This window comes from Camelus bactrianus, chromosome 34 (assembly GCF_048773025.1).
Source record: "Camelus bactrianus isolate YW-2024 breed Bactrian camel chromosome 34, ASM4877302v1, whole genome shotgun sequence".
NCBI lineage: Eukaryota > Metazoa > Chordata > Mammalia > Artiodactyla > Camelidae > Camelus > Camelus bactrianus.
In genome coordinates this window covers 5,261,061-5,517,060 of record NC_133572.1, presented here as the reverse complement: position 1 = coordinate 5,517,060, position 256,000 = coordinate 5,261,061, and the positions used below count along the sequence as shown (strand labels likewise).

General features: G+C 40.9%; 4 protein-coding genes across 5 annotated transcripts; 2 read left to right on the top strand and 2 right to left on the bottom strand.

The window, feature by feature from the left end:
* Positions 1–7,144: 7,144 nt before the first annotated feature.
* LOC105062167 (C-type lectin domain family 4 member D) lies at positions 7,145–19,593 on the top strand. The gene is made up of 6 exons (XM_045510192.2): positions 7,145–9,460; positions 11,112–11,204; positions 12,054–12,158; positions 12,893–13,047; positions 14,120–14,235; positions 14,470–19,593. The coding sequence occupies exons 1-6, from the start codon at positions 9,433–9,435 to the stop codon at positions 14,624–14,626; spliced, it is 654 nt and encodes a 217-aa protein (XP_045366148.2). The 5' UTR covers positions 7,145–9,432; the 3' UTR covers positions 14,627–19,593.
* Positions 19,594–19,660: 67 nt separating this feature from the next.
* Positions 19,661–24,690, bottom strand: LOC105062165 (C-type lectin domain family 4 member E). Its single transcript, XM_010946360.3, has 6 exons — positions 24,448–24,690; positions 23,524–23,616; positions 22,826–22,915; positions 21,684–21,835; positions 20,941–21,056; positions 19,661–20,137 (listed from the first exon to the last, which is right to left on the bottom strand). The coding sequence occupies exons 1-6, from the start codon at positions 24,482–24,484 to the stop codon at positions 19,987–19,989; spliced, it is 639 nt and encodes a 212-aa protein (XP_010944662.1). The 5' UTR covers positions 24,485–24,690; the 3' UTR covers positions 19,661–19,986.
* Positions 24,691–65,569: 40,879 nt separating this feature from the next.
* CD163 (CD163 molecule) lies at positions 65,570–149,347 on the top strand. Of its 2 annotated transcripts, XM_074357769.1 has the most exons (25): positions 65,570–65,724; positions 66,889–66,975; positions 68,048–68,368; positions 71,014–71,334; positions 72,982–73,302; positions 73,814–74,134; positions 80,765–81,079; positions 81,178–81,492; positions 81,863–81,955; positions 82,037–82,351; positions 83,485–83,805; positions 126,629–126,940; positions 130,492–130,800; positions 130,893–131,210; positions 134,451–134,543; positions 134,622–134,936; positions 135,921–136,235; positions 144,841–144,882; positions 144,975–145,289; positions 145,501–145,533; positions 145,935–146,072; positions 146,467–146,562; positions 146,770–146,853; positions 147,917–148,063; positions 149,083–149,347. In XM_074357769.1, the coding sequence occupies exons 1-25, from the start codon at positions 65,679–65,681 to the stop codon at positions 149,199–149,201; spliced, it is 5,412 nt and encodes a 1,803-aa protein (XP_074213870.1). In that variant the 5' UTR covers positions 65,570–65,678; the 3' UTR covers positions 149,202–149,347. The 2 variants fall into 2 exon arrangements, with proteins under 2 accessions (XP_074213870.1, XP_010944661.2); XM_010946359.3 differs by lacking the exons at positions 126,629–126,940; positions 130,492–130,800; positions 130,893–131,210; ... (9 more) ...; positions 147,917–148,063; positions 149,083–149,347 and adding exons at positions 84,523–84,831; positions 85,193–85,228; positions 85,432–85,539; ... (1 more) ...; positions 87,750–87,802; positions 90,141–90,349 and having other exon boundaries at positions 65,572–65,724.
* A 2,362-nt stretch (positions 149,348–151,709) lies between these two features.
* Positions 151,710–251,244, bottom strand: LOC105062327 (antigen WC1.1-like). The gene is made up of 45 exons (XM_074357254.1): positions 251,138–251,244; positions 243,853–244,173; positions 241,406–241,714; positions 240,996–241,313; positions 237,846–237,938; positions 237,452–237,766; positions 236,148–236,462; positions 229,638–229,679; positions 229,232–229,546; positions 228,941–228,973; positions 228,207–228,344; positions 227,700–227,792; positions 227,337–227,420; positions 226,669–226,815; positions 225,399–225,541; positions 206,469–206,901; positions 204,003–204,311; positions 203,593–203,910; positions 200,451–200,543; positions 200,058–200,372; positions 198,755–199,069; positions 192,239–192,280; positions 191,833–192,147; positions 191,544–191,576; positions 190,827–190,964; positions 190,318–190,410; positions 189,956–190,039; positions 189,288–189,434; positions 188,014–188,157; positions 181,840–181,899; positions 176,312–176,446; positions 169,037–169,366; positions 166,552–166,860; positions 166,142–166,459; positions 162,998–163,090; positions 162,605–162,919; positions 161,184–161,498; positions 156,057–156,098; positions 155,651–155,965; positions 155,360–155,392; positions 154,638–154,775; positions 154,129–154,221; positions 153,765–153,836; positions 153,118–153,264; positions 151,710–152,000 (listed from the first exon to the last, which is right to left on the bottom strand). Exons 1-45 carry the CDS (start codon positions 251,220–251,222, stop codon positions 151,855–151,857), a joined length of 8,391 nt encoding a protein of 2,796 aa, XP_074213355.1. The 5' UTR covers positions 251,223–251,244; the 3' UTR covers positions 151,710–151,854.
* Positions 251,245–256,000: the final 4,756 nt, after the last annotated feature.

The following is a 256,000-nucleotide window of genomic DNA, read 5'->3' as shown; positions in this document are numbered from 1 at the left end:
CGTAACTTTCGTTTGCCTCAGTTTCCTCGCATTGCAAAATGAAGATCAGAGTGTCTACTTTATACATTAATTGTGAGAATAAAATAAGCTGAGAAGCCCTCCTTCCCTTTCTACCTCCCTATCTCTATCACAGTATTGTGTGCTGATAACACTTTAACTTTGATTGCATACAAAAATTTTACCCTTTGTATTCCTCCTTTTATGTTTTTTTCTTTCTTTTTTTCTTTTTGCCCATGAAGTTGATGTCCTCTGGTTCCCACCTCTCTGCCCTTTATTGTCACTTTTTTTTTTTTTTTTGCCTATAGAGTCTGTAAATCTGTTCATTATATATATATTTTGTGGGGGGAGGGGAGGAAAGAAAAGAGCAGCTTTATTGCCTTGCCTGGCAAAGGGAGTCACAGCAGGCTAATGCCTTAAAGACTGTGAGCCCATCTTAGGATTGGGGTCTTGAGAGGTTTTATTGAAAAACTGGACGGAACAGAAAAGGTGGTAACAATCAGGGCGTTTTACAGGGAGCTCCATTCATCTTAACTTCCATGGATCTTCAGGAGGAACTCCGGAGGGTCTGTCCATTCTTCTGAGATTATCAGCCTGTTATTTCCTTCCTGGAGCAGAGCCTCTGGGTGAATGTTATCCTCAGTAAAGTATGAATCAGAGAACAGTTTTGCATCAGGGAAGTCTGTTTGTTCATTATATTTTTAACCATTACTCTCTAAAGCTTATCAAAGTAATTAGAGCAATTTAAAATTCAAATAATCCCAGAAGGTTTATAACTGAAAATTATGGAAGTCTTGATTATTATTCTTTGTGGGAGTTTAATGGAGGCATCATAAACCAGCAATGGAAAAACAACAGTTTTGATTCTTCCAATAACTGATACCAACTTATCCCTCTTTTTAAGAGCAGGGTCAGAGGAAGAAAAATATGGCAGTTGGTTTTCTTAGTTCTTTTCAATAAACACCAGTCCTTTCCAATAACTGGTTGTCAAGTCCAGCCACTGGAATGCTGGTCCGAGGGCCTTTCGGGGCTGCTGATGCTGCCCCGTCTGCTTGCCTGCCACACTTCGTGGGCTTCCACTTCTTGGGAGCACCTGGTGTCTGTGTTGTGTGCTCTCTGTGCGTGCGGTCCCGGCCCCTGCTCCGGGTTATGATGGGCCCGCACACAGTGCTCTCTCGTCTCCATTCAGTGATTCTATCTCATCCCTTCTGGATATGTTCCTTCCTCTTTAACTGAAGTGTCTCTCACAAGCTAGACCACTGACACCTCTTTTTGATCATCTCAGTGTCCTCGGTACCTCCTATCAGGAAGCATTTCTAAGTCCCTTTCTTGCTCTCCTGGAACAGGGGGTGGTAAGGGTCTCAGGGTCTGTCACTATTGCCATCTCAGCACAGGGCACTTCTCGGAGCATCAAGCCAGGAGAAACCCCACTGAGAATGGGTACTTCGCCTTGCGTTCCAGATTTACTCAACTCTCCGAGAAACTGATTGCAGCAATAACTCTGATTGGTCCACACCTTCTTGTAGAATTTGTAGCTTCTACACTGACCCTGGGCTTGACAATGAGAAATGATTTGACCAATGAAAGACAACCTAATGTGAAGCAAGCCCAGATTTGAAACATGTGTGTGCACTGGACTTGCCCTCTTGCTTCTCCTGGACCCCTGCTGGAGGATGAAAGGCCACACGGAGCCGACGTCAGCTGTCCCATTTGGGGTCATCTTAGCTGCATGCATGTCAATCTGGCATCTGACCATAGAGACATGAACTGAAATCAGCCACACCTGACTCGAACCAGAACTATCCAGCTGAGCACAGCCTAACTTGCCAAACTCTCAGGAATTTGAGCTAAATAAATTCCACAAATGGTGGTTGTCTTAAGCTACCAGGATTTGAGATGGTTAGCAAAAGGTAATTGATACTCTTACAAGTAATTCTATTTTGTAAAAAAAAAAAGAAGAAACGTAACAAAATAGAAACAGAGTCATAGATAGAACAAACAGGTGATCTTCAGAGAGTTGGGGTTGAAGGAGATTCAGCTTTCTTATAAATTTCTTTTTTCTTTAGGAGATTTTAGTAGGCTTATTTTTATTATTGGCCAATGAAAAGACTTAAGACACAGGTTACAGAGAAAACAAGAAGTATGAGATTGACAACCTGAGAAGGATTAGAATGGAATCTAAACATGTTGTGACTTAAGTGGACAGCCGTACCCTTAAAAGGAAAGGTAAGTATGCCTTTGACTGTAAAAGAAACACAGATTTTGCGTCCGATCCCAGTTTCCTAAGGATATTACCTTCCGTAGGTGATCAGTCAGTAGCCTGGAAGTCTGGGTGTTATCTGCCCACGTGGAAAGAGTCCTTTGGCTACTGTCCTTGACCACAGCCTAGCATCCAGGGAGCCACAGCAGCACTCCGGGAAGAAGGGCAGACCTTTGCTGTTGGGCTGGACGTGCTCACCTGTGGGCACTTGTTGTTTACTTGGGTTTTCTGCCCTCCGACAAGCATATTGCCACAGATCTGAGTTCTTTACTTACTCCACCAAAAGGAGAAGCTGTGGGTCCTCCCTGAGTCACTGGATTGTTGCCGTGGTTGTCATCCTGTTTGTCTACACCGGTTTCATCACCACTGTAGCTGGTGTGCATCATTCCTTTTTCTGCCTCTTGCAGATGCTTTTTTTAGTGTAGTCCAGTCATAATTTCCATACTAGAAACGTTCGTTTGTTTGTTTTTTTTCCAATTTGCTTTCCTTATTTATTCATTAATTTGTATTTCTTTCTTTCTTTTTCTTTCTTTAATGGAGGTACTGGGGATTGAACCCAGGACCTCTACGCGTGCTAAGCACACGCTCTACCACTGGGCTAATCCCTCCCCCCCAGGTGTGTTCTTACTCCCTGTGAGTCTGTGCTTTTCGCTCCTCTGTCAGTTGGTGTTTATTAGGGGCTTCTTACCTGATGAAATGCCCTTCTTTTCTCAGAGGAACTATAATCCAGTGGTTAACAGAACGGCTTCCCCGCCGCGCTCTCTAGACCTGAATTCCAGTCCTAGCGTTCTCTCCGGGGGAACTCAGGCAAGTTTTTACCTTTTCAAAGACTTGGATATGCTATTTGTAAAAGTGGGGAAATAATAGTACATACTTCATTTTGTGAAGATCATACAAGTTAATTTCTGTTTGGTATTAGAACAGTGCCTGGCATGTCAACAAATGTGAGCTATCACTGCTTTCGAGGTTTTTTCTTATAATGCGCCAAGGTCATGGCTGGCATCAGCTGGTACGCATATTCTCCCAGGTGTATTGCTTGGGTTACTTTCATGAACTCTTTTTTAACTAACAGGATTTTTTTATCCTTCCCACCAAGCTCTCTGTAGCAGTCTAAATCTTTGTGTATGTGTCCTTTTGAAAAAATAAAGTATTTCATTTTTTGATCAATCCTTGAAGTATTTCCAACTTTGGAAACTATTAATACAGTCTACCTTTTTCATTAATTTCAAGGGCACATGAAAAAGTCTTAGTGCCATCCAACGTGTGTGTGACTCTCCTTTCTTCATTTAATGTAAGAGTTCTGTTGTATCCATGGTCTTTTAATGAATTATTTTACATTAATATGTTCTTTAATTATGGCCAAGTATAATTTGGTCATCAAAAAAGAAATGATGGTTTAAAAGAACTAGGTGTTACTAAATGTGCTAAAAATACTCATTTTGTAATTTTAATTTTTTGTTTTCTTAGGGTTTTATAAATTATGCCCTTTAGAAAAATATATACATCAAAATCCCCATATTGTATCTGTAGTTATTTGATGCTACGTACATAAAATATGACACTTTCCTTGGTCCAAAATTGCACTAACCAGAATTCTGTTATGGGCACTTCAACACAGCTTGAGGAAAATGGCACAATATGATCTTGTGGTGCCTTCTGAATCATCAGAAAGATTAAATTATGCTTCATATATATTCGTTTTTACTGTGTTTCTTTGAAAACTCTCAATCTTTACTCATGAGTCATTGGACTAATTTCTTTGACCTGTTAATTTGAAGTCTTATTGCATTGCTTCAGTTCATGAGCTTCAAACATTACTCTTGGTTGGCTTTTTACTTCCAAGTAACTTCAGTGATCCTGCTGTCACTACTATTAGAGGCATTCTGGTCTCATTTGCGTGACTTCAGTATAAGAACATTTGTGCAAAAGAAACTATTTTCCTGCACAGTAATAACAGCAATGATGGTGACTATTCCTACAGCACAACATACACCGGAATGGCCAATGATAGCTTTCAAAGTTTCTTAAAATAATTTGCCTAATTTTATTTTTATGACCCCCTCATTGAGGATGGGGCGAAGAAAGAACAGAATTGTGTTTAGGGATAAATTTCAAGTGTTGACATACAGTGTCAGGAGTGGCGGGTGTGGCAGACACCTAAAGGTCCAGTGAAAGATCTGCATAATGAGTCCAACTCAACCTGTAAGACCTTCTTGTTAGGGACTGGTCTACGAAGCATCCATTCTTGTCAGCCACTCCTTTCTCTAGCCTTTTCTCACTGTGTTTACCAATGTTGACCTCCTGCAAACTCAGTCTTGCTTAGTTTTTGTGTTGACCTGAGCACTCATACAGGACATCGGCTCCTCTAATTTGTAGGGCTGAAAAGAATTTTGCTGCTCAAAGACTTGATATCTCTAGCACAAGTTATTTGCCATGTCTATGAATTTTGAAGTTCTTTACCCTGTCTTCGTAATACACTCCCCCCTCACACCAATATACCCATTTTCATCCATTTCATGTGATTAGGGTTCTGCCCCAGTTTTTCTGCCCTTAAGTCTGGCTCTGGTTTCTTGTTGAGTTTTAGATCCTGTGCTGGAAACTGCTCAATTGGCACTCAGTCCTCTCCTTTCCAATCCCCTCCTTTGGCTGTTCTCTGTACCTGAAAACATGTTTTTTATCAAGACTCTCAGTGTTATTACTTGTCTGATTTCAAATATGACCAGTGGCTTGAACATTCTCTGGCTGAGTCCTGCTGACTCCGGATTTTGATTTCCTCAGAGACTGATAATATTTTCAATCATGACTAAGTTAGACGTGCTTTCTGGACATTGTATAATTGACTCCTCATTCTTATTCCTGTGCTATAATGCACTCAAAAGAGAGGTTACCTTTGCCATTGTAATCTTTTAATTTCTAGTACTGACTTATGTACTCTTGCCAGTTTGGGTAGTGTGGAACAATAGGGAGAATGCAAACTCTGAAATTATAAAAGCCTATTGTCAAAATATGCACAGGATGACGATTCAAATAGTGCAAAAGTGTTCATGATGGAGAGCAGGTCTCTCACACCATCCTTCTCTACCCTAGCCCTATAGTCCTATCGTGCAGAGGTGAATTGTTTTAGCTGTGGGTTTTTTGTCTTGTTTTGTTTTTTGATTTTTACTTTCTGGTGATTTTTTCTCCCCGTGACTCTAAATAACACTAGTATCTCCATTTCTGAATATTATAATCTAGTACTCCTTGCTCCCCTAATTCTTTTTCATTTTCTATTTTCACCTTCTTTCACATTTTGATAATTAAATAGTGATTATTATTATTATTACCTTTAGTTATTAATTGATTGGTTACTTTTGTACCTCTAAATAATATTTTTGTTCATTTATTTTTTGTGTTGTATCTCTACTGAAATGAAAATGGTTGCTCCTACACTCCCCTCACCTTTCTTTTCACTTGTACTTCTTACCTTTTGTCAGCCACACTTTTGATTTTACCTTGTCAAGTTTGTTAACCTTTACAAGTTCCTGTGTTTTGTACAGAGGCTGACTCTAGGCAGAAAACTTCTAGATGATCATGAGTCTCTTGGGTCAAAGGATGGGCTAAGATTATGTTTGCTTCTCTGGGTCCTACGTCTCAATTCTGATTTGTTTAAAAGAGATGGCTCCTATCACTAAGGTCAAATGGAGTCTATTTGCTTAGATTCCAGAAGTTAGTTTAACTAAAGCCACATTTTGATTTGCTTCCTGAATTGGACTCTACTTACTCATATAGCTTCTTTTCCTGGTATTGCTAATTACTTTTTCTTGGATAATTTGTTTCTGTTAAACTCTTGTTTTTCAGCTCTTCCTGTTAGCCTATCTATTACACGGTGCTCAACTTTAATCTGGTTTTCTCAGAGCCTTCCTCTGCTCCTTGGTACTGGACACATGGTTCTCTGCACCTGTTTGCAGAGCTCATCTATGGATGTCCCTTCCTGGCTCTCCTGGTTTAGATCGTTTTTGTTTTTGTTTTTAATACTGTTGTCTTTTTGTTGTTATTACAGTAGGTATAATTCTGTATACAAACTTAGGTGCGCAATTAATACCACATTCTTTTCCAAATGTTAAAATTTTATTAATTTTTTTTAAAAAATTGAGATATCATTTATTTATGGCATTATGTAAGTTTCACATGTACAACACTGTATTTCAACTTCTGTATACACTACAGCATCCTCACCACTAAAAGTTTAGTTTCCAGCCGGTAACATACAGTTGACCCCCCTTACCTATTTTACCCTTCCCCTCTGGTAACCACTACCCTCTTTTCTGTATCTATGTGTTTGTTTTTGTTTGGTTTGGTTTCTTTCTTTCTTTCTTTAACATATGAGTGAAATCATACAGTATTTGTCTCTCTCCATTTAACTTACTTCATTTAGTGTGACACCTCAAGATTCATCAGTGTTGTCACAAATGGCAAGATTTCATTTTTTACGGCTTAGTAGTATTCCATTACATATACACATTTAAAAAATTTTTCTTTTTTTTAAATTGAAGTATAGTCAGTTTACTATGTTGTGTCAATTTCTGGTGTACAATATAATGTTTCAGTCATACATATACATACATATATTCCTTTTCATATTCTTTTTCATTATAGGTTACAAGATAATGAATATAGCTCCCTGTGCTATACAATATAAACATATTATTTATCTATTTCACATATAGTAGTTAGTATCTGCAAATCTCGATCTCCCAGTTTATCCCTCCACTACGTCTTTCCCCCCTGGGAACCATAAGTTTGTTTTCTATGTCTGTGAGTCTGTTTGTTTTATAAATAAGTTCTTTTGTGTCTTTTTTTTTTTTTCCCTAGAGTCCACATATAAGTGATATCATATGATATTTGTCTTTCTCTTTTTGGCTTACTTCGCTTAGAATGACGATCTCTAGGTCCATCCATGTTGCTGCAAATAGCATTATAACAGCATTATTTTATTCTTTTTTTTATGGCTGAGGAGCATTCCATTGTATATATATACCACAACTTCTTTATCCAGTCATCTGTCAATGGACATTTGGGATGTTTCCATGTCTTGGCTATTGTATATAGTGTTGCTATGAACATTGGGGTGCATGTATCTTTTCAAATTAGAGTTCTCTCTGGATATATGCTGGATCATATGGTAAGTCTATTTTTAGCTTTTTGAGGAACCTTCATACTGTTTTCCATAACGTCTGCACCAAACAGCAATCCCAACAACAGTATAGGAGGGTTCCCTTTTCTCCAACATTTATCACTTGTGGACTTTTCTGGCCATTCTGACTGGTGTGAGGTGACACTTCACTGTAGTTTTGATTTGTGTTTCTCTGATAGTCAGTGATATATAGCATTTTTTCATATACCTATTGGCCATTTGTATGTCTTCATTGGCAAATTACTTGTTTAGGTCTTCTGTCCATTTTTGGATTGGGTTGTTTATTTTTTTGTTTTTAAGTTGTATGAGCTGTTTATATATTCTGGAAATTAAGCCCTTGTCAGTCATATCATTTGCAAATATTTTCTCCCATTCTGTAGGTTGTCTTTTTGTTTTTGTCTTGGTTTCCTTTGCTATGCAAAAGCTTACAAGTTTAATTAGGTCCCATTTGTTTATTTTTGCTTTTATTTCTATTGCCTGGGTAGACTGCCCTAGGAGAACATTGCTAAGATTTTTGTCAGAAAATGTTTTACCTATATTTTCTCCTAAAAGGTTTATAGTGTCTTGTCTTATGTTTAAGCCTTTAAACTATTTTGATTTTGGTTTTGTGTATGGGGTGAGAGGGGTGTTCTGTGCTGAGCCCTGGGGGGATAGCTGGTTAAGAAGTGTTTCACTGTTTGCTACAGTCCTTGACCTTAAGCTCCACTGGCCACCAAAGCCAGGCAATAGAGGAGTGTATCCCATGGGTGAAGTGATAAAGTCTTGGTGCCAGATGTGTGTTCAAGCTCGTTCTAGAAAGACAATGGTGACTCAGATGGCACCTGCTGGTCTCCCTGGGCTCTGAGGAGGATAGAAGTCTGTCCCAGTTGTGTGCTCAATTAAAAGCCTGACCCTCAGGCAGCAGCTCTTAAAGTTTGCCAATAGGCCTCTTTCTGGGAAGGAATGGGAGATAAGCATTTCTGTCTCTTGCTTCTGTGTTGGCTTTGGTGGGGTGGGGAGTAGCGCACAGTTTATTGAGAACTCTTTCTTTGTCTGCTGCGGTCCTGAGGGACCCATAAATGCAAACCTCGGTGACCACCAGAGACGAGCAGTCAAAGGTTGTATCCTTTGGATGGCAGCCACGAAAATCAGGGAGCCAGATATGTGCGCAAGCTCCTTCCAGGAGATGCTGGCAACCTGGACTAGGGCAACTTCACATTCCCTCTTCCTTTGCCTTAACAAGTCTATTTTCTCCCATCGGAAGATTTGGGGACTTAATCAAAGCTCCACCACCTTTTCCTCAACTCCTCAACAAAAGTTCTGTGTCTTTACAAACATTGCTGTGTAGATTTAAAGCTTTTGCTTATTGCTCCTACTGTCTTTTGTCATTTTTCATACAACTTACTCAGTTCCGAGAACTTTCTAGGGCAGGTTTACCTTAAGAACATAACTGCCTTTGAAAATTCAGTTCTCAGGGGAGGGTACAGCTCAGTGGTAGAGTGCATGCTGATTATGCATGACGTCCTATGTTCAATCCCTAATGCCTCCATTATAGAAAAAAAAAGAAGAAAATATAATATTCAGGAAAAGAAAACCTTGAGGAAAGTTCTGTTTTTTATTAGGTTCAATTATTATTCTTTTAGGGCACTGCTAAATTTTTTGTTTGAATGACTAAAAACAAATTAAGAAATTTTACATGACACATTGGCCTAGTTACCTCAACGTACTTATGAAAATTTCTACTGTTTTTGAGTGTTGCTTTCTCAGTTTCCCTTTTCCTTTGCTCCAAACCAGAGTGAATCAAAGGAAACCTCAGTCTTTGAAAAGACTTCTTCTTTTGAGTTGTCTTTTATACCGGGAACTTTCTAGTCTTACCAGAATAGGTAAGATTAATGTTCAATCTCAAGAATTTCTAAATGTATGTATTTTCTATTCACAGAAATATACCCTGTGGAAAAAATATAAACAGCTGCTCAGGCTACTGGTTCTCCCAACTACTGGACCATAAGAGATTTAGCACACAATGGGGCAAGAAGAACCACAAAATAATCGTGAGTACTTTTTCCCCTTTCAAATTTAAAGAGGGCATACTTAATTATGACAAATATTTTAAAACATGAATTGATGACAGTTGTAGTTGTGAAGATTGAAGATGATGGGGAAAAAGAGGTTGAGGGATGTGAAAATGATTTTGGTAAAGAGGAAGGACTTAGATTCATACATTTTGAGTACCAGTAACTTGTTTATGAAATGTAAATTGGGGCAAGAGAGGAGAGAACGTCTGTAAAAATGAGATGAAAAGAAAGAAAGTTGGGAAGATTCTTTTTAAGGGAAGAGAGAGAAGAAAGATACAGAAAACACACTGGCTGAGGCAGCAGTGTATCTGAGGCTCTTACTTTATCTCATTTTATGTTTTACTTAAGTGACACAAATGGATTTGTATTACAAGAACATTAAAAAATAGTTTTGAGAAATGTATAGAATGAATGCAGAAATATGTAATTTAAAAATTAATGTTTCACTTCATCGCATTACGCCACCCAAATTTCATTGACGTCATGATGTACAATGGTCCTGAAAATCACCTTTTTGTGTAACAAGATGCTTGGAGATTTTTTTTGCCAGTACATACACGTATAGTGGGTTATCTTAATTGCTGTATAGACTTTCCTCATGTGGATTCACCATAATTTAGAATCTCTGCTCTGGATGGTACGCATCCAACTATTAGATTCCAGGGATTTTTTTTTTTCTATTTCCAAAATTACTGCAATGAATATTCTTTTTATAAATAAGTTATTTCTATAGGGTGGATATCTAGAATTGAAATTACGGCAAGTGTAATGCATTTAAAATTTGATAACTGGGGGGAGAGTATAGCTCAGTGGGAGGGTGTGTGCCTAGCACTGGGTTCAATTTCCAGCACTTCCACCAGAAATAAATGAATAAAAATGTAATAACCCCCCCAAAAAAAACCCAAAATAAAAACAAAAACCAAAAAAAAGAATAAAACAAATGCAGTACTTTAAAAAAAATTGATAAATGCTTCTAACTTGATCTGTCTAAAAGGCTTTCTAATTTACAATTCAGCAGCAACATTTATTTCCTTACTGAGTGTTTCCCTCTGCTTCACCAATACTACGTATTTTCAATTTACTTTAAAAAATCTGATATATGAAAAATCATACCATAATAATATTTTGGTTTACATTTCTCTGAGCACGCTTCTTGTTTGTTTGTTTAATGGATTTTTAAAATAATTTCAGCAAGTTAGATTTTCAGCAAATTTCCTGCTCAAATGTTTTGCTCAGTTTTCAAATTGTTTTTTGAAATTCTTTATACAGTCTGGATATTAATATTGTGACAAGATTTTTCTTTCATATATTCCTTGTGTTTTAACATTATTTATGTTATTTAGAAGTTTTGATTTCTAGGTCCCCAAATTATCAATATTTTATGATTTGGGGGTTTTGAGTCTTGGTTATAAAAAGCCTCTCCTTATTCAAAAAATCAAAAAAGTCTTATTTCTTACTTATTTATTGGTGAGCTCTGAAGTTGATTTATTTAGGAAAAATCTTTAAGCTCTCCTCCAGATCTAAAATATTTTGGATGATCCATCCTTAGTTTGCTTCTTGGTAGAATTCGCTTCCCTGGTTCTGGTGGCTAAGAACGAGACAAGCTAGTTCTCTCGTTTTTGTACAGGAGGAGGCGGCCAGCACCCCCGGCTGATCCCTTGGGCCATGGCTACTATTCTCATCTCACTTCTAAGTGCCTGTTTTATTGCAAATTGTGTGGGTAAGTTATTAGCAAAGTGGAACTCTCCTTGAATTATTTACCCAAACAACTTTTATAAAATTGCTCTGAATCTTTTGTTATCTTGATTTTTCTCCCACATATCAATCCATAATGATTTAAAATTCAGGGTCTTGGATTTAAAATTCAGAGCTACACGCTTGACCTTCTATTCTTTAATGATGCTGCTTTGTGTCAGGCAATGAAAGATGGAATTTAGACCCTTTTCAATACATGTGAAGGTTGGTGACCGTTATTAAGTGGTAAAAGTGAAGCAGAGCACAAAGTACTTTAAAAGCCATGGCATGGTTACCTTTAAGAGAAAGGGCGGGAGTTGCGTTTGGGCTCTGACAGCCACCTGGGGTGTTGGCAACACTGTGTTTCCTGAGCCCGTCATTTTTACCCAGAATACTCGCTTTACAATAACTTGATAAACTGTACACTTATGTTTTTCACTTCTTTAGATTTGGTTATATTCCAAAGTAAAAATATTTAAAAGATAAATAAATGTGTCAGGCTCATAGAACTTTGCAAGACTATCCCAGTATTCACCAAAAATCTCCACTCTAACACAAATTCTGATGGGAAAAGATGCTTAAAAACACATGCACATGAAGGTTTGCAAAACTACCCCCACAAAGCACAAAATGGACAATGTGATGATAAAAATATTAATCTTTAACAATTCCTCTCAACCAATACACCTGGAATGGGGACAAAGGAGCTGCGAGGGAAGAATAGAGAACGTGGGGGCTTTACGAGGGCATGAGCAAGTTTAGAATAGTTGGCACCGTTTCCCTAATTGAGTCGTTTCATAGGGAAAAAAAATTAAGTTTTCTTCCTCCTTGACAGTGACTTATCACAACATTCTACGCTGTGAGAGAGTCTCGGGGGTGTTCAAGCCACCAAAGTACTACCCAAGGCTGACATGTGTCGCAGAGAAATCAGCACTGAAAGGTACAGGTAACAAGGAGCAAAAAAGAGTTTCTTTCTTATTTCCATTTCCATTCACATTCATAATCTGATTTAAAATAATTTGTTAACAAGCCCGAGAGATTAAAATAACGTAAGATGAGAATCTGGCACGAGAGTGAACACCAGTAAATTGAGACAGAATTCTTCCTTATGATATAATCAGTGGAATAATTAACTGGAGAACAGAACACATTTACGGGCCCTTTTTGGCATCAAAAACATAGCATCAATTCCATTTTCTTTTCAGTCAGATATAGCGTAAGGACTGTTTCCTCTGAGAATGTATAGCTTTGCCAAAATGTCTTTATCTCCTTTATTATTCTGGAGTTTGTAAAGGCTCGTTTGGGAGAATGAGGGGAAGTGCATGAGAGTTTTAGCAGGTTCTTTGCCTCCGTCAGACAAAATGTCCTGCAAGAGGCTTTATTATGGAAACACTTTAAATGTGATTGTAAATGGATGTAAGGACTGAAAAATGACCATGCCTTCTGAGAGAACAGCTTGTAATTTTCTCACAATCGCTATGTGATTCAGACACTTTTGTCTAGAAGATATTCAGAAATGTAATTTTCGGGATTTTTTAAGGGTGGGCAGAATGATTTCGGTAATCCTGGTTTTATCCTCATAAATGTTAATCGGACGTGAGGTAGTGGAATAGTTATGCAATGTGCTACAGAGGACGTGCTCCTGTGCAACTATTTTTATTTCGATTTTCACAGGGGAGGGAGCCTGGCATTGCCGCCCTGCTGGCTGGAGAGCCTTCCAGTCCAGCTGCTACATTCCACTTACCGACAACAAGACATGGGCTCAGAGCGAAAGGAACTGTATAGGACTGGGGGCTCACCTGGCCGCCGTCAGCACAGAAGCTGAGCAGGTCTGCTGGGAAGCGCACATCAGTTTCTCTGCTGGTTTGAATCTCTTTGCAGAGAAGGAGGAATTTCTCTGCTCTGCTGTGCCTGTGTGCCTTTGCTTCATCTATTCCATCCACCTGGAAAGACCCTCCTTCTTCTCTCACTTCTCTTCTTATGGCCAACCTCTTCTGGTCTTCCATGATTAGATTCATGCGTTATTTCCTCCAGAAAACTACCCGACCATCCTCCCTACCCCATCCGCCCTGTTCTAATTTGGAGCCCCTCCCGGGGTGCTCTGTGCATCGTGGGAGCGTGGCCCTTGCTCCAGCGTGTGCAATTGTCCTTTCACTACTCCAGCTCTTCCAATGACTCCTCCTCTGTGGAGGGCTGGAGCCACGCCTCACTCATTTTTGCATCTCCAATGGCCTGCACGGTGCTAGGCACACTGCATAGATCTTGATAAATGTTCGGTGGTAAGTAAATAAATGAATGATTCATCAGGACTGAAATGGCTTCTCAGGATAAAACACAGGAAAAATAATTCAAATGTATGGTTGTCATTCTAAAAAAAAAAATCTCAAGGTAAATTCAATTCTGAACTGAAACTTATTTCCTCATGTAATACATTTCCATGTCCGTGCCAGGACTCAGGTTCCACTCCTTTCTTGGTTAGCAGGGTTTCCTGGATTCCGTGTTCATGGCTTTGTGACCTACAGGTTCACCGACTCTTTGAATAAAAAGGAATTTAATGAAATATACAGTTGATGAAGGCAATTTTAAAAACAAAAGTTCCTAAAAATCCAACCCTGTTAAGCACTGGGCTAAGTGACTTGAAAGCTGAGCTCAATCTTCCACAGCAATTCTGTGAAGCCGCAGAGTTGTCCCTTTTGGAGCTGAGAAAACTGGGGTTTGGTGAAATTAAAGCACTGATTAATAGTACACGATGAATGTCAGAAGCAGATTTGAAAACAGACCTGGTGCCAACGCATTTGTGCTTAACAAGTAATTTATTTGATCTCTTTCCTCTTTTTCTAACATAACAGCTTTCTCGCGGTGAATACAAATATACTTATAATAATTCACATTTTTATACAGAACTTTATTACTCAATTTTTGGATAAACGGTTTTCCTATTTCCTGGGACTCACAGATGAGAACCTTGAAGGCCAGTGGCATTGGGTGGACAAGACACCATTCAACCCACAGATGGTGTGAGTATACGGACTGGGGTGAAGGAGCTTTATAGGCAAAGGTGAGAAGACAGCAAGGGGAATTCATCTTGGGGGGAGCACACCCACGTAAGGAAGCCTGCTCAGAACAGAGCACTGTGTGCTGAGTGGCCGCCACACCAGGATGCAGCTCGAAACTGTTCCCCAGGAGCACTTTCCTTGCTTTGCCCTCTGCCCTATTTTATACACACACACACACAATTTTTTTCCTTCCAGATTCTGGCATGAAGGTGAACCCAGCAAATCTCAGAGAGAAGACTGTGTTGTCCTTGTTAATGACCAAGACAAATGGGCCTGGAAAGTTGTTTCTTGTAACGTTGAGACAAGTAGGATTTGCAAGATACCTGGAAAGGATTCAGCTAGAAACCTGTGAAGGAGTCCTTGTGATGAGGACAGGAAAGAAGAACCAATTAGTCTACGGCAGGATGTTCGTGTGTCACTGGAACGGAGACAACGTTCTGGGTCATAGAACATTTGCAGCCGTGATGGCCGTATTTACTTTTGTTTAATTCATTCAAGATAATGTGTTTTTGTGTAAGTAATCATTTTTTAGATCATTTTTTTCTACGAGGATCAGTTTTATCAACTTTGCTTTCTTGAGAGTATTTCAAGGTATTTACTTTTCAATTGGCGTGCAATGATTACGTACCTAAGAGGGCTTGAATGGTGCAGTCGCCAAGTCATTGTTTCCTCTGCCCCCGTTCTCAGCTCTTAAAATTCAAAGGTGGACTATTTCAAGTGGTAGTGGTGTACCGTTTTTTTTTTAAACCCAAATATCACAAACCCTTTAAAGGTTTTAAACATTTTTATTGTCTGATGCTTCATTTCAGACTTTTTAGTAGTTATCAGTCATTAGATTGACATCCCATGAGCAAAATACTTTCGTAACAGCAGGATAGAATAGTTGGAATTATGGTATGGCCCAGGTAAAAAACAAAATCTATTTGCCTTTCAAAAAATGTACTTCTTACTCCACTCTAAATGTCTTCCCAGAGCAGGGGGTCTCAAGCTGACAATTTCCTTTTGAGTGGAAAAGTTCCTTACAGGCCACCGTAGCTCCTCCAGTTGTATAGAAGAGGGAATGAAACCCTTGGGAAGCCAAAGGGCTCTCCTTCTCTTGGCTAGCTCATGATAGAAACAGGATTATGGCTTAGATGTATCTTTCATAGCAGGTGAAATGTATTCACTTTGACATTAGGGGAAAGTCACTGGGGGTGACATGGCCTCTTGGCCAACTGATAGATAATAGCTCTTATTTATTCATGTAACATCATATTAGTGTTTCTATACTTTTAATTGGAATCAGAAAAAAAAATCTTCAACCCATTTAGGTGAATTGTTAGCATGTTTCTTTAGAGCTATAAAGCTATGGTTTAAACTAGCAAGGAAGTCCTTTTCACAAACTGAAGTTACGCTTTTGTGATGTATGTGGTGTTAATTGTGATGCAGTCACATCCAGCATCAACAAAATATGGTGGTTCTTTCTTAAAATTTTCAGTTTGCTGATGTTTCCTGCATCTAAGCTAAAAAAAATTGCAAGTGACAACTTTTTAACCTAACTTCCTTACCACTGTCTTCAAAAAACAATACTTATTTTTTATAAATTAGTGATTTTCTGAGTTTGGAATATTAATGTTTGATTGGTTGTGTGTGTATGTGTATGTATTTAAAGCAGCACCAAGTGACTTTGTGTTTGCCATAAACTACACAGCACAAATCTATAAAACTTGTTGAAATAAATTTATGTAAATGATAGTAGGCTTTGTATAGCTAATATTACCCACTTTTAGTTTGTATAAACTGTATTTAGGCAAAGGTTCAGTTGTCAATACAATGTGGCCTCTTTGTGACTTTATACACCTGTGTCTACATCCATACTTCTAACCTATTTCTTCCAATGCTGACCATTTTTCATTCCCTCCATGGCTACCGCCACAGACCAAACTACCATCTCTCCTACCTGCATTATTGCAACAGCCTTCTGACTGTTCTCCCTGCGTCCACCCTTGCTCCTTTTCATTCTATTCTCAACTCTCATGGCACCTCTACCATTCTTCCAGTTTCTTTACGACAGCTGAAGTTAGCACCAAGTGCCTTTAATGGAGGGACTGGGGGTCAAACCCAGGACCTCATGCATGCTAAGCATGTGCTCTTCCACTGAGCTATATACCTTCCCGTCAGAGGGATGAGAATTTTATGAGAGAGAGAGAGAGAGAGAGAGAGAGAGAGAGAGAGAGGGAGATTCTTGTTTTTTATGAGCATGGAGAAATGATCAAATTATCTAAAATGGAAAAAAGCATTTTAGTATAAACTGTATTTGGAAACTATTAGATAGAAATAGAACCTACACTATTTAGAAACATGGAGCTCAACAGAAGAAACATCTGAGGAGTTGAGTATGGTTGCCTCTTGGACATAGGAATCAGGAGTTAGCCAAAAATAGCTATTTCCAATTATAACCCTTGTAGAAGATTTTGGTTTTTTAAACAATGCACATGTATGCACATAGTATGTGAGTTTATTGATTAATTAATCATATTAACATTTAGAAAGAGATGCTTAAGTATCACTTAATAAAATCAATAAATTAGTGTAAAACATTTAACAAACAAGGAGTAAAAGGAATTTTCTGCACAGGGCCCACCGCACACCTACAGCAACCATTAAAAACTTAATGGTAAATCACCAGAAGTGTTTTCTTTAAAGTCCAGAGCAAAGCAAGGATGCTCACTGTAGCCGCGACTATGTAGCAGTATATTGGTAGTCCCAGCTAGCTTAGAATGATCAGAAGAACTGGAAAGAAAAAACCCAAACCGTCACTATTTGTAGACCAGACCTACCCAAAAGAAATGTAATACAAATAAACAAGTGTGAGCCAGAATAAACAAGTGACACCTAATTAAATGTATAAGCTTTTGTGCAGCAAAGGAAACTATAAACAAAATGAAAAGACAACCTATGGAATGGAGAAAATACTTGCAAGTGATGTGACTGACAAAGTCTTAATTTCCAGAATATACAAACACCTCATACAATTCAATAGCAAAAACAAACAAACAAACAACCCAATCAAGAAAGGGCAGAAGGCCTAAACAAATATTTCTCCAATGGAGACATACAAACAGCGAACAGACACCTGAAAAAAAGCTCAGTATCACTAATTATCAGAGAAATGCAAATCAAAACTACATTGAAGTATCTATCACCTCACACCACTCAGAATGGCCATCATTGAAAAAAAAATCCACAAAGGATAAATGCTGGAGAGGGTGTGGAGAAAAGGAACCCTCCTATGCTGTTGGTGGGAATGCAATTTGGTGCAGCCATTATGGAAAACAGTAGGGAGATTCCTCAAAAAACTAAAAACAGACTTACTATATGATCCAGCAATCCCACTTCTGGGCATATATCCAGAGGAAACTCTAATTTGAAAAGGTACACGCATCCCAATGTTCATAGCAGCACTATTTACAACAGCCAGACATGGCAACAACCTAAATGTCCATTGACAGATGATTGGACACAGAGGTTGTGGTTTGTATATACAATGGAATGCTACTCAGCCATAAAAAAGAATGAAATAATGCCATTTGCAGCAACATGGATGGACCTGGAGATCATCATTTTAAGTGAAGTAAGACAGAAGGAGAAAGAAAAATGCCGTATGATATCACTTACATATGGAATCTAAAGAAATGAGACAAAAGAACTTATTTACAAAACAAACAGACTCACAGACATAGAAAACAAATTTATGGTTCCCAGGGGGGACAGGAGGTGGGTGATGGGATAAATTGGGAGTTTGGGTTTAGCTACTATACTGTACTACTATTACAAGATAGAAAGCTACTATGTATAAAATATATAGTACTATATACTGCTGTATATAAAATAGATAAACAATAAAGTCCCACTGTACAGCACAGGGAACTATATTCAACACCTTGTAATAGCCTACAATGAAAAAGAATGCGAAAAAGGAATATATATATGTATAACTGAATTACTATGCTGTACAGTAGACATTAACACAACATTGTAAATCAACTGTACTTCAATTTTTAAAAAGTTAACAATAAAAAAAAAATTAGGGGCCGAAATAAATCTTAACAGTGGTTTATTTGATGAATACGGTCTTGGGAATATGAATGATTAATTACTCTTTTATTTTTTGTAATGTTCTGAGTTTTCTGGTTCTTACGTATTTGTGTAGCCCTATTTATAAAATGTTATATTTTAAAAGTTTCAATTGGAAGCTCTGCTTCTTAAAGAAGAATTTTCCAGATAAATAATCTAGGTTCCAATGACCTTTACTCTAACCACTATACCCTTAAGAATTGTTTCTTTCCTTGCCAAACTTTGAAGACAAAGTTGGTTGTATAACCTAAATCCTAAGTAAATGGGGAAATAGCACACATTAATATTTTTATGTCTTTCAATATTGAAATAAAATTTAAAATAATTACAGCCAACTGAAGAGTAACAACAATGAATAAAAAAATTTATCATGTTTTCAGTGTTCCCTAAATTGATGTTTACAATATGAAAAAAGAAATTAGAAATATATAATTTATTTAATATAGAAATATATAATTTGTATAAATAGAAGATATATTTATTGAATTACTTTCAGATTGAATGACTTGTTTTTAAAGGCATATTGACTTCAAAACCACAGATTGTCACTTTTGACTAAGAGAAATGAATATTTGTAAAGAAAGCTAACATATGCGCTTGTTCTGTTGAATTTCCCCATTCAGTGATTACATGTTAATTCCAATGTATGAATTTTGAGGGTCTCTTTCTGGGACTGTGTGCAAGAAACATGGTTATAAAATCTGCTGTGTTACTTACATATTCTTGAATAAACTTACCGGTACTGACAGACTATCATGCAGTAAGTGGGCAGGCTTGAGACAGGTAAGTGTCAAGTTGAATATTCTCTTAGAATAATTTGATTGTTGGACTCTGGCTCTGGCTGAGCAATAGATACAAATTCAGGTGAGACCCAGTTAGCCAACGGAAGGGAACAGAGAGGAAAGTGAGTTTCTGGGACGAGAGGACTGGAGGACAGCCTCTTTGGAGCTGATTGTTAGCATCGCCTTTCTAAGAAGGGGCAGTAAATGCCTTTGGCCAGAAAGTCCACCCTAGTCTCTTGAGCAGGAATAAGTTTCATGACTTGATGATGTTTCCTACTCATTGTGCAGGAGAACATATTGAGGACATACGCTTGAGTAGGGGGTAAAAGACAGTATGAAATCAAGAAGAGAAGACAGACTTTTCAGAACTAGAAAGAAGACAAATTGACAGAGCCCAAATTCAGGCGATTGTTTAAAGGCACTTTCCAAAATTCTCTTCTTGGCTGGATCCTGTACTCGTTCGATGTCCCTGTATTTTCGTATGAATACTCGCAAATGAAGCAAAAGTACCAAAAGACATTCCTTTCTTCTCACAGCATTGCCAGAGAAACTTGGTAAGTTCTGAGAAACCCCAAGACTGATGTAGAGAACAACGCACTTCAGTCAGTATCATGAATTATATTTCATTCAAAACTACTCATTTTTATTGATAGCAAGACAACAGATACTTAATGATGTCCTTATAAAGTGCAATGCACGCTTTTCTCATATTGGAGCTGTGCAGCTGTTTGTTTACGCTCTTGTTACATAGTTAAGTTATGGTTCTCAGTTAAATATTTAAGTTATGCCTTCTGTGTTGGAGATTTTTCTTTGTTCAGATATTTCTTTCTGGCATTTCACAAATCCAATACATACTGAAGAAACAGGTTACGTCATTCCAACTTTGCTTTGGGTTTGAAGAGTCTCTTATGGTGGCGCAGTCCTCCACTGTGGCTATGTTGTTGGGCTCCCCTATGTCCCAGAAGCTGAAACAGACACGGGAGATTTACAGGAGGTGAAGGGACCCATTTATGAGCCAAATCCCATTTGTGTTATTTAACATCACAACACTTTGTGAGGTAGGTATTATAATCTCCTCTTTATTGATGAATAAAAGGAATCTCTGAGGAGCTAACCAGTTTCTCTATGTCATAGAGTTTGTGAGTAACGAAGCTGATCTGGGTCATTTTGACTTTGTTCTCTGATTCGGTCCCTCATGGCTTTAGACCCAGAATGATATGTTATGGGACAGACTGGTATCCTGATGGATTTCTTTCCTTCACACTCATATCTCCTACGACATTTGGCCCCCTTTATTCTACAGAGTTTGCCTTAACTGAGGTGCATACGTCAATGGTGTTACAGTGCTGGAGTGAAACAACTTTTTAAAGGATCAGAGCCTCCTACTTTTACTCCATAAGAATCTCTTATCTTTCTCAAGTCACTGCTTTTGTCTCATTTACTGCAGTATGGGGGCATAAGACCCTGCATTGCACTCTGCCTCTCCTGCATTTCCAGTGAATTAGTGTTCAGTTCCAAGCCCTTTCTCATTTTTGTCTATTATTTCCCATTCATTCTTGAGGGAGTTCCAGGAAATGGGGGAAGCAGACCCTGATGCCTCTCTTTTCCCTCTTCCACATCAGCTCTTTCCCTTCTTGCATCTACTATCACCATGGGTGGACATGACTATACCTCCTGGAACAAAGGCTGTTCCAAGAACTCCCGTCAACCGCAGTCTAACTTCAGGATTTGGGGTAATGTTACAGTTCTCCTACAAGAAGGAAATTACCTGAGAGCCTTTGTGAAAGGTGTACCATCTACCCATTGCCACTGACCCTCGGTCACCTGGTCCGTCAGTCCAATATAAAACTCTTTCTTTTTAGGTTTTGTAAGGAAAAGGAATTCCTATGGAAGATACATACAAAAATTAGGAGATCCATTATTCCAGTGCTGAACAAATGTTGAAGGTAATTGTTATTAAAAGAGAGAAGGTAGGATCTGGACCAGAGATGATAGAAAAATGGGCCTGAAATTGTAAGATCATGGAAGATTATCTCCTGATTTGTTTATTATGCTAAAACATATGTACCCTAAAATTAAACCAATGAAAAAGAACCATCAGTAAAGAAGGAGGTTCTCAATAACTCATTCAAAGTTTATCTACTGTTATTGGCAACACAAAACTTTATAAATCAGAACTTAAAGATAATACACAATTTTTGCTCGCTGTCTTTCATATGACATGTTCATAAACATGCTGGTCATTCTAAAATGAAGTCCCAGCCCTCTTTTTTTCCAGGCTTACTAATAAATGAACTGAATGTGGGAATTTCATTTTTTTAGTTTCTTCTAGTAGTGAAAATATATTAAAGTTGGTATTGACTTACAGAAATAGTAAGACTGGCATATATTTCAGCAAATTTTTTTAACACATAGTAATTGTATGCCCAATACTGGACACGTGAATGGAAAACAAGATGGCTCCTGTGAAGGATGCTCCACGGACACTGGAGGAAGCTGTACTCTCATTACCTGCTCCTCTAGCGAGTTGATAACCACCAGATGACTCCCCATGCTGGAGCAGTTTTTCAAACTTGCTGTCCAGGTCATGGTGTTAGTAGAAAAGAAGTAACAGCTAGACTGAAAATGCACCCAGTTCAATGGACAGCAATTCTTCAGTGAACCTGGAAGGAGAGGAGTTTCCGTGAGAGCCCCACATGAACTGGGTAAGACAACAGAAGCCTTCCTCGGGGCCGATAAAGCTCACCATTTACAGTCAGAAGTCTTGGAACCCCTCGTTCATGCCCCATAGCTCACCGTCTAAGACTTCTAGTTAAGTTCTATGTCAACAAGCAGAGACAGCAATTTTCTTTTTTTTTTTTTTTTTGAGACATAATCCTTATTTTCCAGATGTCAGTGCCAAACACAACCATATATACAATCTGCCTTGGTTATGCTATTGGTATGGAACCCTATTATCTGTTCACGGACTGCCAAGGTCAGAGAAGGTTATGCATTTTATCTGAGTGACCTGTAAGTAACCATCTCTCATGTTGGCCTATTAATGTACCCTCAACAGAATCTCCAAACTGCTTGTCCAGATGGGGTCAAGTTCTTAGAAATACAGCATTTAAGCCTTTGAAGTTTCTTAAAAATAAATTGTCCGATCTCTCTTAACTTAATGGTGAGGAAATTATAGCCCAGAGAAGGAAGTCATACTCCAGTCTCATGGGGCATTTTGTAAGACTTGGAACGAGACTATATGGAAGAGTTTAGGGGTATACTTCTGAGGTATTTCCAAATTTCCTCCTCTGTACTTTTTTTTTCCAAGCTCATTTTGGAAGTAGGTGATGAATGAAAAGAAAAAGGGTACCGCTGGGAATGACAGCTTCCTCTTCTAGATTTATTGTTCAGACATATAACTCAAATTTATTCTAAAAGTTTGCTATGATGTCCCCAAGAATTCCTGCCCCAATGCTAACTGACTTTCCAAAGTTCTAATCCCGTCCTCTTCCCAACTCCTCATTATTCTCTGACAGTACAGGCAAGATTTTGTATTTTGCTTTTGAAAAACAGAACCTAATCTGATTACTTTACTTATTCCCCAAATCAATCTAGAAACCAGAAAACGTTGATATGTAAATTTTGATGTCCAAACTTGAGGGCTGTTATACTTGATCCATCATTATAGCAGGAGAGCTCCATTAAATCCTCACGTGGCTGGACCTTTTTCCCATCACAAAGTTGAAAGATGTGATACGTCACTGTAAGGAAAGGGGCACAGTTAGTGTTCATTACTCTTGAAAAAAACACATTTTATCATTTTTGTAGCCATAACAAATGTACTAATAATTATATTTTCTTACTGTCTACTTTTCCTCCAGCTTGGAGAGGAGCTGAGATTTACTTACCCAAAGAAGGAAGAGGGAATTCACACTTCATGGTTTTCCTGATTTATGAAAATGAATATACTTTATTTCAGGCCCAGAGGCCCAAAGAAAACAAATGTGTTTTCAGTCTCTCTTATGCCAAGTCTAACCTCTCAACCCTTCCTTCCAAAAAGTGATGTGTTGTGTCCCTGGCTAAGATGGCATACAGAAGGTTACACTAATGATAGGGCTACAAAGGCAGAGGACTCAGGGCCACTAAGGAGGTGGAAGATGTGTACCATGAAAAATGTGTCTCAGGTCACTGAAATTTGGTAACAGCTTTGTGCTAGTTGGAGTTTCTGGCTTGAGGAATAACCTGGAGATAAATAAGGGGAAAAGTGGAACAGAAATACCCTTTGTGGGAGGAGGGAACCCACAGGCAGCAAGGAAGAATTTACTCCTAATATTCAGCAGGGAGATTGAATTTGACCTTCAGAACTCACCAACACATTTGGCGATAAAACAGACACTGAGCAGCAGGATGGAGACCCCAGCAACAGTCCATAAGAACACCTGGGAAGAGAAGCATCCGTTCTCTGCAGAAAGACACAAACATGGTCAGTCTTCCCTAGGAAGACACAAAAGAGATCTAAGAAATTCGTATTCAACCTTGCTCGTTTCCTTCTACTCGCTTTGTCTATATTGAGTAGTTCTCAAACTTCGGCCTGCATCAGAATCATTTGGAAGGTTTGATGAAACACAGATCATGGGGTCTCACCTCCAGAGTTAAATATTCAGTAGAGCTGGAATGGAGCCAACAAGTTCCCAGGAGCTGCAGATGCCGCTGGTCTGGGGATCACACTTTTAGAACCGCTCAAACAATCCATCCCTGCTCTTAAGACTCTGGCTCATGGACACGGGCAGATGTGCAATTCTTCCTTTCTAACCCTCTCAGATGTTTTCCCCCTGTCTTTCCCTATCTTTCTCTCTCCCTTTCTCCATCTCCCTCTTCCCTGCTTTTCTTGCCTGTCTCCTGTTCTCCTCTTTTCAGTGTCTCCTCTTCCAAGCCCTTCGTAAATCAATCAGATAAAACATTAACCATCTAGAAGTTCCTCTCTTGCTCCCTTCCAATATGCATTTTACAGACAAGGAGAGCAAGTTCCAGAGATGTGAGGTGACTTGCCCAGTGGGACACAATAAGCTATGCAAAGGGTAGAAACAGCAGTCAGGTAGCTCTCCCTGAACTCAATCTCCAGCAACCCCTCCTATGTTACACCTAGTCTTCTAACCATTCTCTTAATTTCCTTGCTTTCATTCTCTGTCTCTGTCACTCCTACTTTACTTTTCTCTTGTTCTGTCCTCAGCATATCCATCATCCCTTCCAAAAACAGGATCCTTGAAAGAAAAGGGATAGTTGCAAAGTTTACCTGTGCGTTGGGATGCTGATGATTTGGACGAGCTCATTCTTTCTTTCTCTTTCTCTCTCCTTCCTCCTCTGTGTCTCTCCTGTCTTTCTCTCCTCAGTTTCTGAGTCCGAGAGTGTTTTGTTGACAAGATTCAAAGAAAATGAATCTGAAAGTTGAACACTTCATCTGTGTTTTAGGAAGCTCAACCCTAAGACATGAGAAAATTAACTTGTTCTGTGGCTGTGTGTTTAATCAGGATTTCCTTTCTTGCATAAGGAGGACAAGGGAGTTTACTGGGCAACAAGTCCATCGCCTCACTCCACAAAACAACAAAATGGGGAAATGATGAAATGGTAAGCTTCAACAAACCAAGCCGACTTGGGGAGCTATGATGGGCTTAAAAATGTTGTTTTACTTTGGTGCTTTCTTCCAGGCCTAACTGATGCCTGATTTTTTCCTTAACACCTGTGGAGCCCACCTTGCACTCCCAAAGTGACTTTGATCTTTACTACGACACATTTGTCAACTTAAGAGTAGACAAACTCCAAGTCTTGACAACACTTAGCACAGAGCCGGGCACACTGTATATGAATTTATACCCCAGCAATGTGAATTTCTTTTTGTCTTTTATGTCTTTTCTTCCTCTTTCACTTGCAGCTCTTGAACAGTCTACGTGGATTTATATGTCTTTTATCAAGTGCTGACCACTAGGCTGTTTTATCGCTCCGCCTCATGCCCCGCCTCACGCAGTGTGACTACACACTGTGGACCGCAGCTCAGTCTCTCACATCGTAACGCTTCTGAAGCTTCAGAGACTCAGTGGGTGGTTTAATTCCATTGTTCTGAATTATTTCGGGATCTTTGTTTTATATTGGAGCCTATTTCTTCTAATGGAGGAAGTGAATTTGAATGTTAGAAGAAGCAATTTCAATTAGACATTAGAATATAAATCTTTTCCAGGCTAGTTGGATATAGTAATGTCCCGTTACTATCAAATACTTAAGAATAAGATCAGCTGGTCCCAGCTGACTTAAGTTCACATTAGTTTTATATATGTAAGTATATATATATATATCTATCTATATATATATAGATAGATATCTATCTATCTATCTATATATCTATATATATCTCTATCTTCTCGTAATCCCCACCCCCAGTGAGTCATAGACTTCTCATGTGTTAGAAAATATCTCTGTTCTTAAGGGACTTTTTATTGTTTCAGTGTATCCCTATTCTCAAAGGGACTTTTTATTGTTTCAATTCCCTCTGCATTCTCCATTTAATAGTTACATAGGTTTATTAAAGAATGTTTAAAAATTATACACACTTATATTATAAACATAAAATATACATATTTAATGGCTTTTGACCAGTAAAAAGAAAGAAATTACTTAGTGGGTGAATTAATTATATGAATTATTATATGAGGAATCATAGTGACTACAGTCAATTATTTATTAATTATGATCAATCAGCAGGAATCAATATTAATAAACAAATTTGCATTAATAATTTAACAAATATATAATTAGATAATAATAATTAATAGCCATGTTTCCAGCCAAACTATGTGTATGATTTTATTCTTTGTTTTATCACTTTTTCCCAAATTATAAAAATAATGCTTTTATGGTTTAAAATATGAGAAAAATATGACACGTAAAAGACCACCCATCGACCCTCAGTGCACTCTTCTGAAGTCAGTCACAGTTGATGATTTCTTGTATATACTTTGAGAGACTTTTTAAAAGTTTATATATAGTGTAGTTTCTATAATATATTGTTCATTCACTTTTATCCAAATAAGATCATACCATGCATGCTTCTGTGTTTTGAGATTTACTTTTATATTCATCAGGTGTATTTGGACATCTTCCTAATTCTGCTGTTTAAGTTTTTTCATAATTTATAGACCAGGTACTTCTGAAGGATATTTAAATAATTTCTAGTTTGTTCTCCCTCTAACAAATGAGGCAATGACTACCTTTATTCGTATTTGCAGGTGCACATTTTTTGGCTCAGTGATACACAGCCAAGGGTTAACATCAATATTTGGCTTGAGCCTTCAGAAAATAACATTCTGGGATATAAAATAAATCTAAAATGTCATCTGAAAGCAATTATTTTCATTGTAACTTAATATTGAAACCTTATTAGGTAAATGTAACGCAGGGACATTACAGGGTGGGAACATTAGTTACTCGTCAGAGCAGGTGGTACTTTCTTGTGGTCACTATGCTGCAGATTTTCCATATGAGACAAACACTTTATTGTGGGAGAGCAGAGAACCACATATGTTTGGATATTTCACTTTTCTTTAATCCTTTCTTATTCATACTCTTTAACAACAGCCAAGCATACTTACTGTAACAAATATGATTTTTCATGAATTTTGTTGAACAAGATTCTGGAATTTTTCTCCCTTAATGAAATTTTGAAGTGGCAAAATGGATATTCTGCTGTTAATTTATCTTTGTAAGATGTGAAAAATTCCCAGATAGAATTCATCTTAAAAGATTTATAACCTAAATGGAAATTAAACAACAAAAATGATTTATTTTATTTTTAAAGATTCTGATGTCTAACAGAGGTATTCTGCAAAGATGAGAATGATGATATAATTAATTTCTATTACATTTGTATTCAAATTTTATAAATGTGTGTTAACTATATATCTAAATTTTTATGGATGATTTTATTAAAGCTATCTAGATATTTCACTTTTTAAATATTTGTACCTACTATAAATTTCCCTATTAATTTTATAATTTTAAAATAACTTTTATAATAACTACTACTTAATATTAGTTATACAATTTTTAAATAAAGTTCTTGATATTTGACTTTGTATATAAATTTAACAGCTTTTCCAAAAGCATTATTGTAGTATTTTATTCTTTTTTTGGTAGCATTTTTATTCTTGACAATATATATAGATTTATATTTCATCACACTGCAAGGAGTTTCAATATAGAAATCACATAAAGAGATTTTTTTATTCAATTTATAGGTCAAATACTTGGTTATATTTAAACAAAGACACAAATATTAACAATAAATCCAAACAAATGCTAAGTCTGTATTATTGATATTGATTAAATAAGATGATTACCTGTGTGATTACATGAGCAATAATGACACACAAGTCAAGGGAGTCCAGAAATGACCTACAGGCAGACATCCAGCTACTTGGCCTTCCACAGCTAGACACTGAGGTCTTTGTTAAAATGCAGATTCTGGCTGATAAGGTAGCCTAGAGCCACAGGCACGTTCCCTACCTTTGTATGCTTGTTTAATTTCAGTCCCCAGTTAAATTGCTAACAGGAGGCTCGCCTTATGCAAAAGTATGCATGTTTAAAATTTATAGTAGATAACAATACATTGTCATTTAAGACTTTTATACCAAATTACATGCTCACCTAATGGTAAACAACATGCAAGTTTCTCTAAATCCTTACCAACACTGGGCACTATCAACATTTAAAATATCCAATCTGAAAGGCAGAAAATGATACCTCAAACCTTTTGTTTTTTCATTTCGTTAACTACAAATGACGTTAATCTTTCAGTTTAAGGGGGGAAGGTATAGCTCAAGCAGTTGAGTGTATGCTTAGCATGCATGAGGTCCTGGGTTCAATCCCCAGTGCCTCCTCTAAAAAAATAAATAAACCTAATTATCTCCCCCCACCAAAATAAAAATGAAAATAAAACGAAACAAAAAAGGTCTTTTAGTTTAATTTGTTTATCTTTATTTTCTTAGAAACTGTTCATAATTGTAGATAATTTTGGGGAGGGTATATTTCATCTGTTTCTTACTGATTTGTAAAAGTTCTTTACATACTTAGGAATTATCCATATATTATTCATACATGTGGCAAATATTTCTCCCAGTTTGTTGTCTTTGGCTTTATTTATTTATTTAGTGGTCGAATAGAAGCTTTTATTTTATTAATTCTAAGAACTTTTCATACGATACCTTTCATCACCTGTATCCCACATTAAGTTAAAAAAAAAGAGAAAACTTTTTTTTTCTTTTCTGTTTTAGGGTACGTTTCCTTTTCTCTTCAAACTGTTTCCTCCAATTTTAGCTGACGAGATCAAGACTTTGTGTCCCTCTTGCCATATTCTTACTTTGACTGTGAATTTCTTATGGATCAATGTTTGAATGAAAATGCTAACGTTTCTCCTAAAACAAAGCAACATGTCCTAACCACAAACTAGTCCAAAACCACATTTAGAGGGGCAATCACGTACTGTAGAATGTTGGAAGGGACTTTTTAATTACTGATGAGAATGAGACATGGCAGTTATTCCTGTATTGTACAAAGGGAGAGACAGCAGACCACTCACAAGTCTGGGGATATGTGAAGGGACCCATGAAGTTGAGAGTTAACATTTATTCATTCAACAAACACTTATTGATCCAGGTGTTATTCTAGGTGGCAGGAATACTGACGTGACAGAGCAGACAAAAACCCCTACTTTCATGGCAGATATTTTCGAGTGGGTGGAGAAACAATGGGTAACACCACAAAGAATTTAAGTAAACTACAGAGTATGTTAGGCGATGATAAATAATATACAGAAAAAATACAGCAGGAAAGGAAATAGGAAATCTCTACTCGGAAGGGAGGTTAAATTTTAAATAGGGCGGTCAAGGAAAGTCTTACTGAGAAAGAGATCATCAACTTGACAGAAGAGGCAGAGGGAATACAAAGCCCCAGGTCAGAAGCAGACCGGCAGGTCTGAGCACCAGCCAGAGGAACAGGCAGGAAGCGGAGGAGCGAGGGGCGGAGGAGGGAGGGGCAGAGCAGCCGCTGTTGAGGTCCAGGAAGTAACGAAGCGCAACATCTCAGAAAGCTTTGTCGACTGTATTTGAGACTCTGGCTTTCGCTCTGACTTAAGTGCGAAACCACTGGAGGTTTTGCAAAGAGCAGCGTCCTAATGTGTTTTTTTTTTTTTTTTTTTTTTTTTAACCTTTTAACAAGATCACTGTAGCTGCTGCATTGGGGGGAAATAAACCAAATCGCGGAAGTCATTTATACGTTTACTGTAATGATCCATATTACAGATGAGGCCTTATCAGGCCAGGTGGCAGAGTAGAAGGCAGTAAGAAATTTTAAAATGCCACATGTATTTTGAAGTAGGACTACTGATGAATAGGTATGAATTATCAAGGAAAGAAAGGAGTTAAGGAGATCTCCAACAGTCCAGCCCTTTGGCTTGAGCATTTACAAGGTTGGGGTTGTCCAACTGGCCATATGGTACCCATCCCTCTTATATAAGAAGGGGTCTGAACAGAGAGGGATATGTAAATATTCCGTCCGCCTTTTTAAAAGTCATTTGATCTTTTAGGAGACAGCCATATATGCAAATGGCTAAAAGCTTATTTCTCAACCAAGTTTTGTATTAATTTGATGTATTTCCCTGATTCTCACAGTCTGTTTTCTTGATCTTAATTCTTAGAGTTATTGTAGCATGGTTGAATTTTATTTATTCTTTTTTTTAGTTTCCTTTTTACCTATTTACCTCTTGTCTGCTACATGAGTTTCATAGCCTTCATAGCCTTCAGCTAGATCAGTATGTCCTTAGGACATACTCTTCGGTCTCTATACCTCTGTATCAGTACAGGACGGGGTCCATTTGTTCACTGCTGTTTACTCACATGGATCACGCTGACTTGTTTATAATTGTTGCCCAATAAATGTCGAAATTCTGAATGCCTGTGTAGATTACATAGGTATTTTAGTGGAGTGGTATACGACTCTTGGGGAAACTAGCCAGGCAGCTTTTCATTTTGGTCAGATTTACCACGTTTATTGTCTAAGAACACAACCTCATTTAGGTGTTCATGGTTAACGAGTACTGGTCATTTATGTCAATTGGAGACTGATTCTTCAAGGCTCTACTTTTCCATCCCGAAGTGGTTAGCTAGTGTCTGGCAGCAGGAAGTGGTTTCCCTTTTCTTCGTTTCTCAGCTCGTTGCTCTAATCAAGGCAGCGCTACTAGGGGTGACGTGAGGGCGGGGTTACCAGACAGCATACAGGATACCCAGTTAATTTTGAATTTCACATAAACAGTGGAACTGGCTGTCGTGCATTTTTATTTGCTAAATCTGGCAGCCCTCTACAGGGGGACACCTGTGCTCCTGTTCACAATGGTTTTAGTGTCACACTGAGAGTTAACAGAAAAACAGGTTCCCAGCAAAATCCTTGTTTGGGGGACCTTACAAAACAGCACGGCAACATTTAGAAAATTAATCTCCCTGACCGTAAAGTGTGCTCCCCTCCCCCGCCTCTGGTTAAGTGACACCAAAATCTGAATCTGGCTGCTTAATGCAGGAGGCTACCAGCTCCACTTTGTAGATTTTCTTGGTTAGGTGAGCCTTCCTGCCACAGTGAATTTCGCTATGACTGTCCTGCACGGGAACCCACGTGATGGGACCAGCGAAGCCAAGCATTACAGGGTTGCAGTGCCCTCTAGTGGACGTCTGGTTTCCCACAGGGACCAAGGCCTCGGGCTGCCCTGAAACAGCTCTATTCCCCCCTCCCCCTCCACTGCTGTCTTGAGGGGCTGCGCGTCCTACCAGTCTAAGGAGACAGGAACTAGGAAATCTAAATGTCAGAGACCACAGTAATTCTTAACTTTGCTTCAACATTTTCAACTTCATATAATCTTTTTTATTTTTTACAAAATGGGTATCACAATGGTTTCCTTATCAATTTGTAAGGTAGTTTTGATGGTTATGGAGGAAACGGACAGGTGAGCCTCTAGCACTGTTCTAGCTAAACTTCAGATAATTTGGACTCCAAAGAATTTAGTGAATGGCTGCCTTGTGCCAACTGATGTTTTAAGAACGTTGAATGCTATGGAATTGAACAGAATAAAGGAAATGATGAGGAGAGGATAAATAACAAATCTTTCCACCAATTCTTTGTTTTTCTATTTTCCCTTCATCATAATAATTAATGCTACTAACTTCTGATGAAAAGACTCCTTTATAGAAGAATGTTTTTTTTTTTACCAGAATTTTTTTTTACCTTCTAAAATGCAAGAATATGGTACGATTTCCATGGGTGTGGGCGTGATATTCTCAGATCCTCATAATAGAATGATTTGTTCCTTTGTCCACAGATTATTTCAAAGACTCAGGACAAGTTGTGACATGGGTGAACTCTCTCCTTTTTTCTCTCCTTTTAGTCCCTCTCATCTGTTTTTCAAGATGCCAGTTATTTTGTGATGCCCTGACGACTCCTTCATAATGGAAATGGATACCTTTCCAAAGACATTTATTTCTGTCGTAAAGTTGGTTTTCTAACAGTGAAATTTTAGTCATTTGGCCACAGAGAATGTATAATGTCTACCAGGAATTCCTGAATGACACCACTGAGCTAAGCACTTACCTGGTGCATTAACAATACAACAGCAATTGTATATTGTGCTGAGAAATTGTGGTTAGTTCTTGCTCGGTAATAATGTCTCAACACGTTTCTCTTTGGGCCTGGTTTTGCCTAGAGAGGGTTTTTGGATTTTTTTTTCTGTTTGTTTCTTTTTACTAATTTGGGGTTAAACAAATCAACAATCTCAACCAATAGGCTCTTCCTCAAACTTATATTTTGCGGGGTTGGGAGAAGATGAGTTATCTTGTAATAGTTTTGTTCTTGTTCAGAGAGAAAGAATTGTTTCATAATTAACTTGTGCTTCAACAGAAATAGTACCTAGAATATTTTTCTGTTGGAAGTAAATTTACCAATCAATCAGGCTGAACCGTTTAGTCTAAAAAATATTTGCCTACTTTGTTTTTCATTGTCCTATTGGATTGTCCATGGTTTGACTGAATTTACTACATGATGACTTTGGATTGGCGATTCAAAGTTGCTCACCTTTAACTTGTACTTTGTGACCTTTTTTTGACTTCACTCAGCATTGGCTGCCAAGCAGCAATCTGAAACTTTAGGCGTGTTGAAGCTTGCCGGAAGAAATCCAAATTCCCAGTCACATCTCTCCCCTGGCTTCCTACTTGCCATCGGCAGTGGCCTCCCTTTAGAGGTTTGGAATCTTCCAAACATATTTTTATCCACTGTCTCTATTGTAACTGAAGGCAGGTGCAGGCCCACAGGGCAGAAACTTTTTAATGACTGTAATTTTTGTCTGAAAGTGAAAGAAGAAAAAAAAAATAAAGAGTAAAGTTAATTAAATGATTAAAAGTTTTCATTAATAACAGTGGAAGTCACAGGCCCTGTGGGAAGTACCAGCTCCTGCATTTGTTTTCAGCAAAGGGCTCGAGAATATTCTCAGAGGAGGCGTATCCTTAGGCATAATTATGAAGTTGCTAAAGTTTGTTTCAGCAGAATCATCACTGTCATGGTTGACTTTCTGATTATTAGCAAGCGTTTTCCCAGCCCTGCCTAGAAACTTTATTTCTGTTCTAGATCTTTCTTTTTCTTTCTTTTTTTTTTAATATACATTTTTATTGAAGTAGAGTCGGTTTACAATGGTGTGCTATTTTCTGGTGTACAGCACAACGCTTCAGTCATACATGCATGTACATATATTCATTTTCATATTCTTTTTCGCCATTAGTTACAGCAGGGTATTGAGTATAGTTCCCTGTGCTCTACGGTGTGAAATTGTTGTTTACCTGTTTTCTGAATGTTCAATATCTTTCTAATGCCTCGTGGACAAGCAGGCCCTGTCTTTAGAAGCGACACCCCACGCCCTGGTCTCTATGTTACTTTAAATCAGAACCGACAAAAGCAAGCCTTTAGATGAAATTAAACTAAATTAAATTAAGCCTTTAAATCAGAACAATTGACTGTATGTTTCTGTTCCTTCCAGGCTGTGTCCACAGACTAAGCTGAGATGTTCTCTGTGACAGACACAGAGGTACCCACGTCCAGCTTAGGACAGGCCCCCAAAGCACTAATCCAAGAAATTGTAGGGACGTCAGTCATGCCGATAGGTTGGTAGGAAATCAAAGTTTTTCCACTGAAGCTTGCTTGGGCACCTACTAACTCATATTCTTTTCATTTAAAAAACCTTTATTACTTTTTTTACTTTGGGGGAGGAGGTAATTAGGTGTTTATTTATTTATTTGCTTATTTTTTAATGGAGGTGCTGGGGATTGAACCCAGGACTTTGTGCATGTTAGGCACGTGTCCTACCACTGAGCTACACCCTCCCTCCCAACTCATTTTCTTTTAAAGGATATCTTTTTTATTTTTACTTTTGGCAGGGGAAGGAAATTAGGTTTATTTATTTATTTTTAACGGAGGCACTGGGGATTGAACCCAGGACCCGGTGCGTGCTAAGTGTGCGCTCTACCACTGAGCTCTACACTCTCCCTTTATATTCATGTTCTTTTTGTTGAAGTCTGCTCCTCTCGCACATGCTGTTTGCCCTCTCCCCAAGTGTCCTGCACTGGCTGTGAGCTGACTCTTAGTGACCGATTGTCTAGAAACCTATTGACTTGTCTGCCTCTAAAGAGATTTCCCACTGAGTAAAGGACAGAAAATTGGGTGAATATAATCATGCCTCACATGCACCATCCTTTCCTGTGAAACACCATCGTTATTGCAACTTCTAATTATAGTTCCTTCCGCAAACCACTGTAATTCTAGGTCCTGGGATATGATCTGTTACGCTAAGGAGACAGGAACAAAGAGACCGGTCCTGGGGTACAGGTCTTCCTGTGGGAAACACAACAGAGTGTTTCATTTACAAGATACAACACATAGATTTTTCTTGTACTTTTGAGCTGTCCACTCATGAGAGCTCATAATCTAAATTTTAAAAATGAAGTATCTCTAGGATCTTGAGACTCTCTGGCAAAATGTGAATTTAGATGACCAGAGGAAGGAAGGAAAGTAAAATTTAAAATATGTAGTAGCACACAAATAAAGTATAAAAAATCCACTTTATGTTTTCCATAAACTTAGCTGAGAGAAACAGTATATAAATGAAGAAAAGCAATGAGAACTGACTTCTTTTGCAAGCCTTATCATTAGCCAGACATACAGATGAAGGTGACCAAATATTTGAGTAGATACTTGGTTTTTGGAAAGTATTACTAGTCTTATTTTACAGATTAAAATATTGAAGCTTAAAGAACTAAAATGATTTGGCATATATCATAGAGTTAGTTGGAACTGCCCAGATTCGGGGCAGGAGACCTTGAACTCTGTCCTAGCCTGCCTTTAGTGAAACCTTGGTGTGTTATATTGTTGCTGCGAGAAGGTAAAATAATAATTATGCCATCAAGGTCCAACACTGGTGACAAATATAGAGGTGATGGCAAAGGAGTTGGCTAAGAGAAATAAATAATTTGCTCTCTCCATCTTGCTGTGGCTTATTAGGGATACAGGTGAGGTCAGACTCCATACCCAGTCATTTTATTTAAAATCTATCAGTTATTGATTAAGGGTAAAACTACCTAAGTAGACAAAGTATCCATTTACAAGCTAATGTTGGATCAGTCCACTCTCACCTAATGTACTGTGCATGTTCTTTGTCCCCAGTCATTGTTGATGGATACTTAGGTTGTTTCCATGGATTGACTATTGTAAATGATGCTATCTTTTCAAGTTAATGTTTTCACTTCCTTTTGGATGAATACCCAGAAATGGAATCGCTGGGTCATATGGTGGTCCTATTTTTAATTTTTTTGAAGAAACTCCATACTGTTTTCTGTGGTGGCTGTATCAATATGGTACAATATGTCTGTACCATTACAGTCCCATCAGTTATCCGCAAAGATTCCTTCTTATCCATATCCTCATCAGCACTGGTTATTTCTTGTCTTTTTGATAGTAGCCATTTTACCAGGAGTGAGGTGTTATCTCATTGTGGTTTTTGACTTGCCTTTCCCTTCTGATTAGTGATGCTGAGCACCTTTTCATGTACCTGTTGGTCATTCACATATCTTCCTTGGAGGAATGCCCATTTTTAAGTTGGATCATTTTTGTTGTTGTCGCTTCTATTTTTTGTTTCTGTTTTTGCTGTTGAGTTGTATGAGTCCCTTACATATTTTGGCTATTACTCCTTTATCGGATATATTTGCGAATATTTTCCCTATTCTTTAGGTTGCCTTTTCATTTTGTTGAAAGTTTCTTTTGCTGTACAGACACTTTTTTATTTATTTTGTTGCTTGTGTTTTAGGTGCCCTATCCAAGAAGTCACTGCCAAGACCCATATCCAGAAGCTTTTTCCCTACGTTTTCTTCTAGGAGTTTTATGGTGTCTGGTCTTACGTTTAAGTCTTTAATTCATTTATAGTTACTATTTCTTTATTCAGACAAGCTTAGAGATTCTACTGATACCTTTGAGAAGATAGGATAGAAGGCCTGGGAGTTAAGCTGTCACTGTACTCCCTAATACTTATCACCATCTCATATATATTTTACTAACTGATTTTGATATTTCGTTATCTCTCCCAACTAGGATACAAATTTCACAAGGTCAAAGGTTACTATTTTTTTTTCTTTTTTTGTCACTGTTGCTTATTGCTGTATTCCTAATGCTTAGAACAAAGTTATGATAGTAACTAATGGTCATAGAACAAAATTACGTCAATAACTAACAGTTATAGGGTATTTACCATGTGCTTTGTAACTAGGATGATTATGTAATTTATATTGCAAACTGGGACTGTTTTTAGGCTAAAAGGGAGGTTCTATTAATAATTATGAAAGGACAATCGGAATCAAGAGTGTCTAAGGCAAACTAGGATTCACAGTTACTCTGTGTACATCTGTTCTACACAAATTGTACTTGTGTTTTACAATTATTTCCTCATTTAATCTTCATTACAACGCTTGAGGTGCTTACCATTGTTATACCCATCCTGCAGATGAGGTAGGTATCATTGTTGTCTCAGTTTTACAAACGAGGAGACCATCGCACAGAAAGACTAACTGTTTAGTTACGGCCACCCAACGAGTGTATTGAAAAGCCAGGATTTGAACCCAAGTAGTGTTCTGGTCTCAGGGGTCATGATCACTCTGGTATATTAACTTGAAAAATATCTGTGGCTTAAAGAATAAACCGCACTCTCTCTGATACCCTCTGTAGTTTCAAGTACTCTCCACTGGGACACTCGAAAGAGAGATGACTCAGGATTTTTTCTTATAAAGCATAGAATAGCTCCGTGATTCATGGATAGTTCTGTACAAACAAGAGAAAAACCCAGGCACTTAGTGTGAGATGGTATATACCAATAGCAGACTCATATATTCATTTATCACAACGCAAGAATTATATTCTGACTATGGATAAATATAAAAACAGATACAAGTTAATTGAAAACAATTTTATATTTACTATATAAAGTGTTTGGTTAATTATTTGGATAACATTTTAATGCCATTTACTAAAGCTCTTTTTAATAGAAGATGAAGTCTATCCCATGTGATACACTTCCAAGGACATGTGCAGTGATCATCTCAGGTGTAGAATTGATGGAAGAGAAATGGGAGTGAGCTAGAGGGAGAAAAATAGATTCTCATTTTTCCAGTTTTTGAGACTAACACAGTCACTGTCTCAAGATCACTTTTACTGACTTTCTGGAGAAAATTTCCTTCAATTTAATGTTTAATTTTGTTTATCAGCTGGTCTATGTCCAGATCTCTCTGTGATGAAAAACATTAATAGCTACATTCACAGCATAGGTGCTTTTTTCCTTCCTTCCCAATATACAAAATTACATTTGTTCAGGACCTTCAGAAAACAGGTATCTGGCTCAGGAGAAAGGACAGGACACTGATGTTTTTTAAATCCTCTTCTCACCAGGAGACCAAAAAGTTTAACTTCCTAACATTTTTATATGAATTATATTCACTTTTTTTCTAGAGCTCTGAAAGAACACCGAGACACATAATGGGCAACAGTGTTAGTCTGTTATCCTCACCTAGGAAATTTCAGCAGAGAAGCACAAATAAACAACAATGACAAAGATGGAGATTTCACTATAGTTTCACTAAAGAGGAACAATGTAGTGAATTTTGGAAAGTCCACGAACTTTGGAGTCAGACCCTGAATTTAGGCTGTGTAATCTAGCTTGTTTTTTCCATTAAGCCTGCTTCCTCACCTCTAAAATTTATGATGAAAAGACTATCACGGCCGTAGCAGAGCGATCAAGGTTGGTATCACTGAGTAATATGTATCGACATCAACTGCCCGTGGATGCGGTGCCCTGAGGAGAACCACACCAGCTTGCGCATCCTCCCCACTGCCTCGTCACTGCGCATCCTCCCCCCGTGCATCCTCCGCACTGCGCATCCTCCGCACTGCGCATCCTCCCTACTGCGCATCACTTCAAACTTATCATGAGAAACCATCAGGAAACTCACACTGGGGCATACTCTACAAAGTAACTGATGAACACCTGTCAAAAGTGACATGTCAGAAAGGCAAGGAAGAACTGAGGACCTGTTATAGTTTGGAAGGAACTAAGGAGGCAGGACAAAACTAAATCCAAGGTGCAATCTTAGATTGGATCCTGAAGCAGAGAAATGATGGAATATCTGGTGAAATTTGAATCAGTTCTGTATTTAGTTAATAGTATTGTACCAGTACTATTATGTACCATATTATGTACTATAATTTCTTACTTTTGGTAAATATTTTATGGTTATATAAGATATTAACATTAGGAGAAGCTGGGTAAAGGTATATGGGAACGCTGGGCTATTTTCACATTTTAAAAATAAGTCTCAAGTTATCTTTTTTAAAAGTCTGTTATGAAGACTTTTAGGAATAAAATATCCTGGGATATCTTTAGTTTGATTTTTATTTTTACTGCTCTTAACTGAGCCTAGTTTGTTACATCAGTGAGCCATCAGGGCTATCTTGTTTGCAGGAACTTGCCAGAGTTACTTTTTCCTTTTTTTTTTTTCAACTTTCCTAACTTACTTGGCCTCTTGAGCCAGGCCATAATCTGAATTGCCAGGGGCCTTGATTTTGCTGACAATCCAAAGGAGAGTACAATTTCGCAGCTCAGAACTCTTCTGAAGTCTTAGGCTTAATGAGGACGTCAGCGTACCCCTGGAGGTTTGCATTAAGTCCAAACATATTTTTCACCTATTGCTTCCGGACTAATTGGAGGCAGGTGCGGAACTAGAGGCCATTAACTTCTCAAGGACTATAATTTCTGGTTGATAGTGAAAGAGGAGAGAGGTGACGCCAATGCTAATGAATGGACTCAAACTTTTCATCATAACAATAAAAGCAAAACCCCCTTTAGGAGATGCCCGGTTTGACATCTGATCTCAATATGGTATCAGGAGACCTGTGTTGCTCAGCACAATCATAAAGTTGCTAAAGTTTGTGACAGCAGCACCTGCTCCCCATCACTGTTCTGCTGGTCCACATCTGATGCTTCGCCCAGTTCCCCCAACCATACTATGCCCATTCTTTGTCAGCCCCCCTCCAGCCCCTCTAGTGGAACTCCACAGTTAGCCCACCTTAAGATAAATCTGTTCTTGTAATTATGCAACATTGTCCTCCCTAACTCTTCTTCCATAACTTCATACGATGCACAGCTTTGTTAGAAATTAACAATGATTTTCCTTTTATATATTCTGCTATTATATTTAGGAGAGGTCTTTAAGGCCCAAAGAAGTGATTTTTAATGGTAGGATGTAATTTACTCTGACATGTTGATTGAGGGAGAAATTTTTGATCCTGTAAATGTCTAGAGGCAATCCTTCCCAGGAATGCAAGAGCTGGGACGTCCTAGGTTTATAATGCTGTCTGTGTCATTGATCACCTGAAGATTAGCCTGATTTCCCACCTGCTAAGAGGACACTGCACCTTCCAAAATATTGTGTCTGATAAACATAAAGTTAGATTCTGATCTTATATCATTTATAATGACTCAGAGATCCAATAATTTAATTTTAGTTCTCAATATAGCCCAAATATTCCTAATTTATATTTTTCACTGTGTAATAAATGTAGGTCCAGATATTTCAAGATAATTTATCGGATTGGTAATTAGGACACACACAGTTCTGCTGAGAGTTTCCGGCTTTTAAAAACTCTTACAAAGCTGAGTGCCATGTACTCAAAACATTGGAATTTTAGATAAATAATAAGTATTTTTTTGCTAATCTGATCTAATCCCATCATTTTATAAACAAAGAAACAGAGAGAATAAGAAATTTACCTAATCACATATTTAATTTGTGGTCTAGAGGTAGCTAGAACAGAGAACTCTAGATGGCTAGACGTTCTTTCCACCATAGCGGCACCATTTACACATTTTCTTTAAAAACGTTTAACAGCTCCACTGAGGTATATTTGATATAACAGAACTGCACGTATTTACTGTGTACAATTTGATGAGTTTGGACATAATGCAAACACCTATGATACTATTACCACAGTCAAGGTAACAGACACATCTAACACTGCCCAGAGTTTCCTCGTGTTCCTTCCTCTGTGTCTGTGTGGCCAGAGCATTTAACATGACATCTACCTTCTTAACAAACCGTGACGTGTACAGCGCTGTATCGTTCACTATACCGTTGTTGTGGCACAGCAGACCTCTGGAATTTGTTCACGTGGCATGACTAAACCTTAACACCCATCGAACAACAACTCCCCATTTCTCCCACTCTCCAGCCCCTGACAACTTATATTGTAGTCTTTGCTTTTATGAGTCTATTTTAAATGCCTTGTGTAGTGGAATTATTATTTTACATAATCCTCAAATCAACTTTGTAAATAATACATTTTTATTATGTTTTTTTTTTTCTGTGCAGACAAGGGTACTGAGGTTGAGAGCACTTGTTTAGTTTGCTTGCTTAACTTACACAGCTGTTGACCAGCAAAGCCAGAATCCAAATTATGGCAGGTTTTGGATTATTCGAGTAAATGGAATATAATCTATAATAACTTTATAATCTGTAACAGATTTGGAGTATTTGGAGTAAATGGGGTATAAGCTATAATCTATAAAAATACTGAATCACTATGCTGTACACCTAAAGCTAATATAATATTGTAAATCAACTATACTTCATTAAAAAAAAAGTCTAGCAGTTGGGTGGAGCATGAAGTGTGGATGTACTGAGAGATCATGGTCAAAAATGAGACTGGATTGCTAAACAGGGACTTAGGTTAGTAGGGTTTTGTAAATAATACTAAAACAGTTTCTTAGAAAAATGAGGAACCAAAGCCCGGAAGTGGCGAAACAAGGTTTGCCACAGAAAACCTGTGGCAACAGTGTGGAGGATGGGGGGTGGTGGGTAAGTCAGTGTTAGGCAACAGCCATTGACATCTAAGTGAGATATAATTGTGTGATAATAAGGAGTGAGAGTGGTTATGGGGAACATTCGGCAGATGTTAGACCTGAGGAGAATTTACCTACGTATGGCAAGTTCATAACATGATAGATAATTAATTTCTACTGAGAAGATCTGATTTAGATATTTCTGAAACAGATCATAGAGATCATTGAGTCTGCATCTCCTATTGCTGTGTCCCTAGTTAGAGGCACTTGGGATCATCTGAAGCATAATCCATAGCTGCCATGAGAGGAGGAGCTTGCAGGGAGAGCGCACCCATCACCAGAAGGGAATCCTGCCAGTTCACTTTGTTGACTCTGGACAGAGTTCAAAACAACTCCATATGTTACCAGGGAGTCTCAGGCTGCCATTCAAGTACTCCCTGTCAATGCCTGACTCTGTGAATACATGTCCGTACAATATCCTCTGATCTCATGTTCTCAGTTGCTGTTTATTCTACGACGAGCCACCTTTATTCATAAGGAACCCCTTCTCTTGCTCTTTGAAGATCCGTATGATAATTCCCTGGTCCCCAAATATATTCATACCCCACTGACCACAGCTGAGACTGGATTTACAGTTCAAGTCTTCCACCAGTGTAAGAACCTTCAATTGTTCTATGAAGAATTTGCTTCTCAAATTTTAATCACCTGCACATGTATGAGGTCAGCCTGCTGAAACTAAGATAGAAGTTGGTAATAATGAAATAAAGTGTCAAGGGAAATATAGTTCAGTTACAGAAATGTATTTGTTACTTTTGTTTTCTTCCTTTCCCTGTTCTCAATGCGTATCTGAAACTCAGTCATTTCCTCTGAAGCTCTAAGAACATACTATTTCCAGTTTTTCTAATTCATTTATCTTCTCTACTTATACCAAGTATTTGACATTCACTTTATTTGAAACATCTGCATTGAGGTTCACTTAAGTATTAAGGAAACTTTAGAAGAGATTATTTTAAGAACATTGTAAGTTGTAGCAGCTACTATACGAATACATTAAAGAAGCTATGTTTGATCAAATGTTATTTCCCACTGTGTCCCTCCCTCTAAAATTCTCATTATGTAAATTCTCTTAACTTTAATCCTAAGTTATGAATCAAGTAAATGGAAAATAATAGTTCTTAAAATTTCATTATGATGGGATATCAAAACTGGAGGGTGAAGTGCCCTCAGATTCCTTACTTAGACATATTCTGAAAACTGCTTCTTTTTTTTTTCTTTAGGAAAATAAAATGATTACCTATATGAGAAAAAAGCAGGCTTGTCACACTTCCAAATTTTATTTTTCTAAGATGTAGGTTATCTATGTCCCCATGTTCTGGGAACATAACGTAAGGCTAGAATGTGTACTGCTTCAATACAAGACCACTCTAGGCTTCTATGGCCTCCATTCCTTATCTCATAACCAGTGATGATCATCAGGGCTACTGTCAGAATTTAATGCAGACTCTGTATGTCTTAGACAGAGTTACATATGCGTTAATGGTGTACACGAAGAACATAAGACAGAAAGTCATGATAACCACTGAGACTGTAGCCAGAAGTATGATGGACATTATCTTTTCCTGCGTCCCCATAACCACGCATGTATAAGGTCCGTGACACAGGTGGGTACTGCACCAAATGGATTTTTTAATCAGTGGTAGGTGACAGTGAATAAGAATGACTAAGAAGATCACCTGTATAGACAACTGTACAAAAAAGTAGACAAGATACATTGCCAACAGATGTTTTTCCTTGGATAAGTAAAAAATCTCATCTTCTTTTATTTTAACATGGTCTGCCTTTTTGTCGGTGTCACTGGAGTTCTCTTTTAAAGGTTGCTTCTTTAGCATCTTGATTTGCTTATGCACACTCTGTGAAACAAAAAACTCCATCACAAAGAAGACGGAGGAAAAGGCAAAGCCAACCAAGTACCAAACGCCTAGGACAGGTTTAGTGAAGTGGCTCTCATAGCACTCGGCTACACAGGATTTAGAGATATTCCCGTGGCACTGGAAGTCTTTCGCCAGATCAAGCCAAGTCATTTGCACTATGTACACAACTGAAATATAAACGAAGGTAACGCTGAACCACAGAGGTCGCCCTATGTAGAAGTCTGTGGGGTCTTTGCTCAGCAGCAGGATGGTGGGTGTCACAGCACCAAATACTTTATTGTTAGACATCTTGAAATCTAGGAAGACAAAAGCAAGGTAGCATCAGGAGGAAAGAATGGACAATAGTTCATCCCATTTACACAGTCCCTGCCGTTCTTCTAACAGGTGCTTGCTGGGAAGGAACTCAGTCGTCTTAGGTGAGAAGGGAACTCCGAAGAAACTTTAGGAGACTGTCCAAAAGAAATATGCCCATTTAATACTATTTGTTATCCTTTCATTTACTAACTCCTTCTTCTAATTTTTCCTTATCAGTCTCTCTCCCTCACCCTATTTGGCTCCCCAACCGCTTCCCCCAGTTTATCGAGCCCTCTGCATAGTTCTTTATCCTGTTTGCTCTCATCACAAACTCTTGTGTCATTTGTTTTGTTTTATGATCTATATACCAACCTGCGTAAATCAACCCACTCCAGCCAACAGTACAGTTCCAACTGTCATAGAACTCCCACAGGAATGGGGATATAGTGCTTAACGGTAAGTCTTCACCACTTTTCCCTGAGATGTATCTGTTTGAGATGGGTTAACTGAACTGACAAGTGTCATTTTAGGCCCTTCTTGAAGCCAGCTTTTCCAAAGCCCATCATCGGTTTCAAAACCTGTTTCTTAAAAAAAAGAAAATTAATTAAAAAAACAAAAACCTGTTTCTGATTAATCAGTCAAGATGGATGGATGAGTATATAATTGTCTTCTATTGGGAGAACAGCTTAAATCTTTTATTTCCATCACATTCTACTGCTAATTTGAAATTTTCACTGCTTCACAGCTATTTTGAGCATCAAACACAGTTCTGTGTTTAGAAAAATGAATGAGGCGGTTCCTGCTTCTAATTACAGATCTGATGGTGTGAAGAATACTTATTAAACTAAACTTTTTATAGCCTCTGTCATTTCCGTAATTCACTTTCCCTCCTATGAATTCCAATGCCATTGTCAGAATATCTTATTATTACGCTGCTCTGACAGTCAACATTTGCTCCAGCCTTTCCTATCAAGATGGCTGAGACTTTTGGTGACCTGCATCATAGTTCAACCTCTTCCTTTATTCCATCCTGTTCTCCCACACCCCTGCCCCGCTGCTTCCTTTCAAAAGTATTAATCTCTAAGAAATATTTTGTACCCCCAACTCTGTCTCAGCATCTGCTTCTGGAAAAGACAACCATAAACACTCCTCTTCAGATCTTTGGAGTCTGAGAGACAAGCCACACAGACAGGAAGTTTCCCCCTTCACCCTTGGGGTCACAGTTACTGGAAAGCCAAGCCTCTAGAATACATTATGCTTAATCTTTGCCTTGGAGCGCTCTGAAAATACCCTTTCATTTAACACAGAGAAGTGGCAGACTTGCATCAACTTTCTCTATGAAGATTCCAACAGAGTCTGAAGAGGGTTTTGTTTGTTTATTTGTAAAAGGAGAGTTACAAGCACACGCAAGAAGGGTTGATTCATGTATTTTTGTCAACTATGTTACAAAATATTGATTGTGTTTCTTTTTTTCTTTTTTTATTATTCTTATTTTTTATTGAAGTAAAATATGAATGAGAGGATATGATGGCTTTATATTAAGTCTCGATAAAGTTATGTCAAAGCTGATAATTAAAAACTAAAATAAAAACAAACAAACAAACCCCCCCCTAAAATCACAGTCCTTCTAGCCAGAGTGGCACCCACAACTCTGGCTTCCCTGCCTGTGATGGCAACGCCTGTGAACCCAACAACCCTGGATACAGAAGAGGCACCCAAAACGCTGGCTCCGCCCACTACTCTCTACCTCCTCCACAATGGAGGTGGTGCAGCAACCCAGGTGACCCTGGATGTCGCAAAGGCTCCCACCATTCTGGTGCTCTTGGAGGTGATGCCAGGGCAGTGACACTGGCAGCAGAAAGGCAACAGCAACCCCAGAGGCACAAGTAGTGACGAAGAGGGTGCTGGAGAGATCTCTGGCAGAGGCAGTGGAGGTTAAAAACTGCCAGTTCTCAAATAATGGCAGCCCAGGTCAAAGAAAACCAAAACCTTGTGCTATAGCGCCACCTACTGAAAAACAGAACAAAAGCCTCTAGTTACCAGCCTGATGAATTGCTAGAAACAAAGTAAATAAAACTTTACATAAATAAGAAAGATGTTTGCTACTTCAAATGCTCCATCAGAGAAATAGCACCAAGCACCGTGAAAAACCGTGGTAGCACAGTATCACAAGAAGAAAATGACAGTTCTCCAGAAACCAAACTTAAAGTCATGGAATATTGTAATCTAGCTGATAGAGAATTCAAAATAAATGTTGTGAAGAAATTCACTGAGTTACAGGAAAGCCCAAAAAGGCAGCTCAATGAGCTCAGGAATAAAATCAATAAACAGAAAGAATACTTTATCAAAGAGATTGAAACTAAAAAAAGAACCAAACAAATTCTGGAGCTAAAGAACTCCGTAAATGAGATGAAGAATGTGTTAGAGAGCACCGGATATTGAGCAGACCTAATGGAAGAGAGAATTAGCGAGCCTGAAGATGGAAATCTAGAAATGATTCAGATAGAAGTAGAGAGAGAACTACAAAATGAAGAAAGTCTATCAGATCTATCCACCTGCATTACAAAAGGCAACATGATGATAGTTGGTATCCCAGAAGGAGAAGAGAGGGAGAAGGGAATACAGACTTTATTTAAAGAATAGCTCAGAACTTCCCAAAGCTGAGACGAGAACTAGATACACAATTTGACAAAGTTAATACACCACCTAATCATCTCTATGCAAAAAGGCCCCCTCCATTATGTCAAAACTGTCAAAAGTCAACAATACAGAAAAAATTTAAAAGACAACTAGGGGGAAAAAAGACAGTGACCTGTGAAGATATCCCTATCAAGCCATCAGTAGTTTTCTCAGCAGAAACTCTACAGACCAGAAAAGAGTGGAGTGGCTACTCAAAATATGGAAAGATAAAAACTGTCAGCCGAAAGTACCCTATCCAGCAATTATCATTCATATATGAAGCAGAAATAAAGACTTTCCCACACAAACAAAAGCTGAGGGAGTTCATCACAACTAGACCTGCCTTACAAGAAGTGTTGAAAGGAGATCTTCTACATGAAAGAAAAAGGAAAAAGTACATAAAACTTTGAGTAAGGTAATAAAGAGACAGACAGAATCCAAAAATGGCAATTCTATATCAGAATACATTGTTAAATAATTTATTGTAAAGGTTAAAGGAAAAAAAGCATTGAACATAAATAAAGCTACTTAAATATCATAACAAACTCAACATAAAAACAGATAATTCGTGGCAACAAAAACATAGAAGGGGGAGAATAAAAGGATGGAACCTGTATAGGCAAATGAAGATAAGATGCTATCAGCAGAAAAAGGACTATTTTATCTATGAGACATTTAAATAAACCACATGATAACCACAAAAAAAATCTGGAGGAGAAACACAAAACATAAAAAAAGAGGAAGTGGAGAAACACATCATAGAAAACCACCAAAATGAAAAGGCAGACAGAAGCACAAGGAAAAAGAAACAATAGACACATAGAGCAACAGAGACAAAAGGTAAAATGGCAGTGCTGAGTCCTCATTTATCAATAATCAGTCTCTAAATGGACTGAGTTCACCAACTGAAAGACACAGAGTAGTGAGGTAGATTAAAAAACAGGATGCAACTATATGCTGCCCCCAGGAGGCTCAGCTCAGCTTTAAAGATGAACAAAAGCTCAAAGTGAAGAGATGGAAGATAACACCCCAAACAAATGGCAAGCAAAAGAAAGTGGGTGTAGCCATACTTATATCAGACAAAACAATCTTCAAGCCAAAAAGGTAGGAGACAAAGATGGATGAATGGATAAAGAAGATGTGATATATACATACAATGGAATACTATGCAGGCTTAAAAAAGAGGAAATCTTTCCATTTATGACAACATGGATGGACCCTGAGGATATTATACAAAGTAAAGTAAGTCAGATGGAGAAAAGCAAATACCACATGATTTCACTCATATGTGGAATATAAAAACAAAACAAAACAAACAAAACAAAAAGAAACACATGGACACAGAGAACAGATTGTTACCAGAGGAAAAGGGAATAAGGTGAGGGCAAAATGGGTAAGGGAATCAACTGCATAGTGATGTAGGGAAATTAAACTTGGTGGTGAGCACACTGTAGTGTACACAGAAGTCGAATTATAATGTTGTACACATGAAACTTGTAATGTTATAAACCAGCATTACCTCAATACAAACATAAATCAAATAAATCTAAAAATTAAGAAAATAAAAATAAAGTCGAATACATACTTTGTTCTACCAAATACTAAAGTAAAAAAAAAACAGTATTTCTAAATAAGTAGCATATAAATATAATGGAATATTATTCAGCCATAAAAATGAATGAAGTTGTGATACATACTATAACATGGATGAACCTTGAAAACATCATGCTAAGAGAAATAAGCTAGACATAAATGGGCCACTTATATGAGGTACCTAGACTAGGCAAATCTATAGAGATGGAAGTAGAATAAAGATTATAAGGGGCTGGAGCCAGGGGGTACTGGGGAGCCATTGCTAAAGAGTACAGAGTTTCTGTCTGGAAAGATGAATAAATTTTTGAAATAGGTAGTAGTGATTGTTACATAACACTGTGAATGTACTTAATGCCAGCAAATTGTACACTTTAAAAATCATTGAGGGAGAAGGGTACAGCTCAAGTGGTAGAGCACATGCTTAGCATGCAGGAGGGGTCCTGGGTTCAATCCCCAGGTTCAATCCCCTAAAAATAAATAAATAAATCTAATTAACTCCCCCACCCCAACAAAAGAATCATTAAAATGGTAAACCTTGTGTTATGCATATTTTATCACAATGAAAGAAAAAGGAAAAAAATGAAAAGAATATAGAAAAAATATTAAAGGGATGATGAGCAATAAAACCAATTAAACATGGGAATTAAGGCTAAGTGTTTTAACCACAGTTATAAAATTAAGGGAGTATAGAAAAGGAGTTCTTGAAAGAGAAGTGGAAAACCTAAAGAAAAATTAGTGCTTATTATAGCAATAATAATAGCATGATTCTAAATTCTTTATTTCAGAAACCAAATATGCAACAAGGTGGGAGGAAAGAGAAGAAACAAATACTCAAATTTCTTAAATTTTCAGAGTATATATTTTATTCATTATTGATGTTGCAAAAGTTATATTTGAACAGTTCCCTTAGGCAATTATCATTCTTTCTTTCTTATGGTGTGAACATAGATCCTCAAACCCAATGTGTGGAGTTGGAATAAAACAAAATTGGGGTGAGGATTAGTGGTATAAAACACTCATATTCAACTCCGTCTCTGCCAGCTTGCTCCCTTGGCAAAAAACCAGAAGTCACATTTTAATGCTGGTCTAATCCGTCTCAGACAGTGTAGCAGGCATTTTATAATCACGGCCTCATTTAACCTAAAGAGCATTTCTAGAAGCCAGGGATAATTTGATGGAGCACAAACATAGGACGAGGACAACTCATTGTCACCTCTCTCATTGAGACACAGATATGGAACAGCCTGTGTCTCAAAAGGCGACAGGAAACAAGTTACCTTCACCAGTAGATCAGGATTTTGTAGGTCTAGAACAGTGGAGAAAGAGGCAAACAAGATGTAAAGAATAAATTCAAAATGTGTCATAGACTAATAGGAGTGTGACTTATTTGAAAGAGAGCAGATGGGACACCCGTAAGGGGACAGGGTGAGTCAAATGGGAACATAAAAGGGAAACATAAGGGAGTGCCTGGGAAAAGGACAAGGAAATCCTGGAGAAAGAAAAGTTGTGAAGCCGCAGAGGTTGCTAAAAAGGGATGTGTGAATTTCACTGATAGAAATCAAGGAAGAGTCATACAGATGCGCACACACCCACACACACCACACACACCACACACACCACACACACCCGCACACGTTTTTAGATTACAATCCCAGGAAATGTTTAGGTAACAGAGAGACTAAGCCTGCGCTTAGGGTGCCATCAAATTCTTGCATTCAAATGCAATTGAAGGGAACTCTTCCATATTTTAAGTAAAAACAAACCACTGAAAGAGGAATTGTTGGGAAATAACCCAGAATTTGGTTGAACTTCCTTACTTGTGCTTGAAAGTCTAATATATTTTTACTTTGAATTATGTACATGGAAGAGCACCAAACTGTCTTTAGATCTTGAGACAACCTGAAGGTCCTGTCTGGCCCTATGTCCCCACACAGCCCTTGCTACCATCCCTTTTCTATCACCCATGTCTAAAGACCTGTAACTTTTAAGTCACGTCAACTAAATAGTATTCCATGATATAGTCTTAAAAGCAAAAACTGACATCCTTTAATCCCAAGCCATAGCCGTTCGAATCACAGAGCCTCCCTGAACACATAACAACCCTCATTTTAATCGCAGTAATTCAGAGTTGCACGTTTTTGCCTCCTTTCCCTCTTTAGGAAGAGGTCATAGCCCTCACATTGACTACATTTCCTCAATCCTTCCACGTTTACTTCCTCTTCACGCTTACTTTCTCCTTCCCTTGCTAACCCTAGAGACAGTAGCCAGGGAAGGAGGACTGGGGAAGGAAGAGGAGCATGGCAAGAGGTAAAAAATTCAACCACAGATTCTTCTGAATAATAAACTCAGCATTTCCTCCCATGCTTAGTTTTGCTGATTCCAGACCGGCTTACCCAACAGTGCTGCTGACACACATTTTCTTCTCTCTTCCCTTGCTCTGTTCCTTGTTCTGCTTTCCCGTATCTTTCTTGATTAGTCACTTAAGTTTCTTCTTTCTGAAATAACTTTGGACATTGTGTGTGAATGTACTTGTTCTAAAACATTCTGCTGTCCTCTCATGTGACAGAAAGACAGTTGATGAGCTGATGGAGTAGAATTAGGGGGACATAACATTTTCTTTCAACAATCCATTATTCTGTATCCATTGTCACCTGTGGCAGAAAGTCAGTGTGAGGCCAAGGTCATTTTTATTCCTTTAGCGTGTAAGTTACCTCTTTTCTCCCTCAGAATTGAAGGCTGCCCTACGCATCTGTCTGCTTTTTGACGTATTCAGTTTATAGGATACTTAGAAAACTACAATGCATTCCCACCATCCACAGGGATGCGGCCACATCCCAATTCATTTTCTACTGCTGGTCAGTTGTTATAAGCATCAAAGTACTAAGAAAGATGGTTCCTGATGCAACTAACTTCATTTCAGCTGAAGTTCAGATCTGAACAGTGGATCTTGGCAAATGTTCATGCAAGTAAAACCCTTCGGCCATTATCCACATTTTATTAAATCCTCTCTCTATTCCTAGTTCATTTCACCTCCCATCATCAGACAAATAACAGAAACATTATTAGGAGAAAAGGAGGCTGATTATGTCATCCTAATATAAATCAAGGTGTTTGATCTTGGACACATTGTTTAAGACTCTTATTTTATTCTGATAGGCTCTTGGTAACTTGTGAACCTGGAAATGTACTTACAAGCTCTGGATAGATCTGGGCAGTCCTAACATCCTGAGACCAAGGAGGTGTGGTGTTTATGCATGTGCTTTCTAGGTCTCTCAGACACCATCAGGTGTCATTGTTAATTAAATGCAAAAATATAATATATGGAGTAGAAACCATATTATATTGAGTTCAGTTGGGTGAAAGGAACATAAACTGCTTTCTCACATAGAACTCTTAAAGGGTAAAAGCTGGAGTTGCAAGTCTATCCTAAAGAACATTGGGAAACTCAAATTGCAAATGCTGAGGATGTCAACTTCTAACATGAAATCTCAGCTACCAGGAATAGATCAGAGTCCAGATTTAGACTCCACATCTTAAATTACAGGAAATGTGGAGAAGGAGCAAGAAAAGCTTGAGAACAAGGAGAAAGGTCAGTGTGGGATTATCGATGACATTTGTTCAATAGCTGTTGTGTATGTGGAGGGCAGTTGTGTTTGACTAACTCAAGAGCAAATGGAAGGCTAAGCAAATGATAATTCCCAGGGGGACCATAAACATGTAGGGACATCCATAATGTTACTCAGTAGAGAAGAACAATTTATACTCAATATGGGAGTAATCTAGGCCAGTGGTAAACCATAAAATTGTGATATTAGGTAGGTTGGCCATAGCAATTGTTGGAATATCCAGTCTCTCGCTGGTGATGAAACAGTACAAAGACAATCTCTTGCTTCTGTCTCATAAATATCCATGGAAGGCAAGAGCCCCAGTCTTGAAGCACTCATATTTTTGAAGAGGAAATCGAGACAGTAGGAGAAGCATAAGTAGATCTTATGGAACAAATGACTGAAATTGGTACATGATAGAGACTATCAGACGGCACAGACAAAGCAGAAGTCCAATTACTAGAATTGGGGGGGGGGAATCGGGGTATGCTGGAATCAAAGCCAACTATTAGTCAATAAGCAGCCTGCAAGAAACCATGTATACGCAACAAGTTTGTGTCACGTTATGCCAACGTTCACACTTTATTCATTGTAAATGATGAGTTTGCAAATGTGTAGCTTCAATCAATACTCAATGTGCTAGAATATTTGGGAAAATAATCTGAGAAAAAGGACAATACTGAGTTAATTAAGGTGAAGAGCATAAAGGAGTCAGAAGACATTGCACTCTGGGGTTTTGAGGGAAAAACCAGATATAAGGGCCAAAGAACTTTCCAGAGAAGGTGAAAAATAATAGTTGAAGAATTTAAAACCAAAGGAGTCCTGGCACTTTATCATGAAGGCTAATTAGGTCTACGTGGTCATTCTCCATAAACTGCAATAGTTAGACAATAAATGTGAACTCAGTCTAATTCACTAGTAATATTATCTTATATATGCTTGCAAATAAATTCTGACAAAGGTTATATCTTCTTAGTAAAGGTACATATTTCTTATTCACCTAACATAATATATATTTTACAACTATCCAAAAATTTATGAATGTTATTAATTCTTTCTGTGGAGAAAGTTATTTGGAAACCAAGATCTCAGCACTAAATGAGTTTACTGCTTCTGGGGTGTCATCGCTTTTAGGCTCTCAAATCAGTAGAAAATACTTACACACAAGCAAACACACATTCACACACATATGTTCTCATACACACATCTATGTCTCAATGTCTCTATCTATCAAAAACTATGAATACAAACTGATACCTTCAAATCCAACCCAATATTCCACGGTTCACTTTAATTGCTCTCTTTCCATATTTGTAACTCTCTTCTCCCATAGTGAGAAATCTACCTTCCAGAATAGTATTCAATCCCAGAATACACAGACACTTTAACCAAAGGATCAATGTTAACCTTATCAACAGTGGAACAAATTGACATCCTTTGTCCCTGGTATAATACGTGGAGAAGAATTTTTTAAATGCCTAACTCTAATTCTTCTAGATTTGTTATTATTAAAAATTTTATTGGTGCACAGTCAATCATAATAAAATGATCATAATCACAATGAAATGTTGGTAAATAATTATTAAACACAAAAAGTACAATTTTATCAAAAAAGCCAATTAAATGGATTGAACTTTTTAAAAAGATAGCATGACTCATAATTGAATGTTAATTATTATAAAATCAGAAAAAACTGTTACAAAATAACTGCCATGCACTAGTCAAAAATAATACATTCAAAGACAAAAAAAGACGGAGGAGCTATTTCAGATTAAAGGAGGCTAAAATGACATGGCAAATAATTAAAATGATATTGGATAGTAGACCAGGTGACAGCTGGAGGGAGAGAAGGGAATATTTACACATTCTCAAAGTATCTTTTTACAAATTACTTAAGTACAAAAGGAAAAGTGTTACAGAGGAGAGACCTGGTAGACATCACTTCACCAAGGGATCAAAGCAACCCATGTTCTAGGATTTTCTCTCGCTACAGAAGGTATTACTGAGGAAATCAGCAAAGGACGATTAAGGTTTGCAGATTCAATGAGTATCGTACCCATTTTAACCTCCCGATTTTGTAAATCTCTCCTGGTTTTCACAATCTTGCTGTGATTGTGAAAGAGAATTTTTTTTTTTTTCTAAAAAAAAACACACAAAAAGTGGGAAACACTTCTCTGTTCTACGGAGCTATTTAGGAGAAAATGAACATCGTGTTTTCAACTCAACTTTCAGATGATTGAGAAAATAAAATGTGTGAGAACATATAGACCTACTTAAAAACGTGTAAATGTACATTCATTCTCCATTTTTTTGTTTTGGACATAGGGCCAAGGCTATTCCTTTTTGATTGGTTTCACTGACTAGAGTTCTGCCCCTTTATTCTTTTTTTTTTTTTTTTTAACATTTTTTATTGATTTATAATCATTTTACAATGTTGTGTCAAATTCCAGTGTAGAGCACAATTTTTCAGTTATACATGAACATATATATATTTATTGTCACATTTTTTTTCTCTGTGAGCTCCCATAAGATTTTGTATTTATTTCCTTGTGCTATACAGTATAATCTTGTTTATCTATTCTACAATTTTGAAATCCCAGTCTATCTCTTCCCACTCCCCGCCCCCTTGGCAACCACAAGTTTCTATTCTATGTCTGTGAGTCTATTTCTGTTTTGTATTTATGCTTTGTTTGTTTTTGGTTTTGTTTTTTTGTTTTTTTTAGATTCCATGTATGAGCGAACTCATATGATATTTTTCTTTCTCTTTCTGGCTTACTTCACTTAGAATGACATTCTCCAGGAGCATCCATGTTGCTGCAAATGCCCCTTTATTCCTGAATAATCTTATATCTATAAAGCTTTGTCTAAGATAACCAGCTTTAGATTCTTTCAAATAGAGTCAGAGCTTAAACACATTTTTCAAGTAATCTGTATGTGGGGTCTCTATAGATTTTTAGGCTTTTTTTTTGTTTTGTTAATCTGTTTCAATTCTTATTCACATTTAATCCAATAATAATCTTTTATTCATTTATTTCTCCAAGATGCTCCATCCTAATAGAAATAATTCTTTATTTAATTCACATTTTATCCATTAGTGAAATGTTTATTAACTATGTAGAGTACAATTCCTATAAGGGAGCAGGGCTTAAAATATCTCAACTAGTGACGATGTCTCTAGATGAATACTTTTGAAAGAAGGTCCCGAGGGATAGTACTAACGATGCGAATAAACCAATGATGTTCCAAAAAGTGGAGTAAGGTGTAGTGTTGCATGGCTCTCCCCATCACCCCCTAACCGAGTGTTCATGCCGATGAACAGCATCAGTTGTTCAGTAAATGACCAGACCATTATGAACGATACTAATTAGAATATATGGCACTCATCGATTAAGAAAAAGTTAAATTGAATCTTATTAGTCTGCTCAGAAAATGTACCAAGTAGTTTTGTAGGTGCTTGGCATGTATCAGAGGACAAATTCCGTCCCCATCACGGGGCACATATTCAGAAGCAGCAAGTGGGGACGAGGAGACACTGACACCCAGGAAAAAGCAGGCCAAACAAATAAGTAAGTAAGTTATACCGTATGGCGGAAGGCGAAAGTTACATAGGCAAAAAGAGAAGTGAATGTAAAAGTAGGAATATAAGGATAGGAAATTAATTTAAAAATTATTATGGAGAGTCGCTGAGAAGCTGACTGGATTGAGTCAGCTCAGTTGGAAGAGGAGGAGGGAATTAGTGTTCAAGACAAAGGAAACAGCTGGTACGATGGTCCCAAGGCAGGACTATGCTCGGCGTGCTTGAGGAAGAGCAGGATGGCCAGAACGGGTGAAGATTAATGAGTAGGGAAAGAGTCAAAGTAGACGCAGAGAGGGAAGGAGAGCGGCGGTGGTGGGAGCTGGTTAGTTCCCTTTAGACCATTTTAAGTAGTTCAGCTTTTACTCTGAGTGAGATGGAGAGCCTCTGGAGACTTTTGAATGAATTAATGACACAATCTGAGTTCAAACTTAAAAGATTTACACTAGTTATCTTGCTAAGAACAGATACTTTGGAGGGGTAAAGAAAGTTAGGGGGCTAAGGCAGGATTCTAGGCATTAGATGGTTATGAATCTGATTACTTGCATTGCAAGTGAGGCAAATAGGATTTTCTAAAGAATTGGATATAAGATGTGGGAGAAATAGAGGAATCAATGATGACTCCAAGAGTTTTGGTCAGAAGAACTGAAAGTTGGTGGTGTTGCCATCAAATGCCTTTAATGTGACGGTGAAAACCTAGAAACAGTATTGGTAACCCATGGATTTTCCCTATTTACCACATGAATGCCTAATACTTTGGTTAGGAGAAATTCCACTTAAAGATTTTAATGTCTACTTCAGATTGCCTTCTTTATTTTCTTTTTGGAGTTGGCTGTGCATAAAGAATTAGAGCTGTGTTTGAATCTGAATTAGAATCAGTCCCCAGAAATACTCCATTCAGTCCCTCTTGGCACATTTCTTAAGTGGCTGTTAATACTGGTTCTCTAACAATTTCTTCCCTAGCATCTAAGTCAGGTTCCTGATTTGATGGTCCACATAACGGATGTCATTTATCTTGATCATAAAAACTGTCACCAAATAATTACAATAAATTATTTTTGATAATAAAAAGTCTTTTTAACCTACTCATCACATTTTTACTTCTTATCAACTGACCTTTGGTGTTACCATTTAGGCACTTGTTTCTCTGTGTATTTGTAAATTGAGTTGACTGACAGGCCATGACCTATACGAATGATTCTTCTCTTTTCTATTCATACTGTGAAGATATTCATGCACGAATAATTACAGTCATATCGAAGATCCCTTGAACTTTCTTCCCCTCTGACCCAGTTGCTCAGCAGAAAACCTAGAAGTCATCCACGCCACATCACCCATTAACCAACTCTACTGTCTTCTTTATTCTAATATCTGTTAGCTACAGTCTCCTCTCAGTGTGCACCGCCCCTGCTTTAACTCACCCTTAATATTTCTTTCTTGAATAACTTGTACAGTAAATACAGCAAAAATTGCTGATTTAAAAGCTGTCTACAGTTACTTCCACGTTCTAGGAATTGCAGAAGTCATCTTTAGGAGCTCATTTATTTAGAAAAATCCATTAATTAAGTGGTAGAGTGCATGCTTAGCATTCCCAGGGTCCCAGGTTCAATTCCCAGTGCCTCCTCTAAACAGAAATAAATAAACCTACTTACCCCCCTACTCCAAAAAAATTAAGTCTTCAAAAAAATTTTTTAAAATTATCTTCTGATTATAAAAGCTAAAGACAGCTAAAACTAGGAGGGAAATCTCTGCAAATAAAGCAAAATAATTACCTTCATTGGGTGTCAAGATTATTATTTGGCTAAATGATGATGGATTATTATTATTTTTATTTTTCTTCCACTTAGAAGCCCTGGGACCCAGTAAAGAAGTAATGTTAGAGAGAGTTCTTTGGTTTGAATAGAAACAAGTTCCAGAAACATGTCAGAACGTCAGAGGAACCCTGGTGACAGGGCAAGGTTCATGGATACAGGGGCAAGCACTATCTGATATTCAATTTTAAGTTTTCAGAGAGCTTCAGAAATTTTAAGTACAGGGACTGAATTCTTTGCAGACCACCAGGTAAATGCTCAAATTATAGATGTTTGAGTATTAAGAGGAAAGTTGACTTTAGAGGTATGGAGATTTTGTGCCTACCTGGGGTACACAGCCTGCTTTCCATATTGATCTTCGTGCTCTCTCTGAGTTATCATTCTGTCTTCTGTATATAAGTTTTGCCCTGACTAAACTCCTTCACATGCCTCAAAGCTTTTGCACAAATTATGTCTATGATGGAAATAGTTCCTCCTTAATCTGAATGACTACTATTGATGTAGTTTCAGATTTCGCCCAGGGCAGAGCTTTCTGGACCCCCTTTATGTCCAGCTGCAAGACGCTTATCCATGCTCTCAAAGTATCCGTGTACACTGTCATCAAAACCTATGTCACGCTTTGCTATAGTTGTTGATTTTCTTGTTTGTGATGCTTGTTTATCTATGAGTTCACACCGTCTATCCCAGATACTAGCATCTACTGGGTGTTAAATAATTATTCCCTAAATAATCAAATAAATACATTATAGTAGTCAGGGAACCACATGATATAATTAAAAATACTCCTTTACTTTTATGATAAAAATAAAATAAATAGCATAGATCAGTTATAAAATAAATGCAATTCAATTTTTGTTCGATCACCTCAGAATTTTAAATATATTTAATAGATGTATGTGTACAAATACAAATATTTGCAGATATTTGTAAAATGTAATCATGTTGTGTTATAATATTCTGTATCCTGCTCTCTCACTTATAAAATAGCATAGATTTTCCCAGTCAGTCCATAGAAAGTGACATTATTATTTTTAACAGCTACATCCTATTCCATTGAATGGATTCTCTAAATTTTGTGGACAATTGTCTCCTTTTGTTAGACACATGCTTGTTTCAAAATTATCATCAGTCTAAATAACTCTGCATATTTATATTTACATACTTGTCCACTTGTTTCCTTAGGATCTGTGCCTATGAGTGAATTCTTAAATATCTTGGGCTTACGGATTTAAGAGTAAACACGGGGGGAAGTGTGTGCTGTGTACATTCTGTACCCTTCTTCTGGATATAAAAGGCTGAGGTTTTCAGTAAGTAACTGGGTATGATGTTCCTGGTTTTTGCAAGCAGCTGCTTTCAAAAAGGGAAGAACATTACACTCCTCCTAAAAGAATCAATTTGTGAAGACATTCATCTCTATGCTGACAAAATATAAAGCAATTTTACGAGGATGATCACAAAGGCCACACACCACTTTTGGGATTCAATAGGAAGAATAAGTTCTAGTCCTGCCTTATAGCCTATGTTTCTGTTTTTAATACTCGAGGGAACACTTGCTCTGTCCTATGTTCCAAGTCTCTCTTACTTGGTCAGCCTGCCGTTCCCCATCCCCCACCCCATCAATCATTCTTATTCTTTTGCTCTTTATTGGATCTAATTTTTAAATGACCTACTTTTATATTCTGCTTTTCTATTCTTTTAACTTTAAATCATATATGCCTGGATTTAAAAGGGATTAAAAATTGAATTTATTATTGTGTGCATCACAGTGTTGGCCATGAAATGATCCAGCTGAGACAGCCAACACATCTAGAGCAAACTAAACTTACTCTTTCCATTTTTCTTTCATTTTATTACTTATTTACTCAGATAATTATTTAAAATAGGGTTATCTTACATTGTTGGGCTGGAATTTGTTTTGAACTTCCAAGTAGGGCACCAAGAGCAGAGTTAATAGATTCTCTCTCTCTTTTTTTTTTAATGGTTTCTTATGACTTTTTCTTTGTCTTTGTCCAAGCCCCAAATTAGATACTAAGTTCTTTGAGGGCAGGGACCATACTTATTTTATTTCCTGCACGTATGACAGATTCTGGCATACACTGAGTTGCATTCACTAAATTACATAACGAACAGACTAACAGATCCATCAAATGAAAATTTTCTCCATGATATATTCAGACATGGTCTTAAAACAAGACTCAAATGAGAGATTGTATAAAAAAATCTTTAAAAAATTATTTTGAAACTACAGTATATTCTTTTTTTTAACATTTTTTATTGATTTATAATCATTTTGCAATGTTGTGTCAAATTCCAGTGTTCAGCACAATTTTTCAGTTATTCATGGACATATACACACTCATTGTCACATTTTTTTCTCTGTGAGTTATCATAACATTTTGTGTATATTTCCCTGTGCTATACAGTGTAGTCTATTCTACAATTTTGAAATCCCAGTCTATCCCTTCCCACCCTCCACCCCCCTGGTAACCACAAGTCTGTATTCTCTGTCTTTGAGTCTATTTCTGTCCTGTATTTACGCTTTGTTTTTGTTTGTTTGTTTGTTTTTGTTTTTGTTTTTTAGATTCCACAAATGAGCGATCTCATATGGTATTTTTCTTTCTCTTTCTGGCTTACTTCACTTAGAATGACATTCTCCAGGAGCATCCATGTTGCTGCAAATGGCATTATGTTGTCGGTTTTTATGGCTGAGTAGTATTCCATTGTATAAATATACCACATCTTCTTTATCCAGTCACCTGTCGATGGACATTTAGGCTGTGAAACTACAGTATATTCTTTTATTTACTTATTCAGTAAACATATTTTCATTCAGTGCCTAGTATTATGTGCCAGGCTCAAAACCATTACTTGCATTGGAGTGGTTTTTAGCTTTGTTCTGTGAATTGTTTTATAAAATTAAATTTTGGCTTTGATCATTTTATTTGGGGGTTCATATTCTACCTGTCTATTGATATTTTTCTATCGTTTGCAATTTTCCTTATGAACTTTAAGAACACAGTTTTACCTCGTATTTCATTCCCAAATATTGTCTTTTTTAGAACTATGCTTTTCTTTATCTTCCCTGGGAGTTCCTCATGCTGTTACGTATTTACTTGGTAAAGAAATTACTGCTAGATTATTAACAGATACTAACAAGCTCATATGTTATTACTCTGTGATATAATACTTGCATTTTCACCTAAGAATCATCTCATTAAGTTTTTTCACCATAATAGTTCATAATTCAAGTACGGTTTTTCCTTAGGTCAAGTTCCTTTCCATACGTACATATTTTTTTACTCTTATGTAGGACAAGGTAAAATTTGATACATATTTCAACTAGTCATTTAATCAGATGGTTACATTTCATAGGTATTTTCTCACCCAAAGCTGAAATTTTCAACATCTGAAAGTAATTCTAGTAAAAAGTGTTGAAATTTATTTTTACATAGTCATAAAGTAATTTGTAGGAAACGCTTTATAAAAAGTGACTAGAAGGTAAAAATTCATGTTTGATTTGACCACTTTTGAAAAGGAGTGAAATAAGAAAAAAAGCAAATAAAAATCTGTGGAACTGTTTTTCTAAAGGAAAAATAAAAGTAAAGGGCAAAAGATTCTAAAATACGTGTTTCTCACATGCTGAGAACTAAGATCGAGGGTGATAAGGAGCTAGCTGTAAACCTCAGATCTGCATGTAGATTTAAAAGGAGGGTTTGTTGTTGGTTTGTTTTTTGTTTGTTGTTTTTGTTTTCTTTCAGGATGCAAGTAACTTGAATGATCTTTCCAGTACTATAGCAGAATAGCAATACTCTCCTTCCTCCTCTTATCAGCTCAGCCTAGAAGGTCCAGAATTCAAACTCAAGTCCATGGTGACTCCATTTACTTCTTAGAAAAGGGCACTGGTTAAATCCATATCTCCTTTCTTGTTTCCAGATGGTCCCCTTGGAGCTATGGCAACAGACGACTGAAATCACCACAAGCAGGTAGGGGCTCTACATTGCTGTTTTTTCTCCGCTTGTCTGATGTCAACTTAAGTTAGAAGTTATCTCTCCTGTCTTTAATTTCTAAGACAACACAAGTTGAACGTTTTGACAGTTTTTCAAGATACATATTATTCCTTTTTCTAAAGCCACTAAACCTTAACCCTCCTTTCCATCAAACTGTTACTGCCTCTGTTCCTGGAAATTGCAGTGGCTGATTAACAGTAAGAGAACATGTGTCCTAGAACATTTCTTTAGAACATTTTTACAGGGGCTGGAAGAAGTCATTTACACAATGGTCTGGTTACAAAAAAAAAAAAAAAAAAAAAAAACAAACCAAAGTGGAATGGCAAGAATGGGAAGTAGCCCTTTCTTGGTGGGATTGCAGTGTAACTGCTTTTGAAATTAGTAAGAACGATGAATTGTTACACAATGATAGGGAAGTACTGAGTGGGTGACCCAGAGACACCTTGTATTTGGATTTTGTTCTGCTCTCATTTATCTCCCCTGGTTGTGATTAGTGTTGGAAAAAAAAAAGTCACAACTGAGAAGACAGAAACCATTTTAAATGATCTCAGTCCTCACCTGGGGCCTCAGTTCTGTCATTTGACTCATGCTACCACAATCCGTGTTATGTCACTTTTTCATATTTCACACACACACACACACACATGCAAATCATTTCACTGAAACTCTTCTCACTAAATTCATTATTAACCTCTATATCACAAATGAAAAAACCTCTTTCCAGCCCTCATTTTATTTGACATTCTAACATTATTCGACATAAGGACTATTCTCTTGTTCTGTTTCTAATATTTTATTCTCTTGAGTATAGTGTTTTACTCGCCAGGATTTTCTCATATATATCTGAGCATTTCTCCTGTCTTTCTTTTTGAAAACTTTCCCCACTCTACTGAACCATTCCATACTGGAGTTTCTTGGAAAGCTTCTCATTAACCAAGCTCTCATGGTAAGTGATCTCTTTGATTCCTGTGTCTTCAATAGCCCTCTACATACTCCCAAACTTACATCTCACAAAGAACTCTTAAAAGGTAAAAGCTGGAATTGGGAGTCTATCCTAAAGAACACTGGGAAACTCAAATAACAAATGCTGAGGATGTCAACTTCTAACATGAAATCTCAGCTACCAGGAATAGATCAGAGTCCAGATTTAGACTCCACATCTTAAATTACAGGAAATGTGGAGAAGGAGCAAGAAAAGCTTGAGAACAAGGAGAAAGGTCAGTGTGGGATTATCGATGACATTTGTTCAATAGCTGTTGTGTATGTGGAGGGCAGTTGTGTTTGAATAACTCAAGAGCAAATGGAAGGCTAAGCAAATGATAATTCCCAGGGGGACCATAAACATGTAGGGACATCCATAATGTTACTCAGTAGAGAAAAACAATTTATACTCAATATGGGAATAATCTAGGCCCGTGGTAAACCATAAAATTGTGATATTAGGTAGGTTGGCCATAGCAATTGTTGGAATATCCAGTCTCTCGCTGGTGATGAAACAGTACAAAGACAATCTCTTGCTTCTATCTCATAAATATCAGTTGGAAGGCAAGACCCCCAGTCTTGAAGCACTCATAGGTTTGGCAAGGAAATCAAGAAAGAGAAGCACAAGTAGATCTTACGGAACAAATGACTGAAATTGGTACATGATAGAGACTATCAGACGGCACAGACAAAGCAGAAGTCCAATTACTAGAATTGGGGGGGAAATCGGGGTATGCTGGAATCAAAGCCAACTATTAGTCAATAAGCAGCCTGCAAGAAACCATGTATATGCAACAAGTTATGCCAACATCCACATTTTGTATGTTCAGTGTAAATGATGAGTTTGCAAATGTGTAGCTTCAATTTATACTCAACGTGCTAGAATATTTGGGAAAATAATCTGAGAAAAAGGACAATATTGGGTTAATTAAGGTGAAAAGCATAAAGGAGTCAGAATACACTGCACTCTGGGGTTTTGAGGAAAAAAACAGATATAAGGGCCAAAGAGCTATCCAGAGAAGATGAAAAATAATAGTTGAAGAGTTTGAGACCAAAGGAGTCCTGGCACTCTATTATAAAGGCTAATTAGGTCCAAATGGTCATTCTCCATAAACTGCAACATAAGACTAGACAGTTAATGAACCATTTATTCAGTGATTGGCAGAATCTAAAAAAAAGAAAAAGTTGAACTTGAGCTTGCTCAGCATTACAAAGAGACTGTAGGGTAGGCAAATTAGGAACACAGGTATTCTCAATAGTTGGGTGGTGGAAGGCTGAGTAAGGCATTAGTTTGTTCCATGATTTATATAAAAATACTATAAATTTGAGATTCATATGTAGAGATTTTAAAAATAACAATAAAGAAATTAATTTCATTATAAATACACTAGATGATTCTAACAAAGCTAATGACTTCATTTACAGAAGGAATACAATGAGAATATGGATAAAAATGACTTTGTTAACAAACTCAACATCTGTTCCAAAATCCAGAATGAGTTCCAAAATCTAATGCCACCTCCTTCTCTGTTCCTCTTCCTTCTTCCATTTGCCAGGCACAGACAGGCCCATATAAAAATATCACAGATTCCTACCAAATTATCTTCTAACTTCCAGGTCTGCTCAAATTTTTTCACATTTTCAGTTTTCTCCACACCTGGCTTGCATTGGAGGATTTGCTCTGCACCATGTATTGCTGTAAACTTGAAAGATGGGGCTAATGCTAAAGGTCTTCCTTTCCTTTATTCTCCATCAATATTTGCTAAGATTTTCTAAACAGCTTTATTGAAGTATAATTGATATACACTAAGCTGCACATACGTAAAGTGTTTAATTTTTTAGTTTTGATATATGTGTTTACCTGTGAAACCATCAACACAGTCAAGACAGTGAACATATCAATTGCCCTCCAAAAGTTTCATCATTTTTATCCCCTGCTGTAATCCTTCCTTTCTACCCTTCCTAATCTATCCCTAAGCGAGCACTCTTTCCAGTCATAATAGATTAGTTTGTATTTTCCAGAATTTTCTATAAATAGCACCGTAAAGTATAAGATTCATTCTTCTTGTAACATGTGTCAACTGTCCATTCCTTTGAAATGTTGGGAAATAGTCCCACTGCTTCTTCACCCATTTGCCAGTTGAGGGACGTTTGGTTTGTTTCTAGTTTTTGCCCATTACAAATATAACTGGCATAAACATTCATGCACAAGTCACTAAATGTACCTACGTTACCATTTTTCTTATGTAAAACCTTAGAAGTTTGTCTAATGTTTAAAAAAATTGCCAAGTTGTTTTTGCAAGGAGTCACATCATTTATATTCCCATAAGGCTGCATGAGAGTGTTAGAGCCTTAACATTCCCAGTTCTTTGACCATTGAATTATTGAAAGTAAGCTGTTTTAGTTTCCAAATATTTGAGGTTTTCTACAGATACTGTTATTGATTTCTAAATTCATTCCATTGTGATCAGAGAAGGTATTTTATACGATTTGAATTACTTTAATTTGTTGAGAATTTTTATATGTTCAAAAATATTATGCATCTTAGGAAATGCTCTGTGTGCACTTGAAGAGAACGCATGTTCTGTTGCCATAGGATGAAGTGTTCTGTAAATGTTGATCAGGTTAAGTTGATTGATCGTGTTGTTCAATTCTACTACATTCTTACTGATTTTCTGCCTATTTTACCAATTATCAAGAGAGAGATTGAAGTCTTCTATTATAACTGGATTTGCTATTTCTCCCTGCAGTTTTATAAATTTCTGCTTCATGGTTTTTGAAGCTCTGATGTTAATTTCACACACATTTGGGACTGATAAATGTACCATTTATCATTATGAATTGATTCTTTATTTCTAGATCTTTTTTTAGCTCTGAAATCTACTTTTGATGATTTTAACATAGCTATCCTGGGTTTGCTTTAATTGGTGCTAGCGTGGCATGTCTTTTTCTAACCTTTTGCTTTTATCCTGTATTTTTTGTATTTAGATTATTTAGGCATCATTTAGTTGAATTTCGCTTTTTAATCCATTTTGCCAATTTCTGTCTCTTAACTGGGTGTGCTCAGATGATTTACATTTACTGTGATCGAAAGTGCAGTTGGGTCGGTTAACTTGCGTTTTGTTTTTTATTTGTCCCATCTACTTTTCATTCATTTTCCCTCTCTTTTATGGCTTCTTTTGGATTAATTGAATATTTTATGATTCCACTTTACGTGTTTTATTGGCTTATTAGCTATAACTCTCTGTTTTGTTATCTTAGTGACTGCTTTAGGTTTATTGTGTACAATTTTAGCTCATCATAGTCTACCTTCAAATAATATTTTACCACTTTACATATAGTACATAAAATTTATAATAATACTCTTCCATTTGTCTTCTCATCTTTTGTGTTATTATTTTCATTTTCCTTTTACATGTTATAAATGTCACACTGCATAGCTATTATTCTTGTTTAAACAATTATTTTAAAAATACTTAAATAATGATAAAAATCACGTATTTACCTATGTAGTTACCATTTCTGGTGCTCTGCATTCCTTATGTTGAGCCATATTTTTTTATCTGGTACCATTTTTCTTCTGCCTGAGACTTCCATTAACATTTCTTACAGTGTGGGTCTCCTGGTGATACATTATTTCAGCTTTTAAAAGTGAACAATGTCTTTATTTCTTTTCATTTCAATTTTTTGGTTTCTTATACCTTAAATCCCTTCCCCTTTTTTCTTTTTAGCAAAGTCCTTCTTGTAATTTAGGACACAATTTAAGCATCTTCTCACAGAAAAGAGGTTTTGGACTGTTCATTTCTGACTTCTAGTCAACATGACTACTTTTTTTCTTTATTTTTCACACTGTGCTTTGAACCTGTGTTCATTGTTGCTATTATATGTGTTTCTCTTACTTGAACTTAAGTTAATTCAAGTCAAAATCTTGTGTTGTAAATTTGTATTTCACCATTTGTAGAATTGGTAATAATCATGGCTAATTTCATTGCTGCTCTTCATCCCATTAGAAGAGAAATGCAAGTGCTGTCTATAGACAATCTGCACAGAATTATTCATTAGGTGCATTTGATGATGGAAATAATATTTAAAGTGGCTATGACAATCAAGCATTAATGATTTAATTATGTTTTGCCTATTTTACCTTAATTTTTTGACGTAATTTAACTACATAACAATTTCTATTTTTTGCTTCTAATATATTAATCCAAAACAAAGTGCAGAAATTTAAAATATTTAACTCAGCAACAGTATATAAGTTAATATTTCCCCTTAATTTTTGTAAATCTGTATTGAATGTTTCTCAATTTTCTTTGGTTGTTTCATGTCTCATATTGAAGAAGACCTGAGCACGAAAGGGAGTCTCACTCTTTTAATTACTTCCCTTTTTTGGTTAACTCCACCTCCTTTATGTAGCCTTTCTGTTTTTTTGGTTTTTTTTTTTTTTTTGTGGAAGTGAAATGATTTTTCTTGGTGGTCCTCTTCTTAAGGAGAGCATTTCCAGGGACTAGTACAAGAAGACTTAAGAGGCACAAATCCTTGGAATGGACAAACTCAGAATGGTGCTACATGAAAACTCTGGATCTGCTGGTAAAAGCTTCTCATTTATTCTACATTTATCCTTTAATGGAGTAAAGCAATGTTCTGACAGTCAGTGAATCTGATGTAGTAGTCACTGGGATCAGGAGAGCGAGGAATGGGAAAAAGGCAATAAGACTAGGGCAATCGATACCTTTTATCTGCGTAGATTCAAAATGGAAGACATGAGATAAGGACTAGATTTGGCATCAATTTTGTAAAACTGCAGAGGTGAAATTAAGTGAGGAACTAAAACTAAGTGAACTGTATTGGGTATGAAACTAATAGTTGTTAGAATAGATGGAACATGTAGGAGTGAATATTGCTTGAAAATTGATTCCCTGGAGGAAATTTAGTGTAACTCTTTGAGTGTCAGAATCTGCTTCATGATTTATATGGATGTGCTAAACTCATTTAGCATTCTTACTTTTTTCCCCAAGCCTTTAAACTGAAGTAGAACCTATCACATGAAAGCATAGGTCATAAGTGCACAGTTCAGTGACTTATCTCAAAAGAGTGACTACTGTGACGTTTTTACTTTTAAATTACTTTGGGTTATAGGAAGGAGAAATGAGAGTGATAGCCTTAGCATTTCATGCTCTATTTGGAGATAAGTTCCAAAATTCAGAGTTTTCAAATACAAACTTTGTCATTTTTTCCTCCAATGTGTTGTTCAACGACTATTCAGCAGGCTCTGTGCCAGGTATTGGTGGTGCCAGGTACTGGTGAAACCAGGGTGAACATGTTAGATATGATTCACTCCCTGTGGAACTTGCCATCCAACAATGTGGATCAGGCAGGCTTGGAGATGAGGGTATCAGTGGTTAAATATCGCCCTGCGCCTGAAGGGAGGACTGCCCGCTTCTAAGTTTCATCGGTGCCTTTTCAATTTTCCAGATTTTAAGGTCTCCTCTTGCAATTCTTTTTCCATCCCCAGTTTTCTTCTAATTCCTCACTCCTAGGTTGCCTATAAACATGAACATTTTCAAAGCTGTTTCCCTGAGGCTATATGATCCTGGGTGCAACTTTTTCCCACCTGCCTTGCCGTTTAGAAGGAAGGGTTTTCGGTCCTGGTTTGACCTTCTTTAGTCATCTCCAACCTCTGAAACCCTCCGTCTCCCCCGAAGCCTCTTTTTTGGGAAGACTATATTTTGGCCCTCTTTCTTCTTTTCACAGACTTTAGAAGATGCTCTGTCTGCTTAGGTCCCTTCACTGTTGCTGTGGTCTCAGTTCTCAGTGCCTGCTTGATCACCAGTTCCCTTGGTGAGTACTTTGTCAAATTTACTTGCAACCTTAGCCCAATGTGACAAGAATCCCTGAAAAGCAAATAATTCTCCTGAAGGCTGAACAGCTTCTAAAAACACGCTTCGTGGTTTCAACGGATCAGATATTAAAAGCACATGATAGGAGCCTAACTATGTGACCCCCTCAACGTGAACAAAATATTAGCACAGGTTTCAAAAAAATAAAATAAACTCTCACAGGAAAAAAAAAAGCATTTTACTAAAGATTTGAAATAATGTCTAACTGAAAAATAGGGAAGTAAAGTAGTACAAAGGGGAAGAAACCTCAGAATTGTTGGGGTGAGGGAATTTTAGGAACACTTTAAAAATTCAAATGCCCAAAATCTATCTAAAAATGTATTCAGGGAGGCCAGGTAAATAGCAGAGGGACCACAGATTCCTGTGTTATCTAAAATAATCACAAGGCAGGAGTTGACACTGTTGGGAGGAGTGGGGGTGAGGAGGATGGGATTATTTTATGGTAGAAAATAATAGGAAAATATCTCCATTTCAATTTTATTTGAGTAGATAAGTTTCAGTCAGATTTCAACTAGTATTTTAAAAATTTATGGTATCTACACATATATATGTGTAAATAGATGGTATTTTTCATGCATATATGTGTGAAGTAGGTGTTAAAGTCTGGTCTTTTCATCCTTGCCATCAGCCTTATTTCTACTGATTTGAGGATTTTGGAGAAACTTACATAGCTCACCCCTATACAATTTTGTAACATCTTATTTTTATAGTAAACTGTCCATGGGGATTATATATGTAGACATTATAAAGAATATCAGTCATAAAATAAAGATATCACATAGTGTTGGATTACTTATCTTTTGCTGGTTTCATGTTGTTGCTTAATGAAGGCTGTGACACTGACATTTGGTTTTGAAACCCTGTGAAATAGCATTCTCCTATCGTACCATGAATGGGTCCAGAAACGTTTCTCAAATCCAGCTTTGAAAAAAGAGATGGGCGGTCTAAAGAATAATAATTCTCTACTTGCTTTTTGGGTCTTGACCATCTGCTCTCTTTACCTGTTGTTGCAGGAGGAACAGACAAAGAGCTGAGGCTAACGGCTGGTGAGAACAACTGCTCGGGGAGAGTGGAGGTGAAAGTCCAGGAGGAGTGGGGGACGGTGTGTAACAATGGCTGGGACATGGCTGCGGTCTCCGTTATTTGTAGGCAGCTGGGATGTCCTACTGCTATCAAAGCTGCTGGATGGACTAATTCCAGTGCGGGCTCTGGACGCATTTGGATGGATCATGTTTCCTGTCGAGGGAATGAGTCAGCGATCTGGGACTGCAAACACGGTGGATGGGGAAAGCATAACTGTACTCACCAACAGGATGCTGGAGTCACCTGCTCAGGTAAGACTTGCATGAGTCAAAGCCTGGAGATACAATGCTCTGTGGGAAAAAATATGTAGATGGGTTAAAAATGAAGAGAAGCCAGTTTTCTGTAAGCAAGCTAGTCCATGTATAAAATTACCCAATCCATTGCTAAAAGACCAGAAAACACATGATAAAGCCTGTATTTGAAAAAAAAAAATCAAGAGATTCTCAATACTACAACCAATGAGGAAGTGACTTGCTTCAATTTTACAGTAAATAATCCTACTATAACCTTCAACTTTTACATGAAAAAAATCATGGTATTTAAGTTAGTTCCTTGTCCCCTTTCCCAGTAATATGCTGCTTTCATGCATTGGCTCATAAGTCATGACTCTTTTGCCCATTAACTGTTAATCAGATTACTAAATCAAGAAATAAATATTCCCGGCACTCATCCTTCTTTGTTGGAGGAAGGATGTTTTGCACAGTATAACTGCTTTCTCTGTTGTACAATGCTATTCATTTCATTTACGTGGTAGTTTTAATTTTTAAAACATTTCATAAGTTTTGCCTCACTTGACCTTACAATCACTCATAAAGTTATGGGTCAGACTTTTCTGCTGACAAATCTGACAAATCCCAAGGTCATGTTTCTGATCCCAATTCAGAACTCCTTCTTCATGTCATTGAATGCTACACAACCCTCTCACCTCCCAGCCTTTCTGTTAGAGACCATCTGTCTCCTCCATAGGACTGGTTTTACAAAGACTAATCTCCACCCAGGCGTTGTGGTGTAACAGGAGCAACACAGGCTGGTATCTAGAACAATGCTAAATTGAATTCCAGCTCAGCTGCTCATTAACGTTATTATTTGGAGCAAGTTGTTAAATCTTTCTAAACTTCACTTTCTGATGACTCAACGATATAACACATGAAAAGCGACTGGTACCCTGTCTGGTGTGTAACAGGTGTTAAAAATTGAACGGTAGTTTCCTCATGGCTCACAGCTTCTCATTACTTAGTCAGCTCATTTCTCTTTCTTCTTCCTTCTCTTCCTCCTGTCTGCTCCTCCTTCTCTTCCTTCTTTCTCTTCTCTTTTATTGTTAATCATGTTGTGGGGAAAGATAAGAAGTAACAATGTACCGTCTACATCAAGCATCTACAGCAAAGTTAAAAATCACAATAAATCTAGCCTATAATTATTTACTGTGCTATAATTATTTACTGTGCTATAATTATTGCTGTCTATAGAGTTGACTGTTTAAGCTAAGACATCAGTGTAGTACTTTTAACTCTTGTGTTTGGTTTTTCTTACCTTTACATAAGGATCCTTTAAATAAGAAAGAAGTGAATCAAACTTGGTTTTTGAAGTTTACACACTTAAAGCTCCAGCTGATGCCTAATAATAGAAAGGGGTGCAATCGCTCAAGGACTCACGAGTTTCATGAGGTTTTCAGAGTCTGAATTTCTGAGATTCTTCACCCCGATCAAAGCTGTATCCTCAGAGCACTACCTCTTGGGAAATTATACTGTTATCATATCCATAATAGTAAAGGGGCTAGACTCTGGTGCTAGGGCTGTTTGGTTTTGGTTTTGGTTTGGTTTACATTCTTTCTCTTCTAATTTCTAGGTGTTTGACCCTGGGCCAATTATTTAACCTCAGTTTGCTTATCTATGAAATAGGGGTAGTGGTAATAACATATAATGCTTAATGTTGTTGTGAAGTCTAAAGAAAATGGCGTGTGTAGTACATTGGAACAGCATATGCACATTATGATCATGAGCTCTTATTATTACTGTTATTAATTGCCCATAATCAAAAATCTGGAGTGGAGGTCTTTGCCTGGAGCTCAGAGCTTTTAAAATTGAATTACTTCTTCAAAAAAGAACTTCAAAGAATTTTGTTCAACCACAGTTTTTGTTTTTCAGAAGTCCCAACATTTCACCCCAAATCTCTTTTTCTCAGATATTCTAGTCCTCATAGAAAATCTAAGGATAGTGTATACAGAGAATTTTCTTTATGAAAAAGCTGTTCTTTGCTAAAAATGGGAGCAGCTGCTTTGGGAATAGAAAAAAAATGCTTTGATTCAGAAAGGAATTTTGGTAAGAAATGAATTATTTTGATTAATTTTTCCTCAGCTTTTAATGTCTTGGTATACCACAGATAAGGTGATTTTGCAAACTATTATGCATGCTTATGCATTTTTACTTTTTGCTTTTTCTTGTTTTTTCATTTCAAATTCAACTTCAGACAATTATTCTGTAAGCTGTTTGTAATAAACAAAGATTAAAATAAAAATTTTAACTGTTCAACAAATGACTGGCTTGTCATTTTTACTACTTTGTTGTAAAAACACATTTTATTTTTTTCTAGTTTTTAAAGCAAATACTTTGAGTCATATTTATCTGTTTCTACATAAACGTGTTTATTATGTCATAATAATAGAAGGAAACAAAACAAAACACAAAGTAAATTTTAATCTGTGAAAGTTTTTTTTTTTTTTTTTTTTTGGTAAGTAGAAATAGATGAAAGTCCTAATCATTAGCTAGTTTTTAAAAGATTAAAATAAATTCTCCATTATGTGAACCTGGGCTTCATTTTGAAGGACAGCTTCAAATCTCAAGTGTTTAGAGGACTCTTACTTTCTAAAATCACTTCTGAATTCTGGTCTTTGCTCTAGATGGATCTGACTTGGAGATGAGGCTGATGAACGCAGGAAACCGGTGTTCAGGAAGAATTGAGATCAAATTCCAAGGACAGTGGGGAACAGTGTGCGATGATGACTTCAGCATGAATCATGCTGCTGTGGTTTGTAAACAGCTTCAGTGTGGAGGTCCTGTCAGTTTCTCTGGTTCAGCTAATTTTGGAGAAGGTTCTGGACCAATCTGGTTTGATGATCTTGTATGCAATGGAAATGAGTCAGCTCTCTGGAACTGCAAACATTCAGGATGGGGAAAGCATAACTGTGATCATGCTGAGGACGCTGGAGTGATTTGCTTAGGTAAGGACGGGTCCTGGGTTGTTCTCCTCTCCACGAGAGGACAAAGGAAAGCGGTAAAAAACTTAAGAGCATGAACTCTTAGATTTAAAACATAACAAACTCTGCTTCTTCTATCACCTGATTATTCCCTAATTTCAAGTTGCGGCTCTGACACCTGTGGCATTTTCACCTGAACTGAAATTGGAATGAATAGTTTAGGAGGGGAGGATGAGGAGTGAAACTGAAAGCCAAGTCATGAGGATAGAAGGAAGTGTTCAGAGTGCATCCACTTCCCCCAGCCCTCCAAAACACAGAAAGGAAAAGAAAAAAATAGCTTAGCTAGCAAATTCTGCTTTCTGGGTGTTTTAGAAGCAAATCATCCCCCTTAGCATCCTCTACCCTACAAGTCTCCTCTTTAGTCACATTGACCCACTCTTTCCCAAACTATTGGTTCAAATTCACAGAATCAAATGATGTAGAAAATTGGTTTCCTCTTAAAACTTCATTTATGCTCGTCCTATGTTATGAGCAGATACTGCGTCTGCCTAGAGAGTTTCACGTTCCATGCTTGATTATGGGACAGGGACGTGGCTTTGTGTGCTCAGGGATGTCACTCCCTTTTTCTCACTTGAGTTCCTGGTTTGAAGAAGACCTAGTAAGTCCTGAACCCCAGGGAACATTAAGGAAACTGTAACTAGAGTAAAAACATCCCTGTATTCACTAGGTATCTTTTTTTTTTTTTTCCAAATGAAAAAAAAAAACCTCAATTCAAATGAAATTTAAAATAAGAGAATACTGACACAAAACTGGGAAATCCAGGCAGTACGGTTGGCTTTGTGCATGATTGGATTCAGCAGTTCATGTCATCAGTGTTCAGGCTCTTTTCCTGTTTCTCGGACTGGCTTTTTTCTTGTTGACCAACATGACCATCTATAGTCTGAACCACAAAGAATGGGATTCCTACAGGAAAGATGGATTTCATTAGCTGAAGAAAGTGAAAGGGATTAGGGGCAGGAAAAACACAGTATGTACCCTTCATTTTCTTTTACCCATCAGAATCTTTCTAGGTCCCCAAACAGCGCATTTCTTCTCAGTGTGTTTTATATGTGCTGAGGAATCACAGTAAACAGTATTGTGACCACAAACACTAAAATTGCCAGAGGAAAAAAGCAGTTTATTTGTTACAGGATATTACCCACAGTCAAGTTCTGTTCTTTGAGGAGTATTGACTGGGGGAAGGTGAGAGTAGTAATGGCGAGGTCCCTTCTCTCTTTGCTTTACTTTTAAACTACAGACGTGGTCAGAAAGGCAGATAACACAGGCATATAATAAAAACCAGCTAGTCTAATAGATAATACAGTCCCAGAGAAAATGGAGGGTTGAGGCAAACTGGACTGTGTAGCTAACCACATGCACCTACACACATGCAAATACATATTCAACAGGAGTAAAACCAAACAATTCCAACAAAAAAAATCTTTTCGTGGTCCAACAAGCAAATCTCCAGATAAATTTTAGTCCCTGGAGATCCTGTTAGGATCTCTTCCTATAATGCATGCTTTTCATACTGAAAAGTCCTGTCTTCTTGCCTGAATCCACTCCTCCCTCCGGCTTTAACGATTGACCTTATTCTTGTTATCGCTGACTTGTTTTGTGTCCCTCTTACAGAGGGAGCAGACCTGAGCCTGAGAGTGACAGATGGAGTCAACAAATGTTCAGGAAGATTGGAAGTGAGATTCCAAGGAGAATGGGGGACAGTGTGCGATGATGGCTGGGATAGTGACGATGCTGCTGTGGCATGTAAGCAACTGGGATGTCCGACTGCCATCACTGCCATTGGTCGAGTTAACGCCAGTGAGGGAACTGGACACATTTGGCTTGACAGTGTTTCCTGCGAAGGACATGAGTCTGCTGTCTGGCACTGCAAACACCACGAGTGGGGGAAGCATTATTGCAATCATAATGAAGATGCTGGTGTGACTTGTTCTGGTAAGTTAAAACAACACACAACAAAAAGAGAAGGAAGGGCCTATGTTGTTTAGGAAGAGAAATAGATGTGAGATGTGTGAGGGAGAAACAACTAATCGTTTCCTTGTTGGGAACTCTTTTACACTTGTGAGAAATCTCTAACACATTCTTTATTTGACTAGTTGGAAGGGTTGTCTGACTCTATTTTCTGTAATAATTTTTCAGATTACTGTTAGGGATCACACTTTGAATTCTAAATCTACCTGGAGCTCCAAAAGACAAAATGTTACATGTCTTTACTTTATATCTGACTTGCTCATATTTTTCCACCTTTGACAATTTTCATTAACTCCTGAAACTAAAATCCCATTTCTAACCAAATTCATGGTCTCTACTGGCTCTTAAAAAAAGCAGAGATGGGTAAGCCATGGTTTCCAATGTCTCAGTATCTGAGAAGGAGCAAGATCAAGAAAGTACCCTCTGGGCTAACCTGCCTATATATCTGTGGCCTGAGTCTACGTTTCTTTTGCAGATGGGTCAGATCTGGAACTGAGACTCACAGGTGGAGGCAGCCGCTGTGCTGGGACAGTGGAGGTGGAAATTCAGAAACTGATAGGGAAAGTGTGTGACAGAACCTGGGGACTGAAAGAAGCTGATGTGGTTTGTAGGCAGCTGGGATGTGGATCTGCACTCAAAACATCCTATCAAGCTTATTCCAAAATTAAGGAAACAAACACGTGGCTGTTTTTAAGCAGCTGTAATGGAAACGAAACTTCTCTTTGGGACTGCAAGAACTGGCAATGGGGCGGACTTAGTTGTGAACACTATGAAGAAGCCAAAGTTACCTGCTCAGGTAAGACTTGCAGTCAATGTGTTAAGAAGTTGAATTTCAAGCGTGTAAATTTCCAGTAACATCCTTGAGACTGACAAGATTCATTGGTCACTATGACTAGATCTCTCCCAAGAAGCCAGAAAATATCTATTCCATTGTGAGTATCTCAGAGAAATGTATAATTCATTTTGAATCTTAGACCCAATTGTTTATTGTTTGCTCACTTTAGCGTTTGAGTAATTTTTAAATCCATGAATGTGTCAAAGATTAAGGAGGATTAAAAATTTTAAGGTAGAACTTAAATATGTCTTTCATCAGAATGTCATCAAATGATTTTAAAAAATAACTATGTTGGATAAACTAGCATGATTGAAACTTAGACTCCCTCTATCTTACTATGAAATAATTTTCTTTTTTCTGAACATTTTCCCCCTATCATCTCATATAGGTAAAAAATTTAAGAGATAGAAAACAAAAATTTTCTTTCTTGTGATGAGAACTCTGAATTACTCTCTCAACAGCTTTCATATATAACATTTAGCAGTGTTAATTATATTTATCATCTTGTACATTACATCCCTGGTACATACATATTTATCTTATAACTGGAAGTTATTGCCTTTTGACTGCCTTCATCCAATTCCTCCTCTGCCTCCTGGTCTCCCACAGATCTGATCTTTTTCTATGAGCTTGTTTGTTTGTCTTTAAAGTATAGTTGACCTAAAACACTATGTTAGTTTCTGTTACACAACATAGTGATTCACTATTTCTGCACATTTCAAACTGATCACCATGGTAAGTCTAGTTACAGTATGTAGAGATATCACACAGTTATTGGCTATATTCTCCACACTGTACCTTTCATACCTGTGACTCGTTTATTTTGCAGCGGGAAGTTTAATTCCTTCACTTATTTATTTCCTCCCCCTAACCCCCTCCCCTCTGGCAAACTCCTGTTTGTTCTTGGTGTTTATAACTCCATTTCTGTTTCATGTTTGCTCATTTGCTTTGCTTTTTTAGATTCCACATGTAAGTGAAATCACATAATATTTACCTTCTTTGCCTGACTTATTTTACTCAGCACAATAGCCTCTAGATCCATCCATGTTATCACAAATGACAAGACTTCATCTTTTTAATGGCTGAGTAACAGCCCATGTATATACCACACCTTCTTTATCCATTTATCAGTCGATGGGCACTTATGTTGCTTCCATTTCTTGGCTGTTATGAATAATGCTGGCTGGTCTTGGACTTCTGTTCCTTGGGAGTTTTCTATTTATTATTATTGATTCAATTCCATTCCTTGTAATTGATCTGTTCATATTTTCTCTTTCTTTCTGGTTCAGTCTTGGAAGATTGTATGTTTTAGGAATTTGTCCATTTCTTCTAGGTTCATTTTTTTATATATAATTGTTCATAGTAATCTTTTATGCGTCTTTCTATTTCTGTGGTAGCAATCGTAACATCTCCTTTTTCATTTCTGATTTTATTACTTTAGGTCCTCTGTTATTTTTCCTTGATGAGTCTGTCTAAAGGTTTGTCAATTTTGTTTATATTGTGAAAGAACCAGCTTTTAGTCTTATTCAACTTTTCTATTTTTTAGTCACTATTTCATTTACTTCTGCTCAGATTTTTATGATTTCTTTCTTCCCAGTAACTTTGGGATTTGTTTGTTCTTTTTCCAGTTCCTTTAAGTGTAAGGTTAGGTTGTTTATTCTTGCTTCCTGAGGTAGGCTTGTATTTCTATAAACTTCCCTCTTAGAACTGTATCCCATAGATTTTGGGTTGTTATGTTTTTGTTTTCATTTGTTTCTAGATGTTTTTAAATTTCCTCTTTGATTTCTTCAGTGATCCATTGATTGTTTAAGAGCATGTTGTTTAGCTTCTCCATGTTCGTGGGGTTTTTTTTGTAGTTTTTTTCTTGCAGTTGACTTCTAGTCTCATGGTGTTGTGAGAAAAGATGCTTGATATGATTTCAGTTTTATTAAATCTACCAAGGCTTGTTTTGGAGCCTAGCGTGTGACCTATCCTGGAGAACATTCCATGTGTATGTGAAAAGAATGTTAATTATTCTGCTTTTGGATGAAAAGTTATATAGATAGACAGACAGATAAATGTCTTCTTACCATGACTTTTCTCTTCTCTTCATTTATTATTATGTGCCTTTATTTATGCTTTTAATTTATTGTATTAGATAAAATTATCTACTGCCTTAGCTTTTTTTTAAAGACCTCACAGCTGGGTTTTTACAAATTAATAGTACCTTTGTTTTCTGGGGGGGAGGATATAGCTCAGTGGTAGAGCATGTGCTTAGCATGCACCAGGTCCTGGGTTCAAACCCCACTGCCTCCATTAAAATAAACAAACAAACAAATAAATAAATACCTAATTACCTACCTGGCCCAAAATGCTACCTTTGTTTTCTAACTCATTAAATTTGTTTTTCTTTCTATTAATTCACTTCAGATTTCCTGAAGTTTGGTTTCTCTTTCTCTCTTAACTTTTTGAGTTGGATGCTTAAGGGAATCCACCTAGGAGCATATGTAGTTTAGTATGTGTCTGGGGTGAAGCCATTGGTAAGTGGATATGAAGCACATAAAAGGTTCTACCCTCTAACTAGGTCTCTACATGTTTAATCTTGATTTATTCCTCTTTATTAATATAAATATTTGAGTTTATAGGTTTCCCACTGAGTGTCTCAGTAGCTATATCACATAATGGATGAATTGATACTCTGTGGATCTGGGCATAGAATCTTCCTCTGACTGTTAGATGGTCATTGTGAATTGTTCTTTTTAGTATTACAAAATTTCCATCTTCTTATGGTTGAACGATTTTGGAATCAAGTTTGTCTGATGTTAATATCACATGTGTTGCTTTATTTAGTTTCTATTTTCCTACTTTCAACCCTTGTGAATAATTTTGTTCTAGGTGCACACTTTTACTCATAATAGAATTGGGATTTATTTTTAAAAGAACTCTGATTAAGTTACATTTTTGAGGTGACAGATGTATTTGGCTTTAACTTAGTCATATTATACATTGTTATGTTATCATATTATGTACATACATAATACTTATTGTTATTATGTAATATGCTACGACTAAAACCATATTTCACTACATGATCTTTATGGGGACTTTGTGTGTGTTTTGGAATGTGTAAGCATATTTGTATGTCTGATAATTCCCTTCTAAATTTAGAAAGTTTTGTAAATTTTCCTATTAATTGTATTTTACATTAGTTAGTATGAAGTTCAACTGCATCTAAAAGAAAACCAAATGAGTGACTAAAGAAAAAGTTTATTTTTTTCTCTTTTAAAATAAGTCAAATAGCTAAGCAGTTTAAGGCTGTTTTGGTCACTCTGTGGTCACCAAGAAACACCCAGGGTTTTTCTTCTCTAGTAGTGATCAAATCCTACTGGACAAGAATGAAGAGTTACCCTGTAAGTGAGGGAGAGTGTGGGGAGGCAACCTCATAGGCCAGGTTCTGTCCTCTGAGAAGGTGGCCTCTGTGTGCTGCCCTTCACGGGCCCAGTGCGGTTCTCGGGGCAGTATTCCTCGTGCGTTGTTCTCATAGTCGATTCTGAGTTCGCTTTGGAAAGTATGTTTTTTTGAGGGCTGCACACCTTTCACAACCCACTCTCTGCTGATGCTGATTTAGGGATCCTCAGATTGCTTTAAAGTTGAGTAATCACTGATGTCAGTTGGCCTCACAAATTCAGCAAAACAGTTCTCTCCAAACTTAGGAAGCCAATGCCATGTGAAACTAACCACAGTCAAATAATACATACTTTGACTTATCCATGGGACGAGGGCCTTCCTCTTAATTTGTTGACCACAGCCCTAAGGTCATTTGAAACCTTGGGTTTGGGAGGAAGGGCAAAACTTACATCCTGTCTTTGCTAGAAGGCTCATTGTCTTTGCATGCAGAGCATCAGTTTTATTTTCTGCTAAGTCCACAGTTTCATCACCACCTCAGTTTAAAGGGCAGGATATTTTGGGGTTTGTTTTTCCAATCTTGCAAGTTTCAAATTACAGGACTCCCAATTAACTACATATAGTAGCTGCAGGCAGAGGACGCCTCCCTCACACAAGTGGTATTTTCCCTCCCATTTCTTCTTGCAGTCTGGCTATTTCTAGTCAGTTCATTTCTCTCTTGGTAAGTGTTAAAAGTGACAAGGAGGATTCATGCCATGTCAACATTCTGATTTTTTTCTTCTTTTTTATACTTTTATAAAAACATACTTAAAAAAATATTTTTCCCAATATGTTCTCCAAGTTTCAACTTTAGTGAGCACATGCTTTTCTTTTCAAGGTGGCATTTGTCTAAATATCTTACCACGGATCACAAGACTCATTAGCTTTCCAGCCTACAATATCTGAGTCATTAGTTAACTACATTGAAAATTTAGATTTTATTACTAGAGTGTTTCATTTATGGTAACTCACGCTGAATTATTTAGGATTGTATTAAGCTGCATGTAAGTTTACAACTTAAGATGAGCCCCTTTCTTTACAGAATTATATTTTTGTTTGTTATTTGCTATACATGCACTTTGCTTCCTTTTGTAAACTACTCTGTTACGTTTCTATAGATTTTGGAAACTCTTCTACCTATTGTGGGGCCTTGATTTTAGCTCTCTCCTTGTTTTTCTAGAACCGTTTATAATTTTATTTCTTGATAAACTTGATACTTTTGGAAGATTTCCAAGAAAACAGATTATGGAAATACTATCTTTCTGCCTGCAAAATTGAAACTACAAATTTCATAATCTGTTTAAATCCTTAGACTTTGATACAGCACGAGTTTTTATGGCTGAAAAGGGCCAAAGGACTCGGTAAAGCAGAAAGACTAGAAAGATAAAGCAGCAATTTATCTCTGACGTGTAGTTTAGACAAACCAGCCACAAAGAGGTCTAACAAGTTTTGGTCACAAAATTGCTTTGAATCCCAGACATTTCGTTTGTGCTAACTGTGTCCATGCTGGAGGGGACACCTGAACCTAAGAAACGCTTCATTTGAGTTGTGCTGTATTTTACGAAAGTCTGAGAAATAATTTTGAGACTAGAATGATCTATCCTTTTTCAGAGTCTGGAAAGGAATAAATGATGAAGATGTATTAATGCTTCTTTAAACTATACTGTATATTTTATCTATTATTAAACAAAAGGACATAACTTTAATTAATTACTTCTGATATTTGTTCTTCATTTCTCCACTTCTACAGAAAGAAATGAATACAGATTCAGTTACTGACGCCAGGGGAAAGCTTAATTTATTGATTAAAGGAGTTAATTCAGGCACAAAAATTCAATTAATGGCTTTTATGTTAAAATGCACTCATTAGTTTAGCAGGGAAAAAAATCTCTTACAGTGGTAAATTTCCAACACTCTAGCCACGTACCTAAACTTAAATGGTATAAGGAAGCCAGTTTGTGGTACAGACTAACGTGTCATGAGCAGATCCATGAAATAAAGGCTGAGGCAATAAACATGGAGAAAAAATATGCTGGAAGACTGACAGATATTGGTGACTGCCACACGTGCAGTGTATTGTGAGGGTCAAGATTATAGGCTCTGTAGCATATAGTCTGGCTTCAAATTCTGGCCCTTCACTAATCTCTGTGTGACCTTAGCAAATTACTACACCTCTCTGTGTTTTAGTTTCCTTGTCTGTAAATTTGTGATGTTATTAATAATTATACCATACGGCAATTGTAAAGATGAAATAATGTTTGTTAAATACTTACTAAAATGCCAAATATATATGTGTGTGTGTATATATATACATATAGTAGATACTCAATATTCACTACTATCATTATTATTACCATAGTAGATACTCAATATTCACTACTATCATTATTATTACCATTATTTATGGTTCAATTTTTAGGCGATTCTAATTTGGCCCTGGATATCATTAATTGAGTAAAGGATTCAGTGGCTTGTCATTCAGTTTTGAACACATTAAGTTCTAGATGTCAAAGTAGATCTGTTTTTGAATATAGGTCTAAAGAGAAATGTGTAGACGAAATGTATTGTGGCAATTAAGAGAAAATGTCTTTTCAGAAGACAAGAAAGTTGAGGATAGAACCTTGGTCAAGGAATACATGAAAGGGTTTGATAAAACACTGTAGAAAGGAGATGAAAACAGAAGAAAGGAATGTCTCATGTATCAAGTGTGACAGATACCAAGGGAAAGAAGAGGTCTTCCGTTCATTTTGGAAACAGAAAGTATATTACACTTTTTTTTTTTTTATGAAAAACCATTTGAAATGATTAGGCAGACCCCGGATTGCAGTGGGTGGAGTTCTGAGTATAGGGCTGAAAGGTCGAGAGAATGGACACATGTTTTCTGTGGTCTCTAAAGTGGTGAATAATGCAGGCACAATACTGAAAGGAAAGAGTAATCGTGCTGTAGGAATCATTGGTTCCAGGAGGCAGATTTCCAGAATTCTCTCAGATGGAGTAGGCTAGTGAGGGGGAGGGGTGTGTGTCTAGAATTCGCCATGCCCAGCTCTAGGCAGAAGAGCCAAGAGGACTGGATAGCCTCCCTTTCTCGCTTTCCACTTCCTTCCTCACTCCCTTCATGAAGGAAAATCTTGGAATCATGTTCTCTCTCACTGAAATGTTATTTTTCAGCCCACAGGGAACCCAGACTGGTTGGAGGGGACATTCCCTGCTCTGGTCGTGTGGAAGTGAAACATGGCGACACTTGGGGCTCCGTCTGTGATTCCGACTTCTCTCTGGAAGCGGCCAGCGTGCTGTGCAGGGAATTACAGTGCGGCACGGTCGTCTCCATCCTGGGGGGAGCTCACTTTGGAGAAGGAAGTGGACAGATCTGGGCTGAAGAATTCCAGTGTGAGGGACAGGAGTCCCATCTTTCACTGTGCCCAGTAGCACCCCGCCCAGATGGCACTTGCAGCCACAGCAGGGACGTTGGAGTGGTCTGCTCAAGTGAGACCTGGAGAACACGTTCAGCTTGTTCCCATCCTGTGAAGAGGGTAGGGTTAGGTAGTCACAGACAACTTTTTAAAGTTCCTGTCTCCTTTCAGGATACACAGAAGTCCGCTTGGTGAATGGCAAGTCCTTATGTGAAGGAAGAGTGGAGCTCAACTTTCTTGGGACCTGGGGGTCCCTGTGCAACTCTCACTGGGACATGGAAGATGCCCACGTTTTGTGCCAGCAGCTTAAATGTGGAGTTGCCCTTTCTACCCCAGGAGGAGCAGCTTTCGGGAAAGGAAGTGGGCAGGTCTGGAGGCACAAGTTTCACTGCACTGGGACTGAGCAGCACGTAGGAGACTGTCCCGTAACTGCTCTTGGTGCATCGTTATGTTCTGCAGAGCAAGTAGCTTCTGTAATCTGTTCAGGTGAGAGAAGAAAGGGCAGCCTCGATGAACCTCCCCCCTGGTGGTGTGCCCTACGAGTGGGTGGACTTCTAGCAAAGAACAGAACTAAAAGGGAATGACCCACTGTGAGGGATCATGAGAAGTGTGCCAGACTTAAACTTCATTTGTCTTTTTAGAGGGAAAGTAAACTTAATTTTCACGGACCTGGTGGTTATTTAGTGCTTACCATGTGCCTTCTCAGAGTTCCTGATTCACTCCCAGCTTGGTTGACGCATCCACCTTTCTCTAAAGCTATGATTGTCCTGAGCTCGTCTATCTAACACTGTAACTGACCTCCCCTCCTCACCCCAGCTATTTGTACCTTCTGTGACTAAGTGGTTTGGTGTTGCAGGAAACCAGAGTCAGACACTATCCCCATGCAATTCATCATCCTCGAGTCCAACAAGCTCTCCTGTTTCAGAAGAGAGAGGTGTTGCCTGCATCGGTAAGAATCAGTGACCAACCTATGAAAATGATCTCAATCCTCAGAAGTGCGTTTTACTAATATTTTCTTTTCTCTTTGCAGCGAGCGGGCAGCTCCGCCTGGCAAACGGAGGCGGCCGTTGTGCAGGGAGAGTAGAGGTCTATCATGAGGGCTCCTGGGGCACCATCTGTGATGACAGCTGGGACTTGAGTGATGCCCACGTGGTGTGCAGACAGCTGGGCTGTGGAGTGGCCATTAATGCCACTGGTTCTGCCCATTTTGGGGAAGGAACTGGGCCTATCTGGCTGGATGAGATGAACTGCAATGGAAAAGAGTCTCACATATGGAAGTGCCATTCACATGGCTGGGGGCGGCACAACTGCAGGCATAAGGAGGATGCGGGCGTTATCTGCTCAGGTAAGCCCTGCACGTAACCTCAGGTTACAATTATGCAAGAAGGGACTGAGGTGGGGCAAAGTGAGGGCTATCACTCTGAGCAGCTTCCCTGAAGTACAGGTCCAGAGGGAACTGCTGTGAGATTCAGGCTCCCAGAAGTGTAGATTTGATGAATTAGCGCTACCTCACGTGCAAGGTAGTATAATGCCAGCAAGAGAAGAATTCAGAAGTGAGTCTGTATGTCATGAAAATGACAGCAAAGCTGGTAATGTGAAGTTTCTTTATAAATATGTATGGGGCTGGACACTGGGTAAGGATTCAGCGCACCACTCGGTGATCACTGTGTTAATAAAGAAGTAAGTTAAAAAAAGACAAGAAGAAATACATTTGGTGCTATATTCTACAGAGAAAAAGATAGTCAGCACGCCAGGTCATATTTTGTGACAGACAAATGAGACTGACTGACTTGTTATAGGAGCAAGAATTACCATAGCAGGACACTGCTCTTGTGTTGTAAACATGGTAAATTTTAGAAAGTATTATGACATAAAAAAATGTACTCAGTTGTAATATATTGAGAAAAACAGCTCTATGACTTCGGGAAGTGAGAAACTCTCTGTGCCAGAAGTGATTTTCATATTACTCACATTTAATGACATAAACCTGGTTGAGGACATATGCATCAAAACTGAAGTATCAGAAAGGGAAGCATTTCATGTTACGGGGATACACACCAAACGATGGCTTTCTTGTCTATCTCATTAAATTTTAACTGTCAGGGAAAATTGCCCCCCAAAATGAACAGACTAGGGTTTTGAGCCTAAAATTACAGTAATTTAGAGAGAAAAATCCAAACCATGTAATTGACAAAAGGCGCTGATCCTTTGAGATTTAGAAGTCAACTTAGAATCACTGGTGGCATTTTTAAAAAGTCCCTAAGGACAAAACCCAAGACTAGAAAACCAGAAAGTATTTATAGAGCAAATACTACATTTTGATAGAATCTACCAAATCATCCAGAAGTTACTAAAGAATTACTAATAATTGACATATTGTACCTATTTTAAAAGCTATTCTCACATCAGAGTAAAGGGAGTGAGTCCTCTGAATCTTCAGAGAAGATGTGAAATTGCTAACTGTCTATTTCACCCCAGAGTTCATGTCTCTGAGGCTGATCAGCGAAACCAGCAGAGAGACCTGTGCAGGGCGCCTGGAAGTCTTTTACAATGGAGCTTGGGGCAGCGTTGGCAAGAGTAACATGTCTGCGACCACGGTGGGGGTGGTATGCAGGCAGCTGGGCTGTGCGGACAAAGGGAACATCAGCCCTGCATCTTTAGACAAGAGGACGACCAGGCACATGTGGGTGGACAATGTTCAGTGCCCGAAAGGACCTGACACATTATGGAAGTGCCCGTCATCTCCATGGCAGTGGAGACTGGCCAGCCCCTCAGAGGAGACCTGGATCACATGCGCCAGTGAGTATTTGTTGCCATAGATGAGAATTCCATTCTGTAGCTTGTCTCCTGACCTAACTAAGCAAGAATGAGTAACCTCTGGTTAATCTCTATTCTACCTGGGTGGTGTAAATGGTTTTATTTAATTTCGTCTGTAGGTATTCAGGATCATTGATCATCTTCCCAAAGGCTATCAAACTCCGATGGTCCTCTGGAGAGTTTTCAATTCAGTTGCCTTCTCTGTGAACAGATGAGGAGCAGAGAACTACATAACTCAGTATTTGCCTGTTGAATTGTCCCATTTTTCTTTCAAATGCTACCTTGTTACATTAATATAAGGAGTGAAGCAGTCAGAAATATCAATCCTGAATTATTTTCCCTAATCTACACCTTCTTAAACTGGGAGAAGATTTCTATCTACCTGGCAATCTCCCGAGCTTTTTTATGTTTGAAAGAATTTAACATTATACGTTTACAATGTTAACTTTCTCCACTTGACATTTCCTAAGTCACACTAACTTTCTTACATCCAGGGTGAAATGCATCCAGTTCGCTGGAAGGACATGTGCTATCATAAAAGCCGAATTTTGTGAAAATGTAACATTTTAAAATGTGCCTTAAATAGCAAAGTTTTAAAATAGAGGTTTTAAAAAAGAGTTTCCATTCTCTCTTTTCCCCTGTGACCTCTTGGGAAGTTTTATCTTCTCAGAAACGACTTCACTGTCTCTGATTTTTCAGACAAAATAAGACTTCAAGAAGGAAGCACTAACTGTTCTGGACGTGTGGAGATCTGGCACGGAGGCTCCTGGGGGACGGTGTGTGATGACTCCTGGGACCTTGAAGATGCTCAGGTGGTGTGTCGCCAGCTAGGCTGTGGCTTAGCTTTGGAGGCAGGAAAAGAGGCGGCGTTTGGCCAGGGGACCGGGCCCATATGGCTCAACGAAGTGAAGTGCAAGGGAAACGAGTCCTCCTTGTGGGACTGTCCTGCCAGATCCTGGGGGCACAGTGACTGTGGGCACAAGGAGGATGCTTCTGTGAGGTGCTCAGGTGAGTGCTCGGAGTCTGGACAGAGCCTTTTATCTCTGACAGCAAAGAGAGGGTGGGTGCTGAAGTGCACTGTGGAAGGACTGGAAGTACCAGCCCAGGGATTTGGTGGAGATAGAATCATGATGTTTCAGTCCGAGGAGTGATGAAAACTCATCTTATTGCACATTGGCCTTCACCGAGGAAGAGCGTGTAACTCACACGTATCCTTGTGCAGAGGGAGGAAGAACTAGGGGCCTCTAGTTTTGGGTGGGAGAAGTAGTTCACTTGGTTGAGAAGTGTTAGAGGCTCAGACAGGAAATAGAGATATTTGTTCCATATGTTACACCCAGAACTGAGTCTCTCCTCTTCTTTTCTCCTACAGAAGTTGCAGAGAACAAAGGACCCCTAAAAGCCACAGGTATATCAAGGGGGCTGTGAGCATGGGACCAGTTGTCTGCATTATTTAGAATCTCTCTTGTTAAGACACTTTGGGTCAGAATTTCTGATAATTTGAAATTTCTTCAACGATCCTGTATCTGACCTAAAAGAGGGATAGTAACTGGGGAACCAGGCCTTTCAGCTAAGACGTTATCACCTCTTGTGATGTTTACCTGTGCTCAGGTCACTCGTCCTTTGTTGCACTTGGGATCCTCGGGGTCATTCTGTTGGCCTTTCTCATCGCACTCCTCTTGTGGACTCAGAAGCGAAGACAGAGACAGCGGCTTACAGGTCTGAGCCACATTATGATCTCTCGAATGTTCCCAGGGGAAGTTTCTTGGGATAATAAAATAAAAAACAAAAAAAATTTATTAGATCCAAGTACCAAGTGGACAGAGAAAGGGAACCCAGAAGAGGTTTAAGCAGGTTCCCCAAAAGAGGGAACAAGAATTCAGAGAAGAAAAGGGGCACTGGTTGTATTGATAATTCCTACATTCTATCTACATGTTTACCTGGGACATTATAGAATTAATAGTGTGGAATGAGTATGCTTATATGGTTCAGGATGAGTCATTTATTGCCCAAACATTTATTTGCTCTTACTATATACTTATTACTAATTTTACTGTTCTGTCAAGCAATGTGCTAGGTTCTGAAGATGTTTCAGACGTGGATGACCAAGTGTTTTTGTTTTCATAGAATTTCAAGTCTAGTGGAATACATGTAAACAAATAAATTGCAATGTATTGTTATACGTTAAGATGAATAAGGACCAAAAGGGGAACAGAGAATAAAGTAATTAATTGAAAGGGAAGGGGTGTACTGGAAACTTCCAGGAGGATTTGAGACACAGTTTGAAAATAGAGTTCAAAGAACTGGGTCAGGTGCATTTCAGGGAAAGAGACAAACATGTACAAGTGTAGAGACGCGTAAAGGAGGGCGCACGTGTTGTTCTGAGAGGGGAGCAAAAGTTGAGTTCAAGGAGAGAAGCTTCTGATAAGGCTGGAGAAGAGGAAGAAACAAGTAATGAAGTTCCGTATTGCATGGGAAGAAGGGTGACAGGCATTAAAGGGTAGGGTGGAGTGGGGTGAAACAGGCAGGCAGTCTCTTAGAAAGTTCTGTTTGGCAACAGGATGTCTGAGCCGCTGGAAGAGAACCACATTACTGAGAAGGATAGCATTATGAAATAGGTGAGGTGAAAGATGAAAAGGACTTTATAGTGAGAATGGACGGGAAAGGACCGATTTTAGACGGATCTCTAGTGAATTACAGAGGACTGCTGGCCGCCTTGGGGGAAGAAACGGGGCTGTTAGACAACAGCAATGGGGGAGTTTCAGCCTCATCTCATTGCATTTGAGTTTGTGGCGCTGAGGGAAAAGCTTGGTAGTAGAGTGGGATGGAAACAAGAGAGAGGCATGAATCATGACTAGGTGTGGAAGAAGTGCACATGAGGAGGGAACGTTTTATTATGATCGGCTGACCCCTAACCTGCGGCTTCTGTTGGCAGTTTCTGCAAGAGGAGAGAATTCTGTCCACCAGATTCAATACCGGGAGATGAATTCTTGCCTGAAGGCAGATGACCTGGACCTATATTCCCCAGGTCTGTGGATTCTTTGAGGGTCTGTAGCCCTGGGGTTCAGACATGTGCTGTAAGTGAGGCTGAGACACTTGACTTTGCACAGCAGTGGGAAGAACTCTCAAACGTAATAGGAGGCTTGTGATGCATGTAAGGAAGACAGGCAGGAATGAACCAAAAACTATTCTTGGAGAACATAAAAACTGCAGTCACGGGGAGACCTCTGTCTAAGACGCCCATGATTATTTCTGACAGAGGAGCCATGTAGTAGAATATTAAGGCTTGGACCTAATTTTACTAAAACAGAAATTAATCTTCTAAAAGGTAATTTGACTTTTCATATCTCTTTCACAGTTTCTTTCATTCCCACTTCCCGCTAATTTCCTTTCTCTAATTTGATTTTTTTCTTAAAAGCTTAAACTTTCTATGTCTTTATCCCATCGGCAGCCATCCTTACTCACAGGACTAGCCTGATTTCTCTTTATATAATGTTTCTTTCTTTGTCCACTGTCTTCTTTTTAGCACCAATTTTGCCTCTGGGCAGAATAACTCTGCTGGGTTGGAAAAAATACCCCAATATCCCCTTCCTCTATGAAGGCTCAGGGCCTTCTCAGTATTCCTTCTGAGGGGGGCCTGCCTCACTTCTTCAAGCCAAGGGATTTGGGATTTGCCAAAAGGAAGTCAGGAAAATATTTATAAGGCATGGGGAAGACTTTCTGTGCCTCTTAAACCACACCGTTTGCCTTCCTGATTGCAAACAGTGTTTCTGAATGTTCAAAGCGCTTCGAAGGCATTTGAGGGAAGGTCTGATTTCTTTCCCAGTAATTATTTTCTTCCTTTTAGAAAATTCCGATGAGTCAGGTGGTTTTAATGATGCCAGACTAATTTCTATGTCTAAATCTCTTCCTATTTCTGGATGAAAAAGGAGACCATTCAGAGGTACAATGAAAAGGAAAATGGGAACTACAATCCAGTGAGGTGAGTGAGGAGAACTGATTCATCATTGCTCGAAACAGTTCCAGTCTTGTGGAAATTGAGAACTCCTCTGGTGTTAGAAAAAAAAAAGAAAGGACGTACATGCACATATATTTCCATATATGTATATATTTGTGTGTGTATGTATATCCACACTCAGAATATGCAATAACTTTTTATAAATATTTCTTATCCATCTCTGAGTTGCCTAAATATTTTCTAAGCAATCACAGTGCTACCTCATAGAGCTAAGAAGAAGATGGGTAAATAAATATGAATAAATCTTCTAAAGACACTGTAGGAGTCATTTCAGGAAAGAGGCAGGACACACAGCTGTGTGATGCATGCTATGGTAGAGACAGAATGCGATACTGCAGGAATATGGAGAGCTGGCCTAAGACACTTCAGGGAGATTGTGCAAAAAATGTGATGTTCAAGTTAAACGTCAGATGACTGCGAGATAGATCATTGTAAGGAAAGGACGCGGCATATACAAAATGTGGCACAGGAAAGTACCACACCTTTGGGGAACGGTAAGAAGTTCTTCCCTCAGAAACATATACTGAAAATATTTATGGTAACCAGTGGCAACTTGAGCACTGAAGATACAGAGATAAGAGAGGTTGAAAAGGCATGATTGCTTACTGGAAGATCTCACAGCCTGTGGGGGGAATTATGGAGACTCTGCAGAGAGAGAGAAATGGTGAGAATCTAGGCTGAAAAGGTGGTGTGGAGCCCAATAACGACTGGTCTTATCTGCTGTATCTCATGTTCATATTTTATTCTAGGGACAGTTGGGGGGGGGTGCTTTAGAAGATTAATTTGGGACAAGACACAATCAGATTTTCATTTTATAATTTGCTTTCATGAGGAAAGTGTAACAAAAGAAAAAAGTGAATAAGGCAAGAAATTTGTTAAGTTATACACCAAAAAGAAAAGAAGGGGAAACAAGTTAGTGGGTACATTTTCTTGGTTCTTTTAAAAAACAATTTTGGGAGGACTATGCATTTAGAAATGATATATGACAAAAGTATGTTTTTTGGTAGAAATATTGTGTATGTTATATGAGAAACATAGATTGAGACAAAGGATAAAAGTTGGAATTCTTAAAAGTATATAAATGTAGAGTGTTAATATCATACATATATACACATGTACACTTAGAACTGTTGCAAATTGTATATAGCATAAAAAGTGTTAGTATGCGTATATAACATATAACATGCTGTATACATATCTATATGCCAATATTAATATATAAGCCAATTATTAAGAGAAAGACAACATCTAATGAATAACTAGGCAAAGTCACAAAAAAACCAATCCACACAAAATGAATTTTAAATGACTAATAAATATTTTTAAAATTCTCAAGTTCACCAGTATGTCTGGGCAATTCAAAGTATGATTAACAATGAGATACTGCTTTATACAAATTAGACCAACAGAAATTTAAAACAGCACCAATATTTATTGTTGGTGGGGACACAGAGAAAAATACAATTTCAAACACTGCTGCTGGAAATGAGAGGTGTGGTAGCCTTTGGTGAAAGCAATCAGGAAACTTCCATTAATTTTTTTAAAAAATGCCTCATGGATCCTTTGACTCAACAATTCTACCTGCCCTTGAAAATTTCTTCCATACAGAGAAAGAAATTAGTATGTAAGAAGAAACATACAAGGATTCCTTTTTGCAGCCTTGTTAATAGTGCCCCAAAGCTGGAAACAAAGAGAATGCCAATCAGTGGGATAGTGGCTGGAAAGATTATGGTGCGGCCAATTAAATAAGGAAAAGTCACAAAAGTGCAATAATACATTCTATTTATGTGTTACATTACTGAATATAATTAAACATAATGATTACATCTACAAAATTACACATATGTATACATGTAAAGGAGTATTTTGAAAATCCTAACATTGTACACTGAGGAGGACTTTGAATGATTTTTGATGGATAATCTCAAACATACAAATATTATTCTGATGTAATAAATATTGATTAAACTACTTTTTCCTTAAAGAGTAATCACCACTGAATCACTGCTTCAGAATCACATGGGTGTGCTTTTAAAAATGGCATTTCTGCACTATAATTCTCTGGAATAGAAATAATTCTTAGGTACACTGAGGTTTGAAAATCGTTGCATTTACATTTTCTGTTCCGAGCGGTAGTATGCTTTTTAACATATGTGAGTGAGTGAGAGTATGTGTGGGCATATGTGTGTCTGTGAGAGAGAGAATGTAATATAATACATTGTATCACATTATCATGTAATTCTTCTATGTATGTTCATATGAAGAGGAAATAACATTTTTTCTGTTTACGTCTTTCGTTCAGCCTTGAAGATCCCTTGATGAAGACCTGAACGACTGAATGATCAAGAATCCACCTCGTACGCTGAAGATTACAACACAGTCCTTTGTCTCCTAGTGTTCCAAAGACTGCTGCTGAATTTCTAAAAATTAAATTGGTGAATGTGACTACTAAAAGTTGTGTATGACTTTCAAGGGTATTAAATAAAAAGGAATATTGCTGGTTTGAATTTATCTTAACTCCCTGTTCTTGATTTTATGAATTTCTGAATGGGTTTTCTGACTTTTTGTAGGATTTCATAAATATAATATGATGTCTTTTCATTTGACAGTGTTTTCATTTGCATATATCTTTTTCTAGTTTGGTTTAAGTAATATTTTTTTTTCTTATAATCAAATTAAATTTATTTTTCCTTTAGTTTTTTTTCCATATAATCCTGTATATGTAGCATATAAAACAGAACAAGACAAAAACCAGGCTCACAGATACAGACGATTGATGTTGCCAGAGGTGGGGAGTGAGGGGGTTTGGTGAAATGGGTGGAGATCAGAAGGTACAAACTTGGGGATCTAATAACTGTGGTTAATAATAAGGTACTGCACATTTGAGAGTTACTAGAATAGTGGATGTTAAAAGTTCTCATCACAACAGAAGAAACTTTGTAATTATGTATAGTGATGGATGTTATATAAAGGACTATTGTAGTGATCATTTTCATATTGTTCAGTGTTTACAAATATGGAATAATTATGTTGTACACCTGAAATTAATACAATGTTGTATGTTTATATCTCAACTTTTTTCCTTTTTCAGTTTTATTAGGTAGAATTATTACAGTTGGACTGCATATACACATTATATTGCATACAAATGCATATATACAGTATATTGCACTTTTTTTTACTTTACATATGTGTACTAATTATTGTTTCTAAGAGCAGATAGATCTTTAGCTTTTTAAACTTACCTAGTTATCAAAGGAATAAAGCCAACTACAAAATAAGAATCAACAGAATGTGGTAGTCCAATCATAAAGGACAGTCACATGTGCTCATACATATTCAAGAAATCAAAATAATAATTAGTTCATGTATGTCCTTATTATTATTGTTACTATTTTTTTAGATTCCTCATATAAATGATGTCATATGGCATTTTTCTTTCTCTTTCCTGCCCACTTCACTTAGAATCATGGTCCTCAGATTTAAGAAAGTAAAAATCTTGATTAGGAACACATTCTAAAGTATGTCCCATTTTAATTTCTGTATGTGCTTCGTTTTTATTCATCAGCCTACTCCGCATGGAAGTGTGGTCTGAAACGTCCTGATGAGCAGTCTGAAGGGCTTGGTGACTTTTCCTTGGATCAGTCACTGTAATCAGGGAGATGCGGGCTTGTAAGAAGACCCCAGCTCTAATCATTAACATATCAAACATGAAGGAGAGAAAGAAACTTTCCCAAAGAAATGGGAGGACAGAGGTACAGGTGCCTTAAAACATAAAAGACAGTCACTGTGAGCTGAAAAGCCATTTCTGGTTTTCCACCAAATCTTTTATATCATTTTAAATAGATGTTTTCCAAACTAATTTGATGACTAAACTTTTTTTTCACATTATTATTAGCCTTAAAAATTAATTTTCCAAGGACTCCATTTGAAACAGTTTCATAGATTATAGAATATTTTCAAACATGTGTTTTTCTGTTCTCATGGTGACACCAGCAAAACTTTCACAGAAAATCCCGCTTTGAGCAATGTAATTTCCCTCTGATCCCTTTAACATAGGCTGTTGTAATATACATGCTAAAGTAAACAAACCTGGTGACGTTGTTTTACCTTTTAAGTAAAATCCGTATGCATCTGTTAATGTAAGACGTGAATCTTTTTGAAAGTTTGGGTTGGCAGTTTATACTTCCTCTTGTTCGGCTGGAGTTTTCAGGCAGATTCGTTAACTTCCTCTGGTGTCCAGCATCCTAATAGGATAAGGAAGTAGCAAAGAAAAAACAGCTTCAGCATTTATAATGACTTCTCCTTTCAAGTGCCAGTAACTCAGTTTCCTGGTCTTATTTCTAAGGAAAAAACCTGTTTCCACATTATAAGTACATCTCTGGGGGCATATAGAAAAGGGCCCAGGAATTATTTCTTAAGATTCAGGAAGAGATCGTCTCATGATAATGTTACATCAAAACTCTTGGCATATGGGTAAGGGTTTGTTTTTATTTTGCTCTGTCATTCGAGAGAGAGTGGGCATGGTAGGAGTATGTATGTTAACAGATAGACACAAATATTATGCATTAGGGACAGAAACAGGGAGGAAATTAGAAATATAAAAAATACTGGAAGTTTCATGGAGCTTAGAGTGCCAGCAATATTGAAGGCAGAATTGAAATCCAAAAAAAAAGGGAAAATCGTTAATAAAAATAAAAATATATGGTAAAGACTGGAGATTAGAAGTTGTACGAGGACATGAAGTTGTGAAAATGAAAATAAGGTATAAATGAGAAACTCACATTTGTTATTACCAAATGCCAGGTAGCGTAGTAAATGTTTTACATCATTTAAATTTAATTCTCACATGTAACAGGATCTAATCCTGTAACATTTTCCTGGGATAAGAGAAGTTTTGTGCATTTTCCTTGACAGATGGAGGAATAATTCTCTTACTGCTTTGCTTCTACACTATTATAGGTTTAAATCACTGACGTCATCTAACATTTCTCATAAGGGCATGGAATTCCATCTTGCTATATTCTGTTTCTACAAATTTTGGAAGATGCTGCTCTTATTAGAATCTTTTACCGGTTAAGATCATTTACATCCTGCTCCTGAATTTTTGTTTTTTTCTCTAGCTGTTTCAGTGAGTTCTTCAGAATGACTAGCTTGGGGCTTACACTCCCTCACCCCTCCTTTCTCCCACTCACTACCCAAGATAACGACTTTGAGTTCAACAGAACATGTAAATATAATGTTGGAAGTCTCATTGAAAACTTATAGATTTTTAAACATAGTGTATTTTGCAATTAGAAAAAATTAAAAATTTGCAAAATGCAAAAATTAAAAAGAATTAAGCAAATAAAGAAAACATACATAATATTAACTCACAGAGAAAACATACCTAAGAATTCAAAATATCAACTTCTGATACATAATCATATGAATACAAAATATTTTTTAAAAATTAGTTTTATACTATGCTACAGGTTATTATGTACACAGTCCTTTAACATTTTTATTACATCATATATTCATTTGTAATGCAAAATTTTATCTGCGTACATTTCCTTCAACTAGAAATACTCAAATAGATTTAAGTAAAACCTTATGAGTGTATATTGCAGTTAATTAATTATGTTTTAATTAAGTTATTTAATTAAGGTTAATAATATTGTAGATAAACTATATTTCATATTTCTGATACAGAAATTATCATTTTTCTATATTTTTCATGTTTTCTAAAAAATTTATTTCATGCCAAAATTATGAATATCATAGAGAAAATGTTCTTGTAGTTTTGTCCCCTTCAACTCATTCCATTTACTTTTAGAGTTCTGTGTTGTTGAGAGAAGCCCATGAGAGTACAAGATGGGTGCATGTTTTCTACAGGGGTTTGCGGTGGTCTCTGGGAGGGCCCCTGGGGGCTGTTCCTCTGGCTGATTAGGGCGGATAGTGGGGATTTCCATAATTTTGCCCCTTTGAAGGGAATTTCTCAACTCCTGGAAGAAAATGGATGTCTACTGTCAGATCACTGATTCTTTCCGGTAGCAAACCTGTTTCCTTCCTGTAACTGTGTATCTAGGGCCCAGGGCCCAGGAAGGAAAAAATATGACATGTGCAAGTGGCTGTACGTCCAGTCAGCTTTTGAGGGTATGAGTGTCAAACCTGGTTAGTTACTCACTTAAATATCCATTTGCTGCTAACACTGTGCCAGTCTTATTAAGTCTCCTCAATACACTGTAAGAAAGTTTCCATGTGCCCCATTTTATGGGGGAGAAGGCCTATCCTTAAGGAACAAAGCTAGTAAGTAACAGAGCTGAGATCCTAAAAGCGTCAGTTAACCGCAGATCTTGGTTTCGTTTAATCTGGCCCTTTGAAATTTTACGTGAGAACGACTTGGGTGGTTTAGTTGGCAACAAGCTAAGTGAGTCAACAGTTTATTATTATTTCTAGGAAAGTAATTTGTTCTCAGGCTCTATTCATTCTTAGTTAACTGGCATTACATTTATAATATTTAATTCATGCCCTGGCTCCATCCTTTAAGATGTACTTGAAAAAGATCTATAGATGTGGAAAAGGTGGATTAAAATGAGATGAGACGAAGAATCCAGGCATAGCAAAGGCCATTCAAGAATTCAAGGAAATGAATATTCATTAGATGAAAAAAAACTAGATGTAACCTGTAAAACGATTATCCTTTAATTAATGAAGAATGCAATCACCTCTAAAGAATTAACAGAATAAATCCTTATTTGGGTTAAAAAAAAAAAAAAGAAAAAACGATGAAAGAAAAAGACGGAAAGCATGGAGAAACCTGGCAAACACCATCTGCACCAACTGTTCAAAGTCAGCAGGACCAGTAACGTCATTTTGAAATCCTGCGCCCACTGCTGTGACTCAATGAAAGGAAAACGTCACCTCAGCCGTGGTGTTCTTCCTCAAAACCCATCCTCACTTGAAAACAGCAAAGAAACCCAAACCGCTGAGCTTTCTGCAAAATAAAGTTGTAACAGATAACGACAGATCTAGAAATTGTCACAGATTGGAGGAGTCTAAGGAAATATGATGACTAAATGCAGTGTGACATCTTAGATTGGATTACGGAACAGAAAAAAAGATATTAGTGGAAAAAACAAAGAAAGTCTATAACAGATCTGCAATTTAGTTAATAGTATTGTACCAATGCAAATTTCTGAGTTTTCATAAATATATCAGGCTTCACAAGGAACGGAAGGAATTAAAAAAAGCAGAGCTCCAGGTCCCTCATTCCAGAATGACAGATGAAGCCTTTCTCTGTGGCCCTGCCCTGATCTGCCAAAATTTCCATGTAGGTAATTCCAGTGTGATTAGTTTATCCCCATATAAGAGCAATTCTTGAGCTCCAAGAATTAAAGTGAGCAAAACCACATGCCTCATCTCACAGCTAGGAGGAAAAGAGAATATTCTAATCTGTAACTGAAATTGTATGTTTTCTACATTTCCTTCCAGCTCTAAATTTCTATGTATCAACAAGAAAATTTGCAGTAGCTGCCTCCTCACAGCTGATACCTAACTCACTGAAACTACTTATTTGTCAGGAAGGTCTTCAACTAAATTAATAGTGTCGAAGATCACCGTAAGCCCAACATATCACAAATGTGCCAATATTTTAGCCTCTAAATCGATTCCCTGAACTTCATCGTACCTAGAGGGAGTGCGTGCACACACACACACACACATAATCATGTCAGTCTGAGGAACTGACCTTCAAATTTGAGAAACATGGTCATGGTAGCACAACACATGTGCAGCAGTTTCTGAGAACTGGGGCAGGAGGGCGGTGTAACCACAGAACCCGAGATTTGCCCAGCCTCTGTGAGGACACAGAGAAATGACAGAAATGCCCTGAAAAGGGCAAGGTGGGGGTGTGAGAGAGAGAGGGGCCCACTCAAGTTCTCAGGTCTTAGAAAAGAGCTGTACTTTCCGTGGTCACTTAGAGAACCCCCGGTGACAAGCCTGTGTCTCTTTACCCTCCATGAAAGAGATACCCCTTCACTCATCGCTGGAAAATGAACAACTGCAGACAAGGCCACTTATTTGACTCCTTTGAGATCGTCACTTGGGGTACCGCGTTCTGACTTTGGACTCCTAAGGGCAAACGAGGGTCCCAGATTGTAGAAATGTTTACAGCCTGCATTTGCCTCACTCAAGAACAGTGGCAGAGGTGAAGCAGAACATGGATTAGGGAAGTGGAGACATCTGTACAGATGACTGAGCGTTACAGTGACTTCACGTGAAATTTGGGGCAATTCACTTAGTACATTATACATTCTCATTTATATAGTGGTGTGTTGGAGTAGACATCGTGGTGGTTTATTATTAAAACCACCAGAAACATCACAGAAATAGACAAAAAGGAGAAAATTTTCAAGAATGAAAACTCAGTTTGATAAATGTTCTCCCCAGAGAGAAGGCTCAGAGGCTTGGCTGAGAGGAAGGGAAGATCACGTGCAGAACGTGTGGGGCTGCCTCACTGAAACCACATTGGTGCGTGTTGTCTCAGACCATATGCGGCAAGGACTGTGGACCCGATAGAGCTGCCAGCTTTAACCAGAGGTGAAGGACAAGGAACACCAGGTGGCCTTCCCAGATGGCCTGTTTTCATAATATCGTCATCTTTGCCCTTATCCACAGCATTACGCAGGGCGTATCTGTATCTGAGAATGACTAAGACAAAGTTCCCTGGGTCAGAGACAAATGTTTGGAAACCCTTTCCCAGGTGCCAGGATCTACAGGGTCTCCCATATCCCTGCGCCTGGGCATTAATCTCAGCTCAGGCAGGGCCCCGAATACTTCCTCATGCTCACAGGCACACCAGGAACAGACTTCCCAGGCCTGTCCTGACCCGTGTTCCCCAGGTATTTCCATCATACACGGAAATATAATTTTTAAAAACTCTTGGCCCAGGGTCATTTAAAGTCCTTTAAAGCCCAGAGAAGAGGAATTGTCTTCCCAGATCAGGTAGCAAGGAACATATTTTTCTAGTATCTTACACATAAGTAGATCCCTTCCCTTCCTTCCATATATACCTTTTCTAGGCTCCACATTGAGATATTTCTTTAAGTGTTCATCAACCTCCCTGAAGAAGGGGTAGATTGAGAAAAATGCAATGATAAGGATGGTCTTTGCAAGTAGGACAGATAGCCCCAAAGCCACACTCGGGTGTACCTTGGTGTCTGATTCAAACTCAAACATGAAGATGCCAATAAGGATAAAGGAATTCTCTGCCCCAGCTCTGTCACCTTCTACACGATCAGGATGATGAAGTCATAGGAACAATGGGAGAGATGAATATCTCAGCGGGAGCTGGCCAAGCCTTACGTGTGCCATAAAGGAAGCACTGAGCAAAATCAGATAGCTTCTTCCCTACAAAAGCCTCCAGGACCCCCCAAACACTAGCTTGTCTAACCTTGACCAGGAAGAGGGAAGACACACACACACGTGTCCAGAATGAGTGTGTTTTCACTTTGGAATCATATCCACAGACAAAGGCCATGGCCTGTTTCCTTGGACTCCGCAAACTTTGAGCCAATTTTATTTAGAGAGAAAGACATTTAGCTGGAAGATGAAGAAAGACCAAGTGTTCCTGAATAGAACATCCAGATCCTGCCGTCGAAGTTCTAGAATCCCGCGTCTTGGTGAACTTACTCGTCTCGGGAATGTGTGTCCCGCTGACTGTGCGAGTATCTCCCCAGTCACATTCGTCAGGGGAGTGAGTGGCTTTTTTCCGAGCTCAATATGATGCTGCTTTCTGAACTAAATAGACTATTAGGCAGTGGAGCTTCTGTGAATATCAGCATAATGTGCTCCCTCGGCCCTCAGCTGCGGCTCTGGAGACAGTGGGGAAAGATAAGGGAGAGGATTTCCATACTTGGAATTCATTTCTAAAAGGACGGACTCTCAGTATAGTACGTGGCTAGTGTTTAGCCCTCCTGACCCAGCACCCAGAAGAAACCTGCGAAGAAAAGAAATAGAAGTAGCTAAAGGAATCCTGGGTGGGGTCGCCAGGTTTTCTGCTGAAGGTAAACCGAGAGCTCCCCTTTGCACTAGAGAGGCAACTGAGCTGCATTTCCTCTTGTCAGTTCCTCACCCTTCCTGCCTCCTTGTGCGCGCTTCCTAAATGGTGGGGGCTGGGAGACTGAGAACTACATTTCCCACAACCCCTTACAGGGGGAATCTGAGCTAAGTTCCACCAGCGACAGGTTCTCCTATTCAGGGGAGACAGAGTTTTGCAGGGGCCTTTGCACTTGCCCGAAAATTGTTAGCCTTGCTGTTGCAGCATCCTTTAGAAGTGGTTTCCTGGGGTTTTTGAAACTTCCCGATGAGGATTTTGTAAGCACATGATTTCCTGTTGTAAACCGCTTCCTGCTTTAAATACCTACAGGGCTTTCTGTTTGATGTCTGATTTTAGAATCCTGGGTCTCCTTGAAATCACTTAACCTTTAGAAGAATTACATTTCGGGGAGCAGGGCAACAGGGCTTTAGAGTTGAATCCTCTCATTCCAAAGCAGTGAATGAAACATTTGTAAGAAATTTGTTTGGCAGGTGTATAAGAAAGAAAGAAACAAAGAAACAAAGAAAGTAAAAGAAATTAAACTCAGTAAGAAATACCAGAAACAGAAATAGAAGAGACATGCACAAGCTCAGAGATGAAGAAAACAAGAAACATTATTTAAAACATTTTAAAGCAATCAGGATACTAAAAAAAAAGAATCAATAAGATGTAATAAATAACATATGAAAAAGAGAATAAAAATAAAAAAGAAGAAATGTGTCCCCAGAAACTGCAAGAGCGCCTGTGAAGAGAAAAATTATATACAAACACCAAAGTGACACCCCCTCCCCCAGAGAAACGGGTGCAGACAGAAGGACCGATATCCTGCGGACATTTTGAATATCTTCTTAGTAGACGTCCATACGGTTTTACAAGCACCAAAATGAATCGGGATTTCAACAGTTCTTGTCACGAATTATTATCATTATTAGACAACAAAAGGACTTTTCCAGACTATTTTAACTTTTCATCGGATGCAGAAATTCCTCCCCTAACTATTCTGAGAGGTAGCACCAGAATTTTCTGTAACATTTCTGCTGATCGTTTCTTTCATTTCAAAACAACTTATTCCACGTCTCCAGCCCAAGTATCTTTCTCCTCTTTCCCCCTTTCCTCCTCTGTCCTCCCCTCCTTCCCTTCCCCCAACTCCTTCCTCTTTTTCTTTCTCCTTCCCTAACCTCCTCCCTCTCCTTCTCCTTCTCCAATCTTACCCTCCCTCCTTCCCTTCCTCCTTCCCTCTCTTCCTCTCCCTCCTCCCAACCCCCCTCCAGTTCCTTACCTACTTCTCCAACTGGAGGAGGTTCCAGGTAGATGCCTTAATGACCTGTGAGGACAAATATATTGCACTTGGTTAAGAGAGGTGAACAGAGGGGTAAGCAGGTAAACGTGACAGGTAAAGATGAGAGAGAATAAGGTGCAAGAACTTACATGAAGAGAAAACCTGACGTGGGAATGGAGAGATAAAGATTAGTTTCACCTGATAATAAAGAAAAAATGTTTGGGGGCCATGAAGTTTTGGGTAGAAAAAAAATCTATAGCAATTCCTTCCCCATGCGTCTCTACATATTTATCTCCATAGTCCACTCTCAGGTGGGAGAGGAGATGAAACTGATGTAAGAAAACCATGCAATCTGGACGGAACACTTTTGAGGTCTTCAGATGAGTTTGCCCTGTGATCATCTTAGGTAGAGAGAGAAAGTCTCAGCTGTGGTCCTGGATTAAGTGACTGCTTCGTCTTACAGGGACCATGAGCTTCTCTCCCCCTGTAAGAACAACTACATAGGCTGCTTTAGGAGAATAAGTCACTCACCTAGGATTCCACCTGAAAATAGGAAATTTGCTTGAGTTTTGGATTGACTAAAAGTAGTTGAGTGTAAGAAACTCCAAGTTCAACAAAAAATTCCTAGTAGACAGAACTTTTCTGAGAGTCTCAAAATATTTATTATCTTTTTTTTTCAGTATAAACACAGATAATGAGAGTCTTAGAAGCCCCCTTCCATCTGAGATGCGACGTCATGGGCTCATTGCAGGCTCAGCCACTCTCAAACTGATGGTCCAGGGGAACAGATCTCAGCGTCATACTCCCTGGGCTCTCCTGCCACCCTCACAAATAGTGGGGGATCTTTTCTCACCCCATCTCTGTCTCCTCTGAGAACTTCTCTCCTGGGTGGCTCCAGGGGACATTCTGAAACAAGAAGAAAATTGCTTGGTTCTACCTGTGACCCAGAAGAATGACAACACCCATTTTAGAGAGCAGGAACAATGGAAGAGATGCAGCGTATAAAAATTTCTGTTCATCATAAAACATTCAGAGCAATCCCTTTAGGACAGGACTATATGACTCTTGTCCCATAGTCTGGAAAATACTTGTCATAAGAGATTATTACTTCTCAAGGTGAATATACAAGACATGGAAGGAAGGAAACCACAGCTCCAAAATCATCATTCCTCGGTGACAGACTGACCTTCTCTGTGATGTTGTCCTGGTTCCCCAAATATCTATGCAGAGAATCCCAAACTTTGTAATAGTTGTTTATATAATGGGAGTTCTTACATGAGTTATAAAAAAAGTCCTTTCCAAAAGGCCCATTACTTTCACCTTACACAGCAAAAAGAAAACGAGAACTTTCTCATCTGCTAATTAATGATATTATAGCTGATACTTCCTACAACAGTTCTAATGCTTCTCTCTCTAAGGTTCTGTGAGTTTCTAAAGAAATCTGGGAAAATGCTCTCCTCATCTCACCCAAGACATTACATATCTGTAAGGAAGGTCAATCTGCTATATTGGGGGCAACAGTCATCACAAGGCAGGAAATGTCACAAAAATGTTCGCTTTTCACCTGACTCACCACACTTTGGTTTACATGCAGAGATAGTGCGAAAACACTCTGACGGCCCGTGGGACTAGCACTCACATCTGAGAAACACGTGGCAGCACAGCACGACTGAGAACCGGGGCGGGAGGGCGGTGTGACCACAGAACCCGAGGTTCGCCCAGCCTCCGTGAGGACAGGGAGAAACGACCGAACTGCCGTGCAAAGGGCAAGGTGGGGGTGTGAGAGAGAGAGGGGCCCACTCAGGTTCTCAGGTCTCAGAAAGGACAGCTGTACTTCCCGTGGTCACTTAGAGAACCCCAGGTGACAAGCCTGTGTCTCTTTACCCCTCCACGAAGGAGATACCCCTTCACTCATCACTGGAAAAGGAACGACTGCAGACAAGGCCACTCATTTGACTCCTTTGAGATCGTCACTTGGGGTACCGCGTTCTGACTTTGGACTCCTAAGGGCAAACGAGGGTCTCAGATTGTAGAAATGTTTACAGCCTGCATTTGCCTCACTCAAGAACAGTGGCAGAGGTGAAGCAGAGCATGCGTTAGGGAAGTGGAGACATCTGTACAGATGACTGAGCGTTACAGTGACTTCACGTGAAATTTGGGGCAATTCACTTAGCTTTTTCAACTAATAAAAATATTATATAGTCTCATGTATATAGTGGCAGTGTTGGGCTAGACATTTCTGGTTGTTTACAATTAAACCATGATCTACTTTATTTTCCCTCAGAGCAACTCAGTAACCTTTTACAGACCAGGCACTTCAGTTTTGTGTGAGGGAACCCTGGTCAGAGTACCGTGTAACGTTCATATTGAGGGAGTGATGTGATGCACTCAGAGAACCCAAGAATCCAGCGTGTCCCCTCCCTGTGATGTCACAAGGTTGCCACAGAACAACACAAAAAAGGGCTGCCCTTGCCTGGAGAGGCAAGTCACCTCACAGACACAATCTATAGGAATTATGGTCAACAGGTGGTCAGAATGTTCCCTAAAAAAAAAAAGGACTTTCAGTCTCCCCAGGCTGTTTGTACAATGGTCTCATCACTTAGCCCTATCACAGAGGCAACCTTACAGCAAGTGCCTGGAGAAGGGGCACTTTGTTTTTCATTGTCTAGCATTAAAAAAAAAAAGGTAGCTTAGTCACTGAGTCACTTGAGAGGGAGCCTCGATAAAGAGAGGAACGTCACAAGCACAGATGAGAAGAGAGAACCTTGTCCACCTACACATAGCCCTAGACAGCACACTGGTGCTTATTATGAAGTTAGTGAGGAGTTAATGAGAGCCAAACTGATGCTTAAAAAATGTTTTCCCTGAAGGGAAGACTCAGAGGTCTTAGGCTAAAGGAACATGAGGGGGCTGTCTGAGACCAGATTTGACTTTGGGGTTCTCATGGGAGTAACTAGAGGTACCGGCTTATGGCCGCATGAACCCAAAGGTGAAGGGCAAAGAATTCTCACCTGGCCTTCCTAGATGACCCATCTTTATGTCACTGTTTTCTTTATCCTTGTGCACAGCATTATGCAGAGAGTACCGGCATCTGAGCAAGACTAAGGCAAAACACCCTGGGTCAGAGCCCATCATCTGGAAACTCCTCCATTCCCGCAGGTGCCCCATGATCCCTTACACCCTGATGCCTGAGCAGGATGTAAGCTCCGGCAGGGCCCCAGACACTTCCTCACGCTCCACGGGTATACCAGGAACGGACTTCCTGGCCCAGTCCTGACCTGTGCTCCCCAGGTACCTCTGTCACGTCTAAGATTATGATTTTTAAGACTTTTAGTCTTGGGTCATTGAGATCTTGGAGATCAGAGAAGAGCAGACATTTTTCTTCATGTTCCCTGCATTATGATGTATACTTTCTCCTCCCGCTATACACACATTCCCTCATTATAGTTCACCTGCACCCCAAAGCCCACCATGGCACTTACATTTCTTTATATGTTGGTCTGTGTCAGGTAGAAAGGGTGAAAACATGACAAAGAGAAAAAATACAAAGAACATAGCACACAGGGCATAGAGCCAAGGAACACCGTTTGGGAACAGACCGGCCCCCGGGTCAACTTCCGCCATCGAGACCTGAGGACACAGAATTCTCTGCCCCAGCTAGCTCACCTCCTAGGTGACCAGGGCGATGAAGTCACAGCTTCAGGCACAATGGGAGCGATGAAGCTCTGGATGGGGATTGGCCAAGTCTCGTTCTATAAATGCTGGATGGAAACAGGTACTCTCAGGGAGCTTCACCTTTGCAGCAGCTCCATTGAGCCCAAAACACTAGATGATCAGGTCAGACTGGCAACGGGGTGGATTTTACTACATGTATTCAGAGTGTGTATCTCACTGCACTGGAACCATATTCATTCACATAATGAGGAAACTATTTCTCTAGACTTCACAGCCCCGCAGCCAGCCGTTTTCAATAGAATGCTGTCTAAGTTGAAGGACCCAAAACAAAGGACAGATTTTCTTTGCCATAGGGAATACTCTGTCCCAGCACCGCTCCCCAGTGCACATAATGATCTCAATGTCTGGTCTGAACTCAACCTTCTAGGAGGTGACCGACCAGTGCAGACCCATTGGCAAAATTCTAATGTGGTTCCATGGTCTTTGCCAGCTTCCAAAACATTTTACATACCATCTTTATGATCCTTTGCACTTCATCTCTATCTGCCATGAGTGTGTGTTTCCTCTCAAGGTGCACAAACCCCCTAATCCTCACTCAAAACAGCAGAGAAATCACTGACACCACGACACTGCCTAAGAGAAAAAATGTGTCCAGTGCTCGGCTGGACAAGAAATATGAGGTTTAAATATTGCTCTGTGGGAGCTTCTCATCCAATTGAGGAAATTAAATTCCAGTCAGAAAAGACCAGGGTCATTGTGGACTGTGAAAATCAGGGGGTTCTTAAGGAACGTTAGAGAGGAAAAATGATAAGCGAATGGAGCTGAAATAAAACTATCTACTGAGGTCAAGATGACTTCCTGATTCTGAGGGATGTAAACAGGAAACCCAGATGTCTAAGCGCCTTTATTAGCTTCATTTTTGATTGAGTCTCAGATATTAAACGTTTCCAACCTATTTTTTTAAACTTACCAAGATAAGAATTAATGTTTAAAAGCTGAAACAAACAAACAAAAATGTTCATGCTATTTCACTTTTATCATTGCTAATAACCTCACCAGAATAAAATCTACATGACTGTTGTTTTGTTTTGTGTTGATATCTTCACACAGAAAGGTTCACGTTTTAGGCTAAAACAATACTCATTAACTCAAGCACACCTTTCTCCTCCCAATAAAGCTTTTTCCTCCTTATGTAGAAATCCGTTCAATTTTATATTCTTTTTTTCATATAAAGTCTGTTTATAACCCCTTGTATAGGAAAAAATAAGGAAAATTTAATTAAAATAATCATGAGTGGGGAGGTTTTAAAACATATAGTATCTACCTTATTTTTTTTTTTTAACAAACAGAGGGTTTTAAATCTGATGGTTCATTAAATGATTCAAAATAAATGTAAGTAAATAAAGGAGAAAAACTGGGGGACAAAGATGTTGAAGTAGTATAAGAAAACAGTATGGCACTAAAAAATGGTTCATTGGAGTCTCTTTAAATTTTACTTTCTTTAGATTTTCCCCAGATTTGTTGAGGTATGATTGACATATAGCATTGTGTAAGTTTAAGATATACAACATGATGATTTGATACATGTATGTATTGTGAAATGATTACAATAAAGTTGGTAAACACCTCCATCACCTCATATAATCACCTCTTATTTCTCCTTGTGTTGAGAACATTTAAGATCTGCTGTGTTGGCAGTTTTCAAGCACATAGTATAGTATTGGTAACTATAGTCATTATGCTGGCATTAGATTCCCAGAACTTACTCATCTTGCAGCTGGGAGTTCGTACCCTCTGACCAACACTTCCCCATTCCTCCACTTTCCCAGCTCCTGAGAACCACCATTTACTCTATTTTTAAGAGTTCCAATTTTTTTAGATCCCACATGTAAGAAATATCATAAAGTATTTACCTCTAGCTGTCTGGCTTATTTCGTTTACCATAGTGCCTTCAGGTTCCATCCATGTTGTCACAAATGGCAGAGATTCCATTTTTTATGGCTAAATAATATTCTATTATATATATATATATATATATATATATATTCAAACCACATTTTATTTATCGATGAACACTTAAATTGTAGATTCCATTTCTTGGCCACTGTGAATACTGCTGCAATGAACATAAGAGTGAAAACATCTCTTTGAGATACTGATTTCATTTCCTTTGGATTGGAAGTTGAATTGCTGGATCATATGGTGGTTTTATTTTTAATTTTTTGAGGAACCTCTATGGGAGCACACACTTGGGTTAACAAATTTTGATATTGTAATGATTGCTTTACCAAACTATATTCTCACCTTTATGTAAACATATAAACAATGTATAATCAAAACCCATGCTTTCTATATTTGTCTTTATACTGCTACTTCAAAGCAAAATGTCCAAAAGCTCAAAAGACTAAACTCTCATTACCAGTCACCACCTTCTCTATGGAACTTAGCTTAATTGCCTTGAAGCTGCTTTGCTAGCAGGAATCTGCTACAACCTGTCTCCTTGCCGTAAAAAGCAGAGACAAGCTTTGCTTGCTTTGCTTAGTTCGAGGTCATAGGCTCAGGGCTGCTTGTGCTCATGGAAAACCATAGCTCATCCCTCGCCCTAACCGGCAGGACATGCTTCGCTTACCAGGCGCAGGTGCATAGTGTAGGCTGCCCCTGCTCACAGAAGACAGTGACTTAGCCCTTAGCTGGGAGCAGCGGGGCTGCTTTGCGTGCTTAGATGATTTCTGATCGTTGTATGGAGACTCTGTGGTGGTCTGGGTTTTCATTATCAATTGTTCAGAACGCTGTAACCTTGCTCATGATTGGGGCTTAAAATAACCTTTTGTACTATCAGTATTGTAACCTTCTCTCTAAGTATAAATTAAGATTATAATGTTTCTGTTTTTCATGAACTGAAACTGCTGACCTGCATCCCTGCACGTATCCCCATGCCCCTTACTCATTCCTATGATGTATTTCACTTTGATTCTTTGTTTAACTATTCTCAATAAATACAAGAGCTTTGGAGGAGTAGCGGGGGTGGTCTCCGGCTCCCCCTCACTCTCTTGACTTAATAAAGCCTTGAGTAATTTCATTCTTCCACGGTGGGACTTTTGCTGGACAAAACCCACAACGAGCAGAACCCACAAACCTCCACACTGTTTCCATAGTGGCTACACCAATGTAACGTTCCTGCCAACAGTGCACAAGGGCCCCCTGTTCTCCTCAGCCTTGCTAAAACTTGCCTCTTGTCTGTTTGGTAATAGCCACTGTAACAGGTGTGAGAGGATATCTCATTGTGGTTTTGATTTGCATCTGCCTGATGATTCTAGTGATAGTATCTTTTCATGTACCTCTTGGCCATCGTATGTCTTCTTTGAAGAAATGACCATTCAAATCCTTTGCCCATTTTCTTAATTGGATATTTTTTGCTATTAAATTGTATGAGCTCCTTATAGAATTCGGGTATTAACCCCTTATCAGACAGATGGTTTGCAAATATTTTCTCCCACTCCTTAGGTTGCCTTTGCATTTTTTTTTTAAAGAGTAACTTATTTATTTATTTAGGTTTTTTTGAGGGGGGTATAATTAGGTTCATTTATTCATTTAATTTTAGGGGTAGCACTGGGGATTGAACCCAGGACCTTGTGCATGCTAAGCATGCGCTCTACTGCTTGAGCTGTACACTCCCCCTGCCTTTGCATTTTGTTGATTGTTCCCTCTGCTGTGCAGGGACACTTTTAGTGTTGTGTAGTCTACTTGTTTATTTTTGCTTTTTATTGTCTATGTTTTTGGTTTCACATTCAAAAATTGGTGTCAAGACCAATAATGTCTAGGAGCATTTTTACTATGTTTTCCTCAAGGATTTTTTACAGTTTCAGGCCTTCCCTTTAAGCCTTTAATCCATTTCTAGTTAATTTAAATCTAGGGGTATGACATAGGGGTCCTGTTTTATTCATTTGCTTGTGAATGTCATGTTTTACCATTTATTGAAGAGACCATTATTTTCTAATGGCTTGTTCATGGCACCCTTATTGAAGATTAGTTGGACACTTGTAGGAGAACATATTTCCAATAGAACGAACATAAATGACTGAACAATAGCATGCCAGTAGGTGTAGAAATTTGTAAGCCACCTTAAAAAATGGTTTGTTAAGATCTACAGCGTATACACATAATATCCCCTATAACCCAGCTGCTCCTCTTCTGAGTATATTCCTAAGAAAAGCTTTCATCAATTTTGGGTAAAAGTTGGCTGATAGGAATATGTTATATAGTTGTTTTGGTAGATAAAGTTTTTTTTTTTCTTTCCTATTATCCATCTCTCACATCAGCTCTATTTATTATAGCCAAAAACTAGAAATAATTTAATGTCCAAAATACAGTAGAGCAAACAAATAAGCTGTGATACAGACTTGCATTCGAATATTAGATAGCATTTAAAAAAATACTGCTACATGTAGTAACATATTGGAATTTCACAGACGTACTATTTTGTAAAAGAAGCTGAGCAGAAAAGAATTCTCACTGTTCAAACAGCTCAAAAACAGGAAGAGCTAATCTGTGATGATAAGAGGTCAGTACAGCAGGGGGCAGGGAGGGCAGGCCTGAGAGTGCCTTCTCTGACACAGAAAATACCCTTTATCTAGCAAACACACATATGGGTATATCATTGTGTATCAGTTCTGTACTTGTACACTCGATATTTGTCAAATTTACTCTATGCAAGCTTGTAACTCCATAAAAAAGTGAAATTAATATTATACTAGGCTTGTTAAATGATCTGGGGTTTTTGCCTCTATTTTCTGCTGCTTTTATTTTTTTATTTAAATAGTAGTTATTGCTTGAGAGTTTGATGAAACTTACCAATAAAATCTACACCTGAGTTTTACTGAGAAGATTTGTCTTCGAACAGCACTTCAATTCCATCACGTTTATTGTCTATTTCAATTTCACTGTTTCTTCTTCTATCAGTAACAGAATTACACATATATATATTTTAAAAAGTTGTGGGCCCTACATATTTCTCTCTCACTTAGGAATGATACTTCTGCTGTACACAAAATTCCAAGTTCAATGTTCTTGTTCTTTTTAAGACACTACTTTATTATCTTCTTATAAGTAATGTTGCTCCCGATGAGTTGAAAGTCAACCTCATTCTTGTTTCTTGGCATATCATGTGCTCTTTTTTTCTTGGAGATTTTACTTTGATATTTTTAAAATATCTTTGTCGTTTATCTGGGTGTGAATGTTTTTCCTTACTTCACTGACACTCTGCAAATCCTTCCAATATGAGACCTCACATTTTTTATTTTTAATTCTGTGAAATTTTATCTATTGTTCTTCAGCTCCTTTCCTCTCTCTAGTTTCCTGTTCCTTTCCTTCTAAGACCCCTGCTTAGCATGTGCTGGTGCTTCTCTCCTGTCCTCTAGATCCCTTACATGTTGCTTATATTTTCCACGTCCTTATTCTTTTCTCTTGCCTTCTTGGAAAATTCCTCAAAATGATGTTCCAATTCGCCTTGTTCTTCATCCACATTCATCCAACTGTTTATTTCTTAATTGTTTTCTTCAACTTCCCAGCTTAGTGGAACTTTTGCAGTTGCCTGATATTAGTCATGGACCCAGTGAGTAACTTAGGCTGCTGCCACAGGTCTCTGTGTTTATAAAACAAGCGATAAAATGAATAGGGGGAAATGCAAGATCAGAGCTTGCCTCTGGGCCACATGTTCGTTTTCTCCCCTGCAGCTTGCCTCCCAGGCCGCAGCCGCTCCCCAGCCTCTGCCGGGTCCTCCTCTCTCTACTCAACAGTTCAGTCAGGTTCCGCGTACGCAGGGGATGGTCTCACTCTGATGTGGTTGATTCTCTGGATACTTATTTCTCTTTTATCTCTATTATTTTTCCAGGGTTGATTTTAGGAATTGGCAGCCCCTGTTCGTTCAGCATTTTGGCAGGAGTAGGGTTTCATGGCATACAAAAGCAATTATCCCACTAAAGAGGAAATATTTTGAGAACACAATAGAAACGTGTGTCTTTGCTGAGCCAAACTACAGAACACATGATCAATAATACATAGAGTTCACATTTATAAAATTATAATCACCCCTTTATCTCTCTGATTGATCAATGGTGAAGCTGTCAGTTTAGGAGATTCTGTAGATACCATGGATCTTGCAGAGCAGCATAAGATAGACAACATACACCACAGATTTCTGCCAAGCAGAGCTCAGCAAGGCCTCCCACATTACTGTTAATCAGATATTACTAAAGGTGCAGGGTGTTTTCCTGTTCATCATTAAGCCCATTTGCGATTATAACCACAGTGGTATGTGACAGGAAGGAAAATTCTGCTATATCAAAGAAATAGCAGCCGTTGCTTGTGCATTCAGGAGAAGGGGGAGGGCTGTGGGTAATAGCAAAAGTTAACACTCTACATGTGTATTTTATTACAGGAGGTCGGCCAATGCCCAAGTATTATCATTGAGTTTATATTCCTTATAGCATGTCTGTTGTGTAGACAAAGGGTTCCTGTGTGTACCTACTAATGACTAATGTGTATATGCTGAAATTCTGCCCTGTTCCTATACAAAAATGTAGGCAGTCCCTGCCAGAAACAAAGCACAGGGCTGCCCTCATCGCCGAATAGGCAGAATGTGCAAATTCTGTTAAGTGAGATCAGCTTGTGCACAAAGCTGCCTCAAATGTGAGAGTCGGGGGACAAAGAGCTGGCCAGGCAGGGGCTGCTGAAAAGATAGGCCTTCTCTCTGATTTCCTGACCGTGAATCAAGCATGTGATCTGAAGTGGTCAAAAGTCTTCTACTTCATCTTTGTTGGAGGAAGGATGTTTTGTTGGTCTTTGCCTCCCAGTCCCTCCCTATACCGGAGGCAGAGGGTCAATTTCAGGAGCATTTATGGGAGGTATTGCAAACTTGTTAGACAAAGAAATTAAGAAAGGTCAGCAGAGAGACGGGAGAGCCTGTACTAGGTGTTGTTGACAGGATGAAAGACAAAAAGAGAAACCAACAGAAATTCTCTTGGGCAGAGCGGGTGGGAGAGAACAATAGTGGGATCCTAAGATTAGGTCACATCTAGACAAACAAGTTCATTCTTTAGAGCACGGGGAGGTATATCCAAGGTCTTGTAGTGGCTCACGGTGAAAAAGAACATGAAAATGAATATATGTATATTCATGCATGACTGAAAAATTGTGCTGTACACCAGAAATTGCACAGCATTGTAAACTGACTATAACTCAATAAAAAAATAAATTAAAATTTGAAAAGAAAAAAAATAAAAGATTAGGTCAAGTCTGCTAATTACTTACATCTTGCACCAGGCTGTACCCCTTCTTCTCCCCACTTTAACACTAAACGTCAGTAAATGTTGGCTGCATAAAATAAGCTTTTGATGGGAATGTTTTGAGAAAGAAAGCAGTGGCAAAATGTCCACACATTAGCTGAAATGGGGCAGAGAGAAACTAGGAGGCATGGGGGGTAAAAAGAGCTTGGGAATTCAAAACATTCTTTCAGGAAGTAGTAGTTAGAAGTACGATGGCCCGAACACATCCAAGGTCTATTAGAAATACCGGGGACAGTATACAAAGCTGACAATTCAAACCATTCCATTTCTTATTAGCCAAAGGATCTGAGAACTTGGGCGTGTTATATGTCGATGTTGTATGTGTCCCCAGCAGATGTGTGTACTCCAATGATTTTCCCAAGAAGCTCAGAAGATTAGCAAGTGTGACCCTGCTCTGTGTAATATGTAACCCTACTGACTGTAATGCAATCGGTAAGATCTTAAGGACCTCATTCTCTTCCCTTTCTACTAATAGGTACACATTAGGATGGAATTTGGGGGTGAAAGCAGGCACTTTTTTCTTGTAAGGGTTTATGATTTGACTCCTAGCTTGAATCTATGGGGTTTATTTCTTCAAAACAAGTAATTCAGAGATAGTAGACTAGAGGGTAATTTTAGAGAGAGTGTATAACTGCTTATAATAGAACTATTTTCCAAGATACCATGCACCAGTATCTCCTAGGCTGTGAGCTGAGAAGACTGTCCACATTCACCATGGCTATGGCATGCTGAGGAACAAGAATGGCCCAACTCCTAGTGAATCATCTCTAACCTTGACCCTCACCCAGCAACCAGCACGCCTCTTGTTTGCCAGGAGGCAACATAGCTTCTGACCTTCTATAACCACAAGAAGTGAGAACAGGGAACCAAAATTTGTTTCCCCAACTAAAATCTGATGATACTATGGGGTAACTTGAATAGATTTACTTTTTAAAATGTCACTGCACATGAGGATATAAGAAATAATCTTCATTTAAATTAACCACTAGCACACATTATGCACTATACCCAGTAGCTCAGTCATTAGAAGACAGAACTGGGTTTGAAAATAAGTTGAAGGCGAAGAATCTTCACAACCAAAGTTACAAAGTTGACAGAAAAAACATTCTGCTTCTGTACTTTCCTATTCCAGTTACGCCTCTGAGAAGTTTTTAGATTGATTTTTGCTAGGAAAGTTCTGCTGCACCTACATCTACCTCCATGAAATCAAATCCCAGACTCTATAGGGGGAGGGGCCAAAATTATGCAAGAAAAGACAACGTAATTAGGATAGAACATTCCTAGAATATTCAAGTGTTCTTACTATGAGGTCATCTTGGGAGAAGACAGACCTCAACTCTGGATCTGGATTCAGCTTCTCCCCCAGTCTGACCATTGATCACTTAACTAGGGTTTCACTCAGGAGAAGAAAATATATGTTTGGATCTAAGTGGCTAGGGTATGCATACTGTAAAAGCAGTTTGTGTCAAAAGTCTCTAGATGTTCACAAAACTTTCTCAATAACACAGAACTGCTCTGAAAGGACCAAAATATTTATTATTGAACAATTTATGTGAAAACGGAACACAAATCAGCATTATCCTTTCTGGACATAGACAGCGACATTTTCCGAGCCTCTAGTCTGGACCAAAATGCAATAGGAGATTCAATAGGCACATACTTGTTCTTCAGTTGAAATTCCACTGCCTCCAAGCTCAGCATCCTCACATCCAAGCTCATATTCTTCAGTCAAGAGTTTCTCCTTTTCCAGATCTTCTTTCCTGGAGGAATGTGAAAACCAACCTGCAACAGCAAATTTAGGGCCTCGTTATGATTATGATTTGGAGACTAAACAGAGCCCTCTAGAGGCATCAGAGTCATGGGCCAGGTGAGAACACAGCATTCCTGGAGACTCAGATTGAAAACATTTCTGCCCGAAATAAAGCACACCAGGAAAAGCATATTAGATACAAACTGTTGATCTCAGATCACCGTCTAGGAAGTACCTGTAACAGAGACTAAAAACTTCTATGACATCTATACAAACAGTAGGGACATGAAACTGGAGAAAGGAATTGTGAGCATCTGACTTTTCCCAGTAAGACTGGACTAAATCAGAGGAATTTGGTGACAGGAAGGTACAACTTCATTACCATCTATTCCATAAGGACACTTAGGGACCAGATCCTGATTTCCCAAATGTCTGCAAGGATAATCCCAGCCTTTTCTCAAAGTCCTCCATGGCTTCAGCTGCTTCGGTTTCTCTCCTCCCAAGGGACCCCACTGCCCTCCCACAGCCATGATAAAGATGGTTTATTGGGCCCTCCAGCTCTGAAATTCTGTGGGTCATAGCCAGCTTTGTGAACATGCAACCTACGCTCAGCAGAGCCCCGTGCTTGGTTTAAAGTTCTGCTGTCACCATCTTCAACCTCTAAATAATTTTTCAACAAGGAATCCCACATTCTCGTTTTATATTTGACCCTGAAAGTTATGAAATCAGTCCTGCCATGGATCTTAAGGAAATATGGAGTGAGTCTCACCTTTTACCCAAAATTTGCCTCCATGAAAACACACTTATCAGAGTAACTTTAACACTTTAGTAGCTATGGAGTATCACAATGTGGCTTAATATCTATGCTTTGCCATTTTAACTGTATCTCTCACTTGGTCGCATCTTGAATTAACCGAAAGAAATCTTTAGATAATCTATGTGATTGTTGTGATTGAGAAAATATGTCACAGCATCAAACAATACACTCATGGCTGTAACGGCAGGAAGGTACCTGCTATGAAGTCTGATCTATTCCCATCCTCCCTAAAGATACATGGAAATAACTGAAATGACTTGGGAAGCCAATTCTAGTCATAATTAAGAAATACGGGCCCAACCACATCTTGTCTCTACAGGAAGGATTGACAGTTAGGGGCTCAAACACATCTTCTGAGAAAATAAGACTATGACTGTAAGAGGTCAGGCTTCCCTTTTACTTGTCCCTAAGGGAATCTTTTCTGGACAACAGAATTTGGCGGCGGGTCATGGAGGGTGGGGCCTGGTGCAAAATAAAATGCAGACCCTCTTATTCCAAAACTATCAAAAGGTTCTGAGGTGGGACTCAGGGAAGTCATGCGTAGACGCTATGCCCACGGATGCTGTGAATCACTCCAGATGATAGTGTATGTTCCGAAGAGCACGCTTGGGAGGGTGAGGGACATCCACTTGACTCCAGCTGTCTCTCCTCCCCAGTCTCATGTTCCTCATTGATATCCTCATGTACAACCTCACACAGACAGTATTTACATGCGGACAAGATTGATACCAAGGTTCTGAGTCAGAAACTCACATCTTGAAACACCTGCACATGGAACCACCTTTGAAGTCTGGGGCTGCTCTCAGCTCATCAGAACCACTAACTTCTTCATGTCTTCTCCTTCAACCCAGAATTCCAGGCCCAGTCCTAACTTGTGTCTCTATAACTGATGTTAAACTTACTGCTGTTCTGTATGATGCCACGTTCCCTTAGCACTCCTAGTTCAAGATCACAGAGACTTAAGAATCCAAAGAAGCACAGGTATCATTTTCCAGAAAAAAGTAATAAGGACAAGGTGCATATTCAGTATCCCACATCACAGTAGGTCCCTCCTCATCCATTACCCACAGCTCTCCTCATCTTCATCTCCTTTTTGGAGCCTACCTTCACACTTCGTTTTCTTTCTGCACTGCTTTATCGCCAGGAAAATGAAAAAAAGAAAGATGCAGGGTCCCAGGGTGCAACCAAGGATGCCTGTCACAAAGAAGATCCCAGGGCCAGGGTGGGAGCCTGAATGGTCTCCTAAAAAAAACATATCCTCAGGGCAGGAAAGGACATGGGGGGATCCTGCCCCTTACTGTCACCTGCTGAGTGCCCAGAGTGATGAAGTCACAGCTTCAGACACAATGGGAGATTGTGAGAGTCTGGCAGGGACTGACCCGGTCTCTTTCCTTTGGAGATCTCAGCGCCATCTTATACCAGTCTGAGAAGTTACAGAGGAGAATACTAGGGAATATCAGGGAGCTTCACAACGGCCGTGGAATCGTGGTTCAGAAGAGTCACATCCAGCCCCCTTTGCAGGGATAAGCTGGCCCACAGTAGAGCAGGGAGAGAGAAGGCTCAGAGCATCCTGTTCAGGATGAGACTGTCCCCAAAGGGAAAAGTACCTACGTGCATGGCAGAGTGGTCTGTGTCCCCAACTCTTCTGCCCCAAGTCAGCCGAAGTGGAGAAAAATGTCCCAAGAAGGGCTCCTGATCCTTTTCTGAACGTCCCCTCAGTGCACATCCAGTCCTGTCTGAAAGGTGGGCACCAGAAAGACTATCTCTCCTGCCATATAAGACAGAAGGAATGGAACACCATACCTGTTTAAATATGACACAAAACTTCCCCATCAACTGGACAGCAAAGAAAGAACCTAGGGTTGTCCAAACATCACCAGGATATGCCCCCTGACTCCCTCACCCTTTATTCCTGGGAGGCCCTAGGGCCCCTCCCAAAAGTGTCTAGAGAAATCCAACAGTTCTGGCCAGAGCCTTTCCTAGTGTGAGAACACGTATGGTCCATGGAAGCACTTCTTGAAAAAACATTTTTTTTTTTTGCATTGCTGCCCTGTTTCCTAAGGCTACCACAACAAATTAACACAAACTAAGTAACTTCAAACAGAAATGTATTCCCTCATAGTTCTGGAGGCTAGAAATCCAAAGTCAAGGTGTCAGCAGGGCCCTGCTACCTCTGGAGGCTTTTGGGGAGGATATTTTCTTGCCTCTTCCCAGCCTCTGGTGATTGTCAGCAATCCTTGGCATTCCTTGGCTTGTAGATACATCACTCCAGTCTCTGTCTCCATCATCACACAGTGTTCTCCTTGTGTCTCCTGTTTTCACATGCTATTCTCTCTGTGTCTGCATTTAAATGTCTCTTTTTTTTAGAAGGATGCTAGTCTTTGTATTAAGGACCACCCTAATCTAGTGAGACCTCATCTTAACCTGATTACATCTACAAAGACACTATTTCTAAATAAGGTCACATTCTGAAGCTCTGGCTGGACATGAACTTAGGGGGAGGGACACTATTCAACCTAGTACATAGCTTATCCTCAAAGATCACAAAACAAATTCTCCTTTACAGAGTTTCAGTCCAGAGCCCAGACCTCTCCACTCACCAGGGCACTTCACTCCAGCATCCTCTTTTCCCTTGTGTTCTTGCAGTGGCTGCAAGCATGGGCCTGTGGTGGGGACCATCTCTGCACCTGCTCTGCACCTTGACCAGCCAGGTGCTCCCATGTCCTACGCCAAAGGCAGCCTCCCCAGGCAACCAGAACAGAGACATGATAGAAAGTACAAAAAAGACGAACCACGCCTTCAGATAGCCACTGATTTGTATGAACACATCCTGGAAAGTGGCATGGGCTGTGTAATCGAAATGAACTGTGTTCAGTCCTTTTTTGGATGACCCATACTTCAAGGTATCAGCATCACTCTGTGGAGCTTACAGAAATGCACACAGCAGTAAACCCTGAACCAAACCCTCCAATGCGTCTTACTATGATGCGCCAAAGTGAGGACCAAGAACTGATATTTTAAATAGTCACTACTAGTGGCTGGATATTTTTCACTATAACAGAAATAGCTGTTATGAGCCGAGTTCCTCAGGAAATAAGCTGTGAGATAGAGATTCAAGGACAGGAAGTTTCTTGAGGAATACTCTCTTAGGAGATCAAAAGAGGCAGACTGAATAGGGGGAGAAGTTGAACTATGATGCACTCGCAAGAAAAGCTCAGTTGATCCCACAGGGAGCTGGAACAGTCCTTTATGTTTGTCCCAAATGGAAGCAAAAGGGCTGGATTAAAATAACTATGTACTGAAGTGAGGTGAGGACTTCATTCATTGGGTGAGGACTCCTCCCAAGGAATGGATGGCTACCATTACCCGTAGCAGCTGGGAAATGAGTGCTTTAGTCAGAAAGAGGGTCAAAACACAGCACCCACCACAGACACCTTTTGTACCTCTGATTCGTTTTTGTATCTTTGATTCATCTGCCTTATATATTAAGTATACATTTTACATTAAATTTTGAGAGCTTTTTCTTGTTAGATCAGAACCAAATAAATGGATAGAACACTGAAGACCATGACACTGATTTTACATTGTTCATCCTTAAACATCATATATTCAGTATCACAAATATATTCTGAGTCTACCTGCTTCAGTTATTGAACAGAGAGAACATAATAATCAAACAGAATAATCTCTTAAAATACAAAACCACCACTATGGTAATTGAAACAAAATTCTAGTTTTTTTTTAACAAGCTCAGATTTTTATTAGACTTAACAAACATAAAGTTGTATTTTAATATATAACTGGAACAACCAAAACAGAGGTGAATAAAAGAATTACCAAATCTATAGTCACAGTTCATGTGTGTCTACATATTGTTGATAAAGAGAATTGCTATCATATTAATAAAATTTGTCATTTGACAACTATAACTACACAAGAAGTTATCTGTGAAACAGTGATTCCATATATTAAATGACTATATTTAAACTTTGAAAGAACACTATACATAGTGTTAAATAAATTTAAAATTGCTAATGTGCCAAACATATTTGGCTCTTGCTTGTTAACTTTCTAAGTTGGATTGGTGATAATGCTATTTCCAGGGAAGTTCCTATGTTTAGTTTTAGTAGTGCTCAAAGTAGGGACATCAGTCTGCTAGATGCATGTTAACAGCCTTTTGAGAAGCAATGTAAATCAAGTTCAGAAAAATTTTTTAACTTTCATCCAAAATTATGTGTCGCTGTATCTTGAAAATTAACCTCCATGATTCTGTCAGTAATCACTTCCAAAAATTTTTCCTATAAAATGCTAGTTATATCTAAATTACCTTTTGATGCAAGACAATTCAATATAAAGCCAGGAAAACAATACAGGAGCAAAATGAGATATTTGCCAAAGAGATAGAAATCATTAAAAAAAAAAAAACAACAACCAAACAGAAATTCTAGAACTGAAGGATTCAATAAATGAAATGAAAATTACAATAAAAAGCATGTGCAGCAGCAGTCTGCAAACAGAAGACAGAGTGAGTGATCTAGAGGTCAGGAATTCTGAAAAGCCTAGTCAGCAGAGAACAAAATATAAAGGAAAGAAAGCAAAGAAAGTCTATGTGATCTGTGGGATTCCAATAAAAGAACAAATATTAGAGTAATCCGGATTCCAGAAGAAGATGAAAGGGAGAAAGGGGCAGAAAGTTTATTTAAAAAAACATTAGCTGAGGACTTCCCAAAACCTGGGAAAGACTGATAGATCACCTTATTAGCCCTTGCAAAAAGAACGGATCCAAGGTGCATTATAATGAAACTGTCAAAATCAAAGATAAAGAGAGAGTATGGAAAGCAACTGGTGGGCAGGGTGTGGGGGGACCATTTATAACCCATAAGAAACCCCCATTAGGCTAACAGTACATTTTTCAACTAAGACCCTATAGGCCAGGAGAGAGTGGAATGTCATATTCAAAGGGTTGAAAGAAAAAAATTGCCAGCCAAGAATACTCTATCCAAAGTTATCCTTCCCATATGAAGGAGAAGTAAAAGGTTCTCCCAGACAAAGCTGAGAGATTTCATCACCACTAGACTTTTCTTGCATAAAAGGCTGAAAGGAGTTCTTCAAGCTTAAATGAAAAGACACTAATTAGCAACATGAAAACATATGACAGCATATAGCACACTCATAAAGATATATATATATATAGATATAGATATAGATATAGATATAGATATAGATAGATAGATAGTCAGATTTAGGAAACTCTAATTCTGTAATAGGGTGATGTGTTAACCACTTAACTATACCATAAAAGTTAAAGGAAATGAGTATTGAAAGTAACTATAGCTACTATAATTTTTTTAAGGAATACACAATATAAAAAGAGGTAAATTGTGACATCAAAAATATTAAAAGGGGGAAACTTACAGTCAATCAAAGAGAAGTTGCTCTTAGCTAAAACAACTAATCAACAGTAAAGTGCAGGATGTAAAATCAACGTATAGAAATTAGTTCTGTTTCTAAACACTAACAATGAAACATCTGAAAAAGAAGTAAACTATCCCATTCACAGTGGCATCAAAAATAATCAAGTACTTAGGAATACACTTACCAAAGACATGAAAGATCGGTACAGTGAGAATTACAAGAATTTTATGAAAGAAGTTGAAAGCAAAACAAACTAGTGGAAGGATATCCCATGTTCATGGATTAGAAGAATTCATGTTGTTAAAATGTCCATACTTTCTAAAACCATCTATAGATTCAACACAATCCCTTAAAATCCCAATGGCATTCTTCATAGAAATAGAAAAACAATCCTAAAATTTGTATAGAACCACAAAAGACACCAAACAGATAAAGCAATTGTGAGAAAGAAGAACAAAGTCAGACATCACACTTCCTGATTTCAAACTATACTACAAAGCTATTGTAATTAAAACAGTGTGGTACTGGCACAAAAATACACATGTAGACCAAAGGACCAGAATAGACAATCCAGAAATAATCTCTCACATCCTCAATCAACTAATATTTGACAAGGAAGTAAAAAATCTCGATGGGGAAAGAATAGTATCTTCCACAAATGGTGCTGGGAATGCTGGATAACCACATGCAGAAAAATTAATTTAGGCTCCTGTCTTACATCACTCACAAAAGTTAACTCATAAAGTATTAAAAACTTTAACATAAGATCTGATACCATAAACTCCTGGGAGAAAACACAGGGAAGAAGCTCCTTGACATTGGTCTTGGCAATGAATGACTTTTTTGGATATGACCTTAAAAGCATAGACAACAAAAGCAAAAATCAACAACTGGCACTACATTATGCTAAGTGGGATAAGTCAGAAAGAAAGACAAACACTATCGAGTCCAAAAAAAAAAATGAACTCATATAAACAGAGAGTGGAGAGCCGGTTGCCAGGGGCTGTGGGTTGAGGTTTTGGGGAGATGTTGTTGAGGGTTACAAAGTTGCAATCAGAAAATAAATAAGTCCTGGATATCTAATGGTGATCATGGACAACAATACTGTATTATAAACGTCCAAGTTACTAAGAGATTACATCTTTATTATTTCCACCACAAAAAAGAGACGATAATTATGTGATGTGATAAAGGTGTTAGCTAATGCTGTGGTGCTAATCATATTGCAACATATAAATGATCACATCAACATGCTGTACGCCTTAAATTTACACAATGTTCTATGTCATTCATATCTCAGTAAACATTTTAAAAATTTCTAAAGTGGGAAAGCGCCGAAAGCGCCGAGTACTTGTTTTGTCGATAGCAAGGATGAGATCAGCAATTTGTGTAAAACCGATTGCATTTCCAAGCACTGTAATGACAACCATCTTACTTATTTATTCGAAGAGGCCTGAAAAGAATGTGAGAGTGGCCTGTGGTTTGTATGAAAATGAATGGAAGGAAAGGAGGCATAGGGACTGTATTGTTGAAAAAGAGGACCCGGGAGCCGGAGGGCACACACTTTCTAATCACTGAAGCCTGGATTATCAGGTGCAGATTGCCACATTCTAACAAGGGGATTCATCTTGTAATCAGTTTGTAGTCTGTCGTCCCACCATGTCCCAGGGAACTATAATTTATTCCCAGGCGAGGCATCTGTACTGGTCCCGGTAGTCTTGGGGTCAAGAGCTTCTCTGTGATGTGAGGGACGGAAAGACTTTAGGCCTGTTCAGGGCCATCAGGAGGCCTGGATCTATGAGGCTTTCATGCACCAAAAAGAAATGGAAGGAGAGGACAGCCCACCCCACGAAGCCAACAATATGTCCCTTTGTTGTTCATCTCACCTTTTTTTCATTTACCTGAGAACTTTTCATCCTTCTAATCCCAATTTTGTCCTTTGCTGATTTTTGTTCTCACTGTCAGATATTTCTTCATTTCTTTGCAGCCACAACATGTTGGTCACTTGACACTGGAGACCTAAGCTCAATTTTGAAAAAACTCATCTTTTCTTGGGCCGGTGGGGTGGTAGAACCGACCCAGAAACAGCGCACCTGGCTGATCCCACCAGCTGAGCTGAACCAGCCAATGAGCCGGATCCCTGGGGTGGAGAAAAGAAAGCCGTATACATACATAGCTTTTTAAAATACAGCTCTTCTGTATCAGCTTTAAGGACAGAATGACACCTGACGTCAGAAAACCTTGTATCTCATATAAGGAGATATTTAAGATTCAGCATCTAATTGGTGTTTGAACTTCAGAAAGTTTCCTTTTATATAGTGTCTGATGGCAGGGAAGATGTTAAACAGGGTTTCTATTGGCTCCGAAGATGGCAGTGTCAGGGGATGGGACTACATAATCCCCTTCCTGCCGGAAGAGCCCCCATTAACGGCCCAGAGGACTCCTTGTGTGGTCTGAGGAGACTGAGGCTGTTACCCGAAGACGTGAGGATCAGCATGACCATGAACATGCACGGCTTTCTCCAAGGACTTGTCTTTCTCCTCTTCAGTGTCCTATCGAGTGCTCAAGGTAAGCGTTCGTAAGACCAGCAGAGATACTGAGTTAGCTGTAAGAAGCTGGGCGAATGACCTCTGGGGCTGCATAGACCGCACTTCGCTTTTGACCATTTGGTTTTGACCAGATGTGTTCCTTAGTGGCAGTGAATGGTAATTTTTCTCCTGTGGGGCTCTGTGTTTCAAGTTAAGCAGTAAGGTGTTTCAGACATAAAAGGTTTGTTCTCAGACTGACCTGACTCTGTGTTTCAGCCCTCCCCCGACAACACCTAACAGCTTAGAAAATGTCGCTCACATCCCAGTTTTCCTGTAATGGATTATGGCGGAGGGACAGCCTCAGGCTGGGTCTCTGATCTGTCCTTCTGACACTCTATACTATGTTTCTCTCCGCTAGTATTTTGGTATGTCTGGTCCTATGGACTTTGTGTGTGCATGTATGTATGCTTTGAGTGTACGTATACATATGTGTGTGCATGTGTGTATGCTTTGTATGTATACGTGTGCATGTGTGTCTGTGTATGCGTGTATGAGAGAGAGGAGGGAGTCGGGGAAGGGGAGTCTGAAGAGTATATGAAGGCTAAATGTATAAACAGAAATATGTCTGCCCAGTGGAAGTCAGTTTTTTACGTAGGAGTCTGTAGAATTCACACTCCCTAAGTAAGCCCGACTGCTAGATCTGGTGGTGGCAGTGGTAATGGTGGTGATTGTATGCATGTTTATGTATGATGAGAGCAGATATGGAGACCTTTCTATAAAGAAAGCCCTCTCAATATAAACTATAATTACACTTCCAGATAACTCTGCACCTGCAGTCTAAGCCCAGCTTTGAGTTTCTTTTTCTTCCCCACAAACCCACAGCTCAGACGTTTTTCTGCTTTTCTGAAGTCTTTCTCCAGCACTGGGTTCTTGGCAGAACTCTATTTCCTGCCTGTGATGTGTTCCCTTCCTGTCTCTTGGATCAATGGTCCTCCAACCCCACTGTGCAACAGAAAAAACTAATGCCAAAAGTAGGTGCCATAAATGGACAGATATTAACATCGAAGGCAGGAGAGGGATTTAGCCTTAGAGACTTCAGGATGTGCCTCTCTTGGTCAACTTTTTCCCCTCCCCAGTGGGGAACTCAAGCTTGTTCTGTGACATCTCAAAGATCAGCTACTCAGGAAGAACCCTGCGCTTGTGAATGCTCTTATGATGAGTTTTCTCCCTTGTAATTCCCTCCAGACTCGGTACGAACCTTGGTCTCCATTGGACATCAGGGGAGTCCAAGTCATCAGCTTTGAGCTCCCAAAATTAGAATGATCTAGACACATGGCTGAAAAGCCAGCTCTTCTAGATGTGGGCCTTGGTCCTGGCTGCCTTAGCAATCCTCACCTTCTTTATTCTGTGTTCCCGCCTCATCTGAAGCCTCTCCAGTCAGATGTCTCTGTCTCTCTTCTTTAAGAAATCCTACTCCTCCCAACAGAAGCAAGAAGTTCTGCTCCTCGTTCCTTTGTTATATTTCTTCAAACTTCCAGTTCTTCGGGTTTGGGTCATATTATAAAGATGGTTGTCCTTTTTCAGGCTTTACAGGCTCTTATGGATAGAGGTGGACTCTCAAAATGAAATATGAAATTGGTGCTCTGATTTCATTTTGGCCTCTCCAGCTATGAGAGCAATGAACAAATTTCTCTTTAGGCTAAGAAGAAGCCATACCTTGCTCCAACAAACATGATGTTTCCTCCAAGAGAACTTTCTGTAGGATCATCTTATTAAAGCACATACTCACATTCACATGAGTTTGCCCCGTCTACTTGTCAATTTCAGCCTTGGCATCATGGTTCCAAAGAGCATTAAATATTTGCTGAGCCTGGCACATGTCACACAGTCACTGTAGCACAAGTCAGGATCTGCCAGCTCCTTTTACATTCTTTCTGAACACTGAAAAGCTTCTGCACCACTAAGGAAACATTAATAGAGTGAAAAGGCAATCTATAGCAAATCACATATATGATAAAGGATTAATTTCCAAAATATATAAGGAACTCCTACAACTAGAGAGCAAAAACAAAAACGAACAACAACAACAACAAAAAAAACCCCTAATAACCCAATTTAAAAATCGGCTCAGGACTTGCATAGAGATTTCTCCAAAGAAGACATACAAACGGCCAACAGATACATGAAAAGGTGCCCAGTATCACTAATCATCAGGCAAATGTAGATCAAAACCTTAATGAGATATCACCTCACGCATGCCAGAATGGCTATTATTAAAAAAAAAAAAAAGACAAGGATTGGCAAGGTGTTGGAGAAATTGGAGCTCTTCTGGATATTTCTCCACATTAAATGTATAAATCTTATCTCAATAAAATTATTACCAAAAAAATCTGTATGATTTATAATGATGTCTCTTTTCATTCTTGGTATTGTTAACTTCATTTTCTCTCTGTTCTTGATTAGTATTGTTTGATGTTTATCAGTTTCCAGTGCGCCATATTTAAAAGGTTTTTCCTCTATATCCTTTATCTTATGTTTACCTTCCTTTTCATTAAATTTTGCTATTGTCTTTAATAATTCCACCTTCTGCGTCCCTTGGGCTTTATTTTCTCATCTCCTAGTTTCTTAAATAGAAGCTTACATTTCTTCATTTTCTAAATCTAGAGTATAAATTTCTCTTAGGCACTACTTTAATTGCATTAGGAGAATTTAGTTATAATATATCTTGATTATCATTATTTTATAGTATTTTCTAATTTTTAAATTTATTCCCAGACCCAGGTATTTTTTGGAAGGGTGTTGCTTAAAAATTTCCCCAAATAGGGATTGCTAACTATATTTTCTTATTATTAATTTAATTTCACAGTGGTCAGAGTAAATACGCTGTATGAATTCAATTATCTGAAAGTTTTTGTCCTATCATGTGGTCATTTTCGATAAATGTTTGTATGTTTACAATAATGTGAACTCTCTCATTGTTGGGTACGTTGTTCTACGTATGTTGCTTAGTTAAACGTGTTGGTTGTGCTGTTTTACATTTGCGGTGTTCTTCCTTCTTTTTTGCATGCTTGGTCTGCATGCTATTGGAAAAGGTATGTTAAAGCACCCCCATTTTGATTGTGATTGTGTCTATTTCTTCTTTTCATTCTGTCAGGTGTTATTTTATATTTTGAAGCTAGGTTTTGAAATCTTTCTTGGATTTTGATATCTATAATGTCTTTATTAAGGCCTTATCCCATTATAATCATGAAAATTCCCTCTTTAACTCAGTTAGTGTATCTTGCCTTAAAGTCTACTTTCTGTGACATTGACAGAGCCACTCCCGTTTTCTCATGGTTAGTGTTTACATGGTACGTGCATTTTCCCATCATTTTACTTTTGAACTTTCTTTGCCTTCATACATAAGGTGAGCATCTTGCAAGGAGCATTTACATGAATTTTGTTGTTTTATCTTGATTGGCTTTTATTTGAATCTAATCCATTTACTGTAAAAGCAATTACTGATGTTATTGGGTGAGTATCTACCATCTGCTTTTAGTTGACGCATCTGCTTTATGATCCTTTCTCTCTCCTTTTCCGTCTTCTTCTGTATAAACAAATCTGTTATTATTCCAGATTTTCCTTTTTTTCCTTTGCTTTTCAGCAGCTTTACTAGGTGCAGAGGTTTTCATACCCTTCTATCCATTTAAAAAAATTCTCAACCATTACATCGTTAAGTATTACTTCTGCTGCTCTGTCTCTGTTTCTCTTCTCCTTCTCCTCCTCCTTCTCTTCCTCCTCCTATTCCTCCTCCTTCTCGTCTCTCATCTCTCATCTCTAGGACTCCTCCAAGTCACTAATTCTAGGTTGAGTTCTATCTAAAAATCTTTTAAACCTATCCATTCAATTCTTAATCCCAGACATTTTATTTTCAGTTGAAAACTGTTCCTTTGGTGTTGCTTGTATACTTACAGTTCTTTGTTTTTTTTTTTTAATCTTTCACTTGTTTATTCTCTCCTTTCCTCTTTTTTCCTAAATACATTGGTTACAGTTAAACTCCCTATTTGCTAACTCCAACATTTGCATCATGTGTGTTTCTGCCTTCTCTTATCTTCTTTTATCTGCTTTGTTAATCTGTCTTGCCATCCCATCTCTTCACATGCCATGTAATCTTTGATTGAATGCTAGAAATTACATATGAAAAAATAAGATACTCCAGATATATTTTCTAATGCCTAGAAGGACTCATCTTCTTAGGCAGGTGGGGAAGAGTTGCAGATAACCCAAATACCTACACACAATGTAGGCCTGAGTTGTAACAAGTCTGGGCTGCAGTTTGGTGACATTCTGTCTGATCGCCCTCTGTTCCCATGGCCTGTCAGGGATTTCAGCAAGAGTCTGGGTGTTTTGGTAGCTCAGCACCCAAGAGTTGAGGGAATATCCACTCTGCTTTCCAAGATTTTTGACATGGTTCTTTGGCCTCCTGCCCTTCACAGCTTGCATACTGGGCAAATATTTGAGGGGAAAACCTGCTATGTGAGAGATGCCCTCAAGTCTCCAATTTTGTCACTCAAGCACCAGGGAACCCTGAAATTTATGCTGGCTTCTCTGCTCCAACAAGAGTCCTCTGCTTGCCTGAGCACAGATTCTGAGCTGTTAACCCATGCCCCAAATTGGGAAGATCCCACAGAGAGAAAGAAGCTGTAAATCCTTGGCTAACCTTAAAATGATCTCCACTTTTTAGAATTTCAGTATGTTTGGTCCATATTGTGTCCATAAAAGTCTAATATCTTTACTTTTTTTTTTTTTTTTACATTTTCCAGCTGTTTTGTTGTTGTATCCAGCAGGACCACTGGCCTGCCGTGAACTCCTCCATTCTTCATGGAAGTAGAAAATTTTAGGTTTTATTTTCTACTCATCATTTACTTAAAATGCGACATTGCTAGATGTTATTTAACCTTTCTTTAAATCACTCTTTATGTATAAAGGCGAGAGTAATACAATGAGTCTGTCAGAACTTTTTGTACATGTGCCTAGAAATACATGATGTTTTTCCCCTAGAAAACAAATAACTCCAAATTTTGAATAATAGTGATTCCTGACATGAAATCCAAGTTGAGATCATACTGACTTGGGAGAAGAAGCAACAGTCTATGATTCCCAGTGGAATCTGGCCAATGTCAATCAGTATGATTTTACATCAGATCTCATGCAAGGTCACCCAATATACTCAAAGAGATTATGTATTTTGAAACTAAGCATCCAGATCTGGAGTCTGAAGCCTAGAATCATAAGAGAAGTACTCTGGGGTAAACCAAAGCATCTCGTGGTCCATTCATTTTTCAGTTCTGAGTGACGATGCCAAGAAGAACAATTCTAGTTGGTAGAGGGTCACGCCTGCTTCCTGAGGCTCCTGATGAAGCCAGTTCCTCACTCTATTCCTTTTAATCTGATCCCTTTAACTTTCAGGGCAGTGGCATCAAAGTGTGTGTGGTTTACAAGAAACCCATCTAGCTGCCAGCTCACTCCTGTGACTCTGAACCCATTTATTTGCTCAGAGTAGAGAGACTAACATTTCCTGGCTATCTTTCTCAGATGCTATGCAGAACTCTGCAAATCAGAAGGTTAACACTGATAGGCCCCATGTAACATGGCTTGTCTGGTACTACTCTCTAGATTATTCTTAACTCAACATTTCTTGTGGGTTTTCCCGACAATTTTCAACCGTATTATTCTCTTGTCACTGCTGTAAGAAACAAGACCCAGGTCCTGCCCCATTCGATGACTCCATGTCTGAGCCAGCAGGCTCTGTGGCCTCAGAGGAGAGTTCCGCCAACTGCTCAGGTGAGAGGTCCTATAAGGACCGGAAGATCCTTCTCCATCTCTGTGTAAACACCTCACTGGCACGACCCTCTCTCCTCAGATGAACAACTCCGCCTGGCGGACGGGGGCGGCCGCTGCGCAGGCAGAGTGGAGATCCTCCACCAGGGCTCCTGGGGCACCATCTGTGATGACTTCTGGGAACTGATCGATGCCCATGTGGTGTGCAGACAGATGGGCTGTGGACAAGCCCTCGATGCCTTGGGCTTCGCTCGATTCGGGGCGGGATCCGGGCCCATCTGGCTGGATGATGTGAACTGCACGGGAACAGAGTCCCACGTGTGGAGGTGCCCTTCTAAGGGCTGGGAGAAGCACAACTGCGATCATACAGAGGATGCAGGAGTCATCTGCTCAGGTATGGTCAGTGCGTTGTCCACTGGTTGAGAGGATGGAAAGTTCCAAGAAAGCTGGTGTCTAATCACCCGGGCAATAGGAGATAGATGGGCTAGAGAGGTCTCAGACATCTCCCCATGCTCCCTGAGTGCACAGAGTATCTGTGAATGATGGGCTTCATTTACTTTCCTCTTATAAGTCTCTCCTATTCTTTTCTTCTCCAATGGTCTTACCTGACATAGTTTAATCTATTGACCTACTTAAGATTAATCTTCATAATTTTTTTATATTTCATTTTTTGAAAGAGTGAAACCTTTGCAACTCACTACACATACACACTCCCTTTGCACGGTGAGCCTGTCGGAGGGCGGGGCAAGAATGTAGATGCACTTTCCGTGGTCGAGTTGTTTCTGTATGAATAGTATGAGACACAATTTTGCACTAGGTTAGTGGCTGTGGGGGCAGAGGGGATATTATTAAACAAATCAGAGAGGAATTTATGGCCAATATGTGCCAAATTTCAAGTCTCCTTTGCAAATTTAGACATAAACATTCATAGCTCTTTGGCAGGTAGGAGCAGAGAACTGTGGATGAAATGTTCTGAGTCACAGGTTCTCCTACTGTTACTAGAGAAGACACTCTCTCCATTTTTTTCTTTTAAGACATCTGTATAAACTCAAACTTTGGAGGAACACTTAGTCATGCACTGACAAGCTAGTGGTGGAGGCAATGAAATATTAATGGCACCCAGTAAGTGGGTGTTATCTGTGGTGAGCCCAGATTTACTTCAGATGACAACATCTATCAACCGACTGGATCATTTAAACTTCACGTTTCATTAAATACCAGTCCTGCAGGGATATTACAATGTCCTTACCAAATCGTAGACCAATGAAAAGATTACTGTCACGTCGTAGAGGCGAACGACTTTAGTCAACATGGAAAAGTGGGGTCATGTGAGATGGCATGCAGAAAAATTTTATGTCAGTGAGAAAGCCCTAGAATGAGTCTTCTTCACAATCAACTCTATTTTTCACACAACATCTGTATTCATTATTTTCTCTCAGAGTCTTATGCTACACTTCTGATACGCATATATTTAACTACATAAAATTTAGTTGGATTGATAGCAAGTAAAGATTTGATTTTATTGTTTTTAAAAGTTTTCCAGCACTATGTTTTGAATAATCTATCTTCTCTAATGATTTAAAATATTACCTTCCTTGGGGGAGGATATATCTCAGTGGTAGAGGGTGTGCTTAGCATGCATGAGGTCCTGAGTTCAGTCCCCAGTGTCCCTTCTAAAAGTAAATAAATGAATAAACCTAATTACCCCCTCAAGAAAAGAGGCAATAAAATTTTTAAAACTAAAATAAACTATTACCCTCCTCAAATACAATATTTCTACATATGTGTGTACGTGTGTCTTTGAGTCTATGAGATATTTATATTCTGCCCCAACCACTCTAGTTTATTGTTACACAAGAACATAATTGGTGTTATTACATTTAATATTTTATCCCCTTATCACATCAGCCTTCTATTTCATAAATTTTCTTGCAGTTTTCACACACTCATTCTTCCACGTAAATTCTAAAATCAAGTAGAAAATAAAAAAGAAATAGTAATTTGTCTCAGAAGACTCTACCCTGATGTATATAAGACTTTATTGATAATTCAAAACATATTTGGGTATCTAACATGTGTCAGGCTACATAAAACAGTATACAAGAAATATTTCTTGCTCATCATTTCTAAATTTGTAATCTCACGGAATTCATCTGTTACATAAAAAAATGCTTAATTAGAATGAGTAGCTTATGACCAAACTCCCAACCAAACCAGAATAAAGGTCCCAGCCTGAGCCTCTCTGGGGAGAGGGGAATGGACAAATAATAAAGGACAAGCATGTTTTCTCTCACATTCGTTCCTGTATAAGTGGTCAAGCCACTCCTTCAGTTGTTTAATTTCTGTGGTGTCTTTTCTGCTCTCTCCCACTCTCTGTAGCGGGATGTTTATTCTGTTAGGACATTCCTTCTGAAACTCCATAACATATGCTTCAAAGTTCACATTCTTATGCAGTTGGAGTCCTTTACCAGAAAGAAGCCCACCGTGTACATAAACAACCATGAACATGCTCAGAAGCCAGACAAGTGTATTAAAATTGTTCTTTATGATTTGGGGGTCTTAATATTTTTCTTTGGATTATTTTCCCTCTATCTAAAATACGGTCCCTGGAGGACCAAATCACGATCATGAGCCTTTTCTTTGGTCTCCCTCTTTCAATTTCATACTCCATCCACTTCCAACGTAACCTCCCACACACCCACTCATACTCCACTGCTACAGAAGCCCTTCCCTTTTGGAGTCCCCTTTCCATGCATTTAAAGCTCTTAAGGTTGTTTTTTCTTTCTGCAGTGGGAGAAACGGGAAAAGGTAGCAGGGTTAGGTGGCAGATGGGAGGAGCACAGGGAACAAAATGTGCTAAAAGCTTGTTGGACAAGTATTTTTCCCGAAGTCTTTCTATCTTTCAACCATATTGAGGTTTTTGCGATTTGAAAGTCTCCAATTTATGTATGGCTTGTTTGCTTTCTGCGTTCTTCCTCTCAATTTCCTTTTATACATCATGCTGGCTTCTTGTCTTAAGAATCCAAATAGGAAAGGAATACACAATTGGCATATAGATAGGATTAAAATACATCAATTACCATCATTCTCTAGTATTTGCTAAGGTTCTCATATCTTGGAAGAAAAACCCCTGCTATGAAGTAATCAGCAATCTGAGCTGTCACGTATACCCCACTGAGAGCTCACTCTTACCTTCACCAATAAACCCTAGGTTTTCAGGAACGATGACTGGGATCAGCCCCTCCCTCTCTTATGACTCTCTGAGCTTCCTTAATATCCAGACTCATCTGTGGACAACTTCTTTCACAATCAGGTCCCCCAAGAAATTCTTGGAATTCTTCACCATCAAAAATTATGAGAAAAATATGAAATCATAAAGGTAGATATGTTATAATATCAATATTTCTACCCTTGAGCCGTAAGTCTACAGTTTGGCTTGCGTTCACGGATCCAGCCCTCATGATTTTTCCTATCCCCAGTGACTTGAGTATTGGCTCCCAAGAAAAAACTGGCTGGAATACTAGCCCCAGAAGACTCAGGATGGCCTTCTTACTTCGTCTGGCTCATAGGCCTCTAACTTCTTAAATCCCCATGGACTTTTTTCACTCTGGGTTAGTTCGGCTCTGCACCCAAGTCTGAATGCCTACTACAGTGCAGCTTCCTTGGGCCCTGTAGTTTCCAGGTCCCTACTTAAGGAATTCACATTTCTAACCAATCTCAAGATACACATTCTTGGAAATCAACCATTCCACACAGATCCTGCAAATCCTTGTGAATTTCTCTTCAGAAATTTGCTCATGAAAATGCAGTAATAACACTGTCAAATTCTCTCCCCATGCCCCACTCCTGGAAAAGAAAAGCTTTCACCCCATTGCCTGTGACATGTTGTTTCTATTTGCCAAGCCAGGTTTATGAACATTCACTGAGTTTGTTTGTTTCTCTTAGGATTTGTGCATCTGGTTGGAGGGCATGGACCCTGCTCAGGGCAAGTAGAAGTGCATTCTGAAGAAGATTGGACTCCAGTGTCTGACGGGAACTTTACCTTCCTCACAGCCCAGGTCATCTGTGCAGAGCTGGGCTGTGGCAAGGCTGTGTCTCTCATAGAACACGTGCCCTTCAGAGAGTCAGATGGTCAGATCTGGGCTGAGGAGTTCAGGTGTACCGGGGAGGAGTCTGAGCTCTGGTCCTGCCCCAGGGTGCCCTGTCCAGGAGGAACCTGCCGCCACAGTGGAGCTGCTCAAGTTGTCTGTTCAGGTGAGATGCAGATCAGGACTCTAACCTCCCTGCACAGCCTGGTCAGGTAAGAAAAACATGAGATTTTGCTGAGCTCCTGTCTTTTCTACCAGCATACACAGAAGTGCGGCTCATGAAAAATGACACGTCTCAGTGTGAGGGACGAGTGGAGATGAATATTTCTGGAGGATGGAGAGCGCTCTGTGCCTCGCACTGGACGATGGCCAACGCCCATGTTGTCTGTCGTCAGCTCGGCTGTGGAGTCGCCACCTCCATCCCCAGAGGACCATACTTTGTTGAAGGAAGCGATCCTATCTGGAAAGCCCGATTTCACTGCTCAGGGGCTGAGTCCTTCTTGTGGAATTGCCCGGTGACTGCCCTGGGTGCTCCTGACTGTGCCCATGGAAACACAGCCTCTGTGATCTGCTCAGGTGAGAGAGAGGGAGGGGCTGACTGGTACTCAGGATGCTCCTTGAGTGAAATGTCCCCAAGAGCAGAGAGTGAGGGAAAACTGACTTCAAACATAAGATTTTCATGGTGAAATGTTTATTCTTGTTACTGAATTCAGGTTTGGCAACTCATCACTCAAGAATCCAATACTGAGAGACAAGCGTTGGGTAAAAGGAAAATAGCTTTATTGAGGAAGCCGACAACCCTGGGGAGATGGCAGACTAATGTCCCAAAGGGCCAACTCCCCATTGCCAATTGGGGCCAAGAGTTTTTAAAGGGAAACTTCAGGGGTGTACAGGCAGTAGGGGATAGGGATGAGCTACATGCAGAGCAGCATAGTTAACTCTGACAGTCATCCTGAAGTTGCTCATATGGTGGTCTGATCAGTGTCAATTGATTGTTTTAAGAACAATTAATTTTCAGTTCTAGGATTGCTTTGTTCCCATTTCCCTGAGGCCAGTTCATGGAATTGTATAAAATGGAACAGTTTATGTCATAGTTACAGTCTGGTCATCATGCAGTTAACTTCTTCACCTGGTGGGAGTTTCAGTAGCTACAAAACAGCTCAAAGGATATGGCTCAGAATATTATCGAGAGCCCAGAGGAGGAACTCAAGATCCTTGACTTTGTTTAATGGCTAAACTATTATTATTTAGTCTTGTTTGACTGTTCTCCTTTGTTTCTGCATTTTTTCATTTCTCTGATTAAATTTATTCTTTGGCTAAAGTTTTTCTACAGGCAAGAGGCAACTGAAGGTCATGGGGGTGGTCTGTCCTGGGAAGGACCCATAGGGCTTTGCTCCATTGCATTGTCATTGTTCATTCATTTTTCAAGTCAAAGAAAGAAAGTTTAAGAGGAATAATTTTTTAAGGAAATATTATTTAAGTACAATCATGGAGAGCAATGTACAAACAATAAGTGTGTCCTTCAGTCATGTACCCAACCCAGAATATCAAAAGAACATTAACAGCAACACAGAAGTCACCGTTGCACGCCAGTAACTACGGCCTCCCTCCTCTCCAGTGAACACCACTTACCTCACTTCTGCTACCATAGAATATTTTGTCAGTTTTCGAACTTTATATAAAATCATGCATTATGTTTTCTTTGGTTTCTAGATTGTTTGACTCAACATTATGTTTGAGATTCATTCGTGATGTTGTTTAGAGCAGCACTTTATTCATCTTTATTACTGGAGAGTATGCCTTTGAATGATCACATGACCATGCATTGATCCATTCAGCTGATGGGCAAGATCTGAATTGTTTCCAGTTCTTGTCTATTACAAATACAGTGCTACAAATGACCACGACAGTGACTTTTGGTGCAAATACATGTTATTTATTTTGTGTGTTTAACCCTTGGTCTTTTATTTTTATTTTCTTAATAGTACGGTGTTCTTCAATGAGCCAAGTTCTTAATCTTAAGGAAGTATAATTTATAAAATTTTTCCTATATATTTACCTCTCCTTATATCCTTTTAAAAGTAACTTTGTCTACTCCAAGATGATAAAAAATACTCTCCAAGAATATCTCATAGAAGTTGAATTATTTTTCTTTTGTGTATAATTATACATTCCTTCTAGGTTTGAGATCTGTGTAAGATAAGGGTCAACTTTCATATTTTTATATGGATATCCAACTGACTCAGAATCTTTTTCTGAAAAGACTCTTTTCCCTGCTTCACTGCCACCTTTGTCAAAAGCAGTGTGCATGTACATCTGAGTCTTTTTTAAGACTCTCTGTTCTGTTCCATTGTATCATTTGGCTATCCTTGCACCAATACCACATTTTCTGAATTATTCTAACTTTATGGTAAGCCTGGATAACTTTCATTTGCAGGAGTTACTTTATATTAACTCCTCTAACTTTGTTGCTTTTCTTGTTGTTAGTCATTCTTCATTTTTGTATTTTGTATAAATTTTAGAATCAGCTTGTCATTACTCACACACACACACACACACAAAGGGTAAGGGTATTTTAATTGAGATTAGATTTAGTCTACATATAAATTTGAGGGTCACTTTGACAATACTGAGTCTCCCAATTCACTGACATGATATTCCCCTCCATTCAGGTAGGTCTTGAATTTCTCTCAGAGGTTTTGCACAGCTTTTACTAGGTTTACTCCTAGGCGTTTCATGATTTGGATGTTATTACCTTTTCTTATAGTGAAGGTGTCCTAGGAATGAATTCTCTCTGACCTATACCTGGATCGCCCCAGTGTTAGTATTTTACTTTAATCTTTTTCTCTCTGCTTCTCTCTCCACTTCCCTTTCTACCCTCTTCCTGCCCAATTTCTGCCCAAATATGTACAATCTTTCTGAATTAGATTGTCCCTTTACCTCTAAATTACTTGAAGGAATTTCCTTATAAAACTATAGTTCAGTCAAGCCTTCAGGTGACTTCAGCCCCACATGAGAGACCCCCAGGTTAGAACTACCAAGTTGAGTCTTCCCCAAATTACTAACCCAGGAAATCATTAGAAAAAAAATTTTTTTGCTTCAGCTGCTATGTTTGGCGGGAAATTTTGTTATAGAGCAGTAGTAACCAGTACACCTGCCATGTGAACAGCACTTCTAAACAGAGGAATATTTGTCCTCTGATCTTCAATTTTACTGTTTCTAACTTCTGCTAATCTACTGTGCTGATACACTCATTCTTTAGTTCTTCATTTCAGCCACTAATTTTTTCAGCTTTAGACATTGGTTGATTAATTGATTGATTAATTGATTGATTGATTGTTACCATTTCTCTGCTCAGATACACAACTGGTCAACTAATTATATGAGCATTTATGGCTATTTAAATTCTCTGTCAGATAACTAACAGCTGAATACCCTTGGAAATTCTTTCTGTCTCCTTTTTTCTCTTGGTTTTCCATAAGATCTGTTTTAAATAAGTATTTTTTAATGAGAGACATTGTAGGTGAAAAATTGTAGCAATCCATCACACAGGATTTTATTTTGCTTCCTCCATTTAAGTATAGATTCAGGGATAGAACACCTTATTTAATTCATTCTTAACGCAATGCTTGGCTTAACACAGAAAATTTGGCATTGTCAGAACACTCCATTGAGAATGCGAACTCTAAAATTAGGATAACTTTACTGCTATGTTACAGCTTTCATCTCAGACATGATCACAAGGTTATCACTTAGTTTAATTCAATTTCCTGTTCATCAACCCTACCAACCCTCTGGTCATTGCTGTTCCTGCAGGAAACCAGACCCAGGTGCTGCCCCAGTGCAACGACTCCGTGTCTGAACCAGGAGGCTCTGCAGCCTCAGAGGGGAGCCCGGCCAACTGCTCAGGTGGGGGTCCCGCAGGCCTAGAACCCCTGCCCTCCCCTGTGTAAAGGCCCCCCCACTGGCACGAGCCTCTCCCCGCAGACAGCAGGCGGCTCCGCCTGGCGGACGGGGGCGGCCGCTGCGCAGGCAGAGTGGAGATCCTCCACCAGGGCTCCTGGGGCACCATCTGTGATGACGGCTGGGACCTGACCGATGCCCACGTGGTGTGCAGACAGCTGGGCTGCGGACAGGCCGTGGACGCCTCGCCCTTGGCTCGCTTCGGGGCGGGATCCGGGCCCATCTGGCTGGACGAGCTGAACTGCACGGGGAAGGAGCCGCACGTGTGGAGGTGCCCTTCGCGGGGCTGGGGGCGGCACGACTGCAGGCACAAGGAGGACGCGGGGGTCGTCTGCTCAGGTCTGCGCGGCGCTCGGCCGCAGGCGGGGGGCCGGGGGGGGGCGCGGGCCCTGGGGGTCGGGGGTCTGAGCCCTGAGGGGGAGTTGCTGGCAGGGCGAGAGGAGGAAGCCCCTTCCCTGGTGCCTGTCTTTCCAGTCTGTCTTTACTCTCCAGTAAGGTCTGGAGACCCTACTGGTATTGTAATGACAGCACGGACTGAGTAGTTAAAAAATCAGGGGTGTATTATTTCACCGCTGTGCAGGTTAGAAGTCTGACGGGGGTCGTGGTGGGCTGACGTCAAGGTGCCACAGGGCTGCGTTCTACCTGGAGCCTCTGGGGAGAATTCCTCAGCCTTTTCTAGTTTCTAAAGGCGGCATGAATTCCTTGGCTCAGAGCTCCTTCTCTTTTTCTTCAGATAGACAACTTTGCCTCCCCCTGATCTTTCTTCCATGTCTCATCTTCCTCTAATCACAGTCAGGGAAAGGATTCCAATTTTAAGGATATTGGATGTGAAAGTGCCATTAGATTGGGCTCACGTGGTTAATCCACAGTATCCCAGCTTAATCTGACCATCCCTTGGTCCTTGACTTAATCATATCTGTAAAATCCCTTTTGCCAGATAAGGTAGCATTTTCACAGGTTCCAGGGACTGGGATGTGGACGTCTCTGGGGGGTCCACTCTTCTGCCTGCCTCCCTACTATCCACATCCCTTTCACATCCTCTTCCACGGGTTTTTCAGGAAGTGGGATTCAGCTCCCCCTCACTGCAGGGTGCCCAGATCAGTGCTCCTCTCTGTTCATTTTCCATCACATCATTGTGGTAGAAATAGAAAGACAGACACAAATGGACAAAGTCAGGTAAAAGGGAGACAAATTTCAGTCTTGTCACCTACTGAGTATCTCCTCAGCAGGGTCAGGGATGAGTGTTCAGTTTCTGGGAGAGAGGAACACCCAGATCATTGAATGGAATGACAACTGTGCCCTGTTTCCCCCTTTCAATTTTAGAGTTCCTGGCCCTGAGGATGGTGAGCGAGGACCAGGAGTGTGCCGGGTGGCTGGAAGTCTTCTACAACGGGACCTGGGGCAGTGTCTGCCGCAGCCCCATGGAAGAGCTCACCTTGTCCATCGTCTGCAGCCAGCTTGGCTGTGGGGACAGTGGAACTCTCAACCCTTCTGTTGCTTTTAGGGAAGGTTCTAGACCCCGGTGGGTAGATTTAATCCAGTGTCGGAGAACTGATACCTCTCTCTGGGAGTGTCCTTCTGACCCTTGGAAATACGATTCCTGTTCTCCAAAGGAGGAAGCTTACATCTCCTGTACAGGTGACTTACTGCCTGTTTCTATGTGTATGTCCCAACCCTGTAGGATGTTGCTAGTGAGATTTTATATTTTCAAATCTAAGTGATGACTTTAAGTTGAATCCACAAAATGAAATATGGCTGGAGCTAATTTAATCCACATGTGCCAACCTTGGTTTTTTTTTCATTTTTAAACAAGATATAATTGACATAACATTATATTAGTTTCAGGCTTATAACATAATACTTACATATTTATATATATTGGTATATGATCACCACAATGAGTTTATTAATATCCATTGCTATAAAAAGTTACAATTTTTCCTTATGCTGAGCACTTTTAAGATGTATTTTCTTACCAAGTTTCAAATAGACAACACAGTATTAACTATAGTCACCATGTTGTACATTACATTAGCCATGATTTATGAATTTTATAGCTGAAAGTTTATATCTTTTAACCACCTTCACCCACTTTTTGCCCAAACCAACTGCCCACCTCTGACAACCATCAAACTGTTCTCTGCATCACTGAACTTGTTTTTTTGTTATAAGATTCCACATTTAAGTGAGATCATATTGTATTTTTCTTTCGCTATCTAATTTATTTCACTTAGCATAATGCCCTCGAGATCCATCCATGTTGTTGCAAATGGCAAGATTTTCTTCTCTGTTTACTTTTTTATGGTTGGTATACATATATATATATATATATATATATATATATATTTTTTTTTTTTTCTTTTAGCCATTCATCCATCAGTGAAGACTTACGTGGCTTGGCTATTGTAAATAATGCTGCAATGAACTTTGGAATGCATCTTTTCAACTTAATGTTTTCATTTCCTTTGGATAAATTGCCAGAAGTGAAACTGCTAAATCATAGGGCAGTTCTATTTTTGAGGAACATCAATACTATTTTCCATAGTGGTTTCACCAACTTGCGTTCCCCCAGCAGTGCACAGGCCTCCCCTTTTCTCTGCATCCTCACCAGCTCTTGCTATGTCATGTCTTTTTGGTAACAGCCATTTCAGCAGATGTAAGATAGTATCTCATTGTGGTTTTGATTTGCATTTCCCAGTTGAGCACCTTTTCATGTACCTATTGGTCAAGTATATGTTTTCTTTGAAAAAATATCTATTCGGATCTTCTGCCTATCTTTTAATCAGATTGTTTAGTTTTTTGCTATTGAGCTGTATGAGTTCTTTATACATTTTGGATATTAACCTTTATCAAAAATATAATATATTTTCTCCAATTCTAAAGGTTGCCTTTTCATTCTGTTGATGGTTTCCTTTGCTATGCAGAAGCTTTTTAGTTTTATGTAGTCCCACTTGCTTATTTTTGTTCTTATTGCCTTTGCTTTTGGTGTCAAATCCAGAAAATCGTCACCAAGACTGACATCAAAGAGCTTTTTTTTTTCCTTCTAAGAGTTTTATGACTTTAGGTCTTTTGATCAAGTCTTTAATCCATTTTGAGTTAATTTTTGTGTATGGTGTAGATAAGGGTCCAGTTTCATTCTTTATCATGTAGCTGTCCAATATTCCTGAGACCTTTTATTAAAGAGACTGTCCTTTCTTCACTGTGTATTCTTGTCCTTTGTCAAAAATTAATTGACCATATAAATTTGAGTTTGTTTTTGGGCTCTCTGTTCTGTTCCATTGATCTCTGTGCCCATTTTTATACCAATAGCATGCTCTTTTGGTTGATGTAGCTTTGTAATATAGTTTGAAATCAGGAAACATGACACCTCCAGCTTTGTTCTTCTTTCTTAAGATTGCTTTGGCTATTTGGGGTCTTTTGTGGTTCCATACAAATTTTAGGATTGTTTGCCCTGTATCTGTGAAAAATTCCATTGAAATTTTGATAACAATTGCAGTGAATTTGTAGGTTGCTTTGGGTAGTGTGGGCATTTTAACAATATTAGATCTCCATGAGCACAAACTATCTTTCCATTTATTTGTATCTTCTTCAATATCTTTCCTCAATGTTTTATAGTTTTCAGTATACAGATCTTTCACCTCCTTGGTTAAATTTATTCCTAGATATTTTATTCTTTTGGATGCAATTGAAAATAAAATTGTTTTCTTAATTTTTCTTTCTGCCAGTTTGTTGTTACTGTTTAGAAATACAACTGATTTTTGTATATAGATTTTTGCATCCTGCATCTTTCCTAAGTTTATTAGTTCTAACAGTTTTTTGGTGGAGTCTATAGGGTTTTTTATACATAGTATCACATAATCTGCAAATAGTGTCAGTCTGCCTCTTCTTTTCAGATGTGGATGCCCTTATTTTCTTTCTCTTGCCTGATTGCTCTGGCTAAGACTGCCAAAACTACGTTGAATTAAAGTGGTGAGAGTAGACATCTTTGCCTTGTGTCTGATCTTAGTGGAAAAAGTTTGTAGCTTTTTATATATGAGTATGATGTTATCTGTAGGTTTGTCATATGGCCTTTATTATGTTGAGGTACAATCCCTCTATATCTACTTTGTAGAGAGGTTTTTTATAATCATAAATGGATATTGAATTTTGTCAAATGTTCTTCCTGCATCTATTGAGAGGGTATGATTTGTACCCTTCATTTTGTTAATTTGGTGTATCACATTGTGTTAATTTGTGGTTGTTGAACCATCCTTGCATCCTTGGAATAAATCACACTTGCTCATGGTACATGAAGCTTTTACTGTATTGTTGAATTCCATTTTATAATATTTTGTTGAGGATTTTTGCATCTATATTTATCAGGAATATAACCTCTAATTTTCTTTTCTTGTAGTGTCCTTGTCTGGTTTTGGTATCAGGATAATGCTGGCCTTATAAAACGAGTTTGGAAGTGTTCCTTTCTTCTATTTTTGGAAGAATTTGAGAAGGCTCCACCACTTAATACCATTACATTGGGAATTAGAATTTCAACATATTGAAATAAATAAATATTGGTGGGGTAACAAATATTCAGACCATAGCACTTTACTTTTTTTTTTTTTTTACTTTTTTTATTGAGTTATAGTCATTTTACAATATTGTGTCAAATTCCAGTGTAGAGCACAATTTTTCAGTTATACATGAACATACATATATTCATTGTCACACTTTTTTTCACTGTGAGCTACCACAAGATCTTGTATATATTTCCCTGTGCTATACAGTATAATCTTGTTTATCTATTCTACATATGCCTGTCAGTATCTACAAATTTTGAAATCCCAGTCTGTCCCTTCCCATCCCCTTGGCAACCACAAGTTTGTATTCTATGTCTATGAGTCTGTTTCTGTTTTGTATTTATGTTTTTTTTGTTTGTTTGTTTTTAGATTCCACATATGAGTGATCTCATAAAGTATTTTTCTTTCTCTTTCTGGCTTACTTCACTTAGAATGACATTCTCCAGGAACATCCATGTTGCTGCAAATGGTGTTATGTTGTTGGTTTTTATGGCTGAATAGTATTCCATTGTATAAATATACCACATCTTCTTTATCCAGTCATCTGTTGATGGACATTTAGGCTGTTTCCATGGCTTGGCTATTGTATATAGTGCTGCTGTGAACATTGGGGTACAGGTGTCATTTTGAAGTAGGGTTCCTTCTGGATACCTGGGATTCCTGGGTCATATGGTAAGTCTATTCCTAGTCTTTTGAGGAATCACCATACTGTTTTCCACAGTGGCTGCACCAAACTGCATTCCCACCAGCAGTGTAGGAGGGTTCCCTCTTCTCCTCAGCCTCTCCAGCATTTGTCATTTGTGGACTTTTAAATGATGGCCATTCTGACTGGTGTGAGGTGATATCTCATTGTAGTTTTGATTTGCATTTCTCTGATAATTAGTGATACTGAGCATTTTTTCATGTGCCTATTGATCATTTGTATTTCTTCCTTAGAGAATTGCTTGTTTAGGTCTTCTGCCCATTTTTGGATTGGGTTGTTTGTTTCTTTCTTATTAAGTCATATGAGCTGCTTATATATTCTGAAGATCAAGCCTTTGTCAGTTTCATCATTTGCAAAAATTTTCTCCCATTCTGTAGGTTGCTGTTTTGTTTTACTTATGGTTTCCTTTGCTGTGCAGAAGCTTTTAAGTTTAATTAGGTCCTGTTTGTTTATTCTTGCTTTTATTTCTATTGCTTGGATAGACTGCCTTAGGAGAACATTTTTGATATGTATGTCAAATAATGTTTTGCCTATATTTTCTTCTAGGAGGTTTATTGTATCTTGTCTTATGTTTAAGTCTTTGATCCATTTTGAGTTTATTTTTGTGTATGGTGTAAGGGAGTGTTCTAGCTTCACTGATTTACATGCTGCTGTCCAGTTTTCTCAACATGACTTGCTGAAGAGACTGTCTTTATTCCATTGTATATTCTTGCCTCCTTTGTCGAAGATTAGTTGACCAAAACTTCGTAGGTTCATTTCTGGGCTCTCTATTCTGTTCCATTGTTCTATATGTCTGTTTTTGTACCAATACCATTCTGTCCTGATGACAGTAGCTCTATAGTATTGTCTGAAATCTGGGAGAGTTATTCCTTCAGCTTCTTTCTTTTTCTTCAGTAATGCTTTGGCAATCCTAGGTCTTTTGCGGTTCCATACAAATTTTATTATGATTTGTTCTAGTTCTGTGAAATATGACCTGGGTAATTTGATAGGGATTTAATTAAATCTGTAGATTGCCTTGGGCAGTTTTAACAATATTGATTCTTCCAATCCAGGAGCATGGGATATCTTTCCATTTTTTAAAGTCTTCTTTAATTTTCTTCATCAATGGTTTATAGTTTTCTGTGTGTAAGTCTTTCACCTCCTTGGTTAGATTTACTCCTAGGTATTTTGTTATTTTGGGTGCTATTTTAAAGGAGATTGTTTCTTTACTTTCTTTTTCTGTTGCTTCATCGTTAGTGTAAAGAAATGCAACTGATTTTTGAACGTTAATCTTATAACCTACTACCTTGCTGAATTCTTTGATTAGTTCTAGTAGTTTTTGTGTGGACCTCTTAGGGTTTCTATATATAGTATCATGTCATAAGCATATAGTGACACTTTTACCTCTTTTTTTCCAAATTGGATCCCTTTTATTTCTCTCTCTCACCTGATTGCTGTGGCTAGGACTTCCAAGATTATGTTGAATAGGAGTGGTGAGAGTGGGCATCCTTGTCTTGTCCCAGATTTTAGTGGGAAGCTTTTGAGTTTTTCACTGTTGAGTACTATGCTGGCTGTAGGTTTGTCATATATAGCTTTTATTATGTTGAGATATGTTCCCTCTATGCCCACTTTGCTGAGAGTTTTAATCATAAATGGGTGTTGAATTTTATCAAATGCTTTTTCTGCATCTATTGAGATGATCATGTGGTTTTTGTCCTTTCTCTTGTTGATGTGATGTATTACATTGGTTGATTTGCGTATGTTGAACTACCCTTGTGTCCCTGAGATGAACCCTACTTGGTCATGATGTATAATCTTTTTTATGTGCTGTTGGATTCTATTTGCTAATATTTTGGTAAAGATTTTTGCATCTATGTTCATCAGTGATATTGGCCTGTAATTCTCTTTTTTGGTAGTGTCTTTGCCTAGTTTTGGTATCAGGGTGATGGTGGCTTCATAGAATGAGTTTGGGAGTATTCCCTCCTTTTCAATCTTCTGGAAGAGTTTGAGAAGGACTGGTATGGGTTCTTCTTTGTATGTTTGGTAAAATTTCCCAGTGAAGCCGTCTGGTCCTGGACTTTTATTTGTAGGGAAGTTGTTTTTTTTTTTATTGCTAATTCAATTTCATTTCTAGTGATCGGTTTGTTCAAGTGGTCAGTTTCTTGGTTCAGTCTTGGTGGACTGCATGTTTCCAGAAACTTGTCCATCTCCTCTAGGTTATCCATTTTGGTTCCATATAGTTTTTCATAATATTCTCGTATGATATTCTGTATTTCTATGTTATTTGTTGTAATTTCTCCATTTTCCTTACTTATTTTGCTTATTTGTGATCTCTCTTTTTTATTCTGTGTGAGTTTGACCAGAGGTTTGTTGATTTTATTTACTTTTTCAAAAAACCAGCTTTTGGTTTGATTTATTTTTTTCTATTATATTTTAAATCTCTGTTTTATTTATTTCCCCCCTGATCTTTATTATTTCCTTCATTCTGCTTCCTTTTGGGTTTTTTTGCTCTTCTTTTTCTAATTCTTTTAGCTGGGGGGTTAGATTGTTTATTTGAGATTGTTCTTTTTTGAGGAAGGCCTGTATTGCTATAAACATCCCTCTTAGCACTGTCTTTGCTGTGTCCCATAAATTTTGTGTGGTTGTGTTTTCATTTTCATTTGTCTCAAGGTATTTTTTAATTTCAACTTTGATTTCATCATTGGTCCATTGGTTTTTTAATAGCATGTTGTTTAATCTCCATGCTTTCCTTTTTTCCTCTGTAGTTGATTTCTAATATCATGGCATTGTGGTCAGTAAAGATGCTTGAGAAATTTCTATCTTCTTAAAATTGTTGAGGCTTCTTTTGTGCCCAAGTACAGGATCAATCCTAGAAAATGTTCCATGTACACTTGAAAAGAATGTATATCCTATTTTGGGGGGTATAATGCTTTGAAAATATCCACCAAATCTAATTTTTCTTTTATATCACTTAATTTCTCTGTTACCTTACTTATTTTCTGTCTGGAAGATCTGTCTAGTGATGTTAATGCAGTGTTAAAATCTCTGACAATGATTGTATTCCCATCAATATCCCTCTTTATCTCTGTTAGTAATTGTTTTATGTACTCAGGTGCTCCTATATTGGGTGCATATATATTAATGAGTGTAATATCCTCATCTTGTATTACTCCTTTAAACATTATAAAATGTCCTTCTTTATCTTTCTTTATGGCCTTTGTTTTAAAGTCTATTTTGTCTGAAATCAGTACTGCTACACCTGTGTTTTTGGCTTTTCCATTTGTATGGAATATCCTTTTCCATTCTTTCACTCTCAATCTATATGTGTCCTTCTCCCTAAAGTGGGTCTCTTGTATGCAGCATATTGAAGGTTCTTGCTTTATTATCCAGTCTGCCACTCTGTGTCTTTTGATTGGAGCATTTAGTCCATTAACATTTACAGTAATTAATGATAGATGAGTGTTTATTGCCATTTTGAACTTATTTTTGTAGTTGATTTGGTATTTCCTCTTTGTTCCTTTCTTCTTCTTTTTGTGGTTTAGTAATTTTCCTTTGTATTATCACAGATTTTACTTAGTTTTTGTGACTCACTTGTAAGTTTCTGGCTTGTGCTTGTCCTTTTTTGTAAGTCTATTAACCCATTCCTATAACATAGCACTTTACTTATGTCAACACTTCTCTCTCTCTCACACCCCTCCCCACACACAAACACACATACCCCATTCAGGTATACCTTGAGTGATATGCTAGGAGTTGCCTGAAGTCCACAGCTGGGATTATGTGCTGGTAGATATTTCAAAAGCAGAGGTTCATTCTTTTCCTTGTCTCTCTTTCTTCATCTTTTTGTCTTTTCCATATGAAGGCCAAAGAGGTATTACACGATTAGACCTTATACTGATGATATTTTTCCTACAAGTAGACAACACTGAGAAGTGGTGAATTCTCAGTCTGAAAGTGAGCGGCCGCCTCACAGAGGTCCTGCCATCATTTGTGCAGAAGTTCTCTGCATAGAGCAGGAGTTTGATAGAATGATATAGAAATAATATACAAATTCTGATGTTTTATGACATGTTACCATGTACACTTCAGTTTTCTTGTGTTGTTTTGAACTTATATATATTTCTGTTTTAATTCTTTTGTGTATTTTTCAGTCTTTGTTATTTCTGCTTCATTGCAATACAGAATTTTCTCAGTATATTTATGTCTCTATTGCAGACATTTCTGTCTTACTTGGTATATGTGTCCACCTATCTTCTCTGAATCCTACTTATTCTATCCTGTATATTCCCTTTTTTAAGAGATTCCTTTCACTACAGTAATCTTCACTTGCCCACCTGTCATACTGAATAACAGATAAGAGTAGCTTAGAATCTGATTAATAGTTTCCCACTGAAAATTACATAAATGGAATTTGAATATAAATTAATTATATGCTTATGGACTAATTATTTTTAATATGCACTATTTATTATCACAGACCATTACCATTAATTTATATTTGCTTTCCTATTTTACTGACTAGCTTGAATTTAAAGGATTTACATGTCACTCGATTTTATTCCTCTATTTATTTATTTAATAAATATTTATTAAGCCCCTATCATGATACTTAGAGAAGCTTCTCGATACATACTTGTTGAATGAATGCATACAAAGTGAAAGGCACTGTCCTAACAGCAGAAACACAAGGTGAATAAGATATGCAAGGTGCTTATTCTAGGAGAGCTTTCATTTAGGGGGGTGTGTTTGTGTGTGTGTGTGTGTGTGTGTGTAGATGTCTGTGTTTATATTTGTTGTGGGGTGTGGAGAGTGATAAACAAGTGAACAGATAAAGTCATTTCAGCTGGTGATAAGATCCAGGGAACATCTCAGCCCAGTAGACTATGAAGCCTGTGTTTTGACTCATCCTTTGGAATCAGCCAAGGATGCTGGATAATCTTGTTCAGGGACGAGAGCACCCCCAGCTGTCCCTGATCCAGTGCTTCCGCATTGTTTGTTTCTGCAGGAATTAGACCCAAGAGCTGTCCAACTGCTGCCCCCTGCACAGGTGCGTCAGCCTCTCCCTCTTCCCCTGTGGCTCCCAGGGGCTCCTGCCTTCCCACCACGGGCAGTAACAGGAGAGGCCGCTGTCCTTTTCAGACAAAGAGAAGCTCCGACTCCGGGGAGGAGGCACCCAGTGCTCAGGGCGTGTGGAGGTTTGGCACAGCGGCTCCTGGGGCACAGTGTGTGATGACTCCTGGAGCCTGGCAGAGGCCGAGGTGGTGTGTCAGCAGCTGGGCTGTGGCCACGCCCTGGAAGCCCTGCAAGATGCAGCGTTTGGCCCTGGGAACGGGAGCATCTGGCTGGATGAGGTGCAGTGCAGGGGCAGGGAGCCCTCCCTATGGGCCTGTGCTGCAGAGCCCTGGGGGCAGAACGACTGCAAGCACGAGGAGGACGCCGGGGTGAGGTGCTCTGGTGAGTGGAGGACCAGTTTTGGGGCTAGGACTGAAGAACACGTGTGTTTGAATCCAGAAGCACTTCCTGAAATGCTCTGGCTCCAGGAGAGGCTATTGCCTGATCTCCTGGGATCTGGAAGAGATCAATATACCAGTGATGGTAGGTGTAACACTGTGGCTTTTTCAGGCCAATTCAGTACAGTGATCAATTCTTTTTCTGTTCTTTCCAGGTGACAGGACAACAGTTCCCCCAACTCGTGGAAGTAAGTGATTCTGCTGCCCTGAGCTATGTGACAGTGGAGACTCCCATATTTTCAGGGACTTGCATTATGGAATCTACATATTTCTGGCAATATTATCCATGTCAGCATAGAAAGGTCTAATGATCCCATATTTATAGTCCTATTAAGTAGTGGCAGCTGTAACGCTCCAGAGCTTTGTCAGTTTTCATTTCATAAAAATCCCTTATAACCAGATTCAGAGGACAATTAACACAGCTCAGGGCGGGACCTGGGTTGATCATATCCTGGGGTTCAGGCAGACCCACTGTATCTGAATCCAAACTTCATGCTCTTGGACTCAGAGGATGACTGGGATAAGGAAGGAGAGATTCTTCTGGACTTACCATCCTCTCTAAAATCTCATGGCCCTCTCCTCACCTCAGGAACCAGTACAGCTTCATCTCCCATCCCTGGCATCTTCTCCCTTCCTGGAATCCTCTGTGTCATACTGGGTGCCCTTCTCTTCCTGGTCCTCATCATCCTGGGGATTCAGCTACACCGAGGGAGAGCAGAGCACCAAGGTGGGCCTTAGGTAGGCTAAATGATCTGGAAAGTAGTGGAAAGGGTAGTGAGCCAGCTGTGACAGCAAGAAAAGTGCGCAAATTTTGGCCTCCATCCTCATTACCTGGCAAAATTCTACCTTTTCTACAATAGATGTCAAGATTTGAAAGAATGAATCCTTGGACCAGGGTTGAATGTAAAATCTCTCAAGAATTATGGTTTCCTGTGTGAATAGTGTCAGTGCAAATTGAGTGTGGAATCAAGATCAGGGTCAGGAAGCATAGTTCTGTCCTGAAGGCAAAGAAAGGGGCACTAGCAGCCCAGAGGGTTTTCTCCATTGGAAAGCACTGAATGCTTTGTCTGTTGTAAAGGAAACATCTCCAGGGGCGGTCTCTAACTCATGCCTCTTCCCAGCCTTATCAGCTTTTAAAGATGCATTTGATGAAGCCTTGTACCAGGAGATTGATGACCTCGTGAAATCAGAAAAGGTGGACCTGTTGGATAACCCAGGTATGTCCCATGCCCTCCCCTCTCTTCAGGACCTGGCTGTGTGTTGTCTTCAGCAAGCGGAGACTCAGCCACCAACCCAACCTCACAGAGAGCTCCAAGCTCTCTCTCTGCAAGTCTGAAGCCTCAGTATTGCTTCTGAGCTATAACCCTGGGCCTCCTACTATGGGGAAGGTTTCTGTTTGTCTGTGATGTTTTTCTCCTTACCAGATAACCTGTCTGATGACTCAGCGACTAAGCTGCAGTATTACACAGGGGACGATGAGGAGAATGGAGACCCTGAGTCTGCCTCAGGTAGTAGACATAGGTCTTCTCTCAGATGGAGGGAACAAGGAGGAGGAATCTTGCCTGAGGAAACGCCTCCTGTGATTAGGACGGGAAGGATCTCTTCTCTCCAGTTCACAACAATTTTGTTTCCTCTCTTGCCCATTCTGTGACCTCAGAAATGGAAAGATCAGAGTCAGTTCCCTGTATCTACTGCTACTTCTACTTAGTTACAGATGTGTATCTAATGTAATATTAACGATTCAGAGGCCATGTTTTTCTAAATAACTGGAAGTGTTAAACTCAAAATTCTATGGCTACAGAGAACGCTGGCATTGGGAACTATGGTTGGAACCAGAGATAGTATGACATTTGGATCACTTTATGGATTTGGTGTATATTGAGACAAAAATATTGATATTGATAAGCCCTGGAATATATGGAGTGATTGGCACCTGTACTTACCAACTACCAGAAACTCTTATTTATAAGGAAACTGATAAAGGAGAATGTCCTCTCTGGATCATCTCCATAGAGTAAAGATGGACAGTTCGTGGAGATTAGATCCTGAGGTCAACTGAGCACTAGAGGAGATTGAAACCCACACCTCCCATGATTGGGACTGGTGGGATATCTTGTCTCTGAGTGATAGATGTCCCCAGGCTTCCTCCTCTCTACCAGCTCTGTGTCTCCCACCGCTTTAGAGGGCACGTGGATGTCCTGGGTTCTCTTGGTCCAGATTCATCTTTCCTAGTCACTGATATGTGCATATTATGTGTTACAACTCTGAACCATATGCTGGAAAATAGTACCTGAAACTCACGTAGCATAATAGATTCTGTCAATGCTTTATGGTATGAGAAGCCATGTTAGAAAAATATGACTGACCTTGATACATTGGAATAGTTAGAAGATATAAAGGATTTTTAAGCATACTGAGGTCAAATATATGCCCTTGAAGCAACCTTGGAATATTATATATACATACGTATATATATATCAGCCATTAGAATCTCTGCATTAGAAGGGACTTAGGATGTCTCTTAGTCCAACCCATACTTCGCTATTTCACTTAAGTACTTATTTGTTTTAGAGCCTCCAGGACAGCATGTTGATGCCACAGGAAATGGTTATGATGATGTGGATGAGTCACCTGTTCCTGTAACTCCTTCCTTGCCTGGAATGAATGAGAATTATTTTTCCCCAGAGGATGGAGGTGGTGCCAATTCTTCCCAGACAGGTGAGTGGACAGCTCAGTAGCCTTATTCCCTTGTCATGGGGAAGATGAGTTTTGACCCACCAGTAGTCAGTTTATCTTTACTATCAGAATTGGGGTAGCCTTGTATACCTAGATATTGTCAGTTCTTCCCTATCCCTGGTATACTGTAGCTAATTCATCTCTTCTAAGAGGAGAACGTACTGTGTTCTCTGTGTCCATGTCCACCATCAGTTAGATGTAGGTGTATCTATAGGAGTTACAGAAACTTCATTCCCATTTTCATACCCCAAATTAAGATATATATTCTGACAATAAATTTGGGAGTTCTTTCAGATGTTGAGAGCTAATCTGAAAAGTTCTTAAATAGAAGTGTAAATTAAACTTATGAGCTATAAAACTTGTTTGGGGGGAACCATGTAACCAAATGTTTAAAGTTGACTTTGCTCACTGTTAATGCAGAATGTGTAGTGACCTTAATTGGAGAGTCTCAGCATTAAAAGGAAACCAAGATGCACTTTTCTCTCACTGTTTCAATTGCCAAATGAAGATCCTCATCCCCTAGGACTAGACTTTCTGCTTATATGTGAGCATGTGGTCCCTGGGGAGCAGGAGGCTGTGGGATTTGGTTGAGCTGCCCCCATTTGACAACTGACAGAAGACCCAAGTTGTTCTCATGTAAAACTTGTAGATCAAACTTGATCTCTTGTTGGGGTGCTGAGGAGAGGTCAGCTGAGGTGCTCTAAAGAGGTCATGTCCTGCCTCCACTCCTTAAGAAGTCAGACCAGACTGGTGCAGAAGAGGCATGCATGTCTCTTTTCTACTCCTTGCCATTATTGGTCCACCTCCTTTCCAACTGTCAAGGTCAAGACAACATTGCATGGAATAGCTGAGTCAGTATGAAGTAGCTCCATGTAGCCTTTTAGACAAATGTTGGATCTCCCCAAGTATTTTGTAGCCACTTTGCACTAGTCTCCTTCCAACCGAGGACTATGTCCTATCTTTTCATCGCCACTAAAAGCAGATTGTCCTTACTGTTTCAGGCATCTCTCTGCAGTCTCCTAGAGAAGCTGTCAACTCTAGCATGAAAGAGAAAGAATCCCCATTGGTCCTGAGACAAGATGAGCCTGAGTATGATGATGTTGAGCTTAGCACCATGTAGAGCCGTTTTGAAGCAAGAAACTCTTCAGAGAATCGTCTGTAATATTGTTTCTCAGATAAATGAGAATCCTGTCTTCTCCATTACTGCAGCTTTTACATGTAACTATGATTAAAGGAAATTATTCATAATAAATACTCTGAGCTTAACAGACAAATGCTGCTCTCTTAAGAATCTCGGTGTATTGACCTCCCCTGACCTTGGACAAGTCAGTCTTCAAATGCACTCCTTTCCCAAAATGAAATCTCAGCTGAAAGTCAGTGTTATCACCATCCTACTGATTACACACTTGCCTTCCTTTAGATACAGAGAAATTCACGCTTTCTTAAATAGCATAAAACTCTGAGATCTGGTCCTGAACTAAGTGTTTACTCTTAGAAAAGTAAACTCAGAAATACATAACTGAATATTCCAATATAGCCCACCCACCTCTACTAAAACCTGGAAGTGATGTTCAAAATGAATGAAGTTTGTCAGCCTCACAAGAAGCTGTGAAAATTACACAAGAGGACCAGGGTAAAAAGGGCAGAAGGACCAAAGAGAACTAAGCTTGGTAAATTGAGTTATTGCTGAAGTGACCAATTCCAAGCAGGGTCTGACTCGCTTTCTAACAGTAATGCCTAGTGATGCTGCCATACTGCTAGGTTATTACATTGGAAGTTGCCATGTAACATAATCCTTGACACTTTCAAGTCTTTGTGACTTTCTCCACTCTGCCCAGAATAGATATTTATGGGTGTTAACTACTCGTGAAGTTTCAGGAAAATCTAGGGTCTTCCAGTGAGTCCTCCCAAATGACATTGGAAAGACCTCCAAGCTTAATATGCAACCTGCACTCTTAAAGGAAAACATTTCGCATGAATTCTTTCCCCATGTGACATTCTGGCTGCCTTGTCATAATTACTACTATGCAGAGCTTTCTGGCTTTAGTTGAAAACCCTGGAATGATAAATCCTCCCAAACCACCCTGCACAAAAGGCCTTTTCACAGGCAACATGGACCACTTGGGGTGATTGCCCTGATCTCCCTGGTCTAAGCACTCTGAGAGTCTGTCCACCAACTCCCGGCTGCTTCTTGAGCACCCAACCAAAAGTTAGGCTCATCCTGCTGGAAGTCTCCCAGATCTGGGTGGTGAAGCTTGTCCTATCCATCTCTCCCTTAATTTTATCTGATTTTTATCATCAAAATTTATGGTAACCAGCTCTCTATTTTAGCTTGTTGACATCATGCAGCAGAAGTAAAACACAATCATCTTGTTGGATATACTTTACCTTGTCATTCATTTCATCACTTCCCTATGGCAAATGGCCATAAAAGCTTCACTGGGAGAAGGACTGGGCATTTTTCAGTTCCCATGCCCAGCCCAAAATTACAGAAGATTACGTGGGTGTCGTCTGTTTCCCCCTGCAGACAGCATCCAGAGTCATCCACTAAGTAACAGGGTGGGCTTGGCTCATAACCAGGCCCCCACTCTGAGTGCTTATATTAATTCAGCAGCCTCTCCACATGCTTACCTTGGAATAGTGTGCTCTGGAAACGTGGCATTTACTTGGCTGCTCTTACGAGACAACTCCCTCTGCCCTGAAAAATCACAGCAGGCTTACATTTATGTGTTCAGTAGTTACCAGATCAAAGCAATCTTGAAGCAATATGTTTACAGAGAAGAAGCCCAATGATCTGAAACTCTTCCTCTAAGAGTTCAGTCATGTCAGAAACTTCCATCCACATCTGCAAAACCCAAGAAGCCAAACATTCCTGATCTTTCTGTCCACGTTCCTCTGGATCCTCTCTGTTTAGGTCTCCTATCCCTTGATTTCTTGTCCCTCTTGGATGCAGGTGTGTGGGTGAGAACCAATTTGACCTCCATCAACTTGTAGTCAAGGGAGACATGAGTTGATATAATTCATGTAGAAGGTTTTATAATTGGACAGACAAGAAATGGCAACATCCTGAAGAAATAGGAGGAAGTGATGGAGAGGAACGATTGAAGTTAAAATGATTTGATAACCAACTAGACATGAGAGAAGAGCAAGGAGGAGTCTGTATGGGCTTGAGGAATAAATGGAAAGAGAAACCTAGGGAATTTGATATGAAAAGGAAGAAAGGAAGAGATAATAGAATGAGTTTTTAATTGGCCAAAGAAAATTTAGGCAGGATACGGAGAAATATATTATCCTCTCCCACTAGCCAACCTCCCACCTTCACTCTGAAACTCACATCCGAGTCTGGTGCCCAAGAACTGGTTAACAGCAGATGATGTGACATCTCGTGAAGAGCACACATGAATGTTCAGGACTGAGTATTTTCCATGAGTTCATCTTGTTAGGATGAGGGTGTGAGTGTGGACCAAGTTTAGAGTCTTTTGTCTAAGCAACAGTGACCCGGAGCATTTTTGAGCCTGGGCAGAGTCATGCCTTCATTGGCCTTTGGGGGAGGTGAGAAAACAGGTCAGTTCACTCACCTTCTATTTCCTTTGAGGACCAATCTTCTAAGAGCATTTGACAAGAAACGTTAAGTTATCAACAGAGGGGAAAAGTATTTTATTCAGAATACATACTCTGAGCAGTTTCCTTATAATGCAATGATAGGTCAACACTGCTCTACTGAAATACAGGCAGTTAGAATGTCGGAGCCCTCCTCTCATATTAACACAGCATCATGGGAAAGCCACACTGGGTGTTCCAGGGACACTCAGTTCAACGTCATCATACCCAGGGTCCCCCTTTTCCCACTGATCCAGCCAGGGGCTCTCTTCTCCTTTCCCAGGATCAGCTGCCTCTCTAGGAAAGTTGAGAGAAGAGTCTGAAATAGTAAAGAGAAGTTTGATTAGAACTGTGACAAAGGGACACTGGGCTATGCCCTGTGGCAGAAGCAAGTCAAGTAAGTGGTGATGACATAAGCTCCCTGGGGACTCAGTTACACTCAGGGAGAATCAAACTATTTCATATTCATTACAGTAAGGAAATATCAGGCTCTCCTATCAAGATCCAGTCCACGTGGGTCTGTGGCCTCAGTTTAGCTGAGAATCCCTGGATCACAAGGTGATCTGAGGCCAACAGGAACCCTCTGAAGACCTGTTTCCTGGCTTACACAGTCCACAGGAGATGGCTCAAGAAAGGTAAGACTCTCTAGAAGGGATGGGAAATTTTCGTTTTTCACAATTGACAGGTCTAAATTCACACAGAAATGGAGACAGGAAATCATAACTGGAAAAATCTCAGCTCCTCACTGACAACCCAACTCTGCTCTTGGTGGTCTTGACTTGTCTTTCTAAATGCCCCAAAATTAAAAAAAAACAAAAAACAAACCCCACAGGATCCTCCGACCGTTGGCCCTTCCCCAGAAATCACATGGGACCTCAGATGGAGAAACGCCGTCCTCTGGAGAATGAGCGTATTCACTTGACCATTGAAGTGTCTGGGGCCCATTAGCCCTGGCCTGTCCGCAAATTCTGAGTTGGTAATCCACCACTATGGCTTTATGTTTTAATGTCACCATATATCATAGACTTTGTACAGATTTGGCTTAATATATGATCACAGCACATCATAAAATACAAAAATGCTTCACAAATTCCAATCTTAAAACTTTGTTTAAATCTCTAACTGCATTTCACAATGACACAGCATAAAAATGTTATCAGAACAGTTGTTCCATTTTTGGATTTGGTAAATACACTTAACTAGTCTACAAATCTTAATGCAAATACATCAAGGATGTAGTTACAGAGACACAAGTAGCAAGAATACACACTGATTCCTCCCTCCCAAGGAGTCTGACAGCATTACAGAGAGGCGTATGGTCGAGGTAATGTTATCAAACACAGCAGGTCATGCAAATTTGGAATCTCCAGGAAGGATGGGCATTGAGGAGCTCAAATTCACCTTTCCCGGACACAGAGATCAGCTGACCCACTCACCTGTCTGCGAGGGCCTCATCCCAGTCTCCTCCTCTGGGGGGACCTCCCCCTTGCTCATCCGAGAGGCAGGGGGAGCCTCAGGCAGTGGTACCTCTTCAGCATCATCGTAACCCTCACTAGGGGCCTCAGTCCTCTGATCTAGGGGCTCTAAGGGCAGACAAGGGGGTCAAGGGAAACCACCATAAATGGGCTGTACTGGGAAATACCTGAAATCTCTTCTGAACCAGAGTTTCTGAGCCGCTAAACAAAGGCACCACTCACTCCTTGTCTCAGCAGGCTCTTTTCTGGTCTGTATATATCATTCTGATGTGCCCATAAGCCAGGAAAATAATCCAAAAAGCTCAACATTTCTTGATTAAAACCACCCATTTCAAAGAAGCTCTTACATGAATGAGCTTTACCAAAATCTTTTGATGAGTTATGCTTTCATGATGTTAGTTTTTAAAACAACATGTGCAGGCTGTGACTGAGTGAGGGTGATTCTGGCACAGAGAGCCCAGCCCCAGCGTGAGGCACCGCACAACAGCCACAGAAGTTGGGGAGTGTGGACCTCTCTGGAGACAAGGAAGCCTGTTCCTGCTGGATTTCATCTCTGTGAGGAACGTCACCCGCCCCCTCTCCCCAGCCAAGGCACATCCACCTCTTACCTGGAGTGGATTTATGGTCACTGTCCTCCTCAGCATCCCCAGTGTAATAGGGAAGTTGAGACATTGAGTCATCTGACAGGAACCGTAATGTGGAGAAAAAAATCACAAAGAACAGAACAATCCTTCCCACACCCATAGGACCACTGCTAAGGCTGAGAAAGAATGCTGGGGCCGTCATGGCTCCTACAGGGTTGGGGAGGCCTGGAGCTCACAGGGGCTGTGAGAGACCCGTCCTGTGGCCTTTGGAGGGGCTGACTCTGAGAGCCTGGAACAGATGTGGGGAATGTGGGTGCTGAGAAGATGCCTCACAGCCAGTGGGTGGCTGACAACCAGGGGTCCCAGGAGGGCAAACAGAGACACACACCTGAGCTGCGCAGCAGATCCTCCTTCGGTGTTACAAGCTGATCAATCTCCTCGTACACAGCCTCATGGACAGCGCCTTTGACCGTGGATAAGGCTGAGAAAACCACCAGCAGGTCAGACATGACTCCCCAGACGCCCTGAGCCAACAGGCTAGTCCTTCATCTCATTGCCGCACACATGTGGGGAGACCCACAGGGCTGCCAGCACCTCTGTGTATCTCACACCTCACACACCACGCCCATCTGCACCTTCTGCCCTCCCCTGAAGCTGGATCCACAGCTCAGCCTCCACTCTTTCTTGTCTCACATAAGAGCCATGACTTACGAGTGTTCATACCTCAAACCTAAGAACCTGTGTATTCAGCCCTTAGGGTTTCACATGGAGCAGAAGGAGTTTTGCAGATGAATAGGGGTAAGAACAGAGACCTTGCCCACATTTCCCCTTCTGTCACCTGACCCCGCTTCCTGCCTCCACACACTTTCCATGTTGCCCTGTACCCACTGCACCCACCTCTGCGCTCCGCTCTCCATCTGAGCAGCTGAGTCACCAGGATGACGAGGACCAGGAAGAGGAGGGTTCCCAGGATGAGGCAGAGGATCCCAGGCAGGGAGAAGATGCCAGGGATCGGATTGGAGCGTGGCCTGGTCCCTAAGGAGGAAAAAGGAAGACTGTTTGGAGAAGGACATGGCACAGAGAACCTTCCGAGGTCAGCGTTTACAGAGAGCTCCTCACAGTCAACTCCCAGCCTCAGACGTAACCAGACTGACTGTGACTCGGCTCCCCCAGGTCATATCCTGAGATAATTCAACTCCACTCCTGCTGGTGTGGCCCAAGGGAGAGCTGCAGATGATCAGGGAGCTTCCCGCTGAGACAGCCTCTGAGCACTGGGCTCACAATTAAATCCTCTCCTTGGGCTTCACGAGACCAGAGCATCAAACAAGTCCTGGGACTGGCATCTTACTTTTGAAGAGCAACAATCACAGGAAAGTAATAAAACCTTGGATTCTGCAGCACAGTAATCAGCCTCCCCTGGATCATGGGGACACAAGAAACTTCTGGCACCGTGAACCAAGGCAGAGGGAGTTTTCCAAGGAAAGTGCCCTGCTTCCTCCCCACCAGCCAGTGGTTCCTCAGGATCTGTCCTCTCCTGAGCTGGCTGATTCCGGCAGAGACCACAGAACAGGTCCCAGGAATCGGAATGTTCTCCCTGCCCAGGGACCGTGGCAGCGTACCTGCTGTAGCAGGGGGCAAAGTTGTCCTCTCACCTGGAGAGAAAAAGAGGGGTTTGGAGCCCAGGGACTCGATAGAATGCAGGGCAGCCCACGTTTCCCTCCTGAGCCCTGAAATCACCCCTCAGTTACCACAACATCCATGTTGAGTCCCCCCAGCCCCCCTATCCTACATCCAGAGCTACAGCGTCAGGATGCTTTCTGGACACAAAGTCCGCATCCTACCCCAGCCCAGCTCATTGCCCCGTCGCTGGCCCTGCTCAACCGGAGCGGAACCCACGCTCCTCCACTCACCAGAGCACCTCACCCCGGCGTCCTCCTCGTGCTTGCAGTCGTTCTGCCCCCAGGGCTCCGCAGCACAGACCCACAGGGAGGGCTCGCTGCCCCTGCACTGCACCTCATCCAGCCAGATGCTCCCGTTCCCAGGGCCAAACGCTGTACTTCCCAGGGCTTCCAGGGCGTGGCCACAGCCCAGCTGCTGACACACCACCTCGGCCTCTGCCAGGCTCCAGGAGTCATCACACACTGTGCCCCAGGAGCCGCTGTGCCAAACCTCCACGCGCCCTGAGCACTGGGTGCCTCCTCCCCGGAGTCGGAGCTTCTCTTTGTCTGAAAGGACAGCAGCCCCTCCTGTTACCTCCCGTGGTGGAAAGTCAGGAGCCCCTGGGAGCCACAGGTGCAGTGGGAGAGGCTGACGTACCTGTGCAGGGGGCAGCAGTTGGACAGCTCTTGGGTCTACTTCCTGCAGAAGCAAACAATGGGAAGCACTGAATCAGGGACAGCTGGGGGTGCTCTCATCCCCGAACAAGATTATCCAGCGTCCTTGGCTCAGTTCAAAGGATGAGTCAAAACACAGGCTTCATCGTCTACTGGGCTGAGACATTCCCTGGATCTTATCACCAGCTGAAATGACTTTATCTGTTCACCTGTTTATCACTCTCCACACCCCACAACAAATATAAACACAGACATCTACACAAACTCACACAAACCCCTAAATGAAAGCCCTCCTCGAAGAAGGACCTTCATATCTTGTTCACCTTGTGTTTCTGCTGTTAGGACCGTGCCCTGCACTGCGTATGCACTCATTCAAGTATGTGTGGGGAACCTTCTCTAAGTACTGCGATAGGGGCTTGATGTTTACTGAGTGAAGAAATAGATAAATAAAATCCAGTGGCATGTAATTCCTTTAAATTCTTGCTCATCAGTAAGATAATAAAGGAAATACAAATTAATATTAATGGTTTGAGGTAACAGAGAAGAGATATTTTAAAAAATAATGAGTCCAGAATCACAGATTAGTTTATATTCAATAATACATTTATACATTTTAGAGGGAAATTATATAACAGACTCTAAACATTTTTTATCTATTGTTCAGTATGACATATGGGCAGGCAAAGAGATTACTACAGGGAGAGGACACTTTTTTTAAAAAAGAAAAAGATAGTTTTCCTTTTTTTTAAGGGATGGTAGGTAAGTAGACAAATTGCTAGGGAGTGTCAGTGAGACTCAGATAAACACACTGAGAAACACTGTGTTAAGAGGACACAGAGATGAAACATAGGACAAAAAAACTACATAAACGTATAGAAGATGAAGGAAATAGATATAAATTCAAAACAATGCAAGAACACAGACATATACACCATATTTGCGATGAAATGTCAGAATTGGCTTATCCTTTCCGTGTCACCCCATCAGACCTTCTCTGCCCGAAGCAGTGAGACATGTCCAGAAACCATGGCAGGACCTGTTCTGGGGGGTTGTTCACTTTCAGGATTGGAGAACTCACTACCTCTCAATTCATCGCGTTTGACTTTAGGAAATTATGATCCACATAAGGTCTTAGAGTTTAATATCCCTTCAACCTTCCACAGGAACCAGAAACAGGGATGAGGAAAGAGACGCAAGGAAGGGAGGGAGATTCTTTCTACCTTTAAAATATCTATTACCACCCTCCACCTCTGCTGTGGATTTCAGACAACTCCCAGCATATCATCCAGCATATACCTGAATGAGGTGTGTGTATGTGTGGGGGTGTGGAAGAGAAAGAGGGAGAGAAGGAGGGAGACAGAGACACAAAGAATGGGGGACAAAACGTTGAACAAAGGGAAAACACTGAGAAACTGCAAAAGAAGGAAGGAAGGAAAGGATGAAGGGAAGCAAAGAAGGAGGGAAGGAAGGAAGGAAGGATGGAAGGGGGAAGGAAGGAAGGAAGAAAGAAACCAGCAGCAAAGCACTTGTCATCCTTATGTCCACCTTCAAGTGTCTCAGGATGAGACTTGTGGGCTTTTGTAAGCTTATTGGTCTTGGCATTTCTATATGGTTTGGCTTTAGATAATAGTCAAGTTATTGAGAAATCCCAGCATATTCAATCTAGATATGAAGACAACTGGAAATGATTAGTCCTAGAAAGTAACTTGACAATATCTATTAAAATTTGTTTGTGTTTCTATCTATGCACATGTGTACATGGACATGTGCCTGTGTGTGTATGTATGTGTGTATATATATATCCTTTGATCTAATAATATCAACATTTGCAGTAATCTTAAGTAGTAAACTCAATGGTGTATAGCGATACAGGTACAAAAATCCTTACTACAAAATTATTTGTAGAGGGGGGAAAGTTAAAAGCAATCAAATTGCCAATAAATGGGCAAATGGTCATATGAACTGGAGTACCAACCTCTCATGAATGAAATATTAAACCATTGCTTTACAAATGAGTTAGCACTACCTGGAGGAATATCCATGAGATTTAAGTGATAAAAAGCGAATTTAACAATAATGTGTATTGTATAATCCCAACCTTGCGAAAATAAATAACCATACACCTTCAATTTAAACTCTTTTATGGGCATATGAGTTTACATATGTTTATATGAAAGTGGAGGAATTTGCAGAATAGCATATATCAGTCCATTCATCTTGTTTGCATCGGGAGGATACGGATGGACAAGAGGTCATGAGATGTGATTCATTTATCTTTTTATGTTTTATATGTCTTCTCTATTTACAATAAGTTAGTAATGTCTTTGAAATTTAGATGCAAGAGAAAGGACCTGGTCTCTCTCTAAACATAAAACAAACTAGTGGAAAAGACACAAGTTCTCTAGTGCCAAGCATGGCACAAGTCTAGCAGGAGGAAGAGACACAGAGACAGGCAAAAGGGGACATAAGGGCTGGCCATCCCTTCATGCCCCTAGTATTCTTTAATCTGGCAGTATTGTTTTTTTCCTTGGGGATCATCACATGGGTGATATTCCCTTATGCTACTTGTACCGAGAGTGAGCCCAGACCTGCTGCCTTCTAACCTCCATCCATCACCAGGGTCCTGCCTCTGGAGCAGCTCTGGCAAGTCTCCTCCCTCTTCTGTGGGAAAGTCCTTCAAAGCCTGAGGTAAATAATCCATCTACACCTACTCTGGAATTCATGCTAACTGGTCTGATTATAGACTCCCTCTGACATGATATCCAGTCATTTTTGCACTTGGACACAATGCACTAGGACGATGAAATGTGCCAGCATCCCTTTTAAAGGAGGTTTGCCCTACAGTGCATCAATGAATTGATCAACCTGGTAATTAAAATAAATGTACTCCCAACATTGAATACAACACTCCAGCACTTTACTTTTAATTCTTTGCTCTTCACTGTTTCTCAGAGGAGATGTGTGTATTTTTCACCATTACCTTATTTTTTATACTTTTATTTTTGATTTGCATCCCCACTCTCAAAAGTGTTCTCATTAGGACATTCAATGACAAACACTGAGCTAAATCTACTGGGCACTTTTCAGTTCTCATTTACTTCCTGCCACAGTAGAACTTAACATATATGACCACACCCTTTCCTTGAAAATGTTTTTGAAGCTGACATCCAAACACAGCATTGCCTGGGTTAGTTCTCTGCTGCTCTTCACTGGACTCCCTGCCAGTCCATGCACTGTACTACCTAGCTTTCAAACGTTAGTGTTCATTGGATTCTGTCTTAAAGAGTTTATTTTTCCAATGATCTCATGTATCCCTATCTAAACACCTCTATGGTAACTCCCAAATTTCTCTCTCCCAACTGGATTTCCTTTCAAAACTCAAATGGCATAGTTCTAAATGCCTAATGACATCTCCACTTAAGTGTCTCATCTACTTGGAATGTAATGTAACCAAAACTGAGTCCATGGGATTCTTCCCATGAGCTTCTGTATTTCCTGTACTAAGAACAGGCACTACCACCCTTCTAGCAGTCACCCTTGACTCCTCCAAGATATCCCAAGTCACCATTACACAATCTGCATTTCCCCTGCAATAATCTTTTATTTCTCCTGTACTCAAGACATATTTTCTTCATGCAAAACTCCTTAATTTATCTCCCAGCCGAAAAACCTTTTAATTAGTTTTGATTACACCCTCATGAAAATATTTTTAATTTGGACCACACAATCAAAAAGATTATTCTTCATTCAACTACTGTTGATTATCTACTGTAATGCCAGGTACTGTCCCTGCACTGGATATACACTGGTGAATACCACAGTCAGTCAGCCAAAGTCCTTCAGGGTATTGTATTTTACAAAAAAAATAAGAGAGATGGATAATAAATATGAAAAAGGTCATTTCACATAGTAATAAACTATGGAAAGCATTAAAATGTGCTGTAAAATGCAAATTAGTTTAGGTAGAGGAATTGGAACCCTACAAGAGGGACTGAGAAAAGCAATCCGTGTGCTCAGGGATAACCACGGAGTGTCAGAAGTATGTCATAAAGAGTCTGGGGAGAGGTAACAGCAGTTAGGTGGATATAAGGGCCTCAGCAAGGAGATGATATTGAAAGTGATGGATGAATGATGAGAAGTTGACAGGCAAGCAAATCAGATAGAACAGCTGGTGCGAGGTCTTAAGATGGACACAGCAACTGTCTGGTAAGAGAATACTGAGGTGGTAAAGGATGGTGACACCTTCCCTTACTGCCCTTTCTGCCTATTTTAACGAGATGGTTTTCTTGGGTCCTGCCTCCCAGAGGTGTCTGGCTCTGCTCATCACTCCGTGGTAATCCTGCAGCACAGCCTCTCACCCTCTTTCTGCTCTGGCCAGGATGCAATTTTCTCAGTACCTCTAAGACACCACGTTTCCTCCTATATGAGGATTTACACTGACCAAAAAGATCTCTCCACTTTCTTCCTTTAAAAAACCCTTACTCATCCTTCAGTTCTCCGGGTAAGCATGATTTCTTCTTTTGCCCCAGTCACACACTTCCATAGCACTATCTCGACTTCACGACTCTTGAAATTCCTGTCTAACAGGAGATTTCCACACTGGATTGTAAGAGTCATGAGAGCACTGACTATATCTTTTCTCTTCTCTGTCCTCTTGCCTGGAATATAAATTTTTACCTACAAGACACTCAGTTGCAATCGACCAGCAAACTGTCTTGAGAATTAGTCTAGCTGCTGTAGATGCAATTCAGAGTAAAACACCCAGCGTTTACGAGACAGAGCAATCAGGACTGATTCTCTGCTCTGTCCCTACTTACGTTAAGGTATTGGGCATATCAATAACTAATCCTAGTTACTTAACAATTGCTAAGAAAGTCTGAGTATTATTTATGCTTCCCACAGTTCAGCCCAATCTCCCTGGTATTTTTCACATAAACTGTTGTCAGCCCAGGTTTACTTTTACCTTTGACACAATATAGATTAGATAATCTTTATCCAAACATCATTTTGAAGATTCAACTTGCAGTCATCACTTAGATTGGAAAATATAAAATCTCATTAGCAACATCCTACAATGAATGGTGGGACGTAGAAACAGGCAGTAAGTCACCTGCACAGGAGATGTAAGCTTCCTCCTTTGGAGAACAGGAATCGTATTTCCAAGGGTCAGAAGGACACTCCCAGAGAGAGGTATCAGTTCTCCGACATTGGATTAAATCTACCCATCGGGGTCTAGAACCTTCCCTTAAGGCAACAGAAGTGTCCAATTGTCCCATGTCCCCACAGCCAAGCTGGCTGCAGACGATGGACAAGGTGATCTCGTCCATGCGGCTGCGGCAGACACTGCCCCAGGTCCCGTTGTAGAAGACTTCCAGCCACCCGGCACACTCCTGGTCCTCGCTCACCATCCTCAGGGCCAGGAACTCTAAAATTGAAAGGGGAAACAGGGCACAGTTGACACTTCACTCAACGATCTGGGTGTTCCTCTCTCCCAGAAATTGTCAACACTCATCCCTGACCATGCTGAGGAGATACTCAGTAGGTGACAAGACTGAAATTTGTCTCCCTTTTACCTGACTTTGTCCATTTGTGTCTGTCTGTCTATTTCTACCACAATGATGTGATGGAAAATGAACTGAGAGGAACACTCATCTGGGCACCCTGCAGGGAGGGGGAGCTGAATCCCACTTCCTGAAAAACCCGTGGAAGAGGATGTGAAAGGGATGTGGATAGTAGGGAGGCAGGCAGAAGAGTGGACCCCCCACAGACGTCCACATCCCAGTCCCTGAAACCTGTGAAAATGCTACCTTATCTGGCAAAAGGGATTTTACAGATATGATTAAGTCAGGGGCCATGGGATAGTCAGATTAAGCTGGGATATTGTGGATTAACATGTGAGCCCAATCTAATGGCACTTGCATTTCCACTATCCTTGAAATTGGAATCCTTTCCCTGACTGTGAATAGAGGGAGATGAGACATGGAAGAAAGATCGGGGGGAGGCAAGGTTGTCTGTCTGAAGAAAAAGAGAAGGAGCTCTGAGCCAAGGAATTCATGCCGCCTTTAGAAACTAGAAAAGGCTGAGGAATTCTCCCCAGAGGCTCCAGGTAGAACGCAGCCCTGTGGACACCTTGGTGTCAGCCCACCATGACCCCTGTCAGACGTCTAACCTGCACAAAGGTAAAATACTACACCCCTGATTTTTTTTAACTACTCAATACGTGGTGTCATTACAATACCAGTAGGGTCTCCAGAATTTCCTACCAGAGGGAACTGAAGAGTGAGCCCTGCTTTCACGTGGAAACTGTAAGAAACGGCTCTGCCAGGAGATGCTGCTGAGCAGGAAGGCCCAGCCCCTCAGCCGCTGCAGGAGGACGTGAGAGCACCTGGTCTCACCCGCTGGGAAGACGGGCTCCAGGGAAGGGGCTTCCTCCTCTCGCCCTGCCAGCAACTCCCACTCAGGGCTCAGACCCCCGACCCCCAGGGCCCGCGCCCCCCCGGCCCCCCGCCTGCGGCCGAGCGCCGCGCAGACCTGAGCAGACGACCCCCGCGTCCTCCTTGTGCCTGCAGTCGTGCCGCCCCCAGCCCCGCGAAGGGCACCTCCACACGTGCGGCTCCTTCCCCGTGCAGTTCAGCTCGTCCAGCCAGATGGGCCCGGATCCCGCCCCGAAGCGAGCCAAGGGCGAGGCGTCCACGGCCTGTCCGCAGCCCAGCTGTCTGCACACCACGTGGGCATCGGTCAGGTCCCAGCCGTCATCACAGATGGTGCCCCAGGAGCCCTGGTGGAGGATCTCCACTCTGCCTGCGCAGCGGCCGCCCCCGTCCGCCAGGCGGAGCCGCCTGCTGTCTGCGGGGAGAGGCTCGTGCCAGTGGGGGGGCCTTTACACAGGGGAGGGCAGGGGTTCTAGGCCTGCGGGACCCCCACCTGAGCAGTTGGCCGGGCTCCCCTCTGAGGCTGCAGAGCCTCCTGGTTCAGACACGGAGTCGTCGCACTGGGGCAGCACCTGGGTCTGGTTTCCTGCAGGACAGCAATGACCAGAGGGTTGAAGAACAGGAAATTGAATTAAACCAAATAATGACGTGCTGATCAGGTCTGAGATGAAAGCTATAACATAGCAGTAAAGTTACCCTATTTAGAGTTCACATTCTCCATGGAGCGTTCTGTTATTGATGATGCCAGAATTTCTGTTTTAAGCCAAGTATTTCACGAAGAGTGAGTTTACAAAACCGAGAAAGTATCAATATTTGGGGCAGTGCTGTAGAGCTCCCAAGGCAGTGAGAGTATTTGGGTCCATGCTCTCAGATGTGAAAGGCAGAGGTGAGCCACCTCTTCTGAGGCCTTTGTCAACTGAAATGTAAAAGGCGAGTCTCTGAGAAGCTCATCAGAGATTCTGCAGACTCACAGAGCTCGGGGAGCACAAAGCATAATTCAGGGTCCACCAAGGAGGAGGAGCCCTGTTAACCGGAACACTTGCACCACAGAAGGAAGAGTGAACCAGACATAGACTGTTCTTCACAGGGACGGGTGCCCGGCTCCAACTACTTCGCTTTCTTTTAAATGAGGTGATCAACCCCCTAAATCAGGTGCCGGGGGGGCAGCAAAAGAAGATCCTGTGTGAAGAAGTTCTACAATTTTTCATCTACAATGTGTGTCAATCAAAAATACCAGCTATTAAAAAAAAGTTTCTCCCGTAGAGCACAGGGAACTATGTTCAATGTCGTGTAATAACCTTTAATGAAAAAAATATGAAAACGAATATATGTATGTATGTGCACGATGGGACACTGTGCTGTACACCAGAAATTGACACATTGTAATTGACTGCACTTCAATAAAAAAAAGTTAAAAAAAAAGTAACTATAAACAAAGACAATGCAAATCAAATCTGACCCATAGAAAGTAGACCAATAATAGATATAATTATAGAAATCAATCAAATATAAGGCAAAGACACAGAAAAAATCATTAAGCCTCATTTTTCTGAAAAAACATAAAATTCATCATTCAACAAGGGGGGAAAAAAAAGAAAGGGAAGGAGGGTATAGCTCTGTGGTAGAGCGCATACGTAGCATGAACGAGGTCCTGGGTTCAGTCCCCAGTATTTCCAGAATAAAAATAAATAATAAAAAAATAAATAAAAACCTAATTACCCCTCCAAAAATGAAGAAAAGAAACAAAAAAGATCTATTACTACAGAACATATACACATTAAAAAGAGGTTAAGAGGATATTACGAATAATCTTTTGTCAGTGCTTTTGGCTTTTTTTCCCCCAACATATGTTTAAATTTGATATGTTTATGTATTATAATACTAATAGCAGTGTAGCTTTGGCTAACACCTCTGTCACATCACATAATTATCCTTTCTTTTTTACAATGAGAACATTTAAGAGCTAGTCTCTTAGACATTTTGAAGTTTATAATTCAGTATTGTTGACTACAATCACTATTCTGTACCTTAGATCACCAGAATCTATTCATCTGCTAATTCCATACCCTCTAACAAATCCTTACTCCCCCACCTCCCAGTCCATTGTGACCACCATTCTACTCTCTGTTTTTACAAGTAAGGCTTTTTAAGATTCCACATAAAAATGATACACAATATTCTTCTTTCTCCGTATAATCTACCTTACTAAACACAATGCCCTCAAGGTCCATCCATGTTATCACCAATGGCAGGAGTCTCTTCTTTCTCGTGGTTGAATAATGTTACTCTGTGTGTGTGTGTGTGTGTGTGTGTGTGTGTATCACATGTTCTTTATTCATTTATGTGTTGAAGGACACATGACTTTTTTGTGTATCGTGGCTATTGTAAATAATGCTGCAATGAACATGGGAGTGCAGATGTATTTTCAATATCCTATATCATTTCCTTGAGTCCACACCCAGAATTAGGATTGCTAGAGTATACGGTAGCTCTATTTTTTAATTTTGGAGGAAACTCCGTACTGTTTTCCATAGTGGTTGAATCAATTTACATTCCCACCAACAGTGCACAGGGTTCACTTGTCCACATTTCCTCACCTACATTTGTATCTTGTCTTCTGGATGATAGTCTCTCTAAATGCTATAAGGTAACATCTCATTGTGGTTTTGATTTGCATCTCACTGATGATTGGTGATGTGGAGCAACGTTCATGTATCTGTTGGCCATTTGAATGTCTTCTTTGGAAAATCTTTAATCAGTTCCTCTGCCCAATTTCACACAGATTGTTTGGGTTTCTGCTATTGAGTTGTAGAGTTCTTTTAAAACATATTTTGGATATTAACCCTGATCTTCTATAGGTTTTACAAATATTTTCTCCCGTTCTGCATGTTGCCTGTTGACCATCCAATTGTTTCTTGGTATAAGATATTGCATCCCACAACTTTCACAGAGGTACTTTTGATCATGGATGTATGGTTAATTCGTTGTTAAAAACAAGTGCAAAAAGGAGAGACATCTTAAACCACCATGATGCTGATGTCACTTCCACTTTGCAAGACATTTAAACATTTAGCAAAAAGTGGAGAAATTCTTTGAAAAGCACCACATGAAATGACGTAAGAACTAATAGAAAATATGACTAATCTTGATTTATTAACAGTACTGAATTTATAATTTAATCTTTCTACTATAAAAACACAAAAAGCAAACAACCTCAAGCTCAGATGTATTTCAGAGTAAACAGTTAATAATATTGCATGAGATTAAAATTTCCTGAATTTTAATGAGTATCTTTGTACTTAAGAAATACATGCTGTGGTACCTAGTAAAGGAATCTGATGTGTATAGTAATTCTCAAATGGTTCAGAGCGGGGAAAAACTCTTCACTGAGGTATACACTTATTGCTTATCCATTGTTCTCTATGATTATACTTAAATACCTATGTTTATTTTAAAAATATTATTCCCCTTAATGCTTCTCGCCCTGATCTCAAAAAATGAATGAATGAGTGATGAATAAAACATATTTCATCATAAAATATCTAACTTTTGAAGCCATTTTCCCCTCATTCTCTGCTCTTGGGGACATTTTCCACAAGGAGTATCCTGAGTACCAGTCAGCCCCTCCCTCTCTCACCTGAGCAGATCACAGAGGCTGTGTTTCCGTGGGCACAGTCAGGAGCACCCAGGGCAGTCAGCGGGCAATTCCACAAGAAGGACTCAGCCCCTGAGCAGTGAAATCGGGCTTTCCAGATCGGATCACTTCCTGCAACTAAGTATGGTCCTGTGGGGATGGAGGTGGCGACTCCACAGCCGAGCTGACGACAGATAACATGGGCGTTGGCCATGGTCCAGTGGGAGGCACAGAGCGCTCTCCATCCTCCAGAAATATTCATCTCCACTCGTCCCTCACACTGAGACGTGTCATTTTTCATGAGCCGCACTTCTGTGTATGCTGGTAGAAAAGACAGGAGCTCAGCAAAATCTCATGTTTTTCTTACCTGACCAGGATGTGCAATGAGGTTAGAGTCCTGATCCACATCTCACCTGAACAGACAACTTGAACAGCTCCACTGTGGTGGCAGGTTCCTCCTGGACAGGGCACCCTGGGGCAGGACCAGAGCTCAGACTCCTCCCCGGTACACCCAAACTGTTCCTCCCAGACTCGCCCATCTGACCTTCTGAAGGGCATGTGTCCCAGGACAGACACAGCCTTGCCACAGCCCAGATCTGCACAGATGACCTGGGCTGTGAGGAAGGTAAAGTTCCCGTCAGACACTGTAGTCCAGTCTTCTTCAGAACGCACTTCTACTTGCCCTGAGCAGGGTCCGTGCCCTCCAACAAGATGCACAAATCCTAAGAGAAACAAACAAATAAACCTAGTAAGTGTTCATGATCTTCTTGGTAATTGGAAAAAGACATGTCACAGGCAATGGTGTGGAAGCAAAAGCTTTTTTTTTCCCCCCAGACGTCGGGCATGGAGCGGGAATTTGAAAGTGAGTGTTACAACTGCATTTTCATAAACCAGTTTCTGTAGAGAAATCCAGAAGAATTTGCAGAGGCAGTTTGGAATGGCTGAATCCCAAAAACATATATAATGAGAATGGTTAGAAATGTGAATCCCTTATCTAGAGGTTTGGAAACTACAGGGCTCAAGACAGGTCATCCAGAATGACTGAATACCAGGAACATACATTTCAGAGCATTGGTTGGAGAAGTGAATTTCTCATTTAGGATCCTGGGACCTACAGAGCCCACGTCAGTAATGCATAAACACGTGCACACTCAAACTTGAGTACAGAGATATGAAGAATAGAATCAACCCACAGGGACCTGGGCTGTCAAAGTAGAGACCCATCATCCAGACTAAGTTAGAAAACCATTCTGAGACTCGTGAGGTTAATATTCTGATCAGTTTCTCTCCCAAGAGCCAATCCTCCAGTGACTTAAGGTAGAGAAAATCCCGAGGACTGGATCCATGAGTGCACGTTGACCTGCAGACAGATGATGGCTCAAGAGAAAAAATACACACATTATAACCAATCCACTTTTATTGTATCAAGTTTTGTTTTTCTGACAATATTTGGTGACAAAACATTCCCATGAATTTCTTAGGTGACCCAAAAGGGGAAAAAGATGAATCTGTCAAGTTGTGTTGTGAAAGCTCAGAGAGCCACAGGAGAGAGACGGGGTGGTCCTAGTCATTTCTCTTGATAACCTAGCAGTTGTTGTAAACATTAAATAGGTGCAGCTTTTTGTATGTCAATCACACCTCAATAAACTAGCTTCAAAATGAAAGTCGTTATTTTCTTAGGGCCCTAAATGAGTATTATCAAAGATCTGCAGAAAGTGAGACTGGAAAAGATCCCTTTTCCAATGATCGTCCCTGACAGAACACAAAAGAGCTGATTGGCACTGGCTGCTAAGGGCTTATTGCAAGTGTTCTTTGGGCCCCCCCATCCCATCATCCCATCAGATTAGATGGTCCTCTTCTAGCACCCAACCACAAGCATTAGGGAATTCACTGTGATATCTGATCTCTTCCTCCATTCCAGCTGTTCTGATGGGATTCATGTCTTGGACATCTCATCCATCTTTGTAATAACAACTGGACACATCTCTGGGAAATACTCTGACCACCCACTCACACTCTAGGTTCACTGCTGTCTTTACTGCCTCCACCTTGGCTCCAGTCAGACACACTTAGACAGGACTGAGCACTTCTTCTGATTCACTTCCGGTTCTCTTAGCCTCATTGTCATTCATCCTTGCTTTGCTCCAGCTACTGCACTGTAAAGTTTAGAACTTCATATTTTCCTGCTGCCCCAACATCCCCACAAAAGGATGTGAGCACCCCACCCAGGTGACTAGGTGAACCAATGTGGTAAGACTAACCGCCACCAAAAATCCTGTCTTTCCCTCCCCTGACTGTGACCTAATGATGTTCAAACTCACCAGTGAAATTCCCTCATGCTTTTAGCTTATTATAACTCCACCCTGACGCCCAATATTGTCACTTATTCACAGCTCTCCACTCTCTCTTGGCTCCCCATGCTTGGCTGAGACAGCTCCCTTAGATCCTCCCCCACGTAGTCCCCATATGCTTGTGGTGACTCTGTCTCTTTAGAACCTGTGAGTACAACAAACCATGTCTGCCTGCTCCTCTCTTGTGGCCACACCTGACAGACCATCCCATGAAAGAATAACAAACAGCTACCATGATGGAACTAAGCATAGAAGTACAAGTCAGCAGTTGTACCTGTAAGAAACTTTGACCTCAGCTCCCTGCCTCTTATGACACATCACAGAGCCCGGAGGGGTCTAGTGGTTCACAAGTCTAGAGTCTTTACTGCTTGGGGCCAAACAAACCCTTATTCTCCCTTGAGCACCTAATTCTCTAGAATCTCATGTGACTGCAGTCTTCACACAAGTACACTCTAAAAGCTGTGACCTGGTAGTCCCATTGTTATTCTGGGAATGAGACTGGGGCTTTTCCTGCTGGGGATGCCCTCCCAGACCAGACAGGTCTTACCTGAGCAGACTGCTCCGATATCCTGGTCATGAGACATGATATGATCATAATTTTTGACCTCAGCAGCAGTACAGTCATTGAGATTAAAAGTTACTCCTGCTTCTGTGTTGTTGCATTGAAGGGAGAAAGTCCAAATGGGGCCAACGGTTGGTCCAAAATAAACTCCTCTGGGGGCATCAACAGCATGGCCACATTTCAGGTGACCACACACTATTTCTGCAGCATCCAGGAACCAGTATTCAAAATACACCATGCCCCATGTTCCTTGGTGCTTCATTTCCACTCTCCCCTCACAGCGGTGGCGTCCACCCTTCAGCCTCACCTCCAGAGCTGCAAGAAAGACACAGACACAGAACACAAGACACAGGAGAGATTTTAGCAGACAAAGCAGTAATACAAACATTAAAAAATGAGCTCTCTTAGGGGAAAAAAATAATCCCTGTGTAGAGCATTTGCTTATTTCTGTGGTGTAATTTCCCACAGTGGCATCGCTGAACACGAACCTGGGAAGGGATGCACTCAATTATTTCTCTCAAGCCTGTAGAGCCCAGTTCCAGGGACATGAGCCCAGTCCTTCAGAGGACTCTGGATGCTGCCCTCCCAGGAGACATGCCCAGACCCCCTGTCTCAGTTACAGCTCACGGCCCATGATGCCAGGGAGAAAGCTTCCCTCGCCTTCTCTTTCCCATCGGGGGCACTCTCATCTAGCTTAGGAACAGAGGACTGTGATAAGCAGCCTCTAAAATGTCCCTACTATGCCTTCGTCTGGGTATTCATGTCCCTGTGTGATCCCCCACACTTGACTGCACCTCATAACATGCATCCAACAAATGGGATCTGGCAAAAGTAACGAGTTCTCACTTAAGAGATTAGCTTTTAAGACGACTCTCGTTTCTCCCTTGTTGCCCTATCTTGCTCCCTCTCTTGCTCTGATGAAGCCAGCTGCCACGGTGTCCGCTGTGTGTGGAGAGACCCGCATGGTAAGGGACTGAGGGAGGCCTCAGTAAACTGAAACAGCTCAATAATGAGGAAAGAGATTGAATCAGTACTTAGACATCTCCCAAAAAGAGAAAAGGCCAGGAATAGGTGTTTCCATTGGTGAATTCTACCAAATATTTAAGAGGAAATAATGCTTATCCTTTGTAAACTCTTCCAAAAAACTGAAGAAGAGACACTTCCAAAGTCATTTTACATGGCCAGCATTAACCTGAGACCAAAGCCGTGTAAGGACACTCCAAGGAAAGAAAGTTATAAGCCGATGTCCTTGATGAATATAAATGCAAACATTCTCAACAAATTTAGCCAACTGAATTCAAAACCACATTAAAAGGATTAAACACCATTATTAGATGAGATTAATTCTTAGGATGCAAGGATGGTTAAACGTATGCAAGTCAATATATGAGATACACTATATAAATAGAATGAAAGATAAAAATCATCTGATCATCTCAATAGATGGACAAAAAATCTGACAAATTTTAATATCCTTAAATTTAAAAACTTCTCAAAAACTTAGATATAGAAAGAATATTCCTCAGCATAATACAGACCATATATGAGAAGCTTAGCGTTAACATCCACACTCAATGGTGAAAGGTTGAAAGCTTTCTCTCTAAGATCAGAAATGAGACAAGGGTGTCTATTCTTACAATTCTAATTCCATTCTTATTTCATCTTTATAGTACTGGAAATCCCAGTAAGAGCAATTAAGCAAAAAAAGAAATAAAAGCATCCAAATTGGAAGGAAAGAATTAAAATCGTCTCTGTAGATGACATGATGCTATATATGTAGAAAACCTTAACACTCCAACCAAGGTTAAAAAAAGTGTTAGAACGAATAAACAAATACAGTAAAGTCACACAAGACAAAATCAACATACAGAAACCATTTGCATTTCTGTACACTAACAGTGAAACATCTGGGAAAAAATAAAGAGGACAATCTCATTAAAATTGCATCAAGAGCAATAAAATACTTAATAAATTTGCAAGGGGTGAAAAATCTTATCAAAAATATAAGACTGATGAAAGAAATTGAGGAAGACACAAATCAATGGAAAGCTATCCCATGTTCATGAATTAGAAGATTTAATATTCTTAAAATGTGCATGCCACCCAAAGCCATCTGTAAGATCAATGTAATTCCTATCAAGACCAATGGCTTTTTCACAGAAATACAAAAAAAAAAGTATAATTCATTGCAAAACACGAAAGACCTCAAATAGTCATAGCAATGTTTAAAAAAACAAAAAACAAAGCAGGATTTGTGATTCCTAACTATACAACATGACTATAGAAATCAAACCATGGAGCAATGATATGAAAATAGACACACAGACCAACAGTAGAGAATGAGGGCTCAGGAATTAACCCGTGCATATATGGTCAACTAATGTCTGACTAGCAAGCCAAGAATACTCAATGAAGAAAGAGAGTCTTTCCAATCAATGGTGTTGGGAAAACTAGATAGTTACATGCAAAAGAATGAAACTAGAACCCCTATCTTACACTACTTCTGAAAGCTAACTCAAAATGCACTAAAGACTTAAATTCATTTAAGACCTGAAACCATAAAACTCTTAGGAAAAAAGTTTCTTGACGTGGATCTTGTCAATAATTTTTTGGATATGACACCTAAAGCACGAGCAACACAATCAAAATAAACAGCAAGACCACATCAAACTAAACAATTCCTGAGGAGCAAAAAAACTATCCACGAAACAAAAAGACAACCTATGGAATGGGAAAAACTACTTACAAATTACATGTCTGAGAGTGGTTAATATACAAAATATATGAGAAACTCATGAGTCAATGGCAAAAACACACACACAGAGAGACACAAAAACGACAAAACTCTGATTTTAAAATGGGCAAAGGATATAAATACACATTTTTCCCAAAGAAGATTTAAAAAATGGCCAACAGGTACATGAAAAGCTGCTCAACATCACTATCAGGAAAATGCAAATCAAAACCACGAGCTATCACCTCACACCTCTTACAATGGCTATGATCAAAAAGACAACAGATAACAGTGGTTGGCAATGATGTGGAGAAAAGGGGAAATTTGTAACATAAATTGGTACAGCCTCTATGGAAAACAGTATGGACATTTCTCAAAAAATAAAAAATAGAACGACCATGTGATCCAGAACTTCCACGTCGGGTATATACCTTAAAAAATGAAATCATGATCTTGAAGAGATACCTGCACCTCCATGATCGGCAGCATTATTCACTATAGCCAAGAAATGGGAACAACCTAATTGCTAATTGACAATTATAAGGATAAAGAAAATGTGAAAAATACTTGACGTATAGAGAGAGATTTCTAGGTATATCTACAGATTTAGATACAGGTATACACAGGCGTAGGTGGTATGGATATACACACAATGGAGTAAGTATTCAGTTGTAAAAATGAAGGAAATTGTGCCTTTGGGACAACATGGATGGACCTTGAGGGCCTTGTGCTAGATGAAATAAGACAGAGAAAAACAAATACTGTTTGATCTCCCTTATCTGTGTGTGGAATCTAAAAAAAGCCGAACCCATAGAAACAAAGAGTATGTGAATGGTTGCCTGGTCAGGGCTGGTGGGGGAGGGGGGATAGGTGAATGTGGTTAAAGTGTACTAACTTTTACTTATAAGATAAATAGGTTCTGGGGATGTAATGTACACATGACAGTAGTTGGTAATACTGGATTCTATACTTGAACGTTACTAATACAGTCAATCTTAAAAGTTCTCATTATTCACATAAAAAGCTAACTCTGTGATCCGATAGATATCATTTTGTAATCTACATATATTTCAAATCATCACATTATACAACTTACACAATATTCTATAAAAATTGTATCTCAATAAAGCTGGACAAATAGAAAAATATATAAATATAGGACAAAGCTTTTGCAAATACAGAAAAAATGACAGAGTAATACTTACGGGAGCTTAGTATATAATTCTCAACATTTGATTGTTGAAATAAACTATTTAAAATAAATCATGTTATTAAAAGTGACCTATAGGAAGCATGTATGCAAACATGGGTTTATATATTAGACATTATTAACAATAGCATACACTGTAAACAGTAAACGACTTCATTTCCAGAATGCATGGCCTCCGCTTAAATTAAACTTCTTTAAGGAAGCCTTCTCAGCTTCTCCCAGCTAGATTCAGTAACACTGCTGGTGTCCCTGCTGATGGCACTTGTCAGAGTTTATTCTAAATTCTTGTCTTGGTGCCCAGCCTCACTAGCTTTACAGGCCAGGGAGCGCTTCACTCATCACCACGGGGGCCCCAGCACCTAGTGAACTGCAAAGGCTATGAATTCAATACCCTATGAGGCTATCTGTAAATCAGTAAACACTTGTGGAATGAAAGTCTAAATAAATTCCAAAAAGCAGACATGGAAATTGCCATTGTGTCATTTAGCATGTTTCTTTCTGCGGCATTAAAATCAATGAGAAAAGAAAAAGATGTAACTCAGGAATTACATAGTAAAAGCAAAGTAAAATTAGATATAACTTCATATCCTACATAATACAACTTACATGGTTATTAGTATTATATATTTATAAAATAGATACAATCATTTATTTAAATTTGAAGTGGAAAAGAATACTCTTAATGACGCTTCGAAAGCAGAAACATAAAAGGGAAATTTTTATAGATGGTTAATATTAGAAACTTCCATGGATCTAAAAACAGAGAAAAGGTAAAGTGAAACCAATCAGCTGAGGGAAACATTGTCAGCCTAAAACATGGAACTGTTCACAGGGACAAGGACTCTGGACCCAAACTGCCTGGGTTCAAACCTTGCCTCTACTGCTTCCACCTGTCTCACCTTAGGCAAGGGGTTTCACTTTGCTTTCCCTCAGTTTTCTGATCTGCTTTTTGAGATAAATATATCCTGCCTTGTAGGCTTGCTGGGCGCTCAGATGAGCCCACGTGAGGGAATGCGGTGTGGGGTCTGGGGGGTCGGTGGCAGCAGCAGTCATAGTAGAAGGAGCCGCAATAGAAATCATGACAAGAATGACAAACATCCCAACTTAAAAAGGACAAATGTCATGAGCATGTCATTCACAAATGAAGGATTAAATTAGCTAATATATGCCAGCTTTTGCCTGCAAAACTACCAAAGATGTAAAAACTTGATAAAAAGACCATGTTGGGAAAGGTATGTGGAAATGAACATTCTGATACAGAATAGAGCTAATAAAATTCAGTGCAAACATTTCTCACAGACATTAGTCTGTGGGTCAAAAGCCTTAAAAGTATTCCTAGCCTATAAACCAGTAATTCCAATCTTAGAATGTGATTAAGAGAAACACTCGTGGATGGTCCTTACATTGAAATACAGGGAAGTTCAGAGCAGCTTTTTCCATAACAGCAAAAACATTGAAAACAAATAAATGCCAAACACAGGTGATAAGTTGAGCATGTTGACTTTCAGTCATAAAACTAAATATTTGAGACAATTAAATATTTCAGTATTATCCCTGTGATATCCTATATTTTTGTAATACTGCAGTAAAATGATTCATGTATACAAGAATAGTTAGTGGCATAGAAAAATGTCTAAAATACATTATTGATCTTAGAAACAAGTTAAAAAATAATATATCCAGAATTATCTAATCTTCAAGGTCGGTGTTATTGCGTCTAATGGTACACATTGTACTTGGAGGTTAGGTAATTTTCTGCCAATGCCCGTCGTGGATGACAAGGTGGAGACCCCTGTAATGTGTGCCCAGCTCAGAAATCATCAGATCTTTAGAAAGACGAGGACTACCATGTAACAAGGAGCAAGCCCTTGTTGTATGAAGCAAAAGAATATATTTTTGGTAGAATAAATCTGAATGGTGTTGTTTCGAAGAAAACGAACACAGTGCTGGCTTCAGTGAAATGTTTCTGCTTCTCAAGGAATTGCTGCGGAAACTGCCTACGGTTTTCTGAGGAAGAGGCAGGGACTTGGTATCAGAACGCTCATTGCCTCCCACCGTTTCATGGGACCAAAACCTACCTCTGCACATGAGAGCCATCAGGAGGGTAATCTTCACGAGCATCTGGTCAACACTGGCGGAGCACAGACTTGGGGGGATGGGGTTTCCCAAGCAGAATTATGGGACCAAGAGAACTGAGGTTAAGGGAAGACAATGAGCACTGAGAGGAGACAGGTGTGTATGTGGTCTCAGCTGGTCCAGCACCCAAACCTGGAAGAGCCACCTCCTCCAGGCTGAAGACTAGATTTTCAGCAGCACTAACCCAGATGCCTGCTGTCCACTCGCTCAGTGGAAACCCACTCACAAGGAGAGAAAAAAGAGGGCATGAGAGGAAATGCACCCTACAAGACTCACAACGGATCCTAGGGAGTGGAAAGGACCGGTCCAGCACAGCAGGACACAGTCCCCGGGCACCGGGGCAGGGACTCGAGAAACTGTACATAAGTGGGGATGTGCATCAGCTAATCTCTATAAACAAGACGTCCCCACTCTTGGCTGCAGGGTCCTCTGACCTACAAGGGACCCTGGAGGGAGTAAGTGAGGCTGGGAGACAGGACCCCTCCCAGAGCCAGTGCTGGGCAGGCACTCGACAAGCAGAGGGGAGGCCGTGGGGGTGAAGGAGAGGAACCAGAGAGGGGCAGGCAGGTGCTAGATTATCTACGATCTGGGTACGTGCAGCTGACATGACACCCAACCGTGGGGGCTCTGGGTGTTTCACAGACCAACTGACTCAGTCCCTTCTCGGCAGCCCCGTTCCTCTCACACACCTCACACACCCTACACACAGACACACACACGCACACACACAGACACAGACACACACAGACACACAAGCACAAGCACAGAGCCTAAGGGAGCACAAGTGCACAAAACATGGAAATCCCACAGGGCAGTCCCCTACAGAGCAGGAGTGTGTGGGGAACAGCCCGGAGTCCCAGCTGAGGTCACTCGCTAGAACTACACACACTGGGGGCCACGGGGACTCAACAGATGCTCCATGAAAACAAAGGAGACAGTGGAGGGGACTGAAACTGACCCACCTCAGTCTAGACCCAATTCATTTCTCTGTAAAACCTGCTGCTATGACCAGTCGACCCTCCACAGGAGAGGAACCAATATTCACAGTCAGCGTGGTTCCTTCTTGGTCAAGAACACACGGTCTACACTGGGGCTTCAGCACCACAGCTCCAGGGACCCCTCCCTTCACCAAGGTGTCCACACCCCTGCTGTTGACCCAGGAAAGGGGGAACGCACTTACCTTGACCCCCCACCACGATGCTGAGGAGGAGAAAACACAATCCCTGAAGGGAGAGATGTCCGTTCAGAAACATCCTGACCCCCAAGTCATCAAGGGCACAGTCCCAGCTGCAAAACACCCCTGTGAGGAGGCGTCAGGGCACCGACACAGGTCTATGTAGACCCATCCCCTGACATCCTACCTCCAGACAGCCAATAGAGGCACCTTTTACCATTTCAGATGCTATCGGAGGCTTTATCTGCCACTATCTGAAGCTCGAACACCAATTAGCTTCTGACTCTTCAAAATCTCCTTATAAGAGCAACAGGGTCCTTTGCCGGGACCAGGGCTGGCATAGAAAAGCTGCATCAACAAGCATGTGTGGCTTTCTCTCCCCCGATCATCCTGGCTGATTACCACAGTCTGTGAGATGGCTCGGAGTCAGATTATGGGAATCGGTTGGCGCGTGGAATCAAGCACTGTTCATCCCTGTGACTAAGCTCATAGCCGGAGAAGCACATCAAAGCTTGAAATACAAGAATAATTATCAGGCCAGCAGAAAATGAGGAGCAGGAGCACAGGAGATCACAGGTGAACATGGAGGGGACGAGGTGGGAACCACCACGTTGGGCAGGTGAGAGTGTTGGTCCTTCCCCACTTCTGAGGATGATCTGGAGACTGGATCCTGGGGAACAGAGGGGCTCAAGAGAACAAGGGGCTTTGACAGAACATAAGGTTTCCCTATCGGGGATCTTTCTCGGCTAGTAGAACCACTCTGCCAGCACTCACATGTCCCCGGGTGTACATGCTCCCTCTCCAGGATGAGAGGGGGGTGCAGTCTACAGAGTATTTTCATACCCGATCTCCTCCCCTCTCTGCAGCTGCCCAGGCCAGCAGTCCTGCCCTGGGGGCCAGGCTGGGGCTCAGGGGCTAGAACCATTTGGCTGACGCACTTGTACAATGTTTTCCTGCACCCACCCTTCCACTCTTTTGGAATCTCTTCTAATTCATAGCTCGATGTAGCATGATATTTAACCCCAAATCTATCTTACCTTTGCTCCCCCTAATACAGGTACTCATTCTCTTTGCATTTTTAATGCTTTTACTGTCAGTCACACCAGAGAAAGGAGCAAGGGGAGGTGGAAATAAAAAGTGCTCACAAGCTACGAATGCTCACTTGGGTAAAAGTTGCAAGTTACTGGTGCAGCACATGACACACCGTCAGCTAGCCCTTGCTAAGCATCTACTCCCCACCGCTGCATATAAGCACTGCCGTGGGCTGGGGATAAAGCAGTGAGCAAGGCAGCCCTATCCCTGATGTCACGGTGCTCACAGTCTAGCTGGGAGTGAGACGTTATACAAATATACACATAAACAAATATATGTATATATGGATTACATATATAATTATTTAACAGTGTATGTGAAAAAGTAGGAAGGAAAACCACAGTGAGTAACAAGAAGCTATGTTACGGAGTGGGGACTGCCAGGAGGTTGAACCCAGACAGGGGAAGCTGGTTTTTGGAAGGAATATCTAAACTGATATGAGAGGAGTGACTTGCAGTTGACCAGGAAAATCGAGACCATCAACTCACACCCATGGTCCCTCCCTCTGCCCTGCTGCTCCTGGAAACTATGCATTTTCTGAATTTTTTGGAATTCTATTTGTCTATTCATTTTCTATTCATATTGAAATTCTATTTTTCTAGTTCTTGTTCTTATTTTGACCATCCTTGTCCTTAAACTCATCAACACCTCTTCTCTCTTCAATGTCTTGCTCTACTTGAGGTAGAATGCACTAAGAATTGGAGAAACAATTGCAGATGAGATGATCGAGAGATGTAGTTGAGTGGACTGGGCTATAAATAACTAGAGCCCGCCCTCAGCAGGTCTGGGGTTTAGAAGAACTAAGCTGATATTGATGAACTCACTGGGAAGGGTGACCCTGAGCAAGAGGGACAGTGAAGCTACCATCTTCTTCAGGGACCTGGTGAAAAATGCCACAAGGAGTGACGCTACTTTGGTAGTGATCCTACTGTTTTCATGTTTCACCGTGATTCATGATGTCACAGAGACCAATGCTCTGATGCAGTAACAAGAGGGACGTGTCAGGAAGTTCCAGCTAGTAAGAGCCTGAACTAAGGAGAAAGCACGTGAAACACTCAGGTTAACAGAAGTACTATAGAAGATAAGGCTGTAGAATCTGTCCATGAAAAAAAAAAAAAAGATAATCGGGTGGAAGAAAAATTGCAAACACTACCTCTCTGTAACTTGCAGACTACCAGTGGAATGAACTCACTCAAACTGATTCACTGATACCAACTTTGGTCAACAGGTGCACTACTAGAGGAAACTGTCCCTTCATCCACTTGGCAGGCATCAAAGGAAAACTTGGAAGTTCTCTGTCAGAACTCAGGGAAACATTTGCCTTACTACAACACTGGTTCATTACAAAAGGGCATAACTCAGGAGCAGCCAGATGGAAGAGATGCAAGGTACCTAAAGCAGGTCTGGGGAAAAGGCGCTGAGCTTCCACACCCACTCCCAGCACACCACTCCCCCAGCACCCACACATGGTCACCAACCTTAAAGTTCTCTGAACCCAATGCATCATTACATAGGTGCAATTGATTCATTATTGGCCACTGGTGATTGATTCAACTTCAAGCCCTGCTCCTGTCATCAGAAATCGGGGCAGGGGAGGGGAGGGAGAGTTGGAAGTCCCACACCTCTAACCACTTGCCCTGGCTCTGGATCTACTGGCAATCAGATCCATTCTTAGCTATTTCCCAAAGTCGTCGCTTTTACAGCATGGAAGACACTTTCATCACGCCCAACACTAAGGAAATTCCAGAGACTTGGGGTGCTGTGAGCCAGGAACTAGGAACAAAAGGCAAATATGTACAAGAGACATTTTTGGGTCAGTTCAATGACCAAACTATACTTTTTATAAAGCACGATATCACAGTTACGTAATGGTGAACCAAGAGAAGTTGAATGAATCCTGGTAAATGCCACGTCATTAAGAAAAGGAGATTAGTCAACCATGGAAGACAAATGGGATGTTGAACAAACACAACTCGTGAACTAATGCAAACTGTTTTTATTCTACTCATCTCGTACAAGTTTTTGAGAAGGAAACATTTCCCTACCTCATGGTAGATCCTAGGACTTCGAACTACTAAATAATAAACAGTCCCAAGGTCACTTTTAGTCACAAAACACACGCTCAGTGCAGTAATTAGAAAGTGTCCAGGTGGAACTGCCCTTTCACTCGTCCAGAGAGGCCCCTGTTACCCTGGCCCCCATTTTAGAGGATACTTTTCCGGCTGTCCCACAGCCGGCCTCCCAAGCAGTGGAAGAGTCCGTGAGCAGATCGGACATGTCCACCCAGAAAAAGTCCATGCCATCGCCCTTCTACACCACCTCTGCCTTCTCAGAACCAGGAATTCCTTGCCCTAAAGGAGCCCAGCCTGTTTCAAGCCCTGCATCAGCCTCTTCCCAACACATCCTCTCCAGAGTGGACAGTGAGTGATCAGTCTTGGTCCTGAGGGTGACTGAGGGCCTGCTGTTTGCTGTGGAAGTGGGGATGAAGTTGAGACCAGCGCTTCTCAAAGTACGGTCCACCCACAAGCAGCATCCGCTTTACCCAGGAGCTCATTAGAGGTAAAACTTATCAGGTCACAACCAGGCCTAGTGAATAGAATCTGTTTGTCACAGACTTCCCTATTTATTCTTAAGCATGTCAACGTTTGAGCAGCGCTGGTGTATAGGGAACAAGGACACACAGGCTGGGTTGCAGCACCTGCTCACAGGCACCTTCTGGGCAGAGGTCACCTGCCTCGGACTGGGTAGCATGAGGGAAAGCCTCCAGCTTCAACACTCAGCAAGAAAGGTGCCCAAATCCTCCTTCACAAAAACCCTCTTCTCTTGACAGTACGATCCCTTTAATAGCCATAATGTGCTGCAAAGAGGCCAAATGCCATGGAACCAAGTCTAGTATATTTCTGTATTTGGTTGTCAGGCTTCATAATTTCATATCTGCTATATTTCAATGTCTTGGTGGAAATTCAGTTTTAATATTTTACTCCAAAAATAAAGAGCTAATAAAACAGTGGAATTACTCAAGCAGGGATTGTTAAGCCAGACAGTTCTCTTACTGACCAACAGGACAGTCTGGTCTCCTGAAGGCATAGGATAGTGTCTCATTGGAATCAAACGGACATGTATCTTTGTTGCGAAGATGGGTTTATCAGCTGGCGGAGCCTGAAGTTAAACCTTCCAGCTGACTATCCAACTTCCCCTGTTCATTAAGTAGCTTTTCAATCATTTCATCATCCCCTTCTCTGCCCATGGACATTACACTTAGAAGATGCTTTAGTCAAATTTAGGTAAGAGCCAGCCCATGTGACAGTTGCAGCTCCCAGTGTAAATTGTGAAAATGCTATTGGGATTTAAAATTTAAATTGTTTTATCAAAAATTGTAGTCAGTTGATATTCTACATCCTTATGAAAATAAGAAGATCAGAACAGTTAGCCTCCTTATTGGTAACAATTTATTCATCAGTACCAGAGAGGAAGGGAGAAATGAATGAGGATAAGGAGGAAACTCAAAGAGAACATGCTGTATCTTCATTTTTATTAAATTCATGTTACCATAAAAATGTTTTCAGTTAAGTTTCATCCCCTTTTTAGATGAGTTACTTGTACTTGATATCCAGAGAGGGAATTATTATTATTACATTTGTAGAAGAGGAATTTGTCATTGGTCAGATAGCAAAAATATTACATTCTTTACCATAGTGCCTTGTAGTGTCTGAAAATCTTTCTATTCTTCTCTGAATCACTCAAACTTCTTGCAGGAGGAAAAGGGAAAAGAAACTTATTTTTCATCCCACCCCAGTTCTAGGTCACTTTCTTGTCCAGGAGTGGCTGGAGTGGGGAATGCTTCAGGCAAAGGAGACACGTGTGTGCTGACTCCCCCCAACCTCTACCCCTGCCCTTTCCCAGGGCTCACCGCCAGCCCTCGGCTCAAGTAGACATGGCATCTTTATGCGGTCCTTGGTGGACTCTAGATGTCTCAACTCCAAGTACTTACATGATTCATTCTTACAAAGAAAGTCCAACATAGATTGTAATCCACTCACTGCTGCAGTGGGTTTGTCCAAAGTGTGAAGGTTTCAGTTTCTAAGTGGATGCTGCTTGTCTAATAGTATCAGAGGTTCCACTTTGCAAGTGTGAAGTTTATAGGAACAACGCAAGGTGGCAGAGCTGGAAGTGACAAATTTCTAGAAGCTAAAGTAGTCAAGTAAATGTAATTGCTTAGTTTTTCTTTAAAGATCACAATTTATATGTCTTTCATAATTGAACATCTTAGAATGATCTGTTGATGAAGATGTCAGAGTTTCATTGTTTGAACTATAAAACTAATAAAAATAGAAATATAGGTAGACACTACAGAAATAGATAGATGGGATGATAGATTAATGATGATGTTGTGGAAAAAATGTGTTACAGCTCAGTGTTATAGCTCAGTTGTGACAGCTCACTCAGTAGTGACAGCTCAGCTGTGGCAGCAACCTGGATCCGGGCGAGAGACCAAGCAGCACCTGGAGAATTGGAGAACTCAGGTTTATTACGCCAGCGGGCCCAGAGGAGGTAACATTCCAAGCTCTGGACCCTGGCTGTAGGTTTACACAGGCCTTTATAGGCTGCAGGTTTACACTTTGCAACATCATATGCAAATAAAGTGTAATAAAAGTTGAACAACTAAGAACAAGCTTTGTAGAAATAGATCAATCAGGAGTGAGAGAAATAACCAATCAGGAGTGAGCTCCATGCAAATGAGGTACTACAAATGGACCAATCAGAAGTTAGGGAAATGGACCAATCAGGAGTGAAGGAAATAACCAATCAGGAATGAGGGAAATAACCAATCAGGAGTGAGCTAATGGAATCAATAAGACTTTAGCGATAAGTACGCCATTTCAGAGGCAAAAAGTGAGATAGAGCCTCTGGGCCAGGGAACCAGATGGTGCTGGCAATAGTGTAGGGACCCTACTTACGGGTCCCACCGGTCTTTTTATGGGGCTTACCGCCTCAAAAATGGTGATGGTGATAGACTAGATAGATAGATAGATAGATAGATAGATAGATAGATAGATAGATAGATAGATTGAGTGATAGACTGATGCATTGATAGATTGATAGAAACAATAGCTGTATATATGGGGCTTTTAAAATATGCTAAATCCCTTTGTTTTTATTGAATTTCATTTTATGTGAAACATCCCTTTCAGTCAGTCACCAAATTATGTTTTGGGAGAAAAAGTTTGTTTGTAAATGAACTAAGAGAAACAAGCACTCATCATTGAACTCTAGCCCTGAAAATACAGGATTTTGGGGTCCCAAGAAGAAAATAAATACCTTTGAAAGAGTCAGATTTCTAAACCTCAGCTCTTTCTCCCCTTTATATATTCAGAGTTTGGTTTGGTAGGACTCAGAACACAGCTGTATTGTGTACCATAGCTAATGAAGATGCAAAATATAATTTAAGGGAAATGTCTTGGATAGAAATGGGAAGTAGAAAGTCTTTTACTAGAGGATGCCTGCAGGCTGGGGGACAAAGGAGAGGCATGTGAAATCGAAGAGGTAGGTAGATGCTTCCTGAACCCATCAGTGACACCACCTCTTTCTTGGGTCAAGGTAGTGGTAAGATGAGAGCTCAGATGAGTTAAGGGGAAAACAAAAGTGCAACGGGCTTATGCCCAGCTTAGCCATGGCTGCCTTGTTCTATTCTCCATTGATCAGAGAAGCTCCCACAGGCTCCCCAGAAAGTAGCCGTGGGATGAGTATCGAGACTGGGAAGGGCAGTAAGGGGATGCAGGTTAGGGACAAAATTGAAGATCACGAACATGCTACCCCCATTCATCACAGAGCCTCAGGCTCAGTGTTCCCATGATGCTCCCCTGCAGTCCACCCAAACCCACCCTCAGGGCCCCTCCCCCGAGCTCTCAACATTTCTGCACACAGACATGGGGAGGAAGTGTTCTGTGACACCCATGCCCCAGAGACCCCACCACAGCTCAGATACACTCCATGCCTTCCCCATCCCACACCTGATGCTCCGTGGGACCAACACGGAGGACAGCCGCAAGTCAGTGCCCAGCCTCCTCACGTCCCCACTAAGGGGACCCACCTCATTCAGGTCAGCAGACACAGCAGATGTCTCCCTGTCCATGCCCATTCCTTCTCCTTGAGACTCGGGTAAAGTAAAAGGGAGAAAAGACAATTGAGTACATGCATCTCACCCTCTAAATACTCTAGTATTTACCGATGAACTTTCCAAGAATCACTCTCTTGTTGTCTGCTCCGATCGTTCCCAAGCCCTTGGCTGTACAGGAGCCCTACCTCCTTCCTGTCTCTACGCTTAACACATTAATGATAATGACTGATGACAAATATCAGACCCATTATTTAGTCTCAGGTGCTGGAGTAGGATGAGGATCTGCTCAGTCACTTGAGTTGATGCAATACTCCCTCTGGGGCCCAGATCTACCACTTCACACCAGTTTTGCACTCGACACCATCACCAGAAATCATTCGGCCAGACACCTGGAATGTAGATGGTGCTTGCTGGAGACCAGTCCTCCCTTCCCACAGGGTGACGTTGGGATGCATTTAGTATAACCACTTACATACACTTTCACTTTCCTCAGGATGGACATCTCACACATATGACACTGCTATGAGATCGAGACCCCGTCATGGGGGTGGGGGATGGGCTGGACAGTAGAGGCTCCACTCAGGGCTGCTGTACTGTGTCCAAGTTGAAATCTATACCCCAGAGCTTGGGGTGCAGGGTAAGCAAGGATGAACTGGCCCTCTGATAAAGGTAAGTCTTCTTTGACACAAAAAGAGACATCAGTGTACAATCCCGGCAGAGATTTGACAAGGAAGCCAGTTCAGAGGGACACCAACCCTGTTGGGTCCACACTGAACTTGAGAGAGTGCAGGCTCCAGAGACAGACTGCCTTGTGTTGACCCTCAGCTCTGCCACACACCATGCGCGTGTCCTTCAACAGGTCTCTTAAACTCTCTGAGTGCTTGCTTCATCAAAAAAATGAACGTTATGATCGTGACTGGGTAATAGAATGTGGGTGAGGATTAAATGGTTGGCGTCAGTACCTGATAATGTAAGTGCCCCCTAGCAGTAGTATGCAATAATCATAACAGAGAACCTGTTTAGGGCATCTTTCTCCACCCACCCCCAGGATCACAGGAATCCGGAATGTGAGATTAAATTCTGTTACCTCAGGCTTTGGCTGAGCCTGTCAGAAGTCCTCCGGGAAGCACAGTGCAGTGACGGTGACTGGTGCCACTCAGGGCTGTGAGCCGTGTACACCTGACCCCTCCTTGGTGCCCGCATTCTACTGCTCGGGAAACGCTACCTTACCGTCTGTGACCCTGTCACGAACTCAGTTGTTTACTTGCCAACCTTGCTTTATAAGCATGAATGTTCTTGGTAGAAATTCTCTGTCTAATTCACCTCTATGTCCTCAGTGCCTGGAGATTTAAAAATCCCAAACTATGTCTTTATTGAATGAATGAATGAATGAGTGACACTCCTCTAGGTGTTTTGCACAAATCATCTCAATCAATAAGAAATGTCTGAGAACATTATTCAACGGATGAAGACGGATCACAATGCACGTTACATCATTCATTACAGTGATATAAAGTATAATACCATTTAAAGATATGAGCTATGAATGGTTCAATACAATACAATTCTGCAATGAATGCAGTAGATTCCAATTTGCAAAAACACACACAGCCCCGTTGCCAGAGCAGTGCTGAGACAGCTTGCTCTGAAAATTTATAGATGCTGCAAGTTTCTTTGTGTATCTGAAGATGCAGAAGACAGACCCCAACATACTGACGGGTGAAGACCGTGTAGCCTCGTGCTCCGGTCTTAATCAGATGTGGCCAAGTGAGCAGGATGTTTGTATATTTATCATTTGGCACCTTTTCAATTAAAACCACACACGACTGTAACAGGAAAAGATTTTTTTTTACAAAAATTTTAGTTCGGCACCTGCTATGTTGGATGAGAAGTGCAGGAGTGGAGAGCAGAAAGAATTCTGTTCTTTAGCTTAGGATAACTGCTTAACTGGCTTTATGGATTGTAAAGCCATACAATATGATACTTCAATATTGTAATGAACCATTATTACTTCCAGCTTACCACGAGAAAGTGGAGGTTTGAGAGGTTAAGTAATCTCTTTTCAGGGGAATTAATAATTACACATGCTTGTTGGGATGCTTGCAGCTTAGCCAGCTGAAAATACAGCACTTCCCTTTAACATCAAAAAGTCTGCGAACAGATTCTCTTTTGCTTCCCAACCTGGGCATGTTAGCTAAGGCTCCTGCAGGCTGCTGGCATCTGCTGAGACCCTGCTGGGGCCCAAGATTGGTTAAGGCTTACATTTACATACCTCCTTTATTCCCCAACTTTACCCCCCAGGCACTGCTACCTCAGTGCTTGATCAGGACTTTTGATGAACCAGCATAAAAGAATCTCAGAATGACAACTCTGCATGATATTGTAGGATATTCTAAGGCAGATTTCATGAAGAAAGTCAAATTGATAGAACATATAAGTATCCAAATAATTTGTAAAGCAATTTAAAGAATTAACACAGATTTGGGGGGGAAAGTAGTCTTAAAAATATCAACTAATCAAATGCAAAACAAAATAATTTAATCTGATAAATTTAATCATTGTGCAGGACAAGAAAAAGTATTCATCATATAATACATAAAATCAACTCGAAACAGTGTGTATATTTATAAGGATGTAAATGATAGATATTAATCTACCAAAATGATAACTAGATTAGAAGACTGGGAATATGGGAAAGGCTTAATTTTGCAGGCAGAAAAGCTACTGGGATTTAGAGAAGGTGAGCGTAGAATGAAAGTTGCTAAATCCTCAATTTCCATAGTGGATAGGCAAAAGGTAACTGACTCAGACAGAAAAAAAATAACATAGTATATTAATATATTAAGGAAGGTATCAGAAAATCAAAAAAAGAGTTTTTAAATATTTGAAATAACTGGGTGCTTGTTCACGGAATGCAGAAGTGAAGACATGTGTTTTTGGGAAGAAGCCATATTCAGCTTTTGACTCTTTAATAAAATTTGCGTATAAATATTATAAAAACTCAAAAAAAAAAACCAAGTGGAATCTAAAAAACAAACAAACAAAGCATAAATACAATACAGAAATAGACTCATAGACATAGAATACAGACTTGTGGATGCCAAGGGGGTGGCGGGTGGAAAGAGATAGACTGGGATTTCAAAATTGTAGAATAGGTAAATAAGATTATACTGCGTAGCACAGGGAAATATATACAAGATCTTACGGTAGCTCACAGAGAAAGGAGTGTGACAATTAATATATATATTTTCATGTATAATTGAAAAATTGTACTCTGCACTGGAATTTGACACAAAATTGTAAATGATTACAAATCAATAAAAATGTTAAAAAAAAACTAAAAAAAAATCTTGTAATTAATAAATTAAAAAAAATGAAAACCAATTGATTGTGTCCTTCCAGCTCCATAATATAGCTCTTATTTCTTTTAGTATCATTGACCTGAATCCATGTCTCTGGCAAGGAAACAATTAGTAACAGGTCTGAAAATTGGCTTAATCCCTGTTCTGGATTTCAAGGCATCGTTAACCTCAACCAGACTGCCTGCAAAACATTCTGCTGGGATTCAGTAGATGGAAGATACCCAAGTGGTTTTCACTCTAAAAACATCTTGTCTATGTGCAAGCATATTTGATTGTCCTTTACGATTGGATTCCTGCATTCTGTTGATTCTTACTTTGTGGTTGGCTTTATTCCTTTCATAACTCTGTAAGTCTAAAAAGCTAAAGCTCTAAACTGTTCTTAGAAACAACGAACAGTACGTATATGTAAATTTTAAGTTTTATCTCTCAATGAGTTGCTCTTCATAGAATAAACGTTGTTTACCCAAAATAAATCAATAAAATTTAAAAAAATTAAAAATAAACATATTTTGTCTGCAAATAACTCTTCAATCAAAATCGATAATAACAAATAAACCTGGAATGATTTATGGACTGTGGCTGACCAGACAATGGAAGTTAACGGCGTAAATCTTCTACCAACATGACTAACAAAGTGTAAAAACTGATAAACCCCAAATGAAAATGGCTTCTTTTAATCTAAATTGTAGGACCTACATGATTAGACTCATATAATCATTGGCATTAGTACCTGATAATGTTAAGTGCTCACGAGCACACATGAATGGTCAGCACTGGGTATTTTTCATGAGTTCATTTTATTAGGGTAAGGGTGTGAGTGCGGACCAAGTTTAGAGTCCTTGTCTAATTAAGAGAGACCAAGAGCATTTCAGAGCCTGGACAGAGTCATGCCTTCATTGGCCTTTGGGGGAGGTGAGAAAACAGGTCAGTTCACTCTCACCTTCTATTTCCTTTGAGGACCAATCCTCTAAGACCACTTGACAAGAAACGTTAAATTATCAACAGAGGGAAAAGTCCTTTATTCAGAATACATACTCTGAGCAGTTTCCCTATAATGCAATGATCGGTCAATACTGCTCTACTGAAATACAGGCAGTTAGAATGTCGGAGCCCTCATCTCATATTAACACAGCATCATGGGAAAGCCACGCTGGGTGTTCCAGGGACACTCAGTTCAACGTCATCATATGCATGGTCCCCCTTTCCCCACTGATCCAGCCAGGGTCTCTCTTCTCCTTTCCCAGGATCAGCTGCCTCTCTAGGAAAGTTGAGAGAAGAGTCTGAAATAGTAAAGAGAAGTTTGATTAGAACTGTGACAAAGGGACACTGGGCTATGCCCTGTGGCAGAAGCAGGTCAAGTAAGTGGTGATGACATAAGATCCCTGGGGACCCAGTTCACTCAGAGAGGCTCAAACTATTTCATATTCACTACAGGAAGGAAATATCAGGGCTCTCCTATCAGGATCCAGCCTATGTGGGCTGCGGCCTCAGCTTAGCTGGGAATGCCTGAATCCCAGGAGAACGATGGTCAAACACAGGAGCTGTGGGAAGGCCTGCTTCCTGGCTTACACACTCAGCAAGCAGAAGGCCCAGGAACGATGAGACACATAAAACAGAATCTGAAATTTTCTTATTTCCCAACTAACAGGTCTGAAGTCATAATGAGAGGGAGACAGAAGTCCAGAAAAATGTCAGTTCCGCAATGAAAATCCAAAACTGCTCTTAGATGCCTTCACCTGTGTTTGCAAATGCCCACAAATACAGTCATAATGTGCATCTACCGTTGTCCCCTCCCCAAGAAACACATGGGCCCTCAGATGGAGAAATACTCTGTTCTGGAGAATGAGTGCCTTCTCCTGACCACTGACATGTCTGGAGCTGATTCGCCCTTAGCTGTCACAAATTCTAAGTCTATGATCCACCACCATGTCTTTACTGTTTAAGGCCTCCATACAGCATAGACGTTGTGCAGAGTAGTGCTAAAGTGTTCACAGTGCATCTTAAATGATCAAAATCCCTCACAAATCCCAATTCTGCAATATGCTTTCTAAATCTCTAACTACGTTGCATGTATGACACAGCACAGAGAAGTTATCAAAACAGTTATTCCCCTTTATTAATTTGTTAAGATTCCTCAATTAATCTGCAAGTCATAAGTCAGGCACATCAAGGATAAAGTGACAAATTTAGGCCACTCATTATGGAGACATAAACACCAAGAATAAAGACGGCTTCCTCCACCCAAGGAGCCTGACGGCATTACAGAGAGGCGTATGTTCGAGGTGATGCTATCAAACATAGGACCTCATGCAAATTTGCAGTCTCCAGGAAGGATGGGCATTGACGAGCTCAGATTCACCCTTTCCCAGACACAGAGCAAAGACTACAGGAGATCAGCTGACCCACTCACCTGTCTGCGAGGCCCTCATCCCAGTCTCCTCCTCTGGGGGCACCTCCCCCTCGCGCATCCGAGAGGCAGGGGGAGCCTCAGGCAGTGGTACCTCTTCAGCATCATCATAACCCTCACTAGGGGCCTTGGTCCTCTGATCCGGGGGCTCTAAGGGCAGACAAGGGGGTCAAGGGAAACCAACATAAATGGGTTGTCCTGGGAAACACCTGACATCTCTTCTGAACCAGAGTTTCTGAGCTGCTCAATGGAGGCACAAGTCACTCCTTGTCTCAACATGTTTTCTAAGGCCATATTTTACTTTGATGTGCCCAAGAAACAAAAAATTATACCATTCTCTGAATATTTCTTATTAAAACTACAGATCTCAAAGAAATTCTTATGCCAATGAGTGTTACTAAAATCTTTTGATGAATTATGCTTTCATGATGTCATTTTTTAAACCAGCATGTGCAGGCTGTGAGTGAGTGAGGGTGATTCTGGACACAGAGAGCCCAGCCCCAACATGAGGCATCGCAGGACAGCCAAGGAAGGAGGGGAGCGTGGACCCCTCAGGACACAAGAGTTCCAGCTAATCCCAGTCAGAGGAAGCTGTTCTCACTGGATGTAATCTCTGTGAGGCAACGTCACCCGCCCCCTCTACCCAGCCAAGACACATCCACCTCTACTACCTGGAGTGGATTTATGGTCACTGTCCTCCGCACCATCCCCTATGTAATAGGGCAGTTGAGACACTGAGTCATCTGACAGGAACCCTAATGTGGAGAAGAACATCACAAAGAACAGAATAATCCTTCCCACACCCATAGGACCAGTGCTAAGGCTGAGAAGGAATGCTGGGGCCGTCATGGCTCCTACAAGATTAGGGAGGCCTGGAGCTCTCAGGGGTTCTGAGGCCCGTCCTGTGGCCTTTGGAGGGGCTGCCTCTGTGAGCCTGGGGCAGATGTGGGGACTGTGGGTGCTGAGAAGATGGGTCACAGTCAGTGGGTGGCTGACAACCAAGGGTCCCGGGAGGGCAAACAGAGACACACACCTGAGCTGTGCAGTAGATCCTCCTTTGGCGTTGCAAGGTAATCAATCTCCTCATACACAGCCTCGTAGACAGCGCCTTTGACCCTGGATAAGGCTGAGAAAACCACCAGCAGGTCAGACATGCCTCCCTAGACGCCCTGAACCAACAGGCTAGTCCTTCATCTCCCCGCCACGCACACATGGGGAGACCCTCAGGGCTGCCAGCACTTCTGTATCTCACACCTCACACATCACGCCCGTCTGCACCTTCTGCCCTCCTCTGGCTCTGGATCCACAGCTCAGCCTCCACTATTTCTTGTCTCACATAAGAGCCATGACTTATGAGTGTCCATACCTCAGACCTAAGAATCTCTGTGTATTCAGCCCTTAGGGTTTCACTTGGAGCAGAAGGAGTTTTGCAGATGAATAGGGGTAAGAACAGAGACCTTGCCCACTTTTCCCCTTGTCTCACCTGACCCCGCTTCCTGCCTCCACACACTTTCCATGTTGCCCTGTACCCACTGCACCCACCTCTGCGCTCCGCTCTCCATCTGAGCAACTGAGTCACCAGGATGACGAGGACCAGGAAGAGGAGGGCGCCCAGGATGAGGCAGAGGATCCCAGGCAGGGAGAAGATGCCAGGGATCGGATTGGAGCGTGGCCTGGTCCCTAAGGAGGAAAAAGCAAGAGCGTTTGGAGAACGATATGGGCACAGAGAACCTTCCAAGGCCAGCATTTCCAGAGAGCTCCACACACACAAGTCCCAGCCTCAGACGTAACTGGACTGACTGTGACTCGTCTACCACTGGTCTTATGCTGAGATAATTCAACTCCACTCCTGCTGGTGTGGCCCAGGGAGAGCTGCAGATGATCAGGGAGCTTCCCGCTGAGACAGCCTCTGAGCACCAGGCTCAAAATTAACACCTCTCCCTGGGCTTCACGAGACCAGAGCATCTAACAATCCCTGGGACTGGCATCTTTTGGAGAGCAACAATCACGGGAAAGTAATAAAACGCTGGATTCTGCAGCACAGGAACCAGCCTCCCCTGGATCAGGTGACACAAGAAACTTCTAGCACCGTGAACCAAGGCAGAGAGAGTTTTCCAAGGAAAGTGCCCTGCTTCCTCCCCACCAGCCAGTGGTTCCTCAGGATCTGTCCTCTCCTGAGCTGGCTGATTCCGGCAGAGACCACAGAACAGGTCCCAGGAATCGGAATGTTCTCCCCGCCCGGGGACCGTGGCACCGTACCTGCTGTAGCGGGGGGCAAAGTTGTCCTTTCGCCTGGAGAGAAAAAGAGGGGTTTGGAGCCCAGGGACTCGATAGAATGCAGGGCAGCCCACGTTTCCTTCCTGAGCCTTGAAATCACCCCTCAGTTACCACAACATCCATGTTGAGTCCCCCAGCCCCGTGTCCTACATCCAAAGCTGCAGCATCAGGATGCTTTATGGACACAATCTCCACATCCTACCGCAGCCCACCCCATTGTCCCGTCGCTGCCCCTGCTCAACCGGAGCAGAACCCACGCTGTTCCACTCACCAGAGCACCTCACCCCTGCATCCTCCTCGTGCTTGCAGTCGTTCTGCCCCCAGGACTCCGCAGCACAGGCCCACAGGGAGGGCTCGCTGCCCCTGCACTGCACCTCATCCAGCCAGATGCTCCCGTTCCCAGGGCCAAACGCTGTACTTCCCAGGGCTTCCAGGGCGTGGCCACAGCCCAGCTGCTGACACACCACCTCGGCCTCTGCCAGGCTCCAGGAGTCATCACACACTGTGCCCCAGGAGCCGCTGTGCCAAACCTCCACGCGCCCTGAGCATTGGCTGCCTCCTCCCCGGAGTCGGAGCTTCTCTTTGTCTGAAAGGACAGCAGCCCCTCCTGTTACTGCTCGTGGTGGAAAGTCAGGAGCCCCTGGGAGCCACAGGGGCAGTGGGAGAGGCTGACGTACCTGTGCAGGGGGCAGCAGTTGGACAGCTCTTGGGTCTACTTCCTGCAGAAGCAAACAATGGGAAGCACTGGATCAGGGACAGCTGGGGGTGCTCTCATCCCTGAACAAGATTATCCAGCGTCCTTGGCTCAGTCCAAGGATGAGTCAAAACACAGGCTTCATCATCTACTGGGTTGAGAAGTCTCCTGGATCTTATCACCAGCTGAAATGACTTTATCTGTTGTTTATCACTCTCCACACCCCACAACAAATATAAACATAGACATCTTACACAAACTCACACAAACCCCTAAATGAAAGCCCCCCTCGAAGAAGGACCTTCATATCTTGTTCACCTTGTGTGTCTGGTGTTAGGACTGTGCCCTGCACTGCGTACGCACTCATTCAAGTATGTGTGGAGAAACTTCTCTAAGTTCTGCGATAGGGGCTTGATGTTTACTGAGTGAAGAAATAGATAAATAAAATCCAGTGGCATGTAATTCCTTTAAATTCTTGCTCATCAGTAAGATAATAAAGGAAAGACAAATTAATATTAATGGTTTGAGGTAATACAGGGAGATTTTTTTAAAAAAATGAATCCAGAATCACAGAAGTAATTTATATTCAATATTACATTTATTCTTTTTAGAGGGAAATTACGTAACAGACTCTAAACTTTTCTTACCTGTTTTTCAGTATGACATATGGACAGGCATAGAGATTAGTACAGGGAGAGGACACTTTTTTGTTAAAGGAAAAGATAGTTTCCTTTTTTTTAAGGGAAGATAGATAAGTAGACAAGTAGCTAGGGAGTGTCAGTGAGACTCAGATAAACACACTGAGAAACACTGTGCTAAGAGGACACAGAGACGAAACATAGGACAAAGAAACTACATAAACGTATAGAAGATGAAGGAAATAGATATAAATTCAAAACAATGCAAGAACACAGACATATACACAGTATTTGCCATAAAATATCAGAATTGGCTTATCCTTTCCATGTGACCCCATCAAACCTTCTCTGCCCAAAGCAGTGAGACATGTCCAGAAACCCTGGCAGGACCTGTTCTGGGGGGTTGTTCACTTTCAGGATTGGAGAACTCACTACTTCTCAATTCATCGTGTTTGACTTTAGGAAATTATCATCCACATAAGGTCTTAGAGTTTAATATCCTTCAGCTTTCCACACGAACCAGAAAAAGGGATGAGGAAAGAGACGCAAGGAAGGGAGGGAGATTCTACCTTTGAAATATCTATTACCACCCTCCACCTCTGCTGTGGATTTCAGACAACTCCCAGCATATCAGCCAGCGTAAACCTGAATGAGGTGTGTGTATGTGGGGGAGGGGTGGGAGAGAAGGAGGGAGAGAAGGAGGGAGACAGAGAGACAGAGGACAGGAAAAAAACATTGAATGAAGGGAAACCACTGTGAAACTGCAAAAAAGGAAGGAATGAAAGGATGAAGGGAAGGAAGGAAGGAGGGAAGGAAGGAAGGAAGGAAGGAAGGAAGGAAGGAAGGAAGGAAGGAAGGAAGGAGAAAGAAACCAGCAGCAAAGCACTTGTCATCCTTACTTCCACCTTCAAGTGTCTCAGGATGAGACTTGTGGGCTTTTGTAAGCTTATTGGTCTTGGCATTTCTATATGGTTTGGCTTTAGTTAATAGTCAAGTTATTGAGAAATCCCAGCATTTTCTATCTAGATATGAAGACAACTGGAAATGATTAGTCCTAGAAAGTAATTTGACAATATCTATGAAAATTTGCTTGTGTTTCTATCTATGCACATGTGTACATGTGTGTCTGTGTATATATGTATATATATATTTATATCCTTTGATCTAATAATATCAACATTTGCAGTAATCTTAAGTAGTAAACTCAATGGCGTATAGCGATACATGTACAAAAATCCTTACTACAAAATTATTTGTAGAGGGGGGAAAGTTAAAAGCAATCAAATTGCGAATAAATGGGCAAATGGTCGTATGAACTGGAGTACCAACCTCTCATGAATGAAATATTAAGCCATTGCTTTACAAATGAGTTAGCACTACCTGGAGGAATATCCATGAGATTTAAGTGATAAAAAGCAAATTGAACATTAATGTGTGTAATACAACCCCAATCTTATAAAAATAAATATTAGTACTTGCTCCACATAAACTCTTTTATGGGCATATGAGTTTACATATGTTTATATGAAGGTGGAGGAATTTGCAGAATAGCATATATCAGTCCATTCTTCTTGTTTGCATCAGGAGGATATGGATGGACAAGAGGTCATGAGATGTGATTCATTTATCTTTTTATCTTAAATATGTCTTTTCTACTTACAGTAAGTTAGGAATGTCTTTGTAATTTAGGTGAAAGAGAAAGGACCTGGTCTCTCTCTAAGCATAAAACAAACGAGTGGAAAGGACACAACTTCCCTAGTGCCAAGCATGGCACAAGTCTAGCGGGAGAATGTGTGCCCGCTTCAGGGAAGAGACACAGAGACAGGCAAAAGGGGACATAAGGCCTGGCCATCCCTTCATGCCCCCAGACTTCTTTAATCTGGCAGTATTGTTTTTTTCCTTGGGGATCATCACAGAGGTGACATTCCCTTATGCTACTTGTAACAAGAGTGAGCCCAGACCTGCTGCCTTCTAACCTCCATCCATCACCAGGATCCTGCCTCTGGAGCAGCTCTGGCAAGTCTCCTCCCTCTTTTGTGGGAAAGTCCTTCAAATCCTGAGGTCAACAATCTGTCCACACCTACTCTGGAATTCATGCTAACTGGTCTGATTATAGACTCCCTCTGACATGATATCCAGTCATTTTTGCACTTGGACACAATGCACTTAGATGATGAAATGTGCCAGCATCACTTTTAAAGGAGGTTCGTCCTACGGTGCATCAACGATTTGATCAACCTGGTAATTAAAATAAATGTACTCCCAACATTGAATACAACACTCTCCCACTTTAATTTTCATTCTTTGCCCTTCACTATTTCTCAAAGAAGATGTGTGTATTTTCCACCGTTACCTTATTTTTTATACTTTTATTTTTGATTTCCAACCCCACTCTCAAAAGTGTTCTCATTAGGACATTCAATGACAAACAATGAGCTAAATCTACTGGGCACTTTTCAGTTCTCATTTACTTACTGCCACAGTAGAACTTAACACATATGACCACACACTTTCCTTGAAAAATGTTTTTGAAGCTGACATCCAAACACAGCATTGCCTGCGTTAGTTCTCTGCCGCTCTTCACTGGACTCCCTGCCAGTCCATGCACTGTACTACCTAGCTTTCAAACATTAGTGTTCATTGGATTCTGTCTTAAAGGGTTTATTTTTCCAATGATCTCATCTATCCCTAATAAACACCTCTATGGTAACTCCCAAATTTCTCTCTCCCAACTGGATTTCCTTTCAAAACTCAAATGGCAAAGTTCTAAATGCCTAATGATATCTCCACTTAAGTGTCTCATCTACTTGGAATGTAATGTACCTAAAACTGAGTCCATGGAATTCTTCCCATGAGCTTCTGCATTTCCTGTATTAAGAACAGGCACTACCACCCTTCTAACAGTCACCCTTGACTCCTCCAAGATATCCCAAGTCATCATTATACAATCTGCATTTTTCCTGCAATAATCCTTTATTTTTCCTGTACTCAAGAGATACTTTCTTAACTCAAAACTGCTTAATTTATCTTCCAGCCTAAAAATCTTTCAATTAGTTTTGATTACACCCTCATGAATATATTTTTAGTTTGGACCACACAATCAAAAAGGTTATTCATTCATTCAATGACTGTTTATTATCTACTCTAATGCCAGGTACTGTCCCCAGCACTGGATATACACTGGTGAAAACCACAGTCAGTCAGTCAAAGTCCTTGAGGCCATGGTATTTTACAAAGAAATAAGACAGATGGATAATAAATATGAAAAAGGTCATTTCACATAGTAATAAGCTATGAAAAGCATTAAAATGTGCTGTAAAATGCAAATTAGTTTAGGTAGAGGAATTGGAACCCTACAAGAGGGACTGAGAAAAGCAATCCGTGTGCTCAGGGATAACCACGGAGTGTCAGGAGTATGTCATAAAGAGGTTGGGGAGGGGTAACAGCAGTTAGGTGGATATAAGGGCCTCAGCAAGGAGATGATATTGAAAGTGACGAATGATGAGAAGTTGACAGGCAAGCAAAGCAGATCGAACAGCTGGTGCGAGGTCTTAAGATGGACACAGCAACTGTATGGTAAGAGGATACTGAGGCGTTAAAGGATGGCGACACCTTCCCTTACTGCCCATTCTGCCTATTTCGTGGACACAAAGAAGGTCAATATGCACATCGACTGAAGGAAGAGTTAAGAATAGAGGAGGACTGAGTGGTTGGTAGGGGACAGACATTGTAGGCTTTGTCAACCAGAAGGAAAAATCAGAATTTGATCTTGAGTTGAGTAGGAAGCTTCTGGGGGCTTATTGGCAAGAAATAGGATACAAAGTCATTTTAAAAATCGCTCTCTACCTGACAGAGAAAGAATATATTAAGGAAGGGGAAGAATGGACCTACATGACTACCAGGAACTGTTGGAATAATCCAGACAGAGATCATCTTTCCCAGACCAAGATGATAGTGAACATAGAAGGAACAGAAGGACTAAGGATATATTTGAAGATAGAGCCAACAGGACTTGCTTTTACATCGAAAGCAGAGGAAGAGGGAACAGGAGAGATAAAGGTTGACTGCTGTACATTGAGCTTAAGGAACTGAGTAATGGTAGTGACATTAACTTTAATGGGGAGAATAATAGTGGAGGAAACGTTAGGAGCAGATATTGCTAAGGTAGAATCAACATTCTGTTATGGACTAAATTTGAGTGGTCTATTGATATTCAGCTGGAGATGTCAGGTAGCAATGGAATATATGAGTTTGGAGATAAGGGCCGATCTCAGCTGCAGAGGCGTATATCTGAGAGTTGTCAGTGTACACATATCGTTTAGGGCATGGGCCGTAGGGAGGGAGTACAGGTAAAAAAGAGTAAAGAGTCTGACACTGAGCCCTGAGAACGTCTAAGACACAAGGGCTGAGCACGGGAGGTGCAACCCAGTAAGAATAAAAACAACAAACAATGAGGTGGAGATGTCTCTCAGTTCTGTTTAAGGGTGTCGAGTAACTACGAATGGTTCCAGGAATAAGACGTCGATGAAGAACCTGGTGAGCCTGGTGCTGCAGCTGCTGGATGAGCTGCAGGTTGAGAAGAAACAGGAGAGGAATTGTTGAAAATGCACCTCGGGACAAGGAGCTCCCTACTCCAAAACGCAGTCCAGACAAAAGTGTGTGAAAAGAGAAACACACAGCCTCCAGTCGATACAAAAATCAGTGTTTTCAGGAGAAAAAAATCAGGTTTTGATTAGAACATAGAAGTGAAGGGACCACTGAGGATATAAGGGAATTTGAGGATGATGGGATCCAAATTCCAGTAAACTCTGCAGAACACTGTGGGCGAGTAAGATGAGGTGGACAGATGAGTGCACGGTAGTGGAAGAAAAGCCCACAGGATGAAGGTTCAGCCAAGGACACTGGGATTCTGAAGACGTCTTAGAAGAGATAAATTCAAGCAGGAAGATATGGCAACTTGAGCCCCCTGACCTCTAAGGGGTTCTACATGATGTCCCAGCCAAGAGGATAAACAATATCCTCTTTAACAGGATAGTTTTCTTGGGTCCTGCCTCCCAGAGGTGTCTGGCTCTGCTCATCACTCCACGGGAATCCTGCAGCACAGCCTCTCACCTTCTTTCTGCTCTGGCCAGGATGTGATTTTCTCAGTACCTCTAAGACGCCACGTTTCCTCCTATATGAGGATTTACACTGACCATAAAGGTCTCTCCACTTTCTTCCTTTAAGAAACCCTTACTCATCCTTCAGTCTCTGCATGATTTCTTCTTTGCCCCAGTCACACACTTCCATAGCACTTTCTCATTCTTCACGACTCTTGAAATTCCTGTCTGACGGGAGATTTCCGCACTGGATTGTAAGTGTCATGGAAACAGTGACTATATGTTTTCTCATCTCTGTCCTCTCGCCTGGAATATAAACTTTTACCTACAAGACACTCAGTTGCAATCTACCAGCAAACTGTCTTGAGAATTAGTCTAGCTGCTGTAGATGCAATTCAGAGTAAAACACCCAGCGTTTACGAGACAGAGCAATCAGGACTGATTCTCTGCTCTGTCCCTACTTACGTTAAGGTATTGGGCATATCAATAACTAATCCTAGTTACTTAACAATTGCTAAGAAAGTCTGAGTATTATTTATGCTTCCCACAGTTCAGCCCAATATCCCTGATATTTTTCACGTACACTGCTGTCAGCCTAGGTTTTTTTACTTTTTCCTTTGAAACAATATGGGTTAGATAATCTTTATCCAAACTTCATTTTGTAGACGGAACTTAAAGTCATCACTTAGATTTGAAAATTTAAAATCTCATTAGCAACATCCTACAATGAATGGTGGGACGTAGAAACAGGCAGTAAGTCACCTGCACAGGAGATGTAAGCTTCCTCCTTTGGAGAACAGGAATCGTATTTCCAAGGGTCCGAAGGACACTCCCAGAGAGTGGTATCAGTTCTCCGACATTGGATTAAATCTACCCACCGGGGTCTAGAACCTTCCCTAAAAGCAACAGAAGGGTTCAGGGTTCCACTGTCCCCACAGCCAAGCTGGCTGCAGACGATGGACAAGGTGATGTCATCCATGGGGCTGTGGCAGACACTGCCCCAGGTCCCGTTGTAGAAGACTTCCAGCCACCCGGCACACTCCTGGTCCTCGCTCACCATCCTCAGGGCCAGGAACTCTAAAATTGAAAGGGGGAATCAGGGCACAGTTGACACTCCACTCAACGATCTGGGTGCTCCTCTCTCCCAGAAATTGTCAACACTCATCCCTGACCATGCTGAGGAGATACTCAGTAGGTGACAAGACTGAAATTTGTCTCCCTTTTACCTGACTTTGTCCATTTGTGTCTGTCTTTCTATTTCTACCACAATGATGTGATGGAAAATGGACTGAAAGGAACACTCATCTGGGCACCCTGCAGGGAGGGGGAGCTGAATCCCACTTCCTGAAAATCCCGTGGAAGAGGATGTGAAAGGGATGTGGATAGTAGGGAGGCAGGCAGAAGGGTGGACCCCCCAGAGACGTCCACATCCCAGTCCCTGGAACCTGTGAAAATGCTACCTTATCTGGCAAAAGGGATTTTACAGATATGATTAAGTCAAGGACCAAGGGATGGTCAGATTAAGCTGGGATACTGTGGATTAACCACGTGAGCCCAATCTAATGGCACTTTCACATCCAATATCCTTAAAATTGGCATCCTTTCCCTGACTGTGATTAGAGGAAGATGAGACATGGAAGAAAGATCAGGGGGAGGCAAAGTTGTCTATCTGAAGAAAAAGAGAAGGAGCTCTGAGCCAAGGAATTCATGCCACCTTTAGAAACTAGAAAAGGCTGAGGAATTCTCCCCAGAGGCTCCAGGTAGAACGCAGCCCTGTGGCACCTTGACGTCAGCCCACCACGACCCCCGTCAGACTTCTAACCTGCACAAAGGTAAAATACTACATACACCCCTGATTTTTTAACTACTCAGTCCGTGGTGTCATTACAATACCAGTAGGGTCTCCAGACTTTACTGGAGAGTAAAGACAGACTGGAAAGTCAGGCGCCAGGAAAAGGGCTTCCTCCTCTGGCCCTGCGGCAACTCCCCCTCAGGGCTCAGACCCCCGACCCCCAGAGCCCGCGCCCCCCCCGGCCCCCCGCCTGCGGCCGAGCGCCGCGCAGACCTGAGCAGACGACCCCCGCGTCCTCCTTGTGCCTGCAGTCGTGCCGCCCCCAGCCCCGCGAAGGGCACCTCCACACGTGCGGCTCCTTCCCCGTGCAGTTCAGCTCGTCCAGCCAGATGGGCCCGGATCCCGCCCCGAAGCGAGCCAAGGGCGAGGCGTCCACGGCCTGTCCGCAGCCCAGCTGTCTGCACACCACGTGGGCATCGGTCAGGTCCCAGCCGTCATCACAGATGGTGCCCCAGGAGCCCTGGTGGAGGATCTCCACTCTGCCTGCGCAGCGGCCGCCCCCGTCCGCCAGGCGGAGCCGCCTGCTGTCTGCGGGGAGAGGCTCGTGCCAGTGGGGGGGCCTTTACACAGGGGAGGGCAGGGGTTCTAGGCCTGCGGGACCCCCACCTGAGCAGTTGGCCGGGCTCCCCTCTGAGGCTGCAGAGCCTCCTGGTTCAGACACGGAGTCGTTGCACTGGGGCAGCACCTGGGTCTGGTTTCCTGCAGGACAGCAATGACCAGAGGGTTGAAGAACAGGAGATTGAATTAAACCAAATAATGACGTGCTGATCAGGTCTGAGATGAAAGCTATAACATAGCAGTAATGTTACCCTATAGAGGTCACCTTCTCTATGGAGCGTTCTGCTTTTGACGATGCCAGAATTTCTGTTTTAAGCCAAGTATTTCACGAAGAGTGAGTTTACAAAACCGAGAAAGTATCAATATTTGGGGCAGTGCTGTAGAGCTCCCAAGGCAGTGAGAGTATTTGGGTTCATGCTCTCAGATGTGAAAGGCAGAGGTGAGCCACCTCTTCTGAGGCCTTTGTCAACTGAAATGTAAAAGGTGAGTCTCTGAGAAGCTCATCAGAGATTCTGCAGACTCACAGAGCTCGGGGAGCACAAAGCATAATTCGGGGTCCACCAAGGAGGAGGAGCCCTGTTAACCGGAACACTTGCACCACAGAAGGAAGAGTGAACCAGACATAGACTGTTCCTCTCAGGGACGGGTGCCCGGCTCCAACTACTTCACTTTCTTTTAAATGAGGTGATCAACCCCCTAAATCAGGTGCCGGGGGGGCAGCAAAAGAAGATCCTGTGTGAAGAAGTTCTACAATTTTTCATCTACAATGTGTGTCAATCAAAAATACCCAGCTATTAAAAAAAAGTTTCTCCCGTACAGCACAGGGAACTATGTTCAATGTCGTGTAATAACCTTTAATGAAAAAAATATGAAAACGAATATATGTATGTATGTGCACGATGGGACACTGCTGTACACCAGAAATTGACACATTGTAACTGACTGCACTTCAATAAAAACGTTAAAAATAAAAAGTAACCATAAAAAAAGAAAATGCAATCCCAATCTGACCCATATAAACTAAAACAATAATAGATATAATTATAGAAATCAATCAAATAAAGGGAAAGACACTGAAAAAAGCATTTTAGTCTAATTTTTCTGAAAAGACATAAAATTCATCATTCAACAAGGGGGAAAAGAAAAGAAAGGGAAGGAGGGTATAGCTCAGTGGTAGAGCGCATGCATAGCATGAACGAGGTCCTGGGTTCAGTCCCCAGTATTTCTAGCATAAAAATAAATAAGAAAAAAATAAATAAAAACCTAATTACCCCTCCAAAAATGAAGAAAAGAAAGAAAAAAGATCTATTACTACAGAACATATACACATTAAAAAGAGGTTGAGAGGATATTATGAATAATCTCTTGCCAGGGCATTTGGGTTTTTTTCCCAGAGCATATTTTGAATTTGATATGTGTATATATTGTAGTACTATTACCAGTGTAGCTGTGGCTAACACCTCTGTCATATCACATAATTATCCTTTCTTTTCACAATGAGAACATTTAAGAGCTACTCTTTTAGCCATTTTGAAGTTTATAATTCAATATTGTTGACTACAATCACTATACTATACCATAGATCGACAGAATTTATTCATCTTCTAATTCTGTACCCTCTAACAAATCCTTATTCCCCCACCTCCCAGTCCATGGTGACCACCATTCTACTCTCTGTTTTCACAAGTAAGGCTTTTTAAGATTCCACATAAAAATGATACATAGTATTCTTCTTTCTCCGTATAATTTACCTTACTAAACACAATGCCCTCAAGGTCCATCCATGTTATCATCAATGGCAGGAGTGGCTTCTTTCTCGTGGTTGAATAATATTACTCTATATGTGTGTGTGTGTGTGTGTGTGTGTGTATCACATGTTCTTTATTCATTTATGTGTTGAAGGACATGTGACTTGTTTGTGTATCTTGGCTATTGTGAATAATGCTGCAATGAACGTGGGAGTGCAGATGTATTTTCAATATCCTATATCATTTCCTTGAGTCCTCGCCCAGAATTAGGATTGCTAGCGTATACGGTAGCTCTATTTTTTAATTTTGGAGGAATCTCCGTACTGTTTTCCATACTGGTGGAATCAATTTACATTCCCACCAAGAGAGCACAGGCTTCACTTGTCCACATTTCCTCACCTACATTTGTATCTCGTCTTCTGGATGATAGTCTCTCTAAACGCTATAAGGTAACATCTCATTATGGCTTTGATTTGCATCTCCCTGACGATTGGTGATGTGGAGCAACGTTCATGTATCTGATGGCCATTTGAAAATCTTCTTTGGAAAATCCTTAATCAGTTCCTCTGCCCAATTTTAGACAGATTGTTTGGGTTTCTGCTATTGAGTTGTAGAGTTTTTTTTTTTTTAAATATATTTTGGAAAGTAATCCCTGATCTTATATAGGTTTTACAAATATTTTCTCCCGTTCTGCATGTTGCCTGTTGACCATCCAACTGTTTTTTGGCATAAGATATTGCATCCCACAACTTTAACAGAGGCACTATTGATCATGGATGTATGGTTAATTCGTTGTTAAAAAGAAAGGCAAAAAGGAGGGACATCTTACACCACCATGATGCTGGTGTCACTTCCCCTTTGCCAAAACCTTTAAACATTTAGCAAAAAGTGGAGAAATTCTTTGAATAGCACCACATGAAATGACACAAGAAAGGATAGAAAATCTAAATAATCTGATTTATTAAAAATATTGAATTTATAATTTAATCTTTCTACTATAAAAACACAAAAAGCAAACAACCTCAATCTCAGATGTATTTCAAAATAAACAGTTAATAATATTACATGAAATTAAAATTTCTTGAATTTTAATGAGTATCTTTGTACTTAAGAAATATATGCTGTGGTACCTAGTAAAGGAATCTGATGTGTATAGCAATTCTCAAATGGTTCAGAGTGGGGGAAAAATCTTCACTGAGGTGTACACTTATTGCTTATCCATTGTTCTCTATGATCATACTTAAATACCTATGTTTATTTTAAAAATACTATTCACCTTAATGCTTCTCGACCTGATCTCAAAAAATGAATGAATGATGAAAAAAACATATTTCATCATGAAATATCTAACTTTTGAAGCCATTTTCCCTCATTCTCTGCTCTTGGGGACTTTTTCCACAAGGAGCATCCTGAGTACCAGTCAGCCCCTCCCTCTCTCTCACCTGAGCAGATCACAGAGGCTGTGTTTCCGTGGGCACAGTCAGGAGCACCCAGGGCAGTCACCGGGCAATTCCACAAGAAGGACTCAGCCCCCGAGCAGTGAAATCGGGCTTTCCAGATCGGATCACTTCCTTCAACGAAGTATGGTCCTCTGGGGGTGGAGGTGGCGACTCCACAGCCGAGCTGACGACAGACAACATGGGCGTTGGCCATCGTCCAGTGCGAGGCACAGAGCGCTCTCCATCCTCCAGAAATATTCATCTCCACTCGTCCCTCACACTGAGACGTGTCATTTTTCATGAGCCGCACTTCTGTGTATGCTGGTAGAAAAGACAGGAGCTCAGCAAAATCTCATGTTTTTCTTACCTGACCAGGATGTGCAGGGAGGTTAGAGTCCTGATCTGCATCTCACCTGAACAGACAACTTGAACAGCTCCACTGTGGTGGCAGGTTCCTCCTGGACAGGGCACCCTGGGGCAGAACCAGAGCTCAGGCTCTTCCCCAGTACACGCGAACTCTTCCTCCCAGACTCGGCCATCTAACCTTCTGAAAGGCATGTGTCCCAGGACAGACACAGCCTTGCCACAGCCCAGCTCTGCACAGATGACCTGGGCTGTGAGGAAGGTAAAGTTCCCGTCAGACACTGGAGTCCACTCTTTTCCAGAATGCATTTCTACCTGCCCTGAGCAGGGTCCATGCCCTCCAACCAGACGCATAAATCCTAGGAGAAACAAACAAATAAACCTCGTAAGTGTTCAAGATCTTCTTGGCATTTGGAAGAAAAAACATGTCACAGGCAATGGTGTGCAAGCAAAAGCTTTTTATCTCCAAAAGCGGGGCATGGAGAGGGAATTTGTAATTCAGTGTTATAACCGCATTTCACAAGACAGTTTCTGTAGAGAAATCCAGAGGAATTTGAAGAGGCAGTTTGGAATGGCTGAATCCCAAGAACATATATAATGAGATTGGTTAGAAATGTGAATCCCTTATCTAGGGGTCTGGAAACTACAGGGCTCAAGACAGGTCATCCAGAATGACTGAATACCAGGAACATACATTTCAGAGCATTGGTTGGAGAAGTGAATTTCTCATTTAGGATCGTGGGACCTACAGAGCCCACGTCAGTAATGCATAAACACATGCACACTCAAACTTGAGTACAGAGATATGAAGAATAGAATCAACCCACAGGGACCTGGGCTGTGACAGGAGAGACCCATCATCCAGACTAAGTTAGAAAACCATCCTGAGTCTCATGGGGTTAATATTCTGATCAGACTTCTCTCCCAAGAGCCAATCCTCCAGTGACTTAAGGTAGAGAAAATCCCGAGGACTGGATCCATGAGTGCACGTTGACCTGCAGACAGATGATGGCTTAAGAGAAAAAATACACACATTGTAACCAATCCACTTTTATTGTATCAAGTTTTATTTTTCTGATAATTTTGGTGACAAAACATTCCCATGAGTTTCCTAGGTGACCCGAAAGGGGAAAAGATGAATCTGTCAAGTTGTGTTGTGAAAGCTCAGAGAGCCACAGGAGAGAGACGGGTGGTCCTAGTCATTTCTCTTGATAACCTAGCAGTTGTTGTAAACATTAAATAGGTGCAGCTTTTGTATGTAAATCACATCTCAATAAACTAGCTTCAAAATGAAAGTCATTATTTTCTTAGGGCCCTAAATGAGTATTATCATAGGTCTGCGGAAAGTGAGGCTACAAAAGATCACTTTTCCGCTGATCATACCCGACAGAACACAAAAGAGCTGATTGGCACTGGCTGTTGAGGGCTTATTGCAAATGACCTTCAGGCTACCCCATCCCATCATCCCATCAGATTAGATGATCCTTTTCTAGGGCCCAACCACATGCATTAGGGAATTCATTGTGATATGTGATATCTTCCTCAATTCCAGGTGTTCTGATGGGATTCATGTCTTGGACATCTCATCCATCTTTGTAATAACAACTGGACAAATCTCTGGAAAATTCTCTGACCACCCACTCACACTCTAGGTTCACTGCTGTCTTTACTGCCTCCACCTTGGCTCCGGTCAGACACACTTAGACAGGACGGAGCACTTCTTATGAGTCACTTCCGGTTCTCTTGGCCTCACTGCAGTTAATACTTGCTTTGCCCCAGCTACTGCACTGTAGATTCTAGAACTTCATATTTTCCTGCTGCTTCAACATCCCCACAAACTGGATGTGAACACCACACCCAGGTGACCAGGAGCAGCAATGTGCAAAGACTAACCCCCACCACAAATCCCCTGTCTTCCCTCCCCTGACTGTGACCTAGTGAGGCTCAGATGCACCAGTGAAATCCCTTCACCCCTTTTGCCTGTGTAACTCCACCCTGACACCCAATATTGTCTCTTGTTCACAGGTCTTCACCCTCTTTTGGCCCCTCGTGTTTGGCTGGGTCTCCCCCATTGGCACCTCCCCCATGTATTCACCTTATGGCGTGTGGCGACTCGTCTCTATAGGACCCAGGAGTACAATTAACTGTGTTTGCTGCCCCTCTCTTGTAACTGCACCTGACCGGCCATCTCATAAACGAACACAAAACAGCTTCCATGATGGAACTAAGTCACAGAGGTCGAGCTCAGCAGTTGTACCTGTGTGAAACATTAGACCTCAGCTCCCTGCCACTTATGACACATCACAGAGTCCTGAGGGCCCAGGATTCCATAGGTCTGGGGCTCTTACTGCCCAGGGCCAAGCAGCCCTTATGCTGCCTTGAGCACCTAATACTCAAGAAAACACTGCATTACTGGAGTCTTCACCCAGGTGTGCTCTGAAGGTTCACAGTTATCCTGGGAATGAGACTGAGGCTCTTCATGCTAGGGGTCCCCTCGCAGACCAGACAGGCCTTACCTGAGCAGACTGCTCCAGAGTCCCAATTATGGGAAAAGCCATCACTAGTGTAGTCTTTAATAGGATTTTTAGAACAGTCATGGAGAGCTGACTCTGTCCCTTCACAGGAAACATTGAAAAGCCAAATGGGGCCAACCCCTGGTCCAAAATAGGACACTGTGGGGGCATCAACAGCATCTCCACATTCCAGCTGTCTGCACACCACAGCTGCATCCTGCAAGTCCCAGAGGTAATAGTTCACTGTGCCCCATCTTCCTTGGTGCTTCACTTCCACTCTCCCCTTGCAGCGGTGGCCTCCATCCATCAGCCTCAGCTCCAGAGCTGCAAGAGAGACACAGACACAGAACACAAGACACAGGAGAGATTTTAGGAGACAATGCAGTGGTACAAGAATTAAAAAATGAGCTCTTTCAAGGGAAAAAAAAATCCCTGGTGTATAGGATTTGTTTATTTATATGGTGCAAATATTTCCACAGTGCTCAATTCTAAGCTACCAGTGTGGCATCACTGAACACGGGGCTGGGAAGGGATGCACTCAATTATTTCTCTCAAGCCTGTAGAGCCCAGCTCCAGGGACATCACCGAGGACAGGCCTTCAGAGGACTCTGGATGCTGCCCTCACAGGAGACATGCCCAAGACCACCAGGGGCCCAGACCCCTGTCTCAGTTACAGCTCACGGCCCATGATGCCAGGGAGAAAGCTTCCCTCTCCTTCTCTGTCCCATCGGGGGCACTCTCATCTAGCTTAGGAACACAGGACTGTGATAAACAGCCTCTAAAAGGCTGTACCAATTTATATTACAAAATTCCACTTTTCTCGTGTCCCTCGTATGCTTTCGTCTGGGTATTCATGTCCCTGTGTGAACACCCACACTTGACTGTACCTCATAACATGCATCCAACAAATGGGATCTGGCAAAAGTAACGAGTTCTCACTTAAGAGATTAGCTTTCAAGACTACTCTGGTGTCTCCCTTGTTGCCCTATCTTGCTCCCTCTCTTGCTCTGATAAAGCCAGCTGCCACGTTGTCAGCTGTGTGTGGAGAGACCCGCATGACAAGGGACTGAGGGAGGCCTCAGCAAACTGAAAAACATCAATACTGAGAAAAGAGATTGAATCAGTACTTAAACATCTCTCAAGAAAAGAAAAGGCCAGGAACAGATGTTTCCATTGGTGAATTCTACCAAATATTTAAGAGGAAATAATGCTGATCCTTTGTAAATTCTTCCAATAGACTGAAGAAGGGACACTTCCAAAGTCATTTTACATGGCCATCATTAACCTGATACCACAGCCACGTAAGGACACTCCAAGGAAAGAAAGTTATAAGCCAATGTCCATGATGAATATAAACGCAAAATTTTTCAACAAATTTAGCCAACTGAATTCAACACCACATTAAAAGTATTAAACACCATGATCAAACAAGAGTATTTCTTAGGATGCAAGAATGGTTAAACATATGCAAGTCAATATATGACATACACTATATAAATAATATGAAAGATATAAATCATGATCATCTCAGGAGATGGAGAAAAAAATCTGACAAATTATAATAACCTTAAATTTAAAAACGTCTCAAAAACTTAATATAGAAGCAATATTCCTCAGCATAATACAGACCATATATGAGAAGCTTAGAGTTAACATCACAATCAGTGGTGAAAGGTTGAAAGCTTTTTCTCTAAGATCAGAAATGAGACAAGGGTGTCTACTCTTAGAATTCTAATTCCATTCTTATTCCATCCTTATCGTACTGGAAGTCCCAGTAAGAGCAATTAAGCAAAAAAAAAAAAAAAAAAAAGAAAGAAATAAAAGCATCCAAATTGGAAGGAAAGAATTAAAATCGTCTCTGTAGATGACATGATGCTATATATGTAGAAAACCTTAACACTCCAACCAAGGTTAAAAAAAGTGTTAGAACGAATAAACAAATACAGTAAAGTCACACAAGACAAAATCAACATACAGAAACCATTTGCATTTCTGTACACTAACAGTGAAACATCTGGGAAAAAATAAAGAGGACAGTCTCATTAAAATTGCATCAAGAGCAATAAAATACTTAATAAATTTGCAAGGGGTGAAAAATCTTATCAAAAATATAAGACTGATGAAAGAAATTGAGGAAGACACAAATCAATGGAAAGCTATCCCATGTTCATGAATTAGAAGATTTAATATTGTTAAAATGTGCATGCCACCCAAAGACATCTGTAAGTTCAATGTAATTCCTATCAAGACCAATGGCTTTTTCACAGAAATACAAAAAAAAATTAAATTAAAATTCATTGCAAACCACGAAAGACCTCAAATAGTCATAGCAATGTTTAAAAAAACAAAAAAACAAAGCAGGATTTGTGATTCCTAACTGTACAACATGACTATAGAAATCAAACCACGGAGCAATGATATGAAAATAGACACACAGACCAACAGTAGAGAATGAGGGCTCAGGAATTAACCCGTGCATATATGGTCAACTAATGTCTGACTAGCAAGCCAAGAATACTCAATGAAGAAAGAGAGTCTTTCCAATCAATGGTGTTGGGAAAACTAGATAGTTACATGCAAAAGAATGAAACTAGAACCCCTATCTTACACTACTTCCAAAAGATAAGTCAAAATGCACTAATGACTTAAATTCATTTAACACCTGAAACCATAAAACTCTTAGGAAAAAAGTTTCTTCACATGGGTCTTGTCAATAGTTTTTTGGATATGACACCTAAAGCACAAGCAACACAATCAAAATAAACAGCAAGACCACATCAAACTGAACAATTCCTGTGGAGCAAAAGGAACTATCCACAAAATAAAGACAACCTATGGAATGGGAAAAACTACTTACAAATTATATGTCTGAGAGTGGTTAATATCCAATATATATGAGAAACTCGAGTCAATGGCAAAAACACACACACACAGAGACACAAAAACGACAAAACTCTGATTTTAAAATGGGCAAAGGATATAAATACACATTTTTCCCAAAGAAGATTAAAAAAATGGCCAACAGGTACATGAAAACATTGCTCTACATCACTATCAGGAAAATGCAAATCAAAACCACGAGCTATCACCTCACACCTCTTACAATGGCTATTATCAAAAAGACAACAGATAACAGTGGTTGGCAACGATGTGGAGAAAAGGGGAAATTTGTAATATAAATTGGTACAGCCTCTATGGAAAACAGTATGGACATTTCTCAAAAAATAAAAAATAGAACGACCATGTGATCCAGAACTTCCACGTCGGGTATATACCTTAAAAAATGAAATCATGATCTTGAAGAGATACCTGCACCTCCATGATCGGCAGCAGTATTCACAATAGCCAAGAAATGGAAACAACCTAAGTGCTCCTTGACAATTATAAGGATAAAGAAAATGTGTGAAATACTTGACTTATAAAGAGAGATTTCTAGGTATATCTATAGATTTAGATACAGGTATACACAGGCGTAGGTGGTATGGATATACACACAATGGAGTAAGTATTCAGTCGTAAAAATGAAGGAAATTGTGCCTTTGTGACAACATGGATGGACCTTGAGGGCCTTGTGCTAGATGAAATAAGACAGAGAAAAACAAATACTGTTTGATCTCCCTTATCTGTGTGTGGAATCTAAAAAAAGCCAAACCCATAGAAACAAAGAGTATGTGAATGGTTGCCTGGTCAGGGCTGGTTGGGGGAATAGGTGAACGTGGTTAAAGTGTACTAACTTTTACTTATAAGATAAATAGGTTCTGGGGATGTAATGTACACATGGCAGTAGTTGGTAATACTGGATTCTATACTTGAACGTTACTAACACAGTCAATCTTAAAAGTTCTCATTATTCACATAAAAAGCTAACTCTGTGATACAATAGATATCGTTTTGTAATCTACATGTATTTCAAATCATCACATTATACAACTTACACAATATTATATAAAAATTGTATTTCAATAAAGCTGGAAAAATAGAAAAATATATACATATAGGACAAAGCTTTTGAAAATACAGAAAAAAATGACAGAATAATACTTACGGGAGCCTAGTATATATTTCTAAGCATTTGATTGTTGAAATAAACTATTTAAAATAAATCATGTTATTAAAAGTGACCTATAGGAAGCATGTATGCAAACATGGGTTTATATATTAGACATTATTAACAATAACATACACTGTAAACAGTAAACGACTTCATTTCCAGAATGCATGGCCTCCGCTTAAATTAAACTTCTTTAAGGAAGCCTTCTCAGCTTCTCCCAGCTAGATTCAGTAACACTGCTGGTGTCCCTGCAGATGGCACTTGTCATAGTTTATTCTAAATTCTTGCCTTGGTGCCCAGCCTCACTAGCTTTACAGGCCAGGGAGCGCTTCACTCATCACCACTGGGGCCTCAGCACCTAGTGAACTGCAAAGGCTATGAATTCAATACCCTATGAGGCTATCTGTAAATCAGTAAACACTTGTGGAATGAAAGTCTAAATAAATTCTAAAAAGCAGGTATGGAAAATGCTGTGGTGACATTTAGCGTGTTTCTTTATGCGGCATTGAAATCAGTGAGAAAACAAAAAGACATAACTCAGGAATGACACAGTAAAAACAAAGTAAAGTTAATTATAACTTCATATCCTATATAAAATAACTTACACAGTTATTAGTGTTGTAAATTATTTAAATATATTTATACAATACATGCAATCATTTATTTAAACTTGAACTGGAAAAGAATATTCTTAATGACGCTTCGAAAGCAGAAACATAAAAGGGAAATTTTTATAGATGGTTAATATTAGAAACTTCCATGGATCTAAAAACAGAGAAAAGGTAAAGTGAAACCAATCAGCTGAGGGAAACATTGTCAGCCTAAAACATGGAACTGTTCACAGGGACAAGGACTCTGGACCCAAACTGCCTGGGTTCAAACCTTGCCTCTACTGCTTCCACCTGTCTCACCTTAGGCAAGGGGTTTCACTTTGCTTTCCCTCAGTTTTCTGATCTGCTTTTTGAGATAAATATATCCTGCCTGGTAGGCTTGCTGGGCGCTCAGATGAGCCCGCATGAGGATATGCGGTGTGGGGTCTGGGGGGTCGGCGGCAGCAGCAGTCATAGTAGAAGGAGCCGCAATAGAAATCATGACAAGAATGACAAACATCCCAACTTAAAAAGGACAAAAGTCATGAGCAAGTCATTCACAAATGAAGGATTAAATTAGCTAATATATGCCAGCTTTTGCCTGCAAAACTATCAAAGATGTAAAAACTTGATAAAAAGACCATGTTGGGAAAGGTATGTGGAAACGAACATTCTGATACAGAATAGAGCTAATAAAATTCAGTGCAAACATTTCTCACAGACATTAGTCTGTGGGTCAAAAGCCTTAAAAGGATTCCTAGCCTATAAACCAGTAATTCCAATCTTAGAATGTGATTAAGAGAAACACTCGTGGATGGTCCTTACATTGAAATACAGGGAAGTTCAGAGCAGCTTTTTCCATAACAGCAAAAACATTGAAAACAAATAAATGCCAAACACAGGTGATAAGTTGAGCATGTTGACTTTCAGTCATAAAACTAAATATTTGAGACAATTAAATATTTCAGTATTATCCCTGTGATATCCTATATTTTTGTAATACTGCAGTAAAATGATTCATGTATACAAGAATAATTAGTGGCATGGAAAAATGTCTAATATACATTATTGATTTTTAGAAACAAGTTAAAAAATAATATATCCAGAATTATCTAATCTTCAAGGTCGATGTTATTGCGTCTAATGGTACACATTGTGCTTGGAGGGGTAATTTTCTGCCAATGCCCATCATGGATTTCACGGTGGAGACTCCTGTAATGTGCGCCCAGCTCAGAAATCATCAAATATTTAGAAAGACGAGGACTACCATGTAACAAGGAGCAAGCCCTTGTTGTATGAAGAAAAAGAATAAATTTTTGGTAGAATAAATTTGAATGGTGTTGTTTCGAAGAAAACGAACACAGTGCTGGCTTCAGTGAAATGTTCCTGCTCCTCAAGGAACTGCTGCGGAAACTGCCTACGGTTTTCTGAGGAAGAGGCGGGGACTTGGTATCAGAGCACTCATTACCTCCCACCGTTTCATGGGACCAAAACCTACCTCTGCACGTGAGAGCCATCAGGAGGGTAATCTTCACGAGCATCTGGTCAACACTGGCGGAGCACAGACTTGGGGGGATGGGGTTTCCCAAGCAGAATTATGGGACCAAGAGAACTGAGGTTAAGGGAAGACAATGAGCACTGAGAGGAGACAGGTGTGTATGTGGTCTCAGCTGGTCCAGCACCCAAACCTGGAAGAGCCACCTCCTCCAGGCTGAAGACTAGATTTTCAGCAGCACTAACCCAGATGCCTGCTGTCCACTCGCTCAGTGGAAACCCACTCACAAGGAGAGAAAAAAGAGGGCATGAGAGGAAATGCACCCTACAAGACTCACAATGGATCCTAGGGAGTGGAAAAGACCGGTCCAGCACAGCAGGACACAGTCCCCGGGCACCGGGGCAGGGACTCGAGAAACTGTACATAAGTGGGGATGTGCATCAGCTAATCTCTATAAACAAGACGTCCCCACTCTTGGCTGCAGGGTCCTCTGACCTACAAGGGACCCTGGAAGGAGTAAGTGAGGCTGGGAGGCAGGACCCCTCCCAGAGCCAGTGCTGGGCAGGCACTCGACAAGCAGAGGGGAGGCCGTGGGGGTGAAGGAGAGGAACCAGAGAGGGGCAGGCAGGTGCGAGATTATCTACGATCTGGGTACGTGCAGCTGACATGACACCCAACCGTGGGGGCTCCGGGTGTTTCACAGACCAACTGACTCAGTCCCTTCTCGGCAGCCCCGTTCCTCTCACACACCTCACACACCCTACACACAGACACACACACACGCACACACAGACACAGACACACACAGACACACAAGCACAAGCACAGAGCCTAAGGGAGCACAAGTGCACAAAACATGGAAATCCCATGGGCCAGTCCCCTACAGAGCAGGAGTGTGTGGGGAACAGCCCGGAGTCCCAGCTGAGGTCACTCGCTGGACCTACACACACTGGGGGCCACGGGGACTCAACAGATGCTCCATGAAAACAAAGGAGACAGTGGAGGGGACTGAAACTGACCCACTTCAGTCTAGGCCCAATTCATTTCTCTGTAAAACCTGCTGCTATGACCAGTCGACCCTCCACAGGAGAGGAACTAATACTCACAGTCAGCGTGGTTCCTTCTTGGTCAAGAACACATGGTCCACACTGGGGCTTCGGCGCCACAGCTCCAGGGACCCCTCCCTTCGCCAAGGTGTCCACACCCCTGCTGTTGACCCAGGAAAGGGGGAACGCACTTACCTTGACCCCCCACCACGATGCTGAGGAGGAGAAAACACAATCCCTGAAGGGAGAGATGTCCGTTCAGAAACATCCTGACCCCGAGTCATCAAGGGCACAGTCCCAGCTGCAAAACACCCCTGTGAGGAGGCGTCAGGGCACCGACACAGGTCTATGTAGACCCATCCCCTGACATCCTCCCTCCTGACAGCCAATAGAGGCACCTTTTACCATTTCAGATGCTATCGGAGGCTTCATCTGCCACTATCTGAAGCTCGAACACCAATTAGCTTCTGACTCTTCAAAATCTCCTTATAAGAGCAACAGGGTCCTTTGCCGGGACCGGGGCTGGCGTAGAAAAGCTGCATCAACAAGCATGTGTGGCTTTCTCTCCCCCGATCATCCTGGCTGATTACCACAGTCTGTGAGATGGCTCGGAGTCAGATTATGGGAATCGGTTGGCGCGTGGAATCAAGCACTGTTCATCCCTGTGGCTAAGCTCATAGCCGGAGAAGCACATCAAAGCTTGAAATACAAGAATAATTATCAGGCCAGCAGAAAATGAGGAGCAGGAGCACAGGAGATCACAGGTGAACATGGAGGGGACGAGGTGGGAACCACCACGTTGGGCAGGTGAGAGTGTTGGTCCTTCCCCACTTCTGAGGATGATCTGGAGACTGGATCCTGGGGAACAGAGGGGCTCAAGAGAACAAGGGGCTTTGACAGAACATAAGGTTTCCCTATCGGGGATCTTTCTCGGCTAGTAGAACCACTCTGCCAGCACTCACATGTCCCCGGGTGTACATGCTCCCTCTCCAGGATGAGAGGGGGGTGCAGTCTACAGAGTATTTTCATACCCGATCTCCTCCCCTCTCTGCAGCTGCCCAGGCCAGCAGTCCTGCCCTGGGGGCCAGGCTGGGGCTCAGGGGCTAGAACCATTTGGCTGACGCACCTGTACAATTGTTTTCCTGCACCCACCCTTCCACTCTTTTGGAATCTCTTCTAATTCATAGCTCGATGTAGCATGATATTTAACCCCAAATCTATCTTACCTTTGCTCCCCCTAATACAGGTACTCATTCTCTTTGCATTTTTAATGCTTTTACTGTCAGTCACACCAGAGAAAGGAGCAAGGGGAGGTGGAAATAAAAAGTGCTCACAAGCTACGAATGCTCACTTGGGTAAAAGTTGCAAGTTACTGGTGCAGCACATGACACACCGTCAGCTAGCCCTTGCTAAGCATCTACTCCCCACCGCTGCATATAAGCACTGCCGTGGGCTGGGGATAAAGCAGTGAGCAAGGCAGCCCTATCCCTGATGTCACGGTGCTCACATTCTAGCTGGGAGTGAGACGTTATACAAATATACACATAAACAAATATATGTATATATGGATTACATATATAATTATTTAACAGTGTATGTGAAAAAGTAGGAAGGAAAACCACAGTGAGTAACAAGAAGCTATCTTACGGAGTGGGGACTGCCAGGAGGTTGAACCCAGACAGGGGAAGCTGGTTTTTGGAAGGAATATCTAAACTGATATGAGAGGAGTGACTTGCAGTTGACCAGGAAAATCGAGACCATCAACTCACACCCATGGTCCCTCCCTCTGCCCTGCTGCTCCTGGAAACTATGCACTTTCTGAATTTTTTGGAATTCTATTTGTCTATTCATTTTCTATTCATATTGAAATTCTATTTTTCTAGTTCTTCTTCTTATTTTGACCATCCTTGTCCTTAAACTCATCAACACCTCTTCTCCCTTCAATGTCTTGCTCTACTTGAGGTAGAATGCACTAAGAATTGGAGAAACAATTGCAGATGAGATGATCGAGAGATGTAGTTGAGTGGACTGGGCTATAAATAACTAGAGCCTGCCCTCAGCAGGTCTGGGGTTTAGAAGAACTAAGCTGATATTATGAACTCATTGGGAAGGGTGACCCTGAGCAAGAGGGACAGTGAAGCTACCATCTTCTTCAGGGACCTGGTGAAAAATGCCACAAGGAGTGATGCTACTTTGGTAGTGATCCTACTGTTTTCATGTTTCACCGTGATTCATGATGTCACAGAGACCAATGCTCTGATGCAGTAACAAGAGGGACGTGTCAGGAAGTTCCAGCTAGTAAGAGCCTGAACTAAGGAGAAAGCACGTGAAACACTCAGGTTAATAGAGGTACTATAGAAGATAAGGCTGTAGAATCTGTCCATGAAAAAAAAAAGATAATCGGGTGGAAGAAAAATTGCAAACACTACCTCTCTGTAACTTGCAGACTACCAGTGGAATGAACTCACTCAAACTGATTCACTGATACCAACTTTGGTCAACAGGTGCACTACTAGAGGAAACTGTCCCTTCATCCACTTGGCAGGCATCAAAGGAAAACTTGGAAGTTCTCTGTCAGAACTCAGGGAAACATTTGCCTTACTACAACACTGGTTCATTACAAAAGGGCATAACTCAGGAGCAGCCAGATGGAAGAGATGCAAGGTACCTAAAGCAGGTCTGGGGAAAAGGCGCTGAGCTTCCACACCCACTCCCAGCACACCACTCCCCCAGCACCCACACATGGTCACCAACCTTAAAGTTCTCTGAACCCAATGCATCATTACATAGGTGCAATTGATTCATTATTGGCCACTGGTGATTGATTCAACTTCAAGCCCTGCTCCTGTCATCAGAAATCGGGGCAGGGGAGGGGAGGGAGAGTTGGAAGTCCCACACCTCTAACCACTTGCCCTGGCTCTGGATCTACTGGCAATCAGACCCATTCTTAGCTATTTCCCAAAGTCGTCGCTTTTACAGCATGGAAGACACTTTCATCACGCCCAACACTAAGGAAATTCCAGAGACTTGGGGTGCTGTGAGCCAGGAACTAGGAACAAAAGGCAAATATGTACAAGAGACATTTTTGGGTCAGTTCAATGACCAAACTATACTTTTTATAAAGCACGATATCACAGTTACGTAATGGTGAACCAAGAGAAGTTGAATGAATCCTGGTAAATGCCACGTCATTAAGAAAAGGAGATTAGTCAACCATGGAAGACAAATGGGATGTTGAACAAACACAACTCGTGAACTAATGCAAACTGTTTTTATTCTACTCATCTCGTACAAGTTTTTGAGAAGGAAACATTTCCCTACCTCATGGTAGATCCTAGGACTTCGAACTACTAAATAATAAACAGTCCCAAGGTCACTTTTAGTCACAAAACACACGCTCAGTGCAGTAATTAGAAAGTGTCCAGGTGGAACTGCCCTTTCACTCGTCCAGAGAGGCCCCTGTTACCCTGGCCCCCATTTTAGAGGATACTTTTCCGGCTGTCCCACAGCCGGCCTCCCAAGCAGTGGAAGAGTCCGTGAGCAGATCGGACATGTCCACCCAGAAAAAGTCCATGCCATCGCCCTTCTACACCACCTCTGCCTTCTCAGAACCAGGAATTCCTTGCCCTAAAGGAGCCCAGCCTGTTTCAAGCCCTGCATCAGCCTCTTCCCAACACATCCTCTCCAGAGTGGACAGTGAGTGATCAGTCTTGGTCCTGAGGGTGACTGAGGGCCTGCTGTTTGCTGTGGAAGTGGGGATGAAGTTGAGACCAGCGCTTCTCAAAGTACGGTCCACCCACAAGCAGCATCCGCTTTACCCAGGAGCTCATTAGAGGTAAAACTTATCAGGTCACAACCAGGCCTAGTGAATAGAATCTGTGTGTCACAGACTTTCCTAGTTATTCTTAAGCATGTCAACGTTTGAGCAGCGCTGGTGTATATGGAACAAGGACACACAGGCTGGGTTGCAGCACCTGCTCACAGGCACCTTCTGGGCAGAGGTCACCTGCCTCGGACTGGGTAGCATGAGGGAAAGCCTCCAGCTTCAACACTCAGCAAGAAAGGTGCCCAAATCCTCCTTCACAAAAACCCTCTTCTCTTGACAGTACGATCCCTTTAATAGCCATAATGTGCTGCAAAGAGGCCAAATGCCATGGAACCAAGTCTAGTATATTTCTGTATTTGGTTGTCAGGCTTCATAATTTCATATCTGCTATATTTCAATGTCTTGGTGGAAATTCAGTTTTAATATTTTACTCCAAAAATAAAGAGCTAATAAAACAGTGGAATTACTCAAGCAGGGATTGTTAAGCCAGACAGTTCTCTTACTGACCAACAGGACAGTCTGGTCTCCTGAAGGCATAGGATAGTGTCTCATTGGAATCAAACGGACATGTATCTTTGTCGCGAAGATGGGTTTATCAGCTGGCGGAGCCTGAAGTTAAACCTTCCAGCTGACTATCCAACTTCCCCTGTTCATTAAGTAGCTTTTCAATCATTTCATCATCCCCTTCTCTGCCCATGGACATTACACTTAGAAGATGCTTTAGTCAAATTTAGGTAAGAGCCAGCCCATGTGACAGTTGCAGCTCCCAGTGTAAATTGTGAAAATGCTATTGGGATTTAAAATTTAAATTGTTTTATCAAAAGTTGCAGTCAGTTGATATTCTACATCCTTATGAAAATAAGAAGATCAGAACAGTTAGCCTCCTTATTGGTAACAATTTATTCATCAGTACCAGAGAGAAAGGGAGAAATGAATGAGGATAAGGAGGAAACTCAAAGAGAACATGCTGTATCTTCATTTTTATTAAATTCATGTTACCATAAAAATGTTTTCAGTTAAGTTTTGTCCCCTTTTTAGATGATTTACTTGTAATTGATATCCAGAGAGGCAATAATTCTTATTACATTTGCAGAAGAGGAATTTGTCATTGGTTAGATAGCAAAAATATTACATTCTTTACCATAGTGCCTTGTAGTGTCTGAAAATCTTTCTATTCTTCTCTGAATCACTCAAACTTCTTGCAGGAGGAAAAGGGAAAAGAAACTTATTTTTCATCCCACCCCAGGTCTATATCACTTTCTCGTTCAGGAGTGGCTGGAGTGGGGAATGCTTCAGGCAAAGGAGACGCTTGTGTGCTGACTCCCCCCTACCTCTACCCCTGCCCTTTCCCAGGGCTCACCGCCAGCCCTCTGCTCAAGCAGACATGGAATCTTTATGTGGTCCTTGGTGGACTCTAGATGTCTCAACTCCAAATACTTACATGATTCATTCTTACGAAGAAAGTCCAACATACATTGTAATCCACTCACTGCTGCAGTGGATTTGTCCAAAGTGTGAAGGTTTCAGTTTCTAAGTGGATGCTGCTTGTCTAATAGTATCAGAGTTTCCACTTTGCAAGTGTGGAGTTTATAGGAACAATACAAGGTGGCAGAGCTGGGAGTGACAAATTTCTAGAAGCTAAAGTAGTCAAGTAAATGTAATTGCTTGGTTTTTCTTTAAAGATCACAATTTATATGTCTTTCATAATTGAACATCTTAGAATGATCTGTTGATGAAGATGTCAGAGTTTCATTGTTTGAACTATAAAACTAATAAAAATAGAAATAAAGGTAGACACTACAGAAATAGATAGATGGGATGATAGATTAATGATGATGTTGTGGAAAAAATGTGTTACAGCTCAGTGTTATAGCTCAGTTGTGACAGCAACCTGGATCCAGGCGAGAGACCAAGCAGCACCTAGAGAATTGGAGAAGTCAGGTTTACTATGCCAGGGAGCCCAGAGGAGATAACACTCCAAGCTTGGACCCTGGCTGTAGGTTTACACAGGCCTTTATAGGCTGCAGGTTTACACTTTGCAACACATATACAAATAAAGTATAATAAAATTTGAACAACTAAGAACAAGCTATGTAGAAATAGACCAATCAGGAGTGAGAGAAATAACCAATCAGGAGTGAGGGAAATAACCAATCAGGAGTGAGCTAATGGAATCAATAAGACTTTAGCGATAAGTACGCCATTTCAGATGCAAAAAGTGAGATAGAGCCTCTGGGCCAGGGAACCAGATGGTGCTGGCAAGAGAGTAGGGATCCTACCCTGGGGTCACACCGGTCGTTTTATGGGGCTTCCCGCCTCAATGATGGTGATGGTGATAGACTAGATAGATAGATAGATAGATAGATAGATAGATAGATAGATTGAGTGATACATTGATAGATTGATAGATTGATCGAAAGAATAGCTGTATATATGGGGCTTTTAAAATATGCTAAATCCCTTTGTTTTTATTGAATTTCATTTTATGTGAAACATCCCTTTCAGCCAGTCACCAAATTACGTTTTGGGAGAAAAAGATTTTTTGTACATGAACTAAGAGAAAAAAGCGCTCATCATTGAACTCTAGCCCTGAAAATACAGGATTTTGGGGTCCCAAGAAGAAAATAAATACCTTTGAAAGAGTCAGATTTCTAAACCTCAGCTCTTTCTCCCCTTTATATATTCAGAGTTTGGTTTGGTAGGACTCAGAACACAGCTGTATTATGCACCATAGTTAAAGAAGATGCAAAATATAATTTAAGGGAAATGTCTTGTATAGAAAGGGGAAGTAGAAAGTCTTTTACTAGGGGCTCCCTGCAGGCTGGGGGACAAAGGAGAGGCATGTGAAATAGAAGAGGGAGGTAGATGCTTCCTGAACCCATCAGTGACACCACCTCTTTCTTGGGTCAAGGTAGTGGTAAGATGAGAGCTCAGATGAGTTAAGGGGAAAACAAAAGTGCAACGGGCTTATGCCCAGCTTAGCCATGGCTGCCTTGTTCTATTCTCCATTGATCAGAGAAGCTCCCACAGGCTCCCCAGAAAGTAGCCGTGGGATGAGTATCGAGACTGGGAAGGGCAGTAAGGGGATGCAGGTTAGGGACAAAATTGAAGATCACGAACATGCTACCCCCATTCTTCAACTCCCTCAGGCTCAGTGTTCCCATGATGCTCCCCTGCAGTCCACCCAAACCCACCCTCAGGGCCCCTCCCCCGAGCTCTCAACATCTCTGCACACAGACATGGGGAGGAAGTGTTCTGTGACACCCCCGCCCCAGAGTCCCCACCACAGCTCAGATACACTCCATGCCTTCCCCATCCCACACCTGATGCTCCGTGGGACCAACACGGAGGACAGCCATAAGTCAGTGCCAAGCCTCCTCACGTCCCCACTAAGGGACCCACCTCATTCAGGTCAGCAGACACAGAAGATGTCTCCCTGTCCATGCCCATTCCTTCTCCTTGAGACTTGGGTAAAGTAAAAGGGAGAAAAGACAATTGAGTACATGCATCTCACCCTCTAAATACTCTAGTATTTACCGATGAACTTTCCAAGAATCACTCTCTTGTTGTCTGCTCCGATCCTTCCCAAGCCCTTGGCTGTACAGGAGCCCTACCTCCTTCCTGTCTCTACGCTTAACACATTAATGATAATGACTGATGACAAATATCAGACCCATTATTTAGTCTCAGGTGCTGGAGTAGGATGAGGATCTGCTCAGTCACTTGAGTTGATGCAATACTCCCTCTGGGGCCCAGATTTACCACTTCATACCAGTTTTGGACTCGACACCATCACCAGAAATCATTCGGCTAGACACCTGGAACACAGGCATGCTTGCTGGGGTCCAGTCCAACCTTCCCACAGGGTGACACGGGGTTGCCTTTAGTATAACCGGTTACACACAGTTTCACTTTCCTCAGGATGGAAATCTCACACATATGACACTGCTATGAGATCGAGACCCCGTCATGGGAGATGGGCTGGACAGGAGAGGCTCCACTCAGGGCTGCTGTACTGTGTCCAAGTTGAAATCTATACCCCAGAGCTTGGGGTGCAGGGTAAGCAAGGATGAACTGGTCCTCTGATAAAGGTAAGTCTTCTTTGACACAAAAAGAGACATCAGTGTACAATCCCGGCAGAGATTTGACAAGGAAGCCAGTTCAGAGGGACACCAACCCTGTTGGGTCCACACTGAACTTGAGAGAGTGCAGGCTCCAGAGACAGACTGCCTTGTGTTGACCCTCAGCTCTGCCACACACCATGCGTGTGTCCTTCAACAGGTCTCTTAAACTCTCTGAGTGCTTGCTTCATCAAAAAAATGAACGTTATGATCGTGACTGGGTAATAGAATGTGGGTGAGGATTAAATGGTTGGCGTCAGTACCTGATAATGTAAGTGCCCCCTAGCAGTAGTATGCAATAATCATAACAGAGAACCTGTTTAGGGCGTCTTTCTCCACCCACCCCCAGGATCACAGGAATCCGGAATGTGAGATTAAATTCTGTTACCTCAGGCTTTGGCTGAGCCTGTCAGAAGTCCTCCGGGAAGCACAGTGCAGTGACGGTGACTGGTGCCACTCAGGGCTGTGAGCCGTGTACACCTGACCCCTCCTTGGTGCCCGCATTCTACTGCTCGGGAAACGCTACCTTACCGTCTGTGACCCTGTCACGAACTCAGTTGTTTACTTGCCAACCTTGCTTTATAAGCATGAATGTTCTTGGTAGAAATTCTCTGTCTAATTCACCTCTATGTCCTCAGTGCCTGGAGATTTAAAAATCCCAAACTATGTCTTTATTGAATGAATGAATGAATGAGTGACACTCCTCTAGGTGTTTTGCACAAATCATCTCAATCAATAAGAAATGTCTGAGAACATTATTCAACGGATGAAGACGGATCACAATGCACGTTACATCATTCATTACAGTGATATAAAGTATAATACCATTTAAAGATATGAGCTATGAATGGTTCAATACAATACAATACAATTCTGCAATGAATGCAGTAGATTCCAATTTGCAAAAACAAACACAGCCCCGTTGCCAGAGCAGTGCTGAGACAGCTTGCTCTGAAAATTTATAGATGCTGCAAGTTTCTTTGTGTATCCGACAAAGCAGAAGACAGACCCCAACATACTGACGGGTGAAGACCGTGTAGCCTCGTGCTCCGGTCTTAATCAGATGTGGCCAAGTGAGCAGGATGTTTGTATATTTATCATTTGGCACCTTTTCAATTAAAACCACACACGACTGTAACAGGAAGAGATTTTTTTTTACAAAAATTTTAGTTCGGCACCTGCTATGTTGGATGAGAAGTGCAGGAGTGGAGAGCAGAAAGAATTCTGTTCTTTAGCTTAGGATAACTGCTTAACTGGCTTTATGGATTGTAAAACCATACAATATGTTACTTCAATATTGTAACAAACCATTATTACTTCCAGCTTACCACGAGAAAGTGGAGGTTTGAGAGGTTAAGTAATCTCTTTTCAGGGGAAGTTAATAATTACACATGCTTGTTGGGATGCTTGCAGCTTAGCCAGCTGAAAATACAGCACTTCCCTTTAACATCAAAAAGTCTGCGAACAGATTCTCTTTTGCTTCCCAACCTGGGCATGTTAGCTAAGGCTCCTGCAGGCTGCTGGCATCTGCTGAGACCCTGCTGGGGCCCAAGATTGGTTAAGGCTTACATTTACATACCTCCTTTATTCCCCAACTTTACCCCCCAGGCACTGCTACCTCAGTGCTTGATCAGGACTTTTGATGAACCAGCATAAAAGAATCTCAGAATGACAACTCTGCATGATATTGTAGGATATCCTAAGGCAGATTTCATGAAGAAAGTCAAATTGATAGAACATATAAGTATCCGAATAATTTGTAAAGCAATTTAAAGAATTAACACAGATTTGGGGGGGAAAGTAGTCTTAAAGACATCAACTAATGAAATGCAAAACAAAATAATTTAATCTGATAAATTTAATCATTGTGCAGGACAAGAAAAAGTATTCATCATATAATACATAAAATCAACTCGAAACAGTGTGTATATTTATAAGGATGTAAATGATAGTTATTAATCTACCAAAATGATAACTAGATTAGAAGCCAGGGAATATGGGAAAGGCTTAATTTTGCAGGCAGAAAAGCTACTGGGATTTAGAGAAGGTGAGCGTAGAATGAAAGTTGCTAAATCCTCAATTTCCATAGTGGATAGGCAAAAGGTAACTGACTCAGACAGAAAAAAAATAACATAGTATATTAATATATTAAGGAAGGTATCAGAAAATCAAAAAAAGAGTTTTTAAATATTTGAAATAATTGGGTGCTTGTTCACAGAATGCAGAAGTGAAGACATGTGTTTTTGGGAAGAAGCCATATTCAGCTTTTGACTCTTTAATAAAATTTGTGTATAAATATTATAAAAACTCAAAAAAAAAAACCAAGTGGAATCTAAAAACAAACAAACAAAGCATAAATACAATACAGAAATAGACTCATAGACATAGAATACAGACTTGTGGATGCCAAGAGGGTGGCGGGTGGAAAGAGATAGACTGGGATTTCAAAATTGTAGAATAGGTAAATAAGATTATACTGCGTAGCACAGGGAAATATATACAAGGTCTTACGGTAGCTCACAGAGAAAGGAGTGTGACAATTAATATATATATTTTCATGTATAATTGAAAAATTGTACTCTGCACTGGAATTTGACACAAAATTGTAAATGATTACAAATCAATAAAAATGTTAAAAAAAAACTAAAAAAGAATCTTGTAATTAATAAATTAAAAAAAATGAAAACCAATTGATTGTGTCCTTCCAGCTCCATAATATAGCTCTTATTTCTTTTAGTATCATTGACCTGAATCCATGTCTCTGGCAAGGAAAGAATTAGTAACAGGTCTGAAAATTGGCTGAATCCCTGTTCTGGATTTCAAGGCATCGTTAACCTCAAGCGGACTGCCTGCAAAACATTCTGCTGGGATTCAGTAGATGGAAGATACCCAAGGGTTTTTTAATCTAAAAACATCTTGTCTATGTGCAAGCACATTTGATTGTCCTTTATGATTGGATTCCTGCATTCTGTTGATTCTTACTTTGTGGTTGGCTTTATTCCTTTCATAACTCTGTAAGTCTAAAAAGCTAAAGCTCTAAACTGTTCTTAGAAACAACGAACAGTACGTATACGTAAATTTTAAGTTTTATCTCTCAATGAGTTGCTCTTCATAGAATAAACGTTGTTTACCCAACAAATGAATCAGTAAAATTTTAAAAAAGTAAAAATAAACATATTTTGACTGCAAATAACTCTGCAATCAAAATCGATAATAACAAATAAACCTGGAATGATTTATGGACTGTGGCTGACCAGACAATGGAACTTAACAGCATAAGTCTTCTACCAACATGACTAACAAAGTGTAAAAACTGATAAACCCCAAATGAAAATGGCTTCTTTTAATCTAAATTGTAGGACCTACATGGTTAGACTCATATAATCATTGGCATTAGTGCCTGATAATGTAAGTGCTCACGAGCACACATGAATGGTCAGGACTAGGTATTTTTCATGAGTTCATTTTATTAGGGTAAGGGTGTGAGTGTGGACCAAGTTTAGAGTCCTTGTCTGAGTAAGACAGACGCAGAGCATTTCAGAGCCTGGACAGAGTCATGCCTTCATTGGCCTTTTGGGGAGGTGAGAAAACAGGTCAGTTCACTCACCTTCTATTTCCTTTGAGGACCAATCCTCTAAGACCACTTGACAAGAAACGTTAAATTATCAACAGGGGGAAAAGTACTTTATTCAGAATACATACTCTGAGCAGTTTCCCTATAATGCAATGATCAGTCAACACTGCTCTACTGAAATACAGGCAGTTAGAATGTCGGAGCCCTCATCTCATATTAACACAGCATCATGGGAAAGCCACGCTGGGTGTTCCAGGGACACTCAGTTCAACGTCATCATACGCAGGGTCCCCCTTTTCCCACTGATCCAGCCAGGGGCTCTCTTCTCCTTTCCCAGGATCAGCTGCCTCTCTAGGAAAGTTGAGAGAAGAGTCTGAAACAGCAAAGAGAAGTTTGATTAGAACTGTGACAAAGGGACACTGGGCTATGCCCTGGGGCAGAAGCAGGTCAAGTAAGTGGTGATGACATAAGATCCCTTGGGACCCAGTTTATTCAGAGAGGCTCAAACTATTTCATATTCACTACAGGAAGGAAATATCAGGGCTCTCCTATCAGGATCCAGCCTATGTGGGCTGCGGCCTCAGCTTAGCTGGGAATGCCTGAATCCCAGGAGAACGATGGTCAAACCCAGGAGCTGTGGGAAGGCCTGCTTCCTGGCTTACACACTCAGCAAGCAGAAGGCCCAGGAACGATGAGACACATAAAACGGAATCTGAAATTTTCTTATTTCCCAACTAACAGGTCTGAAGTCATAATGAGAGGGAGACAGAAGTCTAGAAAAATGTCAGTTCCGCAATGAAAATCCAAATCTGCTCTTAGATGCCTTCACCTGTGTTTGCAAATGCCCACAAATACAGTCATAATGTGCATCTACCGTTGTCCTCTCCCCAAGAAACACATGGGCCCTCAGATGGAGAAATACTCTGTTCTGGAGAATGAGTGCCTTCTCCTGACCACTGACATGTCTGGAGCTGATTCGCCCTTAGCTGTCACAAATTCTAAGTCTATGATCCACCACCATGTCTTTACTGTTTAAGGCCTCCATACAGCATAGACGTTGTGCAGAGTAGTGCTAAAGTGTTCACAGTGCATCTTAAATGATCAAAATCCCTCACAAATCCCAATTCTGCAATATGCTTTCTAAATCTCTAACTACGTTGCATGTATGACACAGCACAGAGAAGTTATCAAAACAGTTACTCCCCTTTATTAATTTGTTAAGATTCCTCAATTAATCTGCAAGTCATAAGTCAGGCACATCAAGGATAAAGTGACAAATTTAGGCCACTCATTATGGAGACATAAACACCAAGAATAAAGACGGCTTCCTCCACCCAAGGAGCCTGACGGCATTACAGAGAGGCGTATGTTCGAGGTGATGCTATCAAACATAGGACCTCATGCAAATTTGCAGTCTCCAGGAAGGATGGGCATTGACGAGCTCAGATTCACCCTTTCCCAGACACAGAGCAAAGACTACAGATCAGCTAACCCACTCACCTGTCTGCGAGGCCCTCATCCCAGTCTCCTCCTCTGGGGGCACCTCCCCCTCGCGCATCCGAGAGGCAGGGGGAGCCTCAGGCAGTGGTACCTCTTCAGCATCATCATAACCCTCACTAGGGGCCTTGGTCCTCTGATCCGGGGGCTCTAAGGGCAGACAAGGGGGTCAAGGGAAACCAACATAAATGGGTTGTCCTGGGAAACACCTGAAATCTCTTCTGAACCAGAGTTTCTGAGCAGCTCAATGGAGGCACAAGTCACTCCTTGTCTCAAGATGCTTTCTAAGGCCATATTTTATTTTGATGTGCCCATGAAACAAAAAATTATACCATTCTCTGAATATTTCTTATTAAAACTACAGATCTCAAAGAAATTCTTATGCCAATGAGTGATACTAAAATCTTTTGATGAATTATGCTTTCATGATGTCATTTTTTAAACCAGCATGTGCAGGCTGTGAGTGAGTGAGGGTGATTCTGGACACAGAGAGCCCAGCCCCAACATGAGGCATCGCAGGACAGCCACAGAAGGGGGGAGCATGGACCCCTCAGGAGACAAGATTTCCCACCAATCCAAGTCAGAGGAAGCCTGTTCCCACTAGATGTCATCTTTGTGAGGGAACGTCACCCGCCCCCTCTACCCAGCCAAGGCACATCCACCTCTACTACCTGGGGGGGATTTATGGTCACTGTCCTCTGCACCATCCCCGATGTAATAGGGCAGTTGAGACACTGAGCCATCTGACAGGAACCCTAATGTGGAGAAAAACATCACAAAGAACAGAACAATTCTTCCTACACCCATAGGACCACTGCTAACGCTGAGGAGAAATGCTGGGGCCGTCATGGCACCCACAGGTTTGGGGAGGCTGTGAGTCACAGGGGCTCTGAGAGGCCCGTCCTGTGACATTTGGAGGGGCTGCCTCTGTGAGCCTGGGGCAGATGTGGGGACTGTGGGTGCTGAGAAGATGGGTCACAGCCAGTGGGTGGCTGACAACCAAGGGTCCCGGGAGGGCAAACAGAGACACACACCTGAGCTGCGCAGCAGATCCTCCTTCGGTCTTGCAAGGTAATCAATCTCCTCATACACAGCCTCGTAGACAGCGCCTTTGACCCTGGATAAGGCTGAGAAAACCACCAGCAGGTCAGACATGACTCCCCAGACGCCCTGAACCAACAGGCTAGTCCTTCATCTTCCCGTCGAGCACACATGCAGAGACCCTCAGGGCTGCCAGCACCTCTGTGTATCTCGCACCTCACACACCATGCACGTCTGCACCTTCTGCCCTCCCCTGGACCTGGATCCAGCTCAGCCTCCACTCTTTCTTATCTCACATAAAAGCCATGACTTATGAGTGTCCACACCTCAGTCCTAAGAACCTGTGTATTCAGCCCTTAGGGTCTCACATGGAGCAGAAGGAGTTTTGCAGACAAGTAGGGGTAAGAACAGAGACCTTGCCCAATTTTCCCCTTGTCTCACCTGACCCCGCTTCCCGCCTCCACACACTTTCCATGTTGCCCTGTACCCACTGCACCCACCTCTGCGCTCCACTCTCCATCTGAGCAGCTGAGTCACCAGGATGACGAGGACCAGGAAGAGGAGGGCGCCCAGGATGAGGCAGAGGATCCCAGGCAGGGAGAAGATGCCAGGGATCGGATTGGAGCGTGGCCTGGTCCCTAAGGAGGAAAAAGAAAGAGCGTTTGGAGAAGGACATCGCACAAAGGACCTTCCGAGCCCAGCGTTTCCAGAGAGCTCCGCACAGTCAAGTCCCAGCCTCAGACGTAACCAGACTGACTGTGACTCGGCTCTCCCAGGTCTTATCCTGAGATAATTCAACTCCACTCCTGCTGGTGTGGCCCAAGGGAGAGCTGCAGATGATCAGGGAGCTTCCCTCTGAGACAGCCTCTGACCACGAGGCTCACAGTTAACTTCTCTCCTTGGGCTTCACGAGACCAGTGCATCACACAAGTCTTGGGACTGGCATCTTACTTTTGAAGAGCAACAGTCACAGGAAAGTAACAAAACCTTGGATTCTGCAGCACAAGAACCAGCCTCCCTTGGCCCATGGAGACATGAGAAACTTTCTGGCACCGTGAACCAAGGGAACGGGAGTTTCCCAAAGAAAGTGCCCTGCTTCCTCCCCACCAGCCAGAGGTTCCTCAGGATCTGTCCTCTCCTAGGTGGCTGATTCCGGCAGAGACCACAGAACAGGTCCCAGGAATCGGAATGTTCTCCCCCCCCCCGCCCCGCCCCGGGGACTGTGGCACCGTACCTGCTGTAGCGGGGGGCAAAGCTGTCCTTTCGCCTGGAGAGAAAAAGAGGGGTTTGGAGCCCAGGGACTCGACAGAATGCAGGGCAGCCCACGTTTCCTTCCTGAGCCTTGAAATCACCCCTCAGTTACCACAACATCCATGTTGCTTCCCCCCAGCCCCCCTGTCCTACATCCAGAGCTACAGCATCAGGATGCTTTATGGACACAATCTCCACATCCTACCCCAGCCCAGCTCATTGCCCCGTTGCTGCCCCTGCTCAACCGGAGCAGAACCCACGCTGCTCCACTCACCAGAGCACCTCACCCCTGCATCCTCCTCGTGCTTGCAGTCGTTCTGCCCCCAGGGCTCCGCAGCACAGGCCCACAGGGAGGGCTCGCTGCCCCTGCACTGCACCTCATCCAGCCAGATGCTCCCGTTCCCAGGGCCAAACGCTGCACTTCCCAGGGCTTCCAGGGCGTGGCCACAGCCCAGCTGCTGACACACCACCTCGGCCTCTGCCAGGCTCCAGGAGTCATCACACACTGTGCCCCAGGAGCCGCTGTGCCAAACCTCCACGCGCCCTGAGCACTGGGTGCCTCCTCCCCGGAGTTGGAGCTTCTCTTTGTCTGAAAGGACAGCAGCCCCTCCTGTTACTGCCCGTGGTGGGGAGGCAGGAGCCCCTGGGAGCCACAGGGGCAGTGGGGGAGGCTGACGTACCTGTGCAGGGGGCAGCAGTTGGACAGCTCTTGGGTCTACTTCCTGCAGAAGCAAACAATGGGAAGCACTGAATCAGGGACAGCTGGGGGTGCTCTCGTCCCCGAAGAAGATTATCCAGCGTCCTTGGCTCAGTTCAAAGGATGAGTCAAAACACAGGCTTCATCGTCTACTGGGTTGAGACGTTCCCTGGATCTTATCACCAGCTGAAATGACTTTATCTGTTCACCTGTTTATCACTCTCCACACCCTCAACAAACATAAACACAGACATCTACACAAACTCACACAAACCCCTAAATGCAAGCCCCCCTCGAAGAAAGACCTCATACTTGTTCACCTTGTGTGTCTGCTGTTAGGACCGTGCCCTGCACTGCGTACGCACTCATTCAAGTATGTGTGGGGAACCTTCTCTAAGTTCTGCGATAGGGGCTTGAGGCTTACTGAGTGAACGAATAGAGAAATAACATCCAGTGGCATGTAATTCCTTTAAATTCTTGCTCATCAGTAAGGTAATAAAGGAAATACAAATTAATATTAATGGTTTGAGGTAACAGAGAAGAGATATTTTAAAAAATAATGAGTCCAGAATCACAGATTAATTTGTAATCAATAATACATTTATACATTTTAGAGGGAAATTATATAACAGACTCAAAATTTTTCTTACCTGTTTTTTAGTATGACATATGGGCAGGCAAAGAGATTACTACAGGGAGAGGACACTTTTTTTAAAGAAGGAAACTATAGTTTATCTTTTTTTTAAGGAAAGATAGATAAGTTGACCAATAGCTAGGGAGTGTCAGTGAGACTCAGCTAAACACACTGAGAAACACTGTGCTAAGAGGACACAGAGACGAAACATAGGACAAAGAAACTACATAAACGTATAGAAGATGAAGGAAATAGATATAAATTCAAAACAATGCAAGAACACAGACATATACACAGTATTTGCCATAAAATATCAGAATTGGCTTATCCTTTCCATATCGCCCCTTGAAACCTCCTCTGCCCGAAGCAGTGAGACATGTCCTGAAACCCTGGCAGGACCTGTTCTGGGGGCTTGTTCACTTTCAAGATTGGAGAACTCACTACCTCTCAATTCATCGTGTTTGACTTTAGGAAATTATCATCCACATAAGGTCTTAGAGTTTAATATCCTTCAGCCTTCCCCAGGAACCAGAAACAGGGATGAGGAAAGAGACGCAAGGAAGGGAGGGAGATTCTACCTTTGAAATATCTATTACCACCCTCCACCTCTGCTGCGGCTTTCGGACAACTCCCAGCATATCAGCCAGCGTAAACCTGAATGAGGTGTGTGTATGTGGGGGAGGGGTGGGAGAGAAGGAGGGAGAGAAGGAGGGAGACAGAGAGACAGAGGACAGGAAAAAAACATTGAATGAAGGGAAACCAGTGTGAAACTGCAAAAAAGGAAGGAATGAAAGGATGAAGGGAAGGAAGGAAGGGGGGAAGGAAAGAAGGGGGGAAGGAAGGAAGGAGGGAAGCAAGGAAGGAAGGAAGGAAGGAAGGAAGGAGAAAGAAACCAGCAGCAAAGCACTTGTCATCCTTATGTCCACCTTCAAGTGTCTCAGGATGAGACTTGTGGGCTATTGTAAACTTATTGGTCTTAGCATCTCTATATTGTTTGGCTTTAGTTAATAGTCAAGTTATTGAGAAGTCCCAGCATTTTCTATCTAGATATGAAGACAACTGGAAATGATTTGTCCTAGAAAGTAATTTGACAATATCTATGAAAATTTGCTTGTGTTTGTATCTATGCATATGTGTACATGGACATGTGCCTGTGTGTGTCTGTGTGTGTGTGTGTATATATATCCTTTGATCTAATAATATCAACATTTGCAGTAATCCTAAGCAGTAAACTCAATGGTGTATAGCGATACATGTACAAAAATCCTTACTAGAAAATTATTTGTAGAGGGAGGAATGTTAAAAGAAATCATATTGCCAATAAATGGGCAAACGGTCATATGAAGTGGTACCAACCTCTCATGAATTAAATATTAAGCCATTGCTTTACAAATGAGTTAGCAGTACCTGGAGGAATATCCATGAGAGTTAAGTGATAAAAAGGGAATTGAACAATAATGTGTATAACTCCAATCCTGTAAAAATAAAGGATAATACATGTTCAACATAAACTCTTTTATGGGCATATAAGTTTATATATGTTTATATGATGGTGGAGGAATTTGAAGAATAGAATATATCAGTCCATTCATCTTGATTGCATCAGGAGGATATGAGTGGACAAGAGGTCATGAGATGTGATTCATTTATCTTTTTATGTTTTATATGTCTTCTCTACTTACAGTAAGTTAGGAATGTCTTTGTAATTTAGGTGAAAGAGAAAGGACCTAGTCTCTCTTTAAGCATAAAACAAACTATTGGAAAGGACACAAATCCCCCAGTGCCAAACATGGCACAAGTCTACCAGGAGGAAGTCTGCCCTCTTCAGGGAAGAGACACAGAGACAGACAAAAGGGGACATAAGGGCTGGCCATCCCTTCATGCCCCCAGTCTTCTTTCATCTGGCAGTATTGTCCTTTTCCTTGGGGATCATCACAGGGGTGACATTTCCTTAGGCTACTTGTACCAAGGGTGAGCCCAGACCTGCTACCTTCTATCCTCCATCCATCATCAGGGTCCTGCCTCTGGAGCAGCTCTGGCAAGTCTCCTCCCTCTTCTGTGGGAAAGTCCTTCAAAGCCTGAGGTCAATAATCCGTCTATACCTACTCAGGAATTCATGCTAACTGGTCTGATTATAGACTCCCTCTGACACAGTTTCCAGTTGTTTTGCACTTGGACACAATGCACTTAGACGATGAAATGTGCTAGCATCCCTTTTAAAGGAGGTTCACCCTACGGTGCATCAATGAATTGATCAACCCGGTAATAAAATAAACTTACTCCCAGCATTGGCTACAACACTCCAGCACTTTACTTTTCATTCTTTGCCCTTCATTACTTCTCAAAGAAGATGTGTGTATTTTTCACTGTTACCTTATTTTTTATACTTTTATTTTTGATTTTCAACCCCACTCTTAAAAGTGTTCTCATTAGGACATTCAATGACAAACAATAAGCTGCATCTACTGGGCACTTTTCAGTTCTGATTTACTTACTGCCACAGTAGAACTTAACACGTATGACCACACCGTTTCCTTGAAAATGTTTTTGAAGCTAACATCCAAATACAGCATTGCCTGGGTTAGTTCTCTGCCGCTCTTCACTGGACTCCCTGCCAGTTCATAGACTGTACTACCTAGCTTTCAAACATTAGTGTTCATTGGATTCTGTCTTAAAGGGTTTATTTTTACAATGATCTCATGTATCCCTATCTAAACACCTCTATGATAACTCCCAAATTTATCTCTCCCAACTGGATTTCCTTTCAAAACTCAAATGGCATAGATCTAAATGCCTAATGACATCTCCACTTAAGTGTCTCATCTAATTTGAATGTAATGTACCCAAAACTGAGTCCATGGGATTCTTCCCATGAGCTTCTGCATTTCCTGTATTAAGAACAGGCACTACCACCCTTCTAACAGTCACCCTTGACTCCTCCAAGATATCCCACGTCACCATTATACAATCTGAATTTCCCCTGCAATAATCCTTTATTTTTCCTGTACTCGAGAGATACTTTCTTAACGCAAAACTGCTTAATTTATCTTCCAGCCTAAAAACGTTTCAATTAGTTTTGATTCACACTCATGAAAATATATTTAGTTTGGACCACACAATCAAAATGGTTATTCATTCATTCAATGACTGTTTATTATCTACTGTAATGCCAGGTACTGTCCCTGCACTGGATATACACTGGTGAAAACCACAGTCAGTCAGTCAGTCAAAGTCCTTGAGGCCATGGTATTTTACAAAAAAATAAGACAAATGGATAATAAATATGAAAAAGGTCATTTCACATAGTAATAAACTATGAAAAGCATTAAAATGTGCTGTAAAATACAAATTAGTTTGGATAGAGGAATTGGAACCCTACAAGAGGGACTGAGAAAAGCAATCTGTGTGCTCAGGGATAACCACAGAGTGTCAGGAGTATGTCATAAAGAGGTTGGGGAGAGGTAACAGCAGTTAGGTGGATATAAGGGCCTCAGCAAGCAGATGATATTGAAAGTGACGAATGATGGGAAGTTGACAGGCAAGCAAAGCAGATCGAACAGCTGGTGTGAGGTCTTAAGATGGACACAGCAACTCTCTGGTAAGAGGATACTGAGGCGTTAAAGGATGGTGACACCTTCCCTTACTGCCCATTCTGCCTATTTCGTGGACACAAAGAAGGTCAATATGCACATCGACTGAAGGAAGAGTTAAGAGCAGAGGAGGACTGAGTGGTTGGTAGGGGACAGACATTGTAGGCTTCTGTCAACCAGTAGAAAAAATCAGAATTTGATCTTGAGTTGAGTAGGAAGCTGCTGGGGCTTATTGGCAAGAAACAGGATACAAAGTCATATTAAAAATCGCTCTCTACCTGACAGAGAAAGAATATATTATGGACGGGGAAGAATGGACCTACATGACTACCAGGAACTGTTGGAATAATCCAGACAGAGATTATCTTTCCCAGACCAAGATGATAGTGAACATAGAAGGAACAGAAGGACTAAGGATATATTTGAAGATAGAGCCAACAGAACTTGCTGTTACATCGAAAGCAGAGTGTGAGGGAAGAGGAGAGATAAAGGTTCACTCCTATACATCGAGCTTACGGAACTGAGTAATAGTAGTGACATTAACTTTAATGGGGAGAATAATAGTGGAGGAAAAGTTAGGAGCAGATGTTGCTAAGGTAGAATCAACATTCTGTTCTGGACTACATCTGAGTGGTCTATTGATATTCAGCTGGAGATGTCAGGTAGCAATGGAATATATCAGTTTGGACAAAAGGGCAGACGTCAGCTGCAGAGGCGTATATCTGAGAGTTGTCAGTGTACACATATCGTTTAGGGCATGGGCCATAGGGAGGGAGTATAGGTAAAAACGAGTAAAGAGCCTGACTGAGAACGTCTAAGACATAAGGGCTGAGCACAGGAGGTGCAACCCAGTAAGAATAAAAACAACAAACAATGAGGTGGAGATTTCTCTCAGTTCTGTTTAAGGGTATCGAGTAACTACTAATGGTTCCAAGACTAAGACGTCGATGAAGAACCTGGTGAGCCTGGTGCTACAGCTGCTGGATGAGCTGCAGGTTGAGAAGAAACAGGAGAGGAATTGTTGAAATTCACCTCAGAACACGGAGCTCCCTACTCCAAGTCACAGTCCAGACAAAAGTGTGTGAAAAGAGAAACACACAGCCTCCAGTCGATACAAAAATCAGTGTTTTCAGGAGAAAAATCAGGTTTTTATCAGAACATAAAAGAGAAGGGATCACTGAGGCTAAATGGAATTTAAGGAACATGGGCTCCAAATTCCAGCAAACTCTGCAGAACACTGTGGTGAGTAAAATGAGGCAGACAATGAGGGCACGGTAGTGGAAGAAAAGCCCAGAGGATGAAGGTTCAGCCAAGGACACTGGGATTCTGAGGACGTCTTAGAAGAGATAAATTCAAGCAGGAAGGTATGGCGACTTGAGCCCATTGATCTCTGATGGGTTCTACATGATGTCCCAGCCAAGAGGATAAACAATATCCTCTTTAACGGGATGGTTTTCTTGGGTCCTGCCTCCCAGAGGTGTCTGGCTCTGCTCATCACTCCACGGGAATCCTGCAGCACAGCCTCTCACCTTCTTTCTGCTCTGGCCAGGATGTGATTTTCTCAGTACCCCTAAGACGCCACGTTTCCTCCCATATGAGGATTTACACTGACCATAAAGGTCTCTCCACTTTCTTCCTTTAAGAAACCCTTACTCATCCTTCAGTCTCTGCATGATTTCTTCTTTGCCCCAGTCACACACTTCCATAGCACTTTCTCATTCTTCACGGCTCTTGAAATTCCTGTCTGACGGGAGATTTCCGCACTGGATTGTAAGTGTCATGGAAACAGTGACTATATGTTCTCTCTTCTCTGTCCTCTAGCCTGGAATATAAACTTTTACCTACAACATACTCAATTGCAGTCTACCATCAAACTGCCTTGAGAGTTAGTCTAGCTGGTGTAGATGCAATTCAGAGTAAAACACCCAGCATTTATGAGACAGAGCGATTCTCTGCTCTGTCCCTACTTACGTTAAGGTATTGGGCATATCAATAACTAATCCTAGTTACTTAACAATTGCTTAGAAAGTCTGAGTATTATTTATGCTTCCCAAAGTTCAGCCCAATCTCCCTGGTATTTTTCAAATAAACTGCTGTCAGCCTAAGTTTTTTTTACTTTATCCTTTGAAACGATATGGACTAGATAATCTTTATCCACACTTCACTTCGTAGACAAAACTTAAAGTCATCACTTAGATTTGAAAATATAAAATCTCATTAGCAACATCTTACAAAAAATGGTGGGACATACAAACAGGCAGTAAGTCACCTGCACAGGAGACGTAAGCTTCTTCCTTTGGAGAACAGGAATTGTATTTCCAAGGGTCCGAAGGACACTCCCAGAGAGTGGTATCAGTTCTCCGACATTGGATTAAATCTACCCACCGGGGTCTAGAACCTTCCCTAAAAGCAACAGAAGGGTTCAGGGTTCCACTGTCCCCACAGCCAAGCTGGCTGCAGACGATGGACAAGGTGAAGTCATCCATGGGGCTGCGGCAGACACTGCCCCAGGTCCCGTTGTAGAAAACTTCCAGCCACCCGGCACACTCCTGGTCCTCGCTCACCATCCTCAGGGCCAGGAACTCTAAAATTGAAAGGGGAAACAGGGCACAGTTGACACTCCACTCAACGATCTGGGTGCTCCTCTCTCCCAGAAATTGTCAACACTCATCCCTGACCCTGCTGAGGAGATACTCAGTAGTTGACAAGACTGAAATTTGTCTCCCTTTTACCTGACTTTGTCCATTTGTGTCTGTCTCTCTATTTCTACCGCAATGATGTGATGGAAAATGAACTGAGCGGAACACTGAACTGGGCACCCTGCAGGGAGGGGGAGCTGAATCCCACTTCCTGAAAAACCCATGGAAGACTATGTGAAAGGGATGTGGATAGTAGGGAGGCAGGCAGAAGGGTGGACCCCCCAGAGACGTCCACATCCCAGTCCCTGAAACTTGTAAAAATTCTACCTTATCTGGCAAAAGGGATTTTACAGATATGATTAAATCAAGGACCATGGGATGGTCAGATTAAACTGGGATATTGTGGATTAACTACGTAAGCCCAGTCTAATCACACTCTTAGGCCTACTATCATTAAAGTGGAATCCTAACCCTGACTGTGATTAGAGAGAAATGAGACATGGAAGAAAGATCGGAGGGAGGCAAGGTTGTCTGTCTGAAGAAAAAGAGAAGGAGCTCTGAGCCAAGGAATTCATGCCGCCTTTAGAAACTAGAAAAGGCTGAGGAATTCTCCCCAGAGGCTCCAGGTAGAACGCAGCCCTGTGGCACCTTGACGTCAGCCCACCACGACCCCCGTCAGACTTCTAACCTGCACAAAGGTAAAATACTACATACACCCCTGATTTTTTTAACTACTCAGTCCGTGGTGTCATTACAATACCAGTAGGGTCTCCAGACCTTACTGGAGAGTAAAGACAGACTGGAAAGACAGGCGCCAGGGAAGGGGCTTCCTCCTCTCGCCCTGCCAGCAACTCCCCCTCAGGGCTCAGACCCCCGACCCCCAGGGCCCGCGCCCCCCCCCGGCCCCCCGCCTGCGGCCGAGCGCCGCGCAGACCTGAGCAGACGACCCCCGCGTCCTCCTTGTGCCTGCAGTCGTGCCGCCCCCAGCCCCGCGAAGGGCACCTCCACACGTGCGGCTCCTTCCCCGTGCAGTTCAGCTCGTCCAGCCAGATGGGCCCGGATCCCGCCCCGAAGCGAGCCAAGGGCGAGGCGTCCACGGCCTGTCCGCAGCCCAGCTGTCTGCACACCACGTGGGCATCGGTCAGGTCCCAGCCGTCATCACAGATGGTGCCCCAGGAGCCCTGGTGGAGGATCTCCACTCTGCCTGCGCAGCGGCCGCCCCCGTCCGCCAGGCGGAGCCGCCTGCTGTCTGCGGGGAGAGGCTCGTGCCAGTGGGGGGGGCCTTTACACAGGGGAGGGCAGGGGTTCTAGGCCTGCGGGACCCCCACCTGAGCAGTTGGCCGGGCTCCCCTCTGAGGCTGCAGAGCCTCCTGGTTCAGACACGGAGTCGTTGCACTGGGGCAGCACCTGGGTCTGGTTTCCTGCAGGAACAGCAATGATCAGCGGGTTGAAGAACAGGAGATTGAATTAAACCAAATAATGACGTGCTGATCAGGTCTGAGATGAAAGCTATAACATAGCAGTAATGTTACCCTATAGAGGTCACCTTCTCTATGGAGCGTTCTGCTTTTGACGATGCCAGAATTTCTGTTTTAAGCCAAGTATTTCACGAAGAGTGAGTTTACAAAACCGAGGAAGTATCAATATTTGGGGCGGTGCTGTAGAGCTCCTAAGGCAGTGAGAGTATTTGGGTCCATGCTCTCAGATGTGAAAGGCAGAGGTGAGCCACCTCTTCTGAGGCCTTTGTCAATTGAAATGTAAAAGGCGAGTCTCTGAGAAGCTCATCAGAGATTCTGCAGACTCACAGAGCTCGGGGAGCACAAAGCATAATTCGGGGTCCAGCAAAGAGGAGGAGCCCTGTTAACCGGAACACTTGCACCACAGAAGGAAGAGTGAACCAGACATAGACTGTTCCTCTCAGGGACGGGTGCCCGGCTCCAACTACTTCACTTTCTTTTAAATGAGGTGATCAACCCCCTAAATCAGGTGCCGGGGGGGCAGCAAAAGAAGATCCTGTGTGAAGAAGTTCTACAATTTTTCATCTACAATGTGTGTCAATCAAAAATACCAGCTATTAAAAAAGTTTCTCCCGTATAGCACAGGGAACTATGTTCAATGTCGTGTAATAACCTTTAATGAAAAAAATATGAAAACGAATATATGTATGTATGTGCACGACTGGGACACTGTGCTGTACACCAGAAATTGACTCATTGTAATTGACTGCACTTCAATAAAAAAAGTTAAAAAAAAAAGTAACCATAAAAAAACAAAATGCAAATTAAATCTGACCCATAGACAGGAGAACAATAATAGATATAATTATAGAAATCAATCAAATATAAGGCAAAGACACAGAAAAAAATCACTTAAGCCTCATTTTTCTGAAAAGACATAAAATTCATCATTTCAAAGCATGATCAACAAGGGGGAAAAGAAAAGAGAGGGAGGGTATAGCTCAGTGGTAGAGCGCTTGCGTAGCATGAACGAGGTCCTGGGTTCAATCCACAGTATTTCCAGAATAAAAATAAATAATAAAGAAATAAATAAAACCCTAATTACCCCTCCAAAAATGAAGAAAAGAAACAAAAAAATCTATTCCTACAAAACGTATACACATTAAAAACATGTTAACAGTATATTATGAATAATCTTTTGTCAGTGCTTTTGGGTTTTTTTTTTTCCCAACATATGTTTAAATTTGATACGTTTATATATTATAATATTATTACCAGTGTAGCTTTGGCTAACACCTCTGTCACATCACATAATTATCCTTTCTTTTTTACAATGAGAACATTTAAGAGCTAGTCTCTTAGACATTTTGAAGTTTATAATTCAGTATTGTTGACTACAATCACTATTCTGTACCTTAGATCACCAGAATCTATTCATCTGCTAATTCCGTACCCTCTAACAAATCCTTATTCCCACACCTCCCAGTCCATGGTGACCATCATTTTACTCTCTGTTTTTACTAGTAAGGCTTTTTAAGATTCCACATAAAAATAATACACAATGTTTTTCATTCTCCATATAATCTACCTTACTAAACACAATGCCCTCAAGGTCCATCCATGTTATCACCAATGGCAGGAGTCTCTTCTTTCTCATGATTGAATAGTGTTACTCTGTGTGTGTGTGTGTGTGTGTGTGTGTGTGTGTGTATCATGTTCTTTATTCATTTATGTGTTGAAGGACACGTGACTTGTTTGTGTATCTTGGCTATTGTGAATAATGCTGCAATGAACATGGGAGTGCAGACATATTTTCAATATCCTATATCATTTCCTTGAGTCCACACCCAGAATTAGGATTGCTAGAGTATACGGTAGCTCTATTTTTTAATTTTGGAGGAAACTCCATACTGTTTTCCATAGTGGTTGAATCAATTTACATTCCCACCAACAGTGCACAGGGTTCACTTGTCCACATTTCCTCACCTACGTGTGTATATCGTCTTCTGGATGATAGTCTCTCTAAACGCTATAAGGTAACATCTCATTGTGGTTTTGATTTGCATCTCCCTGACGATTCGTGATGTGGAGCACTGTTCATGCATCTGTTGGCCATTTGAATGTCTTCTCTGAAAAATGTTTAATCAGTTCCTCTGCCCAATTTTAGACAGATTGTTTGGGTTTCTGCTATTGAGTTGTAGAGTTTTTTAAATATATTTTGGATATTAACCCTGATCTTATATAGGTTTTACAAATATTTTCCCGTTCTGAATGTTGTCTGCTGACCATCCAAATGTTCCTTGGTACAAGACATTGAATCCCACAATTTGCACAGAAGCACTATTGATCATGGATGTATGGTTAATTCATTGTTAAAAAGAAGGGCAAAAAGGAGGGACATCTTACACCACCATGATGCTGATGTCACTTCCCCTTTGCCAAAATCTTTAAACATTTAGCAAAAAGTATAGAAATTCTTTGAAGAGCACCACAGGAAATGACACCAGAATGAATAAAAATTCTAAATAATCTTGATTTATTACAAATATTGAATTTACAATTTAATCTTACTACTATAAAAACACAAAAAGCAAACAACCTCAATCACAGATGTATTTCAAAGTAAACAGTTAATAATATTACATGAAATTAAAATTTCTTGAATTTTAATGAGTATCTTTGTACTTAAGAAATATATGCTGTGGTACCTAGTAAAGGAACCTGATGTGTATAGCAATTCTCAAATGGTTCAGAGTGGGGAAAAAATCTTCACTGAGGTGTACACTTATTGCTTATCCATTGTTCTCTATGTTTATACTTAAATACCTATGTTAATTTTAAAAATATTACTCACCTTAATGCTTCTCGCCCTGAACTCAAAAAATGAATGAATAATGAGAAAAAACATATTTCATCATGAAATATTTAACTTTTGAAGCCATTTTCCCTCATTCTCTGCTCTTGGGGACTTTTTCCACACGGAGCATCCTGAGTACCAGTCAGCACCCTCCTCTCTCTTACCTGAGCAGATCACAGAGGCTGTGTTTTCGTGGGCACAGTCAGGAACACCCAGGGCAGTCACCGGGCAATTCCACAAGAAGGACTCAGCCCCCGAACAGTGAAATCGAGCCTTCCAGATTGGATCACTTCCTTCAACGAAGTATGGTCCTCTGGGGGTGGAGGTGGCGAATCCACAGCCGAGCTGACGACAGACAACATGGGCGTTGGCTATCGTCCAGTGCGAGGCACAGAGTGCTTTCCAACCTCCAGAAATATTCATCTGCACTTGTCCCTCACACGGAGACGTGCCATTTTTCATCAGCCGCACTTCTGTGTATGCTGGTAGAAAAGACAGGAGCTCAGCAAAATCTCATGTTTTTCTTACCTGACCAGGATGTGCAGGGAGGTTAGAGTCCTGATCTGCATCTCACCTGAACAGACAACTTGAACAGCTCCACTGTGGTGGCAGGTTCCTCCTGGACAGGGCACCCTGGGGCAGGACCAGAGCTCAGGCTCTTCCCTGGTACACCTGAACTCCTCAGCCCAGATCTGACCATCTGACTCTCTGAAGGGCACGTGTCCCAAGACAGACACAGCTTTGCCACAGCCCAGCTCTGCACAGATGACCTGGGCTGTGAGGAAGGTAAAGTTCCCGTCAGACACTGGAGTCCACTCTTTTCCAGAATGCACTTCTACTTGTCCTGAGCAGGGTCCATGCCCTCCAACAAGACGCACAAATCCTAAGAGAAACAAGCAAATAAACCCAGTAAGTGTTCATGATATTCTTGGCAATTGGGAAAAAAAACATGTCACAGGCAATGGTGTGGAAGCAAAACCTTTTTTTCTCCAAAAGCGGGGCATGGAGAGGGAATTTGTCATTTAGAGTTATAACTGCATTTCACAAGACAGTTTCTGTAGAGAAATCCAGAAGAATTTGAAGAGGCAGTTTGGAATGGCTGAATCCGAAGAACATATATAATGAGATTGGTTAGAAATGTGAATCCCTTATCTAGGGGTCTGGAAACTACAGGGCTCAAGACAGGTCATCCAGAATGACTGAATACCAGAAACATACATTTCAGAGCATTGGTTGGAGAAGTGAATTTCTCATTTGGGATCTTGGGGCCTACAGAGCCCATGTCAGTAATGCATAAACACATGCACACTCAAACTTGAGTACAGAGATATGAAGAATAGAATCAACCCACAGGGACCTGGGCTGTCAAAGTAGAGACCCATCATCCAGACAAAGTTAGAAAACCATCCTGAGACGCGTGGGGTTAATATTCTGATCAGATTTCTCTCCCAAGAGCCAATCCTCCAGTGACTTAAGGTAGAGAAAATCCCGAGGACTGGATCCATGAGTGCAAGTCGACCTGTAGACAGATGATGGCTTAAGAGAAAAAATACACACATTGTAACCAATCCACTTTTATTGTATCAAGTTTTATTTTTCTGATAAACTTTGGTGGCAAAACGTTCCCATGAATTTCTTAGGTGACCTAAAAGGGGGAAAAGATGAATCTGTCAAGTTGTGTTGAGAAAGCTCAGAGAGCCACAGGAGAGAGACAGGGCGGTCCTAGTCATTTCTCTTGATAACCTAGCAGTTGTTGTAAACATTAAATAGGTGCAGCTTTTTGTATGTCAATCTCACCTCAATAAACTAGCTTCAAAATGAAAGTCATTATTTTCTTAGGGCCCTAAATGAGTGTTATCAAAGATCTGCGGAAAGTGAGGCTGCAAAAGATCACTTTTCCTATGATCGTCCCCAACAGAACACAAAAGAGCTGATTGGCACTGGCTGCTAAGGGCTTATTGCAAATGTTCTTCAGGTTCCCCCATCCCATCACCCCTTCAGATTAGATGGTCCTCTTCTAGGACCCAACCACAAGCATAAGGGAATTCACTATGATATCTGATCTCTTTGTCCATTCCAGGTGTTCTGATGGATTCATGTCTTGGACATCTCATCCATCTTTGTAATAACAACTGGACACATCTCTGGAAAATTCTCTGACCACCCACTCACACTCTAGGTTCACTGCTGTCTTTACTGCTTCCACCTTGGCTCTGGTCAGACACACTTAGAAAGGACTGAGCACTTCTTCTGTTCACTTTCCAGTTCTCTTGTCCTCACTGAAATTAATACTTGCTTTGCTCCAGCTACTGCACTGTAAGTCTAGAACTTTATATTTTCCTGCTACCTGAACATCCCCACAAACAGGATGTTAGCACCCCAGCCAGGTGACCAGGAGCAGCAATGTGCAAAGACTAACCCCCACGACATATCACCTGTCTTGCCCACACCTCGCTGTAACCTAGTGATGCTCCAGTGAAACCCCTGCACCCCTTTTGTGTGTATAACTCCACCCTGACACCCAATATTTTCTCTTGTTCACAGGTCTTCACCCTCTGTTTTGGACCCCATGCTTGGCTGAGTCTGCCCCCTTGGCACTTCCCCTACGTATCCCCCTTATGACATGTGGTGACTTTATCTCTGTAGGACCCATGAGTACAATACACTGTGTTTGCTGCCCCTCTCTTGTAACTGCACCGGATCGACCATCTCATAAACGAACACAAAACAGCTCCCATGATCGAACTAAGTCACAGAGCTCCAGCTCAGCAGTTGTACCTGTGTGAAACATTTGACCTCAGCTCCCTGTCTCTTACGACACATGACAGAGCCCTGAGGGCCCAGGGATCCATAGGTCTGGGGCCTTTACTGCCCAGGGCCAAGCAGCCCTTATGCTGCCTTGAGCACCTAATGCTCAAGAAAGCACTGTGTTACTTGAGTTTTCACCCAAGTGTGCACGAAAGGCTCACAGTTATTCTGGGAATGAGACTGAGGCTCTTCCTCAGACAGGATAGGCCTTACCTGAGCAGACTACTCCAGAGTCCCAATTATGGTCAAAGCCATCACTAGTGTAGTCTTTAATAGGATTTTTAGAACAGTCATGGAGAGCTGACTCTGTCCCTTCGCAGGAAACATTGAAAAGCCAAATGGGGCCAACCCCAGGTCCAAAATACGACCCTGTGGGAGCATCAATAGCATCTCCGCATTCCAGCTGTCTGCACACCACAGCTGCATCCTGCAAGTCCCAGAGGTAAGTGTCCACAGTGCCCCATTTTCCTTGGTACTTGACTTCCACTCTCCCCTTGCAGTGGTGGCCTCCATCCATCAGCCTCAGCTCCAGAGCTGAAAGAGAGACACAGACACAGAACACAAGACACAGGAGAGATTTTAGGAGACAATGCAGTGGTACAAGTATTAAAAAATGAGCTCTCTGAAGGGAAAAAAAATGCCTGGTCTATAGGATTTATTAATTTCTATGGTGCAAATATTCCCACTGTGCTCAATTCTAAGCTACCAGTGTGGCATCACTGAACACGGGGCTGGGAAGGGATGCACTCAATTATTTCTCTCAAGCCTGTAGAGCCCAGCTCCAGGGACATCACCGAGGACAGGCCTTCAGAGGACTCTGGATGCTGCCCTCACAGGAGACATGCCCAAGACCACCAGGGGCCCAGACCCCTGTCTCAGTTACAGCTCACGGCCCATGATGCCAGGGAGAAACCTTCCCTCTCCTTCTCTGTCCCATTGGGGGCACTCTCATCTACCTTAGGAACAGAGGACTGTGATAAGCCACCTCTAAAACATCCCTCATATGCCTTCCTCTGGGTATCCATGTCCCTGTGTGACCCCCCCCACACTTGACTGTACCTCATAACCTGCATCTAAGAAATGGGATCTGGCAAAAGTAAAGAGTTGTGACTTAAGAGATTAGCTTTTAAGACGACTCTGGTTTCTCCCTTGTTGCCCTATCTTGCTCTCTCTTGCTCTGATGAAGCCAGCTACCACGTTGTCAGCTGTGTGTGGAGAGACCCGCATGACAAGGGACTGAGGGAGGCCTCAGCAAACTGAAAAACATCAATACTGAGAAAAGAGATTGAATCAGTATTTAAACATCTCCCAAAGAAAAGGCCAGGAACAGATGTTTCCATTGGTGAATTCTACCAAATATTTAAGAGGAAATAATGCTTATCCCTTGTAAACTATTCGAAAAAACTGAACAAGGGACACTTCCAAAGTCATTTTACATGGCCAGCATTAACCTGAGACTAAAGCCGTGTAAGGACACTCCAAGGAAAGAAAGTTATAAGCCAGTGTCTTTGATGAATATAAATGCAAAGATTCTCAACAAATTTACCCAACTGAATTCAACACCACAATAAAAGGACTAAACACCATGATCAGATAAGATTAATCCTTAGGACGCAAGGATGCTTAAACATGCAAATCAATATATGAGATACACTATATTAATGTGAATGAAAGATAAAATTCATGATCATCTCAATAGATGCAGAGGAAAAAATCTGACAAATTTTAAAATCCTTAAATTTATAAACCTATCAAAAACTTAAATATAGAAAGAATATTTCTCAGCATAGCATAGACCATATACGAGAAGCTCAGAGTTAACATCACACTCAATAGTGAAAGGTTGAAAGCTTTTTCTCTAACATCAGAAATGAGACAAGTGTGTCTACTCTTATTCCATTCTCATAGTACTGGAAGTCCCAGCCAGAGCAATTAAGCAAAAAAAGAAATAAAAACATCCTAATTGGAAGAGAAGAATTAAAATTGTCTCTGTAGATGACATGATGCTATATATGTAGAAAACGTTAATACTCCAACCAAGATAAAAAACTGTTAGAACGAATAAGCAAATTAAGCAAAGTCGCACGAGACAAAATCAACATACAGAAACCATTTGCATTTCTGTACACTAACAGTGAAACGTGGAAAAAAATTAAGAGGACAATCTCATAAAAATTGCATCAAGAGCAATAAAATACTTAATAATTTTGCAAGAGGTGAAAGATCTTATAAAAAGTATAAGACTGATGAAAGAAGTTGAGAAAGACACAAATCAATGGAAAGCTATCCCATGTTCATGAATTAGAAGATTTAATATTCTTAAAATGTGCATCCCACCCAAAGCCATCTGTAAGTTCAATGTAATTCCTACCAAGACCGATGGCTTTTTCACAGAAATAGAAGAAAAATACTAAAATTAATTGCGAACCACGAAAGACCTCACATAGTCAAGGCAATGTCTGGGAAAACAACAGCAACAAAAACCAAAGCTGGATTTGTGATTCCTAACTATACGACATGACTATAGTAATCAAACCATAGAGCAAAGATATGAAAATAGACACACAGACCAACAGCAGAGAATGAGGGCTCAGGAATTAACCCGTGCATATATGGTCAACTAAAGTCTGACTAGCAAGCCAAGAATACTCAATGAAGAAAAAGAGTCTTTCCAATCAATGGTGTTGGGAAAACTGGATATTTACGTGCAAAAGAAGGAAACTAGAACCCCTATCTTACACTACTCCCGAAAGGTAACTCAAAATGCACTAAAGACTTAAATCCATTTAAGACCTGAAACCATAAAACTCTTAGGAAAAAAGTTTCTTGACGTGGATCTTATCAATAATTTTTTGGATATGACACCTAAAGCACAAGCAACACAATCAAAATAAACAGTGAGACCACATCAAACTAAACAATTCCTGTGGAGCAAAAGGAACTATCCACAAAATAAAAAGACAACCTACGGAATGGGAAAAACTACTTACAAATTAGATGTCTGAGAGTGGTTAATATCCAATATATATGAGAAACTCATGAGTTTATGGCAAAAACACACACACACACAGACACGAAACCACAAATAATCTGATTTTAAAATAGGCAAAGGATATAAATACACATTGTTCCCAAAGAAGATAAACAAGTGGCCAACAGGTACATGAAAACATGTTCAACATCTCTATCAGGAAAATGCAAATCAAAACCACGTGCTATCACCTCACACCTCTTACAATGGCTATGATCAAAAAGACAACAGATAACAGTGGTTAGCAAGCATGTGGAGAAAAGGGGAAATTTGTACACTGTTGGTGAGAATATAAATTGGTACAGCCTCTGTGGAAAAAAGTATGGACATTCCTCAAAAAATAAAAAAAAAGAATGACCATATGAGCCAGAAATTCCATATCGGGTATATACCTTAAAAGATGAAATCATGATCTTGAAGAGATACCTGCACCCCCATGATCGGCAGAATTATTCACAATAGCCAAGAAATGGAAACAAACTGAGTGCTCATTGACAATTATAAGGATAAAGAAAATGTGGTAAATACTTGACGTATAGAGAGAGAATTCTAGGTATATCTATAGATTTAGACACAGGTATACACAGGCGTAGGTGGTATGGATATACACACAGTGGAGTAATTATTCAGTCATAAAAATGAAGGAAATTGTGCCTTTGGGACAACATGGATGGTCCTTGAGGGCCTTATGCTAAATGAAATAAGTAAGACAGAAAAAAAACAAATACTGCTTGATCTCCCTTATCTGTGTGTGGAATCCAAAAAAAGCCGAACTCATAGAAACAAAGAGTATATGGGTGGTTGCCTGGTCAGGGTAGGTGGCAGGGAAAATGGGTGAAAGTAGTAAAAGAGTACTAAGTTCTACTTATAACATAAATAAGTTCTGGGGCTGTAATGTATATGTGACATTGGTAATACTGGATTCTATACTTGAATGTTACTAATAAAGTCAATCTTAAAAGTTCTCATAGCTCACACAAAAAGTAACCTATGTGATATGATAAATATCATTTCATAATATATACGTGTTTCAAATCATCACATTATGCACCTTACACAATATCATATATAAATTGTATCTCAATAAAGCTTGAAAAATAGAAAAAAAAAACATAGGACAAAGCTTTTGCAAATACAAGGGAAAAAATGACAGAATAATAGTTATGGGGGCTTAGTATATATGCCTCAGCATTTGATTGTTGAAATAAACTATTTAAAATAAATCATGTTATATAAAAGTGACCTATAGGAAACATGTATGCAAACGTGTTTATATATTAGACGCTATTAACAATACCATACATTGTAAACAGTAAACAACTTCATTTCCAGAATGCATGGCCTCTGCTTAAATTGTACTTCTTTAAGGAACCCTTCTCGGCTTCTCCCAGCTAGATTCAGAAACACTGCTGGTGTCCCTGCTGATGGCACTTGTCAGAGTTTATTATAAATTCTTGTCTTGGTGTCCAGTCTCACTAGCTTTACAGGCCAGGGAGCGCTTCACTCGTCACCACTGGGGCCCCAGCACCTAGTGAAATGCAAAGGCTATGACTTCAATACCCTACGAGGCGATCTGTAAATCAATAAACATTTGTGGAATGAAAGTCTAAATAAATTCCAAAAGCAGGTATGGTAAATGCCATGGTGTCATTTAGCATGTTTCTTTAGGTGGCATTGAAATCAGTGAGAAAAGAAAAAGACATAACACAGGAATTACATAGTAAAAACAAAGTAAAATTAGATATAACTTCATATCCTATATGAAATAACTTACACAGTTATTAGAATTGTAGTATATTTAAATATATTTAAAAAATGCATACAATCATTTATTTAAACTAGAACTGGAAAAGAATATTCTTAATGACGCTTCGAAAGCAGAAACATAAAAGGGAAATTTTTATACATGGTTAATATTAGAAACTTCCATGGGTCTAAAAACAAAGAAAAGTTACAATGAAACCAATCAGCTGAGGGAAACAGTGTCAGCCTAAAACATGGAACTGTTCACAAGGACAAGGACTCTGGACCCAGGAGTCTCCACCTAGGTTCAAACCTTGCCTCTACTGCTTCCACCTGTCTCACCTTAGGCAAGGGGTTTCACTTTGCTTTGCCTCAGTTTTCTGATCTGCTTTTTGAGATAAATATATTCTGACTTGTAGGCTTGCTGGGCGCTCAGATGAGCCCGCATGAGGGAACGCGGTGTGGGGTCTGGGGGGTCAGCGGCAGCAGAAGTCATAGTAGAAGGAGCCACAATAGAAATCATTACAAGAATGACAAACATCCCCAGTTAAAAAGGACAAATGTCATGAGCGAGTCATTCACAAATGAAGGATTAAATTAGCTAATATATGCCAGCTTTTGCCTGCAAAACTACCAAAGATGTAAAAACGTGATAAAAAAAAATACAATGTCGGGAAAGGTATGTGGAAACGAACATTCTGATACAGAATAGTGCTAATAAAATTCAGTGCAAACATTTCTCACAGACATTAGTCTGTGGGTCAAAAGCCTTAAAAGGATTCCTAGCCTATAAACCAGTAATTCCAATCTTAGAATGTGATTAAGAGAAACACTCGTGGATGGTGCTTACATTGAAATGCAGGGAAGTTCAGAGCAGATTTTTCCACAATAGCAAAAACATGGAAAACAAATAAATGCCAAACACAGGTGATAAGCTGAGAATGTTGAATTTCAGTCATAAAACTAAATATTTGAGACAATTAAATATTTCAGTATTATCCCTGTGATATCCTATATTTTGTAATATTGCAATAAAATGATTAGTGTTTACAAGAATAGTTAGTGGTATAGAAAAAGGTCCAAAATACATTATTGATTTTAGAAACAAGTTACAAAATAACATATACTGAATTATCCAATGTTGAGGGTCAATGTTATTGTGTCTAATGGTACACATTGTGCTTGGAGGGGTAATTTTTTGCCAGTGCCCATCGTGGGTTTCAAGGTGGAGACCCCTGTCATGTGCACCCACCTCAGATCATCCAATGTTCAGAGAGATGAGGACGACCATCTCACAAGAAGCAAGTCCATGTTGTATGAAGCAGCAGAATAAATTTTTGGTAGAATAAATCTGAACGGTGTTGTGTCGAAGAAAACAAACACAGTGCTGGCTTCGGTGAAATGTTCCTGCTCCTCAAGGAACTGCTGAGGAAACTGCCTACAGTTTTCCGAAGAAGACGCAGGTATCAGAATGCTCATTATCCCCCCTATTTCATGGGACCAAAACCTACCTCTGCACGTGAGAGCCGTCAGGAGGGTAATCTTCACCAGCATCTGGTCAACACTGGCGGAGCAGAGACTTGGGGGGATGGGGTTTCCCAAGCAGAATTATTGGACTGAGAGACTGAGGTCTAAGGGGACGACAATGAGCACTGAGAGGAGACAGGTGTGTATGTGGTCTCAGCTGGTCCAGCACCCAAACCTGGAAGAGCCACCTCCTCCAGGCTGAAGACTAGATTTTCAGCAGCACTAACCCGGATGCCTGCTGTCCTCTCGCTCAGGGGAAACCCACTCACAAGGAGAGAAAAAAGAGGGCACGGGAGGAAATACACCTACAGGCATCACCACGGATCCTAGGGAGTGGAAAGGACCGGTCCAGCACAACAGGACACAGTCCCCGGGCACCGGGGCAGGGACTCGAGAAACTGTACATAAGTGGGGATGTGCATCAGCTAATCTCTATAAACAAGACGTCCCCACCCTTGGCTGCAGGGTCCTCTGACCTACAAGGGACCCTGGAGGGAGTAAATGAGGCTGGGAGGCAGGACCCCTTCCAGAGCCAGTGCTGGGCAGGCACTCGACAAGCAGAGGGGAGGCCGTGGGGGTGAAGGAGAGGAACCAGAGAGGGGCAGGCAGGTGCGAGATTATCTACGATCTGGGTACGTGCAGCTGACATGACACCCAACCGTGGGGGCTCTGGGTGTTTCACAGACCAACTGACTCAGTCCCTTCTCGGCAGCCCCGTTCCTCTCACACACCTCACACACCCTACGCACACACAAACACACACGCACACACACACACAAGCACAGAGCCTAAGGGAGCACAAATGCACAAAACATGGAAATCCCACCGGCCAGTCCCCTACAGAGCAGGAGTGTGTGGGGAACAGCCCGGAGTCCCAGCTGAGGTCACTCGCTGGACCTTCACACACTGGGGGCCACTGGGACTCAGCAGATGCTCCCTGAAAACAAGGGAGACAGTGGAGGGGACTGAAACTGACCCACCTCAGTCCAGACCCAATTCATTTCTATGTAAAACCTGCTGCTACGACCAGTCGACCCTCCACGGGAGAAGAACCAATATTCACAGTCAGCGTAGTTCCTTCTTGGTCAAGAACACACGGTCTACACTGGGACTTCAGCACCACAGCTCCAGGGACCCCTCCCTTCACCAAGGTGTCCACCCTCTGCTGTTGATCCAGGAAAGGGGGAACGCACTTACCTTGACCCCCGACCATGATGCTGAGGTGGAGAAAACAAAGTCCTTGAAGGGAGAGCTGTCCGTTCAGAGCCATCTTGACTGCCATGTCATCAACAGCACAGTCCCAGCTGCAAAACACCCCTGTGAGGAGGCGTCAGGGCACCGACACAGGTCTATGTAGACCCGTCCCCTCACATCCTCCCTCCTGACAGCCAATAGAGGCACCTTTTACCATTTCAGATGCTATCGGAGGCTTCATCTCACCAATTAGCTTCTGACTCTTCAAAATCTCCTTATAAGAGCAACAGGGTCTTTGCCCTTATGCTTCTGTAGGTCCCTGAGAACCAGCACCCGGGACCGGGGCTGGCATAGAAAAGCTGCATCAACAAGTATGAGTGGCTTTCTCTCCCCCGATCCTCCTGGCGGATCGCCGCAGACTGTGAGATGTCTCAGGGTCAGGGTGCGGGGATCAGTGCCCCGCAGAATCAAGCACTGTTCATCCCTGTGACTGAGCTCATAGCCAGAGAAGCACATGAAGGCTTGAAATACAAGAATAATTATCAGGCCAGCAGAAAATGCGGGCCAGGAGCACAGGAGATCACAGGTGAACATGGAGGGGACGAGGTGGGAACCACCACGTTGGGCAGGTGAGAGTGTTGGTCCTTCCCCACTTCTGAGAATGATCTGGGGACTGGATCCTGGGGAACAGAGGGGCTCAAGAGAACAAGGGGCTTTGACAGAGCGTAACGTTTCCCCATCAGGGATCTTTCTCAGCTCGTAGGACCACTCTGCCAGCACTCACATGTCCCCTGGGGTAGATGCTCCCTCTCCAGGGTGAGAGGGGGGTGCAGTCTACAGAGTATTTTCAGACCCGATCTCCTCCCCTCTCTGCAGCTGCCCAGGCCAGCAGTCCTGCCCTGGGGGCCGGGCTGGGGCTTAGGAGCCTAAGCCAGTTGGCTTTACCATATTTCTTCCTGCAAAACACAGGCTCCGTGCGGTGATTGCAATATGTCCAGGGAGAACTCCCCTTAGACTCAGTCCGAGAGACTCCAGCCCTGGGCCCTGCACGTTAGAGGTCACCCAGCCAGCCCCTTAAGCAGGGATAGGGGTCCAGGGTGGAGTGGCATGCCCACCCGGAGTCCATGCCTTCCCCCTTCTAGACCACCCCTGCCTTCTCAGAACCAGGAATTCCCTGCCCAAATGGAGCCCAGCCTGTTTCAAAACCTGCATCAGCCCCTTCCCAAGTCTTCCTCCCCAGAGAGGACAGCCAGTGAGCAACTCTGGGCCTGGGCGTGATGGGGGCCTGCTGCTTCCTGCGGAAGTCAGGGTGCAGCTTAGACCAGGGCTCCTCAAAGTACGCTCCTCCCACAGCATCCGCATTACCCGGGAGCTCGTTAGAAATGAACGTTCTCAGGCCAAACCCAGGCCTAGTAACTCAGAATCTGTGTCACAAACTTTCAGGGTTATCCTTAAGCACGTCAAGGTTTGAGCGGTGCTGGTTTATAGGAAACAGAGACACACAGGCAGGGCTGCAGCAGCCTCTCACAGGCCAGGGCCTGGCTTTGGGAGGCCTGGGAATAGGGACGGAGGAGGGCAGGCCACAGGCTGGCTCTCCCTGCAAGGCCATCTTCTAGCCTCGCCTTCCAGCCTCAGGTTTCTCTGAGGGGACTGGGGATTGGAGTTCCTTTTGGGCATAGGTTGCCTGCCCTGGACTGGGTACCATGAGGAAAAATCTCTGGCTTCAGCACTCAGCAAGAAAGGTGCCCAAATCCTCCTTCACAAAAATCCTCCTCTTTTGACAGTACGATCCTTTTATAGCCATAATCTGCTGAAAGGGGCCAAGTGCCACAAACCAAGTCTAATACATTTCTGTGTTTAGTAGTCAGGTTTCAGAGCATCATAACTGTTACACTCTGATACCTAAGTGGAATCTCAGCTCTAACATTTTACTCCAGACTCATAACAGGGCTACCAAAGGCAAAAAGTGGAGTTGCCTGTGCAGCGTTATTAAAAGAGAATGCCTTCACTGGCCAGTATGATGGTTCTCCTGAAAATCATATGATATTGTCCCATTGGAATGGGAAGTACATGCATCTTTGTTGGGAAGATGAGTTTGTCAGCTTGCAGAGCCTGAAGCCATTAAACCTTACAACTAAATATCCACCTTCCCCTGTTCATTAAGTAGGTTTTCAATCATTTCATACCATCCCCTCCTCCACCCTTGGGAGTTACAGTTAGAAGATGCTTTGGTCACACTTAGGTAAGAGCCAGCCCATCTGACAGTTGCAGCTCCCATTGTAAATTAATAAAAATGGTATTCTGATTTAAAATTTATATTATATTATGAAAAGTTGCAGTTGGTAGATATCCTATATCCTTTTGAAAATAAGAACATATTAACAGTTAACTTCCTTAATAGTAATAATTTATCAACCATTATCAGAAGGAAAGAAAGAAAAGAATGAGGATAAGGAGGAAGATGGAAAGGAAAATCCTACATCCTCGCTTTTATGTAATTGATGTTACGTTAAAAATCTTTTCCCGTAAATTTTGTCCACATATCAGATTACTTACTTGTCATTGATATCCAGAATGGGAATCATTATTGTATTTGCATAAAAGGAATTTTTCATTGGTCAGATGGCAAAAATACCAAATTTTTTTTTACCGTATTGACATGTGGTGTCTAGAAATCTTTCTATTCTCTGAATCACTCAACCTTCTTGAAGGAGGAAAAGAAAAAAGAAACCCATCTTTCATTGCAGGTCTCGGTCACTCCCTCGTCCAGGGGTGGCTCGGGTGGGGGGTGTTTCGGGCAAAGCAGACTCCTGTGTGCTGACTTCCCCAGCCTCCGGGCTCGCTGTGTGCTCAGCCCTCGACTCAAACAGAGGTGAACATTTACATAGCCTTTGGTGGGTTCTAGACGTCTGAGTTTCAAATACTTAAACAATTAGTTTTTCCAGAGGAAGTTCAAGGTCAAAATGTACTCCACTCACTGTGTCAGTGGACTTGTCCAGCCATGAAGACATCAGCTTCTATGGGATGTGGCGGCTGCTTGTCTAATGGCATCAGAGGTTCCACTTTGCAAGTGTGCAATTCATAGGATCGCCACGAGGTGGCAGAGCTGTGAATGACAAACTCCTGGATGCTGGAGTCAAGTAAAATTTAATTGCTTGGTGTTTTTTAAAGATCGCAATTAATATCTATTTCATATTTAAACATCTTAAGATGGTCTCTCAATGGAGACCATCATGAGTTTCATGGTTTGAACTATAAAAGAAATTAATGAAAATTGAAATACAGATAGACACTACAGAAATAGATTAGATAGACACGATGATGGATTGACAGTGATGGTGACAGACGATAGACAGGTACATAGACAAGTAGACACAGTAGCTTTAAATAAGGGGCTTTTTAAACATGCTTAATCCCTTTCCCATTATTGCGTTTCATTATATGTGAAATATCCCTTTCAGCTAGTCATTAAATGATGCTTCCGGAGAGAACAAGATTGTTCTTACAAGAAATAAAGAGAATCATCATTCAACTCTAGCCCTGAAAAATAGGATCTTGGAGTCCCAAGAAGAAAATTACTAGCTTTAAAAGACTGGCCCAAGTCAAGGCTTGACGTAACAGAATTTAATTTCACATTCTAGATTCCTGTGATTCCTGGGGTGGGTGGAGAAAGATGGCCTAAATACTAAAGATATGAGCTGTGAATGGGTCAATGCAACATGTTTCTGCAATGAACGCAGTAGATTCCAATTTCCAGAAGCAAACAGCCCCATTTCCAGATCACTGCTGAGACAGCCCGTTCTCAAAATTCATAGAGGCTCCAAGTTTCTTTGTGTATCTGAAGATACAGAAGACAGACCACGACATACTGACGGGTGAAGACCTTGAAGCCTCATGCTCTGATCTTAATCAGATATGGCCAAGTGGGCAGGATGTTTATGTACTTATCACTTGGCACCTTTTCAATTAAAACCACACATGACTGTAACAGGAAGAAAATTTTGTCATACAAAATTTTAGTCCAGCAGCTTCTTTGCTGCTTGACAAGTGCAGGGGTAAAGAGTAGACAGAATTCTGCTCTGTTACTGAGGATAACTGCTTAAGTGGCCTTGTGGATTGGAACACTGTACAGTGTGTTACCGCGATATTGTAATGTAGCATTAGTATTCCCAATTTACCATGAGGAAGTGGAGGTTTGAGAGGTTAAGTCATAATCTCTTTTCTGGGGAAGTGAGTAATTCAACATCCTTGCTTGAGGGGTAGTTCCTCGGGACCTATCAGAAACATAGAGACCAAGATACAAAACATCCCTTGTGAATTAAAAAAGATCTGTACAACAGTAAAAGGAAATCATTAATTGACTTCTTTCACCAAAACACTGGAGATCCACCTCACCAATCGGAGTTCCTTGTGTGGGTGGTACAGGGGTTAGTAAATTCTCCTTTACCAAAGACCAGCTTCTTCACAAGTGCATGAGAGAGCAACATCATGAGCTGGCTGAGGTCCAGACCATCATCTCGCTCCAGTCCTTTGCAGTCTGTGACTGGCAACATCTAGCAAAGAGCTTGGCACTGAATTGGCCTGGCTTATTTCTCCACAGGTCAAGCACGTGATGCCCAGAAGCCACAAAAGGGCAAAGCGACTAAATCAAAGACAAGGAGGTATTAAGTGGAAATCATACAGACCAAGGACCCTTCCCCACTGCCATGAGGGTGGTAAGAATTCCCCTCAACCCAGACACCGTCTTTGGGAGGAGAAACCGAGAGATGCCTCCTAAAAGAGGAAACAAAACACAACAGGGAGTTTGAACCTAGAACTGACAAAGTACATATCACACTGAACCTAAGCTAAGTTGAAGAATGAACA

Bases quoted from the DNA above. Each gene is read 5' to 3' on its own strand.
- LOC105062167 (XM_045510192.2), top strand. From the start codon at position 9,433: ATGGGGCAAGAAGAACCACAAAATAATC. The intron at 11,205-12,053 runs GTAAGTTATTAG...CCTCCTTGACAG, and splicing joins TTTTATTGCAAATTGTGTGG to TGACTTATCACAACATTCTA. The intron at 13,048-14,119 runs GTCTGCTGGGAA...ATTTTTATACAG, and splicing joins TCAGCACAGAAGCTGAGCAG to AACTTTATTACTCAATTTTT.
- LOC105062165 (XM_010946360.3), bottom strand. From the start codon at position 24,484: ATGAGCTCGTCCAAATCATCAGCATCCCAACGCACAG. The intron at 23,617-24,447 runs GTAAACTTTGCA...GTCTTTCTGCAG, and splicing joins ATCAGCATCCCAACGCACAG to AGAACGGATGCTTCTCTTCC. The intron at 21,836-22,825 runs GTATAACAGCCC...CTCTCCTTCCAG, and splicing joins CTGCTATAATGATGGATCAA to GTTCACTGAAGAATTGCTGT.
- CD163 (XM_074357769.1), top strand. From the start codon at position 65,679: ATGGACAAACTCAGAATGGTGCTACATGAAAACTCTGGATCTGCTG. The intron at 130,801-130,892 runs GTGAGATGCAGA...CTTTTCTACCAG, and splicing joins TGCTCAAGTTGTCTGTTCAG to CATACACAGAAGTGCGGCTC. The intron at 146,563-146,769 runs GTATGTCCCATG...TCTCCTTACCAG, and splicing joins GGACCTGTTGGATAACCCAG to ATAACCTGTCTGATGACTCA.
- LOC105062327 (XM_074357254.1), bottom strand. From the start codon at position 251,222: ATGGCAGTCAAGATGGCTCTGAACGGACAGCTCTCCCTTCAAGGACTT. The intron at 169,367-176,311 runs GTAAGTGCGTTC...TCTTTCTTGCAG, and splicing joins CATCGTGGTGGGGGGTCAAG to CTCTGGAGGTGAGGCTGAAG. The intron at 152,001-153,117 runs GTGAGTGGGTCA...TTACTATTTCAG, and splicing joins GATGAGGCCCTCGCAGACAG to ACTCTTCTCTCAACTTTCCT.